Source organism: Zonotrichia leucophrys, chromosome 2 (genome assembly GCF_028769735.1).
Source record: "Zonotrichia leucophrys gambelii isolate GWCS_2022_RI chromosome 2, RI_Zleu_2.0, whole genome shotgun sequence".
NCBI classification, from domain to species: Eukaryota; Metazoa; Chordata; class Aves; order Passeriformes; family Passerellidae; genus Zonotrichia; species Zonotrichia leucophrys.
In genome coordinates this window covers 69,002,400-69,267,988 of record NC_088171.1, presented here as the reverse complement: position 1 = coordinate 69,267,988, position 265,589 = coordinate 69,002,400, and the positions used below count along the sequence as shown (strand labels likewise).

Below are 265,589 nucleotides of genomic sequence, written 5' to 3'. Positions count from 1 at the left end.
GGAAGGGCTCTGGCAGGAGGCACCAGGCCTTGGGCACAGGGGGCAGCTGCCCGCTGCCAGCCCGTGCCGCTCCGGTGTGCCGTTGCCCAGCCGTGCCGCTGAGCTGAGCCTTCCCGGTCTGTGCCCCGTCAGGGCACCTCGGTGGCTCCGGCTCTGTCACCCCAACCACGCTGCGGGCAAGCTGGCATCGCAGCTAGACAAAGGACATTCGTGTCCTTAACTCAGACAGACGAACACGCAGGGGAGAGCAAATAGTTTGACGCAAACATCGCCAGATCATAGTGACTGAGGTGGGAAGACACCTCTGGAGGCTGCCTGGTCCAACCATCTCCCTCAAGCAGGGAAAGATGCTTTTTGCTGAGCCGTGGCAGGCGTGGCTTCAAAGCCATGCTCACTACTTCCACCCTAATGCACAGTTCAGCGTGACATGATAGAGTCACATTCCTCTACCCATGGGGATGTGTTTTTTCGAGGTGTGGTCATGGGGATCTCCTGGTTAGTGAGGGAAATTTTATCCCAAGAGTTAATTTGATAGGGGATACACAGGATTTAGATATACAGGGACAGGGGCCTGCTGCATAAGGTCTCTCCCAACAACCAGTGCAGTAACACTACCTAAAAAATCTGAAATCCTTTGTGGCTCAAATGTAAGACAAAGGAGGATGCTGCTGTGTGGCCATCATCAAATTCCCTGTGCATTTATATGTGTGTCAGTGGTAGATGTGTGTAAAAAATGAAGATGTCATTTTTTTGGGCTCACCTTTGTAGGACTGGGCAGGTCAGGGGCATCTGCACTCCAGCACAGTCTAGTGAAAGATGGAGAACATGGTAAACCCAATGGGCAGCAAGGCCAGGTATGAAATAATGGATTGATGAACTCTGTAATGGATAGACTAGTGACAGGGGACTCTTTCCTAGTGTCAGTGGTTGCCAGTACAAGCAAACTCCAAGGGAACAATTTCACAACCTCCAGTTGCAATCAAACACTGGCATCCTCATGCTACCCTTGACAGCACCTCTGTTCCCCTTTCCCTTGGCACCTGTCTGACCCAAGACCAAACTAATTCAGAGAATGAGCCCTGTAGAAAGCTGAAGAATCAAAAACTCACTCCCTGTGGGGTCAGACCAGTGCACACAGAGACAGGGATCAGGGCTAGCCTGATCAAGAGCTGATGCTGTTCCCATGGCAATGTCTGAAAGCCAACAGAAGTTAAATTTGGGTACATAAAAAGGTGGAAAACCATTCCTGAACTTCTCCCTCCCTGAGGCTCAACAGAGTTTGGGGGCTGTATCATGTCATCATCAGCCTCAAAAACATCAGAGCAGTCTCTCTGTAAAACCAGGAAGATTAGCCATCAGATTTAATGTGCTGCCCCTTCTAATTTCTCCCTTGCTACTGCTGAAAAGCACAGTAGTGAGGAGCTTTATCTCAGATATCAGCTTTAATATTTCATTGGCAAAGCTCTCCAGGATGTAATTTACTTTTTTCTTATGCCACACAAAATATGAATGGGGTCCAAACAGTATGAATCACAGCTTACCATAAAAACTGCTGTACACATTGTATCCCCAAAGTGAAAGTTGTCAGAGGCTCTGGCAAGAAGGATACAAAGAAAAAATATCCATAATAACTGCAGGGATCTGTGTTGTGCTGAGAGGTCCAGGATAACTGGGAGGCATTGTGGTCAATTTGCTGGAAGCCTAGGTTTGTCAATTTACTTCCCTGTAACTCAGTTCCTTTATCTGAAAAACAGGAATAACATTATTTCTGACCTTTTTTCAAAGAGTCCTGGAAAAGTACTGTGCATGGGGAGTTAATATGAAATTATTATATTAGGCAATACAGATGCAAGTAGTGCAAGTATATCTAACTTAGTATCTGACATTTTTCTGAATAGAAAGTGTTAAACATCTCATTCTTCTGAATGGGAAGGGTGATCCTCTGTTTTAATTTCAAGTTTTGTGACTCTCTTCAGGATGCCTACTTCAACCTGTTCTGTTTTCCCATATTAAACTTTTATTGGATGCATGCAATGTTTTACAGTGAAAGAACAAAAATTAGAGTGGAAGAATATAACATACTAAAATTAAAAAGCAGTGAGATGAAATCCACTTCTCTCTTAAACATTTACCCTTGTGTATAGTATATCCTTTGCCTATCCAAAGATCTACAGGGGCAATCCTGATACTGTTGCCAGACCTGCCTCTCTTACCCAGTTATTCCAAAAGTGATTGTTTTAGTTCTTCAGCCAATTGTTTAATAAAATACTGCAGAATGCATTTATGGGGGCAGGTCTTCAGTAAGCCTAAATACTCATAAGGGGTTTATTCATTGTCATTTCTCAAGATTCATTGTTACTTCTCTTATTCCTCGTGCTTTGTATCTGCATGGCTTTTAATATTTTGAAAGTTCATTTTAAAAAGCAAGCTATCCTGAGATGACTAGACTGAATAAACGAACTCAGAAAAAAGCAAAAAGCTCTGGCTGAATCTCATAGTCTTCAGTCAGTATCCCTGAAAAGAGATCACTTTAGCATTGCCTGTAATCCCACAAATCCAGGGATTTTCCTACTTCTTTGTGATATGAGGATCATAAATAGACTAATCCCCACTTCCTGACTTGACACACAAATGTATCTGGCAATGTCAAGTCTTCAACAGCAGTGACCGTCTTCTAGGCAATTGCCTGAAAACTAACAACCAACCAAACTGATAATGAAACTGAATCTTCTTAAAATTCAACAAAACTTCTGCTTTGACAGTATGTTGAGTTTACTATGTTAAAAATAAGTAAGTAAATACTCTGTAGTTCTTATCTTCTGATCTCACTTTCTCTAAACCCTCAGGTCACATGCAGCCATAGGCAGAAGGCATGTCAGCTATCCGTGATCTGTCAGGAACTGATAAGACCTGGGCTGGGTTCCTGGCAAGCAGCGTCACAATTTAGTTCTCAGAGGTGGCAAGAAGGGAGATAAAAAGGATAGTTGGTCAGAAATAGTCAGTGAGATGGTTTTCCTCTGAAACAGAGCCATTTTACAGAAAGGAACTGTTTAAATAGAGATAAATAACAAAACTTTAACATTCATAAAGAGCACTGGCTTTGTTTTCTAACTGTGCGGAGAGGGAGATCAATGGTAGGGAAAGACCTTGAAGGACTCATGCCCTTTCTTTTAATATTTCTGCTTGGTAATAAACATTGCCAAAGCATTTCAAAACCTATTTTCTCTGGATAGAAGAGATAACACCTTGCTTTGCTGCCATGTAGCCTCAGACCAAAGCTGGCTTTTACTATATCTCTGTGAATCTGCAATAACGTCATCAAAATCAATGATTTTGCAGCAAGCTTTAAGTCCTGAAAATGAGGGGAATTACCACTGTGGTTTACTTCAGTGAAAATCAGCTTTCAGGAAGCTGCTCTCAACAGGCAGAATAGCTGGAACACACTACTTGTACTCCTCTTGCTTCCCGTTTCCATTAATGGGTGATAGCAGCAGCTTGTAGAGTGTGCCAGGATGTGAGGGCTGAGCCAGCAGATGAGGCCAAGGTGGCACAAAGAAGGACTTTACACAAGGCAGGGCTTAAAAAAAAAAAAAAAAAAAAGGAACCAGCAATTCAGGAACAATGCCAGAGAATGGCTGCGAGAAGCATGTAGAATAATTTAGATGTAGGTTAGCTGCCATGGCAACCATGTACCAAATTACTCCACTTCTGTGTCTCTAAACCTGCCAGCAGCTAATTCTGTTTGTAGGTACTTCAGGCTTTAAAAAAATTAAACCACCTTAAAACTCATGAGGGATTGCAAATGACATGCAGATACTAGGACTGCTGTGGGATACTTGGTTTAAACATTTAGGAAATAGAGATAGAAAAAAGAATAGCCCTTGAAAATTCTGATTTCAGTAAGTGGCTAAAAAATACATAATTTCTTTAACAGTCATAGCAGGCAGTTTTAACCCTGCATTTGTACTGCTTTGCCTTGACCTGATATTTATCATGTCAACCTGATACTTTTACCTCAGATGTGTTTATAAGGAAGAAAGTGGTGTAAGCAGCAGTTCTGTTTATTTTTCACTGCAGGAAACTGCCATGTTATAAAAAGAAAAAGACATTTTCTTTTACTCCAGGATTCTTTGTAAAATCTTAGATCCCTAAGGAATAGAAACCAGGCTATCAAAGAGCATGCTGCAAGGCGCATGCATATTATTAGTTACTAAGAATAGTCCATTGCTGAGTGTGAGTGAAAATATCCAAATGCATTCCCCTGATAAGTTAAGCATGTATTCCTGTCTCTGGGCACGCGTCAAAGTGTCCTCAAATGGAAAAATAATGTTATAATAGCCTAACCTCCACTTCCAGGCCATGTGCATGTAATCCTAGAGAAACACAACACCTCTATGGAGGAGGCCCACAGACCATTATGGCCATTGGACTCCTCTTGTGGGGTCCATGGAAACCCTTCAGAGTAGAAAGAGGTCAGTTTTTGTCATCTTCCCACTGAAACTTGGTGAACATCATTGAGATGTTCGGCCATTAGTTGAGAGACATTAGGGCTTGACACCCTAAAATCAGCAGGAATGTTTGAATCAAGTGCAGCAAAAAGCTGTGATCAATGCCAGGAGATAATTCCCTGTCCCTCCATAATCACATGCTACTCACTGTACAGAGTGGTGTTCAGTAATCAGGGCCTGCCTCCAGGCAGAATGCTGGACAGAGACCTTTATTTTGATGGCATTTTCCCAGTAGCTTCTCCTTAATAGGATTTGTCTAAAGATCTGTGTTTGAAAAATTAAAAACAATCTCAATTCTGTTATGTTTTCCTGGCCAAAATTTGAGATAATAGCCCTTAAACACCACATATGAAAAACTAATACAAACAGTTATGTGACCACATTCTCCAAGAACATTCAGTTACCCTGTGAGGCCTTTGCCCTGTTGCTTCTGTGGCTCACTCTTGATACAACAGTGTTGTCATGGAGCATTAAGTATTTGATTTTTCATGCAGAGTTTTCACTTGATTTCATTATTTTAGCCTGTTGCAGTTTTCTGTGTCAGCAAAGTTGCTCCAAAGTTGCTTCCAAGCTACATGGTTACCTAAAATTTCTGGCTCGAATGCATCTGTGATTCAGCAGGTCCAGGACACTTCCTTGTGCTGTCTGGGAGTGGTCTGTGGCACAGCTGGGAACAAGAGATGAGTGTAAAGCAGAGCACAGAGCATGTTTACAGCCAAGAAACCTGTCTCTTGGAGTGTGTAGGTGTAAACCCTTAAGATGTTCTCAGGTTAAGCAGCAAACTCAGTGCCCCTTTCCTTCCTGCTTTCTGCAAGTTAAAATTAAAAATGTGTTTTCTCTCTAAGTATATGGCCACCTGAGACACCCTGGATCAGTATGATTCCAACTACCCTCAGCAACAGTTAAACACCTTTGTGGATGTGAATCATGTCAATCTCAGGATGCAGTAACAATGCCAGGAGCTCAGATTCTGCTGTTGGAAAATCCCTGTTCTTCTAACATCATCCCCTGCTGAGCACTGTGTGTCCTGAGGAAAGTATCCACTGCTGACAGACTGTCCCACTGGTGTGACCCAGTTAAGTACAGATGGACACCTGATGCTGATATGTAAACCTGTGCTCCACTGCACATGATACCAATTCAGGGTCATTAAGCAAAAGATATTTTCAGATATGATAACATCCAATGTGCCTTGTCTGGCACTACAGAGACAGTCATCAGTAAAGCTGTGTCACAGAAGCATTACTAGTCTGGGATGGCTGCTGTTTGCTTTCAGGTTGGCAGTTCATTGGTCTTCTTTTCAACCAGTGCCTCCTTCTGAGGGAAAAACTCCTGGAACTGCTGATATTCTCTTCTCTGATTACACTCTGCTCTCTAAGCCAATGTCTGTCTCTTTTTGCATCTACTGAACCCCTTGCAGTTGCAGGAGATATTGGTACATCTGTCTCTGAACTCTTCAGGTGTACTGTGTTGCTTTATTGTGGTGTTTTGGACTGTTAGTCAACCCTGGCTAAAGCACCAAAACACTCAGTAATCTTCTAAACTGGCAAGGGTTAATCCAGGGTCTCCTTGTGGTCTCTTCTGAGGTTTTTTGTTTGTTCCGATGCTTTGTTGCTTTGTCTGGAACTTGAGACATTTGTTGTCAGGTTGTGTACCTCTATGGTTTCACTTTCCTTTGTGGCTCCAGGTTAGATCTAGTCTCTTGAACTGCTCCTTTGACATAAGGGTATAAGAGCAGCTGTTCTAGGCCATAGCAAAGATCCATACAGCTCCATCTTCTCTCAGCAGTGGCAAGTAGTGCATACCTATGAGAAACAGGGTGAGTACAGAAGGTTCCTTCCTCTTTTATATCTTCCAGTTTCTGGCAACCAGCAGGTCAAGTTTGTGAGCCAAGGGCACACCCAGTCCCTGGACTGAATGTTAAGCTGGTGGTTTTGTGGTGACATTTACAGTGACTGCAAGAGCTCCTTCTGGAGTGACAACTGCTTATTCAGAAGCAGTTATTTGGGCTGCATTTATTAGGACTGTATTTTTCACAAATGCACTCTTTTATATTTATCAGCACTGTATTTTTCTGCCATTTTACTATCCAGTCAGTTGATAATGTGAGATTCCTCTGTTACCTTCTCAGGCAGATTTTGGTTTTGACTGTTGGAAACAGCTTTGTGTCATTAGCCACTTTGGCTATCCACCATCTTTTTCCAGCCCTTTTGTGGATGTGTTGAACAATGCAGGACCTATCCTGATCTCCTGTGCTTGCCTTTTTGAAAATTCCTTTAACTGATGATCAGTAGCTCCCACCTTTGTTTTTCATCCTCTAACCTATTACTAATTCACAAAAGGATCTTCCTTCAAGCAAAGGCTTTTTAATGAGCCCTCTGAGGTTTGGGGAATCCTCTGAAAAAAATTCTGAAAAATGCTAATATACAAATGCTGGGGGAAATTGGAGTTCTGGAAAGCAAGGAGATATATTTGCCTTTGAGACCAGGAAGGTTTTATTCTTCTTATGTTTAAACTTCCCCTTAACCTGAGAAAATGGTGTAGTCTTCCAGAGCACTACTTGTGAAAAGGCAGCATATTTCCACTGAAACCCATCTGGCAATGCTGATAACGTGGGCTGAATGTTCAGTTTATTAGTAGAATTATGAAGGATTTTTTTTTTTTCAATTACTAATTTCTTTGAACCCTGTTTTGTAAGCAAAAATACTTTTGTCTCTTCATGGTGAACAACTGTACTCTGTTCAGAAGGAGTCAAACCCACTGAGAGGGAATGCAGTATTTAAACTCCAGTTAGACATGGGTGGAGTTAATGCAAGTTTATACTGAAGTCCATGAAGGCACAGTCAGGGTTTGCATTTTTACTGCCTAGCAGGAACAGCTTATGCTGCCAATGAAGTCAGAGTAGCTTAATCACTGATTTCAGTAGGAAAAGGAACACCATTTGTCATACAAGATACACTTGACCTATCTTTTTGTAAATAATGAAATAAGATGTTTCAAGAAATTTCACACTGTCTTTTTTCATTTGATTATTATTCCACCTGCTTTGATGGTAACTTTATTTGTCATCTGTCAGAAAATGAAACTCAGTTGATACTCTTAATATCGGAATAGAGCTATAATGCATGTACATGGGCTTGTATTTAGGAGTGGTGCCAACACTGAGTAATTTTAATATATCATATGGTTGATAATATCTGAAAAAATATTCTACAATAAGTCACTATAGAAATGAAGGTAGGTTTCCTGTGTGGCTTACAATATTATACTAAAATACAAAAGAAACCTGACTGGGTTTCAGTTATGAAATAATAGATACTGAACCATTTTCAGGTTTGCTCCATATTGCCAAAGTGTTTAAACAGGTGTGTTTCACAAAGTTTGTGAAACAAAAGCTCACCTCAAAGTAAATCAACATTAGGAAGCAAAACCAGAGCTGAGTGATAGTGCTTAAAAACTGAGAAACAAGAGTGGTTTTAAACAGCAACTGAAAAGATGCTTTGATGTTTTTTAAAGCACTGCCCTATAGTCTAAAATAATTTTAGAGTTTTCTGTGATTATGTATGAGACACTGCATCTTATATCAGGGTAGCTCTGTAGTTTGGATTATGCCCATCAAACATTAACTTTTTTATTGTTATATGAGCATGTCAGCAGTTTTTGAAGATTAAGAAAACACGCTTATGAACCCAACTGCTAAAACCCACTATTTTTTATCTAGAGCATGTGTACAAATGGGGAAAAGCACAATAAACCTAAAAGCCTCGTTAACTTCACTTGACCAGCAATTATACTTATGGTTTGTAGAAACAGGCAAACTCCTTTGCAGTGAATGAAAGGGTAGGCCAAATATTGTTGGCTGAATTCAAGTGACATCTGTAATCAACACCTTAACTTGCTGACAGCTGAGAAAGCAGCGTTCCCTTGCACTGTGAGCTGAACACCTCCCCTTGCTGCAGAATGACAGGTGGCCTCCCTCTGGAACACAAGGCTCAGCAGCAGCACAGGCAGGAGGAGTATTTGGGTCAAAGAGTGCTAGCACAGGCAGAGGTGGATAACGTGACCTGAGGAGAAATTAAGAAAATCTTAAGAATTCTGTTTGATTTTACATAAGTCCCTAAAACCTTCAGTTCATTTGAATTCACTGAAGGCAAATGGCTTCATGCCTTTAAGTGTACAGAAACCTTGTGACAGCAGGGCTTGCATTGTGTAGCTCTCTGACATGACTTAGGAAGATAAGAAATGAACAATGGGGAGTTATTAACGTGAATAATTTTCCATGCAAATTGGAAGCACTGCAGAACAATAGGATGGCTCTGGCTTAATGGCATCGGGTTTTCTGCAGAGTTGAGTATAAAATAACACAGTAGGAAAGAAATAATGGAGTCAAAAGCTGCTAGAATAAAACTGCTTTGAAAAATTAGCACAGGCAGGTGGACCCCAAGATCCCTTTTCCTGGAAGTGTTTCCAGAGATTTGGTGCCCAGAAAATAATGCCTGGAACGCCAGAGCTAAAGAAAAACCACAGCTTTTCCGAACCTGAAGAAGTTTACAAATACAATGCATGAATCCAAGTATCTTCACCAGATTCACCTTCATTCCACACCTTGGGGTCAGCAGGATTATGACAGATGCATTTACATCTATATTAATCAAATATGTTGCATCCTTTAATATAGGAAACAGAGAAGCAACATGAGAAAGATGAGCAAGTTAACTTTTCTCCATGTCTCTTGATGTGGTGTTGTATTCAGGAGAAAGGATGTAGGAAGGAGGAGGGCTAGTGGAAGATGAAAGCTACACGTTCCTTGGGGTAGGTAGCGGATGGTCTGATTTTCCCAAGACAGTATCTCTGTTACATGGGATACAGGTCTCAGCTGAGCAGCAGAGCTGGTGCTAGTCCAGGTGGCAGTATCTTATACTGGTTGAGACACCAATGCCAAGAAGTTCAAGGGGAAAAGTGTTCTCACAAAAGATAACAGCTCCCTGCTGTTCTATTCCCTGCCTGTTCTGTCCCATCCTTGCTGAAGCCTCCTCCACTTACACACGCCTGACACCCGTGGGAGTGATCTGACAGAAGTGTTTCCATTTGACATTTTCATGGACAGTCTATGGAGCAGCAGGATGCTCTCTGAAACAAGCAGACCTCTTTTGATTTATTCACTCCAACAGTGAGGATAATTTTAGAGCACAAATGACAGGAAATAATTTTTTGTGCAGTTCATCAGGAAATAGAACAGGGCAAAGCACCAGCTACTAAGGAACAGGAGCTATGACATGCTGCCCATGCTGCATATTCAATACCTCTCTGCCTGTAAAGGGAATTCAAAATATAACATTCATAAAAAGGGTTGATTTTGCTGAGTCAAATCAAACTACTGTATGACTGTGTGTTCAAAAACTGCCAATGTAGTTTATGTTCTCTTGGAAACCAAAAGGTGACAATCAGCCTATTCCAGTCCATCAAGTGCAACACTGACTGAAATCAGCAGAGCTGTATCACTTGCCCCTAAGTCTGAAAGGTTTCCTCAAACTGCTGACATAGAAGAGATCACTCAACCATTTCTAGTACTAGGGAAGGAGGGAGGGCAAGATGGAAGGAATTATACCCTTAGAAGAAGATTGCTGTATGTCTGTGTTTGGGAAGTCTACACTGCTGCTGCCGCTGTGAGCCTTTCTGTGGTTACAGGCAGGATTTCAGTCTCTGTGCACCTTCTGGTGCACTTGGCAGTCTGGCACCTTCAATGCATACTTGATTATCTACTGAAAGTCTTGATGCTAGTTCTTAAAATTAAGAAGATGTTTTCCTCTGCCCATGTGAAATGAGAAAGCGTAAATTTGTTTGCATGTCAACTTCTGTTGCAGTAATGAATCATCACTCAATACAACAGCTTTTGTATTTTGTACACAGGTTTTCTGCCTATGTGGAAGAAAGATTACCCTGTTTCTGCAGTCTGATAGCATAAATCCAGCCAGATCTCTTAAGTTTGTGATGGCTTCTTTCCTTCATGAAACTTTTCTCCACACTATCATATTATGTCCCTTAATATATTTTATGCAAATTCACCACTTTCAGAGTGGCCAAAATAAAATGTGACACAAAAGGAGTGCTCCTGTACATTGAGTCAAGGCATGAAAGTCCTTGCTTCCAAAGCCTGAACTTTTTCATGCAGAACTGAATCAAATATCACCTCCTTTAGTTGGTTACCTAGCTGCACAGAGGTAAAATCAGGGGGAAACCCCTTCTTCAGCACAAGTGATGATGACAGCTGTTCCTACAGAAGGTGGAATTCTTCCATAGTGACTTTAGAACAGTGTCAGATCTAAAGTGGCCTTTGGCTCTTCTTGCTTTAGACACAGATCTCTTTTTAGTGAGCCTTCAGTGACTCTCTTGTGATGTTAATTTGGTGGCTGACCAGCAAGAAGGTTGCTATTTCAGCAAAAATACAGGAGAAATGGTGACAGCTGCGTGGGCAGCAGCAAAATCAGAAGCACTACATTTCTTGGAAATGAAAGACAGGCTTTGAAGCTACTTCAAGATTAGGAAACAGAAGAAAACCATCCAGTTCCTGAGACCAGGATGCAGCCTTAGCTGCATCCAAACATCAACTTGACTGGAGTCTCACCTCACAACTACACTCACTGGCACATTGGCAGCAAAGCCTAGATGCACAATCTTGTGAGGAGCTAATCTAAACTTAGACAAGATGCATGTCCCTCCCTAGGACCTGAAATGTTACTCAGCAGTTGAATTAAGATCCAGGATGCTGTTTAGCTGTAGGCCTGGTACATGCTTTGCTTGCTTGTTGTGTGCCTATGACATTCAAGCTATTGTTTCATTATTCTGTGGCCCTCTGAGACTCCCTTTTTATAATACAGTAGTTCTGCCTTGCCTTGGGTGTCACAGTGCCTGTTGCATGGAGGTGAGAAAACTGAGCTGATCTAGCACCTATACAAGTACATGGTCTCACTAGTTGTGCAATGTAACTCTCAGTCTCAAATATTATTACTTATGCATTTTTTCCACCACAGTTAATATTCTTAGTAGTTTCAATTGTCATCTATGGGTAGAATTTTCAAAACCACAGAGTGTCAGCCTAACTCTGCTTTCAACAAAATCGACAGTATTTTTATTGACCTTGAGTTTCAGTGATGGCTGTGCACTATAAAGCATTTAATCTTGTATTGGGCCAAAAAGAACCTCCAAAAGAAGACCTGCTGCTGACAGCATTGGGCTAATTAAATCTTTCTTTTTAATTCTGTCTCTGTTTCCCCAGAATATTTTAAACATTGGGAAAAGTATCTGATCATGAACATATCAGACAACTGTGGACAGGTCAACCATTGAAAGCAATAACATCTGCAAAATCATGTAAGAATTAACTGTCTGTCTACCAATTAAAATAAATTTTCAGTTTTCTTATTCCCAGTGCTCAGAGGAGACTTTCAGAAAGGTCTCAACTCTTTCTGTGCCATACTTTAGGGCTTATACAAAACTGTTTTTGAACTGCAATTTCTGAAACCTCATTCACTGACAACTTCTGGCACTTTGTCCTGATGCTGAAATCATCCTTTTAAAATTAATGATTGTACCATTCTCCAACATCCTACACAGTCTTGTAGAGTTTCATGCCTGGTCGTAGGGAGGGTGGTTAAGCACTCCAACAGGTGCCCAGAGAGATTGTGTGCAGCCAAAATCCAACTGGGCAAGGCCTGAGCAACCTGATCTGTCTGTGACATGCTCCCTGTTTTGAGCAGGAACTTGGACAATGTGACCTCCAGAGATCCCTCCCAACTTCAATTAAGTCTTGGACTCAATGATTCTCCTTTTTCCCATGTACCACCCACTGCTAGGGGAGATCTCACACAAAAATGCAGCTATTGTAGCTCTCCCCTGCTAGCCTTGGCCTTTCACAATTGTTTTTTCCCTAATAAATACTCTGCTTCAGTAATTTCTCATGGTGTCTAGCCATCAGTTTAAAGACAACAAAGACAGAACTTCAAGCCTTTCTTCCAAAATCCTCCAGTTCGGTCTCAGTGTTAGGTACCATCTTTTTCTTGTCCAGCTTTTTAAGACTACATATTCAAGCTGTATCTAAACATTGCCATTTCTTTGTCCATTACATCTCCTACACTCATCCCTTCCTGACAGTAATGAGGGACCTAATATAGGGTTCCAGAGATGTGAGCTTTATATTAGTATTGCATCTACTTCTGTACATCATTTTGTGGGGGTTATTTGGTTGGATTTTTTCTGCATTTTGGTGAGTCACTTCAGATACTCTACAGTTTCACGGATTTTTTTTTCTACTTTCCATTTGTTTCTTCTTTAATTAAAAGGCTTAATCTTTTAATTGTCTAAATCAGACAATTTTTCAAAAAAGGTAATTTCTAAAAACTGAAATTAAGATTAATACCATGGTCTTAGCTCTCCTTCTAGCTCTCATGTCATATCTTTTCTATTGGATGACAGGAAGGGTGGTTGCAAAGATAGTGAGTTTAAGATTCGTAACACTTGGTGTTTTTTCCTGCATTTCAGTAAGTCCACAGTGCAGAGCTTCATCTGAATTAGGAGTGCTTCAGTTGAAATACACGAAAACTTTGAGACATCTAATTTACATTTTGAAAGCAGAGTCCTTTATTTAAACTTGCCTTTGGTATCCATTTACCTATTGAAGTCTAAAGGGTAAGCATAACTGAAAGCTGCACCTCAGAAAAATAGGGATGGCACTATTTCCACCCTCTTAACCTTCTTCAAAGTATGACAATTTTAACATCTTTCCAGCAAGGAATATATTTTAAATATGTTTCCATGGAATAACTGGATATCCACTATTTTGAATGAGTGGAGAGATTTAAACAGAAATTTAAAAAAAAAGCCCCCCCCCCAAAAAAACCCAAACGGCAAAACACCACCATCAGGTTGTACTGCTTCAGCTTTTAAAGGGCAGCCTTTTAAGAAATTCATGTTTTCTTATGCTGCAGCCTTTCAGAAGATATTCCACTTTCTAAGAAAATCAGTGAGAGTAACTTCTCTAATTTCATCTTGGTCCTGTAAATTAAGCTAGGAAATGCAGCTGAAACTAAAATCTTCCATACAGTTTCTGTTTTATGACAGTATTTTTGAATATCAGGTGACATATGTGGGTGGGGGAACTTCAAGATTAGCTTTAATCAAATCTCAGCTTTTGCAGGAACTTCCCAAAGCCTTTCTCACCCTTTTCTCCTGACTGAAACATTTTGCTAGTTTTGGGTGCATTCCAATTAGAACCTAAAATATTTTATTTTGGTTTGCTGTCTTGCCATGTTCCAAGTACTCCCAAGTTTCATTTCACCATTCAGACCTATCCCTTTGGCCTTCTACTGTGAAGCTGGCCCTAAAATATTACTTCTGTATCTGAGATACAGACCACATTCAAACAAATCTGGTGATTTCCAGAAGACATTTAGTCTGAATAAGGAAGATAAAAAATTGATCTTCCACCACAGGCAATGAAGACAGAATTAACAGGACTGAAGAAAACTGAACCTGTAGAGAAAGCAGATTCTTGATACCATTTTAGAAAGAAAAGATGAAAGGTAGCTTCCCTATGTTTCTGTGTAGAAATTTCACTCATTCAATAGTGGTCAGCAGAAGAACATTTGAATACAAGAGTGTAGTTTCATAAAGTGAGAGTTGAAGAGTGAGCAAATAATCCAGAACAAAGTAAATGCTTCTAACCATCTTTCTCACATGAAAAAAAATATTAATAAAAGAAAAGGGCAAATGTAAAGTTAGAGCTGGAACTTGTGATCAGAAAGCATATACTCGGGAAAAAAAATATTTCACACAAAAAAGGCCCAGCAGGAAAAGCTATTAAAATGAGCCCTTACAGCTATTTAGTGTGTAATATAATAGATCTCTTTTCTGGCTAAGAACTTTCAAGATGTCATAGAACATGTAGTAAATCATACCAGAAGCCATCAGTTTCTTTCCAGTGATAACTGGTTAAACACACTGTGATTTTCCTCCTTGCTTTAGCTTGCCTTCAATTGCTAATGCCTTTTTTTTGGCTTTCTCCTTCCTCTCACCTCACAAGTATTAATTTTTTTATCTGCTTTCCTCATTTAACATCTTGGCTTGCCATCATGATCTTTTCCTATTCCAGCTCCTGGTCTCTTTTGCAGACAAGTTTTCTTGTCTGCCTGTTTCTCCTCCCAGCTCAAATAACCTTGATTATATTCTATTCTTGATTTGCTACTTTTACAGATTTTTTGCTGTCATTTCTGTTGGAATAAGACTCATTAGGAAGCAGATAAATACAATTTTTATCAGTTAGTAAAATGCCTAAAATTCACATACACATTGCCAATATTCACATACAGGACATTGACAGAAATGTGAGCAGCAAATTTTTCTCCTTGAAATCAGTGCAATGTAAACAGAGCTTTTCCTGTTGATTTTAAAAATGTATTTTTACTCTATCACTTATTTCTAGTTGTTACTTTCCAACTGCTGTGTTATTTCTCTTTTTTTTTTTTTTTTTTTTTTTTTTTTTTTTTTTTTTTTTTTTCCCACTATGTACCATTATTAGTTTGGGTTTGTTTTGATTTGTTTACATTGCATCGGTGAGGTTTTCATGCTGGGTGGAGTTTGCTTTTTCCAAACCATCCACTCAGTTTTTCTTCCTTACTGCATTTTGATTTCTTTCAACTAATTCATCCTACACTAACAGTGTTTTCCCTTAACTAAATACAGCTATTTCTTGCAGGCTTGATACTGGAAACATGGAAGAGCTCTTTCTTTTAGAATTATTTTATAACATGGTGTCTACTTAGCAAATGCACCTAACTGATGATTTTTGGATACTCCAGGTACGTTGCACATGGTACCTGTAAGCACACTGTCTAGAGCTGGCTTTTTTAATTACATCTCAGGCCTCCACCAGTTCAGTTCCTGGCAACTGAGTTCGACTGAATTGTTTTCATCATAGTCTCTAGTGGCTTCTTAACTGCAGCTTACAGTTCTAGCACTGCAGGCTTCCAGTTCTTGGTCTGTTGGTTGTTCTTGCCACAACCACATCATTTCTGAAAATTTCATACTCATTGGTTTCAGGGTCTTCATTCTCTCCTGATTCCCCTCCACTCTCTATAACAGCTCACAAACTCTTTGGAGGCATCTTCATTCCACCCCATCACTGCAAGGATCATGGGGTGTTCTATCAAATCCTGGGTTTGGTTCCCTTCTCCTGCCCCTTACCTCTGAATAATCACTCCCCTGGTTCACTTAACAACTTGATACTCATCACTCACAGATCCACGTTTCCACTCTAGGCATGAATCATTTTAGCCAGGCTAACAACTCAGTCTGTCTTTCCCAACAGCTCACTCTGGCTGTGTAATCATCAGTGGAAGCTTAAAATGGTTAAGTGTTCTCCCCCAGTAATTGCTTTCCCTGGCTTTGGCAACACAGTCTTGCACCACACAAGTGTTTCAGCAAAGACAAAGTTTCCACAATAAGATTTTTTGTTTCATCTCATTTTTTGAGATACCTTTTTCTTATTCTTGCTTTTTAAAATCATGTGAAATTTAACCCAACCATTTTTCTGTTTGTAGGACTGATCACAGTCTAGACCCTAATCTAGTGACTGCATGTTTCCTCCTGAAATGCTGAGTATGAAAGGTCCTTTCAAGTATCTTGTTACACTTGTCACATTTTGAGATCTACACCTTTGCTTTTTTTCTTTTATCTTGCTGATGTGTGCCTTCGTGTTTCCCTGCAAAATGCTCCATTACAACAAATGTGAGTCCCAATTACGCAAACAGTGAGATAATTTAAGTTCCATCTTCCTTACCAGACTGTGTTCCACTGTTATGTTTTTGGGTTACTCTTAGATTATAAGCTCCCATATGAAAGAATCACCTTGACAGCAAAGAGGTTTATGGTACCTATGTAACAATTCTAATTTTAATAGAAATATATGAAAATTAATAATCTCTTGTCCTTGTATTATTGTATGCTTCTGTACAGAGTTCCTAAATATATATATATAAAATAAAATTCTCCTGCAAATTACACATTTTCCAAATAAAATTTACTTCTGAAGTACTCTGGGCAAGACTTGTAAATGCTTGCACATCGCAAATAATTGTGTATCAAGTTATTTAATTTAATCTTATTTACTTACTAGAGCAGATGCATCCCATATTTCACCACAATCAAGAAAAAATGACTCCATAGAATATGTATCCTCAGTCTGGAAACCCTGGGAATCAATAAGCCATTAATAAATACAGTACAAATTAAGAGCTCTGATGAGCTCCCTAAGACTTATACCTGAGCAGATTTATTTTAGAATACCTTTTTTTATAAATCAGCATTGCAGAATAATGTCTACATAGGCCAACTATTGGAATATGATATGAGTGCCAAGTGAAGTGACTATGCTGTTGCATGAGCAGAAAAATAAAAGCTTTTTGCATATAAGGATTTATTTAAACAGTGAAAATTCTTGATCTATATATGAAATTTTATAACAGAGTAATTGGAAAGAACTGCTACAGAGGAATATCCTAAAATTGCCAGAAAATAAAAATGTGAATTGGCAACTAAAGAACATTTATAAATATACTGTGTAACCACTTTACAGAAGCATATGTAAAAAATTTAGGAAAAAATGGCAATGATAGAAATAGCTTAAGGAAATAGAAATTCTGCATATTATGAAAACTTCTTAAGAAGCAGAAGTAATTTGACTTTTAGATTTTTTTCTGAATTTAATGAGTTTGCTTTCATTAAATGCTCTATGGCATGATATATTGAATGTAACACAACACACTGCTGAGTGACATACCTGATTTAAGGAGGTGCCAAGGTAACCTTGGTAAAATAAAATAAAATAAATCTGTGCTTTTCACCTTTCAGGGAAGTTCTTACAGGATCCAAAACTGATGAACGTTTTTATCAACATTTGATTATTTCTTAATACATCTTCTGCTGTCATCTACCTTTTAGTTTTTGTAAGATGGGAAAAAAACAGCACTGTGCTTTTTCTAATCCTTCATCAATAGTAAGTTCAAACCACTAATATTTCCATTATCATTCAGCTAGAAAATTATATCTTGGTCTAAAGATCCTGTGAAATAAATAGAAAAACTTCCTTTGGTTTGGATAGGTTGAAAATTACTTCTTTTTCTGAGTTGCTATTACAGAACAACTTGTTTAAATGAAGGCAAACTTTATATAAATTTTCACCCTAAACACAGCATAAGATAACGTCCACAGTTAACTTGACCCAGAGATCTGTAGTCATAAGCAGACCTGCAAATAAATGTGGAAATAATTTCTAGATGAATTCACAAGGAGCTGAGCTACAGAGCCTGGTTCCTGTCACACTGTACCTGCCCAAGTATTGACACATGTACAGGTACAGATATCTTCACTGCATAATGTCTCACCAGTCTGTGACCACATCTGGTACATGAAATTCCTGCATCCCTACTAGTAAACCCAACCTTTTTTTTTAATTCTGCAAATATCAGAGGCCTTGTCTCCTCTTCTTTCATCTCATGAAATCTCAACATGTTCACTCAGCTTTTCCCCACTGCTTTGTGAGGCAAAAGTTCCCATCACCTTCTGCAACATGCTTTCACCAATTTTCCAAACTTGTTATTTCCAGGGAGTGGGACCAAGATGCCAGCTTGCTTCACCACAGAACAACTAGTAGGCTTAGGACTCAAGCCTACAGGTCTTCCAACTTCAGTTACATCTACTGGAGTGCACTGAAAAGTGCCTACAGAGATGCCTTAGTTTCTCTGAAGCAATTTCTAGGTCCTTCACACTCCTCTCACCTCTTGTCCAGCTGCCTGGGATTCCCCCAGCTGTGGCTGAATGTGGATTTCCCCCTAAATGGGGAAGTTCCCCAGAAGATACAGGACTTACAGAGAAATAAATGCAAGTCTCCAGTTGTACTGAGCATCGAAAAGATTCCCAAGGGACTAACAGGGACAATTATTTTCTTCCCATGAACTACCTCATCTCTGAAACTTGTGCTCACCCTTCAGAAAGAAGGAAAAAAAACAACACAAAAGGCAAAGACTGAAAAATAAGTACAAGAATCTCAATAGCCTAGCAGAGATGCACAGTCAGAAATGGAAGCAGGGATAAAGAGGATCATGCATGCAGATATGGTGTTTCTGCCTAATACTGGTTTTGAGAAAATAGCCTGGGCCCCTGGGAGCTCAGCCTCAATAAAGGCTGAGGACAACCTGAGGACCACATTCTGCTCTTTCACATTTGAGAAGCAGAGAGGAGAGATGACACTCTCAGGAAAGCTGGAACAGGGACAGTTGGCCCATGTTTCATATCCAGCCCAAGATATTTCTGGAGGAAGTAAATCAGAACAAGAGGCCAGTCCAACTGACCTTGGAAGGGATCTGGCTGTGTCTGCAGGTCCATTTTTCTTGCTAATGATGCTACTTTTGTAAAAATACTGCCTTGTTGCTTAGCCTGATTACGACACATTAATCCAGCCCTACTTCTGAAGAATCAATAGGATTTTGATATCTGTGGGATCATGAAAATCAAGATCCATGCTGCACCAGACATTGTCCTACTGCATTTAGTTTAACCTCACTGAAATGTGGATGAGGGCAGAAGAAAATCTCTTCATTTGGTGTAATTTTTTCTCTAATATCTACTGCTTTGAAACTTCCCCTTTTGTTCCACTTTATTCTGTGTTCTGTACTCACAATTCACACACTTTCTATTCTCCATATTCTTCTTCTTTCATTTTGGTTTAATGATTCAGTCGCATCTTCTTTGGGGTCAAGAACAGCTTCACGTGGTGGATGTGTGAAATATGGGGGCATTTACAGGAACTTGGAAGCATTTATATAAACATTCCTATCAAAAAGGAACATTTTAAACCAGAATTTGGGGTAGGGGTTTGGGTTTTTTTCAGATGAAGTAGTTTCACAGAGTGTCTTCAGTGGTTTCCCTTTGTAGAAAGAAAGAAACTAAAAATAATCATTATTAAAGCTTAAGGGTAAGATCTGAAGAGTTTCAGAACGAGCTTTAATTACCTCAGTGCTTTTTGTGTCTGATAGTGACATCTTTTGTTTACACTGAAGTAGTGCAACCAATATTCTTTACTCTGCATTCTTGCTGTGAAGAGCAAACTTTGTAGCTCCACTTCAGTGGGCATACATTACATAGTATGAATTCTTCCACCCATAATTCCAGTTTTGCCTTTTCTCTTGTGTCAATGATGAAAGGAAGATTCAGACAAACACTGAAATTAATAACTTATATATTTTGTATCTAAATCAGATCCTGAAGCTTCCAACTTGACATCCCACTTCCTTTCTTACCTCTACACTGCATCTTGAGAAGAAAAATTTTCACTAGATCCTTATGCCACAGATACTAATCCATGTTATTACTTTTTCCCCCTATTTTAAGAAGGCATGACTGAGAAAGAGCCACAAGGGAAAAAATCTGTATTAATAGTTTCCTGTGGGTGTCTGTCAATATATCACAGTCTAAATCAGGGACTGGCTTTTATGTGAAGAATACAAAAATTAAAGAAATTAAAAATTAGTAACATGAATCTCAATAACCCAATTTTAATATTCTCTTCTTTTGCATGCACAGATATTTTAATAGTGACTCCATTACGAAAGAAAAAAATGAACTTTAATCAAACGTGAAACCAAAATTCCTAGAAGGTAAAAATGCTGGTCAGAGTAAAACAGTTATTTTGATATTTTACACTAAGAAAAATTTTTAATTTTATGAAAGAAAATAAAGCAGTAAAATGAGTATCAGTTAGAGACTGAACATTACTTTACACACACCAGTCTTGCCTGGAGATATTTGGGTCCATATTATGCTCTCTTTCTCTTCAGATTGATGAAATAAACAGTGAACAAATGATATAATGGAATATTTAGACCCATGGCAAATAAATGTGACTCTTCTACTAAGCAGTGCAGCGATATCAATGTGCAGGTGTTCATGTCAAGACTTTTCAACTATAATCTGTTGCAATCCTTCTCCTAGAGTCTTGCTCCATTGTGGATTTGAGCACACCAAAAAACCTTCACCTCTGGGGTGGAAAAACACCCCAGGTCCAGGTGGCAATCATGCCACATGGCCATGTCTTGGTTTACCTCAGTGAATGACCCAAGTCGAGTTCTGCAAGAGCCACCAGAATGCACCTCTTGGTTATAGCCTGACACACACCTGGGCCTGCTGTTGCCATACCCTACTGAGGAAATAGGTACATAACTTATTTCCTTACTTGAAATAAGTACATAACTTCTTTCAAACTGCTAGGCAGCAAGTTGGAGCAGTAAATGCCAAGGCAAGAGTAAATGCTGCATGGTTTTATTCAAATATGCTCACATTATATCTTCAAATAACTTTGCCATGTGTAGCACAGTTATGGGTGAAACCAGTAGCTGCCTCCAGTCTAATAACCCTGTACCAAAACCCCTCCACAGATTTGACTCTTCTCCCCCATCTGCTGCTCTGTGGTTCCCTCTGCAAGTCACCCTGTTCTAAGGGCAAATTCCCTTAGACACCTCTGGTTCTCCATTCATGATGTCCTCCAGAAGGCTTTTGCCAGTTGTCACCAAGAAACAAGGATTTATTTTGAGACTTCAGACAGGTGAACCTTTCTTTCACCAGCCATGATGTGTTTCTTACTCCTGAAAATGGGCAAGTGTGGGGCAAATTAAGAGTCTGCCCCTTTTTTTGCCACTTGAACTCAAATGCAAAACCAGCTGAAACAGCCACTTTCTCCACTTCCCTAAGTGGCCTGTCAACCAGACTGTGCAAAGCACTTGTACCTACACAAAAAAGAGTGGAAAATCTCTACAGTGCTGTCCTAGGTTAAGAAAAAGGACCCCCTTGCAATTGTATGTGCAACTCTACCCTGCTCTGAAAACCCTTCTGAGTGGGAGTAGGGAGACGAGGCAGAAAGCTGGCTCAGCTCCTGAGAGTGCCAGATGGCAGAGAAAGCTTGTGATGAGATGCAAGGCACAGAGAACTTTCCAGGACAGCAAAGTTCCAGAAACTACCACCAGGAAAACAAGCCTGTGGGAAAAGCAAGTCACAGTCTTTTCCAACCAAAATTAGGCTCACTTTAGGTATCATTGACCATTCAGTCTCTTGCTGTCCCGAAATACTGAAGAGAATGACCAACTACCAGATACAGATGGGGGTAACCAAGCAGCTTACATTTTCCAAAATCTTTGAGATACTCTAAATGCTTTTCCTTCATGCCCAAGCCAAACATCTTCTAAAGAAATTCCATTAGCACTCTAGGGTTCATACAAAGTGTTTTCTATTGATACAAACATCAGTTCATCTACTTGTGGTAGAAGGGCCACAGTGATTTTCAAATCACTTCAGATCGGGAAACGCACCAGATAATGACAGCTATTTAAAGAAACACCACACAATTTCTACACACTAACCAGGAAGCAGATTCCTCCTAGCACACAGAATGAAAACAAAACCTTCCACAGCAGGGCCTCTTGTATTTTCTTTGCTGTCATCAGTTTATTGACTAGTCCCTGAGAAACTTCTCTTTACAACATTGCATTTTGCTGTCATTCTACCACCACTCACTCAAAACCTGGACGAAAGCAAAAAATGATTAAAGGTGATCTCAAATTTGTGACACTTGCAAGATATCTGAAGTTGTTTTGCCATAGACTTCCTCTGAATAGTTCTGGGCAACTTGTTTCATCATTGTGTCAAGCCTAATGCAGGAACAATTTATTTTTCACCTGAGTACAGTAATAGCAAATACTGTGCCAGTGGAGTAATTCAGATATCATAAAACAAATATAAAATTTTGTTTGTAACCTTTAATGTGCTTTTCAAAGAAAAATTGTAGGTGAGGGAAAGAGTGGTTGCCCTGCACTGGGGGCTGAGTGCTAGCATTTAGGAGTTTTCCATCATGAATAACCTCATCGTGACCTGTGAGCTGCAGGGAGCATACACAGGTCCTTTATCATCCTTGCTACCTATTGCTTCTCACTTGCAGAGGATGTGGGTGCTGTGGGTTACCAGAAAATGTTGGTAGAATATGTTCCTCTTGCTTGAGAGCCCAGTTCACAGCGAAACCAACCGTTCCTGAACAATTCCATACCACAGCCTTGGATCTCATTCATGCCTGCATGGGAGCTATCAAGCACAGGGCTGGGACCTGCACAGGAGCACTCTTGTGTCCAAGGCAATCTCCCTTCAGGAACAATGAGCTGAAAACACTGTTCTGCTGCCCTGTGAAGGAGTGAAAACACATCAGGGATCTTCTGTCAGTTTTGGTAATGTTGGCTGTAAAAGTCAGAGTGGTGGTCAACTCAAACCGTTAGTTACACATTCCCATTTAAATCAACCTGAAATAAAATTGAAGTGTAGTTTCATTCAGAACTTTTTTCTCTGGCTGACTGGATACCATCATTCAGCACATTAATATTATTTATCATCTTCCTGTACATTTGGCAAACCATTAGATCCTTGATAAAGAATGGGACTTCATAAACCTGAGATGATTACTTTCAGCTTTGCCAGGAAAATCCTAAATGTACATAACAACTTTACCTTACTATATATTTGCAATATTACAAAAAACACTGGCTATTGAGTCTTGCATGAAATTAAATTTTCTAATAATGTGAGAGAGGGAAAGGATATGTTTAGAAAGGAAATCATGTAAGCCCTACAAATAAAAAACTGAAGAACTACAGGTCTAGATGGAGGAAAAACCCTCTCTGTAAAAAGCATCTGGGAGTCCAGCAAGCAGCCAGGAAAGGTCCAAGGTCACAAAATTAGTAGGAAGGCACTGATTCCAGTTCAAGTTTTTAAAATTTTATACACAGTCAGTGTATTAAGCATTTGGATCTTTTGGAAATATTCATGATATAAATTTAGTGAAAATGGCGACCTCATCTTTGCTGCATTTGCTAATAGAAAATATTTAGAAAAAATTCTATTTTGGAAGGAAAAAAATGTAATTCTGTGCTTTTGTGCAGGCCTTATACTCTGTCCTTTACTTTTATTATATATGAGAGTACATGCTTTTCATGTAAATATAGGCATATGCACATATATGCGGGGACTAAAAGGAAAATAAGTTCGCAAAAAATTAAGCCAAATTTATGTGGCTGGAGAGATGTGCTGATTTTAATCTTACATACTATCTCAGTGGAGACTTGGGTATGAAACTGTACCTGGCACACACCTGAAGCAACAAGGCAAGAGGTGCCTTCTGTAACAGCTGTAATATACCCAACCCCATAACTATGCAGGAAGACTGGGAGGAATAAGGATTTTCCTGGAGCCAGTATACCAAAGGGCAAATTTTTTTCCATGCCTCCAAACAAGAGGTGGGTCTTGATTTGCTTCACCATCAAGTGGGGACTTCCCTTGATGGGAAAAATCATGAGTATATAATGAGCTTCTCTGTCATAGTGTTTTTCCAGGCAGGTCTAAAAAGGACTAGAGTAGCATCTACAAATCTAACCCTTGATATTAAATTGAATTAATTACAGACAGTTCAATGAAAATTTCTTAGCACACTGCATTTGTGGAAAAAACAAAACCCAAAAACTAAACAATCATCCATCAAAGGCAGCCCATCAGTACACCATTATCCTATTTCTGATCAGCTACTTATGGTGAGCACAGAAGTAATTGGCAGAAGTTCAATTTGTGTAAATTGTTACATATCAGCAGTATAGTATAACTTCATGCAAAACATCAGCAGCCGACTTCCTCCTAGTAACAGTCACAAGTTGAGCTCAAGAAAGATCAAGAGGAAACCATACTGGTTTAACTTTTTAAAAGAACACTTCGAAAATTCACTAGAAGATAGTGTTAGCCGTTAATAAAGGGACATTATGAGATTTTAGGATCTTTTTGGTTTTTTTAAAATTTGGTTTCAAAATAAATTATTAGAGTTTTGGTTTAGGTTTCATCTCCTGTTTATTTCCCCACACACTTCTAGAATTCCTTCAAACCACAAATGAATTTCTTAAGAGATCATCCTTTTTATCTTTTCCTTTCTCTTCTCAGAACTCAGCCATTCCAACCCAGAGGGGTCATGTTTCAAGGCAGGAAGACTTCACACTCATCAGTAAACTTGAGATTTGCTCAGTTACTAGGAAATACCTCTGTAATCAGGCAAAGTTCTTCTAAAGCAATAGAACAAGAAGGCAGTAAAATTGATACAAGACAGCATGATGTACCCGTTCAGATTTTTGAGGTGAAATTATGGATCTTGGCCTTTTCTCAGGAATTTAGATTAAAATCACAATACAAGTGTGGCTAATTCTCTGCCTGTTGGAAAAGGCGACACAGAATCCCATTGCTGGGACCATGCTGGGCCCAGGGAGCACTTGCAGGAAATATACAAATAGTAAAATCAGAACTCTACAGCTTCACTCAATTTCTGAAGAATTCAAAGGAAAAATGCTATCCATATGGTTCAGGAAAGATATTCAAGTGACCAATTTTGTCTTGTTCAAACCCCTGGAAAGCAAGGCAAGAGACTGATGAAGGGATGGGTATACTCAGAGAGGCAGCAACCATCAGGCAAACAGCAGCAATTGCTTCCACCATTCTTCTGTTGCCCCAAGAGCATCTGAAGGCTTTCCTAAGCTCCACCTAATTTCATTTTCCAATTCTTCCATCTTTGTCTACCTCTACCCAGCCTTGACATCCTTGGGCTAGTACTGGCACTGGGCTGCTCCTGGCCAACGTGTTGTAAGTCGCCACAGGGGACATCGTGGCACTGTCTGTGTGTGAGGCAGTCTGGGCCACCAAAAAGGGAAAGGCTTTCTAAACAGGCATGAAAATGAAACAATGCCCAGTCACAGAATACAGTTACAAGGAAATGAAGGCTCAAACAGATCCTGGAGAAAGGGAGGCCCACAGGCCTGGTAGTACTTTTGTTACTCATAATGTAATTTCATTATGTATGTGGTCCATTTGCTTTCTCTCAAAACTTCCTTTTCAAAAGCTTGTATGCTAAGATACCAGACTACTGTTACACTGGGACCAGCTTCTACATGGCTGCCAGACTGCTCAGGATCTGACCCTTTTTAATCCCTTCATGCAGCCTTCACCATTTTTGTTGCATTTTCTAAGTGAGCTCAAAGCCTATTCTCTTCAGAGTCCTTCTGCGTAACCCTCAGCAAGGCAAATACAAAGTCAAACAAACCCCAAAGTATTCAGCAGGACTTAGACACCTCCACAGCAGTCCAACAAAGGAAGGAAGAAAGGAAGGACAGGACTTTTAAACAATTTCTCCTTTTTCACAAGCTTTTCCTGCAAGAGCTCTTCCAAGCCAGCATTGTAAAGTGAGAAGCTGCAGAATCAGGCTGCAGTTTGATGCAATCAATTCTTCAGGGCTGCAGTTTGATGCAATCAAAAACTTCACAGGCTTTTCATTCACAGGGTTCAGTATTAAGGCAGGTACTTTGAAAAGCTTTTGTCTTTTTCTGAGTGCCTTTTTTTTTCCCTGCATGGTAGTTACATGGAAAAGACGCTATAGAACAGACCTGATCTCAACTCCTCTATAACAACTCCTCCATAAAAGTGTTGACTGACAGAGATTGTGAGATGTCTGTTTGTGCTGTAACAGAGAAAACTGCCAAGAATCCTAATATTATTTATTAGTGTTCCATTGATCAAATCCTACAGATGCACCTACTGGGGAAGTAAGTCTGCTGAAGTTCTGTCACTAGGTTCCTCTTAGATTTAACAACAGTAGCAATTCAAATCCCAAGAAATTCACCTCATCCTTCCTTTCACATTGCAAACATGAGCTAAAGATATGAGACTTTTTCTGAATATGGCTTCATTTCCAAGGTAGAGTTTTGGAATACAGACACAGAGATGTAACTTCATTAAAAACTGGGTTAAAATCTTTTGGCTTCACTTTTATAGAGGAGGTGGCTGTAATTGCAGCTGTACTTAGATTGTCTGAAGTAACTGTCAGCTATTCTAATTAATGCTAATCCGGGCCCTCTTAAAATTCTGACATTAGGAACTGCCAGTAAAATTTAAGATATTTATGCAGGTAACAGAAATGGCATCTTGGACTGCATAGGTTTGCTTTATAAACACAGGTTATCAAGTAATAAAACCTGACATTACATACTGAGGTAACTCAGCTGAGTGCTTAAACTTTGTACCCTACAAATGTTAAGATTAAGTAAAGACTTGTACCCAGTTTAAGATGAGCCTTTCTGTTGACAAAAAAATATTTATTTTATTATCAATAGTGAAGATTTACATCCAAGACTCACAGTCTTATTTTCATGCAAGTTATTTAGTTTTGATTCAGGATCCTACAGAAGATTTGTTCTTGGTTTTCATGCTGACAGCTGTTTTCCTGTTAGTCCTCTACACTATCTGAATGTAGCAAAGGTTGCTCTATTTGGAAAATCACATACAGAGGGAAACAAAGGCTCACTTTCTCTTCTTTCACATTGCATGACATCATTTACATACAATCATTTCCCTCCACACACCCACATTTTTCATTTAAGAACCAAAATTATAAGTACAGTTTGGCACATGATACTGCACAGTCCTGGGCTCTAGGAAAAACAGAGTTAATCATCAAAGCCCAAAGTCCAAACTTGCACGAGCTGCAGGTCAGCCCTTGGCTCTGCATGTGTCTTTCTAACTCTAGGGGAAGCCAGAGGAAACCTTCCTGAGCAGCACCCCTAACACATGGCAGCACATGATTTCTGCATTTTTTAGATGCTGCTGGCTCTGAGCCAGCTCTCCCTTTACACAATATGTCCTGTAGCACAGAGGGGTTAGTATGTTAGTAACACACCTTCAGCCTAAAATCATTCATCTACTCAGCCCTCACCTCTACATTCTGCAGGGGGCCAGGAAAAAATGATGCGGTCTAGACATCTGACTAGACCACTGCCATTTCCTTCTCATCACACAAATTCTCCACCCCAAGAAAAGATCTCAGCAGGGTTTAAAGGAAAGTGAACAGTACAACTGTTCAGTACAGCTGCTGAGTAGGATGGTATGGGTAAAAAAAATTGTTAGCAAGGTGCTCACACACACAGATCCTGGAGGCATGCACAAGCATGAAGTCCAACATCTGCTTCAAACAAATGCTATTTTCATAATCTTTTATATAAATCCCAGCATGTAATTGTAAGCAGGCAGTTTTCCAAAATACAATTGTGTTGTGCAAATGAGAAAGGAAATAATAGATGCCATGTACTACAAAAAAGAACTATCACAGTGTCATTCTTGTCTAGAGACCTTTCAACAAAGTGAAAGAATGATTTTAGGTTTTACACTGCTCCAGGGTGGCAAGTCAAGCTAGGAGGCTGGATATGGCAATCAAAATGAAATTGAAATCTGTCTTTGAGAACAAGACAATCCAGAAGCAATGTCATGAGGAGAGGACATGAGCATTGGAAAGTCAAGTATCAGCCCTCATCAGAAACTGTACGAAGAGTTTTAGGAGCATTACATGCCATGTCCATGCAAATAAAGACATTAGTCACTGCATCATAAGGGATGAAACCATTACAATAAGTGAACACTGAAGGCAATACATTCACACAGCCTTAATCTAAGTCATGCCCCATTACATGTGAGGCTCAGCAGAAGCCTGGCATGTTTCCAGCAGGCCTGAAAACACCACTGTGCTCCAAAACACATTGCTGGGGAGAATCGTTTGACTAAATGCCTCTGCAACAAAACCACCGACACCTACAAGATTATGCAAGCAGTTCAATGTTTGTTCTATGATATTGTTGGAGCAATGCTCAGGGAAATCCAATTGTGATCCATAAACCATCAGGTTATGTATTCTATTACATCCAAATCTGCCTGTTCTGCAACAGATGCAGTAAAAAGTTTGAAGTCTGCCATGAAACAGAGATGTTTGAAAGAGAGCAGTGTATGCACATCTTGGTTAAAGATTTTGGTAGAAAAAGAAGGGAAAAAATTGGTTTCTGTTAGTCCCAGACTAAACATTCCTGTTTAAATACTATTCTATCACTAATAAAGCAGATGACTATTTACACACAGAGGTTCCTATTCTCTTATTATTTTTTTAAATTCAATTCCATGACTCATTTACTACAGCCCAGGAACATGTAGTGTAGTGCACGTTCTTGTTCTCATTTCTCTCATATTTCTGTTTATATTTTCCTATCCTTTCTTACAGTTAAAACAACCTTGGTTTGAAGAGATAACCCTATTGCATGGCAGCAAGGCCTCCTAAGATCAGCTCTAAACCACCGCCACAATTTACAGCTCTGTTGTGCAGCAACATTCGGTCACAGCAAAGGTATTCTTGAGCAGAGTGCATCCAAGCTTCATCACCCTTGGCCCCTGTTCAAGCAGGGGGGCAGGATGCTGTCAGCATTCATGTCACTTGTGGGCTGTGATTCCCCAGAGAAACAGCAGCAGCAGCAGGGGAGACGCCCTTCCTCCCCTCACTCCTGGAACACTCATCTTGGGCACTAGCTGACCTTTTGAAATCAGCATTCATGATAACCAGCATTTTCATAACCTTAGCCTTAAAGTCCTTCTTTCAAAAGTAGCTTTTTGTTTCTGAGAGTTCAACTCAAACTTGCTCCCATGAGTTCCTGCTGCCAAGGGTTCTCTAAAGACTATGCTGATACAAGGGCTGAGTGGCCCTTTGGTGCTCCCACCTCATCTGCTTCAAGATAGGCATCCAAATAATCAAGATAAATGAACTTGAGTGAATGACTGCTCAAAACAGGAGTCTGTGCTACTTTCCCATGGCCAAGGAGATTGTCAGTGGAAGAAATTAGTTGTTCTTACTTCCCCAGCTTGCATACATTCCCTTGACTGTCCTACCTCTAAACCACAATAATTTTTCATATTTGTGCATTCACTATCACAAACACTAATGTACACTTTTCCAGGAACAATTGTGCTATCATTGCAGTAGTTCAAGGATGGGAAGAGATTACACATACCTTGCTATGTTATCTTCCCACGGGGTAAAACTGCAGTAGTGAGGGATTCTGTTATGGGACAGAGCAATTCAAAGGTAGAAAAAGAAGGCTATGATGTCTCTTTATCCAAAAATGTATGGAGAATCCTCTAGGTTGATCATTTGAGTTTGCAGAGGGTGGAGTGGGAAAGGAACTTATCTCTTTCAATTTTCTACTTGGGGTTTTTCTGTAAGCTTTGACTGCTGCTACATTACTCGTCAGGTTGAACCCTGAACCACAGAAATTAATCCAGAACAAACTATTTTGGCTTGTGAGGTGGTGTGAACACAGGATGCTAGATGACAACAGGCCACAGAAAAGGTCAAAAAACCCAATGGAGGAAGCAATGCACATGTTGAGTGCTGTGAGAGTCATGCTGAGTAGCTGCACGGATAACTGAATTTGGGGGATTTCTCAGCTCTGCTCATTGCTCTTGGGGTTTGCAATAGTGCAGGTAGCAAAGAGGGGGAGGGGAAGGGGCTGGGCAGCACAGATGTGTGGCAAGGAAGTAATTCTCAAATGTGAGGGCTCTCTCTATGTCAGCAGTGCTGGATCTGCACTGCTAGTTAGGGTGCTGCAGGGAAGTAACTTTGTGCTTGTGCCTTTTGCGTGGGAGGTCTGGGAGCAAATGGGGATAGCCCACAGCAACATGAAAAGAGAGAAGTATGCATACAGCTGTATGACTAATGCCCCTTAGTGCCTGGGACAGACCCTTCTGAGCCACACACAAGTCTCTGCCAACTCTTTCATGAAGACCAAGCTAGAAGCAATCTAAAGCAATGGGGCACCCTGAGTTGTGTGAATTTTAGTTCATATTACAGCAACAAATGTAATATTTCTCAAAGCAGAACTCCTAAAACACAAGGAAATCATTGAATTAATAACAACTTGTATGAATATGTAATTTGGAATTGCTCTAACCTCCACTCGGTCAATTGCCAAAACATTGTATTGGTCATTCTGTAAAGCTGTAACATCTACCCTTCAGGGCAGCTTCCCAAACTAGCTTCTGTAGTATACTGTAGGAACACCTCCTTGTGTGGGAATGCCTTCCTCCCTTCCCTGCATGGGGAGGAGGCATACATGGGTACTGGTTACATTTCTGCAAGTATTACCCTTGCACACCTCTGATGACTGGAATCCCAAGGGGGCAGTAGTAGCTATGAGACACAGTAACACTGCAGCCCGGCAAAGGCTTACATTGTTATAAACCATATCAACTTATAAACCTAGTATTTGTCTGAAAGAATCACAGCCTATAAGCAGCGCATGGCGGCACTCGGGCCCTGACCTGGCAGGGGCTAAGAAGTTGGGATGCAAGCAGTCATTTTCCAGAGGGCCACCAACCAAACCCCAGTTCCTCCCAGGGCAGCCCTTTGCTGGCTGCAGCCTGCACAGGGTCCATGGACTGAGAGAGAAGGGCCAACACAGACACCCTGGCAAAGAGGCTTCGGGCTCAGGAGTCCCAGAGCCACAGAAAGTCAGATTATCTGCAGCTAGCCCACAGTAATGCAAAAACAAGTGATATCAGGAAAATGTCTTGAATCATCTGCTTCTCCAACCATTTTGGTACATCCCAGGGGGACAACTACCAACAGGTCTCCACTCCCATACACAGAAGTCGGCACTTATCTTTTCCCAAGCGTGCACGTGCTGATTATTTTATTTTTCCCCTTCTATGTTATAGCCCAATGATTAAGACTGGAATTGAAACCCTGTCTCCCTGGAGAGAATTTTATCACAGGTTTCGTACTTCAGGGCACCTCAGCCGCGAAACTGTAGAAGAGCAGGAGGTGAGGACAGGGGGGAGTCAGAGCAGCTCCGTGCTGGAGAGACTCCCACCGGCAGAAGAGAGCTCAGGCAGCAGCAGCTCTTGCACAGCACGGCTGTGGCCTGCTGGCTGGCCCTGGTAGTGCAGAGAGGAGTTTGGATCCCAGCTCTGGCTCCAGGGATTTTCCCTGTGTTTAACGCTATACAATCATTACCTATAAAATTCCAGGTCAAATCCTAAGTCAGAAAGTTTTCTCCTGGCAGATCTTGAGCATAACAGATTGGATAGCATACAGTTTAAAGGATTGAAATTTTGTCCATAGGCAGGTTGGAGGGAATTGTATTTTTTTGTCAAGTCTTTCTTAGTCTCTAAGCATCAGTTTGCCTACCCATCAAACATAAATCATTACCCTTCGTTTGTATCAAGTACTATGACGACAGTATCGGTTCTACGAGTAAACTGTTAAACGTACAGGTGAAACCAAGGTATCTAGATTCTTTATCTTGGTTCATATAAAATGGACCAAGAAAGGATGGTGGAAGCAACAAAATATCTGCTCAGCAGAGCCACACCTGGCAAACACAAGAAAGATTTTGAATTCCCTATTTGCTTTGCAACTACCCAGACAAGGGAGAAAACACCCTGGTACGGGGGTGGATCTGCTGCTCCGCGCAGCTCAAGGAGCTCAAAGCATCTCATGGTGCCGTTCTCGGCTCTCCAGCACCCCCAGCCGGGCTCCGGCAGGGCAGGCGCCGTCCTGGCTGTTCTGTCGCTCACAACAGGCTCAGTTAGCTGGTGTCAGGGCACTAAAGAAAATGAGATGTTGCTTTGCTCCTACTGAAGCCTTAGACAGTCTGGTTTTGGTGGAAATCCAGAGGGGCCTACCCCCAGATTATGTCCTCTGCATAACATTATTCTTTTGAGCTCTGGCTAAACAGCTGGATTTCTTTTAAAGCCAGTTGTCACTGAGCTGCTCACTATTTCCAGTGCCAGGTGTTAATCCTAAGCCTGGGCAGGGTACTGTGTGTTCAAACAATTTTTCTTTGATGACTCTTTTATCAGGATGGCTAGAGCTCAGCTCATGGGATGGTGTGCTCCTGTACAGGACTTGATCCCATATCATAGCTTGATTCCAAGTCAATGAGGAGCTCAACAGTAACTGCAAAGCAATCACCAAGTTACTGTCATGGGTCTGTCCCATAAACAACTGTCAGGATGAGGTCATGGCACACTCAGCAAGTGGGTGCTCCCTCTTCATTTCCCTGGCTTTTCTCCCCATGGCCTTTGCAAGTCACCTGTCAGCCTATGTTTCAGGCTAGTACTCTAGCATGTGAGAGGAACCTGTAAAAATTCCTTTGGAAATAATATCTAAAATTAGTTGCTTCTGAAATACATAATGCCACACATGTCATGGGACTCACCAGGGGCAGCACCTTAGGTACGTTCTGCTGCCTCTCTACGGCTGATCAGCTGTATAGGATTGTTATCCCTCACCATAACAGACTTCAGGCTGTAGCTGGGCTTCTTTCCAGCATCACTTTTCAAGTCCAAAGAAGCATCAGCTTGAATATGAGAACAGAATGCTGCGCGGGGGCGTCTACGGCCCTGGAATCTGGCTATCTGGTGAGGGGCGAAGGCCAGGGCCCCTGCGCATCAGAAAGCAGCTCCCTTCGGCGTCTTGGCCTCGGGCTGGGCTGGGTGATAGCTCGGAGCAGCGCGGTGAGAGACGAATTAGGAGGCGACCACTTGCTGGGGGTAAACTGTCGGTTTATTACAGAAGAACTAACAAGGAGGGGAAACACCCAGCAAATGGCCCCGAACAGGGGGCAGGAGAGGGTTTTAAGGGAAAAGGGGGGAAGAAGGCAGGGAAACCTGGCTATCCAATAGAAATACATATTTGGAGGTACGAAACATAACTGATATACCAAAGTAACCAACTGTTATAAATCATAGGAGGGGCTCTGGGGCTACAGCCAACCATAACTCCCAGAGAAAAGAAAATTCTCGAAACCTGGGAGGAGAAAAGGAGTGATTGACTGAGCCTAAGGAGGAAACAACTTTCACTTTATAAGAGAAACTAGGGGAGGAGCAGTTTTATTTCCATAGCAACCTAACTGACAGGGTCCTGGGAAAGGAAGAAACCATTTAATACAGAAAATGGGGGGAGCAAACTAACAAACTTAAGAACACACTACAGCAGAATGCCAACACAATGCATGGTCTTTTCTCCACAACAGACAAATGCAAACCTTACACTGGGGATAGAAAGCAATTTTGAAGTGCAATGACTATTGAAACAGGTCTCCCAAGTTTTTGTTTCATAGAAGGGAAGAATTATTGGCATAGAAAATCTGCTTAGTCCCTTCTTCACCTCTCTCCTGAAAAAGCCCACAATCTTTAAAACTGTGTTTCAAACTTGTTCAAAGTCAGATAGGTAGATTTGTAGAATATCAGCAGATTTTAAAATACCTTCTCAAAAAACAATGCTCAGGTGTATTAAAGTTCTTTAATATCATAGCTAGTGTATTTTCATTCTCAGTTCAAATAGTCTATAAAGTACCTTGCCCAGAAATTAAACTGCTTATTTATTGCCTCTTTAAGTACCAGTCAATATTAATTTCACTCTATGTTTACATTGAGTATTCCACCAGTAGTTGAGGAAGAATGCAGACACTTCCTATTGCCTTTTATTATCACAAATGGGGCAAAGAAAGACACTCACATTACGCAAAGATTCTCATTATTCAGGTGCAAAGACAAATCCTAGATATGCTGTCCTTTACAGACAAAGACTGAATTCATAGTCAGATTTGAAACTTCTGCCTCTCTTCAAAAGAGTGTCTCAGGCCAGACTCCTCAATCAAAAATTACAGAAGGAATTAAAAATTTGAAAGTAACAAATTTGTATTTGACTGAACTAGTCCTCTTACACCCTGGCAAAGATCTGCTAGCAAAAGCTGCAATTCAGTTTCAAACAGGTAAAAGCCTTAGATAGATATTTAATTTATATCATTTCATAGTGTAAAATATTTAACATTACAAAGTTTAAAAATAAGCTAAACAACTGATAAGAGATGTTTTCTTGGACATTATCCCTGTTCCTGGTTTGCTTTTGATTTAGAGAGTGTATTACAGATTTAACCCCAGAGGTTACCATTTCCAATTTCTGTTGCTCATCACCATACAGAAAGGCTGAGAAGAAAACAGGTCACAGTGAGAGGCTGTTAGTCCCACAGTCTGTCCGTCTGTCCATCCTTCCTTCCTTTCTGTTACACAAGCCCATCAACCTTTCTGCTCTAAGGAGAAAGATCAATACAAGGGTGGCTGTCATCTTTATTACATGACAAAACAAGCCTAGGAATAGCTACACTGTTATTGTGACGTGTATGGGGGGCAAGACGTATTTTCTGTTGGATATTATTTCTCAGTTTCTCCTTTTTTCTTCCTTTTCAGTGCAGAACCACAGTAATGACCGGTTAGAACTGTTCCTGCAGTGGCTGTGTTCTCTGCGAAAGTCACGGAAAACAAATCTGAAATAGGATTTCTCTCACACTAATGGTTTGTTAGCATCGATTTCCTTGCTATTTATTATCACTGGCAGCAAAGGTTTTTAAAACATTTTGTCTGGGGCGGAATTTGCACTAGGGAATAAATGCTCATCCCGTGGCAGAGGCTTCACTTCTGCTGTGAGGGTAAATCCTCACACTGGGCGGTAGAGGGCAACACAAATATCCTTTAGATACACAGCGCCTTAAAGCATTGATGTACTGTAAACGTCGTATCAATCCTAGGAAAAGGCGTAAGAACAGTTCCTGCGCAGTTATATCCTAATATATTTCATTTATCCTAATGACTTTTTTTTCTAAGATGCCATCCCTTGCACTCTAACCCACAGTATGGAATTTGTATAGAAGAAAATGCACACGTACACACAAATACAGTATTAGTATTTCCACATGAATTTATACAACAGCTATTGTGCACCACAACATTGTGTGCTATGTCATCTGATAAAGTAGGAGGGAGAAACTTTCATCTAGTTCAATTGCTGAAGAAATATGTGTTTATGACTCAACTCTTTACTGCCTTGAAACAACCAACCCGGCTGTTTCAGAGTGTTTGGATGGAAGTGCTGAGCTTCTCCCTCCCGGATCCAATGACAGTGGGAATGGTTCAAAGCTGCACCAGGATGGGTTCAGACTTGACATTAGGAAGAATTTCTTTAGCAATCACTCAGTGTTCTTTTCCTCTAATCCTCCCCAAGGGATTTATGAACAAGAACCTGGATGACTCTCACCTTCTGCAATGCATCACTACAGCACTCATCTGCTGTTGCACGTTAAATGTTTCAGCAATTCTTGACATAAAGACTGAAGCTTTCCCGTTCCAAGGTCATCCCAGTGCCTAAGTAATAAAATGATGATCACTTTCTCTATTTTCCTTCACTAAAACATAAAGTATTTTTCTGCAGTGAAACAGCTTCAACAAGAACTGATGATGTACCCACTCCAGAACCAACAACTTGCAGTTTGATGTGGGGTCATTCTTAAGAATGGGTGTTTTGTTCCCCTCAAGTTGAAGACAGAATTAAATCCAATTCATAAGCTTTCTAAATAGGTAGACCAACAAGTAAATACTGCAGCTATTAAAAAAAAAAAGTATTTCCAACCTGCTTTGCTATGCGTCCAATGCTTGCCCCAAGAAAATCAATAGAAAATAAATTTTTATCAACTTTCTTGATTAGATTTTCAGGGAATGAAAGTTATTAATCTTTAGAGAGTTTGGGGCTACAAATAAAGAGTAAAAAGTATTTTAGATAGCAGCAGGGAAGTGTACCTACAATATATCTGAAGAATAGTATTTAGGCTACAAACCTGTGCCAAATTCCTCCAATAGGTAAGTCGTTCATAGAGCATAAGGGTTGTTTCTAACCTCTATGAGAACTAAGACCAGCACAGTGCTCTGAATGCTGCTCAGGAGGTTAGACAAGTGAAAGTTATTTTTACTCCCTGTGAACCTTAAGAGATGCTTATGGAAGACAAAACAACTAGATTGGGTTCACTTTTAAAATAAAGGGCTTTGAGCTGACTATCACCACACAGGAGTAAATTTTTCTAATTATGACAGATAATTTCACACACTCACCAGCTCAATGCTCCATAGCAGTCAAAAAAGTACAAATTTTACATCAGGAATTATATGCACCACAGAGCAGAAAATCATCAGATTATTGGGTATATGCAAGACAGGTCCACAGTGTGAAAACTATGCATAGAGCTGGTTCCCTTGCTTCAAGAAATGATACAGGGGCAGAGAAGAGCACTGGGAAGGATTGAAAGTACAGAGCGGTTTCGGAAAACAGATCGCTCCCGAAGAACAGTCCAGGAAAGGGGTGGTTCGGCCGGCACACCCTGCAAGCCCACAGAATCACCAGCGGACAGGGGAGAAGAGCACGGACTGACCCTTCGCTGCCGCTCACAGTACAAGAGCTACAACTGTGTGGTGTCAAATGAAACCAGATTCAGAGGGAAAAGAAGCCGGAGCCGTGGCTGCGGGCGGCGCCGATCCCGCCCAGCGCTGGCGCTGCCCTAGGGCCGGGCCGCCCGGAAGAGTTGGACTCGGTGATCCTTGTGGGTGCCTTCCAGCTCCGGATATTCAGTGATTTTATGAAGGGCCGCTCCCAGCCCCGCCGCAGGTGTGCTCTGGGCCCCGAGGAGCAGGTAAGGGCAGCCGGGCTGGCGCTGGGGCCGCTCTGGAGCCGCTCTCCAGAGGGCGGCACGGGACCGGGAGCGGCGGGATAAACACAGCGATTCTCCCCGCTCCTGGTCCTGATGTTTCTCACCAGCAAATCTCTCACTTGAGTTCTCAGGCAGTACCCGATTATCAAGAGTGAAGCTCCCCAGCAATGGCAGGTAAGAGCAAATCCGGATGAAAATGCTGCTCGCTCCAGGGTGGCCGCTGGGCACCTCAGGGATGGTGCCCCAGCAGTGTTAAGTTGGGACACTGAGGTCTTACTTTTCCAGACGACTGAAATTACCTCAGTAAGAGATGCCTTGCAAAACACCAGTCTCTGAAAACACTCTGCCTAAGCACCCTCATCTCTATCAAAAGGGAAGAAATCTGGCAGCTTTGCAGAATCAAACTTAGCACTTTGAGGAGCTTGTCCATCTCCAGGCACTCCCTAGAGCTCCCTGTTTGCTGGGAGCTGGTAGGAACAGCAAAGACATGACTGCTTCTTATATTCCAGAATAACATATAGACAAAGATTTAAAAAGTTTGTACACACGTTGAATTTATGATGGCATTTCAACCCTCAAGTTTGAATGGTCTTTTTTGCATAGCTTGTATTTCATGGACACTGTGCACCCTCACCAAATAATTACCCCTTAACATTTATGTTGAAAATGAGCTGTTGTTTCATTAAATGTTCAGTTCAGTTGCTACTAGTTTTCTGTGACACCATAAACTTGCCTGTCACTTGGAAGGTGTTACTCCGGGCTGACGCTGTGCACCAGAGAAACTGACATCAGGAGATGCCTGAATTTTTGCCTTGGCAATCAGGAAACAGGAGCTGCATGTTTTGCAGATCCTGTCACTTTCAAAAGGCCCTATAAATTTTGCTCTCTAGTTAACTATAAACAACTGCTACAGCATAGAAAGTATTTCCTTGTTGAGTCATTAGGAGGAACAGTGTTTACTGATGGAGGGCAGTGTGACCTGCTATGGAACAACCCCTCTGTGCACTGAGTTCCGCCTAGGAAAGCCCAGTGTAGCACAGAACTGCTGGGCTGGGCACAGGCAGCAATCAGTGCCTCAGGAGTCACTCAGTGCTGCTGCTGAGCAGGAGTCAAATGCTGCCACTGCCACTCTGCTTTCACTGCTTCTGTGTCCTTGGGAAAAGACACTACAGAAAGAACCAGGAACAAGCCCCAACTCTACCAGCTGTTCTGCACCTGCCTCCTAGATTCCAAATGGTCTCCTGGTTTTCTTTCTGCCTCCAGGGAAAAAAGTCCTGATAGTCTATGCACACCAAGAGCCCAAGTCCTTCAATGGATCTTTGCTGAAGATTGCTGTGGAAGAGCTGACCAAGCAGGGCTGCAGCGTCACCGTGTCGGATTTGTACCCATGCAGTTTGAGCCCAGAGCTACAAGGAATGACATTGTTGGTGAGCCCAGCCAAAATATGCCTCTCTCAAAAAACAGTGACTTGTAAGGCCCTTGTCAGGTATCAGAAGGCTGAAAAAAGTCTCCTGAAATCTTCCCCATGCTGAACAACCCCAACTCTCAGTCTGTCTTGATAGGAGAGGTGCTCCAGCCCTCAGATAATCAAGAGATTAATGAGAAACTTCTTTCATTAATGAGAAACTTATTCATGACCAGACATCTGCATTTCTACAGGGCCACTCCTGAACATGACCTTTGTATCACAGTGAGACTAGTGAGAGGAAGAAACACATTAGCACGTGTCCATAATCAGCCTCTAAAGTCCATTTCTCATGGAGAGGAAATGCCTTCAGATACCACTCTGGGGCTTGCTAGAGTTGAGTTCACGAGGCTACAACTACCCCTGTCTCCTGCTAGAGACTGATGATCTGCTCATGGAGTCAGTAGAGCTGGCCAGTACTGGTTGCCCATCCCTTGATGAATTTCCCAGTTTCAGAGGCTGGAAAGCAGCTTCATAGTGCTTACAAGTGCAGGATGGCCTTAGGAAGCCCTAAGGCAGAGGCAGAACAATTCCCAACATTCTCTTAAATCTTCCACCTGCATTCCCAGAGTCCTGAGGCGAGCTTAGGTCCTCATATTGCACCTCCTGTGTTGCTGCAGGAAGGTGAAGCTTCAGAACTCTGAGACCCTACATTCCTCTCCTTTTTAAAATCAAGTGACCATCACCTGGGATGGTGCTGAATATCCAGCAAAGACAAGAACATAGGAAAAATGGAAAGCAGTAACCCAGTTCAGAACTGTGAATGGCAGCCTGCACTCAGCTCTTATCTGGCACTGATACTGCACAGGGGGCAAGGAATGACTGATCATTTCTACCCACAGGTCACCTGCACAACTCAGAAGCCTTCAATTATGGTGTGGAAACCTGGGAAGCTTACAAGAGAGGAGCTTTGTCCAAAGACCTGGTTGAAGAGCAGAAGAAAGTGCAGGAAGCAGACCTGCTGATTTTCCAGGTCATTATTTTAAACAGAATTCAGTTGTGATGCTGACTTTAGGTAATGGTACAGTAAAAACTACAGATCAGTATTACAATTAGCTGGGTCATTATTGCAGCAAATCCAGTAACTGAGTAGCACAATGATGCAGGTTGAAACAACAGCAATGCCAGGAGCTCCCCAACACTGGGCCAAACTTCCTGATGGATGCACAAAGACATATGTGACCATGGATGTCAGGCAGGCTGGCAGAAAGCAGGGGAAGGATTATTTCCTGGTCAAGGAGCTGGAGTAGCCAGTGAAGTCAGGGAATTGGGTTTTCCCAAGTAGACTGTTCTCATTTGTTGCTGGTTTGCAGAAGCACTACTGGCAATTGATGACAGAGCTTTACAACCCATCTCTATTCTCCACTATGCCAGCTCTGTTCCCAGTGTTTGCAAATCCCAAAGTACTGTGAAGGGAAGTAGTAGCCTTACATTTCTTTGTGTCCCTGTTGGCTTAGACATCTCTTTCTATGTTCTTCTCTCCAAGGTTTGATTAAATTTAGGACGGGGCCATATCTCAATTAAGCATTTCACTGTAAGTCATTGTCATTTTCAGACTGACTATCACTTCCCAGATAAAAACCTTAAGACATCCCCTGAAGGAAGTGGTTGCCTTCTACTTTCCATGTGTAAAATGCTATGAAGAGTTTAGTGTGTTCTGGTGGAGAAAATAAAAAAGAAATTTAGAAAGCCTCCTAAGGACATCATGAAGGAATTCAAAATTTGCTACAGACTAAACTCACCACTTGTAGTTACTGTGGTGGTTGCCTAGTTTCCATTTTGTTTTCACCATTTCACCATTAAGCCACATGTCGTTACATGTTTATAGAATTTCTTCCTCTGTGTGCAGTGTGTACAAAGGTTTAGAGGTAGTGATGCAGCCAAGTATAAGAAAGAGCCCATTCATGCCATGGATATGACAGCTTTGGATGCAATCCCATGGGCTAACTGGAAAATCTAGAAAACAAAGGTCCAAATCTTAAAGAAGTCATTTTCTTCTCAGTATTGGATTTGGGGTTATGATGTCAGCAGGGTTTGAAAAGAAGTCTTTCCTATGATCCCCTGGATTTGTCACCAGACTGTCAGATCAGAGCTCATCACCAGATGTCAATCCAGCTAATAAGATTTTTGATTCTTTTGCATTTCAGCCATAGGAGACATGATTCTGTATAGTCTTAAATCTGAATTCAATGGCACCCTCCTACTTCATCCTTTTCCAACTTTATTCTGGATGGAAGGCCTCACATGCACCACAGTGTTGGTGTGCTGTAGATGCTCAGGTCTGGCCCTGAGGTTACCACAAACAGAAAGCACTTCAGCTTCTTTTGCCAGGCACAGTTACTGCCTCTGCTGACAGAGAGCTGGAGAAGGTACATACAGGATCTGAACAGGTTCAGAGGACAGGATTAGTCCTGTAAACCAGGCCTAAGGGTGGCCCAGACTCTCTGTGCTAACCAGGTAATTTTCTCTTTGCCTAGTTTCCCTTGTTTTGGTTCAACATGCCTGCAATCCTGAAGGGCTGGATGGACAGAGTCTTGGTCCAAGGCTTTGCTTACGATTTGTCAAAGGCTTATGATGGTGGTTTGCTCCAGGTATGTTTTTGGAAATTTTTTATTAAGGTCAAGGCTTGCACCAAGTTCTATGGGGGCTTGTTCATTCTTTTCCATTGTAGTTGCTTAGAGCTCTGACTTTTCACTGCTCTGAAATATTGGTTTGGTAACATGTTGAGTTATTTTCTGGGTTCTTCACACTGTCTGGAAGGTAAGAAAATAAGGAGACAAGCATTTCTTAAATATTTATGCCATCTCCTAGAGATCTTTATTGTCCTGCTGTGTGGGGTTTATCATTTATTAGGAGTATCAGAGTGTACTGTGGTAGCATACAGCTTGCAAAAATTTTAAAATAGCTCATTTCCAATAATTACTCTCTTCCCACCACTGTAGGACTCTTCTTATCTGTAATGACCGATACACTAAGTGTCAAAGTCCTGTTCTGGTTTTAGGTGTCAAAGGTTGGAGTTGAACTATAAAGCTTAATCAAAGATCTGAAATACTCAGAGTATGAGCCTCTGTCACAACTATCTACTTTGACCCTTTTCCTCTCTGTAGCTACTAATTTGGCAAGAGCAGTATCTCTAGGTGTCAAATCATACATTTTTGATTCCCCAAAGCACTGGGAATATCCCTGGAAAATTCTGGCCTACTATCTCTGACAGATCTTATTTGGTAACAAATGCAGCATCAAAAAGCAATCCATATTAGTTTCACACATATTTCACTGCATCTCTTAATTTCACTTAATCTCTTTAGTTCTGATGTTCTTAACATTTTCAAACATTTCAGTTTCTTTGTTTCAGAAATGGCTGCCTTGCTAACAGAAATAGGCATAATCCCCAATGATCACAGCTTCAGATGGAGGACAGTCTCAGGACATTTGGGATACTGCACTGGAAAAACGTTAGCTTGATTTCAGAAGCTAAAGCTGAGATGAGAGAAGCTGAGCACATGGCTAATACCATAATCACAGGAGCAGAAGAAACATGGTGGTTAAACAAGCCCAAGTTTGAAGGGAGACTTTAGCAAAAAAATTTCTGCAGTGAGAGAGCACAGGAATAGAGATTTTCACATTAACAGAGGGATTTCCAGGTATAGTTTTCCAAATGTTGCATAAGGAAGAAAAAGGATCAGCCCTCCTCCACACAAGGGTATCAGACACATAATTGGTTTTCTTTTTAACCCATCTCTGCCCAAACCATAGACACTCAGTCCATTGATGTAATTGTATGGCATTGTATGACAGAACTGCCAGTCCTTGGAACATCTGGGAAGGAAATGGACACCCCCTCCTCTAGACATTCATGCTGTCCAGGTGCCCCCAAATATCTTTGGAAGTATACAGCTACTCTTATATAAACACGTCTAACTCAAGCACCACTTTCCTAATTCTAGGACAAATTATCCTTGTTTTCTTTCACTACGGGAGGAAGCAAAGAGAAGTATGCAATCAGGGGTGATATTCGCTATCTCCTATGGCCCATGCAGGTACAATATATGAATTATTGGTTACTGTTTGCTTTAATTTTACTATTCCAGCTATTTATCAACAATTTTTTTAGTGATTATTTTATACAAAACATAATAAGAAATAATTAAGTCGCCTGTTCCAAGCATCTGCAGGTTATAAACTGGGCTCTAAAATCTTGAGATTACTTCAAAAGTCCAGAGTTTTAAAGTTGTTTTGTCCCCCTTCCTCCAGTTTGCAATCTGTGTAAAGCTTTTGCTGTCAGCTTTTCCAGTGTCTCTGCTGTTACAGGATTTCCTTTAGCCCTAGCATGCAGGATTTCTCTTCCCCATGGTCATCCAATTCGTGAAGGATGCCATGATCTCCTCCCCACTGCAGTTACCAGCTCCTCACCCCTGAGGAGCTGTCCAGCTGCACAGCTCACAAGTAAATGTGGCAAAAACATGAAACAACTCTGAATTCAGAAACACACAGAGAGAAAATGGCAAGCTGAACTTCCACAGGCACTAGCCTTTATATAGGATCATATGGCTAAGCCAGAGACAAAAGCTTAAAACCAAAACAAACCAAGCAAAAAAAAAAAAAAAAATCCAAGTAAACAACATGGAAGTAGATATGAAACACACTGCAGTTCAGGAACAATATGAGGAGGTTCAAACCAAACAATTTAGTTTGTACTACTTAGAACTTTAGACTGTCCCTTATCCTTGCAAATTGAACAGCATACAGCATCCACAGAGGACAAACCTACGTGTTTAACAGCAATTTACTTCCCTTCTCCTGATAAATGCACAGGTTTAGAGAACCTGACTGATATTGGGTCAAAGAAACAGAACAGACTTGAATCTTGCATGTTCTTCAAATGAAAGTAAGAGGAAATATTTCCTGAGGCATTCATTTCTCTTTTTTTTTTGTTTGTTTTGCATCCAGCATGGAATCATGCACTTCTGTGGTGTCAAAGTGCTTGAACCTCACATCTGTTATGCTCCAGAGAATGTCTCTGAGGAGAAGAGGAAGGAGATGCTGGCTGCCTGGAGCCAGCGCCTGAAGACTCTTTGGAAGGAAGAGCCCATAGACTGCTCTCCTGAGTGGTATTTCAAGTAATGTTCAGGTGCAAGACTACAGAGAGAAGATTTTCTTTTTCTCCATTCTTTTTGATGCTCTAAATACCTGAACACTAATCTCCTAATTCAAATATATTTTAAGAATCTGGAATACTACATCTAGCAGTTTAACTGACAACATGGCATTTATCTTCACTGACTCCCTTCAAGGATGGGTTGAAAACTCTTTGTGTTGTTCTCCTTGTTCACATAAATGGTGTCATTCTGCCTCCTTGTGGTTGATAACACGTGATACTTCATGGCATATTATATTATTGCTGCTTGTGAAACAGTAAAGTACATGGCAAAGTTTATTTTAACACTTTTTTTTTCCTTTGCCAGGGAATATCTTGCCCATACCAACTTGTCATTTGAAAGCCAATTGCCATTGGTTGTGAGAGGTCCACTCTTGCACCTTGGAGCAAGAAAACCAGATCATGAGTAGTGCTGCAAAAGGATGTACTGTTGCAAAGTGTCTTAAACAGCTGGAAAGCCTTGTGTGCGGGCCTAGGCTTTTAGACATATTTAAAAACCAATGTTAAAGCCACAACAGATACCAGAAAAGGGGAAAAAAAAAGAGCAGATTTCACAGATTGGTAAGTGCATGAATTGTCTTCCTTGGTAGACTACAACTTCCATTTGTAAAGTATGCAGCTTCCTAAAATCAAAGGGACTTCTCTATTTTCAGTCACCTTTGTAGAGACAAAATGGAATACTTTTTTTTTTCCTGCCTTTTCACACCAGTCACATGTTCCAGTTTGCTCTCATATGAAGTGAAGTGCCACAAACATCTCCAGCAGAAACATTTCCCAGGAAGCAGAGCTGCCCCAAGCTGTTGCAGATGTCTGCATGTTGGGCATGTGAGCCAATGTTTTCAGGTTCCACAAGGGTGCTGCTGTTGCAATCCTTTGGAAGCCATCAGTTGTGCAGTGACAGTGGGTGGTGAGCCAAGGGTTCTTGCCCTTGTCCTGATGTCCCTGCAGTGTGTGCTCTGCAGGGCACTGTGCTGGGCTGCACATGTGTTCTGACACATGCCTTTCCAAAACTCAGTAGAGTTTTACCACACAGAAAACCAACAGACACTCACCTGTGGTTAGTAAGGGGAGAGAAAAGAAGTGGCAGTATTGCTGTCTTAGCAGCACTGGAAATGTTACAGCCATTTTGAACTAAAGAATAATTGTCCTTCTAAATCACATTATGTTAATAGTCAAATGCCACCCTGCCAAACCAGCATTGATTTCATGAGAATGGAACTAGAATTGGGTGAGTAACTTGTAGCTGCACTTCAGGCTGGGGAAAGGGTGTAAAGGAATATGCTTTTCCACATTTAGTCCAGGGATTTGTTTTTTGTTGCTGGTGGTCCTGCTCTTCCACAGATGTCTAGGCAGTGGTCTGATCTTTTCCTGTGACACTTTTTTCTGGAAATCACGATACTATTTCTTTTATTTGGTGTTCTGAAGTGGCAGGTCAAACATGCTTGCAATTGCAGAACAACAGAGGAAAACAAACAAATACTCATTGGAACTATGTTACCAAGAAGCCTCATAGTCTACAGAAACCAAGACTGATGTCTTGCAGTGCAAGGTGCCTTCAATCCAGGTTTCAAAACAACTGACATTTAAAGCCAGGTATAGCTCATTCTGTCATTTAATATTGTGTTCCTGAAGCAACACCATTAAGGTGAACTGCCTGCTTGCAGAGGAATATAGTTTGTAATAAACTATTCATCAAAACTTTGTGCTGAACAGAGAAACAGCCAATAACTAATACCATGCACAATGCAAGTATTACTTCCATTCTTTTTTTTAAGAAAAATCCTACTGTTTTATTGGATATCTTAAAGCCTAAAGAGGCTATATTCCACAGAAAAGATACAAAGAATTTAAGCTGACACTACACTCAAGTCAGTGCTGAATAACTGTCTCATCATTCTAGGAGTATTATAATGCTCAGTTTCATGCAGCTTGAATACACAGGAAGTCTGATATTTTTGAAAAACTCAGGAAGGAGACAAAAGACCAGCTTCATCCCAAGGACTGTGGAGCCAAAATACCCCATAGCTTTCTCTGCATTGCCCTTGATGAAATGAGGAAGCATTCTGTTGACACCAACAGAGAAAATAAACCAAGACCCAACAATCTTGTCCACATACCAGATTGCCAAAACTGCAAATACAATCATACGCCAGTGAAACATACAGATCAAAGGTGGTTCTTCAATGGAATTCAATAGGAATCTGTTGCTATCTTATTGAAAAGACCCATACATTCTTGGTGATGTCTCATGGACAGCTCCTTGCAGCACTGACTCCTCCTTCTCCACAGTACAGCAAACAAACTCCAACTCTCCTGAGAGTACAGCCAACAAACTCCAACTCTCTTTTGTAGCACTCATCTTCTTATTGGACACAGCTGTGGCCTACTGAGGGCAGGCCTGTTCCTAATCTTTGGTAATTAGTGCAGCTGCAACTCCTTCGATGTGAGACTACCTTCTGCACTATTTTCCTATATTCTATCCCTCCACAAGAATCCAAGAGGAAATTAAATCCTCTCAATGTACTCTATGCATACACCCTTATATTTCTGCCATCTCTTGCTAGGCCACAGCTCAGCATCTATGGGAAATGTCAGGGAGTGCTCTTTTGAACTTCACTGCAGTGAAAAGTTGTGGCTGCAGCCAGTCACCAACCACAGTTGTTCCAAAGGCCCTAGGAGCCTCCCATTCTGCATTCATACTCACCAGGGGGATGCAACCCTTCTCCACAAGCATCCGCTCTATTAGGTACTGCAGTTTCACCCACCTAAGCCCTCTGAGGGTTTAGAGAAATATGAGTTTTGGTGCACAGATGATGCAAAATTAACTAAGATCACAGCTTCTTTCTCTAAAATCAGCTCTACAGCATAATATTCATGGCTTTTGGACAGCAGGGGGATCAACCAGACCAGATAATGCTTTACTGTTATATTAAAAGGCACTTTACAGAAAGATTATAGACAAGTATTTTCTTGGAGTTTTGCCCACAAATCATCCCCCTCCTCGGGGTATAGAGCCCAGAATTAATATTCCAGCATTGAGTCATTTCCAGAGCTGGAAACCTCCTGTGTCAGAGAATGCTTGTCCTTGCTGGGCCCAGCAGAGTGTTAAGCCAGGGACAGCCAGAGAATAATTATGCTCAGGTCCCTACAGAACTTGAAATTCATCAGAGAAACGGAGAGGGAAAAGTCTCTAAAGAGATACCTGATAGCAAACTACAAGAGGAGAGGAAGGAGACTTAATAATTAAACCTTTGTTGGCAAAGTTTACTACTACTGTACAGCCCATAAAGTTAATACCAGGAAAACAGATACAATGACACATTCCCATTCTGGCAAAAGCTTACTTTTTAGTTAAGATTAAGGAATGAGGTAAGCACTCCAGGTAGCCTTGGTCTAGCACTGTGGAGATTTGTTGCTTTTTATTCATCAGACCATAAAATTTTTCCAGTAGTGCAATGAAACCTGTGAATTTCACACACAGCAGTTTTCATCCTGCTGGCAAAAAAAATCAGCTATATGTCAAAGATGTGACCTTTAAACATATGCAAATAGATGGCAATATCTCCCTCACTTTGCCTAGTACATGCTGGCAAAACCACACTGAATGAGACAAATACCTTTTAAACCAAGCAATTCTTATAAATTCAGCCATGTCTCTTCCAGCCTTCAGCCCCATAAATAATGCAAAGCCATAAATTAGAAAAACCAAACCAAAACAAATGTCAGCAGTCAAATGCAATCAAAAGCTTGCTGTAATGTTTTCGATTGCAGGAGAAGATTGAAACCAAACAATTGGCCCACCAGTGATTCCATATCTGTATTTGCATTTCCTTTATTTACCTGGTGACTGTCCCAGACTCTCTGGACTGCAGATTTAATAATGCTCTCCTTGTGACACCTCACAGTGTGGATGGACACAAAATTGCTGCATTTAAAGTACAGTGAACTCAGTGTCACAATTCAACATTTGGCCCTGAGTCTCCTCTTTACAGTAAGTGGGATCAGCCCTTGCATCAGGAGCTGTCAGAGCATTCAACTCCTGTTCTCTCAATCCCAGCTGATCCAGAATGAATGGAGAACAGGAATGTGCTGGTCCTGCATCAGTTCCACTCGTTCCACTGTCAACTTCTATTTTTCTTCTTTTTCCTTTTTTTTTTTTGCAAACTCTTAGAAAAGAGATGTTTATTCAGTTTGTCCATCATAGGGCAGTTTTGATACTCAGAGAGGAAACTTCATCTTGCAAGTGATCACCAAGGCTGTCCTATCTCTGCAAACCCACAGCCGCCCACATCCTTCTGTGTCCCGCCTGTCTTTCCCATGAGACCCCTTCCAGAAGGCGGGAAGGGAGGAGCCCCTGCTCCCGGCAGATGCACGTGTGGGCCAGCACGAGGCACAAAGCAGACAGTGCCATCCCTGGAAGAGCAGATAAGGGTAGATGGGTGGTTTAGGAGCGCCCATACTGCATTGCTGGCAGAAATGAAGGACGAGCTCTGTACTTGGAGAAGAGCAGAAACCCAAAATAAAAATAATATCCCACGCTGTCACAGCGGCGGGGGCGCGCTCCGGGCCGAGCGCGGCCTCGAGCGGAGCGGGAGCCGCGGGCGGCGCCGATCCCGATCCCGCCCCGCGCTGGCGCTGCCCCGGGAAGGGCGGGCAGCGGGGCCGCCGGGAAGGGCCGCTCCCAGCCCTCACAGATGTGCTCCGAGCCCCGGCAGCAGGTAAGGGCAGCCCGGCTTGCGCTGGGCTTCGGAACTCCGGGGGCTGCTCCGAAGCCGCTTTCCAGAGGGCGGCACGGGACCGGGAGCGGCGCCATGCACCCGGCGCAGCCCCGGGCCGAGGCGGCCGTGCCGCCGCCGGCAAGCGCCGGTCCGGCGGCCGGAGGAGAATTCCTGCTCCAGGGCCCGGGCCGGGAGCCGGGCGCTTCCCTCCCGCTCCGGCGGGCCGCGCTCGGCCAGTGCCCGGCTGTGCTGAGTGCCCTGAGTTCCCGCTAAACAGCGAGTCTCCCCGCTCCTGGTCCTGATGTTTCTCACCAGCAAATCTCTCACTTCAGTTCTCAGACAGTACCCGATTATCAAGAGTGAAGCTCCCCAGCGGTCCCCAGCAATGGCAGGTAAGAGCAAACGTGGGTGAAAACGCTGCTCGCTCCAGGGTGGCCGCTGGGCACCTCGGGGATGAGGCCTCTGGGCCTTTGGGACACTGAGGTCTTACTTTTCCAAACGACTGGAATTACCTCACTGAGTGATGCCTTGGAAAACTCCAGTCTCTCCAGACGCTGTGCCCAAGTGCCTCCAGCTCCACCGAAATGGAAACAAATCAGCATTTTTGCAGAATCAACCTTAGCACTTTTTGGAGTATGTGATAACGCCCTGTCAGTGAGCTCCATTTGTTGAGATCTGGCACGAACAGCAAAGTTGTAACTGCTACTGAAATTTCCAGAATACAGTATGGAGCAGGGATTTCAAGGGTTTATAGACACATTGAATTTCTGATAGCATTTGACTTGCAAGTTTTAACAGTCTTTTTTGCATAGCTCTGGTTTCATAGACACTATGTACCCACATCCAGAAGCTGTGCTGCAGAGAAACTGAGTTCAGGAGATGCCTGAGTTTTTGTCTTGCCAGTCAGGAATCAGGAACTGCATGTTTTGCACAGCCTGTCATTTTCAATAGTCCCTGTAAATTTCCCTCTCTGGTTATCTATAAACACCAACAGCCCCATACAGAATCTTTCTTTTGTTTCACTGATGAGTAATTTTTAAGAGAATTATTAAAATTGTAGGGCCTATGTTCAATAAAACTTTGAGCACACCATGGAGCTCTTTGAGCAGAGCCTTGTTACATGTCTCCAAGATATTCCATCCCTGCACACCTGCTTGGTCACTTAGCTTACCTTGAATCCACTTTGACAACAGTTTGAGATACATATGGCAATCTATTCTCTGAGAATATAAAAACCTGTCGCTCTCTACAGAAGTTACAGTGATTGTGCTGAAGTGGGACAGGAGCATCTTTAATGTCTACCCCAGTGTTGTAACTTGCACAGCACTGAAATGAAAGATCAGGAGGGGATCCATCACTGCGATAGGAAGGTGTTCTGACCTCTAAGAAGTTGTTTCCTTGACCCTTTTGGGCAATCTAGCTAGCACTACTTTTCGGGTGGTAGTAGAATCAGACCAACAGAAATGTTGTCTATGGAGAAGGGGCTGGGTTATGCTGATGTAGGGCAGTGTGACCTGCTATGGAACAACCCCTCTGTGCACTGAGTTCCGCCTAGGAAAGCCCAGTGTAGCACAGAACTGCTGGGCTGGGCACAGGCAGCAATCAGTGCCTCAGGAGTCACTCAGTGCTGCTGCTGAGCAGGAGTCAAATGCTGCCACTGCCACTCTGCTTTCACTGCTTCTGTGTCCTTGGGAAAAGACACTACAGAAAGAACCAGGAACAAGCCCCAACTCTACCAGCTGTTCTGCACCTGCCTCCTAGATTCCAAATGGTCTCCTGGTTTTCTTTCTGCCTCCAGGGAAAAAAGTCCTGATAGTCTATGCACACCAAGAGCCCAAGTCCTTCAATGGATCTTTGCTGAAGATTGCTGTGGAAGAGCTGACCAAGCAGGGCTGCAGCGTCACCGTGTCGGATTTGTACACCATGCAGTTTGAGCCCAGAGCTACAAGGAATGACATTGTTGGTGAGCCCAGCCAAAATATGCCTCTCTCAAAAAACAGTGACTTGTAAGGCCCTTGTCAGGTATCAGAAGGCTGAAAAAAGTCTCCTGAAATCTTCCCCATGCTGAACAACCCCAACTCTCAGTCTGTCTTGATAGGAGAGGTGCTCCAGCCCTCAGATAATCAAGAGATTAATGAGAAACTTCTTTCATTAATGAGAAACTTATTCATGACCAGACATCTGCATTTCTACAGGGCCACTCCTGAACATGACCTTTGTATCACAGTGAGACTAGTGAGAGGAAGAAACACATTAGCACGTGTCCATAATCAGCCTCTAAAGTCCATTTCTCATGGAGAGGAAATGCCTTCAGATACCACTCTGGGGCTTGCTAGAGTTGAGTTCATGAGGCTACAACTACCCCTGTCTTCTGCTAGAGATGATGACCTGCTCATGGAGTCAGTAGAGCTGGCCAGTACTGGTTGCCCATCCTCTGGTGGATTTCCCAGTTTTAGAGGCTGGACAGCAGCTCCATAGTGCTTACAAGTGCAGGATGGCCTCAGGAAGCCCTAAGGCAGAGGCAGAACAATTCCCAACATTCTCTTAAATCTTCCACCTGCATTCCCAGAGTCCTGAGGCGAGCTTAGGTCCTCATATTGCACCTCCTGTGTTGCTGCAGGAAGGTGAAGCTTCAGAACTCTGAGACCCTACATTCCTCTCCTTTTTAAAATCAAGTGACCATCACCTGGGATGGTGCTGAATATCCAGCAAAGACAAGAACGTAGGAAAAATGGAAAGCAGTAACCCAGTTCAGAACTGTGAATGGCAGCCTGCACTCAGCTCTTATCTGGCACTGATACTGCACAGGGGGCAAGGAATGACTGATCATTTCTACCCACAGGTCACCTGCACAACTCAGAAGCCTTCAATTATGGTGTGGAAACCTGGGAAGCTTACAAGAGAGGAGCTTTGTCCAAAGACCTGGTTGAAGAGCAGAAGAAAGTGCAGGAAGCAGACCTGCTGATTTTCCAGGTCATTATTTTAAACAGAATTCAGTTGTGATGCTGACTTTAGGTAATGGTACAGTAAAAACTACAGATCAGTATTACAATTAGCTGGGTCATTATTCCAGCAAATCCAGTAACTGAGTAGCACAATGATGCAGGTTGAAACAACAGCAATGCCAGGAGCTCCACAACACTGGGCCAAGCTTCCTGATGGATGCACAAAGACATATGTGACCATGGATGTCAGGCAGGCTGGCAGAAAGCAGGGGAAGGATTATTTCCTGGTCAAGGAGCTGGAGTAGCCAGTGAAGTCAGGGAATTGGGTTTTCCCAAGTAGACTGTTCTCATTTGTTGCTGGTTTGCAGAAGCACTACTGGCAATCGATGACAGAGCTTTACAACCCATCTCTATTCTCCACTATGCCAGCTCTGTTCCCAGTGTTTGCAAATCCCAAAGTACTGTGAAGGGAAGTAGTAGCCTTACATTTCTTTGTGTCCCTGTTGGCTTAGACATCTCTTTCTATGTTCTTCTCTCCAAGGTTTGATTAAATTTAGGACGGGGCCATATCTCAATTAAGCATTTCACTGTAAGTCATTGTCATTTTCAGACTATCACTTCCCAGATAAAAACCTTAAGACATCCCCTGAAGGAAGTGGTTGCCTTCTACTTTCCATGTGTAAAATGCTATGAAGAGTTTAGTGTGTTCTGGTGGAGAAAATAAAAAAGAAATTTAAAAACCCTCCTAAGGACATCATGAAGGAATTCAAAATTTGCTACAGACTAAACTCACCACTTGTAGTTACTGTGGTGGTTGCCTAGTTTCCATTTTGTTTTCACCATTTCACCATTAAGCCACATGTCGTTACATGTTTATAGAATTTCTTCCTCTGTGTGCAGTGTGTACAAAGGTTTAGAGGTAGTGATGCAGCCAAGTATAAGAAAGAGCCCATTCATGCCATGGATATGACAGCTTTGGATGCAATCCCATGGGCTAACTGGAAAATCTAGAAATCAAAGGTCCAAATCTTAAAGAAGTCATTTTCTTCTCAGTATTGGATTTGGGGTTATGATGTCAGCAGGGTTTGAAAAGAAGTCTTTGCTGTGATCCCCTGGCCTTTGTCACCAGACTGTCAGATCAGAGCTCATCACCAGATGTCAATCCAGCTAATAAGATTTTTGATTCTTTTGCATTTCAGCCATAGGAGACATGATTCTGTACAGTCTTAAATCTGAATTCAATGGCACCCTCCTACTTCATCCTATTCCATCTTTATTCTGGATGGAAGGCCTCACATGCACCACAGTGTTGGTGTGCTGTAGATGCTCAGGTCTGGCCCTGAGGTTACCACAAACAGAAAGCACTTCAGCTTCTTTTGCCAGGCACAGTTACTGCCTCTGCTGACAGAGAGCTGGAGAAGGTACATACAGGATCTGAACAGGTTCAGAGGACAGGATTAGTCCTGTAAACCAGGCCTAAGGGTGGCCCAGACTCTCTGTGCTAACCAGGTAATTTTCTCTTTGCCTAGTTTCCCTTGTTTTGGTTCAACATGCCTGCAATCCTGAAGGGCTGGATGGACAGAGTCTTGGTCCAAGGCTTTGCTTACGATTTGTCAAAGGCTTATGATGGTGGTTTGCTCCAGGTATGTTTTTGGAAATTTTTTATTAAGGTCAAGGCTTGCACCAAGTTCTATGGGGGCTTGTTCACTCTTTTCCATTGTAGTTGTTCGGAGCTCTCACTTTCCACTATGTTGAAGTAATGTATCAGCCCTGCTTCACACAAGGGTGTCAGACACATAATTGCTTTTCCTTAACCTATCTCTTCCCAAAGACACACAGTCCACTGTCTAATTGTATGGCATCAGTCTTGGCCTCAGAACTGCCACTTCATGTACTGTCTGGGAAAGAAGAAGTCACCCTCTCCCCTAGAAATCCATGCTGTCCAGGTTTGCCTGAATATCTCTTGCACCGTTCAGGCACTCTTCTTTAAATATGTCTTAATTAACCACTACTTTCCTAATTCTAGGGCAAATTATCCCTCTTTTCTTTCACCACGGGAGGAGGCCAAGAGATGTACTCAAAAGAAGGTATCGGTGGTGATATTCGCTATGTCCTGTGGCCCATGCAGGTATAATATATGAACATTTGGTTGTTGTCTTCATAATTTTTTATTTTTCCATCTATTTTTAACAATTGTTTTATTGGGGTTTTTAAATGAAATATAATAATTTTTAATCAAGTTGTCAGTTCCAATGATCTGCAGATTATAGACTGTTACCTAAAATCCTGGGACTACTTTACAAGTCTACTGACTTTTAAAATTGTTTTGTCCCCCCTTCCTCCAGAATAAAATGTAGAGAAAGCTTAACACTGCCAGCCTTTTCAGTTTCCCTGCTGTTACAGGATTTCCTTGAGCTCAGCCATGCAGGATTTCTGTTTCTCGTGGTTTCCCAATTCATGTAGGATGCAGGGTAGAAGGGGAGCCACACATTACCCTGGCAGTAACAGTCAACACACGAAAGTTAGCATTCCTCTTTTACTTGCTACTCTTTTTACAGAAGTACCCAGCATGGTTTGGAAATACAGGTAGTAAGGCAAGTTTATCCAGCTTCTTCTTGATACAATACAGGAGATGATCTAAAATTCCATGGTCTCCTTCCCGTGCAGTTACCAGCTGCCTGCTTCTGTGGAGCTGTCCAACTGCAGAGCTTGCAGGTCAACATGGCAAAAACGTGAAACACAACTCTAAATTCAGAAACACAACGAAGGAAAATGGCAAGTTGAGCTGATTCCACAGGCACTAGCCTTCCCACAGGAACCTTTGGCTGAGACAGAGGCAAAAGGCTAAAAAAACCCCATCTTAGAAGTAGATGTGGAACACTGCAGTTAGAAACCCATCTGAGGAGTTTCAAACTGAACAATGAACTTTTGGCCTCCTGTGATCCTTGCAAAGTGAACAGTCAGCAGCTGCCAAAGAGGACAGAATCCCCAATTCTGTGGGATTAACAGTAGTTAAAAATAAATTCTCCAGAGCAGAAGAAATGAAGTTGCCCTTACCTTTCAGTATCTTGTATGCCATTCTGCTGAATGCCTTCAGTAGTGACTGCCTGGATAAGTAGCAAACTTCTGCAATTTATTTTCCTTCTCCTGACAAATGCACAGGTTTAGAGAACCTGACTGATATTGGGTCAAAGAAACAGAACAGACTTGAATCTTGCATTTTCTTCAAATGAAAGTAAGAGGAAATATTGAAATATTTCCTGAGGCATTTCTTTATTTTTTTTTCTTTTTTTTTTTTTTTTTTTTTTTTTGCATCCAGCATGGAATCATGCACTTCTGTGGTGTCAAAGTGCTTGAACCTCACATCTGTTATGCTCCAGAGAATGTCTCTGAGGAGAAGAGGAAGGAGATGCTGGCTGCCTGGAGCCAGCGCCTGAAGACTCTTTGGAAGGAAGAACCCATAGACTGCTCTCCTGAGTGGTATTTCAAGTAATGTTCAGAGGCAAGACCACAGAGAGAAGATTTTCTTTTTCTCCATTCTTTTTGATGCTCTATCTAAATACCTGAACACTAATCTCCTAATTCAAATATATTTTAAGAATCTGGAATACTACATCTAGCAGTTTAACTGACAACATGGCATTTATTTTCAGTGATTCCCAAGGGATTCCCTTCAAGGATGGGTGCAAAACTCTTTGTGTTACTCTCCTTGTTCACATAAATGGTGTCATCCTGCTTCCCTGTGCTTGATAACATATGTGATATTTCATGGCAGATTATACCATTGCTGCTTGTGGAACAGTATGTGGCCAAGTTTATTTTAACACTTTTTGTACCAGTTGCCACGTGTTTTTCCTTTGCTAGGGAATATGGTGTCCATACTCAACCTTTAAAAGCCCAAGATGGATGGTGATAGCGCTACACTTGTGCCTTGGAGCAACAAAACCATGAGTGGTGTTGCAAAAGGATGTACCGTTGCAAAGCGTCTTAAACAGCTGGAAAGCCTTGTGGGCAGCCCTAGGCTTCTCCAGATCCAATCTAAGCTTCTACAGATCCTGTCTATATAGCAATATTAAAGCTAGGACAAATACCAGAAAAGGGAAAAATTAAATATGAATGTAGTGACATGTGCATGAATTGCCTTCCTTTGTAGACTGCAGCTGTCTGTCTGTTGGTCAGGATCTATGGGACAAATGAACTGTCTGGCTCTTAATAGCCAGGATTTTTACCTGGAACTGTAGCAGGATTATTTTTGTGCTTTAGAGTTGTTAACCTGTTTGTGCATATGGCAAGGCGGTGGGAGGGGGGGGGTTTCTCACTTAGCTACTGAATTTCTTGTTCTGACCAGCTCACCTAAATGCTGCCTTTGCACTTTGATATTAAAAGAATGTGGCCTCTATGAGAGCTCGTCCCCTGAGTCACTGTCAAATGACACCTAGGCCTCTGTGCATCTGCCATACCTGCTTTGTGGCAGTCTTGTCACACCCCAGCCTTACAGTTCCTTGGAGACTAACTGGGTAATAAACATGCTGAGGTTCTGGAGGCTCAGTGTAAGCTGATACACCAGAGTGGGAAATGCCACACAGGGAAAGGGTCAGTGTTCCTGTTTGCTCCCATATGAAGTGAAGGGCCACATCCAGCAGAGACATTTCCCAGGAAGCAGAGCTGCCCCAAGCTGTTGCAGATGTCTGCTGTGGGGCATGTGAGCCAAAGTCTTTAGGCTGCAGAAGCAGGATATTTGCTTTGGCTCAACAGCTCTGTTCTAGGAAAAGGAAAGTGAAAGGGAGTAAGGAAAAAAGTGTTACACATCTAAGTTGTGGGGAAAGCAGATTCACACCTTAAAAACTTAAGGAGAACAACAAAGTTACTGAGAGAAATCTGAGGACAAATTTTAAAATTTCATAGAAGGGAAATCATCCTTCTCACTGTTCAATTAGCAGACTATTCAGGAAAGAAGGAAATTGAGGTAAAAGCAGAAGTTCCAATGTCAAAGCAACATTACTGCTTTAGATCAATTGCAGAGCTTAGTGGGGTTAACTATTAGATGAAGAATGCCAGACTGACCTGTATTTTGAGGATACTGTGCTTGACACTATGTGGCAGACACATGCCAGCTCCCACACATATGGTAGCACTAAATTTTAATAAGATGGCTGAGATTTTTAGTACAAAGTATGTAAATGGTTGAGATTAATGCAAGTTCAGTTACAATTAAAAGAAAACTAACAGCCTTATTAAATTCTCATTAATGCTAAAATTGAAGACTTCTGCTCAGATCAATTCATTATGGAGAAAAGCACTAAAAATGTACCAATCTTTTTGTCAATTTCAAGATAATCTTTCCTTCTCCTCAATAAAATTAAGACATTTCTCTGTAAATTCAGATTGCATTTCTGGATCATTTTATTTTCCCTATTCATTTAATAAAGGAATGTCATAACTGGCAAGACTGACCTCTAAGCATACATACAAATAAATTACAGTTTCTTTCTTTGTGTAGTGCTTGTTGGCAAATCACAACAGAATGAGACTGACACATATTTTAACCAAGCAATTCAAATAAATTCAGCCATCTCTCTTCCTGCCTTTAGACCACACCTTTGGCCCCATACACAATGCAAAGCTAAACAGCAGAAGAACCAAACCAGACAAACCAACCAACCAAAGAAAGGAAAAAACCCTCAGAGGTCAAGTGTTATCCAAAGATTGCTGTAATGTTTGGGTTTGCAGAAGACCAAAACTGAACAATTGGCCCACCAGAGATAGCACATCTGTATTTGCATTTGCTTTATTTACCTGACAAATGACCCAGTCTCTCTAGACTGCAAGTTCAATAATGCTCTCCTTGTGACACCTCACAGTGTGGATGGACACAAAATCACTGCATTTAAGCTACAGTGAGCTCAGTGTCACAATTCAGCATTTGATTGTGAGTCTCCTCTTTACAGTAAGTGGGATCAGCCCTTGCATCAGGAGCTGTCAGAGCATTCAACTCCTGTTCTCTCAATCCCAGCTGATCCAGAAAGAATGGAAAACAGGAATGTGCTGGTCCTGCATCAGTTCTACTCGTTCCACTGTCAACTTCTATTTTTCTTCTTTTTCCTTTTTTTTTTTTGCAAACTCTTAGAAAAGAGATGTTTATTCAGTTTGTCCATCATAGGGCAGTTTTGATACTCAGAGAGGAAACTTCATCTTGCAAGTGATCACCAAGGCTGTCCTATCTCTGCAAACCCACAGCCGCCCACATCCTTCTGTGTCCCGCCTGTCTTTCCCATGAGACCCCTTCCAGAAGGCGGGAAGGGAGGAGCCCCTGCTCCCGGCAGATGCACGTGTGGGCCAGCACGAGGCACAAAGCAGACAGTGCCATCCCTGGAAGAGCAGATAAGGGTAGATGGGTGGTTTAGGAGCACCCATACTGCATTGCTGACTGTCAGAGGAAGAAATTAAAGACATAATTGTGGGTTGCTACTGCCCTACCCCATTGATATGCCACTGCCCTTCTATCATTGCTGCTTGAAAGCACCATAGGGAATGCAATAGTTCTCCAGAATGGGAAAGATCACAGTAAAGACATTAGACACTCGTCATCACCATCCTTTTCACAGATGAATGGCAAAGCAATGGCCCTTATGTAAAGAACCTGTATTAACTACACACCTGACATCCAGGGGTGGCTGAACTACTTGGCTTATGGCAATTCTTTTGGTTTTGTATTCCTGCAACTGTCCCAGGACTGCTACGTGTGATTGTAACTCTGTTGACAAACAAAAGCCTACTTCAGGCCTTCCTGAACAAAAAAATCCCCAGATATCCAGATCCAAATCTTCCATAGACAAAGGCATTCCCAACATGCCTTGAACTCCCAACCTGCTCTCAGTCTTAATAACATTGCCATGTTTTCAAGGCTCATAATGCCCAGAGAGCTGAGGCAGTGACAGGGCCACAGTGTAGGAGCGACTGGAGTGCCCAGAGAGCTCAGGAAATGACAAAACCCCTTCCTGGGAATTATCATAGTGAGGGAGCTGAGGCAGTGACAGAGTCAACATCTGGCACCAATCCTATTGCATAGAGAGCTCGAGCAGTGCCACAGTCACCGTGTGGCTCCGATAGTAGTGCCCAGAGAGCTCAGGCAGTGACAGAGCCGCAGTGTGGCACTGATCGTAGTTCTCAGAGAGCTCAGACAAGTGACAGAGTTACAGTGTGGCATCTATTGCAGCCCCCAAAGAGATGGAGCAGCGGCAAAGTCAGGGTGTGACACCGATTGTAGTGCTCCGAGAGCTAAGGCATCGATAGAACCATCGTGTGGCACCGTTTGCAGTGCTCACAGAGCTCAGGAGTGACAGATTCTCTACCAGCACCGATCGCAGTGCCCAGAGAGCTGGAGCAGTGACAGAGTCCCCATGTGGCACAGATCATAGTGTCCAGGGACCTCAAGTGATAGAGTCACCGTGTGGCACAGATCAGACTACCCAGATAGCTCGACAGGTGACAGAGTTACAGTGTGGCACTGTTTGCAGCCTCCAAAGAGATGGAGCAGCAGCAGAATGAAGGTGTGACACCAATCCTAGTGCTCAAAGAGAGGCACTGTGGCAACAAGGGGGCCACAGTGTGGGAGCAACTGGAGCGCCCAGAGAGCTTAGGAAGCGACTAAGTCGCTTCTCTGGGAATTAGCATAGTGGCCAGAGAGCTGAGGCAGTGATCGAACCACCGTGTGGCACCAGTTTCAGTGCCCAGAGGGCTGGGGCACCGACAGAGTCCTCGTCTGGCAACGATCCTATTGCACAGAGAGCTCGAGCAGTGCCACATTCACCGTGTGACTCCTATGGTAGTTCCCAGAGAGTTCAGACAGTGACCAAGGCACAGCGTGGCAGTGCTCACAGAGCTCAGGAGTGACAGATTCTTTGGTGGCACCGATCGCAGTGCTCCGAGAGCACTCGGCCACTGGGTGCTGCTTCGAGCCTTCCGAGCTGCCTCTTTTGCTCCGCCTCCCGCTCCAGACTGAGAGATTATTTAAGTGGTGGCGCGGTGGGGATGAGCCCCATTGCCAGCGGCGCCCGGGGAAGCAGCAGGGTTCCCAGAGGCCAGAACACGGTAAGTCAGGGGCGCTAGAGGGGGAGATGCTCCTTAGAGTTCAGGCAGCGACAGAGCCACGATGTGGCACCGATCTCAGCGCCCAGAAAGCAGCGACAGGACCACCGTGTGGTATCGACTGCAGTGCCCAGATTGCGGGGGCAGTGACGGAGTCAAGGAGTGCCCAGGGGGCTGGGGCAGTGCAGAGCCAGGGTGTGCCACGGATCTGAATGCATAGAGAGCTCGAGCTAGTGCCACAGTCACCGTGTGCCACCGATCGCAATGCCCAAAGGGGTCGACAGACGACAGAGCCATTTTGTGGCAGAGATTGCAGTGCCCAGACACTCGACAGGTGACAGGGCCAGGGTGTTGCACCGATCGTAGTTCCCATAGAGCTCGACAGGTGATAAAGTCACGGCGTGGTCACGATCGTGGTGCCCAGTGGCTCAGGCAGTGACAGTGACAGATTCTCTGCCGGCAGCGATGGCTGTGCTCGTAGAGCTCGGGCGATGATTCAGTCACCGACTGGGCGGGTCCCTGCGCCTCTCAGAAGCTTACAAGCCGCCTCCCTCGCTCCGCCTCCCCGGAACGGAGGCATTACTTTAGGTGCCTTAGGGGGCAAACCCCATTGCCAGCGGCGCCCCGGGAACCTGTCGGGGCCTCCGAGGCCAGAGCGCGGTAGGGCAGGAGCCCGGAGCGGGAGCAGCTGGAAGAGCCGCGCTGCTGAACCGAAACCGAAACCACGGCGGCGACCCCGCCAAGGGGGTGCGAAGGCGTCGCCGCGGTGTGATCCGGGGGGACTGACGGGTTCCGAGGTGAGGTGGCTCGGTGTCGGTACAGCGCTCCGTCCCATCCCGCACCGCCGTGGAGGGGCTCACGGGGAAGGGGAAGCGCCGGGCGGGGGAGCGGTGCGGACGAGAGGAGGCGGCAGCAGGAAGCCGCCGGGAGGAGAAGGGCGATATGGCAAATCGGCCAACGAGGAACTAGGCCAGAGCAGCTGTGCTTTAGGGCTTCCCGGCTCCTCGGGGAGTAGGCGCCTCTGGCTGCGGCCAGGCCGCGCGGGAGCGCCCGTCTCCGGCAGCTGCGGCCCGGTGTGGCAGCCCAGACAGCCTTTCCCGATTCCCGTACGGAATCGCTTCTGTGACAGAACCGACTGTAGCAGCTTTGCACCGGTACTGGCTACTGCACAGATCCCATCCTTTCCTCTTCCCACGCTGCCTCTGCTCCTGTGGAAACTTCTGTTGCAAAACACCTGTTTCCCTTGAACTGGCTTCTCCTCCCCTTCCCGTGGAATCCTTTCTGTTAACTGCTGGCAGCCTGACACAGGTATTTTCTTTGCTATTTCCAAGAGAAAAAAGGGGGGAAAAAACCCCTTCCTTAGTGAAAAAATGCATCCGGTGAAAAATCTGAGCAGAAGGGAAAGGTTTAGATGGAGTGGGTTATGACATTTACAGCAACAGATCTGAGATACCCTGAGATACCTAATCATCATTGACACAGGCAATATCTTTGTTATCACCTGTAGCAGCCCTTCTGCTTGTCTCCTGTTGGTCCTTTGGGTATACCAGCTTTGGCTTCTGTTCTTTGTTCCTTTCCATTACTGACTGATAACTCAGTGGCCACGAATTTTGCTACTTGTAAAGGTGTTAATTTTCTCCAATTAAAGTTTATAGCACCTCTTAAGAACTTAGGTGCTGGGAGCATCATTAGACTACAAAGGCTCCATGTTTTTTCATATTACTGTGCTAATGTGCTCAGCCCTCCTCCTTAACCATCAGATCAGTTACAAATCGTTAGAACTGAACAAAGCACTTTTGAACAGTGATTAGGAATATGACATGATGAGCTAATGTCCAGGTTATGATCCTTGTGAATTTATATGCCCTTTAGGCATTAAAGGAGAGGACATAACCATGGTGTTAAAAAGAAAAATGCCACAAAGCCACTTAGAGCTGTACTATCCTCTTCTAGAGAATACCCAGCCATACTGGTGGACAGAAATTTCTCTCTTCTAGCAAGTGGTATTAAAAATTTTCATAACACATGTTGGTACTTGGTATATATGAACCCAACTGAATACAAATGATCAGAATAGTACACAGAAAAAACTGCTTTGTAATGAATCAAGTACACAGATGACAGCTACTTCACAGAACATAAATTAACCACTAGAAGTATGCATAGCTTCTGTAAGGGTTGGCTGAATTAAGCTACAAAATTTCTGTTCTCTTAACCACAGATACTTAATTCATGAATTGGTGTGTCCTAAGTACATATAAATAACCCTGTATTTCAATAAGAAGCAGTAAGGTTGGAGTGAACCTGAGTCTTTGAGGTTCTGTCCTTGGTTTTTTATAATTTGATATTTCAAGCTATCATAAGCCAATATCTGATATTAAATAGCATACCAGAATAAGTAGTCTTTGCTTTAAAGCCTAGCTAGACATTGTTTTCCTGTGATACTCATTCTACCAAAAAAAAAAAAAAAAAAAAACCAAAACAAAACTCTTGATTTGAAATAAGTCATTAGATCAGGCAGCTTCTATTCAGAGTACCTCATTACTTAATAAGAGCACCAAAAAAAAGCAGTGGCATCTTACCATGCCCAAGGGGGAAGGTTCCCTCCCATGTAATAAGAAAATTCCCTCTTCTTGAATGTTACTCAGCTCACTTCAAGAGACACATGATGATTTTAGAAGTTGCTAACTTTCTTTGAATTTCCAAGACTTTTGGTCATAGTGACTACATGTGGCTTGCTAGGAAGGAACAGGTAATTAACATTGTAAATAGGAACAAGGTTCTGCATCTATTGCAGTTTTGGGCAGAGATATTTTTTGCCAGGTTATATGGTATCAAATGCCAGTCCCAAGCTATCAGTGGTATTAATGCAGCTTTGGAGATTCGCCACTCAAAAATGCACATCTACTTTGCATTCACAAGAAAAGCACATGCCAATCTTATAACTACTACCTAGCTGCATAATTGCTGTTAGCATGGAAAAATTAACATACATAAGTGACTTCAAACTTATTCTTGGAAGGGAGACCCAGGTAAAGAAGCAAGATGTTAGTTTATGTCATGTTTCACTCTGATGGCTGAATTTAGGCTCTTGTACATGTGACATCCACCCCATCTGCACAAAAGTCAGTATGACCACACCAGTAAATCCAGAGGACCATCATCAAAAACTTTCAGGGAGATGAAAGCTCAGCTATGAAAGCAGCAATGGCACTGCTATGAGTCGTTTGTTGCCTGCCATTTGATTGGCTGTAAAGGAAAAACAAAAACCCAAAAACAAACAAACAAAAATCTTCATTAAAAAAACCCAAAAACAACCACCCATAAAAACCTCTACCACAACAAACAAAACAAGAACAATTTCCTCGAATCATTATTAGACATAGTAAGACTTACCTTCTTACTAAATGAATGCCGCCATATCCTCAGGCCTGTGCTCATAATCCAGGCTAGCACTGCAGCAAAACAAAGCCTACATCATTTTGAAGTCCACAAAGCCAAAGCAGAAAACTCTGAAGAGAGGACACTGCTCTGGGTGTAGGGAGGTTGTTCCCTATCTGTGCTACAGCAGCCCGTAGTCTCTATATGTATTCTGAAAAGAAAGCTTTTGCTCTATCTCTTCTACAGGCACAATTCATAATTTTTTAAAAATTTAATTTATTCTCCCCTGCTTTGGTTTGTCAGTATTGAACTGATCAGACCATTTCCAGCTCAGCATTGAAATGTCTGTCTTCCTCAGGTACCTACTTTCCACACACACTAAGTCCTTAGATCCCAGGCTTCCCAAAGAGGGTGTGGTAATGAGGCAGTCAAAATTAGGCTGCAGCTGGTGTTCACAACAACATTAAGCAATCTTTTCGATTAGAGATTGGATGATACAAGTGCACAATAGTTTACAGGAATTGGCAGTCATTTGTTGGTCTGGAAAAAACTTGGGAGTCCCTTTGCTACACAATTTAGAGCTCTTAGTTACCCAAAGGAGCCAATCTACTGTTGCTGGTAGTGGCACTTAGAGGTGGTGCCTTTCTCCCAGCTCCATCTATCTGTGTTGTAGTTACCCAAGATGAGTGGAAAATGAACAGCCCTGCCAGCCTCTTGCACTTTGTCTTTTCTCAGCAAACTCTTTCTTTACCTGATGTAAGGTGCTTAAGTTAAAAACTTAGTGAGGGAGGAAAAAGCAGAGCTTGTTGGCTTGCACCAGTGCTAGCAAAGCAGCTTGCTGGCATATGCTGAAGGCAGGGGCTGTCTAGACTGGGAAACATTAGGCAAGAGAGTACTGCAGCCTTATCAAAGGATTAAAATTATTCTGGCATCCACTTGTGCTTACTTACCTATTACTTATCTGTTACTTACCCATTTCATAGGATCCCCCAAACTCTTTTTTTGTCTTGATGCACTTAGGAGTTAGTACAAGCCTTCATAATTTCTTTGATCCTCTTCTTTTTAATGGGCAGAGGAGAAGTTGCCATACATATTCTTTCCTAGCACTTGTCACCTTGAGATCATGTGCAAATAAGCTTCCCACAGAAGCGAGTCCTTCATTTCACCCTCCATTCAGTTGCTTGGTTTAAGCTTTAAGCAAATCCTTTAAACCTAGGTTTGCAAAGATGCCTAAAAGGTAGCTTAGGGTTATGCAGGAATCTGGGCACCTGACAGCCCATGTTCAGGCAATTCAGAAAACAAGATACCTATCAGAATCATTAGGCACTACCTGCCTTTGGGACTGTGGCTCTTGGTTTTTCTGGGGTTTGGATTTTGCGCATATGGAGAGTAGGGACTGATCTACTGTATATTGAATAGATAAAAACTATTTATCAGCAGCACTTTGAGATCTTCAGGTGAAGAAATGATTTTACATCAACTGAATATAACAGTAGTGGGTTGACAGGATTAATCTTTAGGTCTGATTCTGTGAGAACTGCAGCATTTTTGGTTTCTAACTGAGCATTCATAAAGGGTCATGAGAGTTTATGTTTCTGTCCCACTCCTTCAATGTACACTTATTTAGTGGAACAGCTGAATGTTTTCAATGACACTTCATTTTCCCTCCTTTATACTGCAGGTCCAGGAGCACGAGGGTGCTTGATTTTGTTTTAATTGCTAAGCCACAAAGACTGCAGCCATGTCTCTGGAAGACATCCACATGAACACCAAGGATTTGCTTGAGAAAAAGCAACTAGATGCTGGAGGATTTGGAACAATTTCTTTATGCTTGCACAAGAAATATGGATTTGTAGTATTAAAAAAAGTGTATACAGGACCACAGCGCACTGAGTAAGTTCCAGATCTCAGTTCTGATTTTCAGTTCGTCTAAGTCCTCTAAATTCAGTTAAGACAAACCTAAATGGAGTGTAATAATTTCAGGTCTTTGGCTTTTGGAAATACTTTATGTGGGGAAAATAATACTAACAGCTGTCCTGCAAATTTTCTCTTTTTTCCCCCTCTTGTTAAGAATCAAGAGGATGCCTGCACACTTAAGGAAATGCAGGAACTCAGTGGCCACAGATATTTTCAAACTTGCAGATATGTTTTCAATGAAATTATCCAACTGTAGATGTCCACTAGGAACTAAATGCACATAAATTATCAGCAGGACTCCAACCTCATGTGTGTTAATACCACAAATGTAAACCTGTCTCCCTTAAGAAAGAGCAGAGTGAGCCAAGCCCACTGATTTAATTCAAAGATTGAATGTTGATTTCAGTGGATTCAGGTGACACTGCAGCTCTACTCCCTCACAGCCATAACAATCCTAAAACTCTCCCATGAGTCATCCACTAGAGACAGACAAAATTCCATGATTTTTCTACTTTGGGTTGTGGTAAATTAACTGAGTTTTTATTTTGCTGGTAGAAAGCAAATTAAGAGATTCTAGTAGTTTGCAGCCTACAATGACAGTTTGGGATGACCACAGTTAGAATAGACTAGCCTGCCAAGTGTATTTTTGGGTTTGTGTTTTTATTTTTTCATTACACAGGCTCATAATTTTCTTATTTCTTAAAATATGGAATGGTAAGTCTTTAGCAAATTTTTTAACTGAGCCTAATGCAAACAAAACAATCAGTTTCTTCTCTAGTAATACAGAGGAACACAGATGGAGAAAGCAGTTTCCTTTTAAGTCAGAGGGTAGGAAAACATTAACAAGCAGTATTGTTTCAATATTTTCTTACATCCTTCCGTCTGAGGACTAGAACAGGAACAATAATAAAAATACCATCGCTTCTATTCATTATATAATGGATATTATCCTTTTTTAAGACCCTTAGTGAGCTCCCAGCTATGTACCTATGATTATTGATGGATTGTACTGAGACCAAGGTAATTGTTTAACCAGTAATTGTTAGCAAATGCTGTCATAATTTAGTATGTGTGTGGCTCCCTTGTAAGAAATCCATTTTGAACATGAAGCCCTTAGGAAACAAGACCTCTCTAAGTTACCTGTACAAGATGTAGTGGAGTGGATCTTGATCCTTCTTGTTCCAAGGCTCTTTCAGCTCTGCCCAGTTCTCACCCCAGTCAAGAGATTTCGACATCCACAGCTACCTACAAGAAGTGGAAAGCAGGCCTTAAAAATCAGACTGAGCAGACAGTCTCTGTTTAATGCATTTGAGCAGAATCTTAGAGAATATAACCTGGCATGATTTAAAATCAGCTGAAGGTATGGTTAATCTAGGGTTGTTGACATTTTTGGCCATGGTTTTCAACCTGAATCAGTGTGATTTTCATCGCTTTGTTCTTTCTGGGCTGGCACCTAAATTGAGTGTAATTTCTGTTTTGCAGGTACAATGTTTCCCTTCTTGAAGAGGGCAGGATTATGCGCAGACTGCAGCATGACCGCGTGGTAAAGCTGCTTGGAGTCATTTTGGAAGATGGAAACTACTCACTTGTGATGGAGTACGTGGACCGGGGAAACATGATGAAAGTGCTGCAGAATGTGAGCAATTACTTCACCCCTTAGGGTTGATGAGCTGCTTGAAAGGGAGAGGATGTTAGTGCCATAGTCAGAGAACGGAGTTTTTAATTTCTTATTCTTCTTTTTGTATTAAAAAGCCAGTGGCAGCACTGCTTTCTCTAGAGACAGCAGACAATGGCTTTCCTGTGCATCACAAAGGAGCAGATCAATTACAGATTAAAAACTTCTAGAAGCGCTGTAGAGATAAGTGGAGAGTTTGCTAAATATGTAGCAAATATTTTTTAAATATGGAGTGACTCAAGAATTATTTTAATGCCAAAATTTCAATCCAAGAAGGACCTTAGTGCCATAGAATATCCCTAGTTGGAAGGAACCTTGATAGATCATCAAGTCCAACTTGCACAGGACAACCCCAAAAATCACAACCACCCTCTGGGTGAAGAATCAGAACCCCAAAAATCACAACCACCCTCTGGGTGAAGAATCTTCCCCTAATATCCAACCTAAACCTTGCCTAATCCAGCTTTGTGCCATTCCTATCATTGACCACCAGAGAGAAGAGATCTGTGCCGGTCCCTCCACTTCCCATCATGAGGAAGCTGTAGACCATGATGAGATATTCCCTCAGTCTCCTCCAGGCTGAACAGACCAAGTGGCTTCAGCCCTTCCTCATATAGCTTCCCCCCAGATTTTTCACCATCTTTGTGCCTTCCTTTGGATGCTCTCTAATGGCTTTACATCCTTCTTAAATTGTGGGCAAAACTGCACATAGTATTCAAGGTCAAGCCATACCAGTGTGGAGTAGAGTGTGACAATCACCTCCCTCATTGAAAAACTGGAGATGCAGGTTTTTCTTACCATAGTTTAAGCAGAGGTACCCTTGGGACTGTGGAATTTTTATTAAAGACTGAGTTTTAAGTTGATTGTTGTAGTTGCATTTTTTAATAGATGGCACTTCTTGTTCTTTCTTTTAGCTCTCACTACCTTTGTCAGTGAAAGGGCGTTTCGTGCTGGAAATCACTGAAGGAATGCTTTATTTGCATGAGCAAGGCTTTGTACACAAAGACCTAAAACCAGAAAACATCCTTGTGGACAGAGACTTCCACATTAAGGTATTTGTTAAAATGTGAATGGAGAAGGTTCGTGATTTGGGTTGAAGAACCCATCACAGCCGTGCTGGTTAGAGTTCCTAATTTGGTGGAATTGGTAGATGAATGCCTCTGTAGTTTAGTGAGTTATCACTGAGAGAGGGTTCCCTGGATTGCTGAATTATGGTGGCCTATACAACCTCTGAGTCTGAGATTTGCACAGTATTCCACCAACTGTGGGGGAAAAAAAAAATCACTGAGGGCATTAAAAAAATAATGTAAATAACAAGCTGTAAATAACATAACAATTACATTAAAAAAATGTTAATACGGAGTTTGAAACAAAATAGAATGTTTTATGGATGGTGTCTTTTGTCCTTTATTGCTGTAATTTCTCCTCCTGCCTTCACTTCCTTTTTTATTCCTTTCTTTCTTTCTTCTGTTATCTTCTCCTCTTTTGTATCCCTCTTTTCCCTTAGTCACCATTTTAAAATGACATCCAGGAGCTACAAAAAAACCCCATCAGGACACTACTTCAAAGAATGGTTTATAAGCCTATTCCAAAGCCCTTCTATTAACTTTGGTGGGGTTTTGGATCAAGACACATAAATATAGAGGCTACTGCAGAATAAACCTGAGGGGAATTTGCAGCAGTCCTCATCAAATATCCTGTTTCTGGCCAAGGTGAGTTGTTGAAATAATGATCCCATTACAGTTTGAAACTATAGATTAAATTTCTGTGAAGAGAAATCTGTCATTTTCTATTTCTCACACACAATTTAGTAAGTAGTTCTTCCACAAGGTTAATATAGTAGCAAGTGTAGTATGAGCAGCTTGCAATAAGAATTATAAATTAATTTCCTTTCCAAAAATAAAAAGCTCATCATGATCTGCTTTAAATGTAAATTGTATGGGGAGTTTGGTTTCATCTCTCTTATATAGACAGGACCAAACTAGGCTATCATCACATTTCATGACAAACTGACCTGGAACACAGGATCAAATTCAGAATCAGATAAGACTTCCTTAAGTAACTTGATCAAAAATATAATATAAGGCAGCTGTTGTATTATCTATCTGCTTGAATGTGCCTAACATTGTCAATCATTAGAAAGGGAAATAGTGGTTCTAGGAAATTGTAAGTGTAGAAAGATTTGTCATATCCTTCTCTATCACTACACATGAACCTGGACTCCTACTTCCTCAGCAGAATGTTGCCGGGATTTTCCAATGAATACACAACCTCTAAACATAGCCCAGGGCTGCAGAAACTCAAGAGGAACAATAAGCTAGTTAGAGGCAATACGAGAGAAAAGTGAGTTAGAAGTGAGGCGAGGTGTCATCTTGATTTTATCTGAAGTAATTGAGTTACTCAACTCTGTTTGACAGCTGACTGTGGCTAAGAAACACACGCCCATTTTCTTTCAGCTTTCCTCTCCTGATGACCTCCTGTTCCCTTGTGTTAGCACTGGTGCTAATGTGAACAGCCTGTCTTGATTTAGGAACCCAAAGCAGCAGATTACCATTTACCTTGTTGGCAGTGCTATCCTTCTGTTGGGGAGCACTTGGTTCAGCAGGCTGCTTGACTGCCTTGCACTAGGGTCTTCCCAGGAAAATGTCAGTCCTGGAACAAGAGGAGCAGAGGGAGCACATAATAGAAGATGGCGGGGAGAGGAGCGAAATATTACTTTCTTCATCACCAGCCGTTAGTCTAATTGCAAAACTGCACCTTAAAGTTTCAATAATATCACATTGTCAACACACAGTACCCAGGTATCTGTGCTTTAACCTACTCCATGCTATTCTTTTCCATGTCTCTTTGGCATATATATCACATCATTTCAGATCCAATTCTTTCCCGCTTCTGAAGGAAGATCTAACTTGTTTGAGTTAAATGGAATCTGAATGGAAAGGGCAGTGAGAGAGGAGGCATAGCTGCCTGTCTCATAGATTGATTCTAGGTTTGAATCTTAGATTCTTCTCCTATGAATCTTCTATTCTCCTATGAGTGCTGCAAGCAGACCTCAAGTAAGATTGCCAATGTGAGTGAAACCAAATTTCTTCTATCCTCACATTGTGCAAATGTTCTACACTTACACAATATGAGGATAGAAGAAATAATAAAAGTTCAGCCTTATGGCTCCCAGTTGGCAGTGATGCTTTATTTAGAACAAAAACCAAACCAACCAACCAAAGAAAAACAAGAAAAAAAATCAAATAGTTTGTTTTCCTTTTTTAAGTTGTATTTTTTCACTATTTAATTTTTCGATAAGTTAGTAGACTTAAGTTATTAGACTATTAAGACTTGATAAAATTGACACTGAATGCAATACTTGTTTATCTCCTCTTCATTACAGCTCTGATGTGTCTCATTTTTCAGATTGCAGATCTCGGTGTTGCCTCTTTTAAGAGCTGGAGCAGACTGACCCAAGAAGAAACTGTCCGACAGAAGCAAATGAAGAGCACCTACCAGAACAATGCTGGGACTCTTTTCTATATGGCCCCAGAGCATTTACGCTGTGTTAATGCTAAACCAGTGGAGAAATCAGATGTTTACAGCTTTGGCATTGTGATCTGGGCAATTTTTGCTAACAAAGAGCCATATGAAAGTACGTTATTTCCCAAAGGATGCTATCAGAAAAATAAGTTACAAATATTAAGCATTTAATGTTATAAAATTAAGATTAGTAGATTGCATCACCCATGGCCTAGAACAGCACTGGTTTGGCACCTCATGGCCAGTCAGAGGAAATAGTTGCATCATTCCTGACTTGTCAGCATGGACAAGAACATCTGAATGAAATGCAGCCATAAGCTGAATCTACTCACATCTACATGGTGTGGGTACAAACCAGACTTGGTGGCAGAAATTAAGCAAACCTCAGGTAGGCCAGGATGGAAATTTTGATGGACACTATTTCCTGAGGTGGACTAGTTACACGTGAAAATGAGAATGATCTCACAATCAGTTACTGATTCTCAGCTGTGTGGTGCTGATTTCTCAACGTGCACCAATGGGCTTAGGTAGAACAGTAGGAGCCAGCTGTGGAATTCCAGAGTAACATGTTTATAATTTTGAATGGATTTTTTGCTATTTAAATGGCTAAATGTTGCCTGTGTGGCCATCTTGGTGTTCATATCTAGTGCAGAGCTGATGCACCAGAGAAGCAGGTTCTAGAGAGGTACCTCTGTCACCCTTACTCACACTGTGCACGTCTTACATATAAAAGTAAATCCATCAATCTTAAAATAAATCTCTATTACATGGAAATCAGGGCAGTGGATTTAAATTCTCTAATATGAAAGATTTGTAGCTGTAACCTGGACCTCTTTGAAATCAAGTTTTACATACCCACAAACACACAGGGAGCTATTTCATTGTTTCTTTTACCTATGGAAAGGTAGCAAAACCCATGAGCAGAACCTGATAGGAAATTTTATTTTTCAGATGGCATAAATGAAACCCAGATTTGCTTTGGCATCATGAATGGAAACAGACCAGACATAAAGGAGATCACTGATAAATGTCCAGTGCAAGTTATTGACTTAATGAAGCAATGCTGGGATGAAGATTCAGAGAAACGTCCAACCTTTGCAGGTAAGGCATTACTTTAGGATTTGTATTTGTTTGTGTCCATTGATAGCTTATAATGCAGCAAAACATTTCAAGAGTATTTTCCTCTTGAAATAAGATGGGGTGTTTTATGAAAACTGAAATAGCCATGCACATAATCTGCTCTTTGGTCATAGTACAAAGTATGCTCTTTGTACTATGACCAAAAATGGGATCTGATCCAGCATTTGCAGGTTTGAAAAATCCTAGTAAGTGAATGGAGCTGATTAAGACACTTTATCCTTGATAATTTCTTTTCAGCATAGTATAATCTTATTGCTGAAACTTACATAAAAACTAACATCAAGGGATATACTATATCTTGACCATGACTGAGAAAATACCCTGTTCAAAATACTCCAGGATTCAAAAGCTGGCCTAGTTATCCTTCCATAAGCAACATGACTGACTTTGATAGCTAATCATCCTTTCATATGGTCAGATGGCAAAACACTTCCAGTCAGTAGAAGTCTTGGCTGAATGGTCTGGGAAGGAGGCTAAGAGCAAATAAGTAAAAATTCTATATCTCATTGTCTCTCCTTTCTGTCTCAATACATAGTGCAAAAAAAAAACCCAAACAAACCAAAAAACCAAAAACACCCCAACAGCCCAGAAAACCCCAAAACAACAAAAAGAGGGAAAAAAAAAAACCCCAACCCACAAAAAAAGACCCCAACAAATAACAGGAAACTGGGGTTTGTATTTAGACTGGGGCACCAACAACTTCATATACAGGCGTGTATTTAAATGCTCAGAGAAAATGTGTATCCCATGAGGAACCCACCTACTATCTCCATATTAAACATATATAATCTACTTAAACATATATAATCTACTGCTAATATATTAAGTTTATGCTTGTATTGGATTTTAGCTTCTAATTTCCCCATATGCAAGCCAAGGAAAGATGCTCTCAGCCACTGATCATAGACAGATTTCACCATAAAAGCCAATACAACAACAACAAATCCATAGAAGTTATCCTGTTCTTGTTACTGTTTGAGACTAAATGTACCATGTGAACAAATTATAAACGTATGTATACCTTTCTTGTTTCTGACATTGTAGAAGTCTTCATTCTTCATTCCTTTTCCATCAAGATTGTTAACAGTACAATTCACTTTTACTTTCCTTTGAAAACCATTTTTCACTTAGTTCTTTGCTTTTTGCAGAAATCAGTGAAAGATACAAGCCATTTTACTATGAAGAGCTAGGAAAAAATATTGAAGAAGATCTGAAGAATTTAAAAGTGAGTAGCTTTCTAAGCATTTTAAAGTTCCCCACATTCCTTCTTCCCAACCCCAACTATGGCCAGATTCTGCCACTGATCATGCTTGACTGATATGATTTCCTGCTGTGATAAAATAGCTGAATTTGTGAATGAGGGCAGAGCAGTGCATGTCATTTATCTCAACATTCAGAAGGTTTTCAGCACTCTCTCCCAAACTACTCTTGTATCCAAGTTCAGATGCTGCTGTCTGGATGAGCAGATGAAAACAGGTTGGATGGTGAGTCCCAGAGTAGTTGATGGGTCCTTCTTCCCCTGCAGGCCAAAAGCAGCTGCAGGAGTGCAGGGGGCTGGGACCTGACCTGGTTTACTCCTCTGTCAGTGACCTGACAGAAACAATGAACACACATAAGGTGTGCACCAAACTAGAAGGGCTAATCAAGACAGTCACAAGGACAAGGCTGATAGCTGCAGGCTGGAGGAATGTGGTGACAGAAACCTTGTGAAATTCAGAAAGCACAAGAGGAATGCTGGGATTAAATAACCCCTGGCTCCAGTGCCAACCAGGGGCTGCCCAGCCAGGGAGCAGCACTGCCAAGAACCTCAGGGTGGTGGAGAGCAGCAGCCCGAGCACCAGCCACAGCCTGCCTGGCACCAGCAGTGTCACAGGCAGCAGGTCTGCTCACACCTTGTTAGTCCTTATAGGAGATGGGAATGCAGCCCAGACATGCAATGGCTTTGGAGGACAAAGAAATAGCAGCCTGCCCCTATGTGTGAGGAGTTTGAGAAGAGAGAGCCGAGCTCTTCACAGCAGCACATTGTGTGAGGACTAGAGAAAAAAGACAAATACAGAAACAAGAGAGACTCAAACTTGGATGTAAGAGTGAAATTAAAAAAACCCAAAACTTTCCCTCTGAGGAGAGCAGAGCAGTGGCACAAGTTACCTAAAGAGGTTGTCCAGTCACCATGATTGGAGGTTTTTAAACCCGACTGCACAAAGCTCTGAGCTACCAACTCCAGTCCATAAGTGACCCTGCTTTGAGCAGGAGGTGGGCCCAAGGTCTATTTCCACCTGAGAGGCATGCTGATTCTATGATGATATTTTGCAATTGTCCTCATACATCCACTAAGTCTCACTCACAAAATGTTATTCATATAAATTAAAAAGTGGCAGAATCTAATTTAAAGTAACTTCATAAATTCTTGGTAATTTTTGCCCTGTCTTCAGGCAGTGTCTCATGAGTCTCAGCCTGCTTGAGACCAGGAAGGTATTCCACAGTAATATTAACAGGTAAAAGTTAAAATCAGATCGTTTTCCTGAGTGTCCAAGTTGGTTTGTCTTACTTTTCTTGCTGTAAGTTTAAATACTATGATTAAAAGAATGATTTCCTGACTGAAAATAAGAGAATAATAACTTCCTGAAAAAATGGGCTGATAATGGAACCTTTTTATCACAGATATTATGAGTTTCATCACTTGACTGTATAGACTTCACTCACAGACAATACAGAGAGTATTCTAAACTAAGAAAAAAAAACAAAACAAAACAAACTTCCTTGTGAAACCATTCTTTCACCTTTTTTTAAAAGCTTCCTTCTCACCAAGTCTTCAATTGTGGAAATAAAAATTACTCACTTCATGTGATGTTTATGAAACATCAATAACTGTTCAAAAAAGCAACAGAGTTTTGCAAAGTGAAACTGATAAAGCAGATCTCTTGGACTGATTTGACCAAACTCCCAATATGAACTACATATATGTCTGATTTATGACAGCAACCCCAAATCAGGACCAAGGCAAATTTTACTACATGCATTAGCTCTCTGCAGATGCACCTCTCATATCATAGGGACAAAATGACTATTTAGGAAATGGGCTGTGAGTTTATTACTTTCTCAGGAAGGAAAGCATCCATTACAATCAGGGCACAGATTGTGAACAGAGGATCCAGGGCAGTCACAGTGTGAATTACAAGTACAGCTTCAGTAGCAACATGGCTTAGAGAGTTTGGACATAGCCTTCCTGCTGCCTGCCCAGCAATCATGGAGACCTCCTAACTAAAAGGATCACAGAATCACAGAATGGTTGAGGATGAAAGCAACCAGAGGTCATTTGGTTTAACCCCCCTGGTCAAACAATTCCATTACTCAAGTAAAATATAAGGACCTATGGTTGTAATGTGTGTTAGAATGTTACCCTTTGCTTTTGGAGGGAAGTAGATTTTTTGGGAAGAGATAGGTAAGAATTGCTGATTTTTTAATCTGTGAAAGTACTTATTTGGTTTAATTAAAAAAATACTAACACAAACTCTGCTTTTGGAAATTATTTTTTGAGTAAGCAGCACTTAGGGAAGTTGAGAAATAATTTTTGCAGGTTAATAAAAATGACTTCCAGCAAAGCCTGAATAATGGGAACATCAAAAGAGTAGAAAAGGAGTAGATTTTGCCTTCACTCTAGCTAAGTGAGGATGAGGGTTATAGAAAGGAAATTGCACTGCTTCTTTCTGAAAATTTACTAATTTCTAATAATCTTCATAAAATTCAATGTGCCTAAACCTGAATGTTAATGTTTTCTCACCTCTTCTTCCCTGTTGATGAATGAGCTTATTAAATACAGATCCACAGATCAGGATGCATGTTTACTACCTTTACCTCAGCAGCATCCCCTCACTGAGATTGCTTGCCAAAAGTCTGGCAATTAAATACAAGTCAGACAATCAAGAGCCACTCTGGATGAAGGTCACATTCATGTAAGCAAAGATGTTGTTTGGCCAAGTTAGAGTGTTATATACTGCTGTTATACTGCAGTCCTCCCTCCCTTCATTGAAGAAAAGATTTTGCCCACCTGTAGCAAAGCAATGGGTATTTCCTGTCAGGCTGTGCTCTCTGAAAGAGATGGGATCTTCTCCCAGAGACTGATAGAGTCTATTCATCCAGGTCACTTCACAGTGAAGCTGTACTGCTTCATATTCTACAGGTACTCCCTTTGTTTAAGCCTTTGCCTATAATTTGATCATTTGTTCTCATGTGCAGAAAATGCAGCCTGAGTCAAATGAACTGCTGCATAGCATGGAATCCCTTCAAATAGATGCTGCACCAGCAGATAGCAGCAATGGTCAAGTAGGTAAGTCACCAGCACATAATTACTCTATTTGCCAAAGATAAAGTTGTGTACAAAGCAAGTAACTTCACCATTTAGGGTTACGAAGAGACTCAATTATTCAGCACCTCAGAAAGAATTGTAATCACTGAGATGATGTTATTTGCTCCCAGAAGTTACACTTACAATTTCTATCTCCTTTTACACTCTTATGCTTTCCTCTTCCATGCCAAAAATTTTGTTCAACATTCAGCTTTACAGTGGTCACTTGGTTAATTACTTTTCATACTTGATCTTTCTTCTCATCTTTTAGTCATGCCAACTGCTTGGTTTGTAGGCTGTAATTTCATTAAGACCTTTCTTTTTCCCCCTCCATCCTTTCTTATGAATGCTTTGAATATGACCAAGATACATAATTGTAAATTATTCCTTTGTTTAGGACTTTGCTCTCTAAGGAATCTGAGGAACACTAGTAGACAGGGGTTTTTTTCGTATTTTTTGTCATACTTTCATCAAATCTTGGATGAGTTGCATGTTTAGCAATTTTACAGAGCTGGCTCTCTAATATGTGATAATATATGGAAAATGATAGAGTTAGAGTTTTGTAGTAGTGTATCTGGAATTATCTTACCAAAGAACACTGATTTACAAGAAATAATAAAAAATCCAGTAGAAATAAAATTCTGCTGAGTTATCTAAGACACTATTAAATTAGTAATGTTAAACTGTAAATGCAACTAATAAATCTTCCCCAAAGCCAGGTTTCCCACAACTGTTCCTCAGTAGAACTGATGGACTTAGGGCAGCCCCACTGCTGTGTTTTTAAGTGAGTGTAGTTACATTTCCTGTGCAGAAAGAATCATGTATGACTGCTGCAGTTTGCAGATGCTCTCAAGTTTTAAGTACAAAAGACTTTGTTGTGAATCTCCCCTGAAGAAAGATGCTGTCTTGCCAGCCTGTCAGTCAAAGGCAGGGGTTTTTCTCTAGTCAATGGGCATCACTCAGACAGTGGCAATGAAGGCATCCCACAGGATCCGTCCATACATCTATCTCAAGCTTGCCCTGGAGAGCAGATGCCACATAGTTTATGGTAATACTGAATTGCTAAGAGCTGTCACTTTGGATGGAGTTATTTCTGTATTAACCATTTCTCCCACTTCCTCTCTAGCAGTGATAGCAAAACAAGCAGAGCAAGTCCTACTGAAGGTGTTCTAATACACAGCCACCCAAAGGAACCAGTTTTGGTCCTGCCTAATATGGGCTGAAATAACATAATTTGGGGGGGACCCCAGTTCACTAGCATTATCTGAGCTAAGTAGAAGCACATACATACACTTCATTCCAGTTTTACAGTGCTCTGTAAGTGTCCCTTGCTTCAAGCAATGTATGATATTTTCTAGAAAAATGTGAAGCTTTCAGAACTTTAAGAAAGCATCTGTAGTCCTACCCTTAAAAAAATAATTACAAGTAGCAACAAATATATTTTTATGTTTCTTATTTAGTCTCAGAATGCTACAGCATCATACAGATTATAACTCCATCTAGCTCAGTTCTGAGGTAGAGCTTCCTTTGATACTGAGAATTAGGTTGAAAGGTATAGATGACACAGACTATTTTATCTGGTAGACATTACTTGTAAAAATGTATTCTTTGGAAGAGTATTCATATCATGACATACCCAGACAGAACATTTTACATAATCATTTTAAATAAGATTTTAATGACAAATTATATGTGCTGTATGAAATTACACCTGTTATTACAGTGACATTATTTTCCATTCTATTACACCTTAGTTTTGCACTGATCAAACTCCAGTTAATGCCAGAGGAGACACACCAGTAAAGCAGATCTTACAAATGCCTCCAGGAATGTTTGTTTCAATGGTTGAAAACTTGATATAAATACAAGTAGAGTACACAGTGAATTCTCACACTACTCAAGCTAGTGAGATTTTAACACTGATAGCTTAAGCAAACCTGTACTTCCTAGATAAAAATCTGTTCTACTTGTCAGTAAAGCTGTGTTTTATTTTATAGAATGTCTTATGCTGGAAGTAATGTTTTATTGAAACCTTTGAGATAAACTATAATAATAAAGGGGGCTAATAGATCATTGCAACAAGTTAAATACTTGCATTTGAATGTTTTCAAACATTTAATGTGCTTTCCTTTCAGATCAGCCTAATTCTCTGCACAGCTCCCAGGGTCCCATGACCAGCGAGGTTAATGAAGCCCTGTTTGCTGCCTCCCCTGAGAACCAGCCCGTTGAGAGCTGTGAGACCTCATTTGTACCACCTGATAATCTGGAAAGAAAACTTCAGTATGAATACAACTACCACGCCTTTGGGAGCCGGATGGATAAAGCAGTTCCACCTGTGTTGTACAGCCCTGAAATGATAGAGGAGGAGAGGAGACGGAGAGTTTCCTGTGATCCGTTTGCAAAGCCATCCCCTACTTCTCAACTGAGTGAACTGTATCCAAGAGCTGAAAAAACAGGATCAAACACTAATCCATATTTCTGGCCACCAGCAGCTGCAACAACACCAAAACAAAATGTAGATTTTTATTATGGGCCCAGTCCCAACAGTCTTTCAACAGGAAACCTGGTGGATCCCTATGGATTGTGTTCAGCTAGTAACTTTAGCCTAAGTAAACATCCTGTGCCAGAATCTGGACAAAACCTGACATCACCGACCAATGTAAACTGGTATTCAAAGAATTCAGACACAGATACAGGTGAGATTCCTCCTTCTGCAACACCTATGTTTCTGAAAACACACTTTTCTTCTATTCAGTGAAGTGGTCAAGAGAATTTTGTAGCTCAGGGAACAACCTGCTTATTGCAGGCTGATCTGTAATATAGAAAGGGTGAATTCTTTTCATTAAGTTCTTTTTGTTGACTCAAAGCCCTGCAGCTTTGACTTCATTATGCTGCTTTCACTGATGTCAGGCTGCCAATTTCAAATGAACCATTTCTAAAGCATCAGTGTAACAGCTGACTCAGACTTACCAAAGAACATTGATTTACAAGAAATAATAAAAAATCCAGTAGAAATAAAATTCTGCTGAGTTATCTAAGCCGAGGAAGAGCAGACAGCAAGTACTGCTAAAACAGCTCCCAAAACCAGGAGCTGCTACCAGTGATTCTAGGAAAGCTGAGGAGAACTTTGACTCTCAAAACTGTAACATTCATACCATAGGTTCTACTCATGAAGAAACACTTGTAGCATTTCAGAAAATAGATGGCTATTTTTTAGCTTGGCTTGCAGCAAGGGAGAGATCCTGAACCTAGGGAGCCAGCAAGGAGCTGAGGCTTGGAACTGGTTTCTCCAGAGAGCTCTGCCTGGTGCTGAGGGAGAGCTCCTGTTGGTGTTTGCTGGTAAGCCATGGAGTAGAAAGGTATGGAGACAAAGAAGGAAGAGAATATCGGGCATTAACAAAGCATATAAATAAGTGGTAACTGGAGACCTACAAGATAAAACTTTGAGGAACTAGAGACAGCATGAGATGCTGCTCCTACTCTTGAGTATTTTTAGCATGGTGTTATTTTCCAGGTCATCTCACAAGAAAACGCCTAGCTTTTTACAAGCAGAATGCCACAAAAGTGTTTTTCTGTTGAATTATTAATGCAGAGGCTGTGATTAGTTGTTTATGTGAATTTATTTACTGACATGAATCCGAGGGCTGTCATGTCAGAAGGCAGGCATTAGAATTTCCAACATCACTAATAAAGGAAAACCTTCTGTTTGAAAGAAATAAAGAAAACATTTATTATAGGAAGACTGTGTGAAACAGTGTAGCAGATACCAGACTGAGGTGCACAAGAGCTGCATTTCAGTTCCTCACTGCCTTGTTGAGTGACTCTAACCCATATGCTCTTGCTGCCCCAGTATGAGTTGCAGAGCCCATCTGTGAGCATCCAAAACCTCACACTTGGGAGCTTGGAATTTGCCAGCAGCTCAGTCTGTAACTGCAGTGTGCTCTGATCCCACACTGCCAGGTATTCCTGTAGTCTGTGTCATCTACACCCACATGGAATCCCATTGTCCTCTCTGTGATCCAAGGATGGTTAAGGCTATTAGTAACTCAGCAAAACGTCATAAGATCAGTGCTTAAACTAGAGTTATTCAAGGAGACACAATCCTGCTAATTAAAAAGCTTCTCATCTCTGTATTTAAGAGCACTGTATACTCACATTGTCACAAATATGGCAGCCATTGTTAAGTATATCTACTTTTCTATTTACATAATGCTTTTGGCATTTCTTTGTGGTTTTTTCTTTCTACAGGTTACAGGGATTCCACTTCTTTCCCAAGGGGAACGTTTGCATACTATCCTAGTGTATCCAGAGTAAGCTCAGGTAAGTGCTGTGGCCTTCATCTGCCCTGGTAGCCAACAGGCTCTGCATTGCATCCTGACCAGTAAAACAAAAGACTTCAGGAACTTGAAATAATTTCTGTTATTGCTTAATACCTCTAACCGTAGCTGAAGTTTTCGGTATCAATAGGTATAACTTAGTCCTGTCTCTATCAGGACCTAAACACACCATTAAATGTGTATTTGATAAATCATGGACAACATATTCTTTAATGCAAGAACTTTAAAAATATGAGAGCAGTGCAAGATCTCCTGTACACCTAACCTAGTCACTTCCTTAGATTAAATTTCAAGTTGCTGTCACTCTGCCCAGCTCTGGAACCACATACACATTTGGAACACTTTGTCCTATCTTAGTTTGTATTTTAGTACAAATTTCTAGCTACAGGCTTCATGCTGATCAGTCTTCATTGGGGCACAGGTCTCTACAGTTCTACTGGCTTGAACCCCTAAAGTCATGCAATATCCTTCAGGAGTTATTAATATATGCTCCTTTAAAGTTGTGTTGCTTGGGGCACTCTGAATTCTTTCATTAACCCTTTCAAAGGCTTGTCCAGTTTTTAAGTGGTCTACACTACAGAGAAAACTTGAAAGAGGAGGTTTCTGTCTTCTTGATTCTGCCCCCTTTAAATGATGACCCAAACCTGAGAAGCTGCTAAGTGTAAAGGCTTGGGAAAGGAGATTTATAAGTGTAGTAATTTTTCCTGTTAATACTGTAATATTGACAAAGTATGTGTATATATTTTCATATGTTATGCTAAATTCATTTTGTTGCCAGATAAGAACATAGCAAACATGAGATTTCTTTCTATTCTTAACTACAAATATGATGTGTTTCCTGAGTCCTCTGGCTCTTAAAAAAAATTACAGGAATCATAATGTTATGAGTAGAAGTAATAATGTTATGATACACGATAAAATGCATTCCTTTTTTTCAACTTCATCTAATAATGCATACATATGATCTTTCTGCCCTGCAGTCCCAGGCTAGCATATATTAAGTATTCTTAATCAGATTTTCATACATAACTATAGATGCTCACACTTCACATTGCAACTGAGTGTGTAGCAAGGATGTAACCATGATTCCAGGTGATTAAATACAGAGCTTGGTGTATCATTTTAAGTGTCTGTACTTTGATTTTAGACCCAGGTTATGAGATTCACCAGCTAAGCTAGAGTTAGAATGTTTAGTGGAGAATTATCCAAGCAGAGTTCAGAAAACACTGTCAAGAGAACAGAAAACTGCACTCTCCTAAAATGAATAGTGACTTAGCTTCATGCTGCATGTGGAAATCAGACAACAGTAAACCAAAGATCAAATTATGTGTTTTACTAATCATATTTTATGAGCAACGTGAAACTACATTTGCTGTCATCTCGCAGAACTCGGAAGTCATAACTGTAAACTTGCACTTACATCTATGAAAAATAAAGCTGAGAGGCAGAGGTGAGCCTTTAAAATGTAAACAAAAAGAGCATTTGAGTCAAGGCTGACCTCCTGAAGCTGTTAGGCAGCAGAAAACAAGACTGCTACTATGCATTCCCAAGGCACAGAGAACATTATTTACAGTCTAGTAACTATCAGCTTGGTTGTGGCACTCTGTCATAAAATAGACTGGGCTTTCACTAAAGTACACTTCTGTATCACTGCACAGTGAAAATACACTCACAGCACAGTTGCCAGTAAATGGTTATTTCTACATCAAATACAATGAATATCGCTCCCCTTATTAGTGGAACTTTTTTCTCCTTATGTTACTTCTTGACATTTGAACCTCATGCTGTTGTTTGTAAATTTGTGTTAACGTTCCCTATACAGATGATTCAGTCAAGTACAACATAACTAACAGCTCTGGAATTCAAATTGGATCCTACAATCACATGAAAATTGAAGATCAGAATCCACATGTCAGCACTTGTTCTGTTGCTATGGAAGATATTTATTCTCATTATGAAGCAGTGGGTGTATTTGGTAAGAGAAATATCTCCCTAGTTTTCATGTATTCACCTCATAATTACCTGAGAATCATTTGGTTTGGAATGTATAAAACACACACAGGCAGAAGCAAGGCTAGGATTGGAGATCCTCACCCAACTTCTAGTTTAAATCACAGAATATCCCGAGGTGGAATGGACTCATGCAGATCACAGAGTCTACTGCCTGACATGACACACAGAAAACTAAAAGTTAAACCATGTAAGCAAGAGCCATGACAACTTCATTCAGATAGAAGTTGGACAAATTTGAAATGTAATTTATTTTCATTGGTCAATGCTGAATTAGACTATCTCGGTGTATCCCTAAGTAACATTTATTTCTCAGAATATAAAACAGATATAACTCTTTAGGAATTCTAGAAAAGGCGTTTTCAATCTTGCAGGTTTAAATGACAACCTATGATAGCTTCAGATCACAGAGGAAATCCAGCAACTGACCCGTGAATACACATATTCTGTCTGGACATTTCTTGCCTGCCATCACTGGCTTATGCTGCCTCCATGAAATCCACTTCTGATTGCACCACTAAGATTCTGTCTCTAGAAATTACCAATAAGTATTTGGGGGAGGACAGGAGAGAGGGAGTGAAAGGAACCGAAGAACTGTGGAAAGATGCAATTTTCTTACACTCATCTTCTTTTTGCAGACAATACTACTGTCCTGACAGAAAAGCATCTGAATCTAGTGAGGGAAAAGCTGGCTAAGCAGTGGAAGCACTGTGCTCGGAAACTGGGCTTCAGTGATCCCGAGATTGACGAAATCGATCATGACTACGAACGAGATGGACTAAAGGAAAAAGTTTACCAAATGCTGCTCAAGTGGGTGATGAGGGAAGGTGCCAAAGGTGCTACAGTTGGAAAACTGGCCAAGGCCCTCTTTGGCTGTCAAAGACTGGATCTCCTTAGTAGTTTGATGCAAATCCAAGAAGAATAAGTTTACTGAGAACAGACTTTCCAGAGCTCTCCTTTTGCACACTTTTGGAACCTATTTTTTAACCAACCAGTTAATACCTCCAGTAAATCAAAAAGTGCCCGTCACAATATTCTGGTCTTCCAAAGGATAAAAAAAAAAGCATCTTCCTTCCAAATAGAACGATTGTCCAAAGATGATAACAACAAAATACAAGACAAGTATCAATTCAAGGAGAATGCATTACTCAAAATTTCTACATTCTACTCTTGAAACATGTTGGTAGTCTCATTCAGTTCCGAAGATTGACCTATTGGTTGAAAAACTTGTATAGAAACTAAAATCAACCCTTACATTTTGCTAAAAGTGCCAATATTTATCATGCCAATATTTGACTGGTTGAAGTCAATGATATTTTTCAAATATTTTTATAATTTTTATTAAATATAGATGTATACAATTATGCACAACACCAGCATAAATAAAAGCAAAACCTATTTCTGGCTTTAAAACTCTGTAATTGATATTTTATAGTTATAATGTTGCATTAGATTTTTACATTGTTTGGTAGAAAAGATTTTACAGGGTAAGAGTCTCATCAGCTTTATGAAATAATGAAAAATACGTTAAATCAGTATGCAATCCAAATTAAAATCTCAAGAATACAAGAGCTTTGAGAAGTGAAAAGTGCCTTATTACCTCTTGAGTGAAGAGCCATTCTCCTATCTGCTCTGGAGAATCAGTGTCACTACATTCTGGATCTCTTAGGCTGCATTTATATTAGTTGGTTAAATGTGCCTGGAAATGTTATTGGATGCCAAGGGTAAACTGGCATGCTACAGCCTGCTGCCAGAATAGCACATTCTTTTAACCTCCAAAATGCTGTGCAAAGACTATTTCACAGCACTCAGGTTGTTTCTGGAGAACACTGGAACAGATCTATAGTTTAGATGATGGTATCCCAGTGCCTGGAAATGTTCCTTGTCACTCTGACTTCCTAATATTGACATAATCTCACTGTGCAGTATCTGTGAAAGAAGAATTACTGCAACTTTTTTGTCCAAAGATTTATGGAAGCTCTTCTTATGAGGGTCAACGCTTCCTGTTCCATCAGATTTACAGATACTTCAAGCAGATGTTTCGGAGCTGGTAATTTTTTAAGCTGTGCATAGAGCACTTGGTGTTCATCAGTGTTCATAACTATTCATTTTAATTGTCCAAAAAAAAGCTAATAACTTAATGGAGTGCAGTTAGAATGGATTTCTGCTCCTTGATACATCACCCACCATTTCAGTGGAAGCAAAATGAAACTAATCAAAGCAAGCATCACCATATTTGTCATCTTTAAACCTACTTAAAATATATTGCATTGCCTTACAGTTTTGACTTAGCAACATGCTAAATTTTCTATAAACTCTTGAGTACAATACAATGATGTGGTTTATCTGTCTAATGTAATAAGCATACACTTATACCCAGAAAAAGAAAAATTATTTTTTACGCAAATAGAGAGATGGGGTATAGGATGTCTTCTCTACGTCAGTCCATAAAGCTACAGCCAGCAGTTACTGTGATAATTCATTAAACAGATCCCTGGACAGATCACAAAGTCCATTTATGTTCTGTTAATGCTGGTTGCACTGTATTGCTACATCAATTCCCAAGCCCCTATTGGTTTTTAAAGTCTCCCATATCTGCAGTCTTTATTCAAACAATATGCCATTTTTCAGTCATAAGATATTTGCCCTATTTGATACACAGAATGAATGGTGATCATTTAATGGGCCTACATTAAATGCTTCATTTGCTCTTTATTTAAGCAAGTCTGGACCTTACTCTCTGAAACAAGAAGAACAGAGATGTAGAGCAGAAACATGAAGCATTTTAGAACAAGACTTAAGCATGGGGCAGACCTAGATCTTTAATGCAGGACATGGGAGATGAAGGTCATTTTAGCTTTGGTGCTTGCCAAGTCTGGTTCTAGACTAGTGCTCATAGTTCATGTGACATTGTAGGTGGTACAGAACACAGCTGAACTCACCTAGAGACAAATTCCTCCACTACAGCCCTTGCAGAACTCAATCACACAGAGCATTCAGCTTCCTGGGCAGAAGGGCTAAAATACCACAAGTCCTTTAGCATATTGTGGAAAAACACATAATAGGACACAATGCCTGAAAGCAGCAGCCAGGCATGCCAAATTAGAATACATATTCAATAATAAGGATGATGAACTACTGGGATGAACTACCTAGGGAGCCTGTGGATCTTCTTACTACCTCTTAATTAAGGCTAGTCTTGTTTCTTAAGGCAGCGATAATTGAAATCAAAGCTTTAAGTCTCAATACAAGGTTAACTAAGTGACATGTAAAAGCAAATGGTGTACAAGAGGTCCAAGGAAAAGTTAGTGCTCTCCTTGACCTAAAAATTTACAGAAACATTAAGTATGGAAGAGAGAGAGAAGCTAATACTAGTTTACTGGATTACGCATTTCATTCACCACCCCCTATGCCTCTCCCACTGCTCAAAAAAAACCAAGGAAAAAAATTAAGGATGGAGCTGAGTTTTGAAAAGCAACCTTTCATGAGAGATAAAAAGTGCAGGAAAATATTGGGCTCAAGGATGAAAAAAGAGTGATGTATTATGGGATAGATCTGATACCTTTCATGGCAAAAGAAAGGTGAGAAAGGACAGAAGAGTGATTTCACATCAAACTGGCAAGCTATCAGCCTCAAGGGCAGAGACAGCACTAAAGCAGCAGCCTTACAGACATTTTTCTTAAAACTGGTGAGGTGCAAGACAGGGAGGAAAAGGCTGTGGGTTGCAGCAGCAGCCCTCCTCATGGTCTCTCCTTGAAGAGCAGGAGGTGAACTCACCCAGTTATGCACAAGGACATTATGTTTTCCCATTTTAGGAGAGTAAGTGCTTGCAGACTTTAGATCAAATACAACTCAAGTATAATCTCTGCCCAGTAGCTACCCTCATCACACAGCACCCAATGTGAAACTCTTAAATGCAGAGAGGACTGAGTCCATGTAATTCAGAGCAATTAATTTGTTTAATTTTGTTACTGTGCCACCACTAACAGCATAGAAGCTGCTAAGAAATACGAGGAATTTTTACTCCTTCCAAAATAGTTGCTAAATAATACCAATTAATAATGCTGCATTAAAAACTCAGACATTGTTGCAAGTATTTAATATGTGACCTCTGAGCTGAGCTGGCTACATACAGCTCCTCTTCCTCAGAGGCCAGTTTCCAAGGAGAGGCAACACTCAGCACTTAACTTCTAGTTAATCAAACAGCTTTAAGTAAACTATGCCACTTTTCTCTGATGGATTTTTCAGCGCTGCTCAATAACAAATGAAAACCATCTCTCAGCATGGAGGCACATAGGAAATTGAGCATGTTTCAGAGGCTTAGGGAAACAGTCATGTACACAGAGAGAAGGAGCTACAGGGAAACAAAGTAGGAAAGATCATCCAGTACAAGCAGGGACACATTACAGCCAAGTAGCACTTGGGAGAGTTTTCTTTACAGCATCCTAGTGTCCTCCACGCATTTTTTCCTACCCTTTCCTCATTGCAGTCTCTACAGGCTAGAGAAAGTGCTCCTTGCAGCATGCTAGGTTTCCCTTCTAGCATACCAATTAGCAATAGGAGTCAAGTGACACGAGCAGCTAGTGAAAGTGCAGCCCCTTAACACAGCCCCTGGGGAAAAGGGAAGGGGAGAGGCAGCGTCAGAACAGGCTGCAGAGACTAGAAGTGATCTTTGTGCTGGAGGAAATATTGCCTATGAGTGAAACACAGCAGACCACAGTTCTGACTTATGCTGGGTTTCCCCCTCGTCTACAACTCTAAAGTAGGTCACTTCCTTTCTCTTTAGCACAGTTTCCTCATCTTTTTGGTACAGATACTAACTTCTGCCAGAACTAAGATGTGATCTGATAATAAGCACTGTAGCCTATAGAGCACAGAGAGACACTTGAGAGATAAGAGCTGCTTGAAACAAAAACCCACATTGATTTCCTTCATCAGCCAGTAATACTGCTGGATTTTGAATGATGGGTTGCAACTCCTGTGCACCCCACACACACCGCTCTCTCTTTAGCTGAGAAACCTAAATGCAGCCCTGGAAAGGATATCTTGGTCACCAAGTTCATCAAAATAGACTCGCACAACCCCTTCCATAAACCAATAAAGAACTATCTTCTAAATGTTACTCTTGCCTTCTCCAAGGGACAAGCTGTTTCTTCCTTCATAGCTGAGTATCTGGAGTAATTTCAAGTCTCTGTGTCTAGAATGTCCTAAATATGGTCAGAAATTATACCAAGATTATGCTTGGATTTACAAGATTGAGATTATATTCAACTTTGAAATTATGAAGCCACCTCCCACTGAAGTGCCCAAGTACAGGTGTGTCAGATTTATAATGCAGTTATTCATGAGTATACAAAAGATATGCAGACACTGCTTCAGTTGACAGATACTAGCCTTTGCTAGAATAAGAAAACTGCAGGCAAGCAAAGAAAATCATTACATATTGTGTTTTAGTTTCTTCATCAGTCTGAAATGTTCTTTGAGCCAAGGTATCTGGAATCTTTTCTATTATCTGTTCTGCTTATGACAAATCATTCTTTCCTTTGTGCTCGGTTAATATTCTAACTAAACAGGCCTCCTGCTACAAAACCACATACTGTCACTCCCCACACTTCACAGCTCCAAAAGTCATGCCATATTCAGTCTTTCTTGTCTGGAAGGTCAATACCAAATCACAGAAATATCAGTATTTTCACATCTTTGTTCTGAATTTGGCAATTCCCTACTACCCAAATCTTACCTCTTTGTGGAGCTGAAGCAACAAGATTTTTCTCTATAGGTGAAAACACACAAACAACATCCAAGAGGCACAAGAGCCCAAGCAACAAAACAGTCCTGAAGTAGCAAGATATTTCCCCTCATAGAGGCAGATAAAATAAATTAGGCAAAAATAATCAGTCAGTGTGTTCACAGACTCAGGAACCAAAGTCTGCAAGAGTACCTGGATCACAGAAGACCCCAACAAGTCACAGAGATGGCTGTAGCATAGCTAGAGCAGGGAGTGACAGCACTATTCTGAGCTGAAATTAGGCTCCATGAGCCAGGGTGTGGGGAGACGCCAGTTGAGGCTGATTGTGGCCATTAAAGCCAATTAGTGCCCCAAGGCCTGACAAATGAGCTCCTTCTTGAAAACTCCAGAGTTAAATCCCTGCTAATGCTAACGATTCCAGTATCTTGTATGGGATCGCAGCTCCTGATAGAAGAATCACCTGTGTGGGTGAAAATAATGCCTCTTGAGAATTAGTCTTTCTGCCTGATGATCCAGCAGATCTCAAGGGACCCACTATGTCAATAACTGACTAGGTCTTTTCTAGATTTTCTACAACCTGCAGAAATTAAAAAATAGTAGACACATATTTTCTATCCAAACATGAGTCAGAAGACTCCTCCTTGTAATTTAATAGGCATACTGAAATTCTCATTGTTGTGCAGTTTTGTCCCTTACAAGAAGTTGTGAAAAACTCTTCCCCTGGTGTTGAGGTCTATAAGGAGCAAATCTATGCAGCACCAACGGTGCAGCCTGGCTGCAGGGACTGTGATGGTTCATCAGAGGTGACAAAGTGCCACTGTGCAGCAGTAATGTCCTGCAGAGCATTACCTGGATATGAGGGGAACCCTGCCAGTAGTAGGTGTCCACAGTGAAGAGATGGTGCAACACCAAGAGGGTCAAAAAATGACAGGGTGGTTAAAAGGGAAATCTGTCCTCAGGAACACATCACCGGCTGAGCACCTGCTACCTCCTCTAAACATCACCTTCTCTCTTCTCTTCTCTTCTCTTCTCTTCTCTTCTCTTCTCTTCTCTTCTCTTCTCTTCTCTTCTCTTCTCTTCTCTTCTCTTCTCTTCTCTTCTCTTCTCTTCTCTTCTCTTCTCTTCTCTTCTCTTCTCTTCTCTTCTCTTCTCTTCTCTTCTCTTCCCTTCCCTTCCCTTCCCTTCCCTTCCCTTCCCTTCCCTTCCCTTCCCTTCCCTTCCCTTCCCTTCCACCAGAAACAGGTAGTTTCCAGCCTGAACCATCAGAAGTAACTGGACAAAAAAATATTTTATGGGAATGGTCAGGAAAACTAGTGCTCCAGTTCTCAACACTTTCATGTGTGTAAAAGCAAGCCAAAATGCAAAAAGCTTTGAGCAGTGTGTGTCTGGGTTGCTTAAAGCTTTTCCTCTCCTTTCAGCCAGTAATTTATGAAAACATATTTGAGGAAATAGTTAAACTGAAATACTGTATTCTCCCAGGTGCCCATCATTATGTGCAAATCTGCTTTATTAACAAGACCGGATGTTCTGGTGAACCGAGTAGGTTGAACACAGTTTGGATCTGTGAGTTTACCCTGTTTGTCCTCAGATCATCCACCACCTGCATTCAGCCTTGGCAGAGTCCTGCTTTCACAGCTCTACCTGGGGCCATTTCCCTCGGGCCCAGACAGCAACTCTCCTTGCACTGCTCCAGTCACAAAGCCAGTCCTTCAACACACACACAGACAAGGGTCTTTTGCCAATGCCATTTCTGCCCAAATGCCACACTATTTTTCTCTCTTCAGACAGAACACTGCCTGTGGAAGGGGTTGCATGGTGCAGGAACTTGGGAGAGGAATGTTCACTTTACAGGCCTCCAATGCTCCAGAGCTGTGACTGGAGATGACACAGAGTGCAACAGCTCCACTGTGACAGCCCTTTCTACAGAGGCACCTCCCAATTCCTGTCACTCTGACAATGGAGTTAACCCACCTGAAACTTTCCCAGGTCTAGGCGGTACATACATCTCATCTAGGAAGGGCATTTGGATTTACCTTTGTACTTACCTCTTCCCCACCCTTATACTGTATGACAAACTCTTTCTACCTCATCCTTCAGCAAACATTTTGAGAATTTATGTTTACTTCAGCTTTAGTAAGTAGTGGATATGGAGGAAGAATAGATTGGAAGGCATTTTAACCAGCATGAAATTGCATACAAGTTGGAGACCTTTCCCTCTGAAAGCTCATAGTGACACATGAGGTAGGAGCTCCTTTTGATTCAAAGAAAATGCAGAATTCAGAAAACAATTTACATTTTTACAGCAGTAGACCAAGCTACTTCTTTGTCCTACAGAATAGTCAGCCATTCCCTCCAGTCATTTTCCACCAGAAAGAAACTTAGACAGTGAGACTCACAACAAAGATGAGCCTCTCAAAGTAGCCTAAGAACCGAGGAAACTTCAGGGACTTGTAAATGTCACCAGGCAAGAGCGAACGCAGCTTGTCCTGATGAAGGATATCTTGTAATTATCCGTACTAAAGACCTTAATCTTAAATGGTTTGATCTGCTCAGGGGATAAACTGAACCAGTATGCTTACACAGTTGAGTTAATCTCTTTATGCACTGGGATTTGTTATGACTGTCATTTGTCTCTAAGACTTTTTAGTTCCATGCACACATATGGCAGTGGGGTCGGAAAGCTGATAACTATTCACTCTCAGGGCAGACACTGAGCTTCTGCTGGACTGGAATACGTGACACTGACCTGTCCTGAGGAAACTCCTCTCATGCAGGTGTAAGGCAGAAGATCTTTAGGTCTGTTTCAAGCTTTGTATCAGCTCTGCAGCTTTCTGCTATTTTCCTCACTATCTTCTCCATCATCACCCTGGCTGGCTGTGACTCAGACTCATCCATTCTCCTCCATGCTTGGAAAACAGACAACAATGAACACAGCTGGACACCAAAGAAAGCAGTTCTCCTTGGTGTTTTATGTGCAAATTGTGAGAATGTGCAGAGGAAAGCCAGGCCAAGTGCTCCGTTAAACGAAAGCAGCCAGACTGCTCCAGAAGTGCCCAGCCCTGATCAGTACGGGCACTTGCCAGGGCAAAGCCTATTCACCACAAGCAGGCCCTACAAATAGCATTGGTGAGGCAGGGGCAATGATTCCTGCCCAGGGCTGGGAATGTCTGGACTCTGAGAGGCTGAAGGCACGGCCATCGGGGAGGCTGCGCCGCCCAGAGCTGCCCTCAGTGTCCCTGCACACAGGGAGCCGTTCCCAGGCAGACCTGGAGCCACAGACGACTCCGTGTCCTCTGGGTTCTTACAGTCCAAGGAGCTTCCGCATCAAGGGCAGTGCTGGAGGGGCAGTGCATGGCTTCAGCCCCCGTTATCTCCCGGGGCTGGGATCTCTGCTCCCCGCAGGCACCCCGGCCGCTGCCGCGTCTCCGTCTCTTGAAGAGGAGGGAGGCGCTCACAGCGCGCCGCTCCCCGACGGTGCAGCCAAGCACCTGCACGGCGCTGGGCGCTGCTCTACTCTTGGAGGCGGCTGGAGAGAGCAAACCCCTCAACCCTCGCTTCGTGCTCTCAAGCGGGGGCAGCACTATCCCGGCCCTGGCTCCAAGGCGGGATCAGGAACAGGGGAACGACCCGGCGGGAGGGACCAACCGACCCACTCCGGTCCCCCAGCTCCCGCCGGGTGACCAATCAGCGCCATGGGGAGGCGGGGCCACAGCACAGAAGCCAAACCCTTCTCGTCCTGCTCTGAGTGACAGCAGCAGCCACCAATCAGAGCGCGGACAGCTCACCGCCCCTCTCCCTGCACAAGCGCCGGTGGTGGCCCCGTCTCCCGCCCGGCGGGGAGGACGCGGGACGGGAAGGGAGGCGGGCCGGCCCGCCTCCCGCCCCGTGTCCTCTCCCGCGGGGCCGGCCCGCGTTCTCCTTCCCTCCCCGCCAGGTCGGCCTCAGTGGGTGCAATGTTTTGCCGAAGCGCGGGCCGGGCCCGCCGGGCTCTGGCGTTGCTGCAGTTGCAGCCGCCCGCCTGGGCAGCGCCGCTCTCGGCCCGGGGACCGGCCGCCTGCTACGGGTAAAATCCACAGCCGCCTCCTTCTCCCTTTCCCCAGCTCCCTCCTCGCTTCCCGCGGCTTGGGGAAGGGGGTGTTTGTCAGCCAGGCGGCGGGATGGACGAGGCGTGTTAGCAGAGGGGGTGGCGCAGCGGATCGGGAGGGTGACAGGGTGACAAAGCGGGGACTCGGGCCGTGTCCTGAGGAGCCTGCTCCTGCTTTCCCTGCAGGATCCCTAAGGATCCGTGCCAGGGCCCCGCAGGGCAGGACGTGCCGCTGACCGCCTGCCCTCGGCCACCTGCTGCTGCTAAGGGGTCCCTGGAGGTCGCCAAGAGAGCGCATGGATCTAATCTAGATCATGCTGCTTATTCCGCAGAGGAAAACTGACATAGTGCTGCCTGTTTGCCTTGCACAGATAAAGAGCAGGTCGTATTGTAGCACAGCTGGAACAGGGGTAGTTTCCAGATTAAGCTGCGCTCCTGCAGAGTACGAGGTGAAGCACAAGATCTGCCCACTCTGCATCTGTGCTGCCGTGGTAAACACAGCCAGTATGTATCCAGTGCACCTCAAAGAGTAACACACCTTAACATTACTGATTCGAAATATCACGGTGGGTTTTTTGTTTTGCCAGAGTTTCCAATTCTGTCAACCAACAAAAGAAACATTCTTTATGAAAACTTAACAGAAGTGAAGTCATCCTGATGACAAGCAAACTGATGAAATGATTTCAAACTCACAGAAGTTTGGTACTGGGAGGACTAAGTACACCTTAGGTGTTGCCAGTTCCAATACAATTTCTCAGTGCATAGAAAGCCCAACTCATTTGTTGATAGTCCAAAAAGTATTGAAAATACCCTCCTGCATTTCAGTGGACTTCACACCGAGGCATAATCCAAGAATGGAAAAACATCACAGACTCAGCAAAATTCTCAAGGCCCTGATGTTAATAATTAATCCTAAAAACGTAGAACTATGTGCAAAAAAATTTGAATCAGGAAAGCAGAATATATAACCCTGTCTATTAAACTGTATGTTCCTGTTTTTAAAAAAGTAACAAGATGTTGATTATTTCTGTTTTGTTAGGAAGTGAAAGTGGCTTGGCAATTATAAGCAAAAAACCTCATAAGCAAAAAACCTCAACACATAATTATTAAAATTTTATAAGAACAATGTGCTGATATACTGTGGCAAGTGCTATAATAAAATACCTGTTAAAATTAATGACAAACTAAAAGATGGCATATGAAAAATAAAAAAAAAACATATAAAGAAAAAAGTGGAAGTCAGTATTCAAAAAGGGGCTAAGGCAGCCATATGAGTGCTACATGCAAAATTTGAATTGTGAGGTGTATAAACCACATCAAATATGATACATGGACTATAAGGAAGTTTAGCATTACAAGCAAACTATCATTTAGATCCCATTAGCGTAGCAATTCAGCAAAACTCACCAAAGTGATAATTACACAATGAATTTCTTTGTGTTGTACTCTTGCCACAGATTTGTACTCCAGTTCTCAAATTGGATCTGCACATAAGGAGCTGATACTATTCTGCACAGTCACAGCTTTTATTGAGGCATGTGGCATGATGGGTTACATAGACCCAAGTTTTATGTAAAATCAAAATTGGCTTTGTGTTGAAGAGGTTCTGTGGTTTAACTGCCTCCTATGTATTGGAAACATGAGTCTGCAAGCTATTGTTCATTTTTCTTCTAAAAAGGGTCTAAATTATTTGGATTGTTTTTACCTGTAATCCACCACTTTCAACTCTATACATACTGTAACTAGTTCAGACTTTATATATTTAAATTAAATTGTTAATGAATTGCTCAGTGCATATCAAGGAATAGAGATTGTTATTGTATCTAAGACTGGAAAACAACATGTCTCTGTGCACATGAAATTCACAGTGATTGAACTCATGGGACATGAATATTTAATCTAGGTAAAATTATGGCTACTCAATAGGTAACCAAATTGCAAGATTTTTATCATATTAGCTTTAAATAAAATGAATTAGGCTGTTGAAAAGATGTTTTGCAACCATTAGGTCACAAATTTGCCTGGGAGAACAGATGTAATGGCTTATACTGTTAAGAAGATACTTTGAATCTGTGCTGCTTCTGCTTCTCACTAGGGGCTTGTATCTGGACATGGTTTCTTGGGTCACTTATTTGCATTTACAGATATGTCCTGCTTTGTACTCAAGATTAGTGTAGGGGTCTAAGTGTTGGGGCTGAGACATGGCCTGTGCAGTCGGTTTCTGTGGTGGTTTTTTTGTGTGTGGATTTATTGCTCGTGGTATTTTCCAATTAAGTGTTATATCCTGGTGAGATTACACTGACAGAAATATTATTATCACATTCTTCTTCTCTGCTCTCATCTCAGTGCAAAGTGGTTTTCATGAGGAACAGCAACAATAGATTGTGGTTTCTCTGGCAGATGAAGAGGCTCGGTTTAGTAATAGCAAGGTGAACATGAGCCATGTTGAAAATTATGCTGTGACAGAATGAGGTTTCTCCTCTCTAATGTATTTATTTCAATGTTTCTGTAGCCATGTAAAGCTGCCTTTGTATATTTCTGGTTGCACCATCAAGACTGTTTTCCCACCCCCAAGCCTTTAGCCTAGGCATGAATATACCTAGGTATATTAAGTATATTAAGCCTTTAGGAATATACCTAGATATGAATATATATCATAGTGGTCACAACTGAATAATTCTCTGCTCCTGAGAAGCTTTTTTTAATCTTATATACACCCAAGGCAAGCAGCCCATTAAAATCTTATAGTGCTGTCATTAATATCTAGGAAAAGTAATTATTCTGTATTCCTGGAGTGACTAGGTAGTAATAAAAATTAACTCTCTGAATGTTTTCCTATTTCTCTCCTCTTTCCCTATCCCTAGTACTTCAATAACATCTGCCAAAATCCAAGTGAATGGAGTCCACCTGCATTATCAGCAAACAGGAGAAGGAAGCCATGCAGTTCTTCTGCTTCCAGGAATGCTAGGTTTGGAGATTTTATCTTCTTTGTAGAGCAACCACTTCTTTATCCATTTGGTCTCCAGCAAGAATGCACAAAACTATTTTGTAATGTATTCAACACCTGATTATGGAGCATTGCCATTAAAAAAAAAATTGCTACACTTAAAACAGAAGGGGAAATGCAGAGTTGTTGCCATCAGTTAACAGTTTTTAGAAGGTTTCATTTATCTTACCAGTCACCTTTTATACAATGTCCTGACTTACCTAGTGGTCACTTGCACTTTTGGATTTAACTGTGTAAAGGTGGTATCCAGGACAGGTGCCAAATAGCTACACAAGGTGGAAAATAGCAGAAGGGGGAGAAAAAATTCAGGTCAGCTATATTTGTTACACAGAGTGAATTATGCATTCCTCTTTAGAAGCTGGATGGATTTCAGCTGAATTTATAGACATAATGTAACCCTTACAGTTTATTGTGAAAAATTCACTGTTAAAATTAATTTTTTGCTTAAAGATGTATTTTCACATTTTGTTTATTCAGGGCAACATCATTAACATTCTCATGGTTTTTTGAGTTGGACAGCAGGTTCTGCTAGCTAAGTGGTGTCTGTCCATTGAAAACACTGTTTTTGATATCAACCTTTTAAAATTAACACAACCTATTTTTTCTGGGTTCTTGCAGTTTTAAACGATCCATCAGACTTACCAACAGTTCATAGCAGGCTGTCAGTAGGACTGTTACTGTGCTCAGAGTTGGGCAAATGATTAATTGAATTGCTGGATAAGATGATAAAATGTCAAGAACTGAAGAGCGGGAAACATTTGTTCTTCTTGGCAGCAATGTTTTCAAGTCTTCATGGAGTGGTTCTTTCTTTCAAAGAATTCTGAAGGGGAGAGTGGAAAAAAATTAATACTAGTCATCCTTCAAGTATTTCAAAATATGACAAATATATTTCAATCTATTAATTTTCTACAGCTTTTTAAACTAGCAATACTATTGCCAATACAAGCTCTTCAAACAGAAATCATGTATTTCTTCAGTTGTGAGCAATATTATTATTACTGATGATTATTTATTATTATTATGCATACATTGCTATCATCATAGCAGGCTATATAAAGCCTTTTTTATAACTTAGACCTGCTAAGGGTATCTGAGGACTGATTTGTCCAAGTAAACAGAAAAAAAAACCTTTTAAATGCCTTTAAATGGCCTTTTTAATATAGCAAGAGATGTATTTCATATTTCAGCACATTGAATTTGAACAAGTTTTAATCAAATAGCATTTGATACTATTACCACATGACCACAATACAAACAACACAGACTGCAGTCTTACCTTCATGCTAGGTTACTTTCATTCATAGATAGCTTAGTGCAATAGACAGGAGTCCTTCATGTTTAAACCCTTTGAAGGTCTGAGTAATTAATGAAAGAAATGGTTCTGCATCTGAAAAATGGCAGTATTTGGCTTATTTTTACATACTAGAAAAATAAAATTATATAATTTTATGCTTCTGTGTCACCACAGTCTCCTCAGGCAGCAAATTTAAAGGTCAGCTTTAAGCACCAATAGAGATGCTTTATCAAATCACAACTGTGTGGCACAGTGCTTTTCACTTACAAATTTATAGCAAAATATTCCTGCTCTCTCAGTTTCCCCTGTATTGCCTAGGTAACATGGGCAATTAAATGCCCATATTTAAATCTGTCAAATATGAATCCCCACTCAGGTACCTCAGTTTAAGGTACTGTATTTAATCATATGTGAGAATGCTGTTCTTGATAACCTTTCATACCTACCAGAAAGGGTTGGCTCTGAACATACTGCAGATGCTTCTAAAGATTTTAGCTGTGGCACTTCCTGTCTAAGAGTGGCAATGAATACTAACAATTAAAGAGTACACTTGTTGGGTAATCTCTTATTTGGAATAAAGTTACAAGATTTCCCCAGTTTCCCTTTAGAGTATGTATACTATGTTTGCAGTATGGTGGTTAATAAAATTGAAAAATTATAATGTTTCAGGGAGTGGTCAAACTGATTTTGGACCGCAGCTTAAGTCTATGAATAAGCAACTTTTCACAGTTGTTGCTTGGGATCCTCGGGGTTATGGAAAGTCCATTCCTCCATCTCGAGACTTTCCTCCAGATTTCTTTGAGAGGGATGCAAAAGATGCTGTGGATCTTATGCAGGTAAATCTATTATGAGATTTTTATTATTTCTTTTTTTTTTAAGTTGTTTTCCTTAAATTTTGAGAAGGAGGAATGTTGTTTCCAGCAGACAGCAAATTATGAAAAGACTCTACAAATGAAGGCTTAAAAGTGAGCATAAACACACTATTCCAGAAAATATTTTCTTCTTCCACCTATTCTGCAAGATGCATAGAGGTTCAGCAGTAGGAAGTAATATAGAACAACATGATTTTATTCTAAGACCTTGCCCTAAGAGGTTTGCAGCCAAGAACCATATAAGTTTAGTTAAATGTGTGTATAAGAAACAAAATCTATGCAAAGTAATTTAATTGAAAGGATTACCGTACTGAAGGGCTCTTAGAAAATTTTCTATCAAATAGAATCTTGGCATTTTGCCTTGAGCAGCCCATTATAAGCAACATTTGATTCTAAAAATTAACTTGATGCTTTGCATTTTACAGCATATTACTGAAGTAATTTTTGTGGGAAATCAAAGGCTTCCTGTGACCATACCAAATCTTACTAATTAATACAGCTATTGTGGTTATAAATAATATGGCCTAAAGCTGTTATTATTTCTCCTTCTTGAAAAATCCTTCAGATTTTTTATTCAAATCTGTGTTTCTCTTTTATTCTGTCCTATAACTGCTGACACTATTTTCTGGTTTAGCTTTAGCTAATATTCTGGCATTTTTATATTAGTATATACAGTCTCTTTGGTCATGTTAAGAAAATTGGCGAAGCATTAAAATTCCAAAAATATGAGGCAAGATTCTGACAATCAGTCCAACTGTATTTCTATAATAAACAATAACCTTTCTGAAAACCCATCTGAAACTGGAAATGTGGCCTTCCCGGTGGATTCTGCATAGTGAAACAAAGTAAGTCTGACAGCAGAATCGGGATTAAGACACAGATTTGCCCTCTAACCATAAAAGCTATCTCTCTGTACTGTAAATCTTCAATTTCTTCTGCTACACTAGCAAAGAAAATAAAGATGCTGCCATGAATAGGTGACAAACTTGCAGTCTAAATGGTTGTCCCTCTTTCTTGTCTCTGATCAAATACTAATAAATGCAAAATATTAAACAGACTTTCCCCAAAGGGAATGTAACCATGTAGCTTCCAGCCAAACAGAACAGCAGCCTACCAGTCTCTAGAGCTGCCAAAGCAAATGAGGCATAGCATCCTGTTTTTTTGAAGATGTTTCTCAATATAAGCATATAATAACAACTTACTAAAGTGTTTCCAAGCGTGGGAGACTAGCTGCTATTTTAGGATATTACAAAGGATAGCACAAATCCCAAGGAATCATTCCAACTATGATTTCAAGAATATAATGGTTTATATACATCATCCAGCCTACAATCAGCCAAAAAACACATCCATATGGGTGAGCTTTCAGAACCTTTTTTCTAGTCTCCTTCAGATTCTGGTGTCTCTGCTGGAACTGTGAGTGATGCAAGATTTCTGTGAAATAACAAAAGCTGAAGTTCTGCAGAGTATTTAGGACCTTTATGCAGAAGACACCGTTCTGTATCTCTATTTGTGTTCTGTGAAGGAGTTTGCTTGAAATAAAAGGAGCATAATGCACCTGAGCCCACTTTGCTGCCCTCCACCCCAATGTTTAGTGCTAGCAAAGTCAATAGCATTAAAACAATCATTAGGGAAATAATTAGTGTTGATATTTAAGAAGTTCTTACTCTTCAGAGCCACTGTCCTAGCAAAAGGATGGCCTTGAGCTTCTGTATGTTTTTGTAGATCAACTGCAACTTTTGCTTCTCCTACACTCCCTGTGGTGCAGTGAAAACATACATGCAGTGCAGAGTGATGTTGTATTGCAGCTCACTGCTGTATGTGGTCATTGGATTGCATTTCACAGAGGCCTGGATGGAGAAGGTGACTTCAAAAGAAATTTTTTTTCACTCACTGAGTAAAGGCAGCACAAAATCACCCACAAAACTGTGCTGTGCAATCAGCTTTCAGGTGATTGCCCATGTTACATTAGTGACCTGTACTGTAAATAGTTAAAAATTAAAGCAAGCAAAATTGCACACCTTATTCAGCATATCTGTTACATCACATTGTTTTTCTGAAGGCTGCAAAGGATAAATTAAATTCCTCCTGCTGGAAAGGCATCCTGAGATACCCCAAAGAATGCATCAAGATAAAGGATAGTAAACATGAGAAATACTAGAGGCAAATAGATCTCAACCTGGCATGAAGAACAAAAATTTAATCAGCTATTCCATCCTTCAGCCAGCTTTGAGCTCCATCATTTGTTATTGGCAGTAGAGGAACAGTAGCAACATCAAAATTTAACCTTTACAAGCACTGCTGCCAACCCCAAAATCTGCCAAGATACCAGGAGCCCTGGAGCAGCACATAGTGAAAGTTGGACTAAGTTGAACTACTTCTTCATCAGACCAGGGCCAACTTCTGATCAGCTGCAAAAATTCGAAGTTCTCTTTTCTTGCTATGAGCTCTCACTTTACATGTCCCTTTTTTTTCTCTACCTCATTTATTTTCTGTTTAGTAATTAGCTCAGCTTTGCAGAGTGAAATCTAAAATTGGTGAAAACTACAGTGAGCAGAATAATGAAGATAAAGCTGAAACCATAAAAGCCTTATAGGGATAGAAGTTTTCTAAATATTGAGTTGATTAGTAAAGTTGTGACTCACTTGAGCATTAAGTTTACAAGCAAAGTAGAAACTTCTTTTTCTCCCTCTGTAGTTGCTTCTCTCATTGCCTGGATTTTTGCTTTCTTCTGTCACAACAAAATGGGCCTGGACTTCTGACATCACAAAGCACCAAAGCAACTCATTCAACTAACTTGCTCTTTTATCCTCCAAAAGTACAATATACTTCTTAATTACATCTAAAAGGTTTTAATTTCTGCAGAACAAAAGCAAAAACACTGCAAAATATATTTTCTTGTGAATGAGTTCACAAACCACAGTTCCTATATGCAAAACTTCAAGTACTGCTTAACCATTGAACCATTGGTTCACCATCATCCATGTACAACCTTCAGATGAGTGCCTTTACCTTCCCCACTCTTTCTCCACTGAACATAACACACACAAAAGTCTCTCACCTGTGACTATCAGTACTCTCTATGACCTATAGTGATTATGAGGAAACAAGGTTTTCAAATTCTAATAGAAATCATTATCATAGAATCACAGAACTGGAGTTGGAAGGGACCCATCAGGATCATCGAGTCCAACTCCTGGCCCTGTGCAGGACACTCCAAGAGTCACACCATGTACCTGAGAGCATTTTCCAAATGCTGCTTGTACTCTGTCAGGCTTGGTGCTGTGACCACTTCCCCGGGGAGCTGTTCCAGTGCCCAGCCACCCTCTGGGTGAAAAACCTTTTCCTGATATCCAACCTAAACCTCCCCCAACTCTTCCTATGCCATTCCCTTGGGTCCTGTCACTGGTCAGAATTAATTAAGGTCTTGGTTGTCATATTTTTTGCCCTAAGCCTTCCTTTTGAAGAAAGAGGATTTTAGATATTAATGTTTCAAAGCGCAACTGACCGTGAAGGAGCATTTCAAACATACAAACTTCAGAAAATGTGAATAAGCAACTGAAATTTGATACAATCCTTTTGGTTGTTACCAAAAAGCAGGCTTTTTTAAGCTCAGATAGCATCAATAAACCAGATCACCGGCTTCCATTTTTCAAATATTACACTTTTCTTTTTCTTAAGTTTAGCTTAATCTTACCATCCGCACTGTGATAGTCTTTGCCAGCTTTTACACAGATTCTTCAAATCATCAGGCTGTCTGAAAAGGTCTTTACTCTCCATTTTAAATCAGCTTTTCTTTTTTTGAAGGGCTTTTTAAAACACAGCAAGAATCTGATAGGACTACTGTCCATTTCATTAAAGAGTTATAGAAAATTGAAATGGCAGGGGTAATTTCTTGTTTTCTAAATTTGACTTTTTAAAAGCATTTTTATGTATAGCAAGAAAATTATGTTTTCTAATTATAAAAATGAACTATAGCTCAACTACGTAGTGTTGTGCCTAAAACATTACAGTTCATTTTCAAGAAATATTTGACATTTGGCTGTAAATCCAGCTGATGATTTGCATGTAACTTTCTTGTATGAATCAAGGCACTGAAGTTTAAGAAGTTCTCCTTGTTGGGGTGGAGTGATGGTGGAATTACAGCTCTCATTGCTGCTGCAAGGTACCCAAATCTTATCCACAAGCTGGTTGTCTGGGGAGCAAATGCCAGCGTTACTCAAGAGGATGTGAGAATTTACAATGGTATGTAAATAAATTAATTTACTTTCTACTTGGCCCAAGGATCTTAGTCATGTGACAGCTAAGTGGAGACAGAGCTGAGCACACAACAAACCTGAAGAGACAGGACACAAAATTCACTGCATTGTGAGGTATAGGGATAGATTTAAGTTATAATGAGAAACTCCCTAACAGTTACTCTAAGGGTAATATAATAGATTTTTTAACAAGCCCTTACCAACTTAGCCTGATGAAAAGCAGAAGTTACAACAGCCTATGAGCAGTTTTCAGGAAGTCAGGGTTTTGTTGTTGTAATAAATTTCTAAAAATAAATTCCAAATAATGCTATCAAATTTCTTATCTCACATCTTGCACAACCTTTTTAAAACCAGGTCCACAGATAATTACTGGGCTAGCTCATTACAGCTTTTGCCTCTAGAGGCTATATAATATAGACAGTAAGAAAATAAGTTCATAACTTACCTTTTAAGTTCAGGAAACAAATGAATCATTCAAGTAAATGTCCCAAGGTGTCTTTACCATTTGCATTCCGTCAGAGTTAATTATTATCATTAGAAAACCTTTGCAAAGTAAAGAAATAGGGGACTTCTGATCCTTATTCCACTCATGTGAAATAGAATCTGAGATCACTGCTCACTACAAAGAAAATTTGGAAGAAATGGCTGGTGAACTCAGAAAGGGGCCATATTTCCTGTTGAACATAGAAATGAAAAGATGTAGCCATGTCAGCTCCCAACAAATGTAACCCAGTATAATTTCATTTTAGTGACTGGAGTTTGATTTATACCAGCTGTTCAATCTCTCTTGCTTCAGCAAAATTACAAGTGTATTTATTGCACATCTGTATTTACCTCACCTATACTAAAACTGAAATTGGTAGTAGCAGTAATAATATATGTTTTAGTTCAGAAAGCAAAATGCTTTTTAGCTCTGTAAAATGCTTTATTTCTTTACATGCTTTTATAGTTATGATTTTTTGTTGTATAACTATGAAATGCACATCTCCTCCCTACACAACAGACTAAAATGTAAAAGAAAAATTAAAAAAAAAACCAAAAACAACAACAAAAAGTGCCCTCTTTACATGGAGCACCCACTGCAATATTGGCCTTTGTCCTTTGTAAATTGTTGCTTTCAACATCTCTCCCTGGCTGATAGAGCTCAGAGAGTAGCAGCACAAGTCTTCTACAACTGGCTCGTCAGTGCATGTCAGCTGCATTGGAGGGTTTGGCAGGAAAGAAGGGTGTTGATTTGGTATCCGTGTCCTTTCAACATTGGCTTCTCCCTTCTCTTTTTAAATTAATGCCAGCCACAAGGATAAAACAGTAGATTCTATATGGGAAACCACTGTTCAGTAGCACCTAGCCTGGGGTGAGCAGACTCATTTCCAATCAGATGCTGTTATAAAATACTCTCAGTCACTGCTATCTCTGTCATTTGGCTGGACAGGTTCTCTTTGTTAATTAACACCTCACTCCTTTCTTCCCTTAATTCCCTTTTGAAACCAATTAAAACCTTTGCTAGTGGCATATTTTGTAGTTTGATGATTCAGTACTGTGCTGTTCTCTGCTGTGCCAACTTTTTCAGATTTTGTCATTCCAGCTGTACAGCTGGAATGTAGTTTAATGAAAAGAACCCTTTTGAATAGCTAGTTTGTGAGCAGTACCAAAAATTTTAGAGGAAAAAAAAGAGAAAAATCTGATAAATAAATAACTAAAATGTCAGGTTATTTGTACAGTTTTAGCCAGCCTGCCATGAGTCACAGATCTCTATTGAGTCACTTGTTTTTGTGTAAAACTATGGCAAATGTACCATGATGTCAGCTTGCTGGAATGCCTTAGTAAGAGCTTCCTTCCTCTAAGAGTTAGTAGGAGCCATGGAAGAACTTCCATCCATGAGTTGATGCAAAAGGCTGGAGGATATGAAAAAGAACTGCCAGGTCTAGAACACTGGTATGAAACAGTCCTATTTTTGTACACAAGGTGGCCCTTGAACTTCTCTTGTGAAAGCCCTCCAGAAAGAAGCATCAGCAGTTTTAGGACTGAGTCCTTTGAATATTATGTTTTTTCTGGTTTTCCTTGTGACAAGGAAAATAATAACAAGATGTTCCTGTTCCTAAGAAGACCACAGCAGAAGTTGTACAACTGTCTTTTTTACACTCTTTCCATACTATGAATTATTTGAAATATTCATTGCAGTTTCAAGTTTGAAATACATATTTGCAGTCTGGTTTGAGAACTTCTCCATATTAGGTGTGGTTTGGACCTTTTTGCTGGAAAGGACATAACATATTTCAACTTTATTTTGTGCAGGCATCCGAGATGTTTCAAAATGGAGTGAAAAGGTCAGGAAACCACTGGAAGAGCTGTATGGCCATAAGTACTTTGCAGAAACCTGTGAGGCTTGGGTAGATGGAATATCACGCTTTGCTGAAAATTCAGATGGTAAGGCTTTCACAATATTGAACTGAGGCAAGTAGAGGAGCAGGCAGTTCTGGATAAAAAAAATGTAACAGTACTTCTAGCAGCCAGTAAAAGAAGGACTCTGCTTATGGCATTAAAAGCTGGGTCTGACTCACACTCAGGAATAACACAATTACTCTGTAGATGGTTCACAGAACCAGAAAGGTACAAAGGAAAACATTTCTGGAAAACATTAGCTGCTGAGGTTCTCCTCTTGTTCCACCACAAAACTGCACTATTAAGTCATTGCTTTTGTGGAGACTAAATAGGAAGGATTCTGCTCAGGCAGAATCTTTCTCTCCTCTTCTGTCTCTGTGTCAAAGGATTATCTCTTGGTGACATAGGTAAGATGTACCAAAATTAAGGCATGCTCTTTTCACAGAGCTGAAGAACTCTTTCAAACCTTGTAGCATGTGAGTTAAAAAAGAAGGGACTTCAGATTTTGATAACTCAAAATTTAAAAAGCACGTTTTAAAAACACTACTGAAGCAGCTCAGGTGTTTAAAAATAAAACAAAAACAAAACTATACAATATAGCTTTTTATCCCTGAAGATTTCTGCAGTTATCTTTATAGACCTTTTCAGCCAAGGATACTATGAATAATAATTTGCAGTTCTCTTTTGATTCAGAGTGAATTTGCTTTTAATTTGCCTAAAGCAGTAATTCATAATGTATTAAAAAAAAGGAGTTTGTAACTCATATACACATTTTTCTGTAACTCTGATAATGAAAGACAGAAGGTAATGTACATTAACAGGCAGCAGGTACTACAGGGAAAATATTCCTTCATGTCATATTTTTTCCATAAATTTTTGTATAGGATCACCACAGGACTAGGACTTTTCCTAGTAATGTGATGTAACAAATTATGTTCCAATTTTATTTTAGCTTTTCTGGAATCTCCTTAAAACTATTTTTTTCTGAAGCGCAAAGCCCAGGCTGGTGAATCTGTGGCTGTGACATCCCTTCACTGCCTGCACATGCCTCAGACATTGAGATAAAGTGACTGTGAAAAAGAAGCCACCAAGAAACATGTAACAAGGAGCTGAATTATCTAGATGCTGAAACTGGGTCAGATATTGGGAGAAGCCTAATGTTTGCTTCGAGAGATGAGCAGCTATCAGACTGCAGGATTTTTTTCCAGGGGAAAACCAGTTTTCCAACTTAGATTACAGACAGGCCACTCTGCAATTATACTTAAAACACTGTAACAAAGGCACAGATACAGCAGATATAAGAAAAGGTGTTAATAAAACCCATCAGAGATAAAGGGAGGACAGCAAACCAAATGATGGCCAAAACCTCAAGCTTTTTTAAAACTAGACTGTTTTCCCTGAATGAGACAGCTCTTAGTGTAAAATACCATAAGAAATGAACTTTTAGAAAGAGCTAACAATTTGTGAAACTGAGCAAGTTGCATAATCCAAGATTATTCTTGCTGTTCCCATGCTTTTAGAGTAAATATAATTTAATGGTTTTAGTACAATACAGTTTTAGGACTGAAAACGAGGAAATAATAGTTTGACTGCCAACTATGTTCCTAGATAAATAACCTAAATTTACTTGGAGCTTGTTCTGAAAAATAGTCAACATTTCTGCAGGTATTAGAGAACTATGGGTAAAATATTCTAAGTGAAAATATTTAACCAGTAGAATTCCAAACAAAGGCTGCATAAATAACCAAATAATTGGAAAAACTGTGAGAGCCTCTGACTTTAGAGCTAAGGAAAATGTGCATGTATGAGCATTAATCTTGCAGCTGTTGGTCGCTGCAAGGTGACAATTGCAAATAGACAAAGTTATCCCAAAGAAAAACAGAAAATAAAGCCCATTCAGGATGTTTTGCCCAAAGATTGCCTTGCAAGAATGTGGGAAGTTCGACAGTGAGTTTGAAAACTAGGTTACTAAGAAATGAGGGAAAAAAGGGGAGAAAATTCAGAAAAGTCTCTAGGTAAAACCATTAAAATTCCTTCTAATGAGATTAATGACTAGAAAACAAAATTATGAATGGGTGGGGAAAAATAACTTTTGAATAGCTTTAGTGTAATTCATATCAAACGGTTATGCATTGGTGCTGGGTTTGCATGGCCAGGTTTTGGAACCAGGGGAGCTGCAGGATGCCTAGAAGCTTCCTCTGTGTCTGGCAGAGCCAATGCCAGCCTGTTCCAAGATGGACATACCACTGGCCAAGGTGTGATGGCACTAACAGCTCTGTGAAAACTGACTTAAGAAGGAAAAAAGAGTTACTGCACAGATGTTACTGCAGCCAGAGAAGAGCAGGGTGAGAATAAGTGAGAGGAACAACTATGCAGCCACCAAGATCAGTGAAGAAGGAAGGGTAGGAGGTGCTCCAGGACCTGAGATTTCCCTACAGCCCATGGTGCAGACCCTGGTGAGACAGCTGTGCCCCTGCAGCCCATGGAGGTCAACAGGGATCCAGCTGCAACTCTTGGAGGAGCCCACACCAGAGCAGGTGGATGCCCAAGAGAGGGCTGTGTGCCTGTGGGAAATCCATGCTGGAGCAGGCTCCTGCTGGGACCTGCAGACCCATGGAGAGAGGAGCCCACACAGGAGCAGGTTTCCTGGTAGGACTTGTGACCCAGTGGGGAACTTAGGCTGGAGCAGACTGTGCCTGAAGAACTGCACCCTGTGGAGAGATGACTCACCTTGCAGCAATTTGTGGGGAACCACTGTTTGTGGGATGGATTCATGTTGGAGAAGTTCATGGAGAACTGCTTCCTGTGGGAGGGACTCCTCACTGGAGCAGTGGAAGAACTCCCTGAGCAGCAGCAGGAACAAGCTGTCATGAACTGACCTCAACCCCCACTCCCCATCTCCCTGCACCACAGAGAGCCAGAAGGTAGAACCCAGGAAGAAGCTTCTAAGATTTATTTTACTTCTCATGGTCCTGCTCAGATTTTGTTAGTAATAAATTCAGTTAATATCCCTGAGCTGAGTCTGTTTTGCCCACGATGGTATTCAGTGGGTGCTCTCTCCTAGTCCTTATCTCAGCTTGGGAACCTTTCATTCTGTTTTCTCTCCCCTGTCCACTTGTGGAGGGAGTGATGAGGAGGCTCAGGTAGTTGCTTCTCATCCAGTTGGGATCAGTCCATTAGAACATTGCAGACAGCAATGGGCCTGGGAGATGCAACAGGTGTCAGTGCAGCCTAAGTTAATTTGTTCCAAAAAAGCAGCAAATCTTGTAACCTGACAACTGCTGTATCAAAATGTAGGTTAAGGTGAGGGCCATAAAACTCTAAGGCTGAGAAGAACAAAGCTGGGAATGAGATTCATGTATTGGCTTTGAAGAGTCAAAGGGAGCCTGGGGGAAATGTGGAACAGAAGTGCTTCATTGTCTGTATCCTTTTGTGCTAGTATCCATTAATAGAGCAAACTGCAGTGAAGTAAGATTTTGGAGAAAGAGATGTTAATTATAGTCCTGCTTGCATAGTTCTGTAGATTAATCACACACAATCCACAAGGAGAGGCAATAGCTAGAGCCCAATGGAGTTCAGAGCCCTTTATGGAAGCAGTTTCATCTTTCATACAATTTTAAACCAAAGTGTGACCTTCGTTTGTTTTCTCCCTAGGTAATATCTGCCAACAGTTGCTGCCAGATATTAAATGTCCCACATTTATAATTCATGGTGAGAAGGACCCTTTGGTCCCACAAGCTCATGCAGAATACATTCATAAGCACATCAAAGGCTCTCGGTAAGTTAAATGATGGAATTTTTATAAACCCTTGTTGAAGAAATGTAGTTCAAACTCACTGTTTAAGAAAAAGTATTTGGACAGGTTCTCTCTGCCACACAGAGAGCTATTCTAAACTTCCCAGCAAGTTACAATGCAAATTGGGTAGCTGGACTTTCCTTGCAATATAAAAAGTACAGTATTTTAATAAGCTCCTTCCTAAAGCCCTCTGAATGAAACCAAGTTCCTTTTTCTCTTTCCACTACACAAACTACTACTCCCTAAGCTTTATCAAAGCAAGCAAAGTTGTTATGACCATTGCATTCCTTTTGCTATAAGAGACCTCATTTCTGTCCTATTCAGCAGAACAAGGAATTTAGATGCTATGAATGGAGAGAGATTCCCAGTTAGAGAGAGAAACACAGTTCACTTCTGTTTGCTCTGCCCTAATAATGTGAACAACCTCAGAGGTTCTCTTTCCACCTGTTCCATGAATTTTCCATGTTTTTAAGAAAAGCAGAATGAGGAAAAAAAATGTACAACTGTGCTCAGAAACATTACTATATAAACAAGAAAAATCTGCTTCATGTGTGTTGTGGTTTAACCTCAGATGGCAACTCAGTACTACTCACTCCCTCACTCGTGATCAGGGACAGAATCAGATGAGTAAAATTGGAAAAAAAAAAAACTCGTGTTGAGATAGAGACAGATTAATAGCTAAAGCAAAAGCCACACATGCCAGCAAAGTAAAACAAGAACTTAACTCACTCCTCCCACAGGCAGGCTGGTGTTAAGCCATCCCCAGGAGAGCCAGGCTCCATCACACATAGCAGTTACTTGGGAAGACAAAATGTCATCCCTCCAAACATCCCCCTTCCTTCTTCCCCCAGCTCTGTATGCTCAGCACCATGCCATAGGCATGGAATATTCCTTTGGTCAGTTGGGGTCAGCTGTCCCAGCTCTGTCCCCTCCCAGCTTTTTGTGCACCCTCAGTCTCCTCCCTAGTGGGGCAGTACAAGAAGGCCTTGATGCTGTCCAAGCCCTGCTCAGCAATAATAGAAACATCTCTGTGTTATCAACACTGTTTCCAGCACAAATCTAAAACAGCCCCATAACAGCTACTGTGAAGAAAATTTACTCTATCCCAGCCAAAAACCAGCACAACGTGAAAATTCCAGAAAGGCTTCCTATATAAAGCTGGGATTTTACCACCTGAATTTTCTTCATGAATTTGCGCACAAATGCAAGCATTCTATTACTCCTTAATAACAGACTGTGATTATTAGCAATGGAGAACAGAAGTAGTGGAGGGGGGGAAAGCATTTTTATGAATGCAAAGTGTAGGGAACTGTTTTGCTGGTGTCATCTCAGTGCAAAAATGAATGATACCTCTAAGTCAGCCCTCCTGATCATAGTAATACATTCTGCTACAGGAAAGATGAGAACAAGACATCTTCCTCACAATTTCATGCAGGTGTTTGATTTCATGTCTGCTGATTTGTCACTCCTACATGCCCTGTTCAGAACACTTACCATCCTGCTTCGTTTCACTGAGCTCCAAAATACTCCCGTTGCTGACTAAGGCAAATCATCCCAAGAAAATAGACAAGAATCTGATAGCTTCCCTTTGGAAGACAAGTTAAAGAGAAAACACTGTTAGAAATTGCCATCTAATAAAATGTTAAACAGTGATTCTTTCCATGCCTTTGTGCGGAAGTGCTCCCCTTTATGCTTATTTGTCAGAAAAGAAACCAGACTAATGGTGTTCTCAGAAATTAATGCTTGGGCACATGGTCCTATTCTTTCCTGGTTGCATTAGAGGTGCCAATTTTTCATTGTGAAGCAGAAAGAAAATCTTATATTCAGTATGTTTTCAGTAACACATGCTTCCACCATCAGTTTTTCTTGCCTTGACTTTTATGTAGTAGTAAAGTAGAAAAAGCTTCTTCTGATTACAGTGCAGATACATTGCTGGTTTCTCTTGTGGTGAAAGAGTGTGCCATCATTCTGCATTTGAATGGCATGGCTGGAGTCTGGTAGCATTACAATAGTCAGAAACATTAATGGCAATAGGAAATTGCATGCACAGTGCTTTAGTTTGTGAATCTGTGTGCTGCTTACCTTACAAGAAACAGACTTCATGGAATTCACTAGACAAGCTGGGTATGTTCACATGCTGCTGCGCTTTTCCCAAAACAAAACAGCACTTGGCACCACCAAAAGGTGATCCCTCTTGCTCTAGTGGGACTTGGATGTGAAGGCAGCACAGTATCAGTCAGAATGGTTTTAGCTCTACAGGAACTGCTTGGTATGTGGCAAAACAAGACAATTTAAAGAATTTCCCACCTCCATATAAAGAAGTGTTCATCCCTGATATATAAAGTTTGTCTCAGATAGAAAGCAAAAGTAAGCAGAATGTTAGGCATGTCAGACTCATACTTGTATTATAAAAAATTAACCTTATTCACAGGTACTACTTCTAAGCTTTTGGCATAGCCAGAGAAGTTCAGACTTACCTTTTTATTTCAATGGATGAATGGTTTTAGATTTCGATTGTCTTTTTGCAGAAAGATTAGACAAAGTACAAATACTAACCAAGTTTGGGTAATGACAAGAACTCTGTTTCACTGCCTGGCACAATTACTGTTCTCTGAAAGAAGCAACAGTGCTCAGGTACTTCACATACCTTTCAAAGATGCATCTTACATAACTTTTGGAACTTATCTTCTCTGAAGATCACCTGAAGGTTTTCTAGAAACTGGGTCTAGGGCACAAAAATTTGGTTTAGGCTTATTTTATCCTCCCCAGAGTGGGACAAGTAGTATACTTGCTGTTCCAACTGTTGCTGTGGTTCACATTGCAACCACACACATAAGGACAGTACTTAAAATGAGTTACTACAATTCCTTACTGGGTAACAAAGGGCAAGGAAAATGCAACAAGCATTTTAATTACCTATACTCACAGAATAAAATGCATAATCAGCAGGGGTTTTTTTTCTCTTTTAAGGTTGCTTCTGATGCCAGAAGGAAAGCATAATTTACACCTGCGTTTTGCAAAGGACTTCAACAGAGAAGTGGAAAATTTCCTACGCTGACGTGAACTGTAAAGCAAGTCAGAGGTGCTTAGCCTTTGCCTTGGTTAGGAATTTTGGTTGGAATTTCCATTGCAATGGAGTTATAGGTAGGTTTGAGTCATGTAAGAAAAACATTAAACATATTTGCATGAAAAGCATATGTCTTAAGAACATGTAAGCCTCAGCAATCAGAGCATACCACTGTAAGTGCAAGAATTCTGACATGTCTTTAAACTTACTTGTTGCCACCAAGGCTGAACAGCTGTTCTTTGTCCAATAGAGGTGTTAAGAAAGACAGAAACCATGACCTTGAATACATGCCTTTATGTGCTCTTAATATTAAAGGACAAAAAACATGGTAAGAATTAGGATTCAGAACTGTTACACTGAGAAATCTGGCAAAGTCACAAAAGCTGAGAGGATAATTGGGTACATAGTTTCTAGAAAACATGCTTCACCACCACTATCAGAAGTCATTCAGATGCATGCCTGCTTTACAGAAGTTCCTTTGATACCGGGCAGCTTAAGCCTCATCCTCCTCTCCTTCCTCTTCAAACTCGCCCTGCTCATCAGCAGTGGCATCCTGGTATTGCTGGTACTCGGAGACCAGGTCGTTCATGTTGCTCTCGGCCTCCGTGAACTCCATTTCATCCATGCCCTCGCCGGTGTACCAGTGCAAGAAGGCCTTGCGGCGGAACATGGCCGTGAACTGCTCCGAGATCCTCTTGAAGAGCTCCTGGATGGCCGTGCTGTTGCCGATGAAGGTGGCCGACATCTTGAGGCCGCGCGGGGGGATGTCGCAGACGGCCGTCTTGACGTTGTTGGGGATCCACTCCACAAAGTAGCTGCTGTTCTTGTTCTGCACGTTGAGCATCTGCTCGTCCACCTCCTTCATGGACATGCGGCCCCGGAAGATGGCGGCCACCGTCAGGTAGCGGCCGTGGCGAGGGTCGCAGGCGGCCATCATGTTCTTGGAGTCGAACATCTGCTGCGTCAGCTCGGGCACCGTCAGGGCGCGGTACTGCTGGCTGCCGCGGCTGGTCAGCGGGGCGAAGCCCGGCATGAAGAAGTGCAGCCGCGGGAAAGGCACCATGTTGACGGCCAGCTTGCGCAGGTCGGCGTTCAGCTGGCCGGGGAAGCGAAGGCAGGTGGTCACGCCGCTCATGGTGGCCGACACCAGGTGGTTGAGGTCCCCGTAGGTGGGCGTGGTCAGCTTCAGGGTGCGGAAGCAAATGTCATACAGGGCCTCGTTGTCGATGCAGTAGGTCTCGTCCGTGTTCTCCACCAGCTGGTGCACGGAGAGGGTGGCGTTGTAGGGCTCCACCACCGTGTCCGACACCTTGGGCGAGGGCATCACGCTGAAGGTGTTCATGATGCGGTCGGGGTACTCCTCGCGGATCTTGCTGATCAGGAGGGTGCCCATGCCGGAGCCCGTGCCTCCGCCCAGCGAGTGGGTCAGCTGGAAGCCCTGGAGGCAGTCGCAGCTCTCCGACTCCTTCCTCACCACGTCCAGCACAGAGTCCACCAGCTCGGCGCCTTCCGTGTAGTGCCCCTTGGCCCAGTTGTTGCCAGCCCCGCTCTGACCTGCGGGCCAGACCACAAGCCACGTGCCACATCAGCGCCCCGGGGACAAACACGGCTGATGCCGCTGCCCCTTCCCTCTCAGCCCCTCCCCTCTTTCCATCCCCGCTCTGCCATGGGGATTCAGGCTCCCCAGGGTCACTTGCATACTCGCTCCGAGCCTTTTCTGCGTGTGGAGTTCTGGGAACTCCTCCGTGCCACAGTCACTCACCAAAGACAAAGTTGTCGGGACGGAAGATCTGTCCAAAGGGGCCGGAGCGCACGGAGTCCATGGTGCCGGGTTCCAGGTCCACGAGGATGGCGCGGGGGACATACTTGTTACCTGTGGGGGGAACCAGCAGCAGCGTTACAGCCCTGCAGCAGGCAGCCAGTGTCACAGGATCACAGGAGCCCTGCTGTGCTCCCTTCCACCTCCCTGCATTTCTCTGGAGAGACACTGTCACAATCAAGACTACCGTGTTATCAGAGCCTTTCTGAGAACAAAGGTCTCTTAGAGGAGTCGCTGGCAGATGACAGCACTTGTTCAGGGATATTTCCAGCCTCAATGAGCTGTCATGGCTGCCCCATTTATTTGAGGACATCTGAGCAAGCAGGCACTTACCAGCAGCTTCATTGTAGTACACGTTGATCCTCTCCAGCTGCAGCTCACTGTCCCCGTGGTAGCTGCCCGTGGGATCAATGCCGTGCTCATCGCTGATGACCTCCCAGAACTAAAGGAAATTTTTGAAAAATGGCAATTAGCCATTTCCAATGCCAGTGGAAACAGCTGGCCAGTGCCAATCACACACCCCCGGTGCAGCCCATGCATTCCGCGGCCCTGACCACTCCCTCGCATGGCAGAGCAGCTGCCGGGTGGGAAGGTGAGTCAGTGCACAAGGGCTTCGCTGGCCGCAGCAGCTGAACTAGCAAGAGGCTGACGAGCAGCCATAACCCTGAAGTGCAAGTTAATTCCTTTGTAGCTTGTATCCAAAGGGTAGCCATCTCTGGCTATATCAATTTGTCATCCTCCCATTGTCTAGCATTGGCTTAATACCCTGTAGCCACTACAAGATGGCAACACCCGCACACGTTCAGCGGTGACGGTGTGTGGCACTGGAACACTCCCGTTCCCTCCCTCGGTAGCCGGAGCCGTGGCCGCAGAGGGCGAGGCAGCGCGGGCATATCCCTGCCCCGCGGCACCTCCGAGCGGCACGGACCGGCACAGGGGCAGGAGCCACAACGCCTCAGCAAAGCCCGGGTCGCTTTTCATTTCGGGAAGCGCCACCCGCGGGTGCGACCTGTGGGAGCGCCCCGCTTCCGCGCCCGTCCGTACCTTGGCGCCGATTTGGTTGCCGCACTGCCCGGCCTGGATGTGCACGATCTCACGCATGGTGCCGGTGCCCGAAGCTGCCCCTGCTGCTGTTACTGCCTCGTTCCGCGCCGGTCCCGCACTCACAGCTGCGGCGGCCGCGCCCCTCGCTGCCCCTTAAATGGGGCGGCGCGCTCCGCCCCGCCCGTGACGTGCGGCGGGAATGGCGGGGTGCGGGGCGGGCCGGGCCGGCATTGTCTCCCGCGCCCCGCTCGGGCTCCGCGTCCGCCTCCGGGTCCGGTCCGGGCTGGGAGGGGCAGGCTGCGGGCTCGTCCGCATGCTGAGCGCCGCTGGCCTGGGGTGCCGGGGGAACTTCGCCTTCAGCCGTCGGGGAAAAGGCCGGGATCGCATACGACGTGGCTTATCTTGGAGTGAAAGAGTGAAAAAGAAAACAAAACCGCCTAACTCGTCTTTGCACACCTGTTGGAACTCGTGCCCTTGCATCCTTCGCCTCTACTACGCCACAGCAGCAAAGCACATGCTGCTATGTTTTATTAGTACCCTCAAGCCTGTATTTCTAGCTCAGGCCTGCTTAATCATGTTTCAATATGTTTGAAGCACAAGCATAATTTTTCCATAGCTCAGGCACCTGAAACAAGCAAAGATTGGGTGATGATGTTCAAGCCCACAGCCAGTTTCAAGCAGAGAACTCTGTTTTAGATAGTGCTGCTAAACCTGTATACAAGAGGCTCTAATTTCAGGAACGCAGAGGGCTGGCATAAAATTTTATGCTGTGCTAAAGAATGGCTTTTGCTGGGAGTTGCCCAGCAGAGATAGCAGTTTACCACATACAGGAATGGAATATGTCTTTTTTTTTTAAGTGAAGGTGTCTTCTTTGTTACCAGACACCTGCCACACCTCATTTTGGAAAACTTGGAATCCTGCTAGTGGCATCTCTGCTTGATCTCTTGTAGAAAAAAAAAAAAAAAAGAGAAAAATACATGGTGGATGACCAAGGAAAGAGGGGGGACAGTTCAAGGACAACAAGGAGAATATAACTGAACCAACTGTGATACACACCGATATCTGCACTGCTGCCAAGGAGAGAAACAAATTTCAGCAGGGTCTATAACTGATTGTGCAGAAACTATTGAACTTGATTGTAAAATAGTACTTGATTCACAGCTCTAATTTTTTTTCAGAAGTGAAAGTAGCTTTGCTACCCATCTGGCCACCCTGTTGAGGACAGCTTCACACTAGCACCAGGGAAGGGAGATGACAGCCCACAGTGAAGCAAGGAGTAGGTTGGTAAAGAGGAAGCAAAACAATGTGCCTTGTGTTCAGCATAACGGAACTGGAGAGACTTCACCTTAAAAACAGCATAAAAGCACCAAGGGGACAGCCTGGTAATGCAAGCTCTAAAACTTTCCCAAGTATCAACAGGCTCAGCATAGTTTACATTGTTTATTTTGTGCAGGCTTTTGAAATGTCTCCTATGACATCCCTGTAGGCCAGTTGATGAGGTATGGCCTAGATAAATGGACAGTGAGATGGAGTGAAAACTGGCTGAGCTGCCAAGCTGAAGGGCTTGACATCAGCAACATGAAATTCATGTTGAAGCCAGGCACTGGTGCTGTACTCCAGTGGCTGATCCTTGGCCAACACCATTTAACTGCTTCATTAATGAGTTTAATGGCAATAGAGTGCACCCTCAGCAAGTCTGCTGATGATACAAAACTGGGAGGAAGGTCTGACACACCAGGGGATTGTGCTGCCAATCCAGAGTGACCACAGTAGGCTGGAGAAATGGAGAAGTGGATGGCTGACAGGTACCTCATGCAGTTTAACAAAGGGAAGTGCAAAGTCCTGTAGCTGGAAAGGAACAACCCACTCACTGAACCAGTACATGCTGGGGACCACCCAGATGGGAAGGGGCTTTTCTCCAGGCCAAAAACAGCCTGGAGGTCCTGGTGGACACCAAGTTGAACATGAGTGAGCAGTGTGCCCTAACAGCAAGGGTTGTCCAGCAGCATCCTTGTTTAAGGAAGACTGTTACCAGCAGGTCATGGAAGGGGATAAACTGGGGTGAGATGCATCTGGAGTTTTACATCCAGTTCTGGGCTCCCTAATATAAGAGAGAGATGGCCATTTTGGAGTGAGTCCAATGAAAGGCCATGAAAGCAGTTAAGGAAGTGGAGCATCTGTCACACACAGTGGCTGAGAGCTGGGACCAATTTTCCTAGAGAAGGCTCAGGGGATTCTTATCAGTGTGTATAAATACTTGATGGGAAGCAGTAAAAAAGATGGAACCAGGCTCCTCTCAGAGATGTGCAGTGACAGGAGGAGAGGCAGTGGACATGTTTGAGCAACACATGATATCACATGATATCAGTGGACACAGACTGAAATACAGAAATCTGAACATAAAAACACCCTAAAAACAAAACCAAAATCACTTTGCTCTGCTACACGTTGCCCAGAGAGATTGTGGTGTGCCAGTCTTGGAGACAGTCAAAACCCTAGTGGGGACAACCCTGATTAACCTGTTCTAGCTGACCTTGTCAGGCAAAATAAAGGACTGGACTAAATGATCCCAGAGGTTCTGTCCAACCTCCACAATTGTATGGTTGTATGAAATGGAAAGAAAGGAGTGGGAGGCTATGTGTGATCAGCAACACCAGACTGACAGTTTATTAATCCCAGTTTCTCACTGCAGTATAACATTATATTGCAATTATAACACCTTCAAAACATGAAGATTTTTGCAAAAGTGAGGTAATAATTGATGTGGGAAATCATTATCATGATCAAGAATAAAGTCAGAATGATCAAAATAGTTTACATAATACTCAGGTTAGCTATGCTTAATACAATATAAATCAATGCACAATTACCACTTTCATTATTTTTTTTCCATCAACAGCAGGAAATACTAGTGGCTAAATAACTACCATATCTTTGCCTGGAATTTGGCTGCTGTGACCTTGAAAAAGTGCTTTGACTGTATTTTCAAAAGTAGCTCTCAGTTTGCTCCAGTGAATTGACTTTCTTATCAACTGTAGCTCATTTTCTTCCCTAGTGCAGAAACCTCAGCTGCTGTGAAATGTCATGAGCAGAGATTGGCTTAAGCTTTGCAACACAGGGAATTAAGTGTGGTGTTATTCCATGTGGCTTTTGCAATCACAAAATATTCAGGACTGTGCTGGCACTGAGATATTTTCACCAAATTCTTTAGGAGTTTGTGTTCTTTATAGCCCAGCTGTCGTCAGTATTTTCCTTTGACATATTTCAGCGACACTTAATCACAGGCAGCCTTTGTTATTTTTCACACCACTTAGGCATATACATGTGTGCTTGCTCTAGGCATAACCCATGTTTCTGGGCAGCAGCAGGAAGTTACATCTTCTAACTACTGGTGGGACTGCAACACAACTGCATCTCTGAGAGATCCACACAAACACTGAAGAGCTTTTTGGGTCCAGAATATTCCTGGCAATCCACAAAGTCCTGGCTTGAAGCATTATGATTCTTCTCTTGAAGACACCTGGACACTCCCTGAGATTTTGTCTTCCCACATGCTCATGGTGACCTCCTTTAGAGTTATTCCACTAAGAATTCTTTTATTAGGAAACTAATTCTTAGATACTGTAGTACTGGTCTCTTTGTAGATTCCCACTGTTTCTTTCAGGGTGAGGGTGTAGCTCCAGGTTTTATTCTGAGTACCTAAAGGGAAGTAAATGTTTATGTGTACAAATTCCTTCATCTTCAACAATGCTGAACATCCATGAACACACAGTGAACCGAAGTAAATGTCAACTACTTGAATGTCAATTCACAGCATTTCATTATGGCAAACACTTTAACAAATCTTAGCCATCAAGGATACTTAGATATGGGAGTTCCCTATTGTTTTGGTTTTTTTTAAATATAGCTCTATAAATTCTAAGTTGTCAGAATTGCAAATGAAAGCCAAAATTCTCCTGTTCATACAAAGGCAGGGCATGTGCTCAGGAACACCCTTGGACCCCTCGGCAGCCGAAACTCTGCCACAGCCTCCTCCCTGCCTGCATCAAGCCCTGCCTACCCAGTTTCCAAGGCAACAAGGAGCCTGGTGATGGATGCTCAAGGGAGGCAACAGGGATCCCACAACATTTTCATGTCTGTCTGTGATTTCCCATTGTTTGAGAAAGAATCATGAGCATACACATAGGAAAGCTTCTCAAGCACACAAAATGTCTGCCCACAGCTTTAGTCTCAGTCATTTGTGATGGCTGATGTCGTGTGTTGCTCAGATATGTCTATCAGAGAATACATGGCTTTTTGAGGCTTTCTGTTGGTACTCAAATGAGCAGGCTCTGTTTGTTACCTTATTGTTTGCCTTCTACCTGGTGACTATGACATTCCCACTGATGAGGACTGTATGAGGCCACCTTTGGAACACGATGCTTAATCATTTGCAATATGCATTAAGATAAAAGAATATTCTGTCAGCAAGAGGATTAAATGATTGTGAAAGTGATTTTAATGCTAGTAATAAAATATCTAAAAGGGAAATCTATTTTTATTTCAATATTACAACTCACTGTAGGCATTTAACTCAATGTGTTAAATATAGCAATGCTGAGCATGTTTTTATGAATGAACAAAAGCAGCTTCATTGTAGAGCCTTCTGAACTTTTGTTTATTATACCTGAGGGCCTGTGTGTTTGGCAAAGAACAGAAGAGTAGAGAGGATAAGCATGTGAGAGAAAATCACATTACAGAGCAATTCGGGACACAGTCAATTCTGAAATAACCCATGCACCTTTAGAGGGGAGAACAGCTTCTCAGTGAATCTAATATTTCTTTCACACCATATGGTTCCTCTTGTGAATTTAGATTATAACCTCTGAGAGTCAGGCATTTCTGTGCATGTGCTTCTACAGGACATAGCAAACAGAACCCTGCTTCTCTGGCTTCCAAAGTTACCATAATAAACATGATCACATGTCACAAAACAATTCCAAAAAGGGGAAAATGTGGTGATCGTCATCAGGCAGCGATTTACTGAGAAGAAAAGCAAAACAATGCAGCCTCTCATTATTTCCTCTTGGCACACCAGATGTGATGGGGTAGCAGCCAGATGGCTCCTGCCCCCATCCAGGCTGCATCTACCTTTTTTAGGCTGCTCAGTAGATCAAACGCATCTGATATCCCTACAAACTGGGTCCTCCAGTCAAAAGATGCCTAAGATTGTAGCACCAATAGAAACGAAATGCTGCTATCATGTTTTCCAGGGCAGTTCGCTTCCTGCACGTCATCGAGAACAAGGTACAGATAGAGACTTTGATCTGCTAGTTACTGTTTCTTTTGTTCCTCAGCCTCCTTGCAGTCTTGCAATCTGATAGTTACTTGTAACTCAAACTGACACTGGGCAAACTCTGAACTACATCTTGTGAGGTCTGCTAAGAGATGCAGTAGTTTGTGGTGGGTTTCAGTGTACAGTGTTTAAAATTGCCCGGATTCTCTGCAGGGGAGTTCAGGGTGATGGTGCACTAGGTGGCTGAATCAACAAACAATGCTTTGTTTTGCTCTCTCCTGCTTCCAGCTGCCCACGTTTCCCTCCTTCTTTGCACATGTTCTCCCTCTGGCACACCACCTAATTGAGGAAAAACTTTCTTCCACCCCCTCAATTTTCTGTCCTTAACTGCAGAGCTAAGGAAAAGGAAAAGACTCGTGAAAAGGTCAGACATGCCCTGAAGCTGGTAGAGGAAATGACACAGAGGTAACACCCGAAGAGGGACAAGGGGAATAGGACCATCCTTTTTTGGCAGCTGGAGGATACTGAATCAGCCCCACTTATGGAAGTGGCAGTTTTCTCAATGCCAATAAGATCTCTAATCCCTGCCTGCTAGGGTGGAGCTGGAAATTTCTTGGCTGAAATTTCAAAAAAAGAGCCACACAATTAATTTATTAATTAATAAGACCAGCAATAGGCTGGATGCAGAGAAGCTGCTGTAAGAAGTCAGTGCTTGAATTTCATTAAGTGTTTGTAAAGCTTGTTGTGAGACCATTTGAATCTGCTTGAAACCTCATTTAATTATTCACTATGGAGACAGGCAGTATCTTTCTATTACATTCATGGAAAATGTGAAAACATTTTTCACTGCAAAACAACACAGAACCTTTTACTGAATAAGCTACACAGCTTCTGCCAGGGTAGCCACTTCACTTCAGCCACTCTGGAGCAAGTGTGGGTTTTTCACATTCGGCTTAAACTGAACTTTTTAAATTTTTTTTTTTTTTTCCAAAGATAGAAGGATTCTTGCCAGAAATTCAAAAAAAAAAAAAAAAACCACAACAAAACTAAAAAACCACACAAACACCAAACAAACTAACTAAAAATAAAAAAAAATTAAAATAACCAACAAAAACCTATGCCTTAAGCTTTCCAAAGAGGCCTAGTGAGAAAAATAACCTGATTATAAAGGATGACATATGGATGAATTGAGACCAGTTGGAAAATCTCTACACTAGAAGAATCAAATGTTAATAAACAAGAATTTAACAGAGTTAACTTGATTTCTTCCCTTACAAGTGGAATTCTGCTCGTAAGGGAAAAATGACTTTGAGTGGGGAGGAAGGAATGACCTACTCTTAAATTATTTCCTTTTTTACCTAGATACTGTAAATAGATAGCCTTCTTATACACACACTTCAAAGAGACCCAATTTTTCTTTCTGGCAGATTCACAAGTAAAATACTGAAAATAGGAGTGAAACTAGGAGCAGGGAAACAGTTCATTTCTTGTTAAATTTCCCAGGGAGAGGAGTTGTCACCTGCACTGTGTCCTTTGCTGACAGAATGTCTGGGCATGGGCAGGCTTTCGCAGCAGACCTCACACCCTCCCTCTGCTTTGGTTTCCATTGCTCAGAGGGCTCCAGCTGGACAGCTGTCCAGGAGATTCAGGGCCAAGAAATGTCTTTTTCCAAAATGCATCATGTCCTGAGGCACTTTTCTTTGACCAAATGCTTTGATTTTGAATTTTCTTGTAGGCAAGCTAAAGATACTCCCATTTAAATGGGTCTTATCTGAGAATAAATAGTCTGCTCTTTCCCATTTTAATAAATAACAAACAGCCCAGGATAGGTGATTGCTGAAGTATCAAAAGGCAGGTGCTAAGTATGAATGGATTTTAGAGTGGAAGGTGAAAAATTCTCAAAAAAAAATTTTTTTTCCTTTTTATGCCTGATACAAAATCAGTTCCTTCTCTGTGATTTATTTTCAGCTGAAGAAAAGGGGAAAAAAATAACCTTACTCAGATTACCCCAGGCACACATAAAGCATCAAAAGTGTCACAAGCTTTGTTCTGTGGAAATGTAGAAGCAGCTGAAAAAACAAATGGGAAGATTGAGAAGGGGATTATTTGTAAGCAAAAAACAGTGCCTTTCCTACAATGAACAGGCTTGGAGAAAAATGTAACCTATAACTCCCGTGCAGGCTACCATTTCTAAAACATGCTTCTTCATTATGCTTTGATGTGGAGAGGAAAAGCAGAATAGCATCCTTTGGGAGAAAAGTTGTGTATCAAATAATAAGGGATAGTCACATGATTTCTCCTGAGAAGATTTTACCTCCTCATAGCTACTATAGCAAACAAAAATATTAGGATTCATTAAACAGAAAGCAGTAGTTAAAGCACCTCCCACTGTGAGGCAGAATCTAATATAGATTAACAGCCCTTCTTTGAAAAAAATAGCAATAAAACAATGAGATGTGTGGGGTTGGGTTTGGGTTCTTTTGGGTGGGAGAGAGGAGGGTATTTGGAAAGTGATTTCAGTGCAACAACCATGTAACTTGCCCTTCTGAAAGCCATTACTGGGCTTCATCCTGATCTTAGACATAACTTGGCTATGGGGATTGCAGGGAGAGCAAAGGACAAAGGAAACAAGAGGAGAACTCTAACAATACTCCCTGCATTAGAAAGAGACCCCGAATTTTTCAAGTGAGGCAAGAAAACTTGTCCCTCTTGCCCCACTTTGCCAGAGTCGCTCCAGGCACCAGAGCTGTGCTTTGCAGTAGTGCATGGCAGCACCATCCCGTAAGGACTCTTGTCAGTCCATCACACTTTCTTTAAGCCCACAGAACTTGCATATCTAGAGAAACCTACTAGCACCACACACTTCTGAGCTATGTAGCACGTGATAGCATCATCCATGAGCAAATTTCCCTGCACAGATTAGAGGTCTGCCCTGTTTTTGCATGGAATTCACTGGAGAGAAATGCCAAACATCTGGATTTTTTCTTCGGGTTTTAAATCCTATTGCTACTTTTGTTTATTCTGTTGATCACCTCATACCTTCTGGAAGGATACACCTGTCAACAGAATGGGCCTCTGGTTTGATTGTTGGTCTATCTGTCATGCCATTTTATACTTAATGCAACCCAATTTTTGATTTATATAGGCACTTCATGTATCTTGGGAAGAGGAGAATTATTATAGCTCCTACTTGAAAGACTGGAAAACAGATGTAAGCTTACAATCCCATTACAAGTTTTCAAATATCAGACCACATACTGGATTATATTTCCACAACACTGTTGCTACAATGGTTTAGACTGAGGTTCTAGAAATAACCAGGGAAGGGAAATTAGGAGAGAGGGCATCCCAGTACTACCATGACTCCTGCCATTTCTATTCAAATTAAACCTGCATGCTGCCTTGTTTTTACAGCCTTATTTATCTTTACCCTCTTGCACTTAACAGCAGTCAAGCACTGATTGTTTCCCTTGGTCAAAACACTCTACTAATGTGCTTAAAAATTACACACATTTAACACAGGGAATTAAAAAAAATAAAGAGATTGTTCCCATCTCCAACACTATCATCTCTAATTGTCAACAGAGGAGAATGCTTCCCTTCAGGCCACAACTGATCTATTGAAACGAGAATAGATTGCTTTATACTATTAACTTATATCTCAACACAAATCAGTCATTATAAGTGGCTTAATCTGCAGACCACTAAATTTATATTATCTATCCCCATTTCTTCCAAACAGGGTGCCTCATGCAAGACCTTTAGCCCTAAATGTTCATTACATGAACAAATACAAATCTTGACCCAGGAGAGGTTAAGGCAGTCAGATAACTTCATCTGAAATCCTTCCAGTGGTTCTGCTTTCTTTGTGAAACAGAAATACTGCAACCACAAAGACCTGTGAATACACCTCTTTGTTGTTTTGCATATAGCAGTCAGCTCCAGTTTTTATAATGAAAGGTCTCCTGGGCAATAAATACAGCTAAAGATCAAAGACAGACAAAAATAGGTACAGCAGTCCTAGGCCCAGAATGAGACTCAACCTCCCTTATATTTGACTTACTGTTCCTAACAGGCTTTGAACCTTCCCTTCAAATCTTTCAGTATCCCCTTTTTCTATATTTCTCAACTCCCACTAAAATGATGGCTTGATTTTTAATTTTTAATGATTATGATTGGCAAATAAGACATGTAGAATTTACGAAAGGACATGTTTCTTTATAGAGTATTTCTATTTCTGGGCTTTCTTCCTCTAGAACAAAAAAAAAAAAAAAAAAAAAAAACCCAAAACAAAACAAAAAAAAGCCAGACTAGAAACAACAGGCAAGCAATGTAGGATGGTGTCCTACTTTCTAGTAAGGGAGCTGTAGTGAAATGTGTCACTTGGGTAGCTATATTTAAGGATTAGCTAGAGACAGAGTGTAATTACACTAAGAATTAGATGCTAGACATGTTGAATACTAGTGAAAACTGCTACAGTGTCACAGCTGAAAGGAAAATCTCTACTATCAAAGACCAAAGTCTTCTCTTTTAGTGAAACTGTTTCGGTTAATTTGCTGACTTAAACCTATATGATCAACAGTTTCAAGTGCAACCCAGCTAGGTAATTTCAAGGCAAGGTTACTGTGGCAACCAGATACAGTGTTATTTCCCCAAAGGGCCTGAGGCAGCATGTATTGACTCAGTTACTAAAAACAACTTCAATTTGTCTAATGTTTAATCCTAGAACGGCTCAAGTGTTAAGAAATACAAGTATGTTGTAGGTATACAGGACTGTATTTGTTTACTGACAGTCCAGGCAGTTTAAGAGCTTCTCACTCCTCTGCACACCAGAAACCAAACCTACAGATGAGAGAAAAGCTTTAGCAAGTGCCTGTTGTCCTGCACACACCAGCGTGGCCAGGCCCATCAGCAAAGAACAGCGTACATTCACAGCAGTGTCCACAGGCAGAGGACTCAAAACAGGCAAGATATTAGTTATGCACAGCAGCTCCCTTTTCATTCTTTATTCCAGTAATGCCTTGCAAGCATTTCAGCAAAGGATCACAATAGAGGCTGCACATATGTGAATACCAGCTCTTTCAGAGCAGCAAGGACTGCAGCAATTGTAGCATTGGTAGCAGTTCTCTTAGCAACACATTTTCTAGTGCAGGACCACTCCCCTAAGCGGTGTTTGAATGAACTAAGGACTAAGCTTACGTGCTGGGCAACTGCTAAACTCCACCAGGGATTTCACTCTTGCTCTGTGGGAGGATTAGGATCTATGAAACTTTGCTAACTGCTGTTAAGAGCGTTGTAGATTCATTCAGGGTTCTTGCATCCTAAATATAGGAACATCAATCCCCCCTCCCTCCCTCACTGTAAAGAAATTACACTTACCTTTGCAAAGCTGCACAGCAGGGCGCAGCTGCACTGCTCTCCCCTGCCTGGGTAGAGGTTCATCTCCTGCTGCAGGGACCAGGAGCAAACAATTGCCCAGTAAACATGCAACTTGGACACAGCTGTTGTCAGGGGATCTACAGGTGACTTAAGATTGCATGGTATGCTCTGGTACCATATGGTACCTTTGAGCCTAGAAATCTGTCCAGCATCTTCTGTCTCCTAGAGGGAATTGATTGCCCTGTAGAATCAATCCCTTTACAGTTAAGGGCAGGTTAGTGGCTATTTTTGGGAAACACAAATTTTATTCTTGAAGAGAAAAAGCCTGGGTTTTTACTTGAGCCCTCAAGTTGCCTGTTAGTACAAAGCTATGCTTCTCTGCACAGAACTTTTGTATTTAGAGAGGAGAGTTGAGGGGAAGACAAGCGAGCTCAGCATCAAGTCAAATCCCAATCAGCCACCCATATGCCTGTACTATAGTCCCTGAAACAAGTTAAATAAGCTGCTGAATGGCAGCCTGGGAAGGGAAGCCTGCAGCTATCCTGTCAAATCAGCTTTGACAGCCTGCAATGTGGAATTCAATACCTTCTCTCTGACCTCTCTACCATGTATGTCCATAAAGAGGAATTACATGATTCAAGTGCAGCGACTTGTTTTTATCAGATAAAGCAGCTTTTGCCTCAACAATTAGCCACTGTTAAACACAGGAGTTCCTAAGAAATACCTGGCATCTTCAGCTGAGCTACTATAGCTCCCATGTGCTGCAAAATTCACAGCCTGAGAATTCTTGTTTTATTGAATTTAACCTTGCACTGAAGTTCAGGAATAAACTGAGAAGCGAAGCTACAGAAAACTACACAAGAATTACTTGCTTAATCTAGAGAGAAATAAAGTAGAGGAGACAGTTTAGGACACAAAAAGCCTTTATGTTTGAGAAGTTAACCATTTCAACAGAAGACTCTGAAGTATTTTGCAACTACTGTTACATTGGACAGTCAAGGATACAAAACTGCTGACAGAAGCAACAGTGGAGAGCACCAAATTAAAAAATGCATGCTTCAGCACAACTGCACAGATTCCTTCTCTCAATGAATACTTGCCCGCTCAGACTATACTTAACTCCTACCCATCTCAACTTCATGCCTCATCCTCCTCTCCTTCCTCTTCAAACTCGCCCTGCTCATCAGCAGTGGCATCCTGGTATTGCTGGTACTCGGAGACCAGGTCGTTCATGTTGCTCTCGGCCTCCGTGAACTCCATTTCATCCATGCCCTCGCCGGTGTACCAGTGCAAGAAGGCCTTGCGGCGGAACATGGCCGTGAACTGCTCCGAGATCCTCTTGAAGAGCTCCTGGATGGCCGTGCTGTTGCCGATGAAGGTGGCCGACATCTTGAGGCCGCGCGGGGGGATGTCGCAGACGGCCGTCTTGACGTTGTTGGGGATCCACTCCACAAAGTAGCTGCTGTTCTTGTTCTGCACGTTGAGCATCTGCTCGTCCACCTCCTTCATGGACATGCGGCCCCGGAAGATGGCGGCCACCGTCAGGTAGCGGCCGTGGCGGGGGTCGCAGGCGGCCATCATGTTCTTGGAGTCGAACATCTGCTGCGTCAGCTCGGGCACCGTCAGGGCGCGGTACTGCTGGCTGCCGCGGCTGGTCAGCGGGGCGAAGCCCGGCATGAAGAAGTGCAGCCGCGGGAAAGGCACCATGTTGACGGCCAGCTTGCGCAGGTCGGCGTTCAGCTGGCCGGGGAAGCGAAGGCAGGTGGTCACGCCGCTCATGGTGGCCGACACCAGGTGGTTGAGGTCCCCGTAGGTGGGCGTGGTCAGCTTCAGGGTGCGGAAGCAAATGTCATACAGGGCCTCGTTGTCGATGCAGTAGGTCTCGTCCGTGTTCTCCACCAGCTGGTGCACGGAGAGGGTGGCGTTGTAGGGCTCCACCACCGTGTCCGACACCTTGGGCGAGGGCATCACGCTGAAGGTGTTCATGATGCGGTCGGGGTACTCCTCGCGGATCTTGCTGATCAGGAGGGTGCCCATGCCGGAGCCCGTGCCTCCGCCCAGCGAGTGGGTCAGCTGGAAGCCCTGGAGGCAGTCGCAGCTCTCCGACTCCTTCCTCACCACGTCCAGCACAGAGTCCACCAGCTCGGCGCCTTCCGTGTAGTGCCCCTTGGCCCAGTTGTTGCCAGCCCCGCTCTGACCTGCGGGCCAGACCACAAGCCACGTGCCACATCAGCGCCCCGGGGACAAACACGGCTGATGCCACTGCCCCTTCCCTCTCAGCCCATCCCCGCTCTGCATGGGGATTCAGGCTCCCCAGGGTCACTTGCATACTCGCTCCGAGCCTTTTCTGCGTGTGGAGTTCTGGGAACTCCCCCGTGCCACAGTCACTCACCAAAGACAAAGTTGTCGGGACGGAAGATCTGTCCAAAGGGGCCGGAGCGCACGGAGTCCATGGTGCCGGGTTCCAGGTCCACGAGGATGGCACGGGGGACATACTTGTTACCTGTGGGGAGAACCAGCAGCAGCAGCAGCGTTACAGCCCTGCAGCAGGCAGCCGGTGTCACAGGAGCCCTGCTGTGCTCCCTTCCGCTTCCCCACGATTTGCTGCTGAGGGTATGGAGGGTGTGGGAATTTGCAAAAATCCAGGGATAGGAAAACAAAGCAGCCATTGAAGCTGTGCTGGGGCGTCACCCATTGCGGAGAGGGCTGGGGGACCCCTGCCTGCACACCCTACTCCCCCTGCCCCGGGAAGCTCATTACAGAGGGCCATTACCGGTGGCTTCATTGTAGTACACGTTGATCCTCTCCAGCTGCAGGTCGCTGTCCCCGTGGTAGCTGCCCGTGGGATCAATGCCGTGCTCATCGCTGATGACCTCCCAGAACTGAGGGGACAGACGGGTGGTCAGTGCCGCCACGCCCCTCTCTCGCCCCCCGGCCAAGTCCCCGCCACGTGGCGCGCAGGGATTCGCCGCGCGTGGGTGCGGCCCCCCGGCCAGACCGAGCCCCTACCGCGCCCTGCACACCCCCCACCGACGGGAGGGGTGTGGCACCGCCCCGCCGCCCCTTCCCGCGCCCGCCCGGGACCCCCGCAGCCGGCGACGGGCTGATGGACAGCAGCCGATGTCCCCGCCCTACCCTTCTTCCCCAAGGCGCGCCGTACCGATGGCGCGGATGCCCCACCGCGCTTCCCCCTAAGGGGAATAGCCGGGAACCGTCCCGCGCGCACCCTCGCAGGGATGGGGGAGCCCGAGGGTGCTCCGTAGCGGGAAGTCGCGGTCCCGCCGTCTCGGTAGCGCTGTCCCCGAGACACGCGGAGCCCGGCTGAGCGGGCACCGCCCCACGCGCGGAATCCCGGGCGGGTGGCCGGTCCGTACCTTGGCGCCAATCTGGTTGCCGCACTGCCCGGCTTGGATGTGCACGATCTCACGCATGGTGCCGGTGTCCGAAGGTGCCGCCCCGCTACTCCTGCCGCCTGCTCCGCCCGCTCCCGCACTCGCCGCTGCGGCGGCCGCGCCCCTCGCCGCCCCTTAAATTGGGCGCCGCGCCCCGCCCCGCCGGTGACGTCATGCGGGAACGGCGCGGAGCCAATGATCACGCGGGGGCGGGGCGGGCCCGGGCATTGTGTCCCGCGCGGGGGGCGTGTCCGGGCGCGGGGGGTGCGGCCGGGGCGTGGCCGGCGGGAGGGGTCCGGGCGCGCCGCCACAGCCCCGGTCCGGCGTGACAGCAGGGACAAAGGGGCCGAGCGCCGCGATGGGGCGGCCGAGCCGGGCCGGGGCCGCCCACGTGTGAACCGCGGAACCTCCCTGCGGCCGCCGTCCCACCCTTGGCCCTCCCGCGGCCGCCACCGCCGCAGCCTTTTGTTCCCCGTGAAGGGCAGCCTTCCCTGCCGCAGCAGCGGGCGTTGCCGTCGGGGGGGTGGAAGGGGGAACCCCGCGGCTGCCCCCGCCCCCCCGCCCGTGTCTCCGTTCACACGGTGCCGGCGGGAGACTCCCTCCCCCGTGGAGGCACCGTGCACCCGCCGGTATCACCAGGCGCCCGTGGTCGCCGCCCTTGTGCCCGCACAAGCCCGCACCGGCGGTCAGGAGCCCCGCGCCCTGACCCGGTTTGTCGGCCCTCGGCACGACGCGGGTGGGCTTCCCTCCAGCACGGGCTGTGCGCTGATCCTGCCCGCCAGCCCTGCCTGCCCTCGAGCGGTCCCCGCCTGCCTCGCCTCGGTGCCGAGCTCGGCTTCTCTTTCTATGCCTAAAAAGGTCGGATTTGGTGCGAAGCTGAGCCGGGAGCCGCTCTCCAGCCAAGCGCGCTGCTCCGCGCTGTGCCCCGTGCGGCCGCAGCCACCCGCGACCCGGCGGCAGACAGACAATGGCGCGGGGGCTGCAGCACGGGGCCGGGGGCTGAGGGGGGAGGTTCCCTCAGCTCTGCAGCAAGCGGCTCTCGCTCCTCGGCGCTTCATGCGGATTTACAGATGCTGAGGGATTAAGAAAGGAGGGGAGGGGGGAGCAGGAGAGGGTTGAATGTGGTCCCCAGAGATGATTTCTTGTCCCTCACTTTATTTTTGAGCAGCCCGTAGGTCACCGCGGGCATTACAGCGGTGGCGGGGCGGGGGCCGCGGCAGCGGGCAGGGCACGGCACTTGCCCGCACCGCCGGAGGTGGCGGGGAGGAAGAGCACGGGCAGGGCGTCACGGTTCCCTTCGGGGCGGTCAGCCCGGCGTGCCCGCTCCTCCTCGGCATCGCCTGGTTCTCGCCACCGTCTCAGTGTGCGTGTGCAGCGGAGGGAGGGCGCGGCTCCCTCGGGGGACTGCTCCCAGCCGCCGAAAGTCCAGGCAGGCTCCCCGTAGCCAGCGCCGGGCGGGACTCCACTAAACCCCGTTTTAGTGACCCACTAGATGTAGGCTACTTCGTCTATTCTACACTTGGCTACTCTAGACGTGCAAATTAAAGCACATCACCATTTTTAACCCATATTTCTTCAGTATATTTCTTCGTCTTTCCTCTTCCTTTGTTCTACACACGTGCCGATGTCCCTAATCTCTCTAACCTGGCTTATGCAGATCGATAACCTTGCATATGGATTACTCCAGATCTGATTTTACCTTCTTCCAAGGCAATCTTCAGCACAACCCGGTTTCCTCTGATTGATATGCCAACGCATCCACACCTTTCTTTTGTTTGCCTTACGGTGAGAAGGTATCCCATCTCCAAAAGGCGTGCTAGAAAATACAGCCTCACGTTTGTGTCTTCAGTAGTGATTTTGAGAAAAATTATTGCTATAATTTGCAGTCCCTCTGAAATCTGTTTTTACTGGCCCAAGCCAGGAACAATTTAATTATTTGGTTGAGTACGCTTCACAAACAATGTGTAGCTGTAATTCCAAGCGAACATTTTTTTGTGGCATGCTAACTGCATAATCAACATCCTCATCTACAATTATTTGTTCAAGAATAGCTTGCAGATTAGCAGCTCCAGGGGACCACTGACCGCTCCAGGTAATGATTCAAATTAATGTCAGCCTTTCCCATGGCTGCGGCGGGTGTGCTTCTGAAAACCCTGTCACAGCAGAGCTGGTGCAAAATACAGGTACTCTGACTCTTTGCTACTATTATTTCCAACTAACCTGCCTGTTGTACACTGCAGATTAGTTTTTTTTTATGAGGAGAATAACAGACATTTCTGTGTGAAGGGGAGTAGCTGATTTTACACATCCTCCATACCTACGCTAAGCTCATTCCTAACAGCTTGAGGCTTCAAAGGAAGCCATTTTAAAATCCAATTCAAGGAAAACAGATTATTAACAGTGGAGGAAAGAAACCCACCCCAACAGCTTTGCCTTAAAATAAATTAATACACCTCTTCGAAGCAGGGAGGATTCAAGTATATCTACTATATAGAACTTGTTGAAACTAAAAGAAAAACAGGTGAAATGTTTATTTTAAAAATAAATAGCTGCTTTTCAGAGGGTTGAGAGAGGAAACCCAGGTCAGCCTTTCTGCAGCCCCCAGACCAGAGTCCTTAGAGGTGAATGCAGCCGTTCAAGTCACTTCGGGAGACTTTAGACAAAGTCCATTTTAATTCTAAGGTGAGTGTTTGGCACGGAGAGTTCCTCAAAGGTTCGGCACAGCTTGTTGTGAAGGACTCGCAGGGAAATGAAGTGTTCAGCTGTTGGCTGCCCGTGCCCCTCTCCCCCTCTGGCTCTGCCTCACACTGCTGTGTCTGTCAGCGCAGCCCCTGCCCCAGCCCCGGGGCCGGCCCTGCCTGCGCTGCTCCATCCCCATCTCCCCGGCAACGGCCCCCCCGCCCGGCAGGAAAAAAGGAACAACAAAAAAAGAGCTGCAACATTTTCACTCGCCAGGCTGATTTCCCAGGGTAAAAGCACTGTGGGTAGGGGACTGCGGGAATGGCGGAAGGGCGGATGAAATGTCAGCTTGCAAGGTTGTTCACTGTCGTTCTCGATATTAGAGGAGGAATAAGACAATCGCAGTCAAGAGCTCCTTTAATTAAACTCAGAGGATCAACCCAGTTTTATCTAACATGTGCTCTCCAAACTCCCTTTTGTGGCTCCCATCCTCCCACTACAAGATTGGGTGTGATCACTGTCAGAGCCTCTGTCTTACGCTGTTGAAGTGGGCACTGATTAAAGAAAGTCCTGGTTTCCTTGCTAGATGCAGAAGGTTGCAAAAGCCAGCTAACAAAAGCCCAAGGGAAAGACTCAGTCATTTTAATTTATAATAGAAAATACGTGCTTTTGTGGGATGTGCTGCAGCACAGTTTGTGGGTCATTAGAACACGTTTTCTAAAATGAAACTTGGACCCATGGCTCAGCATCACATTTCATGGAGATCCCACTCCTTGTCTGTGGCTCCTCTCAGAAGGATGGAAATTCCTTACAGACCTTGAAGTTATGCCCAAACCCCCAAGAGAAGCACCAAGACCTTCTGTATATTGAGAGAAAGGATGCTGCATTATAGAAAAATTAGAAGTTTGGACTCTCATGAGTTGAAGTCTTAGGCCATCGACCAAGCTGGACATCTAGGGTGGCTCATTAGATCATTTAGGGCAAACCAATATTTTTCTCCTCAGCATGAATCATTGTAGCTCAGCAGAGGGTCAGTGAGGGGTGGGCTGTGAGGACCCTGGGTACATTTGAGAGGAATTCGGGATGGTGCAGGTGGAGAAGGAACATTTTGCAAACAAAATTTTGTTGAGTATCTCTGTTTCCACATGTCTTCATGGTTTTGCTTACAGGTTACCTGCAGTCTGTGCCAGTGGTTACCTGGAGCCATCCATGCCAGCTGCTGGGAAAGGACAGGGCTGGTAGTAGCCACAGCTCTGTGCTGTGACCCTCATTACCCGTGCTCCCAACAAAACCCCTGGCTGTAACATAGCCCAGCTGCACTGCTCAGACCCAAACTCCTGAGAAAATTGCTAAGCTGTGGGAAAGCCAGCAGCACAGCCCCCTGCCTGACAAGAAAAGGTACAATTGCAGGCAGAGAGAAAATTATAGGAACATGATCATCAGTGGCTGAAGGACAGGGTAGAATCAACACCAGCATGGAAAGCTGTGAGGCTCCAAAGGAAGAAAGAAGAAAGGCAGCAGAAAACTGCAATGCATCAACACTGTTCATGGGAGCAGCAAAGTCCAGCCCTCCTCCCTCTGCCTGCAGCTGCCCGGCCAGCACACCAGAGTCTGTCTCTGCCCATCAGTGCAATGCTTAAACCCCACAGCTCATCAGTGCCAAGCTGCCTCAGGCCTCAGTACCCAGGGTTAACGCCAATGTGTCCCAATGAGACATCCACACGGTGACCCAGGACTGGAGAGTGAGGGGTGGTTACACTGTCAGCAGTGGCCCCACACCACCCTGTCTGCTGGGTGGGCTCTGGTCACCCAACAAGCCCAGTGGGTGAGGTCTGGGCTGTATCCACAGCCCCCATGTCCCCCAGGGAGCCCCCCAGTGGAGCAGGGTCACCCTCACAGTGCTGCCATGCTTGCCAGCAGGGCCCAGGGCCAGGGCAGCTGCCCCGTAGCCCCTGCCAGTGCTGCCCATCCTGGCCCATCCCTGCTAAGGCCAGGAACTTCTGGTGCATCCTCCCCGCAATGGGCTTCAGCCAGATTGCAGGATAATTGTTTTCTCTTTTACTGCTGCTACAAATCATTGTACCTAGCAAATAGTTAAAACTCTGTGACTGTTTAATTTTTTTCTGAAAGCACCTGTGTGCTCACCAATTCCTCTTTATTACACAAAGTAAGGATTGCTTTCACAAAACAAAAGCAGGAGCAAGGCTGTCAGCCAAAACCCCACTCAGTGCTCTCAGAAAGGAAACCCCCCAGTCTCAGCTTAAGGACTCTCACTGCAGCACTTTGTCAGCAAAAATTACAGCAGTAAAAAGCCCCAAAGGAGGCTCTAAAGGACATCCCAGGACCACATGACACCTTTCATGTGCATAGTGCCACATATTGTGCACTTGGTTTCCCATAGCACATAATGAACCTGTGTTGGTGCTGTTTCCTGGTTCATCTCATTCACACTAAGGCTGATGGGTATGCCCCCATATAAGGAAATTATAACATTAATAATAATAATTCAAGCATCTATAAATTCTTCAAGAATATATAATACATGGGAATATAAACTACAGAAGTGCAAAAGAGAGATGAAAAATGGTTTCTCTAATTAGGAAATTACTAAATGATGAGAAGCAAAGAGCAGGTAAGAAGAGGCAAAGGGCAGTTTGCCTACTACTGGGTGAGAGTGTTGATGAGAAATTGATCTGCTCTCTAATAAATCCGCTTGCCCAAGCCCCAAATGTGGCAAGATGTTGAATGGACGCTGGGGTCTCTGAACCAATGATGGGAAAGCATTTTGATTCCTGTGTGCTCTGCTTGCCAGGCATAAATATTAATAAGGTTCCAGTCTCAGTACTGTTGCTGATGCAGCTGTTTCTACATTCATGTGGAACAAATTCAGTAAATGCAAAAGAGCAGGGCATGAAAGAAAATATTCACTTGCTTGTCTGAGTTATTCTTGAAATCTGGTCTTGTTCCTTTCTTTCATAAGCAGGATTTTTTTGGGGGGTGTGTATGTTCAGGCTCAAGTAATTGGACAAATTTGCACAATTTGAAGGTCTTGTTGCAAATGGCATTGTCAGAGGGTAGAAACGCTGGCATGACCGTCATTTGCAGCCATCAGGTCAGAATCTGGCAGTGCAGAACACAGGAGCCACATGCCCAGCAAATATTCCTTATTTGTTTCGACTCTCCTCGGTTAAAAAAAATTTTCTTTCCACCCCAACGACTCATCCTTGAAACCCCGATAGCAACACACTGCCCTGCATCAGTACTAAGTCTAATTTCTACTGAATCCCTTGTCTCCCTCGACCAGTTCGGATTTGGTATGTTAGGGAAGCAGGAGCCTTTGTAACCGGTTTGAACAAAGAAATTTTTTTCAAGGTCTTCTGCCACCACCCTGCTCTCTCCTCCCTGCAGTTACATTGCGGCTGGCAGCGCTGCTTGCTGTATGGAAGAGTGTGCTCGTCAACTCGTTAACACTTTTTGCCTTTGCTAAAGGCATGATCGTGCAAATTAATCGTAGAGACCTCATCAAGCAGCTGCGTTGGCCTCTCAGGTGCCTCTGATAAGCATTTTCAGAAGAGTGGAAAGAAATGTGATTTTGAAGGCTGAAAAAATTGGTCCCCACACCACTCATATGTGCATTAGATATCTGTCTTACTGGCAAAGAAAATGACTGAGCCATGTCTCTGTCCCTGGCACCAGTTGCCGTCCGGTGCTGGGCTGGAGGGAGATGATCTGGGTGTGAGGAGCTCGCAGCTGACAAAAGCAGGGAGCTGTGCAGGGCTGGGCTGTGCTGTCAGTGCAGCAGCAGAGCCGTTCTCCTGATGGCAGGATTTACACAAAGGCTTTGATCGTCTGGCTTATTAAAGCTGGAAGCATCCTCATCAAGACAGCACCGTTTCCATCCCTTCCTTCCCCTTGTGCTTTACGGAATCCCTGTGCTGGAGCTGCAGTGAGGAGGAAAAGGCAGGAAAATTGGGGTGTGGTGGCAGAGGACAGCAGCGCCTGTCCTGATATTGTCACTCGGAAGCATCCGTGTAGGTGACTGACAGGCGCTTGTAGGGGGGTGTCGACCTGTGCCTGCAGAGTTGCCTGGGTTTATGGGCTGAGGCCTCACCTTGGCACAGGTGGGGATGCAGGTAGGTAAGCAAAGCATCCAGCACTGCCTCTGAGCACACACTGCAGCATTTCACACAATGGCTAAGTGAGGCTCATCATTACAAGGTTTATCTTCTGCTCACAGGAGCAGGTATTTTTTCAATTGATTTGTGTAGAGGCTGGCTCAGATTCTGAACGCATTAAAAAAAGGTTTCACTTCCAAACGGCACGAATTCCTTTGTCCTGCTCTCTCCTCCCATTTTCCCATTTATGGGTCTTCACAGGATTTAGGGATACTTTTCACCAATTTGTGTTTGCCTCATGAGAAACATTTAATTTCACGTACACAGATCTTTCAATCCTGAGGAAGAATCCACCTCAGGACACTGAAATAGCAGCAACAGTGCCTGGCACCAGCTTTTTCAAACACAAAAGCAGAAAAGGGACATAATTTCTCATGCTTTCTGAGAGGCAGCAGTGAAGGATATTTTTCAGCTGCTGTTCAAGGGTGGGACACAGACTTTTTGAAGATGCAGTTTCAGCCTCTTGGGATTGTACTTTGAAAATGCAGTAAAGGAATTGATAACATTTTCCTAGGGTGATGTGTTCTGACAGCCAAACTATTCTGTCTGTTCTGTTGTCATGCAAATAGGGAACACCCTTATCTTTGGCTACTAATGGGAATTAATATTTTAAATGTTTTTAACTCAGGAATTTGGAAACAGGTCACTAAAGTGACGTTTGGGAAAGCTATATCCTGTGTAATCACCAATAACACCAGATACACCGATGAGGGGGCAAAGAGTAGCTGTTTGATATGCTTGTGATAGAAAATAAAATACACACCAGATCTAAATAATGATTTTCAAGAACTGTACTAGGAACTTGGAGATCCTAGCCAAAGCAACCATATCCTTATGGATCAGGTGACATTTGCTGCTCTCTAGTAATGTACAAATGATTGTTTGAGATATTTACTCTTTTGGCTAAAACACTCTGTTCAACAGAGCAGGAAGGAAAAGCCAAGAGAAAAAACTGAATTGAGCTGAGGAACTTCTGAGTGAAGACTGGGAGGCTGCTAAGGGACAATGCAAGGTCTGTTAACTTCCTGCCTTGCTCAGGGAAGAAGATGGAAAATAATCAAGGCTGGTTTTGTACAGCTAGTTTTGCTTGCTTGCAAATGGAAAAATGAAAAGGCCATGGCATCACTTTAAAGAGTAATGAAAGAGAGTGGCTGTTTGGAGAACCAGACTGAGAGGCAGGCCCTTCTGGCATGCTGGAGAATGGGACAAGCCACACACAGGCACGTCCAGTCGGACCTGCAGGTTAAGGAAAAATGGAAATCCTGGCATCAGCAGAAGGAAAGTACCCAGAGGGGTGGGGAAGAGACCAGAAGTGCAGCAAGTTCCATAACCATGGCAACAGCAAACTATCTGTCAAAAAAAGGAATTTCATTCCACTCCCAAAGCAGCCTGAATCTCGGTCAAACCTTTGTTTATGTGGCTGCCAGTGCTGCATGTTGAATCAGTAATTTCCATGGCTTTGAACGTGACTCTCTGTCACGTTCAGCCTGAGCAGACAAGTGAGCTCTTGAGTCTGCAGCAGACTGATGTTCCTTCTGGTTCAAGAACACTACATACTCTCTGCCCTGGCTTGGCACTGGTCTGGGTGACCCAGGGACAGAAAAATATCAGGATCCACCAGCTGTCTTGTATGTCACATAAGATTTAGAAATTGAATTGAGGAATATAAAGGAAAATGTTTTTCAGTACTGTCTCATGGGGTTTTTTCCTTCCCTTCTCAGTCTTTCAAAAAGCCACTTCCACTAGCCTTTTCCACCTGTGCCCTTCCCTGTCAGGTCACAGGTGTGTAATAACCCACTGCTCCTGCAGATCTCACTACAGCTGCTGACATCTATGTAGGGGTGTGGGTGAGATTCTTTGGGATTCTCCACCATGAAGTGGTCTATCTGCATACAAAATATGATTTCCAGTTGACTGCATAAACCTCCTGTCCCCAAGGGGAGCAATGAGTCACTCTGTGTTAGTGCCTCCCGTCCAGCAGCTACGACACCACAAGTCTCAAATGCTCCAGCAGATCTAAGGCAAGGTCCTCCAATGACTCATATGACAATGAAAGGAAACTGTCTGATTTGATATCAGCAGAAATGTAGTCTGGGCTCACAAAGGTCCTTACAAGCTGTGTGTCACATGGAGCTGTGTTCAGCTGCAGGGAGATAGGCAACAATTACCGTACTCTTCTAGTCTGCAGAGGACTGAAATAAAACAGGGTGGAAGGGATTTGCAGGAGGCCACTGGGTCAGTCAGGCACAAAACCTAACAGACACGATTTCTAATCAAACACACTGTGCAGAAGATCCAACTGACAGAGAATTGCTGTGCTACCTGCATTCCAGGCTTCATCCCACATGTATGGAAATCCTAAGAGCTAAGATTACAAACCCCAGAAAAAAACCCAAAACCCATTACCTTAAGTCTTTTGGAAATCAGGAACTTAATTTCCTTGCAGCAGTGCCTGCCTAGGTACCAACATGTATGATGAGGAGTTGTTGTAGCAGTTCTGCTAACACTGTCATAGCAGCTACTGAAGGTGTGGAATTGCTTGTATGTGTATATTTTGCATCTGCTCACTAGAGTTTTTCAGAGAGGGCTTGCTTTATAGTGCTTTGGATTGTGAGATTCATAGCATGAACTTGGTGCAGTCCCCTTGCAGACCTCTTAAACTGATTTTCATACAAGTTCACAAGTCTGATTCCTCCATTTTCTGCAATTTTTTCAGAAGTTCTAGCCTGGATTCTCTTTCCATTGCTTTTTCTGGGACTACAACTCAGGCTGACCAACACTTGACAGAGGGTTTTGAGTCCTCAGGTTACCCCTATGGCCATGGTTAGATGATTCAGGAGCAACTTCCTATCACAGCTAACCAACAACCCATGCCAGGATCCTGACTCATCATCATATCAGATGCACAAGAAAGAAGGACTGGGCCAGCCCCAGCTTAAACTGGTTTAGATGGCCAAAGCCTCACAACCATGGTAACACTAAAGTGTAAGCAGAGACACTTCTGCCTTTCTTGCTTGCCTGATTCTGCCCTCCATGATGACAGCACAAGTTTTTGAGCCGTGGGACAACAATCTACATCAGATGATAGATCCAGCTGAGAAAAACCATTCAATGATAGAAAAAACCCCCAAGAAACAAACAAGGAAGTATTTTTTTCCAGATCCTCAAGGTGCCTTGATGTAGAGGTAGAGAAAAGAGCCCCTCAGCCATCTGATGCCACTGATGGAAGTCTACACACAATGAGCATCCAAGCCTCAAACAGAGTAGATCCCTGGAAGCCTGGGAGTGCAGCACAGCTACCACAGCAGCAGCCTGGTGTCATGGAGCCTTAGCAGAGCAGTTGGAAGGTTTTGCTTGGCTTTATCAAGAGTGATTTACTCCTCTGCAGAAGGATGGCAAATCAAGAAAACTGGAACATCCTAGGCATCAACAGGAGGTTCACTGACACACACTAATTGTTACCTGCCTTCCTGCAGGTCAGATTCACTCTTTATTCATGCAGGAGCCAAAACACAGAATACAATTTGGAATCAGAAAAAATTGCTGCTCTCAGTGATATCCCAGTTCATAACTATACTTTATGGGTCTTGACTTCACAGTTACCAGGAAGAAGATTTACTCCTCACTTAAAACTGTACTGGAGGGGAGATGATGATCAAGAAAAATCAAGGTTTAGGACTAGTGACTCTTAGGGGCAACCTAACTTTTGGAGAACAACAAGGTAGATAGAAGTACCTCTAAATCCTAAATACCTTTAAATCACCCTTCCCAGAGCTTGGATCTCACCTGAGCAGGAACACATGCACACCCATATAAACAGGCAGTGCTTTTACCAAGATGTGTTTGCTTTATCTTTATTTTTCTCTCCAGTCAGGTGTCTCTCCTCAGGTGTCACTACACCTGAGGCTCATTTCAGCCTCAACCCTGACAAACAAGGCAGACTTATGGGTGCTGCTTTCAAGGCCACAGTGAAAAAACCGAGCATTTTAAAGGAAATGCAAGAAGGTCCATACACATATAGAGTGCTTTCCCCTCTTATTTTGTAGGGATTCTCATGACCTTGCAGTACTGTAATAGAGAAATTCATTTCACACTTGATGGTCTGGTTCTGCACAGCTCTACTCACACACCTGCGCGGCAAATAAAAATGCTTAACTAGCATTTTAGTCACTAGATGAATGTTTTTCCTTTTCTGAGCTTAAACAAGGATTTAGCATGATTTACAGAGAGCAGCTGCATTTCACAGAAAAGCATTGAATACACAGAACTGCTAACAAGGAGAGGAGCCCTGTAGAGGTCTGCAGGGTTTAGTATAAGGGCAGTTACAGGCATTTTGGAGAAGACTCCTGGTGAGAAGAGGAACAGATCACAGCATGATGAAATAGGGGCAGTTCCATGTAGGGAGAAACAAGTCAGGAGACAGCCTCAGAAGCAATACCAGACATTTGCACCTGATGTGGAAAGAGCAGTGAAGAAAACTCTTACTTCAGTCCAGCAGATTACTTTAACAAAGGCTCAGCACACAAGGGAGGCCCAAACTTCTACTTTGCGGGAAGACACCCTGAGCTGGAACTTTGTTAGAACAGATCCTCCACTAGGACTACATTGCAGAAGTCAACTCTGACCCAGCATAGCAAAGAAACCAGCTCTGAACACTTAGAGAAGGATTTACCTGCATGAATAAATCTGTCTGCAAAGCTGTGCAACGCCTTCCCTTTCACCCTCATCTCCTTTCAAGTCAATGGAAACCAGGCAAGAGAGGTTCCTTCTCTCTCAAAAGAGAGAGGTAAAGCAGCTCAGCTGAACTGTGCCCTAATATTCCCTCTTCTCTCTACTGATCAAACAAGCCTGGGGCAAATTCCTCCATCACCTGCAGGTGTCTAACCACAGGAATCTCATCACCACCACCTGTGTGGCTCCCAGCAGACATTTTATCCTGTTCCTAGAATTTTATTTCTGCAATGCTCCTGGCTGTTTTAGCTGCCAGGCCTGCCTACCCAGCTGCAGAGTGAACCTACAGCTTCAATGAGCACAGTGCATGCAGCCAACACTCTCTCCCTTCTAAGGTGGATTCTGTCACCTATTTGCCTGTCTGATTTCACAGCTGCCGCAGGCAATGTGTCAGCTTGCAACAGGCTGTGGGGACAGGTTTTTGAGCCCCAACACAATTCCCAGCTTCTGCAGACCTCACTTTGTGGGAGGCCAGCCCACATGGAGGGAAGGGGTCAGGCCTGGCTGTAGAGTGGGCATGGGGGACCAGCACAAGCCCGATGCTCTTTCAGCAGCGAGGCAGGGGACAGATATAGTGGGGGGCTGACACCATACATCCCCTAATGCTTTGTGCAAAAAGAATCAAGTGACAAATGTAGGGCAGGGGGGTGGCGTGTAACCCCCCCCCTTTCCAAGCTGATCCTGTGCCATGGGATGTCGGGGTATGGCAGCTGAGCCGGGCTTAGCTGCCTCCCGGGATTTAGTGTCACTGCAGCAGCATGGCCAGAAATTAGCACAGGGCTGAGGATTTTCTTTTGGCAGATGCCAGAAGAACTGGAGTGGCTCAGGGAAGAAAAATGATGAAGGGTTCTTTCCTCTCCACCCATTTCTTCAACGGGAAAATGAAGTCTTACCATTTAGAAATGGGAATTTTGATTTCCAGCGGTATATAGGAAACCGGAGGCAGAGGCAATGCTCATAAAAAGCCAACCTGCACCCTTAACGTTCTTGTTCTTTGTGCAGCGATGATTGCCCTGCCGGTGGTGTGAAGATCCATGTTTCCAATTGTAAAGGGCCCACGGCCATCGGGGACCCGACAATATTCTTATCAGCAACAGACGGTACAGTTACTGAAAATCCTCTCCAGTAATGACCGATTTTGCTATGCTGCGGCGGAAAGAGGATGAGCACAGAATTCACACCCAAAGTAGGGCTTTTAATTATTCACGGCTCCATATTCTCCAGAGCTATGCAAACCCGAATCACTTGCTTTGTAGATCCCCGATGCCGAAAACCTGCATAGCTGAATGAAGCCAAGGTCGCTGTGACCTTCCTCCCCCTTCCCGAGGCTGCACAGGGAAGGCTGAACCCTTTCCCTTTCGTCTGGAGCCCCGGGGCTCCTCTCGGGTGGCTCCCCGGAGCCGTCGGTGTGCCGGGCGCGCACGCCGGGGTTCACCTGCCACCTAGCGGGGTTTCCCCATCGCTGCGGCTGCCTCGCGTTATCCCTCTGCCGGGCGGGCGGGCAGGCGGCAGAGCGCGGGGAGGCGTGAGCCGCGGGAAGCCGCGCTGGGAGCGGGTGCCCGCCGGGGCTGCGGCCGTGTTCCCATACAGGGCGTATGCCGGCGCACCGAGAAGGGGCTATGTCTTTTGGGATGGGAGGGGAATAGTGGGAAACGGAGAGGGTGTGCAGCGACCGGGGGGAGTGCGAGTTCAGGGGTAGGGGGCACGGAGGGGGCGCATTACCGGGGGGCTGTACCCGGGATTGCTCGTGCTGGCGGGGTCTGCGCACGGGCGGAGGGGAGGCTCGGGGACGGGCGCCCACGGAGCGGGGTGCGGGCACCGGTGTGCGTGTCCGTGTGCGGGTATTCCCGGGGGAGTGGGAGGCGTGCGGCCCCAGGAGCCGGACGGGGCGGCCGCGCAGGGCCGGTACCGAGGGCGGTGCCTCCCTGCGGGGCGGGCGGAGAGGAGCGAGCACCGCCTCCCCGGGGCCGCGGGGCGGGCCGGGCCTCCCGCTCGGGCCTTGCGTGCTCGGGCCTGGCCGCGCCGGGAGAAGCGGCGATGGAGGCGGCGGGCGGCGGCGGAGCGGCGGGCAGCATCGCCCTGCACGACTTCAGCGGGCAGCTGGGCGAGCAGCGGGTGCACTTCCACGCCATGCGGCTGCGGGACTCGCTCTTCCTCTGGGTGGGCGCCGCGCCCGCCCTGGCCAGCCTGGCCGTCGCCATGTGCAGCCCCCGTGTGAGTGTCGCCCGTCCCCGGAGCCCCGCGGCGCTGAGGGCCGGCCCCGCCGCCTGCACCCCGCGCCGCCGGGACTAAGCCGTGCCCTGTGCTGTGCTCCGCTTGCAGGACAGCATCCCGGTGGCCGCCTCGCTCCTGGGGGACCCCTCGGACACCGCCTCCTCCTGCCTGGCGCAGCGCTTGGGTAGGTGCGGGGGCGCGCTGCGGGGGCCGCCTCCCGCCGGGAACGCGCGGGTCGGGAGCGCGCCGGGCCTCTCTGGGGGCGCTGAGCCGCCAGCCCGGCCCGGGGGGCGCAGGGACACGGTGCTCGCTGCCCCGGCCGCAGAGCCGGCACTGCTGCGGGTTCCGGCAGCTTCCATGCAATCCACCGGGTCACTTTAATTTTCCCATCCGTGTACGAGTCTGCGGTACCTGAGTCAGCGGCCTTGGGCACGCTGTGCACTACCAGAAGTGAATTATTTGCTGTCCTTATCCTGGCTTTGGGTGCGAGGCTGGGGCAGCACATGCTGCACCTGTCGAGTGGGGTTTCAAGTGACCTGCTCTCTGTAAAGCTGTGACACTGCTGTGCTGGTGGGCGAGGTGGCCGTCATGCCAGGCATGTGCATTTCACCTGAGGATGAAGCCACATCACATCTCGCACCTTTTAGCCCCCACATTCCAAGTTCTGGCCTGGGAAGCCCAGGATTGTCTCACAGATGACCCAAATGGGCACTGCTCAGGATGCTTCCTTTTCCCTCATGTGCAGTAGCTGAAATCCTGCATCTTAATGGCAGCTTGCAAACTCCCATGTCCATACTAAAAAGATGAAGAATACACGGCCTGGTACATCCTAGCACCTTCTCAGCTCTGAGAGCTGTGTCATGCTGGTTACTCATCATCACCCACCAGTGGCTGATGCAGCTCCTACTGGTGAACTGCTGCGGTGCTTGTTACCAAGCTTTAAAAGCAGCATGCTGAGCTGCTCAGTGTCACCTTACTCCCTCTGTTTCAGATGGAAAGGCCACAGAATTATTAATGATCTGTGTGCTGATCTCCATTTCAGACAGTATGTCCTGAATTTGTATTGTCAGGCACTTTCATCAGTCTGCAACACCTTCTTCTCCATGGGCTTATATAAAAAAGGGTTGCTCACAAGCCTAATCTTTGAAAAATGGTGTTAGCATCTTTTCTTCTTCACAATAACTTCTGTATGAAAGTGAGAGACTGTTTTAGTCGACCCTGGTGGCACAATTTTCTCTACACACCGAGTTCAATCCATTCCACCTCAAGTAATAATTTTATGGGGTACTATATAACACAGCTTCTTTATGTGTAATTAGTGCCTTATGCTTAGGAAGTCAGTAAAAATGTAGTCAGAGAGGATTTATGTGGGATAAAGTATAAGAGTTTATTCCACTTAACATTTGGTCTCCTTGCCACTCATTTCTTCTGAATCTTGCTCTAATCTTCTGTGTAGCATTGCAGCCTGGCTGACAGCTCTAAGTTATCTTAGTGATTGCCATGCTTCTTTTGGGTTTTTTCTTTTTGTACATGTGCTTGCTATCTCTCTTAAAGGATTTATTACATGTCTCATAGCTGAAGCTCATAAGCTGGTGTTGCCATTTCTTCCATTAGCTCTTTCAGTGTTCTAGGACAGAGGCTGCCTGAGTCAACTGACTTTTCTGACAACTCCTAGTGAGTTGTCTCAGTTTTGCTGCCTTTTTTTCTTACCCTTTTAAATTTTTTTCTTAAAGCGCTTTTATTATTTGCATTCCTAATTTCCCATGCTTTGTTACTGAGGACTGATACTGTTGCTTGGTACTGGTCTATAGGTTACTATTTATCTTTGGACTATAATGCACCTTCCTATTTTCTTTTTCTTTGAGTGCTTTAGGTGTCTTTTGTTATTTCATCTTAAACTTCTGAGCCAGATGTGGCCCAGCTACATTTTGGTCCATGTTCCTCTGTATCCATGACATCTACCCACTGGGTTACAGGTTTCCTTGCCAGTCAGCTCCTTTCATATTATTTTTATGTACTGTTCTTGCTTGTGTGATCCTGGTTAAAGTATATTATTTTGAAAATTACTTTCCCCTTTGAACCAAACGTAAAAAAGGTCTGTAAGTTTATCATACACTTATGGCTTTGAATAACTGTGCTTGCTCTTTACCTGAGCTTCAGGGAAAAGAAATACATCTTTTTGAAATCTCACATCATAGTCTTTAGGCTGGCTTTGACAGTCCAGCAATTTAGGTCAACTCATGGTCACTTAGTCCAAATTTATTTATTTATTCATCTATTTTTTAAAATTTATTTACCCTGAGGCCAGTGGATCTGCAAGATCATCAACAAGCATCCCTTATCTTTGTTTCACAAAGTGCTTGCTAAGGAAATCTGTGCTCCACCTCAGCTAGAAATACCCATCTTTGCTGTTGTTGGTGTTTAGTTTTTCTCTGGGAATTTAAATCCCTGTTACACCCACACAATCTGTAATAGCAGAAATGCTATTCACAGCCAAGTCTGACTTGCAGTTGTACTTCCAAAGTAAAAAAAGGTAGCCTTTCTAACCATCCTGACATGTGGTAACCTTCAGGCAGGCAGTTTTTCTCTCCTTTCCTCCCCCCACCATTTTTTCTGTGCAGTTTCTTGTCTCCACAGGCACTAGCAGGAGCAGCATGCAGTGCCATTTGCACATAACCATTTCTGCAATGCCAGGTTTCCTGCCCTGGAGCAGGAGTTTCAGTGCTGCTGTGCATCACATTGCACACATTCTCATTTTGTTTTCTGGACAGTTTGGTAGGGATCCTAGCCACAACTGCTGCATTTCATGTGTTAGCTCTATCTCCTTCCTTATTTCTGACTTTTTTCTGTTGCTGAAGACACTATACTTCATTCTTAGTCCTCTTTCTACATATATCTGTATCTGCTTTTGTGAGGTGCAGGGGCTGTTTCCCACCACCCTGGCTGATTGCTTTGGCACAAGATATGTCTCACTAAACCCGAATCCTGAGAAAGTTTCCTGTAGGATACTGGAGGCCAATTCTTGAGGAAGTCCTTGCCCATTAGTGCCTCTCTCATGTGCATATCCTGAAATCACAGTGCTTTGGGCTGCAGTACTGATTAGTGCCATGTCTTCAATCTTCCTTGTGTAGGGACTGGCAGACTCTTGGTGAAAATCACCTCAATCTTTTCTTTCAGTATTTCTCAGCTGGGCACTGGTCACTTTGATCACCTCTTTTCCAGCATAAATAGTCTACAAACTCACGTCTAACATTTGTCCTGCCTCTTCTGCTCCCGCTGGGCTCCTCTTCAAGCTTTGGTTTGGGCCTTTACTCAGTACATGAAGTTGTAGGAGCAGATCTGTGCTGCTGTAGTTTCTCCTGGCACTCAGCACATCCCGGCTGATGGCTGTCAAGGATGATTTTCCTCCACTTTGAAGAGCCAGTGCAACAGGGGTTATTACCCAGGCTGCATGGGAAGCAGACCTGCTGGAGGGCTTTTTAGGTAAGCCTTGTCCTTTGCAGTTTTCTGCTTTACTCTGAAGCTGCAGATGGTCTTCCACAGAGGCACGAGATGTGCCCTCTTTTGTCCTTTCCGCAGGAGTGCACACGTTGAGCTGAATCCTCAGGAAGCAGGGACAGAAAAGGTCCCCCTGCCCCTCAGAGCTGGGCCAGAGCCCTGGGAGCAGTGGTCCTTGGCACAGGCAACCCAGAGAGACTCCCAGATTCACCCTGTTCCTGGGAACTGGAGCAGCATCCCAGAGACTCTATAGGCAAACATAATTAACAAGTTGAGTTTTGACACTGCAGTGCACTCTGTAGTTTTGTTAGCTCGGATAACGGCATTAATTAGTTCAGAATTAGCATTGCATTCATTTAGGGCGTGATGATGAAGCACTAGTGCTTACAAAACATGCTGCTTTGTACCACAAAAATCTAGTGCCAGGTGCTAATTTTTGCAATCAGAGCACCACTCTACATTATCTCAGCATTTTGTAGTGCCAAGTCTTAAAAGGCAAATGAATCCTTGCATTTCAGAAGCAGCTCTACTTACTGAGTCAGGAAGCTGGTAACCGGTTAGGATAGAAAATAATAAAAAAATTATTTGCATAATGAAAATGCCTTAAAGGAGTTGTTTAACTACATTTTATACATACATATATATGGGTTTCTATATTTAACTATTTTGTTTCCTAGTTAGAAAGGATTAAAATCTTAGAATTCCGAGTGTCTCTATTTTGCAGTGTGTTAAAAATTCAGATGACATTTTTGAATATTGAGCAGAACAGTCTGATTTGTGTCTGGGGTCATTAGCTCCCAGCTCATTCCTGGACAAGAATATCTCTGACCCAAATACTATTTTTTGTCTTCTATTTTACACAACACAATTTAAATTTAGTGCCTATTTTCCCTGTATATGCTTACATTTTTCAAAAAATTTAGCTTCAGTAATATATAAGAAGAGCCAAAAAACTGCTATATTACCGTGGTAAAATCTAAGTATTTTATTTATAAAACAGTTCTTGGTGTTATCTCTTCTACTCTGATAATTAAGTCTTCTTGTCCCACTGGACAGTTTTTTTGTCACTCTTAATTAGCTCTGTCATGGAAGTCAGCTCTTAATTTTGTAGCACCTCTCTCTAGGTACTTGTCATTACAGTAGCCTGGAACTTTTGCTTGGCTTCATCACATTCAGCAAAGGCTCTCCAGCCTCTAGGAGCATTCATGGACACTGTATAAAAAAGGTTAATGGAAACAAAATTGATAGCAAGCTTAGACAGAACTGGTGCATAGCTTTTTGGGGCCTTTTAAGGCTTATGAACCTTTTAAGGTTCATTAAAAAAACAGAACTTAATTAATTTAGGCCCAATGACTTTCTTGAGCACTTTCCCTCTAATGTTTTACACAGCACAGATTTACAAACTCTGAATTTCAGTGCTAAGAGTCCAGTACAGTCTGTGGTAATGTCTTACAATGTAAGATATTTAAGATGTGTCCAAAAATCCACTACAAGCTCTGCAAGGCTCTCCAGTGGCTAGTGGTGTCTTGTGTCAGGTCAAAAGCTAGTTGACAGTCACCAGTCTTATATCACTCACTTTTGTGATGTCCAAAATCTTGCCCAACTCCCCAGTGGTCAGGGACTTTTCTGCTTTTCATTTATAACTGCACCCAGCACAGCAAGAGTGGAGAACATCTTAGAAATCTGCATGATGTGGCTTTTTTAGAGGCTTGCTCAAATACCATAATCACTTTTATATAAAAGTAAACTCTGGCTGACTACTCTGTTTTGTGTTTTAGCCAGCAAGACCAAAAAGCAGATATTTGTCAGCTACAATCTTCAAAACACAGACAGCAATTTCACCTTACTCATAGAAAACAGGATCAAAGAAGAAATGACAGCTTTTCCAGACAAGTTCTGATTGTGCATCATTGTAAAAGAAGATGAAGGTTTTGTTTCAGAAAAACTTACTGCAATTTTCACACTGACATTAAGTTAGTATATTTCTTTTGTATTGTTTTGATTGAATTTGTGGTTGTTATTAAATATAGATACACTTGACTAGGATTTTCTTTTTTTTCAAATAGAATTTGAATTTTCAAAGCAAAATTTTTTTTTGCTACCCTGCCAAGTAGGATAGCAAATGGATGCTTCAATGGATGAACATGACTGAAAAAGTGCATGTGGTGTGTGGCCTCCACACAGTACTGGGATCTGATGGCAAATCAGTTCCAAATGCTATCTGTACAATTAATCTATTGTGTACTAGCACTGAACATAGTATAGCAGCTTTTAGCGTTCAAATAAAGAAACCCCACATTTTTGTATGGTAAAGCTGTGACATGAGTGTTACTTTTGTCCTTTTAGCCTCTCTTGGTTATAGTACTGGTGCTAAAGAGTGGATTTCCTCCCTTGGGCACTCAGAACACAAGAAGGATTTCACAAAGGGTTATTTATGCATCTCTGAGGACTACATAGAAGGAAAAAGCACAAGCCAAGTTCTGGAGCAATAGATAAAGCTGTCAGGCTGCTAGAAGAGCATCACATGTAAATTGAGCATATACATAAAATCAGAGAGGTCTACTACTGTGACCATCAGTGAAAAGCATCCTGCTGCTACATCTCTGGGCTTACTTTCAGGTAGGATGGGTATCTTTTAATAGGGCATTGGCTGTTTTGTTTATGAGATGGCAGCCAGGAGTTAACTATCTGGGTTTTGGTGGTTTTTTTCTTTCATTCCCAGTTGAGCCCTGACTCATGCTAAAGCATCAGCTTCTGATAAAAACCTAAACTAAACTTGCTGGTGCTGCTTCCAGATACCTGCTGTCCTAAGCACCTACAGAAAAGTGATGGATTTACCTTGCTGTGGTGCCACAATCAGCAATTAAAACCTGTAACTGAGAGGCTGCTGCTGTAGGAGGCACAGCTGCTGAGTCTCTTGTCCAAAACAGTTTCAACACCCAGTGGCTTCAATGTCTCAGATTTGGTGTGGGTGCAGAGGGCCCCTCCTTACCTGGTAGGAACAGCTGCCTGTCCTTGGCTGCAGTTCAAGATCAGAATAGCAAAAAGCAACTGTTGAAGGGTATTTTCTTTTCAATTTACACCACTGAGGAAACAGAGTCAACTATGCTTCTGTAATTGACTGTAAAGGATAATTACTTGCAAATCAATGTGCTGTTTTAATTAGCCTGATTTACAAACAGCTCATTCTGTTTGTAGAGCAGGGTAGGGCTATTTGCTGAGGCATCAGCTGCTGCTGGGTATTTGTGAAGTCACTGCAAGGGAGCCAGACCAGGGAGAGCAAACTGATGGGACAACATCATTTTATTCTGTACATTTACATACAAAGTTCTTCTCAGTAGGTACAACAGATGTAACATCATGCAGACATTTAGCTTGTAAGACTGTTTTCAGTACTTGATTTAAGCTTGTGCTATGAGGAAGCACCACCAGACTATTCATGATCAAAACATACAGTAACACGATTCTTTAAAACTTCATCAGAAACTGAAATGGGGAGGGAGATCTCGCCCACTAGACAAAACACACCGTACTCCTTTCCCAAAACATTTTACACAACACATTTAAAATGAGGTTTGTAATTTCATTTTTTTCTTAAAAAATAAAATAAAAAAAAGTTACAGGGGGGAGATCATCCCCCCACTCAATAGTGTTGTCTTATGTGCCAGCTACAGGCGCAACTTGACATTCACAGAGTTCAGTTAATGGCACTTCTGCTTCCAATTTGGTGACCAGTAAAGTGTTTGTCTCCAGGAAGTGGCAACAGTTAGGTAAAATACTTCCACTAAAAAGGACAACAACAAAAAAAGCCTGCTCAGTGAAACCCAAAAGTAAATCACACAACCCTCTTTCAGAGTGGCCACAAACCACTTGCAAACAGGTGTTATCTGTTTGCAGTGTGTCTCGCAACAAAAGCAGTACTGAAATCTTACAAAGGGGGACAAAACCCCCAAGATCAAGCATAATGTCACTTCACATTTTTGTTTGAACTTACAAAGATGGAGAAAGCCCTTAAAGGGTAAACCCAAAGAAAAATCTACTGATGGGCTTAGAGGTTACTGAAGATTCACAGAAAAAGGCCAAAAATGGACAGGACAGCTTTGGACTGCTTCCCCTGTTGTGGTGGCCAGAAAGAGCCGCCTGAGAAAAGCCTTTCCTGGTGATGGCTGCAGAGGAGATGTGGCCAAGGAGCCAATAGTGCAGCAGGCTGGGACCCAGCAGAGAGCCCTGTCCTGCTGCAGGACTAGACAAGGCAGGGCAAGCATCCCCACGCTTCCTTTCTGCCCTGCTGCATCACCTGGTACTTGGCTCCTCCACACAGGATAGGTTTAGTGAAAGCTTTCCAAATCCACGAGCATGTGTGGAAGAACATAATCATCACAGAAGTGTTCATGTTTTCAGGAAAAGGAGCAAAACTGGAACTGCCAAGGCAGGAAGTTAGTTTTTGCTTTATTGTTGTGACAGAGGCAAAGGGCCAGACTGACTAGAGAAGCTGGGGCTCCCTTCATTGCAGATCAGTACCGACTACCTGGTTTCAAGCAAAAAAGCAGCAAATCAAATCAACTTCCTAAGATTTTTTTCTTAACAAAAAAAACAAAAACAACAAAAAAATTGCTGCATGTTCCTGTCACCTAATGTATTTACTATCTAAATGCTGATATGTTTAAACAAGTATTCTTTTCCCTGTGCCTGTCATCGGAGAGCAACCACCAGAACAGGAACCGCTAAAGCGCTGTGGGCAGCAGCGGTGAGCTCGCCAGGAGCACTGGCAGTGCTGGAAGCAGCCGGGTTCACAGGCCTGGATGCTCTGCAAGAGCTGTGCTGCAGCTTGAGCACACGGGCCACCAAGGAGACCACGAGGGAAGGAGCCCCTGGCTCCACAGCACGATGGATGGCAGGGCGCTGCTTTCTGCCTCTGTGCTCACACCTTCTCCTCTCCCAGGCCCTTTCTCTCTTCCCTGAAGCCTTGTTTTGCTTCTTCAGCTTTTTGTCACGAACCCATTTCTTTCATCCCCGAATGTGTGTGGCTTGCAACAAGCATCTCACATCGAAGGCAAAAGGTATTGCACAAATTTGGTGTGTGAATACTGCACGAGTGGGGAAGGGCTGGGTTCTTTCCTCAGGTGAACACAGACTGCAAAGGTCTCAGCACAGAACAAAAAGAAGCAGCCACACTCAAGCCTGACAATAAAACTCGAGTGTAAGGAAGATCAGGCTCTTGCTGTCACAGCAAGTTTAGCAAGGGTGAAAAAAAACCAGTAGTGTAACTCTGGGCAAAACTACCATCAACTGGTCCAGTGTTTCTTACCAGGCTCAAGAAGAACCCAAATGTCCACATCATCCTCTGTAAAAATTAGCAGCTTTAGGACAACATTGTTACTCTGGATGTAACCACCTCTGTTGCTTCTGCAGGTCTGCCTGTCCCCTTGCATCCGTCAGCATCTGAGGCTGTGCTACCTTACTGCATGGCCTGCTGGGGAGCGTGGATCTCTGATTTATTGGGAGCTGTAAGAGGACATTGGCAGCCTAATGGAGGATGGAAATTGTTAGGTACAGTAGTTAACTGACAATATATACAGCAAGGGAGGAAGGGGGAGGGAAGGTACAGGAGGAGAGTGCAAACGAGCACTTTTCCTGCCTCTGAACGCAAGATGTACATCAAACAAAGTGGCAATCATACAGACAGTCAGTACAACATTGACATCCTGCTGCTCTGCTTGAACGTCTGCACTATCGAGCAATCACAAATGGATGGCCTGAGGGAGGAAGGAGAACGGGGAGGGAGAGAGGGGAGAGTTAACTACAATGCAAGAAAGCTGTTTACAGAGTCCTTGCATTGAACTAGATCCTCACAATATTCTCTTGAGTGAGAACCAAAAGCCAATGGCCCAAGGAAATAATTTGGGGGCTGGAGGAGAGAAGTCAAGTGGCCACTATCAAAGTGCCATCTGCACAGCAGGAGGTAAACTGGATGTTCGCTTTGTGTAGAATTAATCAAATTTTTCCTGAACTTTTTTTTCCTGAACTAAAATCTTACAAGAGCAGTCAGGAAAGTGAGGAAATAAGGGTGAATTCATTGTATATTCTTGGGTCAGAACCAGAACACATCTCTAAGGGTGCAAGACAGCTCAGTAAGTCATTATTCACAGGCTATCAATTAATTCCTTTCCAACAGTTATTTAAGCAGTTTTCCCACTTAAATTGAAAACCCAAACCCTGGCTCTAAAAACATTTAGGACAATAAATACCAGGACACTCATTTCCCAGGAGCAGATATCCCAGCTATGCTGCCTTTTGGAATAAAGGTAGATAATTAAATATATAGATAATTTCCCATGCTCCTTATTATTTATCACTGCTGGTCTATGCTTTTTTCCTGGAGCAGTCAGAGATCCTAGGCCTCCTGATAATTACAACCATTCTAGACAAAACTCATTTTTGCATCATTAGTCAAATTATTTGCATCATCTACATTACAATTAAGGACCGGTGGCAACCACCTAAAATAGATTAATATATTCTTAAAATGCAGAAAGCTGATTCTCATTGAAAAATCAGCTTGGTGGGGTAGGATTTTCTCCAATGCATTCAGTGAAAACAAAAAAGGACTAATTTAGAAAGTAATTTTAAGTGCACATGGGTTATAAAGACAAATATAAGCTGCCTAAAATGCAGTCAGAGTTTGAGTCACAACAGGTTTTGCTTTGCTTTTTCTTCTTTTTTTTTTTTTTTTTTTTTACTGTATACAAACACAGCAGGCAATCTGGGCACTTGGACTTTCTAGACAGGCAGCAGAATGTTGCACAAGTCTAAGTCAATTCAACTTTGCAGTGAATCCCTCTTTCCTTTAAAGAAACACAAAAACAAAACAGAAAACAACACTCCCCCTCCCCCCATGGTTTCTTTCTTGGAATGGCTGCACCTCTTAAAAGATGGCTTCATTTCTGTGATCTATGAAGGGAAAAGGAAATAAAGTGCTTCTTGAGAATAAATCAAAATAAATATACATATTTAATGGCAGGAAAAAAAGAGTTCTGAAGGGCTACTGCCAGCCAGGTCTTTTCTCAAATGAGTCTTTTCCCCCAAAACTTTTCAAAAGTAATCTGCATGACTGTTGAAGATGCCAAAATTTTCTTTAGTAGCAGAGTTGAATTCCTCTAAGTTTGTGTCTGCTCCATCACTGGTTTGTAAAATCTGTGCAAAACACCTTTGCCCAAAGTGCAACTCCTCCCGCACAACAGCATCAAATAAAATACAAAAGGAAGAGAAGAAATATAAGACGGGGAAATAAAATAATTAAAAAAAAAAAGGAGAAGGGAAAAAATCCACCCAGTTACATCTACTTCATGCCGTTGGCAGTGGTGTTCTCGGAGATGCCGTCGCTCACAGCTGCCGAGTCGTGGAGGCCAGAGTAATCCTTGAGTTCAGAGTTTGTCAGGAGCAGGGGCTGCTCGCCCTTCTTGTGCGGCAGCAGCGGCTGCCGCGTGTAGTGTTCCCCGTCTGGGATGTTCTCAGGCAGGTGCTGGTTCTTGCTCTCGGGCAGCAGCAGGATGCAGATGATGCAGATGAGGGTGCAGCAGGCGAAGATGACGTGGTGGAGGAAGTAACCTTTCTGGTTGTGCAGCTCCATGATGGGGGCGGTCAGGCGGCCGAAGCCCGCGCTGGCCAGCACCAGCCCCAGCCCACCGCCCCTGCAAGCACAAGCACAGGGGGAAATAATCACACTCAAGTATCATTTCACACCCCTTTAGCTGCCCCACATAGGAAAAAGAGAGGCTTTACCATGTGGGTGTGCAGACAGCACTCTAAAGTACTCCCAGTTCCAAGTATTCTCACATTCAGTGAGGGAAAACCAGATTTTGCTTAGCATGCCACCCTTCTCCTCTTAGACCAGACGCACCAAGGAGCAGTAAGTGCAGAAGTCAATTTTGGCTGCCTCTAAGTACCTGGCACCACTCAGCAGTGGAGGCAGGAGATTCGACTTTACAATCCATTATACCAAACACAGACTGCTGGAATATTTTTTACATAAAATCATGTTATGGCTGGAACTTCTCAACACAGTGGAAATGTAACAAAATGCATAATTTCCAGAAAAAAAATAAGCGTGAAAATAGACTCATCTTCCTCCAGCTAGAGGCACAGAAGCTGCTTGTGAAAGGCCAGTTCAGTGCTCTCTCCTGATGCTCGGCTAAGCAAAAAAACTCCCTTGCAATTCCTTGTCTTGCTCATCAGCATCTCTGGAGAGGCTGGTGCAGGAGGCCTGGCACACCTCACAGTCCTGGGGCTGTCACTGCTGGGTGTCCCCACACAGAAGAGGCACTGCAGGTGTTTCTCTGGTTCAGGCCATACCCTTCTGCTGTTACACAACTGAGGTCTCCTGCCAGCAGAGGGTTGTCCTTAAATGACTCATTTTAATAAAATCTGTGAGAGTGGCAGCTCCTCCTTCATTTTCCAAAGACTGCTGCCTGCAGAGGGAGACCTCCCTGTGAGTTTAATCACTGGCACCCTGCTTCCCTACCAAGCCTGTGAGGGCAGCACACTTCCTACACTTCCTCTGGGAGATGCCATCTATTCCCAAACCCTCTGCAGATCAGAGGGGTTCAGTTCCTGGCCCAGTGCAGAACTGTAACTATCCACAACAACTGGCCCTTACAGAAGACGGCTTGCAGAGGGCAAATGGACTGCTTTATGTCAAATATTTGGCATAAAACCAGCTTCCCTGACTATTAAGCATCCTGGAAATCACTGTACAAATAAACCTACAAATGCCAAATTCACTCAGCCAACCACAGTGTTAAAGCTAATCTTCACTCAATCCTTTCCAAAATCCACTGCTGCTTGCTTGACAGCTGAAGGACAGCAAACATGGGTTTCAAAAGATGCTCTTGGGACACTGACTGGATCAAAAATTCACATATGTATGTTCCAATTCTTCAGACTCAGCAAAGCATCTTTCACAGACAACAGTGACTTCCCCAAATGCTGCAAAAGCCCTTATTAAAAACTTGCCAGCTTTCCGATGGCAATTTAGAAACCCAGCTGAATGCAACTATTGTGCAACTGGCCTCCCTGCAACTTCATTAATACACTCACATGAGTAATTGACACAACCAGTCCCAAATGCATGGCAGATCTCTCTCCAAGCTGGCTCTGGAGCAACAAAAGCCTGGCTCATTTACATCAGTGATTGCAATGGCTAAATTGTATCTCAACCCCCCTGAGAAGGACCTGAGGTGAGTTTTAAATGCTGCTGTAGAAGGACACCAAGCAAGCTGAAAGAAAACGGGAAAAGGCTGCAACAAAGGCGGCTCTGTCATTTATGGGTCAAGTGGCTTCAGATTTACAGGGGGGGAAAAAGTTTTTCCATATGACGTCAGTAATTAGAGTAGGCATTACTTTTTCCAGTGCCATCAAAACCTGGCAGAGGAATGCTCGAAAGTGCATTTCAGAGTGTGTCTTAAAAGGGGTTTCTTTAAAGTTTAACTACACTGCAGATGTGAAATGTGAAGGGAAAAAAAAGGGAGAAAATTGAAAATACTCTCAGGAACTTTCTGTTGTTTCCGTGCACATCAGGAAAACAGCTATAGGATAAAAGAGGCAGCAAGCTCATGATTCACACTGTTTTTGCAGGTGACAAGGGGTAGCAGGTGGAAAAGAAAAACATTATGAGTGCTTTGGGGTATTGCTCCTCCTCAGCACAAGGAATTCCATGGCAGGGGCCAGTGTCTGCACTTCAGACACTCTCCAGATGCAGAGTGGAGCCTGGAGAGGGAGTGCGAGGGCTGCTGGCACCCACAGTGATCCCAGCCTTCTCCCTTGCACCTCTGCCTGCCAGTGCCTGCTCTGGGGGGGCTTCCCTACGGCATGGCCCCATGGATGATCAATCAGGACCACTTTCCCAACTCCTGCTCCCCCACTGACACTGGGGAGAAATGGTTTGCATGAGGTTTATGGTACTAATGTGGACAAACCACAAAATTCAAAATTCTGTCCTCAGAGAGGTCCTGCTTGCTGATAGGGTAGAATTTCCTTGCTTGCTACCTCAGTGTTTTGCCAGAGAGCAGCAAGACATCCTCACTGACATTCTAAGGGAAGGGTCTTGTCCTTCTCAGCACTCCTCAGGAGAGCAGAGGATTGTTACTCCTGTCTTCAGGAGCCGTGTCTGCATTGAGCAAATGGGTCAACACACAACATGGCTCAGAGTACAAGTGAGCCAGGGAGATGTCCAGGCTAATGGAGGCTTTGGGAGAGCACCTGGTCCAGCCTCCTGCACAAAGCAGAGCCAGCATTGAAATCAGACCAGGTTTATCAGCTCAGCCACTTCTCAAAGTCAGTCCCTGAAAACCTCCACAGCTTTTCCCTGCTTGTACTTAAGGGATATCTTGTGCACTCAGTCCTAGGCCAGAGATTCAAGTAATACACCAGCATACCCTTGGCCTCATGGAGCAAGTACCACCTTTGAGAAGCCAGGCCTTATTCAGGTCCCAGTAAACAGTCCTGCATCCCACTGTGTTGAGGAATACACTCAGTGCAGGTAGCTGGGTGGGCAAGGTGTGGGTCAGCTGCAGATTGATCCCTGGGGGTGGGACCCCAAGAGGAGAGGCTGTGACCTGGTGCAGAGCCTCTGTGTGAATGTGACTGAGCCATGCGGCTCCTGGGTGGTCACAAAGGAAAGTTTCCTCAACCACTGGAAATCCAGCTTGAGGCAGCTATTGATGGGAAAAAGCCCTAATTCAGCCATCCTGCCCACTCTTTGGCTGGGTGGGCACAAAAGCAGGACACTGAGAGAAAAAGCCAGAACCATCTTCCACTTGATAGTAACTGAGAATGTGGAGGATGAGGAGAGGACATGCTGTGTTTTGTTCAGCCTACTCCCATTTAGTAGATATGCAGGCTGTAGGGTGTGAAGATTATTCCATGTGGATTATCAGTGACACTTGGTGCTTTCATTCAGCATTTGCGTGGAGGTCTGCACTGAAGTCCCAGGTACAAATAAGGATAGCTCCTGATGAAGCCCCCCTGCCTACTGCCAGGAGACTGGGGGGCAGTGCACAGATCCCAAGGACCCTTCTGTGACACATGACAGTGTGGAATGCTCAGGTTGCTGGAGCAGGTGTCACCTCTTGGTGATGAAGGTCTGACTGTTCTCCTCTTGGAACTATTCATCTCAGCACCACAGCAGCAGAGATGGATGGGTGCTGTGGGTTTGTTGCCATGCCACTGCTAGCCCAGGTAATGGCAGTGCTATTTTCCACTCCCAGGGATTTTCAGACAATGGATTTGATCAGGGAAAGCCCAGAGACAGCCTCAATGCTCTCTTTGCCTTCCTTTTCCTTAAGGTTCCTCGAGATCCAACTAAAAGCATATTAATATCATACAATGGTTTGGGTTGGAAGGGACCTTAAAGATCATTTAGTTCCAACTCCCAAAGGCATCCAGGGGTGGCACTTTGGAAAGCAGATCATGAGGGAGTAGCCAGATCCCACCAAAAGGCAAGACAGAAGGCAGCTTAAGCACACCTCTGCATGAGACAGATTTATGCACTGTCCTGAGTTCCACCTCCTAATTACAGTCCTGAAGGGATCTTATTGTGGTGGTAGGATGACAAAGCAGTGCAGAGTGTCATCATTTCTATAAATAAACAGGGACCCTGAGGCATATCTAGCTGTTGTCACTTGCCTGGTGTCACCCAGCAGAGTCAGGGGAAGAAGAATTTTGGCTCCCAGCCAGGATTTTGTCCCCCTCCCTGTAGCAACACAAGTGATTTAAGGGAAAAAAGCTTGCTAAGTTCAGACTGCACATCTGACCCTACTTGGCAGATTCTCTTCTGGCTGACATGGTCAATTCTTTATCTGTGTGTCTTTCAAACAGAGCCAAGGAGAAAATTAAAAAGGCATAAAAACACCAAACTGATTGACACACACATAAATAAATAGCTGTTAGTCTTTCAGGCTGCTGTTTAATCTCACTCCTCACACTGCCTTTTCCAGTGGAATGAATGTTATCCATAAAATACTTTCACAAATTTAGATAGCCTGAAAAAAAGGCCAGGAAGCAAGGAGACTCTGGCTACTCAGATGACAGTTTTGCAATAATACTTTTGCAAAAAAGTTGAAAAAGCATATAATTTGGAGGGGACAAAATAAAAGCATCCTCTTTCCTCTACTCTCTCTCTCTCCCTCCCACCCATATGACCTACATTCTTGGGAAATTCAGTGAAATCAGAGCAAACTCCTGAATTGCTGTGGCATTGCTGAAAGCATAATCCAGAACACAGAAGCACAACCTTTGTGCTGTGAAAGATAGTGCATGTACAAAATGATACAAACCCCTCACCATACAAAGATGTGTTATGGGAAACTCTCCAACAAAGATAATTTGTCTGATTTCTCCTATTTCCCAGGATGAAAGTGCTCCTCTTTAGAAAAATTTTGAGCCTCTGCTAAGACAGGTCTGATTGTGAAGAGAAAGACAGCTTTGTCTGCAGTAAAGGCAATGAGGCAGGCTTACAGAGAACCTCTATGCACCAAAAGCATTTATACCATATGTTTCAATACCTTCCCTCCACTGAAGCACCCTGCAGCTGTCCTGGTTAACCTGTCCTATGCAGGCAGGGATTGCTGGCAGCTCTGCACAGTCGTGGAATTCCTCCTTTAATATCAGGATGCAGACTCACCCAACTGCTGCTTGAACAAACCCTGCAGCGTTAGTGAAGCAATGACAATGCTCAACCACACAAACTGCTTCAGCTGAGTATTTAAGACCCTGCCAAGCTGCAATTCATGTGCTGCCAGGCCTGCTGATCATCACCACGACGGGACACAAGGTGGAGCCATGGAAAACAAAGCCTCTCTATACACAGACATGCATTTACTTGCACAGGCTGACTGCAGCCACTGCAAAAAGCAGCCCCCAAGTTGCTGTGAGGTCTCCAATGACGTGCTCCCATACAATGTGTTAGGTTACACAGCCCATTATCAATTAAATGAGGATAATTTTGTCCCATCTCTTGAAGGGGGCTTCAAAGTCTCACCTGATTACTGTGGGTGTGATTTCAGCACAGAAGAACACGCTGAGGCTTCCAACAGCATGCGAAGAGAACATACCCACGATGGAAAATGCAACAGAGAATTTGTCTTTGACACTGTCACTCATACCTGGCAAGACAAGTGTGTTCATAAAAAGTAAGAATGAGGTCAAACTTCTAAGGAAGAAAACAATCAATGAAGTTTATATTACTCTTCTCCCTCAATAGAAATTAGAGTAATTTTGTAATACTAATTTAAAAGTGGTATTTATAAAATCCATTCCCCAAGCACCTGAGATACAAACACATATGAAAAAACCCATAATGTCATGTCAATAAATGGCAGTGATCTCTGATTCTTTTATGCTCAGATACCACAGAAAAGGCAAAACCCATGAAAAAACCAAAATCTTTGGTCAGTCTTTTAGGCACCAGCCTCTTCCCTCTCATGTTTCACAGACAAGTGGACACAGGCAGTGTTCCTCAAGCTGCCAAACATCTTGTGCAGTGGGGCTTGGGCACTGGAGAAGCACAGGACAAGAGAGGAAAGAACTAGAAGTGCTCCCATCTCTGTGCCAAGCCTCTGCATGTGATCAGTCTGCAACCTCTGTTGTAACTCCCAGCTTGACCACTCTGGGCAAGAACAGCTGATGCCAAGGACGGCAAGACACTCCTTAAGCCAGGGCTGTTTGCTCAATCCTCTCACAGCTGGATGGCAGCAAGGTTTCCAGGAGCAAACAGTGTCTATCAGGCACTTGCAGAAACCCCAGTAAATCTAAACAAAGCTCAAGGAAACTGTTTCTGGCCACGATGACAGTACATCTCTCACTGGATCCCTGCTCGCCTCCTCCTGTGGGCAGGGCTGGCATCTCTGACCAGGGTTGCACAAGCTCACGTGGCCTGTCCTGGCCAGCAAGGAGGCCACATCACTCACAGACACCATTGCACCACACTAGGGGACACATCATGCCTGACAGGAGCACTGGGGAAAGTGCTGGAACTTTGTAGCCAGTGCTCTCTCACCTTTCTACACACACGTCCCAAGCCCTGCCTGAAGAAAGAACTGCTTTGTGCAGTCCCAGGCAGGGACTGTCTGGCTGGGATCCAGTGAAAGTTAACACCTGCTTTTGTCCCTGCTGAATGTATCAGCTGTCAGGAGAGCAAAAGGTATTTGGGAGCTCTTTGGTTACATCTTCTAAAATGCGCCACAGCTTGCTCAGGGCTGAGCTCTTTCTGCCACGCACCCCAAGTCTGGGAAAGAGAGCAAATTCTGCCAGCTGATGAGGATGTGGGCACAGCATCTTGCAAACCACGGGTCTCAGGCCACTCTTGCATAGCAAGTGAGGCTACACCATAGATCCCCTCAGGGAATCATGGCTGCTCAGCAGAACAGACCTTGGAAAAACTGGGCAAGGACAGGTCCATCAAATCTGATACACAAAGGTACATTTTGTTCCTCTGTAGTTTGTTACTGCATTGCTCCTACAGTACTTCATCCTGGGAAAGCATTTTTTAAGGTGTTTAACTCCCCTTATTTAAAGAGTCCTTAAGGTGTTTTAGTCCCCTTTTCTTTTCTGGGAAAAAAAAAAAAAGAAGAAAATCTGAGATTTTTGAACTGGAAATGTTGATTCTCAGAAGGAGACTTTCTGAGAAAGCCTCACCCTGTATGTCAAACCCTGGGGGACCTCTGCACCTTCTCTTGACATGCAGCCTATGTGGAGGGGATGCTAAACAAAGAGGCTGAGCATAGATGAGCAGGCCTGCCCGTCAGTGGGGTCTCAAGGCACTGTACAGAAGTGGACTTTCCCCCTGCACCCCTTTGTGGCAGCAGCTCTGCTCTGGGTGCTTTGGCTGAGGCCTTTTGGATCTACCTGTTCCTGGGGGAGTGCTCCCCACATGATGCAGATTTGTCTGTAAACCATACCTGAGTCTGGAAGTTGACTGTATTTTCCAATCACTGGATCCAAGACCATGGAAGTCAGAGAAAGATAAAAGAGAAAGGGAGAGAAAACAAGAACATACAGTTTTTATATGTTTATGTAGCTGAAAAAAAAAAAAGGTAAATTCCACATGCCACCCTAGCCCCACCCTCTGACTCCCAATTCTTTCCCATGCCAAAACCTTCACATCTTTCCCTGGCCACCAGAGAGGACATGCTGTTTCCAGGCACATCTCAGCTGGAGGACAGCATGCTAATGAGACAGTGATAACAAACCAGCAGTAAAGCATATTTAAAACCCCCAGAATTACCACTGGGACTAGCACAAAGGCCTCTTTGTTGTTAATGAAGGGGGAGAAGAGAAAATGCCCTCCTGCTTGCAGCCCTGAGGGAATGGCCAAGAGAAGCTTGGGTTAAAGAGCAAAATCTGGGCATCAGTGCTGTCAGACTGGTGGGAGACCTATCCCTCTCCAAAAGCATGAGCTGATGGTCCCTGTGCCACACTAGCCACACAGGAGCACATGGCAGCCTGGGCAGCAAGGGGAAGGGCATCAGCATGAGCTGGGCACGGCTCTGCTGCTCATTTCCCATCCTGATTCTGTGACTTTCCAGGTGACACTCCAGAGCTCAGAGGAGTGGTCTAACAAGGAGAGCTTCAAGGTCTGCTGCAGGTTTGTGGCTGGTGCAGAATATCTCCCTTTCTCTCTCTCTCACCATTCTCAAATTCTGATTTCATTTTCCTATTACACCCAAATTATGCTAAATTAAAACATGCAAGATGCTGTGACAGATTTCATAATAAACAAAGGTCACTATTTCTCTCCAAACAATGTCTAGTTCTTCTGAGGAAGACGTGGCCATGGTCAAGAGTGGGAAGTTCGAGGCTGCCTTTCCCTCCTCTTCTCACAAAGAAAAGAGTGGAGTCAGAAAGGCTGACAAGGGCACTGCATTGACAGTGCCAGTGTAGCACAAAGCACCTAAAGCCATGCCTGATCTTAGTTCTGGCAACTTGGCTCACAAAACCACCTAAACCTGTTATGGAAAAGGTTGTAATGAGTCCTACAGGGTGTTGCCTCCCACCTTCCTCATAAATTTATTTTGAAAAAATGCAACCAGATTTTCGTGGCTCTGGAACAGACTAAGGGCTCTGACACACTGTCTCTCAACTAAGCAAGTGTGTGTTCATTGCCACAACAGCCTCAACAAACATCTCCCATCCTTAAAACAAAAATTAAAATGGGCAAATTCAGTGTAAAGAGACTCTGATGGACACCCCCAGAAGAACATGGAACTTTGGGAGGTTGCACACATGCACAGTGTGAATCTGCATGTGAACGGTCTCAGTCCATCAACAGACATGGTGAGGGTGCAGCCACGGGGCTTCTCCCACTCTCAGCTGGCATTGCTGGACATGGTAAATATGTGCTCAAAGGAAATGTAAACATCTGTGCCAAGCTGGGAGCAAACACACATGATGCTGGAGTTTCCTCCATGTCATGAAAGAGGTTCCCTGTTTCCCTCCTACACTCCCACAAATAGCTTGTTTGCTAAAGGCGAACTTAGTAAATGCCTCTGGGTAACAGAGGCATTTGTAAATATGAACAATTCCTTTTGGCTTGGAGCTGCCCTCAGTATGCAAGAAAGTGAAAGCTTTCCATCCTCAATGCAAAAAACTCTTTCTTATTAAGGCCATCAATTATTTCTAAACATAGAAATTAAAACCAGCAATAGCCAGTGTTCTGGTATTTGTCTCACATCCAGTTTGTCCAAAGTATGTCTCAACCCTCTTCCCCCTTCCTTGGGGTGGGGTTTTATGGGACAGGAGTCTAATGACTGGACCCTGTGAGAGAGGCAAAGCACATCCCAGATTCCCTCTGCTTCAACACCTCTCTGATTGATCAAGTTCAACCTCCTGAAGCAACACAAAATGAAGTGAATGAAATGGAAAAAGGAAAGGGAATATTTCTATAGCAGTTTTAATAGCTGAAACAGCTCAAAAGGGCCACATAAAAGTTACTGCTTGCAAAGGAAGAGGTGGGACACTCTCACTTTTTGCAGGAACAGCCATTTGAAATGCTTTGTCACTTTCCAAAATCATGTGTATACATGTGTATACATTCACATGGACTGTGAATGTATAGTGTACAGTGTGTTAAAAGCAGGGTCTTTCAGCTGCATGATTTCTGTGCTACCTTTTTATTACTTGTTCATAGCAAGATGCTAAGAGCAGGCAGAGGACATACACCTACTGCTTTAACTTTTGCATGGTTTGGAGGCCACTTGGGAAGCAGACTTGATTTTGCCTTCCCAATCTCGATACAGCACTTTCCCTGGCGGATGTTTCACCAAAATAAAATTGAAAGCGTTTCTTCTTTCCTTGCTTGTTTTCTTGGTGACTACCCAGGATACAACGCCAAAGCTCAATAAGCTTCACCATGGGAATCATCCACAATACAATGCCTTTTGTTAATGAGCCTGAGAAACAAGTGTTTGGGGAAACCTTCAAACAAATTCAGATTCTAAAACTATGCAGGTGTATCACATGACAAATCCGGGACAGGCAAAGGAAATGCCAGTATTTCCTGGTCCCTTATTTGCATGTCAAGCTTGCGTGGTCCTGAAAAGCTGTCATCTCCAACTTACAGTTGAGAAGGCCCAGCTGCAGGAGCGATGCCAGAGCTGTGAGTATCATGAAGAGCAGGAGTCCTCCTCTCCTGCCCAGAAAGCCGACCACGGGGCACATGGCCAGGCAGGATGCCAGCGCGATGCCGGCCATGGTGTAGTAGTCCGCGTAGAAGTTGTGGGTAATCGCCATCTTCGCTTCGTGCCCCATCATACTCTTTGCAAAACAGTGGTGTATGCCATAACCAGTCAGCCTGGGGGAAACAGGAGAGGGCAAGAGAGACCACTGCTGAGAGGGCAGAACACACACTGCAGTGTTATTCAGTGCGGGGAGGAATTAATGCAGGAATACAACACCCTAAGTTAAGAGACTTATCTCCAGGTGCTACTGTGAAAATAAGCATTGATAAAAAGAAGCAAAAGAAAAAAATCTCCACTGAGCCAAATATTTGCTGACTTTATTCATTTAGCTGCTGCTCATGGTATGATCAAGGCATGGGGAACTTTAGAACTCCTAGCGCATGGTAGGTTTTCCCATTGTATTTGAGAAATCTCATTCCCAGAGGAGCACATCTCTCTCTTCCCAGTGCCCCTGCTGACAGTACAGAGCCAGCTCTGCTGTGATGAAGTAGCCTCTGTGCTTGGACAGCAAAACACCAGGAATACCCACCTGCCTGTGGCATTTGGCCATATTAAATACAAGCATTACAGCTCACTTCCCAAGCTAGCCCATTAAAACTGAAAGCCCTTGAGAAAGGAGTGTTTGAAATTGTATGTGCTGCAATGATTATTACAATTATGAAACAACAAGATCTAATTCAGTCTACACATTTACACCACCCTTCATAGCAATGTGTCTCCTCCTCTTAAAAAACTTCCTTTGAAATGCCACTGATCAACATCTTACCATCACATTTCACACATCTTTTTTCTGTCTCACTCTGTGCCTCCAAAAAATAGAAAAGAAAAAAAGGAAGAAAGAGAAAGGGGCTAAAGGTACAAAAGTCTGATGAGAAGCCCCAGCTTCACCCCTGATGTGGTACAAAATACAAAACAGCAGCATGGATGCAACAGGAGAGGTCAATGCTCTCAACTGCACCATCACAGCTCAAGTTCCTCTGCCAGGAAGAACCTCCTGTCCCTGGCACTTACACAAGACAAATCTCATGGCACAAATTAACAGTGCTTGACAGAGTGGGAGGCACAGATCCAGGTCTCCAAAAAAAAAGAAAAACAAAAGAAAAAAAAAGCAAAAAAGGCAGATACCTTACACTGATACACTTCTATACTTCTGAAGTTCAGGAATTTGAAGTTCTGTCAGTATAAACTGGGTATCCAAATAAGCACAGAAACAGCTGTGGGGCTGTGCAGACCCTGAGTGCATGACAGTCCACGGCCTGAGGAGCTTTTCTTGCAAACTTGTGAATCAATGTTCTAGTTCAAAACCCCATCCTTAATACCAAACACCTTGTCCCTGATAAAAACCTAATACAAGTGCTTCCGGTTACACAAAATTGACATTTGCTTTGAATAACTAGATTATAGCTGACTCCTCCCCTAAGAGAAATATTAATCAGCAAAACAGTAGTAATAAAAGAGCAGAGTTAACCAGCTTTTCTTCTGTCTTTCTATTCTATGCATGCAAACACAGTTGCAGAAATTGCTATTGAGACCATGACTTATAAAGTAAATTATTTAATCATTTGGACTTGGCTTTCCAGCCTGTTTGCTAAGAATCTATTCTCTTCACTTGGTGAGCAGCTCAGAATAGTTACTTTTAAAATTGAATCCTTGTCTTCCTTAATTTCTTTTTGTTCCCTGCAGAAGGTTCCTTCTATATGAACTAAAAATTTAGCACAGCTCTGTCTAACAGGAGTAACAGAAGTAAAATTAATTTTTTTTCCACTCCTTAAAAACAAACATGAAATCTATTTCCTCAGATGTACATCTGCTTCATGCTCTGCTTGGATGCAAACAGCCTTCATGTGCTAATGCCAGAAATTATTTTTTGGACTGCCTAGATCTGATTTAAGGAATTTCCAAATATGCAAATTAATGTGGGTGAGGGAGGAGGGGAGAATTGCCCATGCAAACAGTTTTCACAAATTCATTTAACACTGTCTACCTAATGTACTTGGTGAGCCTAAGAAGAAAGAACTCTTTCAGAACAGAGGTAGTCCCTCACTGGTGGGTGGAAGAGAGACACAAAACTCATAAAACCAGAGTGGATTCTGCAATAAATTATGCTGGAGACTGACCCCTGAAGTCTGTGTGCTTCTGGGTGACTGCTTGCCCAGCATGGGGGCTGTCCCCTCTGGGTGCTGACTGATCCATAAGCCTGCTAACAGGAGCGAGGGCTGCAGAGCAGTGCCCTGAAGTGAGGAAGAAAAAGCCACAAGAGAGCTACATACTTTGAAACCTAGCAGAGGAAGGTGATTCCCAGCCTTCTCCAGCTCCACCTCCCATTTGAAAAGAAAACAATGAAAAATTCAAGTGGGCATTTTACAAGATGGAAAAAATAGAAAATGCACTGCTGGTGCCCTTCCAGAATTTGCAAGCCAATGTATTTCCTCTTTACAAGGTGTCAGTACTGGACAGAAGATCTCAGAACCTGTAACCTGCAAAACCCTCAGGCTGATGCTTCTTTTTGCCCACATGAGCATGTCCAAACTGAAGCCTTAGGAGGTGAGCATCACATTGTCCTGTTGGAGACTGCACATTCCCCCTGTGACCCCCTGCACATAATTTGGGAGTGCTGAGGCACTTTGTAATCTGCCTTTGAAGACCCACCAAGCACAACTGTTATACGAGGGAGCAACTTGTATTTACTGGCAAGCACCATCTTCCTCTGCACCACAGCTCTGTCAGATGTACACAACTTGAACCTGTACTTCTGGGGCAGGAATGGTTTCCAATCTCCCACCTGGGATGCCAAGCAGATGTGAGTATGCATGAACACTTATCAGCACATGGCCACACCAGACCACTGGTGACAGCAACACAATTGCAGCATGGCACCTGAGAAGATGTAATTCTGCTACCTGAAAGAGCCACTGAGCTCCTCCATGTTTGCCATAAAAATTTGGTTCCCTGCAACAGCTGGTATTTTCCCAGGATCATTTATCAAAGATGTTAGTGAAGGGTCCCACAGTAGGAAATAGTGGAGCTCCCTCATCACTTCCCATTGCTGCTCCAGTTCACTGACCACACAGATATTTAAACAAAGAGATTGCACTTACGAGTTCACACACAACACTACGATGTTTTTCCACAGGTTCCTTGTTCCCACCACTTTAACAATGCAGACTTTCTTTGGTCTCCTGGTGATTTCCTTTTCCAGCTCTGAAACAAATCAAATCAGAATTATCATTTCACTGAGGAGAATGAGAAGATTTACTTGTGAACTAAGATATTCTGAGGGATGCTCTGGAGAGCAGAACACTATTGATTATATTTATAGGAACTATAAAAATGCTGAACTACCTGACTAAAGTCCAGCACAGGTTCCTCCTTTTCTTCCAGGCTTCCCTTCATCTTCTTGGGGCAAAAGAACTCCATACTCCAAACATCCTCCCAGTTAAAAATGTGTATGTAAAGTCGGAGCAACATGGAGCTTGACCCCAACAAGCATGATAGCAAATTTCTTGAAGGACTTCAGGATTCTGTTAATTTTTAGAACCCTTCACAGGGAGGACTACAGCTCAGTCGTGCAGCTACAGGCTCTGCCCCATTGTGCAATGCATATCTAAAAAGCCATGGAAAGGACTGGAGCTCAAACTCAGTTTTCATGGGTCATCTTTTGTAGTTTGTTCAAATGCAAGTTTGAGAATGCAGTGGCAAGGACATTATGTCAGCTCATCCATCTTCCACTCCACTCCCTTTTCAAATATTTAAAATTTTTCTGATGGATGTCCTAAACGTTAAGACATTTCCTTAAAGAAAAATCATTGGGCATCAGCAGCTGGGTGTCTTTGCATTTCTGAAGTCCCACCATGTCCTTCCAGTTCTGGGCAGCTTCAAGTGAACTTTTCATTGCAATGCTGAAATAACACACAAGCCTTACAAATGCTGCCTCTGATACCCTTGTTTTGGCATGGGACAATAATGAAGGGCACTGTTTATTTCCCAATTATCCTTAAGTTGGAGTTTGAACACCTACCTAAGCGTGCCAAAGCAGCCACTGTTTCCAAGCTACCGGATCAGTGGGCAACAAGTCCAATAAAAGCAGGAGGAGCTGTAGCTATAAAGAAGCATCACAAAAATAATGCCCACCAAGAGCACAGACTAGGTCTGTTTTCTGGGGTAAAGGCTTTCACTAATGCTTTTTTTTTTTTTTTTTTTTTTTTAAGGCAGCAGCGTGGCCCTGTTGTGAAGGGTGCATGAGTTCTCTTGGTGCATACACAATGAGCTCGGGTGTCCTCAGCTGCCCACGCTGGCCTGGCCTGCCCTGACCTCTGCCTTACTCTGCTGAATAACAACTTCCTAAAGAGATGCAAGACAGGAGAAAATAAAAGCAAGTTGGGGGGGAGGGGCGGATTTTAAAAAAAAGGTCATCTAAATCTACAAATGAAACAAAACCCACATTTGCCAGCTATTATTTGAAAAGTGCATCACAAAAATAACAAATAAAGCAAACACTATTTACATGCAAATGCTTGATCTATTAACTGCTCACAGGTCACTCCTGGTCTTCTCTCTAGAGTAATTACTGGGAAGGCTTCTGACAAAAGCAGCAAAGTGTATTTTAGATCAGTGATTGTATTTAGGCAGAATATGGCTATACTACTTTCCTAACAACCTGATAATGGCCATTTCTTCCCTGAACCTATGAAGCACACAAAAGCAGAAAAACTAAGGTGGAGCAAAAGAAAAAAAATTAGTTAAATTAATATTTGTATTACAGATACCCTCTTCAGACTCAGCAATGGATTGGGGCCATATTAAAATATAAGCAATAAAAAAGTGGAGCCTAATCTCAAAGAACAAGGTCAAAATAATTTTTGTAGCAAGATTCTAGGAAGGAATAAGTGGGAACAAAATAATTCAGAACAATTGAAGCAGTTAGATAAAACATAATTATAAAGGCCATGATTGAGTCCCGGCCAAACCTTCTACAGAAAAAAAAAGGTGAAAGCAAACACTAGGAGAAGCACAAGGGTTTTGAAAGGCTGTTGGTGGGTGTTTACTATTTCAGCTGAAGGGCAACAATGAAAATCACTACCCAAACAACACATATTGCACAGATTTCAAAAGGGTTCACTCTTAAACTAAGAATGACCAGATCTGGCCTATAAAGTAAAACATCTCATCCTCTGTCAGCAGAAGGTAAATATGCCATATTCTTCAGATTTTCTTAATCTGATAGGGATTTTTGTTTGTTTGTTTCTCAGAGAAATTTTTACATTTTACTTTCAAGACAGAGAGTAGACTTACTTGTGAATACATGCTGTATTGAGCCACAACTCAATAAAATCAAGAGAAGAAATTATCAACTTGGCTATGCTTTTATTTGCAACCAACCATTATTATGCCCTCCACTCTTGCTTTGTTCATACATTAGGTGTTCCTATAACCATATGTTCTTTGTTTATTGTCATGCATCCTTCTCACCTGCACTCAGGCCCCCCTTTTAACCTTTCTCATAAGTCAGTGCTTCTGAACCAGTTCCCATCAGTGTTTTTCACTGAGCTGCTGTTCTGCCCTCAGGTAAGGGCTCACTTGGTTGTGTGAGCTGTCCAACAGCTCCTGTACCAGCTGCAGTGAGGATCACACATGACAGGGGAGCTCACCCCTTCTCTACCCTACTCATGCAGCAGTCTTTCTGCAGTGGACCCTTAATCTGCTTTTGTGGGGGTTACACTCCATGGACACAGCATCATACAAAAATGTCTTGATTCCAGATGTAACAGCATTACAAGAATTTGAAAAATAAACAAACAAACAAAAAAAAACAAACAAAGGAGAAAAAAAAGAAAAAAAAGAGGGGAAAAAGGAATCTGGTCTCAAACCTTACACCAAAGAATGCAAACAAAACCTAGCTTTTTATTGAGAGCCTTGTGACTCTACCAGCTATTTACGCCTCCATCCCTCTATGATGTTGTTAAAACTCCGAATCTAAATCACCTGCTTTAGAAGAATGACTTGCCTCCAAGTCTCCAACACAATCCATCTTTCTGATGGCTTTCTCCCTCCTTTGCTTCTATGAATACTAGTGAGATATTCGCCAAAAATCCCCACTGCAAAATTAATGACCTGCAATAACTAAAATATCATTCTAATAAGAAAAAATAAGCTATGTGACTTGCAAAAAAGCCATCAGCTAGAGAACTGGCTCTCAGGTAAGTGACCTGCTGTCTTTGGAGGGAGCCTGCCTGCATGAAAGGAGCTGCTCCACTCACTTTGATGAGCATCAGGAGAGTGGCAGCTCTCAGGCTGACTTCATAGGTCAAAGTTAAGATATTAAAAGGCAAGCCAAAGCCTATTAAAGCCTCATAGAAGCAAACTATTTTCTTTCAGAACTAACACCAGAAAAACTCTTTGTACCCTCAGTTTACTCTTTGATTTTACACCGAAGTCACCAGTACAGAGAAATTAGCATTTAATGCTTCAGTTTTGATTTACCAAAAAGTAGAGTGTTGAATATAAGAATATTTCTATCCATTTATTCAGAGGCCCCTAATAAGTTTTCCCATACTCCAGAGCCCACACACACTCTAGGCCTCTTATTCAGGGACTCAGTAGGAAAACTGTCAACAAGCTAACTCTTTACATCTCAGTGGAAATTAGAACTATTCACTGGCAGACTTTGAAAGTCTCATGGGAAGGGGAACCCTACCAGCTCCCAGCTCTCAAAGCTGCTGAATTCTCAAGAGACCCTCTGCATCTCAGGAGCATGCCTTTCAAAATCAGAAAGTATCTTTAGAGCCTTCAGATGAAGCCACCCATCTCTGCATCACTTGGCACAGACAAAACAGACAAAAGCCCAAATCAAGCCACAGAAAAATTATGTCCAAAATGACAAGTGTCCTGTGGTGATGAACTTTTGCTGGATTTTTCTGGCTGCTAAACGATACTGTCAGTAGCTCTTTGAACATGAAAAGATCTATGGAAGCCGAGCATAGAGACTCAATCAATCCCTGGAGCATGACAGCTCTGCAGCAGGAGGTGGACCAGTCTGAAACACAGAGGTGAAGCAATCTATTCTCAGGCAGGCAGAGTTACTGGTACACAAGGTTTATTTATACCTTCCAGGAATTTTGTCCAGCTCTCAAGCCATATACAGAAATTATGAGATAGGTAAAATACTGACTGATGGGCAGAGAAGGATAAGGGATAGAAAAATAGAAATCATAAACGGATGGCAGGACATTAGTAGTGGGATGACTCATCTTATTTAAAAAAAATCTTGTTTAATAATCTGAATAGAGAGCTTGGCAAAAACCTCAGAAAGGTACCAGCAAGGTCTGCTGGTGACAAAGTGAGGCACCACCATACTATCAAGGGTAAGTACAATGCAAATTGGCCATTGGAGGAACTGGGTGAGCTCGAGATCCAGCATGTGGCAAAAGCAAGTGAAAATATGAAATACAATGCAAAATTCTCAGTGATTAAGGGGAAATGCTCCTGGTGGAAGATAAGCAAAACCTGTGTTGGACTTGGTTATGTACTACTTGAACACAAGTGACTATATGGCACCAGTTTAATGCAGCCATGAGGTATTTGCAATTCTGACAATGAAATATTGGAATTCTTTTACAGTTCTGGTCATCAATATTTGAGAAACTAAAGCTCTGGCAAGCTGGAGTATTGTATTTATAAAAGGAGAGGAGATAGAGAACTTCATCTCAGTACAGGAACAGGGCTGCTCTCTTCTTATATAACATGAGGAAAAAGAGATTTAAGATAGGCACAGATGGGAGCAAATGGGAAAGGGAAAAAAGAACAAACCCAGACAGCAATAGTGTATTTGAATTGAATGCTAAAATGCACCTGCAGTGCAAGAGGAATATGGAGACTGGAATGGCTTTCTAACCCAAGCACTGGACACAAAAACTAACAACACTTAAAATGAACCTCCTTTCATGAGAACAACTCTGTAACTCCAGGACTCTAACAGCTATGGACTGATTGCAAGGATTTATTTGAATCCTCTATTTCTAATTACATTCAAATAAGATTGAAAAGTCAGACATAAGAGGTTGCTGTTGCAATCTTCAGTTGCTCATGTGCATTATGACACAGCATTTAGATGACCATACATTAGTTTTTCCCCCAGAATGTTCACTGCAGTCATCCAAGGGGCAGCTGTTAAAGACATCTCTGCCTTTCCCATTCAACATGTACCCCTCAGCCTCATTAGCCCAACTTTCCAGAGAGTACAAAAAATCATAGATTTCCTTAGAGACATTCCTACAGTGCTGTCAGAATATATATATACTTCATAAATGCAAATCTCTACCAACTTCTTGTAAGATTAATAGCAAAGATTACTCCTGTTTGGAAGCAGGGAGATAAAATAGAGAAGAATTGTGTCCATGATGAGAAAAAATCATGCAGCAATACCCCTTTAGGTGTTGATATAAATGCTTCCATCTTTCTGCAGAACAAGCCCCAGAATTACACGCTAGAGACAGACACTGAAGAAATTGTGGTTAGTGACAGCACTGAAAGGGCCTGATTCCAGGGAAATCTCCATCATCAGACAAGAACATCCCTGACAGACCCAGCAAATGAGTACAGCTCTTCAGGAGGTATTCAGCTTCATTTCCCCAGCACTGTCCTTTTTCCTTCTGCAAGCCTCTGCCTCATTCACTACACACCTTCCAAATTCTGCAACAAATGAGGAACAGACAACAGCTTCATTCCCACATCATCGTCCATCCTATGCACTGATTCGTCCATCCTATGCCCTGTGGAAAAAATAGGTTGTAATCATGTTATTAAAGGCTGGATCATCATGCCTTCATGCCAGGAGGCCAAGCAGGGGTTGCCCAGGCAACCTGACTTCTTGCATTTCCCAGAGCATGACTTATCAATGCTTTCTAGCATCACCAGCATTAAAAAAAAAGAAACAGCAACAACAACACAAAGAGCACCTCCAATGTCCTTGTGTGGAGCTGTGGCCATCAGGAGGTTGCAGGTACCCACACATGCATTGCTGCTCCATGTTGTTGAAGCTATGGAGGGAACCTCAGCAAGGTGAGCAAGCAAGTTGGGCAGCAGGGAGGGATGAAGCAAACATTTTAGGAGTGGATTTTGCAAAAGAAGAGCTCTAAGAATGAATCCTTGGGCTTGACAGCTTGCTCTGGAAGGAGGGGAATGCATATGATTGCAGCCCCTTTGGTCTCCATGCTCTAGCTCTCCTCTGCCCTTCCTCCACTGCTTTCCCCCAGTCCCTTGTTGCCCCTGCCTCTCTAAGTCCCCTCCAGCTATCTTTATTCATTGGCTCCACGCTTCTTAAAGTGTCTTATTTCCTCTCTTCTCTGGCCACTGGTCCCCTCTTACTGCTCTCCACTTCCACTTGGTTCTCGAGGACCCTTCACATCCAGATCCAGACTCACCAGCCCTCTCCCCTCTGGTGCCCGTGGGCTGGGGAAATGCCAGCAACACCAGGGCTAGCTGCCAGCCCTCTGCACATGGTTCCTGCCCTGTAAAGCTGGCTGCTCTGGGAGCACAGGTAGCCCTGTGCACAAAGAGCCAGTGTGCCAGCAGGGCACAAATCAACAGGCGGGAGCGCAGCCAGCAGAGGACTCAACCAGTGAGAAAGAATCATTCAAACTGAAACAGAGGCTGACAGCCCCCTCTTCCTTCTCTTTTTTCTTTTCTCCCCTTTAAATTTTCTAGCATATTTGGCTTCTCCCAGTGGCATCAAAAGGCACATTCTCAGTAGGCACATTCTCACCCTTTTCCCCCTGATCCCTCCAAAACCTGGGACTGTCAGATATCACTGCTACCTTTGCTAAGGACACATTCAGGGCATCCATGGGCTCTCCTCTTCCATTGCTATAGACCCAACCAGTAGAAGAGGACCTAACTGACCAGTTTTGCTCTTGTTAATCACTATCATGTACAGCAAATCCTGAATGAGTTGCTCAAACTCCACAACAGCTACCGGACAACAGGGGCCCAGCAGGAGAAACCCAGACCCTCCTGAAACTGATTTAACATATAAGAGGACAACAGAAATCTCTGGCTGGGTTTTTTGGTTTTTTTTAAATTTTGAGATAGAAATCTCTGTGGCTGACACACAGTCTTCAAACAGCACCTTGAACAGTTTTAACTACATTTCCTACATTTACCTGAAAATGCTCTGGGAGCTGCATGGAGCATTAAACACCCAAGAAACAGGATCTGGCAAAGAAGGACATCTGGCAGGTTTGTACTTCACTATCACATGGAATCACCTATATTGTGGAACCAGGAAACTTGCTTTTCTTCTCCAGCTAGTGCACTCTTCATCTCTCACAAGCTTTAAACCAGTAGTGCAGTGATGGGTGTGATGGTCTAAGGATATGAGTAAAGCTTTGCAAGGAAAGAGACTGACTTTCAGACATAAGGCATTTTCACCCTTCCCTCTGCTATTTATCCAGGGGAAAAGGAAAATGCATATAATTACATAGATTCAAGCCTCATGCTTAGGAAAAAAATATACATAGCAAAACAAAACAGAAAAATAGCTTATGTTTAAAGAAAAGTGATGGCAGCATGTTGTTCAGCAGCAAGAAAGATGAAAGAGTATTAATTTTTTTTCTTCAAAGGGAAACCCCCTGAAAACCACAGTTTTCCTAACTGCAATCCACACACATACACACACAGAGTACTTATCACCACCTACCCCTGCATCTTCATGTTGTGTCCTGCATGCAGAAGTACTGGCATCTATTTGGCTGCTTTACCTTTGCTGTCTACCTTTTGTGATTACATCAATATTATTTATAACCTCTCTGCCCACAGGAGCACCACTGGTTTGTGTTTCCATCCAGAGACGAGCAAAAAAGGGAGCTTTGTTTTTTCAAAGCTGGCCAAGCAGTTATTTTCATGTTAAGGACCACCTGAAATGTCTCCCCACACAGGGGAAGCCAAAGACAGCTGCCCAGGGGTGGGTTTCCATGGAAGCACCATGTGTGACTCTTGGGTAGCTGCTGATACAGCAGTGTCTCCAGTGGAGCACTTCCCAGGACACCCAAACACAGCAGGGCTGGGTGCTGGTGCAGCCAAGGCCAGCTCGCAGCAGACAATCTGCTCCAGGCAACAAACAGACCCTTCAGCCCCACACAAAGAAAGAGAATGCATTCCATAAAAGTAATGAAAGCCACCTAAAGTGCAACACACCTTTAAAAGGTGTAAGGTTATGGTTGGTGCTTTAGGATTTCCAATTCCCCTGAACATTCTTTTCTCCAGTTTCTTAAACAATCTTCATACTTCCTTATCATTTATGACACTAAGGTCAGAATGACTGTCTCACAGCTGCACTGAATTGTATGTTTGCTTCTCGTTCTACAGGGAAACAGGGAAGAGATGGTGAAGTTTCTGGAGAAACTAGTAGTGAAAAACCTGTACTGAATTAATATTATCAAAATATTTAATTTGCTCATGATTGAAGCTGACTTTTTTGGGTAATGCTTTGAAACATATGTCAACAAAATTCAGCAAGCCTGTTTTAAAAATGACATTTCAATACACAGTTGAACAAAAATAATTTCCTGGATGCAAAAACAGATTTAAACTTTTATTTCTAAAAGAGGGCAAAATTTAAAGCCAACTGGTGAAATTTTGAGTGAAAACATGCCAGGGTAATTTAACCAGATCTAATTCCCCTACATTTCTTAAGCATTAAAGAAGAAAACTCAACCACATGAACCTAAAAAACTCATTATAAAGGCAAATTATTCCTGCCCAAAATGACAAGGTACACCAAACACTCAAAAATAAAGCCACTTAAAGCTGCTGAGGAAAAAGGTCTCTTTATGCAACAAACATCAGCCCTGAGACAGGCTACTGAAGATAAGGGCAATGTAAATTTACAGTGCTCTAGACTGCTATCAACACCCCTTGTCTCACTTTATTTGTTTCCCATGTAAGCACACTCTCACTCCATCTTGCCGGCTGGGCATTGGCCATCACTGCCCACCCTCATTTTCCCCTGGCAGGGGTTGTTGTGGCAGCTGCTGGACCTTCCAGCAGCAGCTGGATCACTGTCTGCACTTCTTGTTCTTGTCTTTAGAGACATCTCCCAGGAGAGCACTGGCAACCACTCCAGCCCAAAGGACTGTGAAAAACAGCAGATAAATTTTGCCTCCTTTCCCCCCTGCCCCACCTGACACATGGGCCACCTCCCCATGGAGCAGAGGTCCTACAGATGGTTAGTGGCACTCACACTACAGGCAGTGTAGGCAATGAATGAGCAAAAGCCTTCAGAAGGCAGTGGAAATGGTGTTATTCTTTAGAAAGGAATATCAGCCTGCTCACTGCTTGGAGACCAATTCAAAATTAAATTTTCTTGCATCCCAGAATTATTTTGTCCTCTTGAACACTGCTTCTTTTTACTATGGGATTCATATCAAGTGCCAAAATAGGTATATATGAAACTCCTGTAATGATCTGTTATATCGGATACACTAATTTGATTGGTATGTATGAGCAAAATTACAGTGGGATTTTCAGCTGGAAGGGACTGCAAGTGAGCAGTTTATCATTTAAATACATTGGGAGTAATTCAGTCACAGGAGGCTGTTACAACAATGCAGTGAGCAATAATCAACAGGAACACAATGGCCCCTAACTCCGAGCAAAACATTTTCCAGCCCTTTCAGATGGAAAACAAAGAATAAAACAAATCACAAAACAAAAATCCCTCCACACAGATAGGAAAGCTCAACAATGGAATAAAGGGAAAACAAGGGATATCTGCATCAGGCTCAATGCATCCTTTCTCCAGACAAGTACCAGTCTTTTACCCATTCCATGCTAGAGCAGCTGTGGGCATGTTATTGCAGCACAGAAGAGCAGAGAAAGGGTTCCTTCTCCTTCCTGACCCACTGAAGGCCTGCAGCTTGATCACATTCTTAATTCAAGAATCCTACTGTACTCCTGTCCTTGCTCAGACCATCAACACCCCCATGCACCCAGAATGAGAGAGGTGATCCTTCCTTCAGCAGTTTGTAGTTAATCTTATTTAATTCTTTTGATACTGCTCCTCTCTTACTCTTCCTACAGAAATGCAGCTTCCCTCCAGGGCTGCATCAGAAAAGCCTTTAAAGTGTGGGGCTGCAGAAAGAGTCTGAAGAGAAAAAGTGAGGGAAGAAATAATAAAATACCCCAACAATCTCATCATCAACAAGGAGGCAGAAATGACCATGTTCTGAATCATTTATAAATTGCAAATGGTGCTGCACTGACAACTGCTATATCTAAATGCATTTGCAATCAGAGGATCCATAGTATCAAGGTGTGCAATAATGTTCTGTTTTTCCACATGAAAGGGAGTCCCTTCCTTAAACAAGAATGTGCTCCTACCATGAAACTGCTGAGAAAAGTAATCAGTCACAAATAATAGTCACAAAGCCATTTTGAAATTTAGCATTCCTCCATGGGCAATATCATTATACATGGCTTAAATAAATCCCTCCAGCACACAGTCGTCTTTATTATTTTCCTCAAAGGAAACATAGGTAATTAGTTTTTTCTTTCCCCTAAAATATGTTTTATTTCATCTGCAAATTCAAGAAGCTTACTGACAAAAGCCAAATTTAGGAATTGGTTGGGAAACTCCAAGGCCAATTGTTGGCTTAGGGACCCATCATTTCTCAAGATCCATAATTTATCCTGAGGAAGACCTGCAAACATGAGGTGGGGAGGATATCAACAGGTTAATGACAGCTCTCACACCCCTAATGCTTTCCAAAACTTTACCAGATAAATGGTATTTACACTGCAAAGCTACATTGTGATGCAGATCCAGGAACTGTAACCCCAGACACACAATTACATGCAAGCCAGCTAATTAACACCAGTGTGCTCTCTGCACCAAAAACCACACCAATGACCTGGAAATGTGTACCAGAGATCCTGAACTGCGCTTTCCATCCCTCACTGATGGAGATTGATTTATTCATTAGGCACTGGTGTTAATGGTGACAGTTTTCTAATCCTGAACACGATGAAGCCTGTTCCAGCCCTGAATGATGCCTTTAACACTGACTGACAGAAACCACTGTTACCCCAGAGATCCTCAACAAGGATCAGACAAGTACAGAAACATCACTTCTGCCCTCTGGCAGAGCTACTGGCTGAGGTTCCCCTGCAGCCCCTGGGGTCAGGGCAGCTAGTGTTGGAAAAGCAGGGGAAGTGTTTCCACCATTTTCTGACAAGTGGGTAGTGTGATACAGATTGCAAATGACAGTGCAAAATGGGTGTTTATGGGCAGAATCAAGCCTATGAGAAGAAAAAGGGGAGCCTGAACCAAATCTGACAGGTGCACTGGGGAGATAAAGATCCAGAAGCTCTTTGCCTTTGTTGTAATTAGACAAACACACATACACACACACACAGTCTTTTCTGCACAGCAATCTACAAGACAGAATCTTGGCTTTTTCAGTGACAATTTTGGTGATGAGGGAAGCCAGCTCTTTCTAAAAGCATCAGTAAACCAAGGAATTGATACTTCCCACTCTCAAGCAAAAAACTGCACCCTACCACGGTCACTTGCAGCAACCCTCCATCCCTAAAGCAGCATCACTCAGGTGATGCAGGAGAGGACAGCAAAACAGCTCTTGGAGCAAAGCTTTAAAGAGAAACTCTAACGTGGTTAAAGTTTCCCATGGGGCTGGCACTTTAGAATAGGGGTTTGGGTGCTGCTGCTTCTCCAAACCAACAGAGTAAGTGTTGGGTGATGGGCAGGATCCCAGCAAGCAGCTTCCTTAAAACCCAGTTTCCAGAGGCACACAGAGCCGAAGGCGCACTCTTGTAGCCATGGTAAAATTCTTCAAGAGATGTCTCTAAAGACACACGGCACTGCAAGACAAGACTATAATTACTAGGACTGTTCAACAGGCCATGGAGTTTTAACACAGTGCTGGAGTTTGGAATGGGTTTTCAAGAGCAGAATGAATGAATGAATGAGATGATTTACAGGCAATAAATGGATAATTTAATTCTGGGCAGTGATGCCACGTGCAGCCATTGGAGAAGAGCTGGGGGGTTTGCAGTTGTCTGTCCAACTCACCAGGCACCACTCCTTTGATGTCGCTTTCTGTGCTCATCCTGTTCTTGTGCGTGAGCTGAAGGATCAGCTCCTTGGATGCCTCAAACTGTTGTGTAGCCATCAACCACCGAAGAGACTCTGGGAAGATACTTTAAAGAGGGAAAACAGGTTAGGGCTGCTTCCAGTTTTCTGCCAGAGGACGAACAGGTAGAGTTTTGGGTGCTCATTTAACCACTCAGAAGCTATGTAATTATTCCAAAATACAGAAGAATAATTTATTAAACAAAAAAGAGAGAAAACAGATTTAGAATGTGCAATTTTATGATATTTTCTTTTACCCTGATTCACAAATCATAGAGCAAGTATCCTATCACATGGAAATATGGCACATTGGAATTTTATAACATATTACAGGTGCTCTGTCCATTAATATAACTTGAAAGAAATGAGAGGAAGAGGCAGCCCTGTCTGCAATAGACATTTGATGCCAAAAAAGGGAGTGAATGAGATGAGCAGTTCACACATGATAATTCAGACCAAAGAAAGAAAACAGCTGACAGAAGTAATTTGGGTTCTCTTTTAAAGACAGATGAAAGAGAAGAATTACTTCTTAGGATCATAAGCTTCCCTGACTAAAGATAATATTTTGTTAGCTGCCTTAAAAACATACATATGCATACAGTTAAAAAAGTCCACTTTCCATCCAATTGTTTCTTACAAGTGCTGATATTAACCAGATCAATGAGCTTAACTGGTCACTCTCCTTTTTTTTTTTTTTTCCAAATGGGTTTATTTTAGTACAAAAGAAATACAAAGCTCTTAGAACAAACTCCCAAAACTTCCCATACTTCTACAGACGTGAAAACTTTCAGATCTCACTCTGTTTTTTTTTCATGTTAAGACTTCGTTTTTACTGTTCTTCCAAAAGACCGTATTACAAACAAATTTAACAACTACTTTTAACTTCAAATACGTAATGAACCCTCAAATTTCCTTCACAAAACACTGATCTTTGCTGTGGATGCTGCCCAGTTCTTGTCCTTCTAAACAGCCAATTGCACCATTATTGTACTATCTCTGAGGGCTGATACAATTTGGAAAACACCTTAGCAAAGCCTCCAACTGAGACACAGAAATTATTTTTGGAAGAAGAAATAAAAAGGAGAGAAATCAGGCAGACTGCAATCTAAATTATATCAGCCAATAAAAATATGTAACAACTATGATGACAGCCATTCAGCTTGACAGCTTATTTACTATGCCTCGTGCTGCACAGATGATTTAGCACATCTTTCAGCAGAAAGTCTTGTATAGAAAAAGCATTTTTTTTTAAAGTACTAAGAATTTTTTGAATGCAAAATCTCTGCATGCTTGGCCCTGGTGAGGGTACAGCCTCAGCCACCAGCCTGTAAGTTTTAGATTTTCAGCAGTCTGCTCACAGGTTCCAAACAACAAGTTCTGTGATGACCACCCACACAGAGGGAAAGGAAAGGAGGCACAAGGATGGGCTTCACAGGCTGGGCACAAACATGTCTCTCATCTTCTGGGTCCTGCAGGTTGCTCAGACTGGAAGTGCTGAAGCCTAGCATCTTTCAGGTGCTCCATGACTCAGTGTGAGCAGTGAGAGATTCCTTAGGGACACTTAAAAATCCATGGGCTGCCTTGAGTCCAGGTCATCAATCCAGTCACATTCAATAAGAACTCCCATGGTCACAAATTCTCCAACAGTATGACACACTAAGTCTGGTTGCACCCAATGGACTCTCATGGCCAGAGTAGAAGTCTGATCACATTCAATAAATCTCATGGCCAGATGCAAGTGTCACTTACTGAGCAACAGGAATTGTTCTTGGGTTGCTGGTGATAAATACACTGTCTGTGGAAGCACACACCAATAATACTTACAGTATGAATGATACAGCCATTGACAAATGCATTAAATTGTGAGATGACTAAGTAGCACTAAAAGTATGATCACAAACACAGGCTTGCTTTTTGAATTTCCTGAAGAAGCACTCAGTATTGCTGAGTGTTCGAGTCTCACACAACAGGTGGTGAGGGAGGAGATAGGTATAGCCCGTCGATGGCCCAAGGATACAAAGGTGCAGCCTCCTCTGACCTCCTTCCTCAATTAAGCTACATTTATAATGTTTTCTTTGAGGGAAGGGAAAGGTAAAGTTACAGGTGATGTCATTTCATGTTTAGGTTGGAATTTGTGTGACTTCAGTCATTAGCATATGAGGGGGTAAAAAGTAATACATATTTTTGAGCTAATGTCACAAAGTTCAGCTTTTGGTCACCTTTTGGGTAATTCCTTTGGCTTACAGTTCCCATCAGCTCCATTGTTTTAAACAGAGCATGACCACAATCCCTTTGTGCCACTCCATCCTTTGTTTCCTGCCTCCCCTAGAGCAGTACACCACGCTCCCTCAGTGTTCCTGCTCCAAGGTGTGCAGACAGCTTGTCCCTGGTGAACCACAGCCAATGCATGAACTCCTTCCTGCTGACCTTTGGTTTTCAGTATTTTCCTCACATAGCTGGCTGATAGTCTGCTACCTCCTCCATCAGTAAGCAAAGGGCCATGCTTTCACAGGCAAGGAAAGAACAGGGGTGGGGTTGGGTTAAACTTTCATCTCTTGTTCCACAGCTGCTGCTGCCTGGGAGAGGAGGATGGCTGGAAGGCACACTGGGGAAAAAAGATCTTAAGTTTGAGAAATCCTAAGAGGAGAGAAGAATCCTTGATAAAGACCAGGAAGATACCACATGTAGCTGGAAGGAGAACTGTGATTCTCTGCAGATGGATGGAAAACTGACGCCCATGGAAAGACTGCAGTGTGTTGTCAACTAGGGGGCTGCCTCAGGTCAACAAACACAGTTATTGCAACTTTGTGTCTTGGTGCGAGTAAATCCTATCTAAATGCACCAGAAAAGAACCAGCCACCTCTTTCCTTTTCTTCAGTTTTGGTTAGAGTGAAGCAGTTTATTTCAAATTATTGATGCCTTTACTGACATTCATGGCATCATCCTGTCTGGAGCTTCCTTTATTCACAGGAGAAGAAATAAGGTCTCTGTATAGATAGAGTTCCCCTTCCCTCATGGCTCTAATACACACACACACAATTGAAAGGAGTCTAACTTCTATAAAATTATCTTTATACACCTGTCACAACCCCCTGTGCCCATGTCTGACTTACATGAGTGCCTTTCTGCCCTTCCAGAATGACCTAAGAGCCCAGTAGGGGTATCTGCTCCATACTTTTGTATCCAAGCCCATCTGCCCATCCCTCCTAGACAAATCTGCTGCCTTTCCCTTTCCTCCCATCCATACCCAGCTTCCCAATCCACTCAGCCACGCACCTCCTGGGGACTGTGTAGCCTGCCATGTGCGTGTGGCCAACAGAAGAGCAAAACCATGGGTGGGAAGAGGGCCAAGCCCCAGCCTGGAGGGGCAAACAGCACTCTCACAGCAGGAGATGGAAGTAAAGAGAGTACAGAGAAGGAGGAGGCAGTGCAGGGGCTATTTGTAGCATCTGTTGACTCACTGCTTTGGGTACATGATGGGGAATTAGCAAGCAGTGCAGTTTTCCAGTTCTTCTTTTATTACCAATCAGTTAGCTTTCTTCCTTTATCTGTAACACCCGCTGTGGGTCCACGTTCCATTTGGAAGGAAAGAAAGAGGTAATAAAATGGTAACACTTCCCAGAGAATATGCAACAGATGGAAGCAAAAAGCATAAGAGAAAAGTACATACTGTACTGACAATATAATTAAAGAGGCATCTCAACCAAGGTTCATTTCTGCAAATGCAAAAACCTTGGGCAACACAAATCCCCATCCTCTGGCTATTACCACTACTTCTCAAGCTGCTACGCTCCACAGTATATAAGGGGGACTTATTTGCTTGGTTTGCCTGCCCTGTCCAGCTAAAAAGCCACAGAGTTCTTGCAGATTACAAGATAATTTTTGGCATTTCCTATCCCTTTCAATGTCACTCAGGAATGAATGACTTCTCAACAGGAATGTGTGAGATCCTGCCAAAGCCACCTGAAAATCGTGTGGCCTCCAGAAGACTGCTGAGGGATGACTGTTCTTCATGCCATCCCCCATGCTCATTAGGCATCTCCATGCTACTGTACCATCCTTTTGGACACAAATGTCTGTAAATACTCTGTTTGATATTGTGTTGTATCCAGTGGTGGACATGAAGTATTTCAGCTGGCAGGCATTACTACATGAAGCTTTGGAGCAGACCAGCACGTGTATAGCATACAGCAGGTGAGGGAGAGAACAGCATCACAGATTAACAAAAACACTCTTCATTATTCATCAAAGAGGTAGATGAGGCTGTCAAGATAAGGCTATTTAAATTCTATATGTTGGAATACAGGGGTAAGCCCCTGCTCCTGCTGTCATTATTTTCAAGGGACTTTTAACTCTCCTGAGTGCACATTTTGCCCATGCTGAGGCATATCTGCCTTGGGAATAAGCAGTGAAATCCCCACTGAGGGTTACCACCATCAACACAGGAGGGGTCTGTAAGAAGTTAATACAAAAATATAACTGTTACATAGTGCAACATGTTTTCACATGTTGTAACTTGTCAGACATTAACTAGCAGCTTAGCTCGCCATGCCACCTAACACGCTCGGTCCTGCACAGAGGGGTGGCCTTTTCCCTCATTCTTCTCAGTGTACAATAATGAAATATTTTAGACTTGTTAGTGTTCTTGTTGTTAGGGCTTTGTACAACACCACTCTCATCAGCCTCTGTTGTCTTATGCTGCCACTGCGTGTCACTATTAAGACAGAACAAAAAAGAAAGATTTTTTTGGAATGTTTATAAAGTCATGGTGGAGATGGACCTGGCAGTATTCCCAAGGTGAAAGCCATCCTGCTTCTCTCAGACAGCCATACCAACACCACAGTGCCACAGGCACAGAGAAGTGGGACTGGTTGGGAGTGGGGAATTCCTTGTAGGAACAATCCCAAGCCAATGCCTGGCACAGACCAGCCACCCAGACTTCAGCATAGCATGTGCTAATTTGGGCAAAATCAAGTCTAGTTCAGGGCTGACTACCTCAGGCATACAAAACATCCCAGTGTGCTTGTTCCAGGGCTGACAGATGTTATTTGTAACTTTTCTTGGATCAAAGAAACCAACAGTGTCAGTCCAGAACCACAACATAGGTATTAAGGAAAATATAGCCATGCAGTCACAATCTGACAACAGCCAGGCTGGGATGCATCTTTTCAAGAGCTATTTTAGTCCTTAAAGGGGACGTGACAGCCAGAATAATAACCAAGTACAACTTCACCTCAGTGAAAGGGGACTGTCTCCCAAGTGCCCAGCGTGTTGCAGGGTGTAGCATATTTGCATGCTACAGCAGATTATAAAGTTATTATTTATTAAAATAAAAAAATATTAAATATTTTTTTGAAAGTCAAGCTTTGCACAAGGTGGTTGGAAGAACAAGGGGAAAGGAATTTGTATTGTGAAGCACGCACTCTTCCTGAGAGTGGAGCATCTCCCAGGAGCTCGTTGGCAGGAGGAAGAAATACTTACACCCAGTAAAACAGCATCAGCAGGAAGGGACAGATGATGACTGCCTGGAGGACCTGCCAGTCCCTGCAGAGGGCAGCCAGCCCTGGCATGAGGAACTGCCCTGCCATCTCGATGAAGCTCGCCACCATGGTGATCATGAACCGGTGCCCGGGAGGACAGAGCTCTATCCCTGAAACACAGAGCACACAGACAGTCAGCCCCACCAGCAAAGACACCCCCAGAGCATCTCCAGGAAACTTTAAGGGAGGTCATGTCCTGCAGGAGCTTTGGTCAAAGATAAGCAGAATTAAATAAGTTTTACTTCCTCCCATATTTAGGCTCCAGAGAAGCCCATTAACAGCTGTCTGTGATGCAAACATTGCAACTTCCATTTACCTGCTGTGTCCTCACTGCCAGATTTTCTTCAGTCTCTGCCTAGAGAAGCATTTTACTGAACAACAAGGTGTTTATTTTTAAAAGGGAATGTATGGTCAAACACAAGCCAAAGATCCTGGGTCATGGCTTTTCACACATCTCAGAGACACCACCTGCCTTTCCAAACAATTTGCTGGGAGCTGGAAGAGCACAGCTCTCAGCAGGATTCAGGCACCCAGCTCAAATGGGATGCCACCTGCCCACAGCTTAATATGCTGACTCAGCCAATTCCAAGCTGGATTTTGCTGAGTGTGTTGTTTCTGAGTTTACTTTTCCCAATAGCTTATCTTGATCAACTTTCAAACAGGCCAACCTCCCATCTGTCTTATCCAGCCCTCCCTCCATTCTTCCTTTTGCTGAGGGGCAATTTACCACCATCACTGGTATCTCTGGTTGCCTCAGCTGTCTTGTGACAAGTGAGTAGATAAAACTCAGTTCACTAGATCAAATGTTTCCTTAAACCCTGATCCTGGCTAGCTTTATTCAGTCAGAAGATGAATTTGTCAGAATCACAGCCAACAACAAAATTTTTAAAAAGTGACAGAAGAAATAGCAAACACAAAAATGGGACTGGCTTGTGGAAATCTTTTCAACAGTAAGATTGTAATGGAAGCCTCTATATCCTATTTCCCACTTGCCCACATTCACTTGCACAGACTAATACAGTAGCTCAATAAACCTGCCACAAATGTTGTGTAGCACTTATTGGAATGCTGATACAGAAAGAGGCCTGTAAACATTCATGATATGTTGCTGTCAGCATTGTTATTTTTCTATGGGATGTTTTCTGTGGTGGTTTTAAATTAGAATTTAATGGTTATTAAAATTTTAACTGAAAAGCCCTAAGAAAAGAGGAAGAGATGACAGCTGCTCCTTCATTCACTCTCTGACCTGCAATTTGCATTTATCACTGTAACACAGATTTAAACTAACTGACCAGGAACTAGCTTGTAGATCAAATGTAGGATTAAACACCACAGATTTTGTTACCTTTCTTTTCAGCCAATACAAAAACTACCAATGGATTTTTGCCAATTAAAAAAGAAACTGTATCTGTTGTCAGGCAGCCTGAATTTTCATTAGCCTAACCACAAACACAGCAGCTTTGGAAACAAAAAAGGGAGAAAAAGCTCTCAAAGACTCTCACATGCTATAAAAGGCTTTTACATTTTAATTTGGTAAAAAAGATTAAAACACAGAGCTCCTTATGACATTAATATGGTTTCATTCTTACAAATGAAGTATCCCAAGCCTAGGAGATTTTTGTTGTTCTATGCAAAGAGGTCATTTCCGTTTTATTTCTCTAATCTCCAGATATAAAGTGCTTCTGTTTGTTTTTCTAAACCTTAAAGTAACAGTTACTCACACTCCAATATTCCTTCATTAAGTACAAGGTCGAGTTTTGTTGCCATAGAAACAGGAAGTCTGCATTAGATATGTAAGGATTTAGCATTTCAATTGCATTGCTCAGGTTAGTATCAGGTAAAAATAAAAATAACCGAGATATCAACTTCTATATAAAGTCAGGAAGCAGTGACCAAATAATAAAAGTATATTTTATTAAGTCACTGGTGCACAGTAAAAAACTCCGCATGCAGCAGTTACTCATTGTATAGAAAGGAAATAGCTTCAGAGATTGTTTAGCATCTATTTTCTTCTCTGGATTATCACATGCATATGATCAGTTTCTGCCCTTTCCTCTAAAGAAGCTGGAGATGACAAGAAAATAATCCCTGCTCTAGCTGGGTGAGTGTGACTTTCAGGCAACACCAGCAGCATATGAAATACCACATCTCTGTTGAAATGCTTTACACATTAGGACAGCCTACCGACTTTCCAACATATCTGGCTTCAATTTCATATGATAAAAGATTCAGCACTGCAGTTTTTAGCAGGCATCTCTCAGTGAACCCTTTCCCACCCCTGCAGCAGAGCCACTCTCGGCAGCAGCCTTGCCCTGGCAGCAGGAAAGGCACCCAGCTGATGCTCACACCCAGGCACCAGGAGGCCTCTGTGGCTGCAACCATTTCCACCCAGCTCACATGACAAAAATACCAGCTCAGATCAAATCCCTCCACGACTGAGATCAGCTTTACACGCCCATCGCAAATCGAGCAAGCAAGATCCAGGTCCCCAAATCAATGAGAAAGTTTCCATCTCAATTACTTGGTGGAGCATGGAGCAAACCCTCATCATGCACACTAATCATGGAAATCATCATCAATACTAAAATCTCCCGGATACATCCATTTGCTCTACTTGTGTGGGCAAGGAGACATGCATAGGAAGGATTTTGCTTCCTTTCCTAGTGTTCCTACTCAGTCAGACCTAATTTCCCTAAGGCCCAGGCAAGTGATTGTATGGGCAAGTTGAAACCTGCATGCCAAGCTGTCCTACAGCACTCAGACAGTGAGATCAGGCATGCTCAGGACATGTGGGACACACTCTCTCACAAACTCTATCATGCTCAGGACACATGGGACTCACTCTCTCACAGGCAATAGGCACACAGCAACAGTGGACAAAGAAGCCAGACCCAGACACCCCCTAAGGCAAAGCTGCTCCCAGCCTGAGGGCAGCTGTCTTACCTCAGGTGTGATCCAGACCTGGGCCCCACGGGCATCCCAGGCACAGGGCACTGAACACATGAGACATGCACAGCATACTGCACCTCTGGCTGGGAAATGTGGATTTCCTGGGGCCAGAGGTGTTATGCCCATGAGCACTCAGGTTTGCTGAGGGGTGAGTGAGGGGGCTACTGAAGCAGCTCTGCAGCACCCTGGGGCTCAGCCCCACTGCCCTGTGCAGGATGTCACTGCCCAGGGCATCAGCAGAGGGGCATGATAAAACCACAGGTCAGACAACAGCTTAACCAGGCAAATGGAACAGGCACTGGTGACAAGAGGTACAAGGACTTTACATCAAAAAGGGCAAAATGTCTTTGCTAACAGCTTCTCTCCCTGGCACTGGGATGGACAAACTGGGCTGGTATCCTTTACAACAGCTTTTCAGGCAACTTCTTCTGAAAAGAAGATGGCAAAGTCAGACAAAATCACCGTAAGTATGCCACAGCCTGATATCTGAAATGCTGTCCTCTCCCCTTTCCAACTGTTTTTTTCCTCCCATCCTCTCCACCTGCAGGTGTGGAAAGAGCAGTCTGGGAACATACAAAGAGGACACTGGGAAAATCTGTAGTATTACTGGGTTCACATCAGCTCATGTAGCCACAGAGCATGGCCCTGCATGGCCCACCTCCTCCAAATCCCACCAGGCGAGCTGTCACTGCCATGGAGGGACTAAGATCCACATCCTGTCCTTTCTCACTCCATCTTGCACTTGCACACTGGTAACAATCTGTTTCAGATTTCAGAAACCCTCTCGTTTTTCTTAGAAGTCTGACATTTATTCTCAGAATATTTGCTCAAGGATGAAAGGCAAATACTTCTATTTAAAAAAAAATAAAGAAGTTAAGTCATTTGCAAATAGCATATCAAGAGGAAAAAGAGGCTACATTGCAGTGCTTGAACAACTCTCTAGCATTCACCTTCCCATCTCCAGACCCAAAACACAAAGCAATCCTTGTTCTGCAGCCCAAGTTTTAGCTCCATCTGAAACCACAAGGTAGCAGCTTTTTGTGCCTTTCCAGTGTTCTCTCCCTGCCCAGTTTCCATCTGTAAGCCACCAAGACTGTAATTATATAGGAGCATCCCTTGGAGAAAACAGCCAAGACAAAGCACCTGCTGGCCAACAGCATTCACACTGAAAAAAATCCCCAAGGAGACAGTGACAGTCTGATTCTAGATTCACACTCACAGTTGCACATTATATTAAAAAAAAACAGACAAAACCCCCCAGTTTCTGTCAGTTTCCCCCATATTACTGCACACCCAATACTCTTAATTCCTTCCATCTTAGCACAGCTCTGAGACATTCCTCCTCTTCAAAAGGGAGGAAAAAGATGAGACTCAGGTGAAAACCACTCATAATTTGAGAAGGATTCTCTGGCAACATAGCTTTAGGTGTAAAATGTGGGACACCAGAAATTCCCAGAGGCAGCAGCAGCCTCCAGCACCAAGGCTGTGTTTGCCTCAGCCCTGCTCAGCCAAAAGTCAAGCGCAGGACGTGACCTTGAGAAAGAATTTTGCATTTGGACTCTGCTTTTCATCAGAGCACAAAAGGAAAGGAAAGAAAACTCGAAAAGTATTCAGTTTCCCAAGCTGTTCAGCACCTCCAGCATGTCCCACCACCTCCGTGCTCCCTGAGGTCACCCTTTTGGCACGGTGAGCCCTGCCACCTCTGTCACAGTGATCTTAAAGACTGCTGGGAGGTGACCCTGTCCCTGCTGCTGCTGTGTTTCCTAATTCCCACCAAGCTCTCTCAAACCTCTGGGACCTTGTCTTCCTCCAACACTCTCTGTGGGATTTGCCCTCTGCTGTAAACAAGTTGTCTCACTGGATTCTCCTGGAATAACATGGCCCCAAGGTAGCTTTTGGCTAGCTGACCAGATAAAATTGCAGCAAAAAACTATCAATAACTCCCAGACAAGATTACAGCTGGCTGCTAGGGGGACAGGAAAATAAAATCCAACATATCTGCTTATATACACAAATTTCCCCTTGGTTACCAGACACAAACTTCTAAGAGCTGCAAGCCCTACCCATGGGCTACGTACACTTCCATCTCTCAGTCAGCACACTTCTGATTCAGTCCTGGCTGAAATGGCCCAGGCTAAGCCAACACTCACTCCTGCATGAATTCAGACAAGGAGCACATCATCTTGATTGCCTTGGCTGTCACCACAAGAAAAGAAGCATCATGTGTAAACACAGTTTATTAGGGAACAGCAAATGAAGTAACTTGTGGAAGTAAAGGTTATCACACACACTGCTGTGCACAGACAGCCACCAATTGATGTAAGCACAGGACAGAGACAGAGTGAAAGGGAAGGAAAAATCTAATTTCCTCTCTGGAGAAATCCAATCCACTGCCATGAAAACGGAACAGTAATAGACTCAAACTCCAATGGCTGAGTAATAGTATTATTTTCCCCTAACAGCACATCAGGACAGAAGTTATTCTAAAATACACCTGTGAGCTGACACAGGTGCTCCTTCAAAGGTACTTTTCCACACATCATCAATTTGCTGAGAGTTCTTTTGAACAGATGCTAGCCCACCATTTAATTAACACATTTAATATGTGTCAAATCAGTCCCTGAGCACTGACATAAGCTGAGCTGACGGAGCCGTCAGGCTGGCACCAGGGCAGGCAGCCAGCACGACACCTCACCAGATGTGCAGCAGCACACTTAATTCCTGACCTCAATAGATTGTCTGGATCTACTGCATGGAGCTGTCTTGACAAGGAAATATCTAATCAGAACAGAATTCTTTCTTATCAAAACTAATTCAGGTGACCAACTGGTATGCAAAGACCAGGATAGTGCTGAAATGGATGCCAGGCAAAATATCCTTTAGATGCACTGTGGAGACTCACAGAGAGGCATAGCATGAAAAAAGTAAATACAGCTGCACCTTTCATGCAAAATCCAACTAAAAAACAAGGTGCAACCTTCGCTCTCTTTACTTTCCACATGCCTGACTTGCTCCTGTAAGGCACAATTGAGTAACACACCATCCCTATTTCAGGCCTGATACTGCTCAGCTGTGTCAGAGTATCTTAGGAGGAGCTCTCTGAGCTGCAGGCAGTCTGCAGCTACCCAGAAGTGGAGGGTTTGGACCACCAGCACAGAGCCAGGTTGGATTCAATGCAGGGTGTTTACTTAACCCTCATTAACTTGGTTGCAGGAGCTGTGGACTTCCCAGGCACAACGTATACGCAGCCAGGCAGGGGAGGACAAGGCTGATCCCGGCTCCTGCAGGGACAGGAGACCCTGAGCAGGAGCTGCCTGACCAGTGTGTGGATGCAGAGATGTCTGCAACCATGCCCTGGATGCAAGCTGCTGCCCAGGGAGCACAGTGGCAGGGAAAGAAGCACGTGTCATTCCCCTGTTCATCCCATGTCATCTGCATTTGCCAAGTTTTACATTGCTCAAGACAAACAACATCTTCCAAAACAGATGGCTGACTGCATAAGAAACCTTTAATACACCATGCTGCCTGCCATATACAAAGTAATAAACCCAAAGAAATGTTAAATCACATTTGAGGTGCTGCAGTTGCCATCTCTCCTACTTCCAGAGGAAAGCAGCAGCAGCACCTCTGCAGCTCCCAGCCAACACTGACTTTAGGTGACAGCTCCTGGATGTGAGTAACAGCATTCTGAAACAACACAGAGAGAATGCCCCTGGAAACCTAAACAGCAGGGACAAGGAGCATGAGAAATGGGTAGATAGAGAACACACTAATTTCGGTATAAAGATGGCTTAAATTAAATGCAATTAAAAAGTGATTAAAAAGCTTTACCATGACATATGTTTTTTTGCATGTTAACTGCCATCTATAAAAAAAATTCTCCCCCACTCCAGTCTAAAATTTCCTATCCCCCTTAAGATACTCTCCAAACCCATATAAATGTTTGATTATTTCTGCAGAAACCTGAGATTGCACAGAAATATATGTGACTCTTTCTTGTTCCAAAAAGGTGGCTTTCTCTAAAGGAAATGCACAATTGGTCACAGCAATGTTTTGCAAACCTAACACCTCTGCTGTTCACAACAGCTGGTGCCTTTTCCCTTAGCAGGATCTAAATCATTATTGACATCTTTTTGACAGGAATGTGTATGAGAGGAGCTGAAACAAAAACTGATGTGAGATGTATCAGAGGAGCTCATTTACTTTGATGCTTTAGTTGAAGGGGATCTGCATCTGTATTTGTTAGCGAATTTTTAACAACATTGTAGCTACTTAAAATAAGAACAGAGAAGAAATTCAATAGCTGGAAATCTGCACTTCTCTTAATTTATCAACTGACTAACAATATTCCAACAGCAGCTGTTTCAAAAGCTCAGTTTGCAATCTCTAGATGGATGATGGTCCTCAAAGAAGCAGGAACAAAGAAATAACAACATAACACCTTGTTTCAGGTCTATTAAACGCTTCCCAGCTCACTGAGACAGCAGGGCAGCCCCTGTCTCTGCAAGCACTGATCCCACATGACGTGCTCCTCCAAGGAGGATTTTTTTACCATTACCATCATGCTGTTGGATGAATGAATAGATGCACTGAGCCCTGGATTTGAGCACATTGACAGCAGAACTGCACATTGCTAACAAGAATTTGACAACAGGAGACTTGAGTTGGTTGCAGCCTGGCTTATCAAACAGAAGAGACAAGCATGGAAGAAAACTAAATGGAGGACCAAGAAAAGTACTTGGTGCTTTTTTAGGTCATAATAAAGCTTTGCCTGCCCTGCACCCACTCCCTCAGATCAAAGGGAGACAGCTTGTCTGAAGCTCCTCACATCCAGAGGCTCAACCCCTGGAAAGCACCTTGCTTCTTTCTCTTGTGTCAACCTCATAACAAGCCCTGAGTGGGATTACATACAGAGTCTGAGCAAACACTGGGCGCTGTTTATTAAACTCTCATAAATACAATTGTAACCCCATACAGGTGTGCAGATACATAAACATACACACACTGATATAAATGTAAAGGCAAAAGCCCCTAGCTCCTTTTCCTCCCCTGATCCCCCTGTGATGCCAGAAGCAATCAGTGGAAATTAGGGTGATGTCCTGAATAACCCATCCCATCTCAGGGGACCTGAATTGCTCAGGTGGCACCACCATGTCAGAGAGAGCCCAGAACACACAGAGCTGGCTGAGAGCACAAGGGCCAGCAGAAGTGCAGGCAATTTAATCAAAAGCAATTAGTGAGCCTCTTTGTGAAGGGCTGTCACACATTTGGCCCCCAGGGCAGCCTCGTTTTTAAAGATTTATGCCAGGCACTCTGGATAGATATTTAATGAACACTGTGAAAGGGGAAGGGCAGGGATGCAGAGCCAATGAGCTGCTGTGTTTTGGGTGCTCCAAGCAGCACATGCATTCACGGGAGAAGGAGGTGCCACTCAGACTAAGGGGTGACTTTTGCATTAATAATTCTGGCTCCAGGGCTCAGCATTAACCCTGACACAGGTCTGGGGAAGGCAAAGGCAGGCAGACAGAATTGGGACATGCACCCAACAAGAGAGAGCACTGCCAAACACTGCACACAGCCACTGTGCCTGAATAAGAGCAGGCAGGACAGCCCCTGGTGCGATCTCTAATTTTAAACCCATGAGGATGAGGATACAAAAAGAAAAATGAGGCTGTGGTAATGCAGAGATGGTGAGGAAACTTCTCCTGATATAAAAGCAAATGATGCACAGTTAGAAGAAGTACAGATATTGTTTTTCCTCTTCCATTTCCCAATGAGCTTTTATCTTCCAAGTAACATTACCATAAGGAAAGAAAAAATATATTCTAGGAAAAAAAGAGGAAAGACCAGTGAAGATTTCCTTTTGGTCAATTGATTTTAAAGTGAAAAAGATATGGCATCCAACCTTGGGAGAAAACTTGCTTCCTGAAGCAATGAAAATTCTATTTTTCATTCAAAATCAAGTCTTCAGTATCTGGTTACAGGCTTTTATTCCTTATGTTAAATGCATGATCTCTGTGCTGTAGAGAGCACTCTCCACCACTCTGCACACACAGAGGGCTCTGTAAGGTGGAGTCTGCTCGTGGCTGGTTTGTGGGCAGTTCTGCAGCACAGAGTGATCCAATGGGCTCAGTGACAGTGCACAAACCCTGTCAGAAAAAGAGCATTCCCTTTCCAGCCCTCTCCAAGCACATCTCTTCAAGCCAAGGGTAACTCAGCAGGTTAGCACCTGCAGGTGCACGCACATAGAGGTGAGCACAGTGGAACATCCCTCACTGTGCTGTTGTCACATACAACATAAAATGACCTTAGCACTGCCAAAGCTTAAATATTCCTTAATTTTCTTCCTTGCTATCTTTAAAAATACCAGACAATAACTTTTGTGAAAGCTTTCTTCCTGTTAGGTACTAGAATTCTTTGATTTGGTAAAACCTGATTAGACAGCGAAGAACAATAGAAAGGGAATTGGCAATACAATGCCTCCAGCATCTCATATTTGCATGTAAATCGCTGTGCTAAGGATGTCTGCGCAATAGCAAACCAGACCACCCAGAAACATCCACTGGGATTCAAAGTTTATCCAGAATCAACCCAGAAAAACGTGTGAGTTTATTGGAGAGTTTCTCACAGCCAAGATGAATATGCAACTTCATCAGTTTTAAATAGTAATATCTTGTTAAACCTAGGGTAAGAAATAAATGTTTTTGCTGAATGGATAGAAAGCCTCCTCTTGCTTTGCAATAACTTTGGAGAAGAGAAAGACCATGTTTCTTCACATCTTCCTTCCATGGAAGCTGGCAAGTAGGCTGGGAATAGATGGATCTTCCCAAGTAGAAGCCATCCTCCCATGGGTATGTTCACTTTTCTGCGGTGAAAGACTTCTTTCAGGAAAACTCCTGCCACTTACAGAAGAGTTCAAATATGGCAACACTTGCTGAGTTGTTCCAAATAAAACTAGAATGAATTGCTGAGCTAATTAATAGCCCAACATTAAAAGGAAACCCAGCTCCTTGGAAAGAATCCAGCTGTAATTCATGAAAGCGGATTTCACTTGTTTTGATTACAACGGCAGTAGACTTTGTACACATCACAGCTATGGCTAAAATTGTGAAGATATTTGCCCATATCCACACCTGGAGAAATGAATGACTCCTATCCTTCTCTAAGCATCATCTAACTATTTCTCTACATGATTTTCTGTTTCAAATGGTGCTTTGCTGTATCTGTGGAGGTACAAAGCCAAAGATAAGAGCTGTGCATAGAGGTAAATGCTGTCCAAGAGATCACCCAACAGAGCCTGGTGTAGACTTCCCCTTGCCTAGGGACAGTCAAGCTGTACTCAAGGTCAGAGGATCTTAGGGAGGTTATCTCTGTAGCAAGTTCTCTACTGACTTTGAAGATACATGCACACTGCAAGCAGCTTCTCCATTATTTGTATTTTTATTTGTGCATCAATCCTTTGATTGCTTGTAGTACATAAATGGCAACATGAATCTTATGTGCTGTTTCCTATGCAAGGGTTGCATTGTGTGAGGTGTTAGATCATCCCTGCTAAGGGAACAGTTTCAGGTACTTCAAAAAAATCCTCCTATATTTACCACCCTTTTGTAGTAAGAGAAAAAATGTATAGAAGGTGGGAGAGTGAGAGAGAATGACAAAAAGAAGATTATGGTCATGGGAGGGGAGAGACATAACTAACAGAAGGAGTGCCCCTGGCTCATCATATCAGATTTCCTTCCCACACTCAGCTTTGAATAAATCATTTCACTGCTTGACACAACAGAAATAATTCAGTTACTGTTTCCGAATTTTCCTTTGTATCTTCTTGCAGAACCAGCAAGGGAATAAAAAAGGGCTGAGCTGGAAAAGTACAGGAGGTGAGATAATTCTCAACTCAAACACTGGTTTGCTTCCTAACTGTATTCAATCACATAAAGGAACGTGGGAAACTCCATGAGAATTCCTATCCATGAGAAAATGCTGAGAAAAATGGGAGGAAAAAATCCTTTGTGGCTGATCCTGCCTTTCCTGGTGTGACAGGGGATCCTCAGCACCCCATGCAGGGCTCAGACACCAACACCTCCCAGGGCAGGTCCCTGTAGCTGCAGACACACAGCAAACCCGAGCACACTGTGGGCATGTGTTCCTCCTGCCATAAACAACACACGAATGTCTTAGGGCTTGAATGTTTCCCAGATCAGGGAACCACACATCCAACAGGACAGGAAACACTCTCCATGGCTCCAGAGCAGCACCAGGCACATGGCTCAAGGGCAAAGCATCCCCAGGAAAGGAGGGCAGAGCCCTTTGCCAGACCATTCACACCACAAACCTACAAACTACTTTCTCAAACACTTGTGGGAACAAGGAGGAACTGATTCCTGGCTACAAACCTATCTGAAAAGTTGCACAGTCCAATTAGGAAAACCACCTTGCGGCTTATGTCCAGATTTTACCAAGTTAGCAGCTAAAAAACTTTATCCAAAATGTATTCTGGGTTACATGGGAAGTAAGCATAACTAAATCTTAAAGATCTGTTTTTGCTGAAACAAAGTCTGTGAACATGTAATTTGAAAAAATAAAATTAATGTTCTCTTATATTTGTATATGTTTATGGAAGCAGAGAAGACAAAAACTGCTCTCCCATCTTGCTGAGTGATGTTTCTAATCATAATTCGAATTTCTCCAGACCCCTAGAGAAAGCTGCTGCACGAGGCTGTCCAGCACTGGACAGTAAGGAGGTCTCTCCACACATCCCTGCCCACTTGCATGACATTCCCAGACACAGGGAAGCTTTAATTACCATTTTCTCATCTAAAAACAGGGCCACAGCCAGAGGAACTGGGAAACCTGGAATTAAGGCTGGAACCGCTGAGCACTTGGTCTGCTCCAGGTGGCTCCTGAGGGCTTTGCATGGGGATGAACCTTCCTTCAGCATTGCCTGCCTCAATGCAGGACACCAGAATTAAACTCAGTTATTATCACTGTTTCCTTATTTTAACAGCAATATGAGGCTATATATGACTATGCCACAATGAAATACAGAATTTAGAAATTAGAGCTACTAAATTAACAAATAAATAACGATTCAGCTAAGCCATTTCCCACTTCCTCACATTTATAATTTAGCAAGATGTTTTACACGGAAGCAGGAATATCTTTTCTACCAAGAGTATGAATAGACAGAAGTAAACAAAAAAACCCCTCTTTTCTAAATAAACCAACTTCCTTTGCAGCTCTTGCCCAAAGGAGAGGAAATGTCAGGCATGCCCAAAAGCTGGGTGACATAACACCCTACTTGCTCCAGATGAGTGAGGTGCCAGATATGTGCAGCAGAAATCACAAAAGTGGGAGCAGCCCAAAGCGCCCAGAAGCTGCCCAGCCTTGTATCCAGTCTCAGCACGGTGCCAGGAGAGGGGACAGGTACCACCTTGTCCCGGAGCAGCAAGCAGGGAAGGTCCTGTTATTTTGCTTGCTCTGCCTCTTGCACCCATTGCGCAGAATCAGTGCACTGGGAGTGAAATAAAAAATTACCTTTTCATCAAGAAAAAAGTTGCAAAGCAGCTAATTAGCTTCTGCCCTCTGTTTACTCTGCAGCAAGAGACTCTGAGCTCCCAGGGCACCAGCATGTGCTGTCACACAGTAAAGCTCACTCCCTACCCTCCCTGCCTGTATGCTCCAGCACTCACTGCCCGAGGGTAAATTGTCAGTAAATACAGAGGATGGGTACTCCAACAACACACAACCAGCCTCCAACAGCTTCACTACCAGGAATGAGCTTCCCTCACCCCAAAATCCAGACATCACACACCGGCACCTTTGTCTACACAGAGTTAAGTCATTTGTATAACCTTCATCTGGAGGTGGTTTTTCTTTTAACCTGACCAGGAGCTGTTGCTCAGATTACTTTGCACCTGACTGCTGTAGGGATATAAATAACACATCCACAACACAGCCTTGTACTCACATGCATTTGATTAAAATAAAGTCAACTAAAAGGCAGACCACCTTTGAAATGGAAACAAATGGATACAGAAGGGCTGAGGGGTTGAAAGACGGAATTTCTGAGCTAGTTACTGTCAGGCTGCCATCTCCATTGCTGGTCTGGTATCACCAGCAACATTTCTGCATAATCACATAAACAAAAATCAAAGCAGAAAGAACATTCTAAAATTTTAGGGGGTGTAGAATTGAGAACAACAAATCAATATAACAACAACAATACCACCACCACCCAGGGACAATCTAACCACATAAATATATGCACTCATGATTGGCAGAAAGTGGCATGCAAGCCCCTAAAAGGAGAAGAGAAACACTGGTAAACAACAATGGAACAAAGCAAATGATCAGCTCTGCCTTGCCCCAGGCTGGCAGCACAGCTCACTGGCAGGCTGGAGATGGCTGAGCCTTGTCACTTGTGGCCTTCCTCCCTTTAAGGGAACTCAATTTACAGCCAATTTCAGAACTCCAGATATGAGAAATTGGATGCACTGATAGGTTTTAGGCAGCATAGCTTGGTTTTAATATTGACCCAGCTGACTGGCAAAGAATCCTCTGCAAACAGTAAGGAAGATTAAGATCTGAAGTGTGGCAGCAACTTCATCTCCAAATCCTTCTGCAACAGAGGAAAACTCCCTGTGCAGCTCACCACACAGAGGAGAGCAGGGAGCAAAAAATATCCAAGCTGTGTTCAAAGAAGGAAAAGTGTAGGCGTGCAGGGCTTGCACTGATTTATTACTGGCTTATCAGCAGCTAACATATAAAACCAACTATAAAAGCAACAGATGTAAAATATTTTCTATTTTAAAAATCACTGCACACTTTTCCTTCCTAGAAGGTACAAAGACTAAGAGCTGACTTTTCAATTTGAACAAATGCCTCCACAATCATAACAAAGAGGGAAAAAGTGTTAAGGAGGAAGAAAAAAATCCCCAAATCCAGACTTGCTCTCCCTCACCTAATCACAAATAACATTAAAAGGGTCCTTGCATTCAGGTACAGGTCCTAAACACATGAACTCTAGCCTTCATTTTTTGTGAAATTGAATTCATTGAGAGGCATACAAAATAAATAACAGTGTTTGAAATTTTTGGTAATAAGGACATATTCATGTCTAAATATGAAAAATATTTATATCACATTTAAAGCTCTAAGCCTAACCGTTAATTTTCATACATCACACCAGATTCAATTGCCTGTTAAAATGATTTTCCCTTTTACTCAGTAGCCAATTATTCATTAACCTCCTAGAAACATTCAAACAAGGCACAATTTATTTCAGAGACAGACAGGAATGTGTAATTATAAAGACATATGAATTTATTTTTTTTTTTAATGACTAAAACAAAACATGAGGCAACAAGACACCTAACTGGTGAACAGCAGAGTGAGCTCCATAAAAAATAACTTTGGGCATGATTTTTGGTATTGAAAGACCCACATGATCACAACATCTGCAAACATTTTTAGCTAACGAAATTATACCCAGAAGTAGCCTTACACTAAAACCACTCCTGAGGCCTGTGAAACAAGGACCTGGACCCAGTGCTTCAGTTGTGCTTCCACTTAGTGACTGACCACACTATTTCTGCTTCAACAAAACATGTTGGATGTTAAAGGAGCCAAACAGATATTTTACCACTGCAAGCATCACCAAATGCAACAGACAAGGCTTAATTAAAACAGGAGTACAGTGTATATCCAATCACCCTACGAACACGTTTCTCTTGTTTATGTCTCTCACCACCAGGTACTTCAGATCAAACAGGAAGGAGAAAGTCTCTCTGTTCCAACCCCTTCCTTGCATGGTTTCACACATAAACCACTTAATGACTATGTGCTGCAGCATAGGCTGTCACTTAATATTTATCCACACACTTCCACTACCTACCTTGTATCACCAAAGGAGCCTAACACAAAAACTGCTGACTCTCAAAATATGCATCAGTCTTTTTGCTTAGGGGCTGCCAGCTCCTGGGACAGGGTAGAGCAGCTTTGTACAAATCCACTGCAATACTTCCTTTCCAGCTCAGAATAGCAGCAAATTAAAAAGCAACAAAAAACCCCCAAAACCAAACCAAAACAAACAAAACCCCAAAACAAACAAATGAACAAACACAAAAATAATAATAATAAACCATTATCTGAAATGAGAAAGTGAATATACCTAGGTAGGAATGTGGTTTGTAACACATCTTCACTATGAAGTAGTCTGGATTTCTCTTTCACATTTTGCCAGAAAGGTGGTGGGCTGAGGGAAAAGTATTTCATCTTCATGTCCTGACTTTTCTGACTCAAGTAGGGCAACTACTACTGGCCCATGGATTTTGGAAACAATTCATAATGCTTCAGAAGAAAGGGAAGCTACACATGCTTCAGTATCAGATTACAGCTGACTTATACTGCACTCTCCAAAAACCAGGTAATTCAAAATATCCAGTCTACTAAAGATTCACAAGTTGGGCCCCACAATAGCTGAAGCAAGTTTTCTAAAGTTCAGATGGCTACAAGTTGAGAGCAACAGGCAATATTTGAGACATGATTTCATTCTGAATTCAACAGAACTAAGATATTGTATTAATTAGAACCATGTTTGAAAACAGCTAACTGCAAAATTCTCTGGGGTGCTGTTTGCTGCTGGGACACTCAGACTATTTGATCCCCTTTTCTGGAAGTTGGACTGCAGTTCTTCCACTTAAGTGAACTTCTCACCTCTTTCAAACTTCTTTTTTGCAGTGAGAACAGAGAATTGTTTTGGCATTAAAGAGGGGTTTTTGTTAGGTTGGTTTTGCTGCTGTCTTTTCTTAATAAAAACAAACACTACTGCAAGAATTAAGCAGTGATAAGCAAGAGCAGCAGTGGGCAGTCTCCAGTAAGGGGGTGGCAGACCTTTCTGCAAATGCAAATATATCTGAGAACACCTTGTGCACACTGGATCTGCCACAGGTTGCCTGGAAGAAGCCATGCACGGCCGTGGTGCAATGAGCAGCAGCATCCCTCCAGCACAGGAGTTTTTGGGTATTTGCACAAATGCCAACCCACTCAGGGCTCTTGTGCCTGCCCCAGATCCTGGGGCTGCTTTGACACTGTACAATAGTGGAGGACACGTGGGGAACAGAGCACATTGCAAGAGTGGGAGCAGGAGATGAAACAGGGGGAGTAGGGATGGCAGCAACCAGAGGCACCTTCTCTAAATATAAAGAGGAAAACAAAAGCCCAAATTTGGGGCTAACCCTGCCACACCACCTGTCACTAGTGTCTCAGCAGCAAGCTGTTATGTCAGAAGGGCTGCTGCTTGTGTAGCCCTGGGGAACGATGTTCGTCACCAAAGCACCACAGGCATAGCAGAGGAGTAACTTCTGTTCATGAAATATGATCCTCATCACATTCCTTGTCAGGTGAGCAACCAAAGCACTGAATTCCCAAATACATGTGCAAATATAGATGAGATGGGGTGGGTAAGGTCTCGTTTCCATAATGCTTTAAGATAACCAGTGATGTCTGCAAGTGTGATAGATTTTTAGATGAAGCACTTCACAGAAGAAATCACAAAAGTCTAATATTACCAGCATTTCCCACACATACTACTCCTTGAACCAACTGATCCCTATAATAAGTTACACACTGCAGGATATGAAGATTCAAAGCCCAAGATCTAATGCACTTTATATAGGATTAGAAAAAAGCAAAGCCATGGCTGAAAAAATTAAGTTCTCTGTGACTGCATTCCCCACGAGAAGCTCAGTACAAAGCGCTGTATGAACTCCAAATGTGAATGTCTCTTGGAGTGAACATAACAGCCTGAAACACTAAGGGGCTTAACATCTTTGGAATGAAACAAAGAGAGGCAAGAGAGAAATAACTTAGTACATTCACAATGCTGGCAACACAGCAGATTTCTGTATCTTATATTAGAAAACAAAGGCATACCAATCTGTGGTGTTACAGACTCAGTGTCGTGGGCCAAATCTGCTCCTAATCCAAAGGCATAGATCTGAGTCTTAACAAATCCCTCAAAACAAGCAGCCCGACCTGCCCTCTTTTCCTCTTCCTATTTGCTTCTGTGTTAGATGCTTGATGGTGTTTTTTCCCAAATCTAGCCTTGCCAATATATGCATTGCCAATGCTTCAGCAGGCACCATCAGAAGCCTCTTTGAGAGAGGCCAGAGTCTCCTCTGGGATAGCTCTTTCAAAGAGTAAGATCTTCCTCTCCTACATATCATAAGCACACAAGTGCAAGTGACTGAAGAAGTGAGAATTTGGAGAACAGTGATTTCTTTCTCAAGAGAAAGATGGAGGATGTATTCTGCATGGGAAATCAAGGAGCACAAGTGGTGATGTGAAGGAATTAAAACATTTCTATTCCTTGGAGATACTAGCAAACAAAATTTGCCTATTTCATTGGTGCAGTCCTGCTTGTTTCCAAACCCAGGCAGCATTATCAGGTCTGTGATAATCTCACTGAGTAGAGATATGGAGTGACCAAAGGGAAGCATCATTTTTCAGAGATCCTGGTTCTCTGTTCCAAAAGAACTACATCCCAAGCATCCTGGCACCCAACCCCTTCCCATAGCCAAATACCATACACCCCAGACATTCCTTGCTTCTGGTACAGACTTACCATCCTTTGTACCAATTTTTATAGCTATAGCTAAGTTGTTTCCACCACCTGAGAACACTTTCTATTCTCTTGCATCTTGAAGGTCCGCTTTGATACAGAAGCTTTTAAATCATGCCTAAAGCTTGCTGAAATCCTAAAGTGCACTGAAGTAAGCTGGTGACCTTTGACTTGGCAATTGCATTCAGACATCTCAAAAGAAAAATAAACTATGCCTTGAGTTTAATTTTGTTGTTTTAAAGAATGGAAACAACATTTTAGACTGAGACCACTTGGGTTTTTTCCTCCAGAGAAATTCAATGTATAAAATAAAATATCCTTATCATTTCTTCTTAAACCAGTGCTTCTCCTTTCCCCATTGGGCACCCACCCACTCACATAAACACTGACCTTTCTCATTCCCAAACTCCCGACAGAGGATTTGTGCCAATCTCCCTGCAAACACCACTCAAATAGCCTTCCCTGATGCAAGAACCACCGCACAGCACAGGAGTCAGATGAAGTACAAAGGTAAATTTAGAAAGTCAAATCCATTGAATGACATTTTTGTTGTTGCTCTCGCACACCCTGAGGTGACCCGGGCATTCCCGAGATGGGGTGAGTGCTGCTCCTCCTTACACAAGCAGCAGCTGATGACAGGCTTCACTTCTAACCTGCTGACAAGTTAAGTGTGCTGCAGAGATCCCAGACAGCCCAAGAAAACCTCACCTTATTTTCAGACATACCCCCCTGCCACTCAATTTTATCTCCAATACTGCACTGCAATATGTTGGACTAGTTTTCCTTTCTAGAAAATTCAGTCATGTGTGTGGTTTTTCATCTGGAGATAGTTCAGGTATGACAGCTGGCTGATTCTTATTTTCAGAAAAGCTTAACAAGCAAAGCAAGAGCTGCTGGGGTGGGTGGGGGTTTAGGAAGTGAGTGGGAACCCTTTAAATACAAATCACACCTTTCTGCACTTTTAAAGCTGGAATTACATTAGCTCTATCTTAAATTAAAATTGTTTTTTAATTCTATATTTGAAAAGCAGTATCCTTACAATAAATTAAATTAAAATTCTAAAAAAATTAAAACTATATTCATTCAAAACACTTTTCAAGGAAACAATGGTTTGTTTCTCAAAGATTTCAAGCAAGGCAGACACTGAGCTTGCAAAAGCCATGGACCAATGCTCTGAAACGAGAGTTTGCAGGTCTAACTCAGCTCTTGGCAGCTAAACTTCCCCCAAATGGCCAAAACACAGTTTGAAAATATAAGTTTGTTTAAATTAACATACTTCTATGGGCTTTGAACTTGCCACTGAAAGCAAGCTATGGGAATTGGGAAGTTTCAGGATGTGGAAAGCTTATGCTTCTCTTCCCTCCAGTATCCATTATATTATCTACTGTATCTCGACTCTGAAGGATGTGATGACCAGAAACAAAAAACCACAATGCTTCCTTTGTTTAATGACATATTAACTTGAAAGAGCAAAACCATATTTTTGTAAACTTCTGTTTTGCTCAAAGAGAAGATCATTTGAACAAGCTTTTGTTTCACTAATAATTAGTCTTTAAATGAAGTGCTTTTTAATTCCATTTTCCATCCAAACTCATCTTGGCAAAAACCACAAGGGAAAACAACCATTAATCAGGGATCTGAGCAAGTGCAAGCTGAGCCTTACAACAACTTCAGTGAGCACATGCACACATGCAGCACCCACCCAGTTCTCCAGGAATAGTGCCAAATGAATGTGACAACCATATTTAATTACAAGTCAACACATTTGACTTATTACCAGCCAGTGACCACCTACTTCCTCTCAAAAAGCATCTTAAATAATGAAATTCTGACTTTACCTTAAAGTTTCAGCCTTGCTGTCTGAAGGCAAGAATATGAAATCTATAGCCAAATCCCTAACTTACTGCATACTAAATACCTTGTCTACTTTAAGCTCCAAAATTGGGATTTTGGAGGAACAGGAACAACCTCATGCACCAACTAGCAGACACTCTTGTATTTTTGGTATTACATGAAGCACTCTGCCTACTTCATTTCCTCCCTTAACCACCAATTTCTTCTTGAATTCTGACTGACACAAAAAACATTCAAGACCTTTCCATTTTAAAACTCTCTGGCCGTCCTTTCATTGCAGACGAAAGAAGGTTTTCTGGCTCAGATGTTGATAGTTGTCACCAGCCATGCTAAAAACCAATCAAGTGAAGCTTTAGACCTTGCTTCATACAGCCAGCAAAGTCTTAGTCTTAGGACTAAGTTTTAAAAACAAATTAAGAAGCATCAACATCACGGTCAAGTGTGCAAAACCACTCACGGTTCTCTTACAACAACCAGCCGAGTTCGGCTCTGGAGAGGCTTCAGCAATATTGTCCAAGGCAGGACAGCAATATCTGACAGGCAGAGTTACAGTGGTAGACAGATGAGGATGGATCTAAATCATCTTCTGAGGAGGAGGTGGGGTATTAAAAAATTAAAATAGAGTTCATATATTCTAATGCAAGCAAAAGAGATTTGTCAGAGTGAAACTGTCCTGAATAAACCCATCAAGCCCATATGGTTGCAGGGTGCCTCTGATCCCACAAAAGCCATCTTAAATCCAGATTTACTGAATCATAAACATCCAACCTTAATATTCTAGGCCACTGTAACAATATTTTACAGATATGAGTTTTGTTGAGACAAAGAGCTGTGCAGCTATGGGGCAGCAAGAGGAGACCTGACCACTGCTACAACTTCTTGAAATTTTTTAACACTAGAAACTTTTCCCTCAATTAGTTTGGAGAGGGGAGTGAGGAGGGCTGCTCATTTTACTGCTCTGGCTTTTTATGTTTGGAGATATAAGAAAGACAATGTTCAGAAACAACTCTGTGTGAAGCTTTAAATGTGCATTAAAGGAAAAAAAATAAGAAACAGGCTAATATCTCAGGGGCAAAACTTGACAGTGCACATATAAACCCATACAAAACCAAGCTAACAGGTAAAATGCACTTATAGAGCAAATTACACTTTTCTCAGAGAGATTAGACAAACATATTTAAATACACTAAATAAAATTTAAATTCACTTGCATATGGAAGTGAATTGAACATATCCCTCAGCAGATCCATCCCATTTCCCAAGACAGAGTCTTACTGCCAGACACACAAATTCAGCTCAGTTTGATGATCATGACACATTTTTCATTCTTCTCATCCTCTTGTTTAAGGGGAAGTCCAGAGTTTACATATCCTCACAAACAGCCTGCTCAGGCAGGAAAAATGTGGAGACAATGTCAGACAGTGGTTTTTGCTTGGAGGATGGAGACACCTCTCCATGACTGCTGTGCTGCCCCTGGCTCAACTCAGCTGCCATGCTTGAATGTATTTTTCAACAGGCTCCAGCCACCTCTGACCAGCAGATTACCTCTCCCTGCACCCCTCATCAGACCTCTAAAAGCCTTCATATGAGCCAGGTACCCCAGGACCTGCCCAGCATGGGTTTGAGTCTCCTGTGAAACAAGTTAGAACGCCTACCAGCCTCAGAGCTCCACACCTACTTATTTAACCCAAAAGGAGAGGCCACTTCCTTTCATCTCCAGGCTGTGCTACTTCTTTCATTCAGCTGCCTTTAGGGGACTCCTCTGCTCCAGGAGAGGGAAATATTTCACATCACAGCAGTTTGTCCAGGAAGCTCTGAGACACTCAAGTGTTTTCCAGCCTTGCCAGCCGTGTAACAAGGCTTGATCACTACTGTCCAGTCCACAGAGTCATAAGGTCAGTCACTGCCTTGGTCACACACAGGCCTGGACACAGGAAACCTCAATGGCCACCTACACAGGAGGAGGGCGTGGGCTGAGAGCTTGTTTACAGGAGCACTCAATGTTCTAAACATGTGGAAACTTGGCAATGGTGAGCAAAGCTTAAATGCCTTATGAGCTTTTATCTATTTAGCTAGCTACTTTTAAAGCACGTGCAAATGCCTCCTCCTGCCCTTCAGCTGAAGCTGAGAGCCCTCTGAAGGTGTCAAATGCCAACAGTGTTGGAGTTGGTGGGATGGTATTGCCCTGAAACAAAACACAAAGCTGGGCCAATATATCTTGCTCTGTAGGTCAGCTGACCTCTCCAATTCCAGATTAAGCTCCTCTTTGATTTCTCCTTCTGACTCCCCAGTTGTCAAGCCTGGCTTCAGAAAGAAGGCCAAGGTAATGAGGAGGATCTGCATGCCAAGCCTGTGGTGTGTTGCTGGCAGAGATCCTTGTAAATAAAGGAGGATAAACCAAATCCCCAGAAAGGATCCATGATTCACCATGGTATATATGGTACTTGGGGCAGCCCACGTTTTCTTGTTTGCAAATTCAGCTTCCACTCCAAGGTAGGGCTTAGAAGAAGGCAGGCATCTTCTTCCTAACTGTGCTGGTCATCTAGTCCTGTCTAGGAGCTACCTGTAAGCAGAGCCACTAAGAAGCCTGAACTGTGCCAGATCCTTCCTCCACCCTGAGGAAAAACCTTGAGGGTTTTGTTTTGCTTTTGTGTGACTGAATCTGGTCAACAGGCTCGAAAGTGATGCAGGCACAGGGAAAAGGAGAAAGTAGTGGGGCGAGGAGGAGGATACACTGTGGCTTAATGAGCTGCATGAGTTGATTTTTCTTAGGAAAACAAGCTTTTAAAAAGTTAAGTTAAATGGAAGAACAAGCACATTGGCCTAGAGACACAGAAAATTTAGGGCAAAGACGCAAAATTTGGAGTACTGTTTTAGACTGTGGCCTGTGGTAGAAGCATACAGCAAGACTTTGTTCAGGATATTTACTTTACGAGGCAAGTCCCCACCTGATGCAGCCACAGAAGAAAAATTACAAAGCTGCTTTTAAACTACAAAGCCAGAGAAAGGATATTGCTAGAGGAAATGCTCATTGCTTTTGTGGGAGCTGTCACACCTTCAGGACTGAGTGCTCTGCCCTTCTTGGCACATGGAGACCTGTCAGAGCATTTAAAATGGCTTGATTCTGATTAACACTAATTTACTCTGTCACCAACTTAAGTAAGCTGCAAAACTTGCCTGAAAGAACCACATGAAAAAGTTCAGTTGAAGAGCTGTGCTGCTAAAATTAGCTACCAACCCATTAAAAATACCCATAATTTAGCCTTGGTGCAGCAAGGGTGCACCAATTATGCTCTGATGTCACCCTAATCTTAGCAGTTACCATAAAATGCTCATGACTCTTTCCTTACATTCTCTACTTGTTTTCTACTGGCAGATTTTATCCTAAGAGTATACAATCAGTTAATATAGAAAATGTATAGAAAGCATCAATTTGGCAAAAAGAAAATAGTTTTTCCTTCAGGTCAAGTCGGTTGGATATTTCATTAAAAACCTGGAGTTATTATGCACAATATGAGATCATATGTACTATGGAGAAGGGAGAATGTGTTGGCAGCACAGAACATGAAATGATATGGGCAATTTGGCTGACAGCAGGAAAGATTGGTTGGATTAAATAAAAAGAAGTGTTGAATGTTTGCCTGTGCCAAGAAAGCTTGACCCCTGCTTTTGAGAGTGATATATAAATTGGTTCAACAATTTAAAAAGTTTTAGTTATGCAGTACTTAATACCTGGGAAAAAAACCCAAAACCAACCCTTTACATTACTACCTGCAAACTGCTGAATCTCTGCAACCATGTTTGCTCAATACTCTCAGCACTGCAAACACAACACCAAGAAGAATTCTTTTTTCCTCCCCACTTCTGCAGGGGTTCTCTGCCTTCCCCAGGGTTTGTTCAATGTGGTCCCACTCTATCAGCTCTGTCTGGCACAGGGCAAAACAAAAGCAAAACAAGGTATTCTCCCCATTCTTTCCAAGGGCTTAGTGGTACAGATAAGCTAGCAAACTGGATTTCCCTTCAGCACCTGAGAAGCAGCTTAGAGAAAACACCTTACAATAACACACTGGAGAAACAGTGCTCTTTGCAGTAAGCTGGATGTGACAATGCCCAAAATGGTATGGAGAACCTATAGCACTAGACAAATCTAGTCTGATATCTGCATTTCTGCATCAACTTTGTCAGGCCCAGTCCTTCTACTGGCACAAGCAGCTATAAGCATTTGCCCTGAAGGAATAACAGTGCTGCCTTGCATAAATAATGAACACTTCAGGTGGAAACAGAGCTCAAATAGGGAATCAAAATCAAGAACAAATAAAATAAAAGAAAACTCCAGTGAACTAACATGCTTTGTCAAGCTGGCAGCCAAGCAAGCTGTCTTCCCTGCACTCCCACCTTCCTGTCAATTATCTGATTTCACTGCAGTTACTTTTACTTCACATATTCCTATGTGTCACCTCCCTGTTCACAGGCACATGATGATACTAATAAAAAATACATGGGAAATTCTGTTAAATAACAGAGGCTCAGTATGCAACTTGCTGGGCTTTCACTAGGCAAACTGTATGACAATAAACAGAGAGAAATATATATTGCAAGAACAAGGAAAAACCCACGAACACACAGCCAACCCACATGCAGTGGGAATCTCTGTTCGGGAAGCTTTTCTGTGTTTTGTAGGTGTGGGTTTTTTGTAGGTTTTCTTTTTGTTTGGTTGGGTTGCTGTGGGTTTTTTTTTTTAAGAGTTTTTTCTTTCTCATTTGCAAGTAAATGGATTTGAAGATTAGAGTTTGCTGATGCCTCTCAATTTTGATCCAGAGCAACTTGTCCTCCCCATATGTAAAACTTCCAGTGGGCAGAGAATCTCACCCTGAGCATGAAGAAACTGCAGTTTATGTGCAGCTCAGGTCTGCATGAAGCAAGCAGCCAGTGTGCCTCCAGCTCCTTCACATGGCTCTCCTACTTGCCAAAGAGTGCCCAAGCTGCAGGGAGTGAGGGATTTCACACACCCCATCAGATCACTGCTTACAGGCTAGCACATAGGCTCTAGTGTCAGAACACTGGAAATGTCAAAGTTACAAGAATAAATGCTATTAACTCTTCCCACAGTCAACCTGCCCATGTCATCTTGGACTACAGGCTGGACTGAAGGAAGGTAAAAAAAAAGCTGAAGAAAAAAAGTTTGCTCTGAATGGCAGTCTAAATGAAAAGCCCATACATTTAAGGAAAGTCTTTATGTTTGAGATGAGTCTTCCCTCAGAAGCTCATCTTTCTGAAGAAGGAGTGAAATAATCCCAAAGAACAGGTGAAAATTAAACAGAACTGCAACAGTTTGGTCAACATCCCACTGATTCTTGATTTAAAAAAAAAAGATCTGAGTGACACTACAGTCAAGAACATTATCCTTCTACAAGAGGAAGAGGACATAAACAGTTTAGATCCTGGCAGAAAATACACCTCTTCAGCCACAGTGTCACAGCCCTACATCCACAGAGAGCTCTGGTAGATGCAGCCACAGGCACTGAGGATTCAGACACTTCTCTTTCACCCCACTCCTTTGGGCCATGAACAGTAATGGGCTCCTGTGCAGAAGAGCCAAAAGTGACAGAAAACCAGAGCATTTCCAAGTTAGCTGGAACAGAAACTAAGAGCAAGAAGCCAAAACTATGTTAGATAAAGTAGTGCCTGAACTCAGCAGATGGTGAACAGAGGTAAATGAAGCCTCCTGTGACTTGAAAGATACAAGAAGTGGACCAAGCTAGAGCAATCAACTAGAGTATTGTCCCAAGACAATATGGAAATGCAGAAGGACCAGAAATACGTTCAAAGGACACAAACAGGAGGTCATCCACCAAAACCAGAGCACTTCAGAGCTGCAGCAACACAGGATGATGAGGATAACTATTTAGTTATTGACAGAGTCAAGCATATTTTCTCAGAAGAAGTAGGTAGGGGCAATCATTTTGGGGAAAGGAATGTGCATCTGCTTTCCCATTTTCACATGGAGTCTCTGCAATATCTCCCAGGCTACAGATAATATACAGAAAAAACAGTGGCTTCCACTGTAGGCCCTGGATGATAGTCTTCCCCTTTGCAGAAAGGCATTCACACTTTATTTGTACACCTACCTACACCTCCCTGCTCTCCCTCCTCCACTGTTTTTTTCTGGTTGAGAATCAGTCTCTCCTGCAGCGTGGAAATCAAGATACTGCCAAGCAGCATCACTGAATATAAATGAATTTATCAAAAATGAAGGAAGCCTAAAATACTATCATAACCTGAATGTTCCAAATAAGAATTTCTTATCCCTGAATCAGCATGTTTTACAGCTCTCCGTACAGCTTTCTTTTCCTGTTATTGCTTCAGATGAGCTCTGCGTCATATGAGATATTTGTACCAAGTACACACAGAACAACTTATCAGGAAAATACTTCTTTCACACTTCCCCCAGCCTTCCCAAGTATATCTAATACAAATCCTCTCCAAATTGTTCGGGTTTTCATTTAAAACTGAAATTGATTGTCATTCCTCAGAGAAAAGTTCTCTCTGATTTTTTAAAGTTTTTGTTAAAGACTTCTTGCACATATTTTAAAAACAGATCAAGCAAATTCTAAATTTAGAGTTTTAGCTCAGATGATCTTCCAAAAATATTCACATACATTTTTCTATTCATGTCTCTGTCAAAGTTACTTGAAAAATAATTAGCAGTACCTTCTTTGTTGTGGCTGTCTAGGAGCTATATATACATCCACAATGGCAGAAGTTTCCTGGGTCATTTCTAGTTCATTCAGTTTCTGGTTCTAGAAATGCCCACCCACACAGTGATTATTATTAATTGATATAAGAGAGAAACAGAGAGACAAGTGGGGTCAGGGGGAGGGGTGAACAGAGAAAGGCACAGAGGAGCAGCATCATCCTGGCAAACACGTCCCCTTACAGCTTCAAGCATATTAACTACTACCCTGAATGCAGACTGACTTCCACTCAAAGCCCTGGCATTTCTCAGAATTAAATCACACTGCTGTAACATCTGAGCTTGTCATCAGTTAAGGCAAGACCTTCATGTTCATGAGGAGAAATATATTGCCTGAAGCACTGCTAGTGACAAACAGAGAAAACAGACTTAGCAGGATTTTAAAAACCTTGCAAAGACCTGGTTCTTGAACCCATCCTTTCCACAACAACATTAAAAAAGACCAAAATAAACAGGAGGAAAACCCTGTCACTCAGTCATTCTAAAGCTCTCAACACATCCTTCATCCTTGCTCTGAAATGCAGAAGATGCATGCCAATCATCACACTCCAGCAAGAGAGGCAAGGCGGTCACCTCCTCTAAAACAGAGTCAGAAAATAGACTGTTGAATAGAGATGATCAAAAAGAGAGGCTGTGAACTAAAAGAGGAAGCCATCAATTTTTAAAACACTGATGGAGACAGATTCAAGCACATACTTTTAACAGCTGGAAACAGAGCTGATGCAAGAAGGGGACACAGAGGAGGCCGACATTAAAGGAAACCTTGATACGCACATTTACAGGACAAATAGCAAGGAGAAAAACAAATGAGAAAAGCTGGGAGAGTTATAAGACAGCAGGTGCAAAGAGGTTCCAGATTTACTGCACCCTCTTAAATGGCAGTGCTGTAATCTATTGCTGATACAGACTGAATCCTATTTTATTTAAGCTACTGAAAAACGAGTACAAAGTTGATGAATGCCTGGCATCATCCTTATGCAGAAGGTGCTGTATGCACTCAGGCAGCTGCCAGCACCGAGCTAATTGAGAGTGTGGTCTTTTCCCAAGACCACAACTATAATTTTAGCTCATTACAGCCTGCATTGGGATGTACTCAGTTTACATCTTTGCACACTCTTCTTTTAATATTCTGATGAATAATTTAGTTCCAATGGCAAGCCCTTTCACATACAGGGATTTTTTTCCTCAAGCCTGTGGATGTGGTTCCAAAGTATTGAACTGGAAGACACCCAAAAGGAGCTGTATCTGGTTCTCCCTCCTCTTCCTGTATTTTCCCTGTTCTGTAAAAAGCAGAATGCACAACACGGGACAGCCCAGGACCTATAGCAAGATGCATTATCCTAAGGAAACAGCAAACATTGAACCATCCTGGTTTGAGTCACAGTGGAGCTGAAGAACAAAGGAAAAGCAAAGTGCTTTACCTCCCTGAAAAGCAGGCTCGCATAATTCATCTTCCCAAACAGCCAGCATGCATTTGAAAGTTTTCCTGAAACATGGTCAGGGGGTGTTCACAGGGACTCATCTCCACTAGTAGCCAAGTGACAGATCTGTCAGGATCAGCCCCAGGACAGCCAAAGGAGGCTGAGGGGTTTCCTCTCACCCCCTTTGCAGCAGCTTCCAGCTGTGCAGAGAGCTCCTGTAACAGATCCAGCATCACTTCCTCTCACGGGTGCTCCCCTGTGTGTCTGTCGCTGGCAGCTGGCACCCAGCTCTTCCTCTTGCCTCTGGCACCCCTTCCCAGTAGGAAAACCTACCTTGCAGATGACAGTACACATCTGCATTTGATTTAGCAGTGAACCAGCTGATTTCTTACACCACAGAAGCAAATCCTCTCCTGCAATGTACAGGGGAGAGTCTACACAAATTCATATGGCCAGAACAGAGGTGGTGTTACAAAGGTATTTTTTTATTTATAAAAAGGAAGGTACTATTACAGCATATGCTTGGTATAATAAACACCCTTCCTCCTACAATCCTGAGGTAAACATGAATTTCTCTCCTAAGTACATGGAAAAGAATGCCCTGGATATCCACTTTGCCATCTCTAGCATGCAAAAAAATTCCTTCACTGCCTTATTTGTCACTCTGACCACAAGGAAGCTCAGCACTTTGGCTGCTGAAGTCCTTCACACACACGCATACACACACACTCCCTGCAACATGAAAACTACACCACATTTCCAAATAGCATCACAGGTTGTTTACAGAGACAGGCTGACTAAAGATATTTTTATCCTCAGCTCCCAAGACCAATTTATAATTAGTACAGCTTTTGAACAAGATGCACTTGCAGCACAGCACCAACACACTGACTCAAAATAGGGCTTCTTGTAGTGCGAGTGGCCTCCCCAGGACAGCTCTGCTCCAAGGCTTTTGGTACAGAATGCTGGGCCACAATAGTACAGACACAGGCTGGCTCTGGGGCACAGCATGGCCAGGAGCTGGGCAGTGAAGGAAAACACCTTGCTGGTAGCCCTGAGAAGCTCCCCAAGAATTGGTATTCCTTCTGCAAGTGGATGATGGAGCTGCCACCACGGCTCTCTCTGGCCTCTGTACCACTGGTCAGATGTCAGTTTTTCCTATTTCACAGATATCCTTAGACTCGCTTTGCTGAGACACCAACACACAGAAGTTGCTCTGCAGAAACACTTCCACGCACTGACAGCCAGGGTGTTTTCATGCAGTCACATTACAGCATTCTTCCTGTACCCCTAAAGCCTCCCCACAGCTCAGCTGCTCAGCTCAGAGGGTGCTGGCCACACAGATCCCCTCGGAGTCGTCCCCAAGCACAGTCTCAAACACAGAGAGCTGCACAATGCTTTTCACAGCATTCAGATACAGCACTCCAGCTAAACAAAGGCTCTCTTGTGCTGCTGCTGCATGGCCTGAAATGGGGTGAAAAGAGCATGCCATGCAATATGCCAGGAAATGGGGTGAAAAGAGCATGCCAGGAAGTTAGGGAGAGGCATAAGGGGGGAGGAAAGCAGAGGAATGCAGCCAGATGAGGGGGAACAACAGGCAACCTGGATCGAGCTGCCTCCTCCTCCTCCTGACAGCTTGGTTTGAGTGAAATACCCACAAAGCACAGCACTCCCCTCTCTGCATTCCTGAAAAGCTGTGACACAGCTAGAAGGGCCCTCACAGTACCAGGGGCTCTGTGGTGCTCCTCCTAAGAGATCTCCCACTCCTCCAGGGGCAGGGAACAAGCAGGCAACACCCAAAGAGCAGCATCTCTTCCTGCTTCTGTCCAGAGGGCAAGGGAGGCAAAGATAAAGCAAACCTTTCAAGTCTCATTTGTGGGATAATAAAATTATAACCCTCTGTTTGCCCAGGACCATTGATCGTCAAGGCAGATAGTTTCACCCAGCAATTAACCTTCCCAAATAAATCCATGCAGAAACACACGGCAAAAAAAAAAAAAAGAAAAAAAAAAAGAGTGAAGTCTATAGACTGCAGTAACATCCACCCTGAATCCTTCTCTTCTTTAAAAAGAAAGTCTGTGGGCCTAAACGCAAGGAGAAATATTGATGACAACCTACAATCCTCCCAGACATAACTAGCAGTCTCATTTTATTCAATTATGAGGTCATGGAGACTTCTTTCTACACTTCACCAGCTTTTGCTATGAGGGGAAAAAAAATAAAAGCAGCAGAAACCTCATGGGTGAAGCCCACATTAAGTTATCTCGGCTTCTTGGACTCCTTTGGCTTCAAATAAACAAAATTGTTGCCTAGGGACAAAGTTTGACACCCGCACTCAGGGCACTCCAGGGCAGTTCCAATACAAGTGAGAAACCTGATAGAAACAACCACTGCAGTGACCTGAGAAACAAGGGCTGTCCAGGGAGAACTGCTTAATTAGGTCTATCCACACTCTTACTGAGAAAATGTTGTCCCATGTCCATAAAGTAAGCATTTCCAGACCACTGAAATGGTAATCCTTCAGTGCTAGCTCTGCCCTTCCACCAACCCAAAACTTGCTTTACTTTGTTCTGCTGTCAGTTAACCAAAAATTAGTACAATCATCTCCTACAGCACACTCTGTTATCACAAACCAGCATTGATCCCTGCAAGTAAAACCCTCATGTTTTGCAGGAAGACTAAAGATTAGTTGCATATGTGCAAGAGATAGCCCTTACAATCTGCCATGGATGGGGCAGAGTGCACTTCTGGGCTGCAAACCAAGGTTTCTGAGACCTCAATTAGGCTTTGGTGCCCCAAAACCAACTGTTGCATTGCTTTGCCTAAACCATCCTGACTATAACAACTATAACAAAGAGAGGTAATCCCATGGAAAACACTGGCCAGTTTCCAAGACAAATAAATAGTTATAAGCTGAGAACAGCTCAAATACTAATTACAGACAATAGTAAGTTGTGTGGTGCATGTGGAGTAAACAGGGGGAATGGATAAAATTCCTAATGCGAAGGGAAACAAGAGGGGACACCTTATTATCCCTACATTGCAGATGGACTACAGCCAGGACAGCATAAAAATAATAGTTTGTTGTTTCAAAACAAACCTCTTGAGAATCTGTGGATGCTGTACACAGAACTGGCTCTCTGAGAGAAGCTGTGTCTAATCCCAGCACAAAGTCATCCTCTTCAGCCCCTGGGAGGAAGAGTACTTGAGCCTGTGCTAACCAACTCAAGTCACCAACACAACAAAACTGTGAGCTATTAGGGCTTTGTTCTCATTTTATACAGCTATTCCTTACAGAAAGCTAAATTTCAGAGAATGAAATTAATAATCACTGTTTATAATGTAAAATCCACATGGCTTTACAACAAAGAAGCAGTATTTCTGATGGTTTAAAGTGTCACTGCTACAGCAACAGACCCAGCAAAATTGTATAACATTGCAAATCTAGAAATTAATGTGCTCAACCACAGTTAAAATAAAATTAGGAATGTTGTATTTCTATGACTGCCATGGGAATGGCAATGACTTTGTTCTGATGGGACACCCTTGCATTAGAGGCAGATATTCCTCTGCAGACTGACAGAATCGAGGAAAGAAGCACTCCAGACTGAAAAACAGTACCAGTGTTCCTCCCAGCCATCAGTTGCAGCCAGTGCTCCTTGTGTGTGCGGCTGCAGCAGCTCCACAGGGAACAAGGCAGCACAGGCCTGCTTTAAGGGAAAACTTGCCCACCAGCAAGGCTGGGCAGTACAACCATGCTGTTCCATTACTTCTAGACAACCTGTACAACGTCATTTGGAGACTGAAGAATGCTCTAACTTAATTAAAAACAGTTCAATGAGGCAGAAAATCATAACTTTTTGCCTCTGGAAACCTGGGTTAAAGCCATGGCTTCAGCCTGCTGGTACAAACAGGGAAAAAACACCATCCACCAAGGAAGATTCTGGGCAGATGCAATTGTAGGAGCTGAAGAGACCTTCAGAATTCAAGCTCTGTATATAGGAAAAAAATCAAGTGCAAACACAACAGGAAAGGGATCTATTCAAAAGGCTTATATGGGCCACTAAGTCACTCCACATACTAGCTGGAAACAAGTACTGTTAAAAATCAGGACTCCACATTTTCATCTCTCTTTCCACAGTTTCAGAAATACATGACTGAGTCAGAATCCTGTTATTACTTGTTTCTATCCTAAGTTTCCTTGTGCTTCCCTCTCCCCAGTGCACAGATGCAGCTTCAGCAGATCCTATTTTCATTCCTTCTGCTTCATGCACTCTCCCACAGAGGTATCCCTCTATTCATAGTTAGGAGGGCTTGCATAACTGGCTGCCCCAAAGCAATTGCCTTCAACAAAGCACTTCCTTCTTAGAAGCAAAAAAGCAACCTTGAGATGAGTGTGCTGCCTCTGTCGCTCTCCACACTTCTGTTATCCCACATCCCAGCCTCACTTCTCTTCTTCCCATTATCACAGGGATCAGAAATACATCAAGCATACCTTAAAGGATAAAAGATGCTTTCCTTCATCCCATCTTGCCTAGCAGGATGCTCAACACACAGATGGAGGGAGATTCTTCCCCCTGAATGAGACATTGCAGCATGTACAACATACAATCCGTGGCAGGCATCATTTACATTTGATGGAAATCAGAGTGGTGAACAGGGCAGAGCATGGCTCACAGTACTGATTCTCCCACTTAACAGAAGCAAGAGCTCCTCATTTCAGAGAATTCCATCAGGAAACCTAATGGGATCTTCACAAGCAAATGGGAACAGCTGAGCATCCTGCTTCACCCCACTTTCTCTGTAACAGACATTCCATACTAATTCTACACCAATGAGACAGGAGAGGAAAACCACAAAGTACACAGGCACCAAAAAACTGCAGTGCCCGCTGACAGGTCCTTGTAACATCTCACCAAGCAAGGTCTCTCCCAAGAAAGCACAGAAATGCCCTGAACTGACCCAGTCATTGACATGGGGGAAGGAGTTTATCCCATAGGCAGCAATATTTGTGTTTCAAGGCACACATTTCTCCACTCCTAGCTGGGGACAGACATTCAACAGCCCTTTCAGTCACGCACATGCCTTCTTTCACTGCCTAGTTCAGAGAAACCTGCCACTTACCATTGCTAGCTGCTAATGCACCAGCCCTCCAAGCTAATGTAGAAGAGATTTGTAGAACAGCACTGCAGATTTTATGTCTGAACCTGGCAGCAGAGAGGGATTAAAATGCTTTCTATGAAGACATAGGAACACACGATCAAAGATGGAACAAGCCCCCTGCAGCAGATTCTTGTGGCACCACTTAGCTTTCAGGACAAGGTGGTAGACATGGGGATGTTAAGAGTGCATTAATCCCAGGCAAAAAGCCTGCAGCTTCCAAAGGGCAGATTAATTATTAAACCAGCAGCAATAAAAATATTCAGCAGCTCAGAGACATATACCTATATTATAGACAGATAAGAGCACCAATAACCTTGAACTTCAATTTGTAGATTCACTTCCCCTTCCCTGTGGATAGCAAGTTATATTTTCTAAATTGTTCTTACAAAGGGAAATTGATGAAAATGATGGTTTAAATTGGCTAAGAGGCACTGTGTACACAGCAGTAGCATTTTCCTGTATCTTTCTATCTTCTCTCCTGTCAGCACCCATAAATATAGAGTATGTTTGCTTCCCTGACCAACAAAGCAAAAGAGGGATCATGAACATGATTAAGGGCTTTAAAGTACACCTATTTTTCCTTTAAAATAATTGGGATGGCAAATACTGGGATACAAGAGATTAGGCCTGTTGGAGTTTGAAGAGACACTCCTTATCATCCTTGCCTTTCTAAAGTCAGGTTAGTCACTAGAACACCCGAAACTCAGATATTTAGAAGAGGGATGGGCACATGTGCCCTCAAGACAAGGTAGTTTTGGGGTTGCTGATATGTACATGCAAAGATCACCCAGTATTGTGAGAGTAAGCAGAGCATATTCTGGGTTTGAATGAAGAATAGTTGTTATCAGCTGACAGGAATTAAGTTTCACCTCAGTGTATTCAACGCAACTGAACTCCAAACCACCCATTTATAGATAGGAAATGCAGAAAAGCAAAAATAATGTTTTACAGTGTTTGGCTGCGAGTCATTGAGTTGAGCAACTCCAGCTAGCAGTATTCAACATGGTTAAATGGAAATGTTGGTAGGGAAGCTGGAGTCTCAGCAATTTCTCAACAGATTAGTTTACTTATTGTCTCTCAAAGGGAGGAGCTTGAAGTCTCTAATGCGTGTATCACTATACGCTGAGTATTAAACAGGAGAGGACAAACAATGGCCAAGCTGGCTGTCCTCCAGTTAATCATCCTGCTTTGACTCAGATTCATCTGCGAGCTGCTGTTGAAAACCAATTGCTTGTTTAATGGAGCAGAAGGATGAAATAAATTTCAATATGCATCTCTAAAGTGTCCCTCTTATGTAAAAGTGCTGCCTGAGGGAGTAAGAGACACATACATTTCCTTCTGCTTGGGCCAGTTTCATTTCCAATTTGCTATCCCAACAGGTACCAAGTTCCAAAATGATGTGGAGAAAGAAGCTGCAGCTGAGTGCAAACTACCTCTGCTTGGTTCTCAAGACACAGACAGAACTTCTCCAGGGAGGTGACAGCCATACACCCAAGTGAGATTAGTTAACACTGACTCATCAGGTGTTTCATTAAGGAGCTGTGTCAAGGAAGAGACCAAGAGTGCAGTGAGAAATGCTAACGCCCTGGGGAGAAGTGGTGGCTGCTGGGGTGGAGGACATTTCAGGGACAGACAACACTGGCACGGCTGGGAAAGTCAGCCCAGGCCTGTCTCCAAACAGCAAAAGCCATTAAGTGGCACTGCCTGGAAATTAGGATCAATAGTAATGCAGAAGCACACTTACACATTATGTGCTTTTGGTCAAGCGAGGAGCATTCAAACCAGATCAAAACGGACTTGCTGACTGCAGGTCATCCCATAATCTTTTTCCACACTAAGACTTTAAGACAATAGCATCATTTGGGACTTCACCTTCTTTCTGCTTCTTTTCTAAACAAGAAAACTTCCCTAAGCTGAGAAATAATTCAGTTTTACATTCTAATTTGGAAATTACGAGTTAGAATGTAAAAGCATTAAAAGAGAATCCAGGACTTTTGATTTTACCATTGTGCTTTTTTATGATTTTATGACAGAACATCCACACATGCATAATTTATGTGACCCTTTGCTAACATAAACCAGAAACCAAAAATGTCTACTGCTTTCGGAAAGCATAAGACAGACCAGTCTGGACTAGAGGCCAAAACACCACCTCCACAACCCACCCACATGCTCCCTGTGCTTTCCAGCCACATTCCATTAGTCTGTGGCTATCATACAAGGAAACATTCTTGTGTCACACCTGCCTGTGTACTCGCTGGCCAGGCACTGCACCGCATGCATCTTTACACACAGTTTTGGAGTACCAGCCCAGTTTTTGCAGTTATCTGGCAAGCAGGCATTCCCAGGAGCATGGGTAGCTCCCGCTGTGTCCCTCACCACAGCTCCAGGAGCAGAGTCAAGGTGCTTGAGGCAGTGCAAGTGACAGTGGAGAGATAGCCAAGGTTTTCATGCCAAAGGCTCCAGGTTCACACAGCAAAACAGCTTTGTGCCACCATAAGGAATTTCCATCACTCCAGACAAGCCTGAGAGGTCATGCACATACACAAAATCTCCTCCTATATCACATGCAATACATTAACATTACAAAAGGAACCAAGCACTCAACCATTCCAGAATTAAAAGCCTGTGTTTACTGCTTGTCAATTGACCACCTGATCTCATATCAATTTTATCATCACATGAATAACTAAGTTTGCACTGTGCTTTTTCACCACACTATTTTAAGGGGATAAGGTACATAAAAAGACTAAATGCTTCCAACTCCTGGCAAAAAGACAGAATAGAAATGAAGAAAATGCCAACGCCAGCACTTGGGAATTTGTTTCCAGTAAATTCCAGTGGTGTGTACGACACCAGGAGTGATGCATGCAGATTTGGGGAGCAGCTGCCTCTCGCACCAAATGTCCATGCTGCACACAAGTATCAAATCACAGCATACTGAGCTGGAAATCACCCACAAGGATGGAGCCCAACTCAGCCCTGTACAGGACATCCCCCAGAGTCAGATCTTGTGCCTGTCCCAGGCCAGTCTGGATTGCAGTGTCTTCTGAAAGCCTCTCTGGTCACTAAGGACTTGATGAAGAGGAAGAGATATGAAGGAATTGCCTAGGACACTATGCCAACAATAGATCATACCGACTGTCTGTCTGGGACAGGGAGTTTCTACCCCATGAGAAATTTTAATATTTTGACATCTGCTTTTACCAAACCTGTCCTTGTTGCTTAAGGATTCCCATGACACAACAGACTGGTTTAGCAAGGAAAGAATCTGCAATGAAAACGTGATCCAGGAATCCAGACATGAGGAATAAAATGCACATAGCATTTAAAAGAAACACATAATTGCATTTGAAAATAACACATTATCTCCAGAGACCACAGACATTAAATGTGATCCAAAACAAAACATCCATGGTTTCTCCAGCACAGGGAGATGCCAGAGAAGCCAAATATTTTCTGTAGAAAGTTTCTATCACAATAGAGTACTGTTTTCAAAGAAGAAATGTGTGTTGTATGTGTATACATATACACACACATGTACATATATATGCAGTCTTTCCCTCCTCTATGACACATCCTCCCATATTTCCTTTTAGTGCTTCGTCTTGTGCCTTTTACCTGTTTGCTGCCATTCACTTACTCATCTATCTTTGCTAGGTCTGCTCCTAGTATTCCAGAATTCCAAATGAAAGAAAGACCACAACTTGCCACTGAAAACAGTTCAGTGAGAGTCTCTTCCTCTCCCTGACCTTTCCATGGGAGGGTGGCCAGCTCAGCTGCAATCCATACATGCACTATCCCTCACCCATCATTTTTTTAACTTCCTTTAGGGGGGTCCAAAGACTGTAGCCTTGTCAGACAAGGTTATGTGATGACAACAGAAAATTTTACACTTCAAGAACTCAATTTTCCTCACAGAAGGGTGCTCTGATTTTTTCCCTTTTGATTTTGCTCCACCTGAAGTAAAGTTTGCAGTACACAAGAAATCAAAGTACAGTTCATCATGAACACAAAGACATTGTGGTATGAGAAGGAAAGAGCATGCTACTGGTTATGGTTCCCTCATTCCCAATTCCACTCCTATTGCAAACACACAATAATCCTAGGGTGGATGTGTCAAAAAAACAGAGCACAGAAACAGAGAGTGTGGGAGTAATATTTCCAGAAGTATTTTTGATTTATTTTGATTAAGCCACATCACCTTGCACAGTTGATTTTGAGTGCAGCTACAGAACCAGCCAAATTGGCAAAATTCAGGAGGTGTCAACACGTGGCAGAAAATTCTGACACTGGCAGTATTTTTGAGATCTGTAATGCATGGCTACACCATTGTTCAATTTTCAGATTTAGCTTCAGGAGATAATGCTGGTCAGGATGCACTTTGTCACCCCATCACAAAAGTCCACCTCCCAGTACTCTCACCTCCCCTGACATTTACCTCCAACGTTTGCATATGTTTGCTGCCTAAATGGATATTTCAACAAAAGAGCAGGAAATCGGCTCAGCAAATTGAATTTTTGTTGGCTGGATTGTGGAGCTAAACTAAGCCAGCAGAGAGGAAGCAGATGCAGAGGGGAACTCAGGTGAGCAGGGCTGCTGCTCCCTGCGCCAGCAGCTGCTGGGATTCCCCCAGGTTGGGAGTTTAGGAGCAGTGACAGGAATGCAGACACATTTCTCCAACAGGGTGAGCACATTAACAGGAATATCCTGTTAACAGCTATATCCAATAATTACTGAGCATTGGTATCTTAATAGCATCACAGTTGCAGTACAGTTCCTGTGCAGAAAGACTTTTCCTGAAGGACCTTCAGGGGAGCACCAGTACTCTGAGGAATGGGCCCATGGCCACCCAGAGCCACAGCGCAGTGACAGCACCTCTGTGCACAGGTGCCTGTGCTGGGGCAGGACTGGGCTGTTCCAGAGGCACCTGGGCTGCTCCAAGGAACTCCAGGTACAAACATGCAATGGCTTTGCCAACCGCATCCTGCTCCCATCCTCATTCACCAGTTTGCAGAACAAACAGGAAATGGAACTTGCAACAAATTGTATGTTTAGGTTATCTAAATGTGTGATAATTTTACATTTACCGTTAAGTGAAATGAAACCTAATGGATTTTAAACTGAGGGCCTGTCTTGAAATTGTCTCAAGATTTAGATTTCAAAAGTACCAAACTTCATACCAATTACACATTGTACAAGTGTAACTGCCTGCAGTCTATTACAAAAATCAGCTTAAATATTGTTTGCTTTGGCATTTAGCCTTCTTGCAGTAGTAGCTTTAATTTAAGTCACAAAAATTCTGTTTGAAATTAGAATTGTGCATAACATTTTGCAGACCAGTATTACAATTCAAAATCATCAGGAAAAACTTGTTTTCAGATAAATCTTAGTGAATACTCCTAGTACATCATAACAAGTGCTGTAGTGTACCTTTCTCATACATGTCTTCTCCAAAGGATAAGCACTATTTCATTCCACTGTTGAGACAGCAAAACTCACTTTTCAGTGAGTACAGTTTTCAGTACTGCCATTTATAAAAAACAAACAGGAGATGCATCTGAAGCCTAAACACATAAATCCAGAAACTTCCTTTTGTATTTCCTACTTCACACAGTACATTTTAAAATAGAAATGAGCATGCTGCATGACATTCTCAGGCAGCCACCTAACTAGCAATCTAAAATTAATTCAGAAGACAGAAATAATAAATTAAAAAAACAATAGAAAACAACAAAACCCCCAAACCACAAAAACCAAAACCAAACCAAACAAGCAAAAACAAAACCATTGCAAACTTTGACAATCCCAAAGACTTTGAAAATGTTCTAAGTAAAAGACCAAGGTTATAGGAGCTTGACAGATAATTCAGTACAGAGAACATCTTTCAGCATCTTTATTCTAGACACAAACATCATTATCTCGGCCCCCCCAGTTCAAGACCTAACCTTTCTAATCCCAAAGCCAAAAAATAAAATTTAGTCTCATTGAAGGGTGAAATTTACTGAGTAAAACAGATGGGACAGCAACAAAATGACCTTTTCAAGCAACTCTTTACAGTACTGAAATATGAGATTGATGGTCTGCATTTCTGCTCTCCAAGGTTAGCACTGCCAAGTTCATGATCAAGATGTTTTGGTCTGAATCACAGATTTTTCATTGTCATCAGTAGACTGAAGGGTTTTATTTATTCACTAATTTGGATGTTGCTAAGAAAAGCCAGCCAGAAAAGTGGAAATCTCGAAACTAGGGCCTGATCATATTTGGTTCTCCAACTGAGCTTCAGAAGTTTTCAATAAATCCAAAGCCAGGCTTCTCACTGTGAAAGCTTAAATAAATAAAGTTAAAGCCATACAGATCTCTGTAAATTATTTTTCAGAATTGCTTTTCTCTGCTGCCAGTTTATCTGCTCTTCTCGAATTTAGTCAGTGCCTAGAAAAGGTGGAAGGACTTCCATCTGCTACTCCTTCAAAGACAGCTATCCTGAAAGGAAGCATCAACCTGTCCAAGACATATGGTTCTCAATGTATTAGACCTGCTGTCTCTGCCAAGATGCAATTAAACTCTGTCTAATCTTCGAGAAGCCCGCAAGAAATAAGTTTTAAATCCCACATTTGAGAATGACCCCCACTGAATTAAGTCAAGCTTCACCATGACTTGCAACAGACTAATCTGTTTACGCCAAGGGAATTTCCTGACCCGAGGTTGCTGCAGTAAGCTTGCAGGAATTGATTCATTTGCACTTCAAGCAAGCCACAAGGGCTCTTAAACTGCTTCTACAGCAGGGCATTATGGCAAGGCAAATTTATACCATGGCACTTGCAGTCCCTCCTCTCTCCTTGACTCCCCAGGCACTTGGTCCTTCTCTCCACCTTTGCCTATGCTTATTCCACCCTGCAGTGAGCTTTTGGGATGAGAAACACCAGGGGAAAACTGACTTAAACCAAACAAAACAACCAAAATCAGGTGTTTTCTGCTTGTTTACACTGCTGAATCAGTAGGGCCAGCAGCAGGTGGGAAGACCAGCCAGGACAGGATGGACATTCCCAGAACAGACAGAGCCGGGTCAGCTTAGGCTGTCCCTGAGCAGCCGCCAGATTCTCTTGCAGGGTAACAGCTCCAGGCTGCTCCTCCTGCACTGTCATTTTGAGATTTTAACTACTCCCAGAATCAGGGCAGAAAGGATCAGACACATAAACAAAAGGCCCTGTCCTGCTTGGACGGGCAGGTGGGTTATTTCTCCCAGAAGCCTCTCACTCCTGAGGTATTCCACCTGCACAGCACTGCTGTGGGCAGAGCCACACTGCAGCTGCTGGCTGGCACCTGAGCAGCACTGGGCAAGCAGACATGCTTCTGTGGCCTGAAGGAGGGATGGAGATTATAGGCAAATAAAAGTATCCTAGTCAGAAGTCAAATCCAAAGCTGTCCTGGCAGGAAAAAGCACTGGTATGCTCAATGGAAGTCCCACCAGGTACTGAAAACCAGGATCCCAGCAAAGGGCAGCACCAAGGCAGCAGTGCTACTCACATTCACACATGCCAGCATGACGTGCTGCCAGCTTTGTCTGGCCTTTTTTTTTTTTGTTTCCAAAACAACTAGGGTACAAAATATTTAATTGCTGCTATTATTCTTCATTGGATTGGAGCAGACTCCTTATTTTAGAAAAATATCTGCTACATTGTCTTTTATCACAGCATGAGAGAGGAGGCAGTTGTTGTACATTCTGTACAGTCTGGGGTTTTTTTTATTTTTCCTCTTTGGGTCATGCATTAGCTAGTCTCCTCTGCTTTGGCACATGTTACTAACCCTAGACCCATATGAAACACTTATCCTCAGGGAAAGACCTCCATTAAAGAAAAGGTCAGGAAGGCAGGAAAGGCACCTGCATGAAGGCTTTTTTTATTGAAATAAAACACTTAGTTAAAAAGGATGAAGTCTGTCTCCTGCAGAATTGAAATCTATCAGGTTAAAGGTTTGCAAGATGCAGAGTGGATTTGGCATATTTTCTTCCAGACTTAGCACAGACACAAAAGGAAAAAAAAAAGCAGAATGGGACAACTGATTGGACAGAATGGGACAACGGCTGATCCATTATTCTAAACTCACAAATGACACCTGAAAAGACTCATATGAGTACAGTCAAGGTTGATGTAATCAAAGCTTCTCTTGCCCACATTCCAAAGCATTGGAGCTCAGTAATTGGGTTTCTCCGTTGTACAGATACAAGAGAAACAATTTTTTCAACTGATGACAAACACTGACAGTTTTATTTATTTATTTAACTTTCAAAGCAGAGTCATTTTTAATGGATCTATAATTCAAAAGCTCTTTAATTAATTTTCCTCAAGCTTCCTAGAAAGACAGATTTGGCTTTCTGCATTGAAAAACAAGTCAGTCAAGTTCTAGGCAAAGAACCCCAACCAAACCTTGCAAAGTCAAAGCTATAAATGAAACAAAATTGGGATGCTATTAGGAATACTGGTTGCAATTTCACCACATAAGCTACTTCCAGCATTACACAGTTTTTAAGTTGCTCTTATTTTTCCTTCCTGCCTTCAATCCATTTTTCTTTGCTATAATAATAGCATAAAACCGCACAGAAATTCTTCCCTTATATTGCTTTTTGCCTCACCACATTATTGATTCAGCTTCCTGTGCTTTTTTTGTTACTTTACTTTCTTCTGACTCTGTTAATCGAGTGCTCCATATCCAGGAGACAGCTACAGTGCCCACAAGTACAAGAACTGAAATCTGAGTGGAAGCAGCAGTGGAACTGGAAAAAGTCCCTGAAGAGCTGGCAGGCTGACACTTTGCTCCTTCTGGACAGCAGTTTCACATCAAGCAGAAATCTCTAGGGATCCATTTACTTATTTATTTTGGACAACAACTCTGGTCCTTAAATATCTGTTGAACTCAGCGCCTCATAGAGAAAATGCCCTCCTCGTTTCCCCAGGGAATTAATCTCAAGTGTCTGGATAACATTAAATAACCTACCTATGTCTTAGTACCAGGGCACACAGGCTCTCCGGTCTGCATTTTTAACAAAGTTACAATTCCAGTGCACAGTGCTCCAGCAGAGCTTGCCTTCCTCCACTGCACCACAGCACTTCTCGTGTCCCAGTCGAGCCGAGGCATGCGCAAACACTGCTCTCCCCTGCTGCTTCTGCCAGAGATTATTCTCCTCAGAGAATAAACAACAGCAGAATGAAATGTATGTCCTTAACCTAGTGCATTGATTATGTGAGCTAAGCCGCTGATGGAGATGTATTTGCACTTGAATGCTGACTGCAAGGGAGGGGGCTGAGGCATCTCTGTACAAGAGAGTGGTCTCTGCCGTGGGACCAGGGCAGAAAGCTGGAAGGAGAGACCACAAGAGTTGTCAGCCTGCCAAGAATTCCTCCAAGCACAAGCCAGAGAGAAATGCTGGGACATCCAGGAGCTGGAGACATCACCCAGAGAGGTGCAAAACAAGGATCCAAACGGATTCATTTCTGCTGCAAGTACTGGATTGTGCTTTGTTCCACAGTTCAGTACAGGCAGTTCATCAAGGACAGCTATACTTCCAAGCCACTGAACCTTCTTCAAACACTCTTTTTCTCTAGTATACTGTCTGGGTTTTTTTGCCAGGCCGAAATTCAATAATTGTTGCAAGAAAATTTGAAAGATTTCATACTGAAAGTGTAGGTGCCTAAAGCAGACAAACAGCTGATATATCCAAAACTGGAGTAGTGCAAAGATTTGCACATCATCCATTAGACTTCAGTAAACTGATTTCTTCTCTCACAATTCATACCATAACCAGAATTCAAAGAATGTGAACAAACAAGTTTCCAAGATATTAGCAAGCTCTTAGGTCTTAACTTATCTCTAAAAACTACAAAAGTGTCTGTACAAGTCATTTAAGAAGGGACCATATGTTCTCAAAAGACAAAAACATAGCTCATACTGTTAGGTCCATCAATAATTGCAGCATATAACTTATGAACAAATTCATTCACAATGCTACATCAAGGAGTTTTCTTTAAAAAAAAAGAAAAATGAGTGATACAAGGACTGGTATGGTGTGGTCTGTATGATTAAATTCTGTACACTGTCAACAAATAAAATGAAGAATTAAAACAAAAGCGAACTTTTTATTGTATCTGACTAAATAATACACACTTGCAGAATTACTGCAATGAGCACTGCCTGCAAATTTCATGCTTTGAGTGAAATTTAATTAACTTGAACTAGTAAAAATCCCACAGGGTTATATTATTTGTAAGTGAAAAAATAGGAGTCATGTCTGCGTGACTAGGGATGGGAATTTGGCTAGCCTTGTTTAATTATGGTTCCCCTTGAAAGACACATAAATATTTATGTGAATTTGTGCACTGACATTTGTTGCTGGACTTGAGCAAAGTCACTACAGATAACTTCTAAATGCACCTTCTATATAGACACGGCTTTTCCTCTATGCACATCCTGTTGCTAGAACTTGGCTTCTTTTCCTGACAAGCTAACCTGTAGGGATAGGCAGGAAAGGGAAGGAAAGTAGTGTTCATTCCTAGGTGATTTATGAACCTATGCATCCTTCCTTCTGCAGCAGAAAGTTGGCACACGCACACACAAAAAAAATGTGTGTATGTCTGTGCTCTCACTGAAAGAAGTATCTGGGGGAAAAACAAATCCAACCCTGAATGCTGCCTGTCTCAAGTGCAACTCCTGAGAATGTCCCTGCTCCTCTCATTTCCAACACCAGCCCATCCTGTTTTCAAGTGCTGCCAAGTGCCAGGACACAGATGAGGAACAGGGCAACTAAAACTCCATAAGCCGACAGTCCCAGCACAACGGGCTTTATATGTACAACTTCTCTCTGATACTCTCTGCAAAAATTGTAGTTTCCTGGTAGGAAAAATTAGTAAGATTTAAAAAGCCAAAGTCATCTGGACATAGCCTGCATGGATGGATGCACATGTGTTACAGGAAGATTTTCCTACTAGCCACCCCACACAACACAGAACATGAACTTGGATCCATGTAGCAAGAAAAAGCCATTTAGCAGCTGTCTTACAGCAAGAGGGGGAAAAAACCCCAACAAACCAGCAGCGGGAACAGACACTTCACAATTTATTCTTACAGTGAATAACACCACCTCAGCTGGGTCTAAGAGTTGCAAGTGAAAGGCAACTTTTTGAATTTAACGATCCATTTTAAACATTCCCTTAATGTGCAGTCATTAGTTGTGTGACCAGCTGAGACAATGCAAAGGAATTTGGAAGAGGAAGAAGAAAAGCCTCTCTCATTTCCTTTCAGTGGCAGCAAGCTTTCAGCTTTATGAATCTATTTGACATTGCTCAGAATAAAAAAAAAAAAATTAAAAATCCCTAGAAGTGTAATTATAGTTCTGAACAGTTACAAGTGTCATGACAAAAGGTAAGATTTTGCAGACTGAGCATACCCAGAGTGTTGAAGCTGCTCTGGAACAATTAAAAGACAGACACTTTAAATGGTAAAAATGCAAGCTGTGTTCTGAGCCGGGGAAATGGCAAGTGTACTCTAATCTCATCTGATTGTCATCATCACAAGTGTAACAACTGCAGTGTTCTATCTTAATTGCATTCACAATTGACCAGTCATACAAAAAGTACCTCAAATAAAATTAATTCCTTAGGCTTTTTGTCACATTGACAACACACAAGAGTTTGAGCAACTGAAATGGAAAAACTGATTAAAATTACATTTGCTGCAATATCTGCATCAAGAAAACATGCTCTAACCTTCCAAGGAGCTTTAGAAAGAGCCTACTTTTATTCTCCTTTGGCATACTTGGAGACTTTGTATAAATTAATTTCAAGTGGGCTGCCTTCAATGCTACACTTTTTTAAGGATTCAGGACAACATGTTAGCAATGCTTCAAGAGCACTTCTGCTCCAGAAGACAGTGTGCAGGGGTTAAAATAAGGATGAGGGTCCACTCTGCCCTAATGGCAGACACTGTGTCCCTCGAAGGGCCTATACCCACTCTGACCATCAGAAAGGGAAGGAAATTCAGCAGAAGTACTGAGGAAAAACAGACAAACAGACCATTATGGGTTGTGATTTGACTAAAGCAAGGGAAGCAATGTAGAACAGGAAGATTTATACTTATGAGGAGAGTGCTGTAATTCCAATAACCTTTTCCACTCTCGCATAAATTGAGCCCCCAGGCACTTGATAAAAAGCATGCACAGCACTTTTTTTGAGCAGCTGGAGAGCCCCTACAGCATACTATTTTTTTTTTAACAGCTCTCCCACAGAGCTATCGAAAATTGTAGCAGTGCTGTTTCCAGAAAATCACATCCCGGCTCAGTGATAGACCAGCCCGTGGTGGCTCTATAAACAAAGTGGTTCTGTATCATTTAACAATTAATGGTCACTTTGAGGTGAGCCAGTTAAAATGTTTCATTCAGTGGATCCCTCTGTGATCACTCCTACCAGACCTGCCTCGAGTGACTCAGACAAAGGCAGGCTGGTTACATAAACAGAAGGTAGGTGGCTTAACAACCTTGATCTTATCACAGACCTGTCAGTGGAGAGAACTGCACGTTACTGCAGAGCTAACTCACATGTCAATACACTGGAAAGCAATCAGATGTTTTCCACACCCTACAATTTGGGGATGCTTTGCAGGGTTATTTATTGAGCCAGTTCAGGTTACACAGAACAGCTTCAGAGCCTGCTGTTTCCAGTGCTTCACCTGCCTTGCCAAGGCCATGCTTGCAACTGAAGAGTCATGAGAGGAAAACAGAGAATGAAATAAATTATAAACTTGGAATACTTCAGGATTTCAGAGCCTATATGCTTTTGAAAAATAGAGGAAAAAAACCCACATAAATCTCACTCTTTCTATTAACACCTGAGTGGAAGCAAAAGTATTTTAAAAATCTGACATCACTGCAGCTCAACACTCAGAGCTGCTCCATTTTGGCACTTGCTCATTCTTCAGTCAGCGGTAAACTTTCTAGCACTCTGCTTTAGCTTTCCAGGACACATGTTTAAAAAAAAAAAAATCTTAAGAAGCCACATTTAGCCTTTCAGATCCCTGCCTGTGCAATTTGCAGGAGTAACAGGTTTGAATGACCTAGCTATAAATGAGAAAGATGCATCAGCGCTGGACATCCTCACTGGTCTGAAAGCTTTTGCCAAGCTTCCACAGGCTTTTGAAACACAACCTATGATTTTCAACAGTGTTTCTACCTTTTTTCTCCCAACAGTGAAAGAGAAGAAACATGCCCACTCATTCTGCTACTATGCATTGGAGGGACATCCCTGCTTCCTTGCTCCAACCTTAGATGTCGTCTTCTTTCTAGCAAAGCTATTTCCAGAGCTTATTTACCGGTTCATTCAAGTCTAGACTTCCTAATTTTGCAGCATAATCTGTAGCTCAGTCACCCATGAAACTGCTGAACTGCCTGCAATTGTGTGCAAATCCACACCGGGGCTGGTGCTGCCTGAGCTCAGGAACAGTCATTAGCGACAGCATACAGCACTTCAATGGGAAGCTCTTTAAACCTGCCAGGAGCATTTGCCTGAAAAATATCTGTTCACTTCCCCTCCTTCTCCTTAAATAGTTTAATTAATACCAAAGTCCTAGCTTTGGCTCCAGAAAGTGAGAAAAACAGGGATCCTGGCCTTGAAACAGATACAGCTTAGGACACCAACAGTTGGAGGGAAGGCTTTTGTCTTTGCTCATTTAATGGCCCTGACAAGTGTGAGCCCCCAGTCCCACTCTATCCCCCAGGCTCAGGCAGCACCAAAGACACTGTGCCCAGCAGATCTCCCAAAGGAAGCAGGGGACGAGACCAGAGGGCACAATCCACTGACACTGGCACCCTTGGTGGTCTCTGGAGGGAAGGTGGATGGCTCAGGCAGATGCTGGCACCAGCCGGGCTTGGGCAGCAGCATGTGAGAGGAGAGGGGGTGAAGGGGGAACTGCTGCCCTCAGCCATGAGAGCTCTGGTGTCAGTTGATGGCAAGGAGCCCTAAGGAAGGGAGCTGTGCTGAGCCAGCCAAAGCATCTGCCCCTCCCCACAGGCACCCAGGAAAGGGCTGCTCTGTGCTCAGGGCAGTGACCCAGAGAGAGGAAAGTGACCCAGATGCAACACCCTCCCCACCCTCAAAGTAATCAGATTTGCTCTCTCCCATGACTTCCACATTTGCTGAGTGTACTTGGACCCACGTGAGTTGCAAGAGCAAGCAGAGCTATCTGCAGTAAGACTGGCATGCCTGGCTGCTGCTGCAAATGCACAGATACCAGCAGAGGCATTACTCAGGCACCCGTGACCCTGCTCAGGGCTCCCACACCTCTTCCTCTCCCTCTCAGCCTGTCCAAAGGACAAATCTTCTCAGGGCCATCTTAGGGCTTTCCCCTCAGTGGGTAAAGTCAAACCTCCTGTCCTTTGGCTGGGCAGCAGGCTGCGGCACCATGCATCCATCTGAGCTAACAGGGGCACAATGCCCATCCTTCCTTCCTCTCTGGATATGCACACAGCAACAAATACCAGATAGCAGGCACCCCAAAAAAAACCCACCTTTTCTCCTGCCTTCCTCCAGTCTATACACTCTTCTACGTTTAGCTGCTGGGCAGGCCATACATGCCCTTCAAGCCACGTGGCCAGAGCACTCCTCTTCATCCCTTCAGCATTTCTCTCTCCAGGATATTTTACCAATGGTCCCAGCACCCTCCTCCAGCAAGAGGTGGCCTATTACTGCAGAAATCTGCTAAGCAAGGATGGTGGGGGACCCAGCCAGCATAGCACAGCAGGCAGCACCTGCTCTGTGCATCACATTGCTGCTGAGTGTGGCATACTGGGAGACACTGTACCCTCCTGGGAAGAGCTTACTAAGGATTCTTCTTGGTCCCTGGCCATACAAGATCTGTGCTAACTGCTGAGAAGCACAGGAACCCATGAAGACTGGTAGAAAAACCCGTTTCCAGGCAGGAAAACACTTCTGGAAGACAGTAAATGCTCCTCCTGCTCCACATCAGCATGAAAGAAAAGCCTTTCCAAGTTGTATGTGTTTGCTCAGTGGAATAGGATCTGCTGCATTTTATTCTCCTGGATGATGCAAGGACTCACAGCAGCCAGGAGGGGAAAGTCCTAGGCTCATTGCTTCTCTGTCCCTCCCTCACAGCAAGCACCATCACCTGCACAAAGCCTGTCTCTTCCTGCAGCTTCACTGAAAATTTCACCTGAAACACCTCTTCCAACAAAACTTTGGCAGCTGCAGGCAAAAATTTCAGTTTAACAAATCAACTTCCCAAGGTGGTTCCCTCAGATAAGCCCTGAGCAGCTCCAGGCAAGAGGAGACTGTACTTGCAGGCCATGAGAGGTGAGCTCAGCACAGCACTGAGGAAAGCCCGTAGAGGAGCACAGCAGCTCCGTGCTGTCCCTCCATGGAAGGCAGGGCTCGTCCCTGGCGCACTCTGCACCATGGATAACACACTAGGCTATGAAGAAGTGTGTGGTTTGGATGGTGAAGGCAACTCAGTCTAGGCAGCTCTGTGTTTTAAAGACAGCACTTTGGTGCTCTTCTCACTCCCAAAGCATCCTGAACTGTTATTTACAATTTCCCCCAGGCAGGCCATAAATCCAAGCACAACTAGCAAGCTCAACACAGTGTAAAAGGATCCCAGAGACAGACTAATTACCATTGCAGGCTATGCAAGCCTATGCAGTTTTCTGCACAGTAGCTTTGGAAATTTTGGCTAATGGCCGCCACTAACAGGTCAAACTTTCCACTTTCTATTGTTCTGTTTAGGGCAGCCAGCTGGGAGTTCAGGGGCAACAAATCTCCAGGGGAAGAAATCAAGGCCATTAAGGGAATGGGAAGAGAAGCTATGAATCATAAGAGTACTTCACACACTTTTCTGATACTAGCAGGAAAGATAGTAGTAAGTAAAGACTGAGAGGAAGCCTAACAGATTAGAAGAGGACTAAAATCAAAACCACCACCAAACAGAAAACCCTACAACTCCCATTCTCTTGAGACTTTAGGGGTTACTTCTCTCCAAGCACTCTATAGCAAGATGACAACTTCCTTTTTGTTTAAATTATTTAATACAGTAAAAACTCACTCCCCTCATCTCTCGAAACAGAAGGTCAGAAGATTTATCAGAGGCACAGGTGCTGCATCTTTCACTTTTTCTCACCCCCACAGAAGTGTGCTGATGTTCAGCCTGCAGCTAATTTCACACAGATCTCTCCTAACACCTACTAGCTCTGTTTAGGCATTGTCTATCCAGATAGCAGTGGTTATAGCAAACACCTGAATTTTAGAGGGGGTGGGGATAAAAGAGCAGACTCAAATCATTGCTTTGGACCAAGTAGTGCATGAAGCAACCAGAATATGCCATTTTCTGAATGAAAGCCTGGGCTGATAAGCTATTGTCTGGTCTAAAGCAAAAAATACGCTTTTTCACTTCAATCATAAAAATGTCCAGAATCAAACTTCTACTTAGTCAGCATTTCCCCATGAAAATCATCAGTAGCAATCTCTTAAAAGTTAGAAAAAAACCCCTAATCAAGTAAGACAAACTAACATGCTCCATCTGGGCTGTGAAAAATCCTGACAAGCTGATTATCCAGCTCAACATCACACTGGTAATCGCTGAAGCCCATGGGAACCACACAGGTTAAATTACTTCTCAATAAAAGTGTAATGTCTTCAGTTGTAGTTTCATTTTTTGGTGTAATCTCACTATAGATTATATGAACAAACACAAGAGAATTTTAAAAAATCAAGTATCTTGTGTACCATATCAGCTATAACAACGAAGTGCAATACAGAACAAACTCTTGTCTGTTGCAGTCAGGCCTCTTTCCCCATGGCGCAGACCAAAAATAAAACAAAAACTGTGGAACTTAACACTACAAAATACTCTGTGCAAAGTAAGGATACTGTGCTAAATCTCGATGGGTTAGATACCATCCACAATAGGAAGTAAATAAAATTTTATGAAGATCCGTACAGCAACTTCCAGGATATAATTAGATAATACTTTTCCAGAGCCATAATAAGGAGGAGAAAATTTTGTGTTTTCTTTGGTTGATGTGGTGCTACCTGTTAATTACAAACAGCCAAGGAAGCAGAGATGCTCTCTGGAACATATCCAAGGGACATAGATAGGCTGGTGACATTGTGGATGCACTCTCCAAGGGCAAGGCCTCCAGAGGGGGTTTTCAAGTGTTCTGGCCACAAGTTTACTACTCAGTTCAGATAGGAGCATGTAGGTATTTCTTACAAGCTTTCCCTCAAGTTTCTCTCAGAGATTGCTTTCCTCCTCATGAAACAGACAAAAACAACAACAGCAACATCCAAACAAAACCCAAAATTGCCCAACCAAAAAATAAAGAGAGTTGATAAAAGGATTTCAGAGTCTTCTAACACATTTTTGCTGTAAATTCACAATCCTGAGGCAGGGACACAGGATATTTCTGCAAGTAATAGAGGAAGTTCTGAAAAAGTGCCAGAGTACAAATTGTTAGAGGCAGCCAAAGTGGTCAGTCTCCCACTGAGCTCAATACTGCAGGGTGAAATCTACTCCCATTATACATTATGGCTATGACCCAGGTAGCTTCTAGGTTTAAAAAACAGCAGACAAACCCAAACCACCTTCTAACTTCTAAAATGAACTCTGAGACAGCTTCACAGACTGCTTTGTAGCAACCTAAAGAGAGAGCTGCAAAAATCCTTCTTAGAGAAATTTGGGCTAAAGTTTTTTGCAATCAATATGATTCAGGTTTGATCTGTTTGAACAAAAGCAGGAAGCCAGAGAACAGCAAAGCCCATACTCGATAAAACCCATTTGTATGGGCGGTGAAGGAATACTCACGCAGCGCGTACAGGGAGAGGACAATTCCAGCCAGGCAAAATCCCTCGAAAAACCTGAGTGTGCTGAACATGGTCACATTCACTGAGAGTGCCACAGTCAGTCCAAATATCAAAATGAATATGACAGAGAAGAGCAGTACAGGCCGTCGACCAACCCTGAAAGTAAGGAATTATGGAGAAACAGTGTTAAAAGCCAGGATGGACATAATGCTGGATCATTAAAACTGGCAAAGAGGGGAACAAGTCAGGCAATCCCTTCCAAATATTGCTACCCATTTTTAACATTTGTTCCATTCTTCTCCTTTTTTTCTTACTAAATCCCAGATTTCTCTGCCAGCTTTGCATTGACAAGTCCATCTCAGAAAGGATTAAACAGAGACAGCACATTGTATTGGTTCTTGATTTAACCAGCCTTTTCGAACAACAAAGATAAATCTAGGAACTACCGTAAGCCCAGAAATAAGTCCTTTGGAGATGAAAATCAACTTCTCAGAGTTCTCTGTAGTAGCACAGAAGGATATATTATGTATTACATGGCATAATGTATTTTTTGCTGCAGAGGTTTCCTCTTCCCAAGAGACATGTGCTTTTCAGTCTCATCTACAAGAGCAGCCAGCTCAGAAAACAACTTTTCTTGGTCTCATTTGTTGAGGAGAAGCCTAACAAACATGGACTGAACACAAACAGGGCTCAGGTCACTCCACTGAGCCTCAGAGAGTCAATAATATAACTCACAGGAAAATTGTGAGCTCCAAGTCCCTCCACTTTGTGCCCTCATAGCCGTTGGAGAGACCCACAAAACCAGCCTGACTGGAGGATAGGGTGAAGAATAAATCACTTCAAAAACCATTAGAGGTAACAGGGGCAGAGGACTTGCAGCCCTCCTTTGCAGCTGCAAGCTGTAGTTGCATGTATTGGTACAGTGCTGACGAGGAGGAAGAGTTATGCTACCACTGCATGTGGGGGCAGCCACTGCAGAATTTGGCTCTTTCATGTCCAAGGAACATGACATTTTTACCATCTCTTTTTCATATGTTTAGTGTTTATAATTCCCTTTTCTCTCCCCTCTTTCTGTGCAAGGAGAATGATATGAAGCACCAGAGCACATGGCTATTTTTAAGCAAGAATTGGATCATTATGTGGAGATTTCCAAAATTTTTCAACTTGTCAACTCCCACAAGTTTTCCAGTGGAACTGAGGATCCCTTTTAGTCAGCTCCATATGCCATTTTCACAAAGAATACATGAACTTGCTTTTCGTAGGCAGCTTTCACAGACCCATTCAAAGCAGACTGTCAGCTGCAAGCCAGCCATCAGGTTGAATGTCAGCACAATAAAGAGCATTTAAATCTCACAACTCAGTCCAGTTTCACATGCTGTAGCATTTCTATTCAATTATTTCAGCAGATTGTCACCAGCAGTTATAAAATACATTATACATATGCATTCACAATTAGAACTTTGGATTTTGCAGTACTTAAAATAAAATAAGGAGTGAAGGGCTGAAAAAGAGACATTATTATAATTTTTTGCATTTTGGGAACTGGAAGAGTGGACCAGTCATCGGTCAGGCTTTTCCAAAGTCACACCTAAGAAAGTGTTGTCATGACTCCTTGCATGAAAACAGGTTTATTATTATTTTCAGCTATAGTATCACCTGTGAGGCCCCTCAAAGATTGAACTGGCTGGCATTAGTCATTCAAAGCTTTTAAAACAGAACCAACATGAAGCTGAAGGAAGCAAGGTCAAATCAGGCTGCTCTCCATGAGGGAACAAGCACAGCCCACTGGCAGGTGAGCTGCAGTGGGGCTGAGGGTGGGAACACAGCATCAATGCCTCTGTGATGCACAGCACACTGGGGGCACGCTGGACATGGGGAGTGCTGCTGCCTGTGCTCCAGATTTTGTATTTATGGAACACAGCCTTTGGGCAGGGAGGGGAAATACCTCATGTAAAACCTTGAATACAGAAAAAAAACCCCCATGAACTTCGTGTTATCAGCTATCTGCACAGAGTTTTGCAGTCCCATTTTTGTTATGCCAAGCTGTAATTCATACCAATTAGTATTTGTGGAAGTGTTTTGCAGATGAAAGGCATTATGCAAACACTCAGAATTAGGAACTTAATTCTCATCACAAGCCTGACCTGCCATTCCCTGATGTTGATTGAAAAAGACCTCATGCTTGGCATACTTCAGTTTCCTTCTTCCCCTCCTCCCACCCCCTGTACTCAAGGTTACCCATCATTAGGACACAGAATTTCTTCTACCACTATACAAGTGACACAAATGAATGGTTGCTGCTAATGAAAAAAAATCAGAAAATCCAAGAGCCTCCTGAGCCCGCAAAAACCAACTGAGGCCAGGAAAGCCCTCTGATAAGAGGCATTTCCTCACAAGCACAAAACTAGTCATCTTCTTCACCAAGGCATGCAGCACACTTCTCAAAAAACTGAAGCTTCAGGGCAGCTATCAGCCATATATTTGGTGATCCAGCAGTGTTTTGACAGGATGGTGTCTCAGAGCATAAAAAAGCGCCTTTTATATGCAGACAGAATTATCTGTCTAACAGTACATGGAAATGCTTGTGAGAAATTAAACCATACACAATTTCCCTAGAAAAACAGCCCCAGGATGCTATCTGCTGCCATCCAAACTGTTCCAGAGAGAGATTGCTGTAGCATGGAAGTCTCCACCTACAGTGCACGCTGCTATCTAGATCAAATGCTAAATGCTGCCTGCACAGGTAAATAACCAGGGATACAAGCAACCCCAGGCTTTTGAAGAATCTGCAGCCCCCACACGGTATGATAAGCAAATACATCAAAAAGATATTCCTGATGTCAGAGTTGCCCTGCAGGGGGAGAGTGACTGGGCTGAGGAGAAGAGCTGCTCTTCCCACACTCCTACACATGTCACCCTGAGATAACCAAGCTTTGCTCTCACAGCTGGTCAAGTGCCCTTCCCATGCCATTCTTTGCAGGCCCTCTCTTGCCTTTGGAACTACTCAGAGGCTCCAAAAAGCATCAGAGCAGGAGCAAAGCAGGGGCACTACAGGGCAATGAGAGGTACGGACCCACTGTCTGTCTTTGTGCTGCATGAACACCGTGCCCACCTGCTGCAGGAGCAAACTTCCCACACAAACCTCAACGGGCTCTGTCCAGAGCAGGCAGAATTGCCAGCAGCACTCTCTGTCTGTGGAGCAAGTGACTTATTCAGGAATTGGACACAGCTGGCCTTCCCACAGCTGAGCATGTTTGCAGACCTTCCTCCTATAGATTTTCCTCACAGAGCTGTCCCAGTGTGCACACCTACTGTGTTTTGAGCACAGAGCACTCCGTTTACTTAGCAAATTGCCTTAATACACTCTATGCTTTGGCCTCATTCAGCTTTAAAAGCTTATTTCAAAGAGGAAAAGCAAAACCCCTAATGGCACAAAAACCCAAAAACATCTTCTAATTATCTGAACTGGAGAGTGGTTTATAAATGAAATGAAAACAGAATTTGAATTTTTATAACACTTTTTACGCATTACTCTGTTTAATCTCCCTGGTTCTTGCTTGGGAGTGACATCTTTTTTCCTTCATTTTCTCTTTCTATCAGGTACAATCTGTACAACCCCACACTTTAGCAGAAATTCAAGCTGTGATTAAATAGCAAATTAAATTCCATTTAGGTCTACTTTTACCAGCCCCAAATGCTACTACTGCTAAACAGCAAAAAACCTACTGAGCACAGGAGCTCTGCTGTGTCAGGGGCATCAGTTGGCAATGTGGACTAAACAGGAGTATGAGGACCAACTTTGGTGGCAGCAAACCATGTCCATTCTAGTCATCCACAAAAGGGTCACTGTTCCCTCCAGCCACCAAGTTACCCTTTTTCTCCTTTGCGCCACAGCTGGAAACCAATTTTCCTAAATTCACTAGGCATTTCTAGATATTTGAAAATCAGGGTAATTTTATGCTGCATTAGCTCAGCTAAGCAGCTTGCAGAGGGGTCCAACAAGCTCATGTGGCAGCACAAAGTACACACTGGGGACAGAAATGGATGGAAGCAAGGATGTTCCTTTTGGTGGCACAGAGCTATTAAATCTGCTTACTGCAGTTCTCTCTCCAAGCCAGTGCCTTAGGCAACAAGTTGTTCACTTATTTGTGGCTTATTTGTCAATTATAGCAGCACTTTCCTAACTTGGTAATAAGTCTGCTTTCTCTTCTCTGATTCCATTTTAGGAAAGCCAAGCAAGATCCCTCATTCATTTCTCCTCTATACTTTCTATGGGTTCTTGGAGCCCCATTTTACTGTGGTATTTTAATCAAATTCAACTGTATTTCATGCATGTTCCCTACTTCACTGAAAAGTCATGATTTGTCTCTTGCTCAAAAATTTTCAGTGACTATTCAGGAATTAAGACGCAATTTTTCTAGGAATGCTTGATCCAAATTACTGCAGGGCTGCAGGGGGCCTTTTTTTTCCCAACTGGCTGGTGAGTTGCTGAGGTTTTATAAGATTTCCCTAATAGGCAACTCTTCTTCTTTTCCTGTTTTAATGAATGTGAAAAGAGTTAACTTGGGGCCATTAAAAGCACCAGCACTGGCAACTGTGCTGGAAGGCACTGAAGTGACTGGGACAGCAACTGCATTGTTGTTTCAGGTGCTTCAAGTTTCCACTGAAATCACTTGAGTCATCCATGTAATTTTTCCTCCAATCTTCAGCAGTACAAGACCACCTTTTGAAATTAAAGCATCATTGGGGTATCCAATAATGTTTTAACTGCCTCAATTCAAGGAATTATGATTTACTCTTTTAAAGCTTAATACCCCAAAACTAGCAGCACATAAGTCAGCATTAAATCCTTAACACTACATCACAATGTTTGCTTGACAGGAACTCTAGAAAGAGAACAACTGAAAGGTTTGTTTTGCAAAAATTGGCCTTCAACTCACCAAAAGGTGCTGTGCAAGCACAGGATTGACATTAGTCATGTATTCAGTGAAATCAGTGCAGCTTCCAATTTCTTTTGGTCCTCTTGCTTCGTTGAGAAAACGAAACCCAACCCTAAACTAAAGGCTTTACTTGTATAATTAGAAAATACTTAGTTCTAGACTAGCTTTACAGCTGCAATAAATTGTGTCAGTGGGAAACAAGTAAGCCAAATATCAAATAGTTTGTGCTACTGAGCTTGATTTTAATTACTCAGGAACAATTAACACACTTTTACACTGTTTGTCCACCATGATTCTTTCAGAGTCTTAAACACCATTATGCAAAGGTTCCTAATGAATATCAAGTAGCAGGCACTCAAAACAATATTTAATACTGTTATTTATTTATAGTTGCATTGCATTAAAAGATTTTTCACTTACCAGTCGGCTATACATCCTGTTATCAGGTGGCCAAAGATTAATCCTACAAGCAGGGAGAATTTAGCAATGTGGACTTTCCAGGCTGAATCACAAACAAGATCCCACTGGAAGAAAAAAAAAAAAGAGATAGATAAATTGAAATAAATTAGTACCTCAGATGTGTTTAAACATACTAATACAGTGTAGAGTTTTTTCCAAAGGTAAATCCAAGTGCAAGGAAATGGCAGAGGAAAGCTTTCCCCCTCAAGTCTAAGCCCAGACCCCAAGAAGCAATGCAGAGACTCATTTACCTCAGTGAGTTTTATCAGATCCCTATAATTATAAGATGGCAATATCCAGCACTTAAGGGTTCCCCTCTCCAGGCCACAGGAGTTTAGCCTCTGGGGAAATCTCCATCAGGTGCTGGCAGTACCTGTACTGGTGCTGCTGGAGCATCTGGCCATCCCAGCCCCAGACATCTGTTACCAGAGCCCCACACAGGCACACCAGCAGCAAACCCGACAATTTCAGAGCCAGTGCTCCAATTAACCTCCTCAGGGCTGCTTGGAAACACGGGGAAAAGCAGCTCCTTTGCCACAGACCCCTAATGGCCCTTTGCTCCAGGCTCTCAGTGTCACAGTGCTTTCACTCCCAGAAAAGCATCTTGATTTCCCTAGGTGGTGGAAGGGAGATGAAGACTGAATAAAGGCACAGCTTGTCAGGACAAGCTCTGGTATGGGGCCTGGCAGAGCAGCTGGAAGTCCCAGGGCAGCTTCTTGGTACAGCAGCCCCACAGGGACTTTTCACAGCTCAGAGACCAGACAGGATCTGAACCTCCACAATAAAGCTGTGCTAATACTGAAATTACCCCTTCTGTCCAAAGAAAGGGGAAATGGACCATTTCAGGCAACCTGGCACTAGGGCACTGCCTCATCCCCATGAGAAAGATAGGAACAGCAAGGTTTCTAGTGAGGCTTCCCTAAACTCCAAGCCATTTTCCTCTGAGGCAGAGGAAACCAGAAGAACCAGACTGCATTCCTGGCTTTAGCCCAACATCCTCATTGCCCTCAGACATGAAATGTAATCTTTCTTATGTGTAAAGTGTGGATAGTTACTCTTATACCCTTGAATAAATGTAAGAGGATATGTTTGCCCATGGTTTGTGAAGTGTTCAAATATTGATGGTAATGGCAGCCACACACTTTTCATGACAAATAAGTACAGCTAACTTTGGAGAGTCAGATCCTCCAGAACTGAAACTCTGCAGAATAAATGGCTGTTTGCATGTAATGTAATAGTAGCAGCCCTTCTGACACCAGTAACTGAGGTTTCAGAGCCAAAAATACAAAGTAAAACGATGCAATTTATTTTTAAGTCAGATGCAACTTCAAAAAAAACTCCCCTCAAAAGAGTTCAATTAGGTGCACTGCACTTTTAAGCATTTCCATGACGCACAGCCCTTCCACAAACAAGACAAGACTCAGCCCTCTGTCCAACACCACAGATGTCCTTGCTACAATATACACCTCTCCAAGAGGTATAGCAATTTTGTGGCTGAAAGAAATGTGCCAGCACTCAGGCTCAGGCTTTTTGTTTAAACTAAATGTACTTTGAGTTCCCCACTCATGATTTGTAAAAGTTGGGACATATATGTCTCATCTTTCACCCTACAGACTGGAGGCACTAAAGAACCATAGTATGAAAAAGGATTTTTTCCACCAGATAGCTATGAATAATTTGCAGTAAAGAACTCAGCAAGGCACTGTGGATTGCTCTCCAAAAATGTTGACTTTTCAGAAGCAAGTAGAGGATATGCAATTACTAATACTAGCAATTCTAGAACCAATCTCCAGCTAGCAAACAAAAATATCTGCCCAGACAAGCTGCAAACAAAACAAAATTCAGAAGATACATCTGAGGCAGAGGTAGGCTTTAAAATTCTCCAGATTCATTTTCACAATCCAGAAGGTGTATATGCTGCTTAAAATTGATAAATCCATTTTTTGGTAGATAAAAAAATTAAGTTTTAAAAAACATTCATATTTATACAAGAACAGATTTAAAAATTCAATCATTTGTTTTTATATTAGTTGATGTCAGAGGAACAGTAGTGTCCTCCAAGTGCAAAAAGAAAAGGGAGATATCGTGGTGCCTTTCCATTTTCACAGCTTGCTGCTGCTAGCCAGTGCTAGCCGGCCCTTACACAAGCCCCAGGCAGGGAATGTGCAGTACCAGATTACACAGAGGCAAAGGCTCCTGGCTGGAAGACCCAAAGTCTCATCAAGGGCTGTTGTGAAATTTCAGTCCAGGACAACAGATGTCAAACCCCTCTGGCACACTGGCACAGAGAGCAAGAGTTTAGAAGCAGGAGAAAAGTCAGTCTATCAGCCTGTCCTTCAGTGGTGCCCAAAACACACCCACTCCTCTGATTACTTATCTGCAAGTCATCCCTTGTTTGTTTGTTTTTGAGGCTATTGTCCAACTCCCCAGCTGCTCTGAAAACAAAACATCTATTTCCTTGCAAGCCCTGCATCTGGCCCTTTCCTGCCCTCTGCTAAGCTCACTGTAGGCCAGAAATTGGAGCTGATTCTCCTCCACACAGGCAGACTCCTGACAGACCAGGCAGCCCTGACCTTCCCAAAACACCTCCCTCTGCAAAACCCTCCCAGTTTGTAAATACACAAATAGGGAAATATATCAACAGTTGCTTTAACACACAATTCTGGAGAACCTGCCATGACCCCAAATTACTTGCTCAGTACTAAGAGCTGAATTATATCCTGGTTTCTCCTCTGGCAGCTGTCACAAACCAGAGAGAGGTCACCATGAAGCAGTTACCCAAAATAAATTTGGCAGGACAGTTGTAGGTGCCACCAGGGCATTCAGCTTGCAAAGGGAGATGAGAATAAGGAGAAAGAAGAAAAATGGATGCTGGAGTCAAGAGCAGCCTCAGGTAAAGATGACATTAATAGGACAAAATACATATTTAATGGCAAGCATATCATCTCCACATATCTTAACACAGCAGCAGAGGAAACCAGCAAAGCTTTGTCATGCTGAGAGCACAGAGATTTTGCCAGAGACCTGTGTTCCCCCTTCCATTCCCCATGGAAAAGCCTCATCTTTGAAGAGCTAGAAATAAAGCAGGAGCGTTTATACAACATCAGTGCTGCCCCTCCCCTTACAGACACCTGGGCTCAGCAGAGCAGAACAGAGCTGACATGTGCCCACATGGCACAGCTGTGCCCAGAGCCATGGCAGGTCCTGCTCCCAGCACCAGTAGTTTCATCCTGCAAAGATGACATTTAGATTTGCTCCAAGGAGAAACGAGTGACAAGTTCCCATGCAGAACAAAACACTGGGATGGGCAGAGCTGGTGACAGTTCAAGTGGCACTCCAAGTAAATCTGCACTGGGAGATTGTTTTGGCAGGAGACTGGACAGTAATCCTCTACCACCACTTGTAAAGGGTAGATTAATCTGTTACAAGCAGGGAAACCATTAAATCCTATAACTGCTCTGGCTGAATCCCCTGGTATCCCACTTGGGAGCTGACAGTGTCAAGCCTGAAGAAAGAATGCTTCTAACCTTTCCCTGGGATTTCTCTGTGTCCCTGGGTTTTCTAAGTCTTTCTGTCCTCCATCCGTCCTCCCAATACAAGAAAGAGATCAGATAAAGTGACTTGCTACACAAAAAGAACTGCATTGTTATGCCAAAACAAGAATAACTATATGTAGAATATGTTGGTGGAAAAGGAACATTAAAGAGCAAAACTTCCTTTTCATAACAGTACAGCAACATAGAGAATTTGCCCCTTATGCAGATGTGCAATGTATTGCAAGTGATTGTTTCATGTTGTGGTAGGGTATTTTGGTCAAAGCTGAGGGAGTCACACCTTCAGGAGCCTAATGTTCAACTGGTATCAGTGAGTCACCACCCATGCTCTGACTCACTATAATTCATGGCAAGATGGAGGACTATTTAAAACATGGGATGCTTGGGAAGACACCTGGCAAAAGATAACACATCCAAATAGTAACCATCTTTTAACTTCTTTACAAAGGGTGAAAATCTGGACAGGGCTCCCGTGGTGCATCACTATTTGCCCTGCTATAAGTTATAAAAGTGAAGTCTGCTGCTTTGTAACTACAAACACAAGCTGTGTGAATTAAGCACTCTTGTCTCAAAAGCCCTTGCACTCCAGGGACCATAATGCTGTTTGTAGTACCCAAGCACACTGAATACCCCCTGCTAACAGGTAATGCCTGTTGAGGATTTGGCTGGTTCTACCTTCATTAGATATGATAAGGTGGTGAAGGTAGAACCAGCCAAAGGCAGACCCTTCTGTCCTAAAAAGGAGCAACGAGAAAGCAGGAGAGATTCTCTGGTACAACATCAACTCGGAGTGTGGCACGAAAATCCCACGAGGGGGGCACTGGACACACATCCCCACTTCCCACTCTGCGGTTTCAGAGTTTACTTCCACTGCTCAATGCCCAGGTTGCTGCTGAAAGAAAGCACCCCCTTTCCCAAACAGGCGGAAGGCAGCTCTGCTGTGACTGCTCTCTGCATGGTTTCAGCAAGAAGACACCAGAGGATCAGCAGAGCTGCTGCCTTGGAAGGCCCTAAACCTGTCAGCAGGAATGAAGCTGCAGCCCTGGTCCTTCCCCAGGCAGGCAGCACCTGGCTGCTGTGCCAGCCTTCACACTCCCATCTTGATGCCTCACACGCCACTTGTGACCTCTCAATCTCTTGAGCAAAGGTCCCACTTGGGGAAGCCCTGTCCTCTATGTATCATGTATGTCACAGCAGCATCAAACCCTGCCTGGGGAAAAGCCACCAGCTTGTCTACTCATCCAGGAAAGATTTTAGGATCAATAAATGAAAATAAGAATAAATTTTTCATCACCTTCCAAGGGTCTCACCTTCCTTTGTTCCTCTCCTTACTGTTCCATCTTTTATAACCAAACCCTGTCAATTTACCCTGCACTAGAACTAGAATCCATCTTCTATGCAAACACCTTACCCAGTGAGACTTGAAATTTGTGATGCCTTCATATTATCTTACAGTGTTCTTTTTCCTAAAAAACTATCTTACAGTTTTTTCCTCAACAAACTGAACCAAAGTTAGTTTAAAAATAATAAAAAAATAAAAAAATACAGTTCTATTTCTCATACAGTTTACATTAAAAAAGGCAGAACAGTCTCCAAGTACTTATTCCTGGAGGAAAAGCTCCAAGTCAGCAGACCAAGCGCTATTAGAAAAAACCCCAAAACAAATAGGAAAGCAAAGCAGTCAGTAGTTCTACTACAATATACCTACCAGTAATTCCTTTCCACAGAACTGAATAATCTGAGTAGTACTCATAATTACAGCCACAGGACAGCACTGTACCAAGATTTCCCTCTAGACTGCTAAAGGACATAATTTCCCTCTTCCCTTTCTCAGCCCCCTGCAAAAATGACACTCTGTCAGCATTTAATCCTAAAGAAAGTGCATGAGACCCAGAAACCGGTGTGATGCTCAACTCTACAGGAAATAAGTGTGCAGTAAAAACACACAAGGGAGGTTGCAGAAGAAGCTTCCCACAGGGATGCTCCAACTGCAACACCAAAAACTGGGGGAGGTTTTAGTGCCACAGTCATCTCTGTACCTCCTTCTCAGCCATGGCAACATGAGAGCATTTAAACTATTTAACCTTCAGGGTTCAGAGTAAGGGTGCCTCTCCTTTGAGTTCACAGCTGGGAAAAGTACTCCTGTATTTTAAGTGTCAATAAAGTGTTCTTGAGAATACATGGCATTTTTTGTGACCATCAGTACAATCAGCTGACTGGAAATATCAAGATCACATTTGAAAATAAGAAAATTAGGTAGAGTAAAAGTCTAATAGAATTAATCCTGGAAGACTTGAGAAGAAGGTATAAAAATTAATAATTTTATCTTTTTTTTTTTTGGCCAGCCACTTTCAGAACCAAACCTCCCCAAACAACAACTTTCCTTATGTTTTTCATCAGACACAAATGGACTGGAAACCAGAAGAGTCATTAAAAACACAACACACAAGAAAAACAACAAACCAGTTATTGAGAGGTTTTGTTGTTTGTTTTCTTGGAACAGCCACTCAAATAAGCCCACACCACACCGACGCTGCAATGCCTCAACCCAAGACACAGTCAACACCTGACTCTCAAGCTACTTCCTCTCTCTATGATGCTAGACCTCTAAAAGCCAAGTACATCTAACATTGCTCAGCTTTATCATAAGTGGATGCTTTTGCTGAGATCTTTGAACAGTGCCTAAGCTCTCAGAACCTCAATACTTCAAAACAAAATTTTTACTGAGCAAGTACACACTGGTATTTTGAGAAGTTCATAATCATCCAGATTTGCAAGAACTTTTACTCAGGTGGCAAGAGGAATATTGCTGGTACCACAGTATGAGTTTTAGCCCAACATCTGCCTTCTTCCTATTCCTAACAAACCTGGGGTCCCTATCCCCATACACTGGAGCTTGCTAACTCAACAGATGCAAGGGCTTGTTTCCTTCAGCTTCTTTCCCAATTCGTTTTTCTTTACAGTGGAAACAATGTTTTCTGTACTTTTCACTCTCAGAAACCAGTAAACCATTTTTCACCGCAGCAGACACCTGGCAAGGAAAACTGCAGCCCAGAAAAATGACTTGTGAACAGTGCACACAAGGTCATGTACACAGAAATTGTCAGATTGCTTTACTATGGACATGGCTGACCACCTGGGCAATGCACCATTTGAAAAGTAAAGCAAAGAAACAACTTTTGATACTACCACAGGGACAAAGGTTTTGAGGACATGGGGAGGGAGAGGAGTGGGGAGAAAAAGAGGGGGTGGCACACAAGCCAGAGGACATGTGCTTAGCTGTCTTCCAAGAAAGATATAATTAGATTGTGCAGCATAATATGAACCATGAAAACAGCTTCTATCCCTACAAAATAGTACAGGACTGCATAGCCATGGACTTCACAAGTTTCCTTAATGGTTTCTGAAGTTTATCATAGTTTAAGTTGCTGAAATACATCTCCTTCCAAACCACAATTTTCTGATACTCATGTCTTAGCTCTGTAATTTCTGCATTAATTTTTTAAGTGCATATTTTTTTAGTCAGATATTTCAGCCTTAAAAATAAAGCACAAAGGCTCGGTGCCACGCATTAGAGTGTGAGCACTGATACAGAGCACAGCAGCCCTTCCTCTTGGTGTGAAAACTTTGACTCTGTCATCATAATGGGAAACCTAAGGCACAGGTTTCCTCAAGCTGCTTGAAAGTGGAGAGGCAGAGACACAGTGCCTCTTATATGAATTACCTCGGAGTAAGTAGGCTGTGCCCACTGTGCCCCACAGGGAGATGCTGTCCTGCTCACAAGCAGCACGTGTGGGGCTCCAGTCCCTCCCAGGCAGCTGAAAGGCCTTGCTCAAGCCTTTCAGTCATGGTCCACCTCTAAGGGACATATCTCCAGCTTGAAGAGAAGGCTCAAGCAACATTGCAGTCACAAAACAAGCCTGGAATTTCAAATATGCAAAAGGACACATATTGACTCCATTTCAATGCTAGTAAACTAACTTGGAAAAGATTTCAAATTTAGTGTTCTGCACTAAATTGTTCCTTAGTCTATGCCATAAGCAAAAAAGACCTTCCAAGCTGTCCACTGGGCACATCAAGAGACTCCTAAGATAATGGCCCCTGAGACAATGCAGAGCTGAAAAATTTCATCTACCCTTCAACTTCACACTTTAGTCAGGAACAATTAGCTCTTTTATTCCCAAACTTGCTTTCATGACAGATTGGGTTTTTTCCCCATTAGGAGAGGGAAGAAGGAAGTTTGCTAAGTAAATAATAATTGCTAATATGCTAACAATTAAAATATGATTTGTTAATCATATGACAATCTTCTGAATACTCAACATGATTAAATCAACTTTTGTAGCATCCACGTACCACCCACTTCTCCATCACTACTACTTTTATTTTCAGTAGGAGTTCCCTTTATTCTGAGACATTTAGATCTTTTCCAGCCTTCGCCATCCACAGATTAGTCAACTAACTTGTTTCTCAGCTGATGTGATCTACTTAATTTTTCCCAACTCCATAATATCATCTAACATCAAAGAGTTGGGAGATAGAAAATCTTGCTTGCAGCTTTCCTGCACAGTATTCATAATACTATATTAATAATTTTCCTCAGAGCAGCAGCAGGATATTTCAACATCTCTTTTACATCTGTGCTGCAACTAAGTAACTTTTCTATATGTATTCTGACACGATTAGAAGATTTCACCACAAAATTTGCTTTAATTTTCAGTCTAGCAACCACACCCATCCCTAGGACTGAGACACACACACACACTGAAAAGTGGCATTTGAGTACCATTCCTCAGTTTCCAGCTGACAACCACATGTATTCTGGACAAGGTGTGTGCTGCTGGGACTGACTTTGCAACCAAACTAAAAAAGTCAAACTAGCTACCCAATTTGTATTTAGAACTGGTCTAAGCACTGAAAATAGAAGCCACACGTAAGAAAACCCTGCAACATTGAAGTTAAATATTAACTTTCACTATCATCTCATTATCAAAAGTAGGTTCATGCTTTGTGGACTTGTATTTTTCAGGTTGCCAAAACATGCATGCACAAAATATGTTGCAGCCTTGACAAGGCCGACACAGCAAAACCTAGTTTACTATCTTGTTGGGCTTTTTTAAATCCAGGGGGAAAAAACCACAAATTCAAGCATGGCATAAAACTCTGAAATGGAAAAGGGTGAAGTGGTAGACAAGAGGAGAAAGACATTGCTCATGACAGAAACTTGCCACCTTAGATAAAAAGATCAGACACCTTAACTCTGACATGCAATTATTGCTGCCATGACCTTGCCCTCTCATCATTTGCAAACTACGGTTATTGCAACTCAGACAAGAATAAAAGGAGAGAGGAAAAACCCTCAGGGTCTGGTATTAATTCAGACCTAAATAAATATTAAGGGTAGGGAAGAAGGGAGAAAAATATTCCACTTGGTTTACAAATCGGAAGGTGAAACTGGTCTGTCAAGCTTGTATTGTTCAAGCAGACAACATTTTATACAGCCATGGAATACACAGTAGGGAAAAGGTCTTACAGTTTAATTTACAGTCCCTATCCTTTAATCCAAATAATATTTGTAGGGTGGACATTGCAACACTGTCTGCATGATCATGGACTTTGGCTTGAAGGCCAGGAGGAAAGCAGGAAGATCCAGAGTGCTGCAGAGGAGCAGGGAGACAGTACTTGGGCCAAAATGAATTTCTTCACCACTGTTTGGAGGCAAAGAACCTTTTTTAGGGAACCAGACCACCCTGCTCCAAAAACAATGCACAAGGGCAACTATAAATCACTGGAGAAGGCGAACATACCACTTAATGCATCTCACAGGCAGCATTCCTGATTGTCACAGCTTTGCTCCTGGGGAATCTAGATAGGCATCCCAGAAATGAGGATCAGGATACGTCCACTTACCTAATCTTTTGTTCTTGTTGTTCAGTGTTAACAACTGGCAATTGGGCCTCTCCCAGATTATAAGAAAAATAAAAAATACTAACAAAGTCTTGTACTACCCACTGAAATTTCCTACCCAGCCCATCATGCCCAGAGCATATTTAGCCTCTCCTCATCAGCCCACAGGACAGGCAGGAGGTTCCACCCCAAGCATGCCAGTCACATCGAACACAGCACTGATCCTTCTTTGTGGGAATAGCTACAAACCTACTGCATGTTCCCAGCAGGTATGACACGGCATGGATCAGCAGGAATAACTCAACCCACGCAATAATCCCTGTTGCCTGCCAGTTTTTACAGGCTGGTGTGGGGGCAGGCTTCCCAGCACCAACACTGGGTGTGGACCAGAGCAACTCCAGTAATGCTGAGCAGTTATCAAACACTGAAATGGGGTTTGCCTGGAAACCTCTGCAACACACCCCAGATGACATGGATTGAAAGGGTGTTGAAACTCCTTTTTTCCTCCTTCGGGTTCCTTCCTTCCCCTTTGACTTTAAAAGGGAATTCAGAATGCACACAAAGTCATCTGCTACCAAAATCAGCCGGTAAAATATATAAAAAATTACATTACAACAACTAAGTACACGTTTGAGTTGAGGTGATCAAAATCTGAAAACGTCTGTTTTGATGGAATTCCGTGCAAGAACTGAACTCTCAGCATTGCTGCAAAGCTGCAGCATATTCCTACAACAGGCTACTCTGATCTTCTACCCATTGTCTGCAGCAAGCCCCGGTCCTTTGTTCTGTAGCAAGATCTCAGCCTAATTAATTCCACAGCCACTTGCGGGTAAGCCAGCGCCAGCCTGGCTGCGCTGCAGAAGAGCGGGAAGAGGAAGGAATATGAAAGGGAGGGAGTGAGAGTAGCTGTCCTGAGCAGGGATGACGGGTGGGCAGGAACAAATAGACTGGCAGAAAAAACAAAAGATACACAAAGAGATATCAAAAAAGGCACTATATCTCTTTTAGCATTTTCTAAATCTAGCAGCTCTCTAGAACTGATTTATTAAGGTTTAATTTAAGACTTTTCACCATTAGTACGGCCGAAGTCCTGAAGCTCAAGAAAATCATAAATCTTGTGCTATTCCAGATGTTGTTTCATTAAGGAATGAATCCCTGAAGTTTGGCTGTCCTGTAAACCTCATCTCACATTACCATCAGAACTGGCTCCAAATTACATGCCCTCCTGAGTGCCAGTTCCTTTCTTTGACAAATGCTTTAAAAAAAACACGAGGTCACCTTTTAGTACTGCAGTCCTGTAGCCAGGGTAAGAAGAGCTAAAACTGTTAGTGCACTTCAGAAATTTGGGGTTAGACTGCCTGCACAGCTGGTAAACATTCACCACAGCCAGCAATTTCTGTCACAACATGGGCAGGGTCGGTATATTTAAATTACGTGACAGAGATACAGGATGTGTTAGGGAGTGGAAACAAAAACAAACAGAACCCCAAGCATTTCAAACATCACGTCCATCCAGGAGGTTAAAAAAAAGAAAAAAGGCAGTTGTTTGACATACACACAAAAAATTACTGATATGAAAAGCTCAATAGCAAGCCTTGGAAAGCTAAGAATGTCTTAAAGAGATTTCAGTACGGAATTACCTTCCTGAAGGATCATTGTTAGTTCTAGCAATGCTACAAACTATTTATGGTAAGCTGAAATCAGATTCCTGTAACTGAGATGCTTTATCTTAAGGGTGATAATAAACATGAACTGCATGTACATTTCCTGTAGTGAAAAAGAATCCACGCCAGACAAAAACTCAAAACTACCTGAATTCTCATGTCAGTATCGGTCTTAATCCAGTCTGTTTTCTAAACCAACTGCTTTAAAAGGCTTTGGCCAGTACATAACACCCCCGAATCAGTAAAACCAGTATCTAGGCTCACGAAACAACAAGCCTTGTGACATCACACTTGATTATTTCAAACATCGGATTATTTACTGTTTGCAGGCAAAGGACAGTTCTTCACATGGGAAGTTGCAGGTGCTGTTCCCAAAAGACCCATCCCCTTCCTTGATGCCATTGACCCAGAAACTCGCCCTGTTCTTTCGGGGTGTTGCTCACTTGCGTCTGATAATCAGCAGACTCCGTCACCACACTCAGTGTGTGCAAGCAGGACAAGCTCCCCTTTGCCTCCTCCTTAACAGAAAGATTTTTCAAGTCTGTGAAGGCTCAGAGCAGTAACCACTGACTCTTTATCAGCTAACTTGCAGAGGGAAGAAGGGGAAAAAAATAGTTTGGGATCTCTCACATAGCTGAGGAAGCCATGAAATAAAATAGTAGAAGATGTTTGCTCTGGTCGGGCAGTATTTCTGGATACCTCTGACCACAGGGACTCGTTGAGACCTTCAGTATCCATTAGAAGCTGAGAGTCATTCCAAAGCCTAGGCTGAAAGAAATTTAGAACAGACTTTCTGCCCTCTGCAAGTTAGGCCTTGCAGGTCCCTACACCCCCTCCAATCTGTTCAGTGGAAGCAAAATGATGCAGTAGCTTCAATACTGCCACTTCTGACCCAACTACTGCAGTGGGTGCAATAACTCAAGGTTTTCATTGATTTGGGACTAGGTAGAAGCCAGTCAGCCAGAAACTAACACTGACAAGAGAAATCCTGTCAGTTGCAGAGAAAAAAAAAGAAGCATCAGCATTTCTAAAGTCTCTTTGCAGAGGCCAGCCAACTAGAGAATATGCAGAAACAAATGAGATTACAGGCACAAATGGGAGTAGATAAGGGTGGCATAGTTCTTATTTTGGGAAGGACCTTGTCAGAGGGATCCCTTCAAAGTAATTAATAACTGTAATCTGAAAGTCCATTTAAAATGTCTACCTATCCTTACCCCAAGAAATATTATTCTGCAAAATGTGCCAAATTCATCATCACTATTATCATGAACAAATTTATTTGTTTTATCATTTCTGGCTACTTGCAGATACCAGCAATAATCCCACGAGGCAATACCAGAGACTAAAGCACACGTTACTGCACAGAACAATTTAGTTTTTATTAAACCAGTAGAACACCCAGGAAAACAAGAAGAAGTTTCTTTTAAGAGGAAGTTTTCTACCAGGCTAACAAGCTGAATCATATGAAGGTGTGCCCAGAAAAGTGCCAGAACTGCAGTAAAAGCAAGGAGAAGGAAGACCTCTTAAGGACAGACATCTCCCCTTGCAGGAGCAAAGAGCACCAATCACAGACCAAACCAATCCAAGTTCAGACATCCTTGCCCCTGGATCATTTGGCTCTTCTGACTTCAGCTCCACTTTTTTTTGGCAGGGACAATTTGCTAGAGGCTCAGCCAAATTGGCATGAGAATGTTTGAACCAGTGGTAAATAGGTAAAACAGTTGCCATATCACTTTGGAAAGAAGATGACTCAACCCAAATCAAGTGGGAAGTTGAGAGCCAAGCAAACAGCATTGCAGGAAAACAAGGCATCTGGAGCATAAAAGCAGTCACAACAGGAATTCCCTTGTGACTAGACACGAAATATTATTACATAATTGCTCCAAGTGATTAAAATGCAGCCACTAAACTAACCACTTCCCTCTTACGCCAACCCCAAGAGGTGGAATGATCTGGAACATTGCAAGCGCACACAGAGGGATGCTGTGCCATCAACCTCTGCAATTTAATCAAGCCCAGTCCCTGTCCATCACCAGCTTTTGGTCTCCATTATACAAATCAGCATGCAGAACAGCAAAGAACCCCACCACTTAATGCAATCAAACACAGAGGATGGGTCATGCTAGTAACAGAGAGAAAAAACCAACAACCATCAATCCTGTAACTAAGAGCTTCCATGAAAACATCATCCCTTTGCAGATGGTCAGAAGATGTAGGCACTAAGGAAGCTGGTGAGAGAGTAAGAAAAGTCCCTGCTGAACACACACTCCAGCTTCCCTGCTAAGCTTCATGACTACATACATTGAGTTATCACAATGTTGCTCACTGTTAATGCTAATAATTTACTTGAAGCACCACTTTGCAAATGCCTAAAAGGAGATCTCAGGCTTCCCCACAAAAAAAAAAAAAAAAAAATTTAGAGAGTGTTTCTCAGTGTCCTTCCTTTGGACACAGGTGGGATGATACATGGACCATTAAAAAGGCTTTTTTCTAGCCTTTTGACTAAGGGCTGGATTAGGGTGTACCTCTCAAGAAATACATGTGTACTCTGTTTATAACAGCATGATGATGTTGATGTTGTGATAAGGAATAGATGAAAATCTTCAAGGAATCATTTAGCAGTGAAAAAGCCTTGCAAGTGAATTGTGCTAAGGGAAGATATTTATGTACAATCCAAGCTAAAGACCAAGATTTATGTGCCAAGTCAGGACATTAGCTCAGAAGGGTGATTTAACATGGCCACTGGAATCCCTGTGGTTAAATTATGCATCTGACCTCTTCACTACATGTATCTCAGCAGTGTTAAATAATAAGCACTATGTCCTTTATTACCATTTCCAGTTCTAATGACTGGCAGCACTATAAAAAGCACCGCTCCCAGTGACTCAGTCAAGCAGGTCAGGATAATGACAGTGTCTGACACAGCAATGCCAGTCTTCAAGAAAGGTGCAAGGCCACTGCTGGCTCCAGCAAACACTCAGAGAAAGGGGGCTAAACAAAGCACCGAGCAGGGCTGGAAATAGCAAGACCTCCACTTCATCAATCCCAAGCATGACATAGCATGGGGGAAAATAGGCACCAGGGAAGGGAGAGCTGAGAAAACCTGGACAGGGATATAGCATCTGATGAAGGGTGTACCATTAGAAGAGAGGCTGTGGAGACAGTGGAACTTAACACAGTTTAAGGACAGCTATCCAAACCCCTGAGGAATAGGGGGAGCAGTGATGTCTCAGATGTATGTACATCAAATGTGCTTTGTGCTAAAGAACCAGAATTGTTTCATTGTTTCCGAATACAAGGCAATGATGGAGCATCCAGCAGCTGTTAGCTCAGACCACTGAAGGTAAGTACAAGAGGATTTACTTGCCAAACAAAAGTACATTTTTTATTAATATACTTTTGGCTCTCTTTATGATATTTCAATATAACCCCTGGCTACTACACAGATGAGCATATATTAGACTAAGATTTAATAAAACTCTATTTAGAAAGATGAGAACATTGCATAATACATTACAGAAATAAATGTATTTTTGAGGAGAGTTAAGGGTGATCTGAACATCCAGTCTCTTGAATTCATCCAGAGCAGCTCTTTCTCACAAAGGACAGTGAGATGCATGTAAGAGGAGTCAGCAGTTACAAGAATTGCTCCCACAGTATCAGAGCTCTGAGGATTGCTAAGAAATGAAGTCCAAATCAAGCTGTGATGATGTTCTGTCTGGGTTTTTCCTCTCTTTCTCCATTAGAAAAAAAACAGGCAGCACTCCCACCCAGAAAACCCCCAAAACAAAAACAAAGCACAAACTAAAGAGGAATCCTGACCTCAAGAAAACAATCTAATTATAATTACATGGGATTACAAATCAAAGCAAAAAGCTGCCAGGCTTTTGGAAGTGAGCATACAAAAAAATAAAAACTCCACACTGGAAAAACCCATAGTCTCAAAAGATGATTATTATTCTTTCTAATAGAAAACAAGACAGCAGGGGCCACAGATGTTTGTTTATCCCTTAAAATTGATCTGCCCTTTACAGCAAGTTCTTCCAAAGAACACTTTTTTTATTATCTCTAAAGAAGCATGCAAGACAGCAAACTAACTCTCACTTGACCTTTTGTGGCCAACTTGACGATGACCTTCAAAAGATTCAAACATTTCCAAATAATTTTTTTATAAGTTTAGACTAAAAAAAATATTTCAAGATAATTTTTTCATGCTAAAATTTCAGTGTTAAGCCCTCAAATATATGAATGGCTCGGTCTCTGTATATAAACAGAAGAAAATCTGACCTTCTTAAATGTCTAATTTTCTTATGCATTTCTGTGTCACAACCCAATCAGATCCAACATGTGCGTATGTTTCTCTCATGAAAGGAATGTACCTTTTTTTATCCATTCTGGGTTCAAGATATTGAGGGATTTGCTTTTCCCCTGTTGCACACTCTTTCAAGGGACACAAAGAGAAACCGAAATGATTTTCAATGATTCAATATAAGTGCGTGCTGGCTGACCAAAGCACAATTATATTGCTCATCTGACTGTTGCCCCATTTCTTTATCCCAACTAGATAAACACAGTTAAGCTAAAACACTGCTCCCAGGCAGGAAGTAATTTTTGCTGATCTTAGGAGAGGGGGTCTTGAGATTAAGGGATCTTCTTCCTCGGTGTAACCATTTCATTTTACATTTCCAGGAGCTCCAGCTGCTTGTTAGTATCAATAAGGCCCATCTGCAGCCATCGGGGCTTTTGCAGGGCTGATACTACAAACAAGCAAAAGCTTTCAGGTGAAAAGGGAAGGTGATTTTTTGATATGCACTACTCAGCAAATACAAAGCGAGAGCAGAAAGCGGCACAGTCTCTTCACTAGAAATTTTCCACTTTAGTCATTACATGGGGAAACACAAAACACAGCAGCATGCACTTTCTGCTTCTGGAGTAAAACAACTCGTGTGAGACATTTCTTCAATTCCTCTGCCAAGACAGTTTTCAAGAGAATAAGTACATAACCAGAAAAATTCAAGAGAACTTTTGACTTATTTTACACACAACAGTCACCATTTCTTCAGTTCCCCCCAAAAAATCAACCTGGTTTTTGGCATGTAGGGCTGCTTCAGTATACTTGCACAAAGATCAGCCGGAGCCCTCTCTGCAACCCTTTCCCCTTATCAGCTGGGGCACTTGCCTCCAGCATCTTTCCCACAGACACCGAGAGACAGCAGGACAGTACCAGGAGCTCAAAGAGATACACAGGATCCCGTTTCAGGACATAACTTTGCAGCTTAGCGCTGCAACCAGTGTGCGGGTACAAATCCACAGGCTGGACACCTGGTGCGACACCCCGGCAGGGAAAGGGCTGCGCGGGTGCGGGACTGGCTTTCCCCGGCCGGGAGGCTCGCCCACGGGGACTTGACTGACCCAACTACAGCATGCAAGGACAGATCCGCATCGTGCCCAGCTGCTCCCCTCGCCTTGGAAAGAGCCGAGAGGGTCCGGGAGGGCTGGACAGGGAGAGGGGCCGAGGGAAGTCGCCTTTCTCACCTTGCTCACGACGTTTTGGACGAGGCCGGCTCGGATGCGGTAGTGCCACTCGCGGCAGCCGCACTCGCTGGCGTTGCCCCCCGCGGGGGTGGGCAGCTCGGGCGGGGGGAAGATGCTCCCGTTGCCGCTGTGGTTGGCGTGGATCGGCGCCAGGGTCCCGCTCCAGTTGCCCTGCCCGTCCGCCTCCCGGCACCAGAAGTCGGGCTGGTCCAGGAGGAAGGAGTCCGAGAACTTGCTGAAGCCGATGACGAGCGCCGGGACCCAGGTGAGCAGCACCAGGGTCCGCTGGTAGCGGCCGCCCAGCCCCCCGAGGAAGGGTAGCACCGAGCCGTCGTAGTCGAGGAGCAGCGGGCTGCAGGCGGCGGCGGGCGGCGGCACCGGCAGCGCCTGGATCTCGGCCCCGGCGGCGTTGGCGGGGGGAGGCCCCGGGGGGGCGGCGGCGCCCCCCCCCACGGCCCCCGGCACGGAGCCGTTCTCCTCGGGCAGCGGCCGGCCCCCGCCGCCCGCCTCACGGCGCCGCTCTATCGCCATGCAGCCGCCCGGGGAGGCTCACATAGGGGGGGCCGGGGCAGCCCCGGCTCCCTCGCGAGTCCTTCCCTCCCTCCGCTCCGCGCACACACTCGCGCACCTTGCAGCGTAAGGTATTGCACACACGCTCCCAGCCGGACCGGCAGGAGACGGATGGGGGAGGGAGAGAGGGAGGAGGGGAGGAAGGACAGGGGCGAAGAAAGGGGGAGGCACCGAGGGAGCCCCTCGCTCTCTCCGTTCCTCACCCGCAGCCTGCGGCCACGAACCGCTGCAGCTGCCGGCGGTGCCCCCCCGCTCCTCGCCTGTGCGTCAAGCTGCACTCATCCCAGCTCTCCCTTCCCCCCTCCGAGAGGCACCGCCGAAAAGCGAAGGAAGGATCCAGCCGGATCCGAGCATGCGATGGGCCAAAGGAGAGGAAGGGAGAAGGCGGGGAGGTTGCAAGAGAAAAAAAGAAAAAACCCAGCCGCCCTGAGAACCAAGCCCTGCAACAACAAACCAAGCAAAACCGGTGCAGCAAGGCACCGAACACGCCTCCTCTCCCGGTTTTGGTGAGGAGGGGGAGGAGGGACAAGAGGGAAGGCAAAGGAAGGAGGGGAAAATAACAGCTCCCGACGCGGCTTCCCCGCTTCCCGCACAGCTAAGGGCTCCCTCCCGGCCGCGGCAGCAGCGGCGGCGGCAGCCCCCAGCACCTCCCCGCCGACCCTTGGCAGCCCCGCGTCCCGTACATCTGGCTCTGCAGCAAGGGACCCCGCCGGCCCCTCCGCGGCCCGGGCTGCGGACGCGGTCACCGCCGCCGCCACCGCCGTGCGCCTCCCGCGGCAGCCCGCTCTCCGCGCCGTGCCGCCGGCCGCGCCTCCGGAGGCGGGCGGACGAACCCTGCCGGCTGCTCGCCCTCCGCCCCCCGGCAGCCCCCACCTGCCGGGCCCGCTCCGCCCCCGCCGTGCCGGGCGGCCGCACCTGCTCCCGCCGCCCCGCCGGCCCGGCCCGGCCCCCGCCAGGGACCCGCCGCCGCCGGGGGCGGGACGGCGCCGCGGGGCGGGGAGGGCTCGGCGGGGCTCGGCGGGGGCTCCGCGCCGCCCCGCGGCCGCGCCGCGCTCCGGCGGCCGGGGCAGGTAGGGCCGCGGGGCGGGCAGCGCCGGGGCTGGGGAACGGGAGGAGGAGGCGCTCGGGCTCCGCAGCGCGCCCGCTCCGTATCAATTATTTACACGGTGCGTGCGCCTTTAACAGCGCGGCACGGCTGCAGCGGGCTGGGCGGGAGCGCACCGCATCGCCGAGCCGCAGGAGCACCCTGTGTGGCTGGGGAAAGGACGAGACTCGGAGGGAAGAGCCGAAAGGTGAAGGGGGCATCTCTGAGACCCAGAGGGCGGCGAGGAGAGGTGCCTGCATCGCTTCAGTCAGCCTGTCACATCAGCACACACTTGGAAGAAAATTATATCCTGTTAGCACCTGACGTTAATTGTAAAATAGGCATTTCAAATTTGTGAAGGTTATTTTTATGTTAAGCTAAATTTACTTCAGCGTGTAAGTGCCTCAGACTATTTTCATCGTAGAGCACAGCCCGTGCATTACTGAACTCTGCAGTTATTTTTTCCTTTGTAAGAAGGGAAGGAGAGAAAACAGATCAATATACGCTTGTACACGTGAACACAGCTAGTGAGCAGAAAAGGCTTGTGTGCATTAGAAGAGGATGGGTGTCATTGCCAAATATAAATGGAAGAGCAAGTTGTTGATGGAATTTCATGTACTTGATCTCTTCTCTACTAGCAAATTATTGTACACCATTAATGCCTTAGATTTCCCTCCCTTTAGCCCTTTGTCTTACAGAGGACACCAGAAAGGTTTCACATCTACACCACTTCAGTGTGTCTCTGTGTCCCTTTTGTGGGGCTTCCCTGGATTCTGCTCTGGGGAACACTCAATACTTCAGAGGCCCTACAGCCTCTCCAGGTGACACTTTATCCTCCCCTCTGAATATTCCTTGCTGAAATGTGAAGGTGGTGGTCCCTGCCAAGGGAAGTCTTCTCTTTCTGTGTTGCAGTGTCCTTTTACATCTGATGGCTGCTATCACGTCCCTGTGCCATGTTTTCTTTAAGATGACCAGCTGCAATTTGTCTGCCTCTGCGGCAGTCTCTTTGGCCACGGACTGCCTGCAGCTCCCTGCTCTCTCCTCAGCTGCTGTCTGCAGCCCATGCTGAGCAGTGCCCCAACCTCTGAGTGTGCAGGGGGTAACCCTGCCTGCAAAAACAATTCATCACAGTGCTTCTCAGTCATGTTCTTTGCTTTCCCAGTAAATTCTTTGGGTTATTTTGAATTCTTATGTCATCCTCCAATGTGTTTACAGTTGCTCCCCAGTTAGTGCCATCTCTGAAGGCTGCTAACGAAACACCCCCTTTGGAACTGCATTTGTAATCCACCCTCTTGCTTGTAAAACACTGACAACTGCTGTTTCCAAACTTCTGTACCCCCTGCCTAAATTTTTCAGATTAGCTGAACTCCCTTCCTCATAAGCATGTGCATAGAGGCTAATCAAGGCACAGATGAGTGGAGTCCACTATCCACTCTTCCATAACATTCTCTGCTCCCCATTGCTAAGGGAAATTTGCCCATATTGTCCCAGTTTCTAGTTGACAAGTTCATATTAATAGTTGCTTACCCTATTGTTTCCTTCTACCTGTCTATAAATCGTGTGTCTATTTGTGCTAGATGCTTTCTTGGGTGAAAAACTGGCTTATTTATTTATTTTCAAATGCTACTTTTAAAGACAGCATCAGTTTGCTTATTTCTTGCCCTTATTTATTCCCTGGATTCTCAGAGATAAACATGAGTGTTTCCAATGCTGTTTGAGCCATTTCCTTCACTACCCTGGCATAAAGTGCAGCCAGACTGTTGCTTTGAACATCTTGATGTTACCTAAGTATTCTTGTTCTGCCCCAGCCTGGGCTGAAACCTTATTCCCTTGTCATTAATGTGTATCACATCAGTCACCTGATCAAATGCGATCTCTTTTAGCTGGTGCAAAGAAGACCTGAGGCAGTCTGAGCCCTCTCTGGCATCAGTCAATATCTTTCTCTCTCTGATGAGTAATCCACTTGCTTTTGACTTCCTCTTACCACTGATGTACTTATCAAATGGCTTCTCACTACTTGGGATGCTCTTTCTAGTTAAGTTTTATTTGTTGTATTGGCTTTTTTTGTGTTTGTTCTTACCCATTCTTACCAAGCCACATTTCTGCACTCATCCTATGGAAAGATCTGCTTTCTCTGTGCTTGTTTTTTTGTGAGCTCATGATTAGCCCAATTGCCTCCTTCCTAACATACCTACATTTCTTCTGCAATGTGATCATTTGTGACAGGTCTTCTAGAAATTCCCAGCTACCACTCACTGTCTTTTCCCACAAAGGGGAAAAGGCCTCATCATGGCTTCGATCAAAATGTTGAGGGGAAGAGAATTTTAGGAATGGAGGTCTCAAGTGCAAGTTCTGAAGAAAGCAAAGGATTGAAAACTGGGGAGAAATGGGAATGAAGAGAACCATTAGAGAGAAGCAAGTAGGTGTAGTAGATCTGTAGAAAGAGAATAAAGTCATATAGTACAATGAAAAGCGTGTAATGAGAGGTTACAGCCCTTACTCAAACTGATCAAACATTTTCATCCCAAACACCTGTTCTGGGCTGCTTCTACATCCTGAGTTTTTGTTTGGAACAGAAAAATTTCAAAGGTAGCATTTTCCTGAGGGTTACATATTTTGCATAGTAGAAGTTCTGCCCTTGAAACAGTGATCCTCAAGAGACTGTTTCTGAGTAGAAGAAGGTTGCAGACAAAAGAGGAAAGAAAACACATTTCTAGGAGCTAAGAAATAAATTTTTGATGAATAAGTACTACTGAAGGAAAACGTTATGGGAAAAAAATCTTTCAAAAAAGAGAAATGCCTTCACATACTCCCGTGAAAACTGTTTTTAGGTTTAAATGAGGAAATGAAAATTGTTTTAAAGGAATATTTCAGATGGGTGGTAGACCCTACATAGGAATAAATGCTGAAGTAAAGCATCAAAACTCTGTCTCCTGAGCAAGGCTTCGTGAGGAACTACATTTTGTGGCCAAGTAAGGTTTCTCCAGCAGTGCCTTCTTGACGTGAGAGAGAAGAACCAGGAGTGGGGTAATCCTTCACAGAAATACAAAAAGATACAGTTTAAAAGATAAGCTGTATTCAAGAAGAAAACAAATCAATGTGTTATTGTTTATTTTATCCACCTTCACTGAGTTATATTAGAAAATTTGTGCACCATTATGACCTGGGTCATCAACAGTTTGCAGTGGAGGAACAGAGAAGGTGACTATGACCTCCTGTGACAGGAGCAGTTTGATTGCCCTGTTGCAGAACAAGCCTCCTGCTGCAGAACAAACATCCTGTGTATTGGCACCCACTGCAGCTCAAGAGGGTTTCAAACCAGGACACAGAGAAATATTATCATATTTACACAAGGAAAGGAAAAAAAAAATCAAGCTCCCTTAGCCCCGGTGTTAACATTTTCACATTGTTGGAAGGCCAGCCCCAGTACTTTGAAGAACTCCTGGCATAAATTCCTGGTTTATGTGGAATTTGCAGCAACTTCATTCCATAGCAACAACCTTAGCTGTATTTTATTGTTTTATGGGATGCATGCTTCATTGCCTTTTTTGTCTAAAGGAATCTTGTACCGTAGAGGTGGAATTATGACAATGTATTAACCAAAGCTACTTGGTACAAAATTTGATTAATAAACTTACCTATTGGAATGAAGACTATTTAAACACTGGAGAAAAGCATGGTGTCCTCATAGGATCATATGAAAATTCAATTTGAAAAAGATCAGGAGGTCTCTAGTTTCTCCTGCTCTTGAAACAGGATTGGCTATGGGGTTGGATCTGGACGTGCAGTGCTTTATCAAAATGCTGCAAGGGATTTTTCAGCTCAGGAGTGTAGTAAACCCCTCAGGTTTAGCCAGGGCCCCTTGGAGAATAGAATGCTGACACAGCGGCAAAGAAGTTTCCTGTCTCCAGACACATCCGCCTTGTACCTTATCCCTATAGCCATGTAAGGCAATATTGTGTTAAACCCTACTATTGGTCACTTATGGTCACTCTAACACCTTTGCCATTGGTCAGGATTGGATCCAGGCCAAGGGTATAAAAGTAGCATACTGTAGCCCTACTAACTCGGAAGAAGAAGAGCTGAGACCCTTCACGGACCCTACAATAAAGCCATACTCGTGGAACAGCCAGCGTCTTCTGCTTCTCCTCTCTCTACCGTCTGCTGGAGCCTTAGGCCAAGGGAAAAGCTACCTAGCAAGCAAAGCTGAAATCACAAGAGCTGCCTAATCACTAAGAGCTGAATATCTCCCTGCTTGCTAGGGGCTAACCCGCGGCCTTGGTCTGAGAGCGAGCTGGCTTCTAGCACCCAGTCCCCTTGGGGACTGAGCTCTGGAGCTGTAACAGCTTGCATAGGATACGACCAAGCAAGGCTCATTTACAGGAGGGTCAGTTGAGTGTTGTCAAAGCTGGCTGTGAGGTAAGATAAACCAAAAGAAAGAAGCATGAGTTGAAAGTGGTAAAAGGGGCGAAGCCGCCTGAGGAGCAGCTACAAAAGCCTGTGCTTATTTCAGTGTGCTCTCTTATGATCCTGATTGAACTAACAATGCCTGATTTCTACTGTTGTTTTGATGTCAGCAAACACTGGTGAAACTTACTGGCAAAATGTTCTGTCCCTCCTATGCTGATTCAAAAAAGATGACAACCAATTATTTGTGTCATTTACTCTGCTGCCAGAGGTATGTACCCCGTATAGGGAGGGATGAAGCAAGAGAAGGGTTCCCATCCCGTCTCCTACAGATGTGAGCACATGAAGGAATGTGGATGATTTTGGGTATTATCCTAAAACCAGAGAAAATTATTTGTACACTAATTATTGAGAAAAATTGCATGTTTTGCAAAGTCAAGCAATGTGACATTGGTAAATGCTGAAACTAAGATTGCTTGGGCAATGTCAATTTGTGTCCTAGATCTGGTGCACATACATTCTGATGCAAACTTTATTGAATAGTGCATTATGCTACAACCTATAATAACATAATTGCTGGCAATTTTTCTAGCAGATCTCCTGTTTAGTTCAGTTTAAAAAAAAGTAAATAAAAAACAATAGATGCTCACGTAAGAAGCTTAATTCTCAGTGCTTAAAATACCTTTGAGCATCTGTGTCTTAATGAGAATCATTTCAATACTTTGTTTTCTCTTTGTTTGATATGGATTCCCATGATTTATTTAATTTAGTATCTTCCACCCTGCTCACAAAAACTAATGATTAATGTCATCATGGGACTTATAATTCTCCCCTTTGAAGTATCCAAGTGCTTCAAAAATATTGATGCATTTATTTTCATGGTGTCTCTGTAAGGGGAATGTTTATTACCTTCTTTTGATATTGGTAATCTCAGAGGCAGATAGGTTAAGGTAAAAACCTTGATGTTTTGGGTGCTTGCAGCTTGCAGCAGTTTAACATTCTAGAGTACAGTGCAGCATTTTGCATTTTTGAAGCCCAGATCCTGTTGGCAACTGTGATTGTGCAGTGGTTTTGCAAAACAAATTTCAGAGTCTCAAGGCATGGACTCACAAAATTAGACAAATGCAACTGGAATGGCATCATACAGTCCTTTGAGGAAGAGAGAGAAGCCTGAGATCACTCCTGGGCCAAGTGATGGAGCAGCTGATATAGCACAGGATTAATAAAGAATTAAAACTAGGTGAGATAATTAGAGTCAGTTAATCTGACTTAAGGTTTAAGTTTAAGGAAAGTAAACTTGGTTCTACTACCTTTTTTTTTTCTTTTTTTAAGTTTATGAATTTGTCTAATAATAAAAGCAATGGTACTGATGTGGACTCTTAATGACTGTACAGCAAGACAGAGATTCACAACCTGACCAAGCTGTTCTCACTGGTGCCACCAGAAGAATTTACCTCCACCAGCTGCTCTGACCATTTCCTAGCTAGAAATTGGTTCCCCTTCCAACCTGCCTTCAGGGCAGTTCCTACATGGATCCCCTGCTCCACAGTCATGTAGATCAGTGAGGTTCAACTTGATTTGCATAACCTTGTCCTGATAATTTTCCTTGAGGGCAGTTCAGGATACCTCTATACCTGTCAGCAGCCAGCCAGTTGACTTTTTAAGTGATGAATTTCATTTTCTGGAGGAGCAGTGACTCTTCATCCAGTCTCCCACCTCATTTGTGAATCACCTGTCTCTACAATTAACGAGTCAGTGCTGTACTGGGAACAGCTGGCTTCCCAGTAAGGTGACCCACATGCAAAGCAGGTCTATCCTGTTCACTCCATAAAGCAAACACTCTGTAGACAAAAAAGTAGTCACATAATTAAAGGCTTTTCTCACTGTATATACACAAGTATCATATACTTTATATATATATGTATGTGTATAACACACACACTTTATGTGAACACACAGAGAAGCCAAATTAGAATTACACAAGCTATTTTAGTAATTTTTGTCTTTCAAGTGCCTAATTTTGCATACTTCATGGTGTTTAGATGTAGGGCTTTTTGTCTGTGTGTATACATTAAAACAATGCAAAACATTAACCAGTGCTTACACAAGTTCTACAGAGTACATAATTTTAGACACAGCTTGTTTGAATGCCTCAATGGACTGCAGTGAAATCAAGTAGGAATTAAGTCAGTCCAGTGGCTTTTTTATTTTAAACAGACTTCAAATAGTAGAATTAAATAAATGAAATTAAATGAACAATTAAATTAAATTAAATTAAACAGGCTTTGAGCTGGATTTCTGCTTCAAAAGACCAAAGTCTCTAGCAGCATTCATTTTACATTCCCTTGGTCATAACATGGTAGCAGAACATCTGATGCTGAAAAACCACTTAGTGCAAATATATATGTATATTTTCTGCATCCTCCTCTAAGGCTGCTGACAGATTCTTAACAGAAATACCGAGGCTGAAATAGTAATACTTTTTTCAGGAGCAAGATGGGCACATTTTCACCTATAATGGGAGTCACAGCCGGCTACATGCAGATGCCTACTGTCGCTTTCACTGTGTAACTCAGTTTCTAAAGGGAAAGCAAAAACCAGACAGCACCTAGGACATTCCTTAAGGATTATTGAAGGAAAGGAACCAGGACACCCTGAGGGAACTCAGTGACTCAGAGTGCAGTCCTCAGACAGATAAATTACACCTTGCTTGCAGATTAACTGTGCAAGCACATGTATATGCTACAGAAAGTAATCTAACAAATATAAGGATAGGAACTCAAAGTCTAAAATGTATGAATCACCAAGTTTTTCAATCTTGCAGGACCTAACTGGAATATCTAATAAATAGGAACCTATAATCAAGAACCTTATTTGCACATCAAATATTTGCCTTTGATTTTTTTCTCCCCTTTACACCTGGTTAAGAAGCATTCTTGATGGGGAGTTTTTCCTTCCCTGCTTGCTCCTATATTGTATATGCAAGCTCAGACTCACCTAGCACCCAAATGGTTTTTTTCCCTGAGTCCATGATGGGGTCAGACATGGGCTGGGAGCTGGCTTCAAGGTACAGCAGAAGGACTTCAGCCTTTTCTTCTATCCTTCAATGCAGGCCCAGCTGGATGTTACACATGGAGAGGCTGAGAAGGAGTAAAGTCTCAATTAAAGCAGGCTGTGTAGCCACATGATGTTGACATTTATATACCCATCTCTTTTTGTGTTATCTGGCACTCACTGCTGCTTGCACCCTCCAAGACCTGATTGCAGATAGACTGGCTGGCCATTGTAGGTCCCTTCTCCTTCTTTCTCCTCTCCTCATTTGATCTGAACAAGTACAGCCCTTGATACTCTGCCACTGCCCATCCACAGTGAGTACCTACACCTGTGGCTCACAGCTCAACTCATTGTTCTCCTGATAAATCCTTTCCAAAATGTCAAGGAGAAAAGCATGTTCTCTCTTGTCTACATACAAACCTAGTATGGCAGCACACAAAAGGCTTAAGAGGGAAATAAGAGCATTAATTAGTTCCAGCTGTGGAAAGAGCATGTTGATTCTCCTATTAAACAAAATAATGATCTTAAGAACAAAAGAGAAAAAAAAAGAAGTTGGGGGAAAAATCATGGCACAATATTTAACATTTTGGTTGTATTTCCTATAAACATTTGAAGATTTGAGAGATAAGAGGCTTGCACTGCTACAATTACATAGTTTGTAATTATCTGGAAGCCAAGGCAGCTTGTGCAAATACAGCTCTGCAGTGTGGTCACTCTGGCAGACTTTGTCTCTTCAGGCATTACCACTGATTTCTATCTTACCTCATAAAGGTCAAAACCCACTTTCCAGCATGCTAGCAATGGTTGTCTTGAGCTGTTAACCACTACCCTGGAAATGCCAAGCATTTCTATCATAATGGAGGGGTTTTTTTACTTGAATTTATGCAGCTTGAAATCAAGGAGTCTCTGGACTCCTGAAACAAATAAATAAATAAATAACA

The 265,589-nt window shown here is 43.2% G+C and overlaps 8 protein-coding genes and 2 long non-coding RNA genes across 14 annotated transcripts; 5 read left to right on the top strand and 5 right to left on the bottom strand.

Moving 5' to 3' along the window:
* Nucleotides 1-37,152: 37,152 nt before the first annotated feature.
* On the top strand, nt 37,153-43,614 carry LOC135443200 (ribosyldihydronicotinamide dehydrogenase [quinone]-like). The gene is given in 7 exon segments (XM_064703427.1): nt 37,153-37,198; nt 38,288-38,407; nt 38,410-38,451; nt 39,332-39,462; nt 40,967-41,080; nt 42,437-42,529; nt 43,440-43,614. Coding segments are annotated over 7 exon segments (681 nt in total). The 5' UTR covers nt 37,153-37,191; the 3' UTR covers nt 43,614.
* Nucleotides 43,615-48,210: 4,596 nt separating this feature from the next.
* On the top strand, nt 48,211-56,801 carry LOC135444143 (ribosyldihydronicotinamide dehydrogenase [quinone]-like). Its single transcript, XM_064705371.1, has 7 exons — nt 48,211-48,365; nt 48,698-48,757; nt 50,164-50,328; nt 51,208-51,338; nt 52,840-52,953; nt 53,337-53,438; nt 54,630-56,801. The coding sequence occupies exons 2-7, from the start codon at nt 48,751-48,753 to the stop codon at nt 54,801-54,803; spliced, it is 693 nt and encodes a 230-aa protein (XP_064561441.1). The 5' UTR covers nt 48,211-48,365; nt 48,698-48,750; the 3' UTR covers nt 54,804-56,801.
* Nucleotides 56,802-59,345: 2,544 nt separating this feature from the next.
* RIPK1 (receptor interacting serine/threonine kinase 1) lies at nt 59,346-83,240 on the top strand. Of its 2 annotated transcripts, none has more exons than XM_064705370.1 (12): nt 59,346-59,401; nt 64,461-64,672; nt 66,179-66,332; nt 67,286-67,423; nt 69,780-70,008; nt 70,848-70,997; nt 72,185-72,261; nt 75,273-75,363; nt 77,517-78,077; nt 79,630-79,701; nt 81,541-81,693; nt 82,367-83,240. In XM_064705370.1, exons 2-12 carry the CDS (start codon nt 64,521-64,523, stop codon nt 82,651-82,653), a joined length of 2,064 nt encoding a protein of 687 aa, XP_064561440.1. In that variant the 5' UTR covers nt 59,346-59,401; nt 64,461-64,520; the 3' UTR covers nt 82,654-83,240. The 2 variants fall into 2 exon arrangements, with proteins under 2 accessions (XP_064561440.1, XP_064561439.1); XM_064705369.1 differs by lacking the exon at nt 59,346-59,401 and adding an exon at nt 60,058-60,195.
* Nucleotides 60,189-87,819, bottom strand: LOC135444144 (uncharacterized). Its single transcript, XR_010439177.1, has 6 exons — nt 87,670-87,819; nt 68,930-69,023; nt 66,283-66,366; nt 65,837-65,941; nt 62,795-62,853; nt 60,189-60,718 (listed from the first exon to the last, which is right to left on the bottom strand). It is a non-coding gene; the product is annotated as an uncharacterized LOC135444144 (long non-coding RNA).
* Nucleotides 87,820-91,290: 3,471 nt separating this feature from the next.
* Nucleotides 91,291-110,461, top strand: BPHL (biphenyl hydrolase like). Its single transcript, XM_064705368.1, has 7 exons — nt 91,291-91,540; nt 94,426-94,529; nt 96,532-96,698; nt 100,826-100,979; nt 103,289-103,420; nt 107,030-107,153; nt 110,142-110,461. The coding sequence occupies exons 1-7, from the start codon at nt 91,431-91,433 to the stop codon at nt 110,227-110,229; spliced, it is 879 nt and encodes a 292-aa protein (XP_064561438.1). The 5' UTR covers nt 91,291-91,430; the 3' UTR covers nt 110,230-110,461.
* Nucleotides 110,462-110,517: 56 nt separating this feature from the next.
* Nucleotides 110,518-113,258, bottom strand: LOC135444140 (tubulin beta-1 chain). The gene is made up of 4 exons (XM_064705366.1): nt 113,102-113,258; nt 112,391-112,499; nt 112,001-112,111; nt 110,518-111,792 (listed from the first exon to the last, which is right to left on the bottom strand). The coding sequence occupies exons 1-4, from the start codon at nt 113,156-113,158 to the stop codon at nt 110,732-110,734; spliced, it is 1,338 nt and encodes a 445-aa protein (XP_064561436.1). The 5' UTR covers nt 113,159-113,258; the 3' UTR covers nt 110,518-110,731.
* Nucleotides 113,259-124,660: 11,402 nt separating this feature from the next.
* On the bottom strand, nt 124,661-127,256 carry LOC135444139 (tubulin beta-2 chain). Its single transcript, XM_064705365.1, has 4 exons — nt 127,130-127,256; nt 126,529-126,637; nt 126,148-126,258; nt 124,661-125,953 (listed from the first exon to the last, which is right to left on the bottom strand). Exons 1-4 carry the CDS (start codon nt 127,184-127,186, stop codon nt 124,893-124,895), a joined length of 1,338 nt encoding a protein of 445 aa, XP_064561435.1. The 5' UTR covers nt 127,187-127,256; the 3' UTR covers nt 124,661-124,892.
* Nucleotides 127,257-140,495: 13,239 nt separating this feature from the next.
* PSMG4 (proteasome assembly chaperone 4) lies at nt 140,496-146,484 on the top strand. Of its 2 annotated transcripts, none has more exons than XM_064705364.1 (3): nt 140,496-140,946; nt 141,055-141,130; nt 146,227-146,484. In XM_064705364.1, exons 1-3 carry the CDS (start codon nt 140,770-140,772, stop codon nt 146,295-146,297), a joined length of 324 nt encoding a protein of 107 aa, XP_064561434.1. In that variant the 5' UTR covers nt 140,496-140,769; the 3' UTR covers nt 146,298-146,484. The 2 variants fall into 2 exon arrangements, with proteins under 2 accessions (XP_064561434.1, XP_064561433.1); XM_064705363.1 differs by having other exon boundaries at nt 140,551-140,946; nt 146,223-146,484.
* Nucleotides 146,485-147,729: 1,245 nt separating this feature from the next.
* SLC22A23 (solute carrier family 22 member 23) lies at nt 147,730-256,900 on the bottom strand. Of its 3 annotated transcripts, none has more exons than XM_064705361.1 (11): nt 255,534-256,900; nt 238,835-238,938; nt 233,476-233,630; nt 182,800-182,968; nt 177,259-177,386; nt 170,855-170,923; nt 165,275-165,377; nt 162,057-162,289; nt 159,399-159,431; nt 157,481-157,604; nt 147,730-152,135 (listed from the first exon to the last, which is right to left on the bottom strand). In XM_064705361.1, exons 1-11 carry the CDS (start codon nt 256,062-256,064, stop codon nt 151,784-151,786), a joined length of 2,001 nt encoding a protein of 666 aa, XP_064561431.1. In that variant the 5' UTR covers nt 256,065-256,900; the 3' UTR covers nt 147,730-151,783. The 3 variants fall into 3 exon arrangements, with proteins under 3 accessions (XP_064561431.1, XP_064561430.1, XP_064561432.1); XM_064705360.1 differs by having other exon boundaries at nt 170,855-170,944; nt 255,534-256,898; XM_064705362.1 differs by lacking the exon at nt 170,855-170,923 and having other exon boundaries at nt 255,534-256,899.
* A 4,694-nt stretch (nt 256,901-261,594) lies between these two features.
* On the bottom strand, nt 261,595-265,019 carry LOC135444134 (uncharacterized). The gene is made up of 3 exons (XR_010439175.1): nt 264,830-265,019; nt 264,592-264,734; nt 261,595-263,435 (listed from the first exon to the last, which is right to left on the bottom strand). It is a non-coding gene; the product is annotated as an uncharacterized LOC135444134 (long non-coding RNA).
* Between the last annotated feature and the right edge of the window lie 570 nt (nt 265,020-265,589).

Excerpts from the sequence above, each read along its gene's own strand:
- LOC135444143 (XM_064705371.1), top strand. Across the intron at positions 51,339-52,839 it reads CAGACCTGCTGATTTTCCAG|TTTCCCTTGTTTTGGTTCAA; the intron begins GTCATTATTTTA and ends CTCTTTGCCTAG. Across the intron at positions 53,439-54,629 it reads ATGTCCTGTGGCCCATGCAG|CATGGAATCATGCACTTCTG; the intron begins GTATAATATATG and ends TTTTGCATCCAG.
- RIPK1 (XM_064705370.1), top strand. The coding sequence starts at position 64,521 with ATGTCTCTGGAAGACATCCACATGAACACCAAGGATTTGCTTGAGAAA. Across the intron at positions 72,262-75,272 it reads AAGATCTGAAGAATTTAAAA|AAAATGCAGCCTGAGTCAAA; the intron begins GTGAGTAGCTTT and ends TCTCATGTGCAG. Across the intron at positions 81,694-82,366 it reads TGAAGCAGTGGGTGTATTTG|ACAATACTACTGTCCTGACA; the intron begins GTAAGAGAAATA and ends TTCTTTTTGCAG.
- BPHL (XM_064705368.1), top strand. The coding sequence starts at position 91,431 with ATGTTTTGCCGAAGCGCGGGCCGGGCCCGCCGGGCTCTGGCGTTGCTG. Across the intron at positions 91,541-94,425 it reads GGACCGGCCGCCTGCTACGG|TACTTCAATAACATCTGCCA; the intron begins GTAAAATCCACA and ends CCCTATCCCTAG. Across the intron at positions 100,980-103,288 it reads GGATGTGAGAATTTACAATG|GCATCCGAGATGTTTCAAAA; the intron begins GTATGTAAATAA and ends TATTTTGTGCAG.
- LOC135444140 (XM_064705366.1), bottom strand. The coding sequence starts at position 113,158 with ATGCGTGAGATCGTGCACATCCAGGCCGGGCAGTGCGGCAACCAAATC. Across the intron at positions 112,500-113,101 it reads GCAACCAAATCGGCGCCAAG|TTCTGGGAGGTCATCAGCGA; the intron begins GTACGGACGGGC and ends AATTTCCTTTAG. Across the intron at positions 112,112-112,390 it reads GTACTACAATGAAGCTGCTG|GTAACAAGTATGTCCCCCGC; the intron begins GTAAGTGCCTGC and ends TTCCCCCCACAG.
- LOC135444139 (XM_064705365.1), bottom strand. The coding sequence starts at position 127,186 with ATGCGTGAGATCGTGCACATCCAAGCCGGGCAGTGCGGCAACCAGATT. Across the intron at positions 126,638-127,129 it reads GCAACCAGATTGGCGCCAAG|TTCTGGGAGGTCATCAGCGA; the intron begins GTACGGACCGGC and ends CTGTCCCCTCAG. Across the intron at positions 126,259-126,528 it reads GTACTACAATGAAGCCACCG|GTAACAAGTATGTCCCCCGT; the intron begins GTAATGGCCCTC and ends TTCTCCCCACAG.
- PSMG4 (XM_064705363.1), top strand. The coding sequence starts at position 140,770 with ATGGAGGCGGCGGGCGGCGGCGGAGCGGCGGGCAGCATCGCCCTGCAC. Across the intron at positions 140,947-141,054 it reads TCGCCATGTGCAGCCCCCGT|GACAGCATCCCGGTGGCCGC; the intron begins GTGAGTGTCGCC and ends CTCCGCTTGCAG. Across the intron at positions 141,131-146,222 it reads CTGCCTGGCGCAGCGCTTGG|CCAGCAAGACCAAAAAGCAG; the intron begins GTAGGTGCGGGG and ends TTTGTGTTTTAG.
- SLC22A23 (XM_064705360.1), bottom strand. The coding sequence starts at position 256,064 with ATGGCGATAGAGCGGCGCCGTGAGGCGGGCGGCGGGGGCCGGCCGCTG. Across the intron at positions 170,945-177,258 it reads CATCAAAGGAGTGGTGCCTG|GGCATAGGATGGACGAATCA; the intron begins GTGAGTTGGACA and ends TTTTTTCCACAG. Across the intron at positions 165,378-170,854 it reads TTTGTTGCAGAATTTGGAAG|AGCTGGAAAAGGAAATCACC; the intron begins GTGTGTAGTGAA and ends GATTTGTTTCAG.